The following is a 288,358-nucleotide window of genomic DNA, read 5'->3' as shown; positions in this document are numbered from 1 at the left end:
AAAAAAGCATGTTTGAAAAAAAAGTTACTAATCATAATTGGAATGTCTCTGAGTGGATCCTGGGGAGAAGAAGAGGGAACCATCAACATGAACATCTTATTTTGCCTGGCTCAGGGCTCCAGATGCTGAGGACTCACTGTAGTGCCACCAGTGTGAAACACCCAAGAATGGGAAGGGTGAGCATAACACCAAGAAAAGGGGTAGAAGCCACTAAGTGTGTGCAATAATTTTAATAATATCATTCTACATAGGATTATTCTTTGTTTTCCTATAGTAGTTAAATCCAGACCAACAACCATTCTTGGATAAAAGCCTGTTAAGATTTCAAGTATAGTAATAATTTACATACACGTACATGATGTGCTTTCTCTTTGCCCATAAGATGAGATACTGAGGCTGTAGCAGTGGTGTGGCATCTTTCTCCTGGTCTTTCTCTGGTTCTTTTGTGCTCCCCTGATCTTGCTGGTGCCACTCTAAGCTTAGACTTGTGGTAACAGGGCTGGTAAAGCTGCACTTGTCCCAAGTCATGGGAAGGAAATCTACATAGTCCCAGGGGGAACAAGCTTTCCTAGTGCTAACCCAAGGCTCCAGGTTTGACTCTGATCGAGCAACGAAATGTGGGTTCTGGTCCTCAAAAAGTAGCTCCTCCTTGCTGGACCCAGCACATATATCCCCTTTTTTCTAGGAGCAGTGCACGGTGTGCAAATCCAAGAGCCTCCACCCCCCTTCTAGTGGCTTTGATTCCCCCTTGGCTGGTAACAGTTTCCTACCCACCTTTTATCTCCTGCTTGCTTTCAAAGAGAAACTACTGCTATTGGTAGCAGCTGCTTTCCTTCTGGCTTATTCTGAAATATTCAGTAATGTGCTCGGGCAAAGGCAGTGCACAAAACTTGGACAGCAGGTGTGGGCGCTGAGTTCCTGCAAGGCTCTGTAAGCAGGTGTCAGGCTTCTGGTCTGTGCGTGCTGTGCAATGAGTGGGCTGATGTCCTTGGTCACCCTCCCAGCTAGGACTCCACGGAGGGTTGGGAGCTGCTTCTCCTGAAGACTGTGCAGGCAGAGAAGAGCAAATGAAGATAAGGGCTCTCCTCATGGCGTGTCTGTCTGTCCTCTGCATGGACATTGGTGAGTTGCTCAGGATTGCTGCGAGGCTTGGGCTGGGATGGCATTTTTCAGGAGAAGCCACATCCATAACTTTTAAGTCCCGAGGCCTTTAAGAAGTCAGTAGATAGTGATAGATGAAGAGCTGGTCTGCACGGTCAGCTTTGCCTTTCCTTTGTGCTGTCACTGCTGCTAAAGGACTTGGGCTGCCCCCAGAGCAACCCAAAATCTGTCACCTTCCCCTGCTCTCATGATGCACTACCAGAAAGAGCCCTTTGGGTTTTTTCTGCAAACTCAATCGCATCTTGAGATCTGCAGGTCTTCACTTCTTGGATGGGGGTGCAATTAAGCTTTGAGCTAAAAATTGAGTGAATTCACTGCTCTCCTGGGCCTGTGACCATTTGCTAAATGCTGTGATGGTGTTGTTGAATATCAACACCTGCAGAAAGCCTCTGCTGCCCACTCACCTGGAAGGAGGGCTTTTCTACAGGGAAGTGTGTGTTTAGCAATTTTGGATATGTGATAGTAGAAAGGTAAAACTGTCTCAGCCAAACAGATCTACTATGTCTTATTCTATCTCCTGTGGCCTGTGTGAGGATGGGAACTGATCCAGCTGGGAAAGGGGTTTCTTGTTTTGACTTCATGCAAATAATTTCTGTTCCTCTCCTGCAGCCGACTTGCTGACATACTACACCTGCACCAACCAGAGCAGCAATGGTCGGTGCCTGATGACTTCCCTGTGTACCAAAAATGAGACAGCCTGCTTGACTATGGTTGATAAGATAGGTGCTGGTGAGTCCTACTGCCATGAACTGCCTGAGTTGTGACATCCCAAGCCTGCTGCCCAACGTTCCTGAGTGTCCCAGCCCAAGCCCTGCTCTTGGTGGGTCTGTGTCCTTCCCCCCTTTTTCTGCTCCAGCACACCTGGGTCTAAAACATTCCCCTTCCATGGGGCTTTGGGAGAATTTGGATAGCACTGGGTTACAGGTGAAGCTCAGTTATTTCTTTGCTTGAATGGTGAGGCAGAGTAGTTAAATGAACACTATAACCTGTATAGTCTTAGGCGATTTTGTGTGCTTCTTAGTAAAGTCAGGATTTACTCCTGGGAGAAAGATTCATGCGTTGGTTTTATTTGATTTCGTTTATCCAGGCACTCACCAACAGAAGTTGACAGCAAAACCTGCATTTCAGCTTGCAGTATGTTTTGAGACCCTTAAAAATGCTGCAGTCAGGACAACAGCAATCACGAGGCATCTGGGGTGAGACCTCCCACAGCGCTGCTGGGAACTGCGATTCTGGTCAGTGTTAGCAGGCCTTTTCTCTGGACTGGACTGTGATGAAGTTCCTGTTGAATAACCCGTACAAGCCGCTTAACCCATCCTGGTTCCTGAGCACCTGCAGTCATTTTGTCCATCTGTCCCCAGGACATCTTCTGAACATCTGATGTTCAGCCATGGAAAGACCGGTCTGAAGCTAGCTTGAGCTTGATGGAGAAGAGATCCATCAGTTATTCTTTTATAACTTTTCATGCAACAGTGCTTTGCAGCTACCATTAAAAAAAAAAAAAAGACATTTCCAAGATGCTTATTATTTATTCTCTTTTTTTTTTTTTATTGAGTGCTGGCTCACAGCAGGGATGGGGTTTTGCAAGCAGCAGGGTCAGGTTGTTCATGTAAGTACATGGGCAGTGAAACAAATGGAGGTGAGCGGGGGGAGGATACAATCCCGATCAGCACAGCCTGAGATCAGAGTGTGTCTCTTACTGTTTCAGCCAGGCAGGAACTTCTGAAGGCATATAGAAAAATGTCTGGAAAAATAATGGATTTGCATCTCCAATGGTATAGTTCTGGTATGCTGTCAAGATTCTGATCTTGACAAGGTCTGGGACAGCATGGGGAAGGCAGATAAGCAAATGAAACACCCTGTGTCAGTTCCTGGCTCTGGGGTCAGCTGGTGCCTATCTGCACAGCCTGGCGCTCTCTCTCCAAAGTAAAGAGGCTGAATCTGAAATACCAGTTGGAAAGTAGATCTGGAATTGTCAGGGATGGTCCTAGCTGGTCAGGCCAAAACCATGCTGAGGAGCATGCTAACAATTAAACAGTGCAGACAACTGTGGGACAGTCCTTGAAACTGTACATGGGCTCTCCATGTATTACTGGTATAGACACAGTTGCCTCCATGACTGCCCTTCTGCAATGTGGTTCCGGCCTCAGGGCAGCTGGAAGGGTGGTGACCTCCTCTGGAGCTTGTGACACCTGGACATGACTGCTGGATACCCCTATTAATGCCCCCAAGTACAGGTTATGGTCCTGAATGTAACTTAATCCAGACCCAGCTGGGATTTGGGCAATACAGGAGTCCCAGAGACACCATAAAATCAGGTAAACAGAGATTTGGGATGCCTCTGGGGCATCATTTCCCTGCCCGGCCTGAAAGAGTGGAAGTCAGCGGGCAATCTCAGAAGAATTTCAACACCTTGTTGTAACCTGGCCCTAGGCTGTCCATGCTGTGTTATTGAACCCGTGTATCTGCCCCACAGTGGGACTCCCATAATGAGTACCCAGGAATAGGGAGTGCATAGGAGGCTGGGTAGGAGCAGCCACAGGGTATGAGTCCTTCAGTACTTTGGGATGTAAGGGTTTAAGCCCATGTTAGTTTGCAGTAAACCCATGGGTGAGGTTAGGTCCGAACTGTCCTTGGCTTCCTTGGGAGTTAAGAACTGAAACATCTGTGAAGGTCTGAGGTGAGGACAGATCTATGTCAGGGGGAGGGTGGTGACAACCCACCTTCCTGTCCTGATTTTGAGGAGGTCACTACCAGGAAGGATACAAAGAATGAGCCCTGCCGGATCAAGAACAAGTAAATCCCCCAGGAGGAAGAGAAAGATGGAGAGAAAGAGCCAGAAGGAAAAATCACTGTTTGTCCACAGTCGTCGGACTTCAAGGATGGGAAGAGCTGGCGCTTGCCCTCACCCACTGTGTGCTCAACACACACAGCTGCCTCTTGTCCTCCCAGGGCAATGCATGCTTTAAACTGTTGTCTTCACTGCCAAAAACAAGTGGTACCATGCTGACCTGGCCTCTTCCTTCCCCACAACCCCACCCAAAATGAAGAATGGGGAACAAGACAGTGTTAGATTCTGCAATTGCTTCAATGGATTTTATTCAGGGCTGCAAAATCCCTGGTGGTGCAATAATACCATGTGCTGAGAAACAATTCTGTCCTGCAGCCCCTGGTGCACTAGCCACTGAGTGGGAAATGGCAGTACATACAGATTAAGATGATGCTGGGATAGATGGAAATATCTGGAACCCTTGTGAGATGCCACCTAAGAAGTGATGAGGCAGACATCTTTCTCTGACCACAGGGAAGGTGAATAGTTAAAACCTTCAGGGCAAATAAAAAGAAGAGATCCCACGAGACCACGCCATGGTGTATCTGTTCCTCCTTGTTACTGTGGTTCCATGTGTGGGCACTTGTCCCAAGGCCTTTTGTGAGAAGACCCTGGTATGAGGCTCCCAGAAGATGAGCAGATCCCTGGCTGACTTCATTTGTTGACTGCTGATCTCTGTTCTACAGCCAGGAAGACCCAATGGCCAGAACGTTTCGGAGGGCAGCCAAATAAAGCTGTGTTTACTAGCCAACTCCAACACAGTTGCATAGTGATGTGGCACAGCCAAGAGTAAATCAGGGACCAAGGTCTCATCCTGAAGGATGTGATTCACATGCCTGCGAGGGTCTGATCTCCAAGGCTGAACCCAAGCTAGGGGAATAAACAGTTCCTGGGAACATCTGTGGTCTGGCATGCAATCATCCACAACATTTAATTAATCATTTTAATTGTTTGTGTGTTCCCTGGCAAGTTTTTAAGATGGACCAAGCACCACTGTTGCATGCAATGTCTGGAAAAAAACCGAGGAGAAGCACAAAGGAAGGACTATTTGCAAGAGGCCTTGTTGATGTGCACCTCTTGGTCTCCATGCTGGAGACGGTCCTGGACATGTTTAATTTACTGTTATAGCTGTAACCTCATTTCTGCTGTGTGCTGCTGGATACTGGGACACCTTTTTTTTTTTTTTTTTCAGCTTTCTGCCCTGACCTAGCCAAGCACTACCTTCCATGCTGCAGTCATACTACTTCCATGTGTTGGCCACCCAGAGTGACAGCACCATCCTCAGTATCCCATGCGCCTCTGCAAAAATGCCAACTGTGGCAGTCCCACACATCACACATATACATCAGACATACCTGAGGCTAGAAAGGTAATGTCCCAGCTATCTGGCTCAATGGGCCGCTGACAATTCTCAAAATGCCAAACAGCCCATCGCGCACCTTTGTCCATCATCACGCTTGTCCAAACCACTCCTGCCAGCAGACGTGTGGTGGACCACTTCCTGTGGCCTTGCAGATCATCTTCCTGCTGTTAGTAAGGAACAGATTTGAACCCCTGGACCAGGTGACACTTCTTGAGTTCTGTGTCAGAGGGGAGATGTTCATGCCATCCGTTCTTGGAAGTGGAGGAATAAACTGAGTCAGACACATTTCTTTGTTTTTTTAAAAAAAATAATAATCAAGAACACACCGTGTTTGTCACGCTGAAGAGTAACACAACTATTTTCCCCTCCCTCAAAAAACTAAATCTGGTTAAAGTAAACTACTTTATCAGTGCGGACCTTTGCCAGGGTGCTCCCGCCACTATGGGACACTGAGCCTTGGCTTCCCAGGCTCACTTCCAGACTCCCCTGAAGAGTCATCCCTGCGAGAGGACACCACGCAGTGAATCATGCTGGGCGATCCTTATTCCCTGGAATAGGTCTAGCTCTTTGGTTGCTACCTCGTGACATCTGGGAGGACTGACACACCTTCTCTGGCATCCACAGTGGCATGCAGTCCCTGAGTCTGGTAGATTTTCATCTGTTGGGCAAGCAATGTGGCTTGTCCTCTCCACACCCAGAAGGTGTACGTCCATCGCAGAGGAACGGTTAGGGCTCATGGGGTTATCAGGGCTGACTTCACCATCCTGTTGATCCTGCTTTACGGCAGCTGTATTGGCAGACCAGTGGTTTAACACCAGTGTCAGAAACCTCAAAAATATCTCTAAATCAACCAAAAAAAGCTTACCCCAATAATTCCCCATCTTTTTTTTTTTTTTCAAAGAAGATGCTATGCATTTTTGTGTCACATTGAACTTCCTCTGGCCATTGCCTTCACTGTGATGAGCACTAATTAGTCCCATCAGATGCTCTAAATGTCTCTGATGAGCATGACCACTGCTTCAGGGACTCTTGCTCATCTGACTGATCTCCTGCCCAGAAACTAACGGTGGCCCCATCATTTTAGCCCTCCCTCTGGCCACCTAATCTCTTTCTTCCACATGTTTTCTGAGCCTCTGCCTCTTCTCCTTCTGTATCTCCATCTTCTAAACCCCAGGCTGTGTAGCTACAACTGGGTCTCTGTTCTCTTTTGTGCAGACCAAGCCTTGCAGGGTGGAGAAGGAAGAGGTGAACAGACAGCTGATGGCCCAGGTGGCTTCATTCAAAGGTGCTGCTCCTGCTTCATCCTCTCTGCTCTTTGATGGCTTGCTAAGAGGTGACTCATGGAGATGCTGGCCGATATGCAGCATCAAACTTCCATGTAACTCTTTCCTTGGAAGCAGAAGTGGGACAGGCAGTCAAATGGAGGCCCCAGAAGGGCTGAAAATATCAGCTCCAGCTCCACCCAAATTGTAAGCATGCAGAGAAATCACAAAGGCTGAGGACATCACATCTGAGTGGTATCTAGCAGGACTCTCAGTCAGATGCTTTGTGTCCTAAGAGGGACAAAGATATTTTTACCCTTTGCTCAGATGTAGCAAAAGAAAGCTGTTGCAAAGCTGGAAACCAACCTCCAGTGCTCTGGCTTCTCCATTTGAACCACAAAGCCATTGCTCTCTTGCAGCAGCTGCTCTCCAAATCAGGATGCAGAACATTTAGGACTCTGTCAGTAACCAGCAGCTTTTATAGGCAAACAGGAAATTGTAAGACATTTCCTGTTTATATTGCCACCCATGAGTATACAGCTAGATCTGCCCTGACTCCAGATACTGGGGGTTCTCCACTTCTAACCTGGGAAGGCACTTGGCAGTAAACCCAGATGAAGCCATTAATTTATGCCATTTATTATCATTTTTTCTTTGAGTAACTGCCTTCACTGAACTATGTGGCCACAGATGTGATGATCAAATTGGAACTAAACAGTACAAACCCCCGGCTCAGACATCAGCAGCACTCCTAGCCTGACCATAGATAAATTAAAGTATTAAAAGCAATAAATGGAATGAATTGCCTTAGTGCTTTCACTCCCCTCCAGACCCATCAGACCAGCCTGAAGGCAATGGTGAGGTGAGAAAACAACCCACATGCATTCCTGCCCTCTCAAATAATACATGATCCCTGCCCACTCTTTCCAAATTGTTGGCTTCATCATCACTCAGTCCAAACGCGGGGAAGATATATATCCTGTCCCCAGGTGAGGGTGCTTTTCCTGGGCTGCAGAGACGACTGAGAGAAGATGAAGGCCGCCCTCCTTGCTGTGCTGGTTTTGATCCTATGTGCAGATCAAGGTGAGGTGTCACGGTTCACTACTAGACAAAGAATAGTTGTGTGTTTGGAAGTCAGGGAGGTCTCATAGCCAGGGAAAAGAAATAATGGGAGAAAGTACTTTAGCTCTGACAGTGGTGCAGCTGAAGGACACACTGCTCCTCTTCAGGTTTCTTATCTGTAGCCTGGATGTATGAAAGGTTTATTTTCTGCAGGGAAATTTCCTGATAGATGCAGGTACTACTGGAATTTTATGAAAGTGAGACCAAAAAAAGGGGGCATTTGCCACTGTTCTGCCTTTGTTAAGAGACTTCCCAGTGATTTTGTCCGTTGAGATGATGCAAGACTGTGGTTATTTCTAAATCTTGATGAAGAATTGCTTCAGCATATGATAGCACAATACAACAGCAATTCTGTGCACCTGGTTCCTACTGCAGTCAGTGATGCCGGTTTTAGCAGCAGCATGGGACAGGGCCAGACCTACAACATCTGGCCTTGTGCAGCTGCCTGCTGAATGCCCCTGATTTCTGCCCATCTCAGAGACCCACCAAACTTGCTGATTTCAGAGATTTTGGGACAAAGTTGGGGAACTGGGGAGAAGTTGGGTTGTGGACTAAATGGGTTAAACAGTCTTATGCTGGGGTATTGAGTGGATAGGTATATTTGTGTATTATTTGCATTATAGATTATGTGTTTTATTTCACAGAGATACTGAAAATGAAGTCAGAGCCCCCTCAAAAGATATGATCTTGTAGCCTCTACAGACAAGACAATTAAGCAACCAGAGAGAATAAATATTATCCTCATTTAGTAAAAAGGAACAGGGTTTGCCAGTGCTTTGAAATTTGCCACGTTGTCTGGGGAAGAAAAATAATTTATTGGAATAGTTATTTCTGTCTCATTGTGGCCTAAGAATACCTTTCTGCTATTTAGCTTTGTTCTCTTACCAGAATAGCGATTCTGACAGATTTCCAAGTGTCAACAAGGCCCCAGGGACAGAAAGATTGTCTTCAGTGCCAGAACGAAGACTGCCCTAATCCATGTTAGATGACCTAGGCAGTCAAGATGAAGTGTTAGACTGCATGTGTCTTAGGACTGAATTCACACAGCAAAAAGCCCTTCTCCTCACCTTTTTTTTTTTTAACCCAAGTAATGGATATATGTTTGAGGGTGTTGAAGTCCCACACAAAGACACAGGTGTGAGAGACTGGCGACTTTAGGCTGTGAGGTCCCAATTAACCGTATTTGACTGCTAGTGCTTATTGCCCAATAAGGCTATAGCCTAATAGTCTCCAGCAACTAGAAAGGATGACCCCAAGCCTTGGGACATCCTTGTAGACTCCTGCAGCAGACCCTGACCTTCCCTGCTCCCTGCGTCACATCAAACTCAGTACCCTTGGCCCATTGTGCTATTATTTAAAGGGCAGGGCAGGAAGGGAAGACTTGCACTGTTGGTGCATGTGTTGGGTCTAAATGTGCAAGTGTGTGGACTCCAGAGTGGGTTGGGTCTGAGTCTTGCAGCTCCATCACTTTCAGCAAACCTGCACTTCGTACATTTGAGAGTCAAGAGGAAGAAGGCAGTGTTTTTTGCTGCCAGTACTAGTGGCATTTTGTTCCCATCTTCCATATTTTGTGTCTCCTCCTGCAGCAAATGCCCTGTATTGCTACACCTGCAACTGGGAACAAAGCAACTGGAGCTGCCTGAAGGCCAAGAAGTGCTCGGACAAGGATGAATACTGTGTGACCAATGTTGCCTCTGTAGGAATTGGTATGTACTGGCTGTATTTCCTCTGGTTAGGACTCAGGAATGGGATGTGGGATTTTGACTGAATTTGGTATGGTTGCCCTTTGTTGATGGATGGGCTGAGGAGTCATGGGGAAGCACATGTGGGAGGTGGAGCCTTTGCTAGCCCAGCCTGGCAATGCTAAAATTTGCAGTTTGAAATCCTCCTCCCCGTCACACATTGAGATTGTCCTCTTTAGCCTTTGTTTTATGCCTGCATGGAAAGGCAGGGGACACTGAAAGAAGAGGTAGGATAAAGAGAGAATCTTTCAGAGGAAAAATAAATAAATTTGAGCCTTGATTAGATACGGAGATGAAAAGAAGCAGGTAGCCAGCGTGGATGAGAAGGTCTAGAGAGATACAGAGGGGAGTAAAATTATTTCCTCCAAGCAGAGAAACCTGGAAGTGTGCTTTCAATCCAGGCATGAACATTGTCTCATGGATGCCATTGTACACCTTAAAAAGCCTTGACATGAGGGTCCATGCTGGGAGGTGCCAGATACCCAGCAGGGATATTGAATGCCTTGTGTAGCTGGTCACCAGAAATTGTTGGGCTGTGGTGGGTTGGGTCTCATTTACCATGCTGGTCCCTGGGGCTGTGGGGGACAGTGGGACTCATTAACCCATCCCCCTCCTGTACGAGATTGGGGAGCTCTCAACAAACTCCCATTGTTAATGCTGCTCTCTCCCTTCTTTGGGCAAGGCTTTTTGTCTTTGTGGAAGAGGATCACCAAGAAGTGCTCTGAGACCTGCCCACACCACAACTTCAGCCTGGGCCTGGCTTCCTACACCTCATATTGCTGTCAAACCTTCTTATGCAACCTGAGTGCGTGCCCAGGACCCAGACTAGCTCGGCCGTGAGGTGGCAGAGAGTCCTAGCCAGTGTCCTTCTTTACCTGCTCAGCAGTGGTGGGAGAAAGGGGCTCCTGAAGGCCTGAAGAGCATAGTCAGAATCACGGAGGAGGGTATGGACATCGAACATGCTGCACAGTAGATAAAGTATTATGCTCATCATTTCCTGCCCTGTGTTGCTTCTGTAACTTCTCACTTGCTTCTTGCGCCCCAGCTCTGTCGCCCCAGCAGCTTGATGGTGAAGTGTCTGTTCTGTGTCCTACAGCCTGGGGGAGAGAGATGCTGCTTCTGCTTCTCCTGCAAATCTCTACAGGGGTTCCTCCTGCAATCTTACCTTATCTCGGGTGCAGCTGGGAGCTACACAGTGGCAGCTTGCAGACTCAGGGAGGTGGGTGGGCAAAAATAACAACCCCTCTGCACCAATTCAGAAGTGAAACCATACGAACTCATAGGGTTGCTGCTGGGGCAGGGGAAAAGGCAGTTCTGTGTATAAAAGCCTGCGACGGGTGCTAACTGCAACTCTCCTCCCTTGCACTACTCACCCCCTTCGTCCAGCCTCTCCCAGCCCCCAGCTAGGAACGATGACATCCCCCTGTGCCCCATTAACAGTCAGACACATCAGCCACATACCTCTTCCTGTTGGCTCTGCATCAAAACAATGCTTATTTGAACAGCCTGCACATCTGTGCACATCTGCTTATCTTTGCCTCCACCTCCACTTCTAGCAGCTGTCCTCAGTCATCCCTTTCTTCTCGTTGGCTTGCTTGCTTGTGGCTGTTGTTTGAGCCAAGCGATCTTACCCAGGGCTAGCGCTGCCCTGGACCTACCACTTGGCATTGTGTCTTCCAGCAAGCCATTCATTTACCTGTCCCTCTAACACCCCCCAAAGCAACCGCAGGGTAATGAAAAGTATTTGTAGCATTTGGGTCAAGTTGCTGAGGAACGATGGAGGGGTTTGTAAGAGACGAATACAGATTTCAGAGAGGCCAAACATTTCATGTAGCACTTTCCAGAGGCTGCAGAGAAATGAAGGTCAAAGGAAGCTGAAAAAATGAACAATGATGAGAGGTTAGAGATTTTGCGTTACCAGAGATGCTGCTGGATGCCTCTCCCTTCTCCCAAGCAACACTTTGTGGAGGAGTTTTGCCCTGGCAATAGCATGGAAATGCTTAAACTCGGGTCAGCCTGGGCTCCCAATTCTGCAAAACATTGCTCAGCCAAGGGATGATGCTCTGTGCTCTGCTTTGAACCCAGCCCTGGTAAACAAGGGGGACAAAAGGGGCTTTGAGCTGTGCTGAGCGTGTCTGCCTTGGGCTGGTGCCCATGGCTGCTCTGGATGAATGCCTTCATCTGAAGTGCTGCATAACGGGAGTCTTCAGAGATGTGTGCTCTCTTTTATTAATCGACTTCTACTCTCCTCTACCCCCTCCTTCTCACAGTTACGCCATGCTGCGAGGGCAGCCCTCCATGCTGAAGGAGCCATGCTGGGTGATGCACCTCCCTGTATCCCTTCATTAGACCTCTTTCATACCCGATTTAGGAATTTGCATTTTTCGCCCTGAAGCAATCCAAGCCCCCTCCTGTCCCTCAGCCTGAATGCTCAAAAGCTCTAATTTACTCCTCACACAATATTTTCTAATAAAAAAAGGGACTTGCGTGGTTTTTCTGCTGTGTGCCAGAATTATTCAGCTCTCTGAAAGCACTGAGGAATCCCAGTTGGACAGACTCTAATAATTAATATTTCATTGTGTTGGATTTACACGTCCTGCAGTAGCGAAGACAGAGTCCCCCACAGCCTGCAGGAAAACAGAGTCAGGGGGTTTTTTTGCTGCTTTAAAGCAAAACTGGCAGATTTTTTGCTTGTTTTGGTCTGCCTTTGCTGCAGAAAAACATTCTTGTATCCCATGGCTAATATAAAGGGAAATAAATAATCTCGGGCATAGCTGAAGAGCAAAGGGTTATTTCCCTTACTGAAAGGGCACTGCAGCTCAAGGGCATCGAAATCTGCCCTCTTCCCATGGGGCAAAGCTACTGTGGTGGCAATTAATCCTCTCCAATACATCTGAGATGTATGGGGAGGAAGAAGAGGGTGTGATTCCTAACTATTAATTTTGACCAGGAGTTAGAGCCAATCAGGACCACAGAGAGACGGCAGTCATTAACACACGTATGGGGCTGTCCAGAAAACTACCCTGAGCCTGTGCTGCTTGCTGTGTCATTGTGGAAGGCAGCACTCACCCCTTGGGTTTGGAGGTTGCTTGGAGGACCCTAAACAGAAAGGAGTTGTGCACTGGGTGGAAAGGAGCTAGTTCTTAACATCACTACAGACTGCACTGAGCTTCTTCGACCATACTCAAAGATGTGATGGTCATGGGAGAGGTGGGAGAGAGGTGAAGGAGCCCTTCTGCTCTCCCCAGCACAAGGCAGGACTCAGGTGCAACATCAGAGTACTTCGGGGCATCGCACAGTGCAAAGGAGACAGTTCAGCTGGAGATGGTCCAGAGTGTGGGAGGAGGATGCTACAGACACTTGGCACAGCATTAATGTAGGCATTTGGGGAGGAGATACCCAACCAGCCAGACATGGGGAGAGAGTCCTCCAGAGGGGCTAACAGACCCCAGAGCAAGGCATGGAGAAAGGTGCATGGAGAAAGAAGTGCCTAAGTATGGTACTTGGAAGAGGCAGCACAAAGCAAACACGGAGTCCTTTCAGTGTCTGGAGCTGGCAGGCTTATGCAGCATTGAGATGAAGCAACAAACAATTGCAAATGCCGTAATGAATGCCTGGGCGTAGATAATAACAAGCACTTTAAATACCTAAGGGACTGGTTGGATGGATGTCAGGGGGAGTTGTGACTTGTGACGTGCCTCCTTTGGGTCCAGGTGGTAGGACAGTTGGACTCACTGTGTGTGGCTGTCACCCTTCCCCTCTGCTATCAGAGCTACCAGCTTACAGCCTCAAACAGCCAGACCCACGCGATAAATTTAGCCCTGTGCCAAGCTGTTGTGTGTGGGCAAGGCTAGAAGAGTGCTGGGAGGGAGGCTGGAAGGGGGATGGAGCCATCAAGCCTTGCAAAAGGGGGAGCAGCAGTGCCCTAGGCAGCGGTACCTGGAGGAGGGGACATCAGATGAGGGCCCCCAAGCCCTTCTGTGGCCAGCATCCACCCCATCTGTCCCACTGCCACCCACACCACCAAGTGAGTATCATGCCAGGCAGGAAAACACCAAACCACCACCCTGAAGCACAGCAGCCCCTGATGTGTTGCCTAAATCTTCACAGGGCTCAGAGCAGGGGGTGAGGTCCTAGTTTGGTTTGTGGGGTGGACAGCATCATCTGGATGATGGTGAGACCTGCTGGGTCATGCAACCTGGGGAGGAGCGCCAGTGGAGAAGTGACCTGGCTGTCCCCAACAGGTACCAGGCTGTGCTGCAGGATGGACAAAACTACTCTCAGGACTCGTGACACCTCCCTGCTGAGGGCTTGGGTGGAAATGCTGCAGGAAATTCAGCTCTGGGGGAAATTCCAGCTCTTTGGGAAAACCAAGAGCTCTCCAAATCGAAGCTAGAAATCTAGCCATTTTTTTATTATTATTATTTTTTTATGTGGTACAAATCAAAAGAGGTTTTATTATTGTTTTTATTCTCCTTTCCTTCCTTAACTTTTGACTTCATAAAACATACTTGATTTCGAGCACTGCAAACTGAAATGGCCATTGGGCACTCATGCTGTGGCCTTCATTGACTTACCTAAATGCTGGATGCCTCAGTCTGTGCCTGCCAAACAAATTGGGGTGACTGCCCCCTCCTGGGACAGGCACCGAAGATGGTGCTTGGAGAGCTCAGTGTGGTGACCCCCAACTCTTTTCAGAGGCCCAGGGCAAGTGAATCAGAGACCTACCATTCATATGCCTGAAATAGTTGCTTCAAATCCCAGCCTCAGTCAGAAAGGAAAAAAAAAAGAAAGAAAAAAAAAGGAAAATGTGACAACTTCCCCCCCCCCCCCCCCCCCCCCCCCGCCATGTTTATGAGAGGAAACTTGATGGCAGTTAGTTGGCACATTTCCTTAAAATTTCCGTGTCTGGCGCACTAATGAATATTATGAACTGGGGGGAGGTGGGGACACACACCATGTAACAACAACCCCCCCCCCCCACACACACACACACCGTTTTCCTGGGACATGCTGGACAGTGCAGAGAGCCAGACCAAGCCCACGAGAGGGAGCTGATGCCTCTGCACGGCGCCGGCCCGGCCCGCGGTGCTGCCGGGATGAGGATGCACAGCACCTTTGGCATGAGGATACACAGCACCCGTTGTAGACAACAAAAGTTATGATGTTTAAAAATTCTGAATCCTTGGCTTTTTTATTCTTAATAAGATCTGACACAGTCCAGCAATGTCATAGGAAAGCTTTAAAGTAAATAGATCTTAATTTGCAAAGAAATATGCAGCCCAGATGACTCCTGCGGGATCATCCAGCGGGAAAACCAGCAGCCATGCGAGGGATGAGGTGGTGGCCAGACTGGAAGCAGCCCAGGGAAGGATGGCTGTGGGTCTGTGCTGCCGAGGCCAGCGAGCTCTGCTCACTGACAGCGGACCCCGGCCAGCCTCCAGTACCTGCTGGCTCCTGCGCTGGCGGCAGCCAGGGACGTGCCTCAGTTTGGCTGTTCGAGACAATTCTGGTGCGTCTAATATCAGCTCCTGAGGTGCCTGGACTAGGAGAGGAGGGCATTTGCATCAGAACCCCAAAGCTGGTACCAAGCCCTGCAAGGTTTTGGTCCAGAGCCTGGGGCCATGGGTTGCTTGGAAGTGGGGTGCCACCCTCTGTCCCTCCATCTCCTGTGGCTGCGGTGCTCTTGGTGTCCCCAGAACTGCTAGACTGATGTTGGGCTGGGTCTGGACAGCAGGAAGAGTGTTGACATCTATGAGGTCCTGGGAAGTAAAGAGGGGATCGAATTGGATGGTGTCGCACCTTTCTGTTCCATTATGGGTGACTCCGTCCCCTCTTTCTGATTTTCTTTCACATTCACTCTTTGCAATGACTCCTTGAACATCTTCCTGTCCCTCTAATTCTAAACTATGCTAATTCCCTCCATTCCTCTCATAAATGGCCACAGCCAAAAAATAAGACTGGCACCTGCAACCCACCATGCATACAAATTATAAAAATTCCACCTTTTAACTCCTCACCTGTGGGTTTTAACCCTGCCTGGAACCCACCACCTGATGCCTTCGGCAACTATGTGAAAGTAGAGAAAGGAAGAAGTCCATGAAGGTCTTTGGGGAGAAGGTAGCCTAGGCAAGACTTCAAACCAAGCTCTACCACTGCTTCCCCATGTCTGACCTTGGCAGAGTCACTTGGTGTCTCTGATTCACGTGCTTAAGATGGAGATAACAGTGCAGAGCTGCTCACCCTGACCTGGAGGGCTCTTTGGATCTTGGCACTCAGTATCTTAGTGATGTTTCATCTAGCTGGTCCAGGGATGTCCTTACACCGGGACCAGGATGGGTCAGCCTGCCCACTGACTGCAGATGTCTGTGCACTCAGAGCTTGCCTCTTGGAGGCCCCTGCAGCGCTGTGCTGCTATAACTGGTGTGAACACTCATCCTTTCCATAATGCAATGCAGAAACCTGTCATGGCAAAGCTGAGGCTGCTCCCACGTTGCTCACTCCTCCAGAAATGCTGTTCTTTGACTCACTGTGGTGCCAAGGAGCTTTTGTTAGGAGCTGGGCATGCAAAGAGCTCAGAAAGACATCTCTCCCCCACTTCCCTATCACACAGGAGATTTTACAATGGATGGATGTAGACACTGAGGTAAAGGCAAGGGTTTGGGCATTGCTCAGTGCATCAGTCGCTTGGCTACTGCCTGATTTATTGTCAGTAGTGTGACAGGTCGCATGATGGGCTGAGGCTGCTCTGTAGGTCTGATAGGGTCCAGCACCCCTTGTTCAACTTCCAGTCTCCTGACAGTGCAATCAGAGAAGCTCCAGGGTCAGGACTTGCTCCCTGGAATAAGCCCAATGTCAGGTTGAGATGCAGAGCCCTGTGTCTTCAGAAAGCCTTGAAAAGCAGCAGGAGGGCTACATGCTGCTGCTGACCTGCCTCTCCCTTCAGCAGGCTGCCCTCCCCAGCACTGGCACTGGTGAGAAGAAGGGCTGAGCCCAGCACAGCCCATGCTACGACAGACAGGAGAGCAAGGTAGTGCCTTGGGGATGAGCCCTGCCTTGCAAAAGTTGGAGGACTGGCTTGTCTGCTCATCACTCAGCTCCCAGCTGGATGTCAGCTGTGGTGAGAAGGGAGGGTGGTGCTTCACCCCCTCCCTACAGCAATAAAACCTTCCCAGGCTGCTGCTCTGTGTCTTTTTTCCCCATGCTTAGATCCATGCAAAGCTTTCCCTGGGTACGTGGACCTTGGGCTGTGGTGAATGTATCTGGAGGCAGATGCTCTCCTTGGGATTTGCTGCCTGCTGTGGGCCTGAAGGATTTGGAGGAAGCAGAGCCTGATGAATATCTAGTCTGATCATGTTTCATTTCCCAAAATACCCACAGTTGCCAAGGCTTGGTGGCAGAATCCTAGTGCTTCTCCTAGATGCTGTCCTGCTTCCAAGGAAACCAGCAGGAGTGGTGCTCAGCATGTCCCAGGCATTACTGAAATGGTACTGCCTGTGTGGTCCCTTCCACTTATTTGGAGCATGGGGGAGCTGGGTCGGAGGCTGTCACAGCAGCATCCCTGCAGATAATCTCACCTCCCACTCCAGACCCTCCATGCTAAATGCTGTACCACACGCGTTGGCAGGAGTGTGAAGAAGTAAACGGGTGAAATCAAGCTCCTGAGGTTAAATGCTACAGGGAGAGGCTCTATCCAGACAGATAAACAGCACAGGGCGGGTCTGTTCTCCAGCCATGAGGCCATGGTGGCATGTCTGTGGCACCCTTTCCATCCCCCAAACAGGGTGGTCACATCCAAATGGCCCTCTGGCCCTGGGCTGTCTCCTGGGTGCGGTCTGGGAGGCATTTTTTGGCATGACTGAGTGTTGATAGTGGGCGAATGTGCGAGCCTGTGCTCTGTCCTTGGCTTTTTTACCAGTGTAGAAGTAGGTTCAAAGCTCTTTTTTGTTATCAGAGCACTCTGTGGGTCTGACCAGAACGCCACTGTGCTGTACAACTAGCATGAGAAACTCCAAGGAAGCAATGGCTGACTCCAGCACATGCAATGATTGATTGCTTGGGATGGCACATTGCATCCTGCCCCTCCTGGCCACCCTGCCCCAGGAAAATGAAATGGGACCAGAGCAGGTGGGCAGGACCCATCCCACCATCAGGACCAGGTGGCAGTGAGGGCACCGGAGATGTCGTGGCTTGCTTTTGCCTGTGGAAGTGACACCAGAGGCATTGCCTGGTGCTGTGGACATGTCAAAAGAGAGGAGAGGAGATACCCAGTATGTCTGCCATGAAAGCCACGTCTGGAGGACAAGGGGGTGAGCTTTTGGTTGCAGAGCAGTTTCCTGGTGCTAAGACCTTCGCAGCTTTGTTTCTGTTGGCACTTCCTTCATCCCATCTCCCTTTCAGCTTGAATGAAAGTGGATTTTCCTCCACGTGTGGAGGCAGGAGAGAGCAGCTGTGTGTAAGCAAAACCAGGGCCTGATGCCAAGCGCTGTATTTACAGCCCAGAAAGGGGAGGTCACATCCCTGGGCTGTACTTTCAGAGGAAGGAAAGCTTCATGGACCTCTTCTCCTGTCAGAGAGCTTGTTTCCTTTCTGGTTTCCCACTCCGGTCCTGCAGCAGTGGTCAGTTTGCAAAGAAATGCTGGTGGAAGCACCAACTGCAGGTGCTGTGGGCTGATGAGCAAAAGCCACTGTTCTCCCACACCTGGGACACTGAGCATCACTCTTCTCACTCAGACTCAATTTTGAGGCTCTGAAAGCCTTTGCTGAAACACTGTAAAATCCCTGCAAGTCGTGGCTGTCTTTTTCACGACATTTTAACAAGTTGGGAATGGGTCAAAGCCTAGTACATGGTGGATACAATCAAGATGGGGCAAGTTGTTCCTCCTATGCCCTTTCCTTGGCAAGAAGGAGGGTGTCTGCAGACAGGGTAGCTTTTCCACCCTGGTATTGCTCCCTGAATCAGTGTGGATGGCTTTTGGTTCCCATATCCCTCCCAGGCTGTCATCTGTTGAGGTTTACAAGCGGTTGTTTGCACTGAGTGGTTGGCGACTGGTCTCAGAAGAGCTGCTCTGCCAGTGGATGGGATCAATTACGGCATGTGAGCTGCTCTCACAGTACCCCCCAAGCAGTGGGGATGTGGTCAGAGAAGCCAAAGCCCAGCTGCAGTGTGCAGGGATGCTCTTGAGGTGGACAGATGCCTTTCCCTCCTTCTGCCCTACCACCAGGGCAAACACACCCCAGCAAAACCATGCCCTGCTTTTCCAAAATCACCGCAATTTAGAAAACCCAAACAACACACAGCCTCGAATTTTTTACTAACCCTCCTGGGAAAACACCCTTCTCTCATCCAGTGAGGAATATGATTGTATTCCCAGATATCATCCTGTTTGTTTCTCTGCCCTGCTGAACACACCCGTCAGGCTGGGATGGTTTCTGCCAGGACATTTCCTTGACCTGTAGTTCCTCTGCCTGCCATGGCCTCCCCTCTGGGGACAGCCCTGCTCTCCTCGCCCTCCTTGGCTGCATTTGTGAAGGTTTCAGCACAGCTATTACCTGAGGTGTGACAAGTTTCTAGACGTAAGGAGGGATGGTCCAAGCTCTTGTTCTCACCATGCAACTGGAGTTTTGATGCCATACCTGACTGGGTCAGCAGGAGCAGGTCAGGAGAGAAACTGAAACATCCTGATCTTCCCACACATATGCCAAATTTTTCTGCTCTCATTGAGTTTTTCCACTCTCAGTTGGGAGCCTCTTGTAAAAAATCAGACCCAGAGACCCTAAAACAAATTAAGAGTAGAGAGGTTGTCTGTGGAGCTCATCATAGCTTTTCTACAGATAATGAAACATATATTTCTCATTTTAATCTCAGCTTTCACCTAACCTTGGAAATTTCAGCTATAAGGTTTCAGTGCAGAGGATCACTGGTGGGCCTGAAATACCAATCATGTAAAAGATGAATCGAGAACCTAAAGCAAATATTTAAAGAAAAAAAAAAAAAAGAAGGAAAGCAATTTTGAAAACTGTGACTGTTGCCTTGCCTTCTGGGTCAGGGTGTGTGTGTCTACCCTTTATAGTGGAAAATTTTGTTTCTTACAGAAGCAAAATGGACGAGCAGACTAAGGCTTTCTTGTCCCTGCGGACAGCTGTGGAGGCTCTCACAAGGCCAGCTGCTACCACAGCTGTGTTCTCATGAGTTTCTCTCACATATCACTAGCCTGGCAGGTTCAAATGACTGCTCCCTACACCACTGTGTAACTCTAGGATCTTAAAAGTTTCAATTAAAAAAACCCATAAAAGAAACACAAAAACCCCACAGTGATCAGACAGACAGTTGTGAAGACAAGCACGATAGCTGTCACCTACTTTTGTTCCTGGAGAGGCTGGCCAAAATCTTCCGTGGTAAAGCTTTTGATCAGCCTTTCATAAGTGTGTTGGCATGGTTCAGATATCTATCATAGCCCAAGATTTCTGAAAAAGTATCAGAGCCTTGCTTGTCAGCACCTGTGTGAACATACAGCAGAGGGGACGGTCCCATTTCAGTGCCTGCACATTGACTGCTCATATCAGGAAAGAGGATCAGGAGAGCTGGACCTTGGACAAGAGGAAATTCCCACTTCCAGTGAAAAAGCAAGGACAGACGTGGGAATTACCAGCTGAGCTGTGTAACAAGTGCAAACTTAAATAAACCTGTGAGGATCATTGCTCCCCAAGCAATTGTGGCCAGTGGTGTCCTCCATGGACATTAACTCTTTTAAGGGAATCCCAAGAGGGTACTGGATTCTCCTCTCTCACCTCTTCTTTCTCCCAAACATCATTCACCACCCTTTTTCTTTCAGATCCCACAGGTCCCCAGTATCCCCACCCCTGGCTGCAGAGATGCCACCACAGAATAAAACACCATGGCCCTGGCTCCAAGAAGGATGATTCACATCCATAACTCTAACCTTGTTCCTCTGTAAACAGGGTGGTTACACCCAAGTTGCTTGCAAGGAGCATCCCCATGTCAGGGCTCTGTCTGAGACAATGCCAGTTGGGGTGTGCCCAAGCCATGTTGATGGTCTGATGGCATGGATGGCATTGGGGCTGGGCTTATGCCCTGTTTGGTGATCTAGTCCAGACCTGGCCCTTCAGGCAGGGCACTGGAAGACATGTGAATCACAGTGGATGACTCCATGTACGATAATGCTGTTTGGTATCTCCCCATGAGCCTCCAAGCTGGTGGGATTGAATTATCTCTTAGGACCTTGGAGGTTAAGGGAATGTGACAAAATGGCTTTGGTTCCCTGTTGGCTGGGAGCTGTGACCCCAAAGGACTCAGGTTTGCCACCCATTGCGACTGATACCAAGGCTCCTGGCAACCATCACAGCTGTCACACTGAGATGGAAGTCTACCTGGATCACCTTGTATTTCAGCCAGACATGGTGGGTCTGGGCTACCCCTGTCCTTCCTAGCTGGAGGTCTGGTAGCCTCTGTCATCTGCCATGGGGCTGACCTGGAGAGCTCTGTCCTGTTGTTTGGAGTTTACCAAGTCACCTACAGATCCAGGTGTGCTTCAGGAAAGGGAAGAATAGAGCAGGCTGCCTGCAACAATCAGGCCTTACTTAGGTGGAAAGGGCAAAGTATGACACACGGTTCTTCCTTTTCCCCTGGGGTTTCTGGATTCCATGATCTCCCACCTTCTGGTCTCTCACCTAACCCTGTTGCCCTTGCACAGCCAGATGAAGAAACCCAGCCTTCCCTGACCTGCCAGGGAAGGAGAGGACACGACCAGATCAGCCTGATGCTGTCCGGGGCTGGGCTGGGCTGGACTGCTTGCCCTGCATGCACCACCTGTGTGACTCAGGGACACTGGGAGCACTACTCATGGCTGCCTTCTCACCTTGTCCCATGGCATCTCCTTTCCCTGTTGAAGCTGCAGCTTAAAACCCTGATCTGAAACAGTTTCCTCCCTACACCATAGAGCGGAGCTGCAACTGGAGCCACCTTCCAGAACAAAAAAAGGGGAAAGTGGGGAGAGATGACATTAAAGTGTCCCCAGAGCGGGCAGTTTGCTCCACCTCACTGCTCCATCACTGGCTGAAAACACACTTGGTCTGGCTCCAGTTGCACAAAAGGGACAGGCCTTGTACAATGCTCTCCCAAGGTCTGGCACAAACACAAGTTGTTGGCTGCCAAGACTGAAGTGGGTTAAAGTTTCTTCCTTAGCGCTCCCAGGCTCTGTTAACTGTTTAATACCCTTCATGACATCGGGTTAACACCCACCTAGCCCAGTTTCAGCAGCAAGATTCATCCTGCTGCCCTCCTCTCTTTAATGCCCTCCTCTTTTTTTTACGTCTCTGGGAAAGTAGTTTTAACACCTCCACACGGTGTTCTCCTGACACCATCTGCACTTCCCACTACCCTAGTTGTCTTTGCTCTGTTTTTTCTTCCAGATCTTTTCACCTCTTGCTTGAAAAAAACCTGGGCTGCTCTCTACTTCAAAGGATACCCATCCCCCACCCCACAGCCGTGGTGCTGGTTGGAGCCCAGAGCCCTCGCAGTGGCCCTGGGCATGATTGCAATACCAACAGTACACAAGAATAGTGGGGTTTGGGACATGGCCAGACCGCAGTCTGGGTCCCAAAGCTTTTGCAGTCTTCTCCTTCGGGGGCACAAGGAAAGGGGTCAGGTGATGCCCCAGGGGTTTTCCCCATCCAGGTCTCATAGGACACCCCAAAGTTTGACACTAGTGACTGGTTAAACTGGGATTTGGAGAACTGCAGAAAATGTTCTTCAGACCCTAAAGGGCTGTGGTTAATACCTGAACAGTGTCTACATATAGCAACATGTACGTTTTGCACAGTGCTAAGTAATGCCACCATAGAAGAAACAGTGAAGCATCGAAACTTCCCTCCCATCCCATCTTACTTCTTACCCTCACTTTTTCTGTCTTTAATTATTTCCCCCTGAGCTTTTTGTGTTTGCTTTGATTTATTTTGCTTTACACCACTATTTTTCAGCTCCCTTGTTCTCTCTTCCCAGTTCTGGGTGAAATATTAATCTTGTTTATTATTATTAACCTTCCCTCTCTCTAATCTATTTAAATGCTTTCTCACATTTCCACTTCCTACAGCCCATTTCTCACTTGCAGATTTTCTATTCAGCTGCACTTTCCTTTAACAGTCTCATTTATTTACTGTTCATTTATTTGTTTTAATTTCAAAGCCTTTCTTCTTTCTTGTTTTGGGCTGTGTTCATGCGTTGCTCCCTTCCTTCTGCTGAGGAGCTGCGTTTTTCTGCTTGGTTGGCTCCAAGATAAGCTGAATTCAGTGCCATAATTCAGTTTTGTTTCTGAATTTTCAATGTGGATGGAGGGAAGGAAGTTTTGTTTTCCATTTCTCCAGCTGGCTGAGAGAAGCCTGGCTATTATACATAAAACAAACATGTAGAATAATACCTACTATTTCCTCCCATGCCCAGTTGATCAAGTTTCCTGCTTGATCTCGTTCATGCATGTATTTATATGAAGTCTTGTTTGGAGGGTATGACTTTTTCACAGATTATTTCCGAAGTACAGTTGCTACATTAGCTGTCACGTGGGTCTTTCACATCCTTGCTAAAAAAAGGAGGTAATGAAAGATTCATGCTCAAGGTCAGGGAAAATCCAAAGAACAGAGTGGAAGACTTTGAAAACTGGATACTCATTTCTTCCACCCTTCTCTGGGCACAGGCAGAGATAGAAAACATTGGGGGCTGAAGCTGCTGTAGAAAAGGAAGCACTGGGTGAGGGAAGAATGACTGGAAGCAAAAGCCTCATCGCAGGGGTTGAGCATGGGGCCATCTGCCCAGGATCTTGCAGACAGGTGATCAGAAGACCCTATGAACCAAATCCTTGGAGAGTAATTTGGGGAAGACAAAGAGCAACTGGATGTTCTTTATTCTGTTTGCATGCCATTTGTGACCTTACAAACCTTGACTCTGAGCTCCCCTTGGTCATTTCTCTCTCTAAAGATGGTAGGTCCTGGTCTGCTGAGATGTCTTTTGACCAGGACTTGTTTTATTTTTCAGTTATTTTTGCTCCCATTTGGAGCTTAACTCCTGCAGCCATTTCCATGCACTTTGTGCTTCTGCTGCATCCTGAATCATTTGGCAAGAGGTGATGAAGTAGTTGTGGGAGCAGAAGGAGGAAGTCCAGAAGGACTGGAAAGGTCATGAGGGACTGGAAAAACCTGACAGAGTTCAGAGTTGGTCTACAGGTAGCAACAAACATTGTCACTTGGAAACCCTGGATGCTTCTGGAGGACAGAGAAGCAGAGCAAAACAAAAGCATCAGATCCTGTCCCTGCCTGGACCATGGGAGCCTCTGAGTGACAGTCCTCAAGGCACAAATAGTGTTGTTGCAGGAATGATGCAAGCTGGATTTCTGCTTAAAGCACGTTCCTTAGTAAAAGTGAAATAATTCTGAATGATTGCAGGCAATCCAGCAAAAAAAATTTCTTTATTGCCTGCTCTCCCACTTCCCACAGATATGAAGCGCTCATATATAGAGACCAGAGAGAAAATATGGCGAATGTCAGATGACACCTACTATCTTGCAAGTGATAAGCCATACCAGACTGGTGCAGCTGCCTCTGCTTTGCTCCAAGTTTTGCAGTTCAGCCCAACAGGATAAGGAGGGACTCCCATGTTTGAATCAGATAAATTGTTCCCCAAATTAGCAATGTGGACATGGTCAGCAGGAGTAGGCCTTGGAAAAAAAGATTGGATCTGAATAAGATGCAAAAAAAATTGCTACCTGGAGCCTCATAATAGGTTCCTACACACAAACACACCCATCACTGAGCACATCTTATGTGCTGTCACTCCCAAAACCTCAAATTACTGTAATCAAAGGAAGTCAAAGTAAACGCAGTCCCAGTATAAAACCTTACCGTGGTGCACCATTCCACATTGTTCAGGTGCTGAGGGCACAACAGCCATGAAGACTTTTCTGATTGCCCTGCTGGTGACAGCCCTATGTGCCGAGCGAGGTAAGGCTTTGCAAAGGCTGGGAGAGCCAGATGGAGAGGATGAAAATGCCAGAAGAGAAATCAGACATAACGCAGGGACACGAATGTTTGAGAGCTTTTATTGCAATTGGTGAGGTCTTGGTAGTGCAGGTTTTCTTTGGCATCAGCTGCATCGAGCAATATTTAGTGTGGTTGAGCTTTAGCTTCTGAGTGCGTTTTGTTGAGGTACCCATAACCCAAAGAAGATGAGCTAACTGCCCTGGTTTCTCACACCTCCAAGTAGCAAGCTCTGACCACTCACATCTGAAGATAGACATGTGGACTGAAAAATGCTGATAGGAATTTGGCTGGACTCACTGCTTTGCCTTTGGTTTTATTTTTGCTCCTGAATGAAACTTGAGGAGTTGTTGATAAAGGTAAATACAGCTGGTATTGACATGACATCTTCTGCCAGTGTTTCACTTTATATCACACAATGACATTACAGTCAAGAAACTAGGTTGCTGGCAAGTATTTGAAAGCCTAAGAGCCCTTTGCTCGTAGGTTTGAAGAGCTTTTTTAAGTGTCTGGGAGTGAATGTGTTTGTAATGGGGGTCCACAATGCTCTGTGCTTGACTTTCAAAAGGAGGTGCAGATGTGACTACATAGGAATGTGCAGTTGAGAAACATTGGCGCTGTGCATGGATTTGAAATCCCAAGGAGTCCTGCAAGCCTTTTTGCACCGTTAAGGCTATTTCTGGCTGCATTTGCAAAACTAGAGCTAATGGAGGGTGGAGGCCAGAGGCAGGGAAGGCTTTATAACAGTTACAATGGTTTAAGCTGTTATTGTTTCCCGACTGGGAGAGATTTTCCTTGCATCAGTCGGCGAACGTGAGTTCACTTCAGTTGCTTTTGCACACATGCTGGGGTCTGGGCTCCTACTGCATCAGGAAGTGGTTTGAACAGCTTTGTGAGATTTGGAAGAAAAGCAGATCAGAGAGAGCTACAGGGTCTGTAAAGTGCCGTAACACTTGCTAGGCAGCGTGGCTGGGATTGCTTTGCCATGGTCTGCAGAAGAATGGTAGCCCACAGCTCTGGTTGGTGAACCTCCACTGGAGAGGTGAGAGGCTTGACTTATGCAAGTGGTGGAGAAACAGCGGGTGTTGAGTAGTCAGTTAAAGAGAAATTAAAACCAGGATGCCACAAGAATGTTTTTATCTGCTGTTTTGGAGAACACCTGCACTTGCAACACCTGACACTAGGAAAAGAGCAACTGCGTAGGTTTCAGAGCAAGATGGTCAGTCATATGCTGAGGCACGCAGAGCTGTACCCAAGGCACCTGAGCTCCCCACATCACAGAGGGGAGGCCTTTTATTCACCTACCTGGGGCAGTTAGGGCATAAAATGGCTTTTAATTCTCTTTTAAGACTGCTTCTGGAATTGTCTAACCAAGCGTCACAGGCAGGTTCAACTTCAGAGATGAATGTAAATCAGCAGAAGCTGGGCTTTGGAGACTCCCTGAGAGGAGTTTCGTTGTGGAAAATGGGTACAAATTCAATTGAAAGGGGCTATTCTGTGCAGAAATGAGAGCCTTCCTAGGTTAAGAAGGCCAAGAGGAGCTGAACAAGCAAAATTACGGCCTAACAATGGAGGACCCTGGTGTGCAATTTGGTCACCTACAGCCAAGAGCTGTCCACCACTGGTGACAACGGAGCAGGCTTTCCTGAGAGCAGCTCAGCTGCCTCTGTCACCCCTGCTCAGACATGAGGAGCACTTCATGGGACTCTGCACAGGAGAGAAACAGCTTCCATCAATTGTGAATCCACCTCCAGGGAATGAGATGGCACATGCATATGTTTCTAGCATGGCCTGCTGGCCAGCCTGGAAGTTTGACTCAATTTCTTTCAGTTTTGCTCAGAAATGCATTTCCCATCTCCTTCTGGCTTTGTGATAGAGCTGGCTCAGCCCTGCTAATAATATCACTGAGAACATGTTGTTCCAGGCGCTGGTAGAAATAATCTCTCTATTGTCCAGAGCAACCTCTCCCAGGGAACTCCCTTTAATGTGGCTTCATGCTCAGTAATTTAGCTCACAGGGGTGTCGTAGGCTCTAATTAATTCATGTCTGTACGGTGTTTTGCAGATGCAGTCTGAAAATACTAAAAAACTAAGCTCTCACCTGAGAACAGTGCCAGTTCATCCTCTCCTTGCCAGAACTATACTAGACCCAGCTGGGCAGGTCGTGAGTTCTGCTTTTGCAGGTTGGCTGTCAACCAGGCCAATGTGGACCTGGGTGAGAAAGAAAGGTCACCTGAGAGTGCTGCTCAGGCTGAAGAACGTGTTTTCAAATTTAATCACTGAAAATCTCAAGTAAAGAAAGGAAATTGTTTTGTTCTGGTTGTTTCCTTTTTCAGCTTCATTAATCAAACCCAACCTCTTATTTCACTTGCTGTGAAAACTTGTTCGTAACATATTTTTCACCTTGTATTTTCCAAGAAGGGACATGGCTTTTGACACTTTCTTCCCAGGAGGACATTGCTAGAAACCATTAACAAGTGTCATGTGCGCTTTTTCCAGCTTCCTCACTGTTTTGCTACACATGTGACAACGAGCACTCCAACTGGAACTGCCTTAAAACCTATAAGTGTGAAGACCATGAGAAATACTGTGTAACCACATACAGCTCTGCTGGGTTTGGTGAGTACCAGCAATATGTCAAGGCGCTTTTTTTGGCTTTTTTTTTTTTTTCTTTTTCGCCTCCTTTTTTCCCTCCAAAGACACTGATGGGCAATAGATTTTTTAGGGCACTAGTTGGTCTTGTTGGAAAGAGTCAATCACTGAGGTTTAAGAATCGCAGCAGGTGTGAATCCCTCAGCAGTGCTCTGTGATCCACCACCTGGGGTACATTCCTCACCACCTTGTGGCAGGGCTGGCTGGAGCACACAGATTTTCATGAGCAGACCCTGTTGCTTCATCTGAGAGCTCACACACATGCTTCGTGATAGAGGATGGAAAGGGTTTGTGTGTAAATAATGGAGTTTAGAAACCAAAAATGCATTGGCAGTGATTTTTTGCTGTCCCATAGGAAGCATGGTGTGCTTCCAGGACTTTCTAGTGTCATGCATTTGATCCAGGTTGTGTGGATACTCACCCAGCCGTCATCAAATCTGCTGATAGCTGTTATTGCTGCACTGCAAATTAGGCATAGTGCAATACACCTCCTCCTATTGTTCTCTGGTCAGCTCTTGCAAAAGAATCTTAAATCACAGTTCTCCTTTCTTATCTATTCTCCATCCAGGCAAGGACATCGGACACCGCATCACCAAGAAATGTTCTGTAGACTGCCCTGAGACGAATGTGAACTTCGGTATGGCAGCTTATTCTACCAAATGCTGTAGTACCTCCCTGTGCAATTTCAGTGGTGCCAACAGCATAAAAATCAGCTATGCTGTAATGTTCCTGGGAGTTGTGGCCAGCCTGATCTGTGTCATCAGGGCAGGATTGTGATGAGGTGTGGAAGAAGATGTGACGACCCAACAAGGTATTCCCTAACTGAGAAACCAACATCCTCTGTCAAGTGTCTCCAACGGGGTCTATGGTACCCTGTTTTTTCCAAGATATTGCTTCAGATCCCATCCACAAAATGGCACAGCAGTATAGCTCCTATTTTTTCTCCTGTATTATTTGTTGTTTTGTACTGATTTTCCCTGGGAAAGCTCTTTTGATAGCATGTGTGTGACAATTGTCAGGCAAAATAAAGATTTATGTTATTCTAGAGTGTATTTGCTATATCCACACTAAGATCAGCCTGAGAAAACAGCTCTGCCAGAAAAGGCTGTTGTCTGAATCTCTACTTCACATTGAATTCCTCTTTTTAGTGCCTGGGAGTCTTCTCCTGGCTACTTTTCTCAATTGACTCAGATGCATCCAGCAGCTCAAGACAGACACTCCATAAAGCCAGATGTTCTGCCTGATCACTCAGTGCTAACGAATCAAGGTGTCAGTCTGGAAAGGTCAAAGATGTTCATGTGGTTCCCATTGCAAGCAACAGCAAGAATTGTTTTTGTAACGGCTGACACCCAAGGCTGGGGGTTTGGCAGGTACTGGTTGTGCTTCTGGTAGTGCTGCAAAGTTCTCATGTGATCTCTGCAGGGTGGGTGGTTTCAGCTTTTAGAATAGGTAAAGGCCCCACCCTAAGATGCTATAGATCTCCAAGATGAGGATGATGATGCTGGAATCTGTCCTAATGGAAAAGGGACCTCTGTGCCTGCCTAGAAAAGATGCTGCTTGTCTGAGTGATTGCTCATGACTTCCCAGCAGGGACAGGGGAAACGAGCAGAAAGAGCCTGGCAGAGGTGACCCGTGTCTGATCTGTTGGGGAGGTCTCTGCTCCTTCTCTTTCCTCTGTCACTGCTGCATTTCTGGGCTTGGAGATGGAGGAGATGGGGTGGAGATGCCCCACAGCTCTTGGGGAGGAGATCTCCTGCAGTTCTTGAGGGTGGAGATGCCCTGCAGCTCTTGGAGGAGTGGAACTGTAGCTGAAATGGGCAAAATACATCCACTCTTGGAACTGGACAAGCAGCTTACAAGTGCAGTGCTATGTTTTGGGAGGGCCTGTGTAAAGGGGCACCTGAAAAAAAAGACCTCATATTTGCAGCCCAGCTGGATTTGACAGGAGTCCTGCTCAACCAGCACTCCAGACAAGGCTGAGGAGCACGTGTGTTTCTGTGCAACGGGGAGAAACCGCAGTGCTGGCTGAAGGCTGTGAAGATGTGATTAGGTTCAGTCATCCTATAAAGATTTAATTTCTGGGCAAGGAGAGTGTTCTGGCATTTATTTAAATATGAGATGGGCTAACTGAAGAATGGTAGCGTTGTAGCATTTCTGTGCTGAGGGACCAACAGAAACTTGGATTTTTGCACTGGTTTGTAACCACTTCTTCTATATGTTATTCACAATAATTTCTGAAATGATTCTCAAAGCTTTTGGCCAACTTGAAAATCCACGTTTAGCAAAAAAAATCTGAATTACACAGTTACTTTTAAATTTCAGCTTTTGTTTCATGAAAACTACATGTTTTCACTAAAATAAAGAAATCATTTGTCCTTCTCATGTGACAATTTCAACCAGGTTTAGAACAAGATGAATGAAAACACTCTCCTTCCTTCTCCACTCAGCAACTGTGTGAAGGGAAGTATGTCTTTCCACCCCACCCTCCAATTCCAGCTAAACACCCTGTTACTCTTTCCAAAATCTTCTTAAAGTTCCTAACTTCCAAATACTTGTAAACTGCAATATTATCTTCTCCTTTGCTTTGGTCCCTCTGGTGTCCTAATCATCCCTGTCCTTTCTACCCTTCTAAGTCTTTTTCGATTTCTCTCACCTGGCACTGGTGAGGGACAAAGATAACACTAGTATCAGAGGGACATATGGGACCAGTTGGAAGAGTGCAGGACCATCTAATGGAAAATTTCACTGTCAGAAATCCTGCAATAATTCCTTTACGAAATACAGCCTTGCTGTTTCAAAATCTCAGCAGCTTCTAGGAGACAAGAGATATTTTAGGTTTTGCTTGGATGAGACTACTGAGGCGGGGATGGGGGGGGAGTGCTTGGATGAGCTGCTATTTCTGTACCTGTTAATGGATGCTGTTGGCTGAAATAAATCTGAGTGTGGGCTGCCTCTGCAGCACAACGTACCGGCTGCAGAATGGCATCACCTTGTGACTAGAGCCCCCTTTGCTGCTATTACCCAAAACAGTCAGAAATAAAAGTTGATTTTCCAATAAAGATTCATGAAACCTCTTCTGGAGTGGGGAGAAGAAAGTATTTGACAGTAGAGGGTTGCACTACCTGGTATGGAGGGTGCCAGCTTCTGTTTTGCTCCTGCCTGGTGCCTTGTGAAGCCAAACAGCTCCCCTCCTTTGAGCTCTCTTGGTTAATTGCCACCTCTGTTCCAACTGAGTTTCGTGACCTACCTATTGAGAAAGCAGAAATTTCCTCACCTTAGTCACACAGGTCTCCATACTAACAATATTTATATGTCCAATTTAGAGGTGTTGGAAAGACTTACATCACCTCAAGAGCGAGGCATGCCTTTTCAATGAGATTAATGACTGTAGGTGGGTCATATTTGAAGCCCAATTTTTTAATGGGAGATGGAAATCTAAGCAACTTTGAGATTAAGAAAAAAAGGAAACAAAACAGATGGAGAGCAGCAAGCGGCAGAGTCACTGGCAGAGGCTTGGGGCATGCAGGTTGCTCCTGCAGCTCTGAGTGTCATGTGAAAGGGATCCAGCTGGACTATTTCTGGGACTGTGCCTCCACCCCCATGACCAGACTGCAGAAAGAAAACTGTGGGAGGAAAAGGCAACAGCGATCAGAAGATAGGAAAGATTCCGATTTTTATGCAGGGAGGTAGGATGAAACATGATAAAAAAGAAGGAATAAAGAGCACCGTATGGAAATCCAGTGGAGTACTCCTATTTGGCATTTCACAGAATTTTGGCTGGCTATAATTTTTTTTTTTTTCTGAAGGCTTAATGAGTCTTTTATCAGGCAATCCCTCATTCTCCATGCTTTAACTGGTTTGGTTATTTCCTCCCTGACATTTATTTTTTGTAATCTGTGAAAAAAAATCACAGCTTGTTCAATGTGATGGGAGGGGGTGTTATTTCTATTTTTTAATTTAAGTGGTCATTCTCATTGCTCAGTGGAATTTATTTTCTAATAAGACAACATTTTCCCTCATATAAAGCATCCATTTTTTTTTAACAGAAACATTTATGATTTTGAACTTCTGTCTTAAAAAGGCCCACAGAAAATGATGTCTGGTCCCCTATGAAATGCAGTGGAAGGATACTGCTCTTCTGATCTAGCTGTATTGACAATCCTGGGAGACATTTTGTAGAAGTTTCAATCCTGATTTCAATTTTAAATTCAACCAATTTACATATGCACTAAAACAGTGTGGGAGTACATGATCTTTAAGGATGCAGTCTGTTCTGAGACCTAGGCTGGCCTGGAAAGAAAACATTCCTCTTCTCACATGGACACTGTTTTGTTTTTGTCTTTTCCTTTTCCTCCACTTATCCAGAATTAGAAACTGTTGCATTCTTAATACCAGATGAACAAGCTGCATTGTGAAACAACTAGGAAAAGAAAAGTGGGGAGGAATGTATGCCTGTTTCCAGAGAAGCATACTTCCACACACAAGCACTGACACGTTAGTCTCAATTACCCCGTCTGACACAGCAACCCTATAGTTATTATCCTAGCATCAAAGCAAACACTGTGGAGCTATAAAACCTGCCCTGGGTGAGTTCTCCTTGTTTTGGAGGCTGCAAGACCTATAAAGGATGAAGACTTCTCTTCTTGTCGTGCTCGTCATAGCCCTGTGCACGGAGAGTGGTGAGTCTCCAAGGATTGCTTTGCACTAGGAAGACCCCCAGAGCTGGGGCATGTCTTTGATATTGCAGGATGACAAGGGCATTTTGCAGCATGAATGGTAAAGCTGAAGGGTCATTAGGGTCTAGACAGCACCACAGTCCTCAGGATAAGAAGGCAAGGGACGTATCCCCAACAGAAGTTGGAAGGAAGCTGAGGAGCTGAGGTAGGGGATAAGATACCCAACTCACTTGACTCATGCAGTCCCAGCCCAGCTCTCGAGTGGCTCAGTGTAGGCAGCTGGGAGCCCTTGGTGCAGCTCCATGAGAAGGGAGTTAGCTGAGGGATATACAGAGCTGGACAGGGAGAGGGCAGTATGTGCAATAAAGCTGCAGATCTGACATATAACTAACTATAGCCTGATTATTTTTTATTCACTTGCTTGTTTATTGCTTGCAATTACAAATCACCACTGCCTAAATTGTCAGAGATGTCACACCACAAGAAGATGCTCTGGCTCCTTCTGGCAGCTTGTTGCTTTGAGGTGCAACTTTGCTGATGTTGATCCCAGGTCTGGGCTGGAGTTGTAGGGTCCTATTCTCATTCTGATAACTGTATTTTTTGGGAAGGGTGCACTGGGAACCTGTGCTTTTACTTAGCCTGATTGGGCTCTACCAAAGATCATTGCCTGTGCCACTGGGAGAGGTCCTGTTTGCACAGGGGTGGGCTGTGGGTCAGGCAAGGAACAGCTCAGGGGGCTTTTGCATTATTGCAAACTGAAATTTTCTCAGGTTCTACTGTAGGGTTTTACCTGCAAATTACTAGCCATTCTGGTCCTGATCTAGCAGAGCATTTAGGCTCATGCTTAATTTGAAGCTGTAAATATTCTTGCTATGGGACTTCACAGGCTTTAACCTTGGCATGTGCTAAACCATTGTGCTCAATGGGTTTGAGAAAGTTGAGGGCAATACATAAAATGATTCTTTCCTGCAGCTTATCAACTGTAATCACATTTTTTAAAAAGATCAGGTAATGAGACAGCAAACTTATCAAAGGAGTCAGTGAAAATTAACACATACACAGTGCTGCTTCGCTGTGCAATCTAGCCAGAAGGCTGGTTGCTGTTCCAGTTAATCCTGGACCTGACTGATTTTAATGGTGTAAATCCTGCATCTGCCAGTACTTGCACTTGCTAATCCTTTACCCATGTAAGTTGTTTATCTGGGTGGCTGGAATTATTCACATGAAAATATTCCTTGAGGAATGTTCTTTTTCAAGCAGGGAAGAGTCTTGCTGCCTGCAGTCAGGAGACCTCCAAAGGCAGCCTGGTTTAACCCCGGGTTTGCATCCTGAGTGGGGCACACTTGAAAAGAAATACTGTTCCCTTCCCCACTTAGCCCTCATTGCAACAGATATTTCAACAGGCACAATAAAACCAGAAGTGTTTTTCAGTAGCATGAGGAAAATTGTTCTACCTGACTTCAGGGTCTTAGCTCCCAGGTTAGGAGCCCCTGTGCCTCCAAGGTCCTACATAGTAAATGGTGAGAGAGAAACCTCTTGAGAACAGAGAGAGGTTGGCAAAATCAACCTTGCAGGGTGCTTTCCCCCACCCCCCAGCTAGAAGGGTCCCAAGGCAACTGGAATCTGAAATTAGCAGCTTTGGGAGGTTGTGATGAAACAACACTTGCACATGCAACAAGCTCCACTGTTTCCTGCATAGGTTCAGGAAGTTTTTCTTTGGAATGGGCTTGATTAAAGAAGCTGCATTAATTAAGGGATAAAATGAGCTACATGTCTGGAAAACCCAGTCTGGGGACTCTGCTCTAGCATACGGTTATTCTGGGAGGAAAGGGTGGTTCCCAACGGGGTGGAGCAGAAATGTACCTATACAGGGTTTGCACAAGAAAAGAGAATGAAACCATACCACTTTGTGTGGAGATGCTCTGAAGGAGGGTCCCAGCCTTGGGAAAAAAAAAGAAAAAAAAAATTAGCCTGCAGTGTCAGGACAATGATGAATGCAAGAGAAAGGCAGGACAGCTGAAAGGTTCTGGAGATGAAAATGAGCAAGGTAGGAAGCAAATTTCAATAGTCTGGGTATCATGTCGGGACGAGCCAGGTACCAGGTCTGAGGCTTTGACAATCAATCATAAGGGCGTTGAGCATGGGAACACAGGGAGATGGGATGTGAGTCACTGCAAGCCCAGTTGCCTGGCCTCTGTGTGCTCTGCCAGCTGCTCTCCAGGGAGAGGGAAAAGGGACAGTAGGAACTCTAAGGGCTACAGACTACAAGAGGAAAGTGAAGGTCAGTGCTGGGTGGCCATGGAAAGGGAGAACGGGCTGTTAGCTGGATCAGGAAGAGAAGACAGTTTCCACAGAGACACAAAAGGATGAATAGTACCCTAAAAAGCATTTTTGTGGCTTCCTATGAAATACAGTGATCCTGGTCACCTGGGGTCACAGTCTGAGCTGCGGCCAGGTCTGGGCTAGTAGGATGTTAAGGAGCAGAGATCCTGTTTGAGTTAGATGAGCTTGTCTAAGGCCAAACAAGGGCAGCAATGAGGTTGGGACATTGCTGGCAAAGGCACTAAAAACAGAAAAGAAGCTTGAACAAAAGAGAAGAAGGGAGAGGGAGACGAAGAACAAGGAAGGCAAAGCTAAAGGACAAGAATAAGATGGGTATTAACCGGCCATATATACGGACATCCTGGAAATGAGGAGAGTGAGTCTAATTCCTGGTGGGTGACATTACTGCTGGAGTGTTTGCTCGAGATAAACAGATGAGTAGGAAATTCCCCTTATCATGCAATGAAACCTTCCCCAAGGATCTCTTTGCTATGAATGACTGCTTTGGCTTACTGAAGTGCAAGCTGTTCTCATTCGTTTGTATTAGCACAGCGCTTTGCAGATGCAATGTTACAGATGTACACATTTTGTAGTGTGACTCAGTCATCACCCGTGAAAGGCTGTAAAAAGGAATCTGCTGCAGCCAAGGGGGCGGTTTGCTAAGCCCTGCCTTCTACAGGTCCAAGATTGCCTCCTGACACAAGAGAGCTCTAAAAGTGAACCAGCCAAATGCATCCATCTTTCCAGCAAACACTAAGAAGCAGATCTAGGTCACTTGTCCCTCATTTGAGATATGTTGGAGGGGCATGCAGCAAAATATTCATGCCTAGTACAGCCAGGGGGGTTACTCAACAGGTGTGTATCTCCCTTTCTGTATTCAAAAATATTTGTTAAATAGTTCACTGTTGGTTTGTGTGCTCCTTGAAAGGGTGTGTAAGCCAGGACACTTCAGCTGACTTGAGGATGTGAAAGAGTGTGGACAGGAATCGTAGAATCATAGAATGGTTTGAGTTGGAAGGGACCTTAAAGATCACCTAGTTCCAACCCCCTGTTATGTGCAAGGCCACCTTCCACTAGAACAGTTTGCTCAAAGCTCCATCCAATCCATAGGTCTCTTTCCATACAAGAACTAGTGGCCAGCAACCAAGACTTGGAGGAGCCAGGTTGGAAAGAAACCACAAGAGCTTCAAGCTGCAAGTGGTAGTAGACCGGGGTGCTCTTGGCAAAAGCACACTGGGAATGTGAGATGTTTAAATGGATTCAAGGGAGACTCAAGTATTAACATCCAAAAGGGAGGTCCCTTGAGGCTTACTAAATGAACAAACCACACCAGTGTCAGGAATCTGAGCTTAAAGTAATATGGGTCCAGGAGAGTCGCTGGGGCCAAGTTTCACACACTCAGGAGTTTTTTTTGCTTCTGACTGCTGGGCTTGACAGATCTTCCATCTGGACCAGCACCACCAGTTTTGTGCTTCTACAGATATTTCTAGAGGTGATTGATGTGTGTTGTGTGCTTCTTTTGCAGCTTTCTCCTTGATGTGTTTCACATGCAAAGATGCATCCTCCAATATGCATTGTCTCAGTACAACCACATGCTCTGAACATGAGAAGTACTGTCTCACAACGTATTCTACCACGGGACTTGGTGAGTGTGAAGCTTTTCTAAGGCTCTGATGACAAGATGGAGTTCAGGTTAGGCTGACTGTAGAGCCTCCTCCTACCAGGATGTGCAGGGAAAGAATTAATGAGGATTGTAGCACACAGAGGGCAAACCTTGCAGCAGCTGGGAGCTCAGCATAGCCCATCTCTGTTGCAATATATTGTAACATTACCGCACTGCTGATTAAATGCACTCAGGAAAGGGAGACATGGGAAGAGAGGAGATTCCTCTGCACAAATCGCTTGCCTCATCTCCAAGATTAAATATATGCTCATGAGGTGGTGGAATTGGAAAGGGCCAGGTAGTGTGGAAGGAGCAATCCCAAGGCATGGTGACGATTATGTCTTGCAATCTTGCACTGTACAAATGCATTAGATCTCCAGAATCTTGCCCTAGGTTGCACTCAGCTGGCCCTGAAAACAACAGAGGTGTAGTAAGGCCTGGAGATGGTCTCCATAGGTCACATATATGCAAATATTGACATAGTGTGAGGAAGCGCAAGGGAAAACCAACAGCATTAAGTACAGAACAACATATTCCCACTGGATGTTCACAGCCAGCCTATCATTGAAGTATGTAAAAACTCTACAAGATAAAAAAACTGACTTTTCTCTTTTCTCTCTGTCCCACTTCAGGCGATAACCGTAACCAGCGTATTACCAAGAAATGTTCTGCATTTTGCCCAACAATTGACGTGAATATTGGCATAGCTGGTGTTGCTACCAGCTGCTGCGAGACTTCCTTGTGCAACATCAGTGGTGCCAGCAGTGTGAAAACCAGCTACACTATTATAGCTCTGGGCATCTTGGCCAGTCTCACCTGCATCCTCCGGCTGGGTTTTTAAAGGGGCTGGGGGGAAATGTAGCTGCTTGGGCTTGTATTGCAAGGAATCAAATTCTCATCTGTACAGTGTGAATGCTGCCCTGCTTCTCCTACCTGGAAGGTCACATCTCATCAGCAAATATTTTTGCTTTTTCTTTACTCTGATAACAATGCGTAAGAGCACAGCTCTACCTCAAAATGGTGTTTGGAAGAGAAAAGCATGATACGGAGCCCTGCACTTGCAGAAGGGCACCATATAGTCACCATCTTTCCTACTACTGGCCTTTTCAACTCCTTGCATTTTTTCCCCCTTCATTTTATCCCTGCCATTCTTTTGTGTCATTTTTCTCTTTATACCATTTTCTGTTCTGTATCATTTTGCTCTGAGGAAGCCTTTAATATTACAGTTGTTAAACAGAAACCGGGCACAATAAAGTGCTATTTTATTCTATTGTATGACTGTGTGGTATGGTACATCGCGTGTAGCGGCTGGATGCATCCATGTTAGCAGCAACAAAAGCGGAGGCGTTGGTCTGCAAGTTGAATTGAAATAACACTGAAATATATTGCCATTGCTTTGCATTCACTTCAGGAAGTCTCTCCCAGATTTATTTTTTTTTTTCCCCTGCAATGGCAGAAGTGTCATTTTTGTGACTCCATTTCAGAGTAAACTGTATTCTCTTTAACTTGCTTTCAATTTCTCTTCTGGGTCAGCTGGCTGAAAGGAAATGGCTGTTGAGCTCTCCAGCAGGCAAACAGAGGGGACAAGGCGGGACCCAATGTGAAGGGATCTTGAGCATTAAGTTTACTTTAAACTGATTTAAGATCTTCCAGCGGAAATTGCTTTATAAGCATTACGGATTATTTTGAAAGAGGAAAAAAGTATCTTGCATGGTGCTTAAAGAAAAATCATCAGAAAAGACAGATGGCTTCTACCGTGTGTCTGCTGGCATCTGGATATTTCAGCTTCATCTTTGACCAAATATTAACTTTGAAAATAAATCTTTTATGTTTGCTAGTCAAGTTTCCTCTCATGGTTAAAATTGAAGGAGCTCACTCCCCTGCACTGATCTTCCTTGTGGATAATCTTAGGAATGGGAGACTTGCTCACTCATGCCCTTCCGTAGTGAGTCACAGGAGGCTGAGATGCTTTCTCCTGAGCTGAAGAAGTTCTCCACTAGGATTACCCCAAGGAAGATCTCCCAGGGTAATTAGTTGGGTGCAGCTCACCCAGCTGGTTTTCTCTCTGTAGACTCATCGCATAGGGAGAGCAGCTCTATGCTTTGCTCACTGCTGGGCATTTGCCGAGAGCAGAGGAACAGCAACACTCAGAAACAGCTGGATCTTTTTAACAGGTTTGTAAATGAAATGTGGTCTCATTGCTCCAGCTCACCCTCACCTGCTCTTATCCCTTCTTGTGAGCCATTTCTCCCATCCACATCCTACCCCCAGCTATGCAATCCCTGACTGTCTTCTCTCCCAACCTTCCTAGTTGGCTTCTTCATCCAGTCTTAGTCTGGGCTTTACTTCCAACCTCTATTTTCTTGCTACAGCCTCACTTCATCTTTTTCCTCCTCAGTGCAAATGCAAGGTTGCCCAAGGATATTCCATCTTTAGCCATCAGATTCTCCACTGTCCCCACAGTTTCTATTGCACTGCCATCCCCCAGCTGAGCTGGCTCCAGTCTTCTGCCCAATCTACTCCGTTCAACTTTCTTCCCCTCCTGCCAGAATTGGAGATATTCAAGTGGCACACATATTTGAACACCTGGAATGAGCCAAGAACTGTACTGTGGTCTTGGATAGCCATACTCTGCTCCACACCCAGATCATAAGGTGGTAACAACTGAACTATTTAAAGTAGTCTTCAGACTTTTCTACCCACAGGCTTAGGATTTCTTAGGGACCATGCTGTCTGGCACAGGCAAAGGCCAAGCTGGGGCTACTACTGCCACAGATCTTGTCCTTCTGAGCTTGTGAACAGTCCTGCTCTTGGCATCCAGGTTTAAAATAAGGTTCAGTTTTGTGCCGCCTGAACTTGGCGGGTGCCTCCATTTTTGGGTTGGGAGGGAACCTGGCATGTGAAGGAAGGTATGAAAATGTGTGGGCAAAGGGGGTGAAGGCACGTGGTAGAGCCTGCTTCTGCCATGGAGGTTTTCATGGTCTACTTATGGCTGTTGCATGGAGAAGTTATGAACAGCACTGGGAAGCCAGGAGTCCCATCCCTAAGGGAGCAGCTCCCTCCATGGGCCCCAGCCTGCCTCCCTCTTGCCCCGTTTCTCCCTGATCCCATAGGTTTTGCATTTCCTCCTGCCCAGAAAAACAACCCACGCATGTGGGCCAAAGGCTGACCCACATCTCAAGTTACATAAAAACAGTCCCTAACTGAAGGTGGGAGCAGCGACTGCCTTGAGGCACAGGAGGTCCTAAAACCATGAAAGCTCCCTTAGTGAACCCTCCCTTGGCAATGGGTGTTGTGTAAGAGGAGACTTCTCTCTGCCAGCCTCCCTGAGAAATCCCTGTGTGACATCTCCCACACAGGTGCTGCTGCCTAATTCCACATCCTTCCACCCGGGGTTTCTTATTCTCTGGCTCCCATGGTTGCATACTCCTTGCATGAGAGCTGCCCTGCAGAGACATCTGTGATGCCTGTAGGGCTTTCAGGAAAAAGATGGGTGTCTCATTGAAATACTTGGGATTGCTCCTCGGAGGTAGCTGGCTCTCTCTGTATGGATTATCTAACAGCTCACTTTTCAGTGCTCTGAGTCACTGGGCCAGGACCTGAATCAGCCAAGGAGGCCTCCCCCTGCCTACATTAGGCACCTGTGGGAGGTGGTTTAACCTTAGTCCTTCTTTTCACATAATCACAGAATGGTCAGGGTTGGAAGGGACCTCTGGAGATCATCTAGTCCAACCCATGTCTAAAGTAGGGTCTCCTGGAGCAGGTTGCACAGGATCACACCCAGGCAGAATTTGAATATCTCCAGAGGATACTCCGCAGTCTCTCTGGGCAGCCTGTGCCAGTGTTCTGTCAACCTCAAAGGAAAAAAAATCTTCCTTATGTTCAGATGGAACCTCCTGTGTTGCTGTTTATGCCCATTGCCCCTTGTCCTGTCGCTGGGCACCACTGGAAAGAGCCTGGTCCCACCCTCCTGGCACTCACCCTTAAGGTATTTGTATGGATAGATGAGGTCCCCTCTCAGCCTTCTCCAGGCTGAACAGGCCCAGCTCTCTCAGCCTTTCCTCATAAGGGAGATATCTGCTCCAGTCCCCTTATCATCTTTGTAGCCTCTGCTGGACCCTCTCCAGCAGTTCTCTGTCTCTCTTGAACTGGGGAGCCCAGAACTGGATACGACACTCCAGGTGCGGTCTCACCAGGGCAGAGTACAGGGACTTTTTTTCCTCTCATTCAGGGTTTTATCACTGTTGATTCTGAATGGCATGTGTTGCCTTCTGCTCTCCTTGAATAATTTTTCTTCCCCCCCCCCCCCCCAACTTGAATTTTCTTCCCCTTCTCTCTGCTTCTTTGCCCAGATCTGATTAACACCAAGTGAATCAATGACAAAGCAAAAGATCAAAGCAAGGTCTTCACTGCATTTTAAAAGCTTCTGGAAGCCATGGAAAGTGACGAAAGTGTCCATTTCTCAAAATTATCTGCTTCTCTGCTGCCATACAGACAACTCATGGCTTCATTTTGAGGTCCATTTTAGTTTTCCTGAATGGGTAGCGATGAGATTACAGAGGTGACTCAGCTTCCGTGAGTTTTTTGCAGTCGCAGTCCTCCTCAATCTCACTTCTCACTTGGTATCCCTGGATTTCCTGCTCCAGGCCCTCCTCCAGGCTGAAGGCTGTGATGCCAGGCAGCAGGAGACACCGTCCTCAAGCTAGCTGCTTAAGTGTTGCCTTTGACTGCTTTTGAGTTTTGTAATCTGTCCTCTTGAGAAAGAACAAATTTCTGTGACACAGTCAATGTGGTGCAAAATTATTGCTCTCCAGATGCTGGGAAGAGGGCATGCTCCACTGTTAGTATGCCTAGCTGCTAATGAAGACATTAATGCCCTGGGGACAGCTCCCACATAACTCTTTGACGTAGAAAAGCTTGTTTCCTACTCAAATTTTTCTCCTTAGTAGACATTTGTTGGCAGTGCTGGTGATGTTTTAGCCTCACCAGTCTTTCAAAGCTGACTTGCACTGAGCCAACATCTTATTGCAAGAAGGTTCATGTAGGAACAAATGGCTGTTGGCAAAGTCAGTATGAGGGGCGATGCAGCAATAATTAAAGCACTTTCATTCGAGTAGAAAGGGAAAAGAATATACATAACAGAAGTCTATGGGATAATTAATAAGATCAAAAAAAGGAAAAATTTGTTGCCCCCTTTTACCCTCATTGCAAAGTACCAGTGAGGAGACACACCCACTAATTATGAAGAACAACCTGTTTATTAACACATGTGGGCAGTAAACCGAATTACCCTCTGCAAAGGGCAGATGAGAAGCAGATGGTTTGATCATCACTAGTATGTCCCCTGCTGACCTCACAAGCCTCCAGAAACAAGAGCGGGGATATCTGTTTCGACATCAGGCTTGAACAACTCTGGAATTCACCACTAGATGATGTCATTCTAGGAGCAGGTCAGGAGGGCCTGAAAAGGTGTCAGAAACTCACATGGATAAGGAAACCATCCAGTCTTGGAGTCATTCATATTAGAAACAGACAAAAATATCCTACTGATAGCTACTTCTAGGGAACTGCCTGCTAAGTTTTCCATAATTGCCAGCGAAAGATGGCGTTGGCAATACTTTATTTTGCACATTCTGCTACCTGCTGTCCAGGATTAATCTCACTTTGGAAGAAGCTCTATTGAGATGGCAGCTCGAGCTTTTACAAGATGCATCTTGTATTAAGGTCTATTTTCCCGAATGTCAGAAACAGATTTTAAGAAATTCAGGAGAGCAACACAGAGGAGTAGAAGAAAAAGGATTGATTTAAGAGAAGAGATTGAAAAAGAGACAGTTTGCAAAATGGCTTTTCTCAAAGTAGAGCAGCAATTCCAGGATGCCAGTTTGTGGTATCATAAATGGAGGTCTGACTTCCAGAAACTGTTGGGCATGGAGAAAAGCAAACCACCTAAAGGATCCTTGAAATAGAAGCAAAAGATCATTGAATAAAAAGTGTATAAGGTAGTTGAATATTACAACCAGGAGAGGAGCAAGCAGAGGGATTAATTACAGGTAATGGAAAATTGATAAAGAAATGAAGACTGACATGAAAATTTGAGGAAAATCTTCCTTTTAACTAGCCATTAGCTAATTTAATTTAGCATAAAACACTGATTTTATTAGTGGTAAGCCAGTGTAGGCCAGTTGAGAGTCTGAGCTTCTGGTACTGTGGAATAATTAAAGAAAATTAACGGTATGAACCCTGGTACATCACATGCTGACTGTCCAAAGGGATTAGAAAAATGCACTGCTAGGACTATCTCCCCGTGCCTCCGGGCTCTGCTATTTCATCAGTGCAGCTGCTGCTTCTGCTGGGAGGAAGGAAAGGAAGAAACTTGGAGGAGAGCAGATCCTCATTTCCTATCACTCATATGACTGGAAGAGCAAGAAATGTGTTGCCAAAAGGGCTTTTTCCCAAGGTGCCAGCCTCTTCCATAGGCTCCAGCATGGAGAACTCCCACATGAACATTACACACCCTTAGGTTGATTTCATGTCCACCCGTGAGCCGTCTGGAACCTGTAAAACTGCTGCCATTCAACAGGTATATAAGCTGCCCTCCAAACATCTTCCCAGTCCAGCTGAGAAGATCTGGTGGAGATGAAGACTACTCTTGTCACCTTACTGGCTACTGTCCTGTGTGTGGAGCAAGGTGAGCCTGTAATGTTGCTATGATAAGGCTTATAGAGCAGATGGTGAAAACTTTTCATGGCAAAAATCTGGGGGCTATCACCAACTTTGCAGTATTGCCATGTTGCAGCCATATTGCCACCAACTCCCTTCTGCACCTTGATTAACGATTTACTGCAGAAATCAGATCCCGATAAACTAACTCTTCTTTTCATCAGGCAATATTGAATGATAGAGCTCTAATTGTGTGACTCTGGATGCCAGATTATATCCATGCAGCAATCTATGGGATCTTCCCAAATGATGCAAGTTGGAAGTGCTGGAAAGCATAACAAAACATGTAATTTTTTTATCCATATCAGCGTTTCAGTATTTTACAGGCTTTTCTGTACTGCTGCTTCCTCCACTATAGCGAGCCACGTGGTTTGCCATGTGTCTTGCTCCCTAGGAAATGCACCAGTGAGAATTCTTATAGATTAAATCAGAGACAGATGTGAAAGAGCTTTTCTGTGCATATGTCATGTTAAAGGCATCCTTCTCCCAAAGGGAAGTCTGAGGTACTCTGGATGTGTGTCCTCCTTCTGGACCTGATACACGTGTTGCTACATCGCTACTTGCATGTAGGAATAATGACCTGATTGCCAATATTTCCCCCACACCTGGTAGTTTCCCAGAAACCATGATACATATCTAGCAGGGGTTGAGAAAGAGGCCTCTAATTAATTCTTGCTCTCTGATGTATCAAACCCCACTCCTACATTTTTTGGACAGATGGTTCTGCAGCATGCCTGGAAGACCAGAAGTCTCGACCAGTTTTGGGGTAGGAAAAGGAGTATTAAATTCTAACAAAAGGAAGGGGGTTATCCCCATAATTCCTAAACGCAGTGACACAACAAGGACAGAGGAGAGTAATTATCAAAGGCAACATCCTCAGTGTTACGCAGGATGAAGTGGAAAGCTAATAGAGACCCAAGATTCTGGTAGCACACATTCACGGTGGGAAACCTTATTGTTGTAGTAGGCTGACAACATTTTATATTGGCATCAGCTTCCAAATGGACTTAAAGACAGGGGTTTCATACAGCACCTTTCTGTAGCCCAGTCCAGATCAGAGAAAGCTAATAATTCTATTTGAAGGCTTTCACATTCAAGAGTAAGAGACTGCAGCTCTCTGGCTTGATAGAGGGCAGAGGGAAGCTTGGAGATAACTGTTTTTTGATCCTTCTCATGTACCTGGAGTCCCATTCAAGACCCTAATAAGCAACTTTTGATCAAAACTGTTGATCTCTCAGCCCACCAAAGAGGATCTGTTGCCATTTCCATCCATGAACTCACTGTTCTAGATATAGTATGTCCAGAAGAAATCTTAAAAGGTCATGATTCTTTTCCCTGCTCCAATGCCAGATCAAACCAGGTAGATGTTTGCCTAACATGACCTTGAAAGTTTTCAACAAAGAAGATTCCACAGCCTGGAACTGTGCAGGCTCTCATCCTTTCAGAAAGATAGTCTTAATATCTCTTAATATCTATTTTTGTATTGTTCCTCTGTGTTTTTACCATAGGATGTGTAGAATAGTTCATTACTTTCTTCTTTGCATCTTCTTTTGCTTGCATGAAGGTTACTGTGTTTTTCCTCAGCATTTCCTCATTTTCAATACACAAACTAAATACTTCAAATCTTTTCTATGAGGTCATGTTTTCAGGATCTTTGACCATTTCTCCTTCCTCTCCTCTGGTTTAGCTCCAAAAGCTTTGCATATTTTTTGAAGTACTGCATACAGATTTGGTCATCGGTGTTCCAGCTGAGGCCTTGCCAGAGTGGAAAGGCCACTTTGCATATCTTGCAGATGACATTGCTGCCTGTGTTCCCTTGGGTGACATTTGTTTTCATTGCTGTAGTGTGACACGGTTGACTCCTGCTGTTTACACTGCAATCCTTAATTGTAACTCCACCACTTGTTCCTCATCCTACATTTAAGTGGCTAATTTTTATCTTGATGTAATATAATTCTCTTTTTTTGACTGCATTCATTCTTTTTTTCATTATTTTATTACATCCATCTGTCAAAATCACTTAGAACTCTACTTACAGGGCTTTCAGCTATTTTGTCCTTGACATCATCTGAAAATGGGATATGCATCCTCTGTCCCATCCTGTCTGTCATTGGTGATGATACTGTACAGATCTGAGCGCACAGCTGGAGAACCTTATGCTTGTTAAACCTTATGAGCAAACAGTGCTCCAGTTGGTTTGACCAATAACTGACGTGCAGAATTAGACTCTATAACTCGAAAGTTATAAAGTAGGTATGTTTATTGCGCACAGATGCACGGGGGATCGCTCCTCCACAAGCGTGCATGCCCGAAGTGACAAACCATCTCACATTTATACAATAAAACAAATGAATATTCAATTAACGCCTATACATATTCGTTACCTAAACCCACTTACTCTCACTTCGTGTGTTAATTAGCTTATCGGTCCTTTGCCTGGAATGTGGTGGTCTTGCAGGTTTGTAGGTGATTCATGTTCTTGTGACCATCCGATCTTCTCCAGCAAGGAGACTTAGCACTCCCTCCCTCTAGATAGCATTTGAATGTCTCTCATCCTTTTCTCATTCTCTTTTAAATAGCCCCTTTGTTAGAGGAAGAGGGGCAGGCTCCTCAGAACTGTGTGCCTATGTGACCAGACACCGCACCCATGACTAGTCACCATACCCACATTCCTGAGTAGACATATACAATCACAGTCGGTGTCCATTGTCCCCATTTCACACTATTTCTCCATATCATAACCATTGTGAACTACCCTGTGAGGGTTTTTTCATGTCTGGCTTGTCACCCATCCTGTTGCATTTTCACTAGCCTGTGTTTCCCAGGCTTGCTCATAACAACATAATTCGAGATTGTGCCAAAAATTTTGGTAAAACCTTATTGCATCTCCTTTAGTCTGTACACGAAGATTCAACTTTTTTAGTGATGGATGAAGCAAAAAAGCTATATAGTGTTATGGCCCTCTTAGCATCAGCAGTCAATAACTTTTTCCTGTCCTTTCCTTGCCTTGCCTTTCATTTCCTTGCCTTCCCTTCTCTTCCCTTCTCTTTCCTTTCATTAGGAACTTCTCATTTAATGGTCTCTCTGACCTACACTGCCCTTCCACTTTCTTACTGCCAACCTCTTATCAGGCAAAACTGCACTTACAGGAATGTGTCCTCTAGATCCTTTCTGCTCTTTCCATACTGACAGACTGTCCCCAGACTTACCAGGAACTTAGCCAGCATTCTGCACTGTGTTTGCTTCCCTTTCAAAAAATGTCTATGCTTTTAAAGTAACTCATCTCCTCCCCTACACACAAAACCACGTAGTTTGCTCTGGGTGATTTTGCAAGCTCAGAACCCAATCACCACCATAAAACCTATAAATCAATCTGCCTAGCTGGGTGCTGTTCTGCAGACACTTTGGTGTGGTCTCTTACCCAGGCTGTGGTTCCCAGGCTCTTCTTTTTACCATTACCTTACAGTGGCTTTCCAGAGGGCTGTCCTACCATCTTCTGGATTTGAGGGCAAGTATGTACAGTCTTGACAGGAGAGACAACTCCTCGCTGCCTGCCCTTCCTGCCAGTCATCTTTTATATCTGTATTGCAGATGTATGAGTTATCTCACCAAATCTGTGCTTACCAGTTTAAACTACTCTTTTGGTCAAGACTTCCCATTTATTCTCGATTTTACAGCAGTATGCAGAAGTTCAACAGAGCATCTAACTACTTTCACCAGACTTTCTAGGACTGGGGTTAGGCCAGTTCAGTTAATGGCGTCTGACCACAAGAAAGGATACCATACGTGACAGTAGTCTCTGAGCTAGATGAAGGAGTAGGACACTGGGCATTGTCCACCTCCTCAAAACGCTCCAGGCATCCTCAAGTTCTCCCCGGGAAGCCTTGCCTACGCTTGCCCAGGAGGAGTGACTGAGCAGTAATTGGCAATTCATGTAGCAGAGCCCTCAGGACAGAGAAGCTGTTGCTCAGCAATCATCTCCATCATAAAAGACCCCAAATCCTTGAATTCTACTCACATCTACTGCTGCCAGAGATTGCAAACAGATCGATAACACTTTGCAGTCTGAGACATATGAGACAGAGAGGGATTTAACATTGCTGCCACGGGTCAGGGGATAAAGAAAGTCACTGGTCATTCACACACAAGCATTCATCAGGCTGTAACTAGGAAAATGGAGATATCTAGATTGTAGGTATTGTGGTGCCTACACCATGTAAGGTGCTTTTTTTTTTTCCCCCACTAGCTTATCCATTTATGTGCTATGTGTGCCAAGAACAAGAGTCCAACAAGAACTGTTTGTCCATTTCCATGTGTGCAAAGGAAGACAAATACTGCGTGACTGTCCGTAACAACATTGGAACAAGTACGTTTCTGAATAACACCTTATTTTTGCTGTAGAAGAGCAGTCCCAGGAATGGGCTTTCATCCCAGCCATGACTGCATATGGAAAAGTACAGAAAAAATAGCCCCCCCATCACCAATTGTTAAGAAACACCAACATAAACACTATTGCAGTCACTGCAGTGTCAATACACGCTTGATATTGTTACCAGGTGTTAGGGAAATGTTGAAGATACATATAGAAGCCCCAGTGAGTGAACTCGAGCCTGGGGCTGTGTGCACATGTTGCTTCATGGTGGGCTTCCCCAGCTAGCTCCTGCTATGGCAATATTCACTCCCAGGGTTGTTTTTAAAAATGTTTGGGCAAAACTGCGCCATGGCTGACTCCTACTGCCATGCACAATCCTTCAGGTTTGTCTTTGGGACTCTGTACCCTTAAACATCTCCACATGCTCTCAGACCAAATCTTAGGTCATACAGTGCATTCCCCCTGGGTTTTATGCTGTAGAGAAACCATCTTGGTGGACAGCAACCCAGCCAGAGCATTGCTTCAGGCATCTTGAAATGAAAGCCACCAATACATGTTAATTCTACTTTAGGGACAGATGAAACACGGAGCCCAGAGAAGATCAGCACAGCATCATGTTGCAGCAGTGTGGACATGGCCAGACTTGCTAGCCCTGAGCAGAGGACATATTTGCCTTGGGGGACTAGTGCCTGGTCTTCTTTTATTCACCAATGCAGATTTAGCCATGGAAACATTTTAACAATGATTCTTACATTCTACTCTTTCTTTTTCCCTGTCCCCCCTTCTCTTCTGCATTAGAGCCCAACCAGCCTAAATATGTCATCTCTAAGATGTGTTCTCCAACGTGTCCTGCATCAAGTCATCAACAAAACCAAACCTATCAGAGGGTTTCTTGCTGTGAGAAACCATTATGCAATGTGAATGGAGTCAGTAGCAAGCAAAGCAGCTATGGAGCGATATCCCTGGGTGTACTAGCCAGTATCACTTACATCTTTGCATGTGGACTGTGATGGGTTAGCAAAAGCTCCCTGTGATGGCATTGCCGGCTGAAATAAAAGTCTGTTCCTCTGGGTTAATTACTGCTCTCAAAGAGTCATGCTTTGCAGTTGAGCTTCCCCTGGGATTTTTGAGAACATCTAAATAAGTTAGGTGCTGAACTCCCATTGATTTCCTAAGCCTACTTGAATCCTAAATGTCCCCAGACATCCAAGTCACCTAAGAAAACACATAAAAGGCAGCCCTTTTACCATGCTCAGGCTTCAAATCCTTACAGCTCTGAAGAGATCCTTGAAGATATATTTTTGTCTCTTTGAGTTTCAAAGCACTTTGAGGAATAACAACCCACCCTGCCTGAAACACAGGTAAAACTCAATAGTTGTGTCAGCACAGAGGGGTGTTCAGTATCTTCTCTTTGCAGTTAAGTTGGTTATCACGCATCAGTCAAGCAGTTTGTAAACAAGTAAGCAGAGGTAAAGCTTATTTCTGGCAACATTTTGGACATTCCTTCAGCCTCATTGGTGAACAATTTCTGACTCCTCTGGCTCTTTGCTCTTGTAGGGGTATCACATTTTGAAATTAGCATCCTTTATCACCCAGCTCAGATGTGTTGGCTGAGCTGGGGGAAAAGGTGGAGAGGAGACAACGTGGCTGAGAGACGAAAGGCAGAAGCAGGGTAGAAGCAGCGTGGAGGTGGGAAGGAGAAGGGAAGGGGGGGTCAACATGGTGAGCACTGTGCTGGGTATTGCCCTCACACTGCCTACTCATGGACCTGGTCTAGCTGGAAAAGAAGATGTCCCCATACCTATTTCCCTCTTTTTTTTTTTTTTTTCCAGGGCCAATCCAATCTGACAGCTGTTGCCAACCCCAGCCATTTAGAGATTGTGAGATGGTTTCTATAAAACCATGTTCTTGGCATAGAAAGGGTTGATTGTGCTGGGCTTTGTTTTGCTTTGCACTCCAGGCTCTCTGTTCCCTCCTCTCTGTGAGAGCTGCAGCTGAGGGGAGACAGAAAAGCTCTGTAGGAGGCTTGTGGGTGTCTACACAGAAGAGGAAGGGCAGGCAGCCAGAGACTAACACAAACAGCCCAGAGCTTCTTGGTCATAGCCAGTGCTGCAAGCTCAGTTTTCTGGAAAACAAAATACAAAAGAAAAAGGAAGACTTGGCAGCATCACCAGCTCAGCTGTGTGCTGGGGGAAACCAGAGCTCATCCAAACAATTGAAGGATGGTTGTTTCATTGGGTTTTTTTGGATGAGATGTAGTATTTGACAGCTAAATGAGATCTTTGGTTTGTCTGAAGTATGTGGAAAGATGCACATTTTTGAGATGTTTCACACTGCCTGGATTACAAAGCAACTGATTTCCCAAGATGATGACCAGCCCAAGATTCACCATCAGCTTCATGTTTTGTACCATGAACTCTGAAGGCCAGTGACTGGTTTTAAACATTTTATTTAACAGACACATGAATGAAACAAAGCAAATGAAGGAAGTGACACCACAGTGCTGGGCAGGGACAAGAAGACATTGATGCCCATTGAGCTGAGCATACTGGTGAGCCTGGGGATGACAGATGTCAAAATGTGAACTTGCCAGCAGAACGTACTGTTAAATTTATCTCACCAAAGAGAACCACAGAAGGGAAGGAAGGCTATGATGGAGAAGGGGAAGAGAAGGACCAAAAGAAGGAAGAGATGTCCAGCTGCTAATGGCAGGGGCTGGCAGCACTGGTAGAGACTGTGGTGGCCGTACTTCATCCCAATGCCTTGAGCACATATGCTCCAGGAATACCCTGCACAGAGGGAAGAACCTGCAATACATTGTGTGCTTTCAAAAAACTCCAGGAAAGCTGGGCTATGGGCCAAAGCCATTGCTGTCTTTACCACCAGGCAAGCTGGCACAGGAAAAGGGAAGCAGAAGGAGCAATTTATATCTCAACGAGTTTCACTGGACATGAGAGGGCAAAGACCTGGTGGGTCAGACCAGCTGGTAGGGAGGGAACAAGTCAAGGGTTGAGACAAGTCCACCAAGGCTGGTGGCATGCGGGCAACCAGGATGGGTAGAGTGAAGGAAAGAGAGCAAACCTCATCTAGATTTTTTTTTTTTTAGACCAGTAGAGTGGAGTGGCTGCAGGTTCTGGAGGAGGAGGTGGCCCACTCAGAGCCTAGCTGAGCCCAACAACCACTACTGACTCCCTTTTGTGGCCTTCCACTTTGGCACTGGGATCCCTGGCTATCAGACACTCTTTAAAAACGCTACTTGGTTCTGCTTATGGGGACTTTCTCCTTCTGGCAGACTTCTGCATGCATTGTGTCCCGTTGCAGGCCCTTATTGCCTTCCTAGCTCTTCCCCTACTTTTCACGACACCAGTTTAAGTGCTGCCTGCTGGTAGCACCCAAATGGATGATGCGTCCAACAAGATAAAATGGACAGAGGTGTTTCTAGATCTCCTTGTCTACAAATTTAGAGGAGCTCCTTCTTTTCTTGAAATTTCTGAATGCCAGGGCACCTGACCATGCCAAGATTACACTGATTGATCCTTTGCAGGTGAAGTGCCTTAAGGTTTTCACTGTGTTTACTGGTTGCATTGCCAGTCATAACACCACCCACCTGGTTCCTGGGTTGAAAGCCCACAGCTGTAAACAAGGAGAAGGTCTCTGAAAAGTGAGCATGGAGGTTGGATTTATGAATGGACTTTGTCAGAGATGGTGCTTTGTGTGGGAAATCACTGAAACTCTTTCATAAAGAAGAAAGGGGGACACTTAAAAGCTGTCCTTGGTTGGGGTGAGAAATGGGGTACATGTTGGTCTGCCTAATGATAAGGTCACAGCTCCCTTCACACCAGTACCTGCCTTCCCTGGACTGGAAGAAGGTGCAGGTAGAAGATCAGGGCTCCTGTGGTCCAGGAGTTTAGGCACAGACAGCCAAGTCTCCTCTTCCTCCATGGAAGAACTAGTCACATTTGCCTTTTCAAATGAAGCTGCAGCGTGACATTTGGTAGGTGGTGCTCTCCAGGTTTAGCTGTGCTTGCTGGGAGAAGGCATCCAGGTGCCACTTCAATGTTAGAAGTTGTTTTGCAATCTTACAACAACTTGAGTTGCACATCCAGAGTCAGGAGATGTGGCTTTGCTTCTAGCCCGCAGTACGTGCAGTGTAAGAGGAAAGACGGGTGTGGAGACACTAACCACATCTAACACAAGAGTAGCACAGCCATTTTGCTGCTGCAGATGTTCATGAGATTAGCATGAATTAGCCAACTAACACATCAAAACAAGAACATTAAAATGAAGCAGGGCACAGGTCTAAGCAAATAAAAAGTGATGTTTTCAATATACACATCAGTGAGGGACAGGAGCCAAACTAAGTGGTGTCCAGGCCAAAGACACTGAGTAAAGAAATCTTTGGCATCCATTGCAACTACCAAACCCAGCCTGTTTGACTTGCTCCTGTTTCTTCACAGTAGGGAAACCTGGGTATTTCAGAAGACTGGATACCACCAAATGCAGCATCCATCATTTTAAAGGGCATGGAGGACATTCAGGGGACATACAGAACAGTCAACCCAGACCCCAGCCTTGGAACAGAACTCTGATATTAATCATAAAAAAATTTGCAGTGATGTAGGGGTTATCAAGGAGATGGGTATGAACAGCAAGAACATTGTGACAGATGGGTGTTATTCCCACCTGTGTCAAGATGGCAAAATCTGTAGTTAGTGTAAAAAGTGATACCTGTCACATAGCTCAGTGTTAATAAGGCTTTTGGCAGCATATCACATGACAAGTCTCATAAGCAGAACTAAGAAAACACAATCTAGCTAAAATCATGAGCAAATAACTGTCAACAGTCTGCTATCAAACGGGAATGATCTATTAAACAGGGTCATCTGTGGCTTGCCTGGGCTCTGGTGTGATGCGGTGCTTTAATTACTGGTTTGAATGACGGATTAGAGAGTAAGCCCATTGAGTTTGTAGATGGCAAAATGAGAGAACCTGGAAACAGGAGAATTCTGGGTGACTCCAATAAATCTAAGCAGTAGTCTGAGAAAGGGGATGTCATTTAGTGAGGACAAGCACAAAGCTCTACAGTTACTGTGGACCTGTCATCTGCACAAATACAGGATGAGAAGGTAATCTCCCTTGCAGCAATCTGGCAGAAAAAGAAGTTGTGGTGGGTGTTATAACAGATCACAAGTTTAATGTGTCAAACTTGTGGGGAAAATTATGAAAAAGAAGGCAGCCTTCTTGGAACTTTGCAATCTATTGAAAAGTCTTACACATTGCACTGGGAGGTGTGAACTGGTCTGTGACAGGATAAGATCCTCCCAGTCTGTCCTCCAAAGGGAGGACCTGGGCTGCTACATTCTCCCCACTTTTTGCTTATGAGTTCACACAGCAGCCAAGGGGCTTTTTGATAGAATCAGAAGATGTATAGTGAAGAGCTGGAGAACTGCCTCCAGCATCAGCAGCTTTAGCATCATTATCAAGATGCATCAAAGCACGATAGAAAAATACTGTCCTCAGCATCTCATTGGTGTCTCACTGGGGCTGGAGAATGAACTCAGTTGCCTTTCCCGATTCTCTCCATCTCCTTTCTGTCATTCCCATGAACCTCTTGTGGGTGTTGGTTCCCTTCACTAAAGCAGAATTGTGATGTTCAGGCTTGACTTTGCTTTATCAAAGAATCACAGAATGGTTTGGGTTGGAAGGGACTTAAAGATATCTAGTTCCAACCCCTCTGCCATGGACAGGGCCACCTTCCACTAGACCAGGTTGCTCAAAGCCAAATACATAGCAATGTCTAGCAGCAAAGGCGACCCAAAGATGCTCTTCCACTGACATCATGTAGGAACTTTACTCCAAAGGGTGTTTAACCCTCAAAACACCTCCAGGACCCCCAGGATTTCAGTCAACAGTAAAAGCAATAGTAGTGCTGAGGCAGTGAGTGGAGATACAACCCTGCAGAATATGAATTACATACAATTTTCACCTCTTCCAGCTGATTTCTCACCTAGACAAATCCCTAAGCACCACACAAAGCATTGTCATCATGCATGGGGGTGACAGGGGTTCAATCTTCCTTGATCCAGCAAGGCCAGGAAACAGGCACTGGCTCTGTGCCAGATGCTCACAATAGCTCATCTGGGACCTGCCTCCAGCTCCAGGGCCTGCTCCAATATTAGATGTTAATCAGCAATTAGATAACGTGCAGACACTGCTCCTGGGAACAAGAAACTCCCTTCTGCACATGCAGTCTTCAGGAAATTAGTGTAATAAAACTTACTGCAAGATCTTCCCGGAGAAGAAAGCAATTTTATCATAAAAAATCTCTAACAAAGTTGATTTTGCCCTCTCACACACATTCTTCCAGTTTTAGTTTGATCACTGTCTCACAAGCACCAACATGTGTGTGCTTGGGTGATCTGGCCAGTGTCACTGCTGCGCCACAGGTAGCCAAGAGATGACAGCTATGCAGTTCTCACCATGCCTCTGAGGTTCTTGGCAGAGCACAACAGACTGATTTTGGACTTGCCTTTTACAGCCTTTGGAGAGAGAAAGCCGGTTTAGCTCCATTTTCCTTTTATTTTGCCTCTCTTAGGTGAAATTCCTGAAGCTCCCAGTTCTTTTGTTTTCTTTATCTGGGTGTTTTATGGCTCCTACCCAGTTCTTCCTCCTCTGGAGACTCTTATCTAAGGTCAGTTTATTCCTCCTTTTCATCTGAATGAAGTCAAACACAGGGTGCTCTAGAGCATGCTTTTGTCTAGTCAGCACACGCCTTTCCCTTTAACCCTTGCTCTGCTGTTTCTTTTAGGTGCTTTCACAAACTTGCACATTCCAACTCCTATGTCTTTCATATCAAACTTAACATTTCTACTGCAAAGCTCCACAAGCCCAGCACCTTGTCTGCAGCTTTGGCACCGTTTGTGCAGTCTCCCTGAAGCCTTGTGAATTCCTTTTTTACAGAGAGGCAAATCGTTGGTGGAAGAGATGGGGAAGGGCTTGAAAAGCCTCTCTCTCCCCAAAACCACCAGGTGATGTCCATGCTGTGGGAAAGGAGATGCTCTCAGGCACAGGAACCTTTGCAGGTTGCTGCAGAACCTTACTGATGGTTCAAAAGAGGCCAAGACTGGAAACAAGGTTACAACATGTGTCCAAAGTGTTCCCAGGAGATGGAGACAGGGCTGGAGACAGGCATACCTACTACATAGGTGAAGGGCCATCCAGCGGCTGAGTTGGGGACAAGGTCACAACCTGAGCCCTGTGGCCAACACAAGGCCAGGAACAGAGCTGGAGACAAACTACCTACAGCATCCAGGTGATGGCTGGAGATAGGCACACTTATGGCATAGTCCTGGCAAGGATGAAAGGCTCAGGCTTGAGCTTAAATGGGGCTCCTGGACCCACAGTCACAGGCTGAATAGAGGTCCTTGGTGAGACTGGTCAGGACAGTTAAGGCCTATGCATGCACACAGGGCATGACAACGTGAGCCCATTTGTAGAGGAGTCAGTTTATAATGCTGGAGCACTCTAGAGCAACCTTTCTTCAGAGGTACCCTGGTTGCTCCAGACATGGATGTATCTTCCAGCACACTTCCAGTAGCCTGGAGACATTACAGCAGCAATCACAGTTGAACTTTTTGCCTGAGTAATGACCCCTGCTTAAAGCTTCACAACTGTTTTGCTGTCAAAAGCCTGGAACAAACAAGCAAGACGAAGTGTGAGTCATGCAGACTCTGGAAGGAGGAGGTGTAAGAATGCTGATTTCTCAAATACCAACTGAGCATGCACCAGCCAGCAAACCACCTTCACCTTAACCACTCCAGGAAAGAAGGAAAACGGAAATGTTAACATCAACCAGAAATAAAAGTTCATAAATCTGACAGCCTGATTGTGACTGCAGGTTGTGGTTTGAGTGGGCAGATGAAGGTCCTGTTCCAGTAAATATTGCAGTCCAAAAAGGTGCCTGGTTATGCACCCATTTTCAGGAAACTCAGTAGCTAACTAAGAGCTATCTCAGGTCTGTTCCCACAGGTTGCAGCAGAGGGTGCCTGTCAGAGTGCCAGAGGACAGTCATGCCTGTCAAGGTGACAGAGGACAGTGAGCTGTTTGGCCCTGTAGACAGCAAGAAGGCTCAAAGAAACAATTGTGGATTGGTTTGCCCCTGAAAAACTTGTGTCTGGAGCATCCTTGGATGATCCAAGAATGTTCCTGAAAGTCTGCTGGGCAGCTCTGATGCAGAGCAACCAAAATGGGCTTCAGGAGGAGAAAAATCCAGAAGTGGAATACTGGGGAAGGGCTGGTGTATGAAGTCAACCCCTCTCATTCAGTCAGGTGGAGCAAGACAACATGAACAGGAGTCTTGGGGATGCTGCATCATGGCTTCAACACTCTTTGCAGTGTAGGAGGCTATGCCAGCACTTGGGGCAGTGACGGCCTTTATGGCATGACTACTTTGCAGCAGACTGCTCTGGGAAAAAAACCTTGTTTGTCTGAGGGGAAACATGCCTTGCAGCAAGGATGGAGGTCTTGGCTCCTGTTCTTTCAGGCCAGAGGACAGATCATGTCTTTGCAGTCCTCTGCCGTGCCAAACTGATACTCCACATTTTACAGTACCAGTTATCAGTATACAGAGATAGCTTTGGCAGGTGGGACAGGGCTTTTCCATAGAGCAGTCTCTATCCTTTCCTTCAGAAGAGAAGACTGAGCACTTCTCGTCTCTAGAAATCAAAGGAAAGGACTTTGTCCACTTTCTGTGGCATCTATGCAAAGTGGTTTTAGCAGGTTTGCTCCACAAAACAACTCTGCTTCACTAACTGGGGAAACATTTCATTTGCAAATTGGACTGGGGCTTGGGTGCCTCACAGTGACCCACAAGCACAGCCCTGATCAGGCTCAGAAAGTCTTGCCCAAGCCCTGAAACAGAAGTGTGATGGTGAAGGAAACTCTCTGCGTGCCACAGAAGATGAGTGAAGAAAACTGTCTAGCTCCACAGAAGATGAGCAAGCTTTTAGCAGGCCCACATTTTAAGCTCAATTTCCTAAAGTGCCTGTTCAGCACCAAAACCTTGCAGACCTAGTAATTCTAGTTTTAATTGCTGCACCCATCCCTGCTACCCTGCTCCCTTGACCCCTGAAGGCAGCTGCCATACTCTTCATCTTTCCCGGTTTTAAAACTAGCCATTCATCCCCATCATGCAAGTAGACCTTGAAATATTTACTCTAGCACCAGTTCACTTTATGACCCAACTGCTTCCTTATCTCCTTTTCCCTTAAGTGTATTTTTTGTATCTTTATCCACCTTTCCCCAATACAGACCACATTCCTGTTGCTAGACTTTACCCATGCTGCCTTTCTTATAATCTCCTTGTGAAGAGACTTTTTTTTTTTTTTTTTTTTGCCTTGCATTCACAGTATGAAGCCAACAGTTCAATGAAGCCCTCCAACAACTTGCAAAAGGAGTCTGGAACCTTCAGTGTGGTGTTTTGCTGTGTGCTGGTCTAGAACAGAAAGTCCTGCCATCAGAGCTGCTGCACTGAGCTTTGAAGTCTGCTGGCCCACATTGTAGCCTTGGTGAGGAGGTGGGAGACGTGGGCTTAGACCAGCAGGCTTTCAGAAGAGCTTCCTCACCTGGCGTATCTTCCACCATAGCAAATTCATCCCCAGTCGCTCTGCCAAGCTCTTTCATTTGCAGCATCCTGTAATTAAAGCTGTCCTGTCCCCTGCAGCCATTTCAGTGTTACCAAAATCTTGGAATGAAGAACTTATTGACACCAATGTGATGTAGATAAGCAGACACTTATTTATTGATGGCCGGGTGCATGAGTGAGTCCTCTCACGATCAATGCACACCAAGCTTCAAAATCGTACACCATATATAGAACTTATTCATACATATTCATTAAGTATTCACGCATAAACATAATATTTCCTGAAAATCATTAACATACTCTCCTCCCATATCCAATTCTACGCAGTAAAGTTTAGAAAGATCTAGAAATGGTCTGGGGTACTATTGGGTAGGTGGTACATGAGTTGGTGGTTGCGATCTCCCCCTGCCGGAATTACCTTTTACTTAAGGTAACTGTTTCTTGGCAGGTATCTACGGGTTGTTCCAGTTGACTCTCCCCAGTTCCCATTAATTCTGCATTTTGACATCTCAATGCATTCTCCTAGTCTACACGTAAAAAATGTATCCAGTCATCTTGAATCTTAAGTCTGCTATCTGAGTTCTAATCATTCCTACTAGGTGATTCTGACCTAGTGTACAGGGCTGTACAAAGGATTTCATAGTAGCTGTCGGTTGTTGTGCAAACACAAACTCCACTAAAATATTTCTTATAATTCTATATTCATATTAAAATAACTCTATAAGATCAAATGTGTTTCAATATAAACAAATATGGTTGCTAATTCTAACTAATAACAAATTTGTAACATCAGTTGTATTGGGATAACTCCAGATCCCATGGTGACTTGTCCCCTGTGTGATTCTTAGGTCCTCTCTCTTCCTTCCTAGCAGCAGGCAGGTCCTCTCCATGAAACAGTGGAACCAATAATGTTAAAGTTGTATGAGGGACAAACCCAGAAAGCTGTAGGCCCTTGTAGGCTTCTGGTGGGGATAGGGGAGCATGCAAGACATCAAAGGAACAGGAGAGCTGAAGGAATGTGCTGTGCCTTCCTGATACACAGAAATTAAATCTCAGGTGCTTCATCTCAAAACTGAGATAAATGCTGTGAGACTGCTCAGATGTAGGCTACAAAAAAACCAGACCGACTCTCACATACACAACCTGAACTTGGTCTGTATGAGACAGGGGTCTTGTGAGTGTATGTGAACTACAGTTGCACAGGCTACCGCAAAACTGAAACTTCCCATTTTTAAAGTATTTAATTTGTAAACCAGAGAATGAAACAGTCCCAGCAGCTCATTTCAGTGGAAGATATTAGACCACAGAAACACACTGCTCACAGTCAGTTCCTCCTAAAATAACTGGCAATGATTAGGGAAAAAAAAAAAAAAAGAGCCACAGAAAAGAATAGGGAAGTGGGGGTTTGCAGGCATGGATTTGTTTTTCAAGAAGAGGACTCTGAATGCACTCTGACAAGACAGAAACTGGAATTTCTTCTGGCAGATGCATTTGCCAGGAAATGCTGATTCTGCAGAATTAAACCCATCAGTGGCATACAGAGTTTGTCAAACCTGCTTGTTTCTTGCTGGCTCACCAACCATCTCCTCCATCCCAGACTTCCTTGACAGCCAGCTTCACGCGGTGCCTCCCCCAGCGCCCTTGCTGCAGCTTATTTCCTGGAGGACACAGCTATTTCTGTGGGATCTACTGAACCTGGGCCACTCCAACAAACCTTTCTGGTGGGCTGTCCTATGCTCTGAAGACACAATCCTGCCAAGCAGCGCAGGCTGTCCTGTGTCACACCAGCTGCTGGGCCCTCCTACCTTCAAGCTTCCCAACCCCATATGTCATCCCATTTAGGGTCTGGTAAACGGCTAGGGAAATTGGTTCTCTGTGTGCTTGGGTCTTGCATGGGGGCTGTGCAGGTGGAGGGGTTATACATGGAAAGAGGGTGTCATGCAGGCTTGCGCATTCAGAGGGCCTTACATGCAGGAGGTCCATGCCTGAAGGGAACCCTGCACACAGGGGTTTGCACAGGCAGGGCAGGTGTGTTTACAGGGTGGTGGGGGGTGTATGGGTGTGTGTCTGTGCTCAGGGAATCTGTGAGTGAAGATGCGCGGAGGAGAGGAGGGAGACACGAACACAGCAGGTCCTCGTGGGTGGAGGAAGTCGTGGATGCAGGGGGTTGCACTTGAAAAGGGCTGTGCATGAGTGGGGTCCGGTATACAGGGAGCCCTCCTACTCCCGTCTGTTCCCTCAGGCACATAGAAGGGACCCGAAAGGTGGATGGAGAAAGCCATTGCGGCAGGGCCAGAGGCTAGCTGGCTCTGCTCCCGCAAGGCATTAAGCACCCTCGGCGGGCCAGGCGCGGTCCAGCCGAGAAGCCGCGGAGGCGCAGCGCTCCCCTTTCCCCGGCCCCGGCTCCCCGGAGCGGAGAAACGAAACCAGGCGGGGCCGGGGAAGCGCTGCGGAAGGCGGCGCGGGGCACGGGCCGGCCCGCGGGGCGGGGCTTCTGGCCTTTCCCCACCCCCGGCGCCCGGCCCTGCCGCCAGCTCTGCGCGCCGCCAGCCGCCCTGCGCAACTCCTGGCCCCACCGCCGCACCATGAAGGCGCTCCTGTTCGCTGTTCTGGCTGCGGTGCTGTGCGTGGAGAGAGGTAATGGGGGATGGGGGGGGGGATGCCCTCGTCACCCAGCCACCACCACCTCTCCCCAGTCGCTCCCCAGCCCTGGGTTTGGGTGCAAATTGCGGTGTGTGCGTGCGTGCGCGCGCTGCGTCTTGCAAGGGGGGCTCTGGAAGTTGGAGCTTTGCAGGGAGCGGGGGTGAGGGTTGTAAAGGGGTTGGGGGGACAGAGCTGAGCCGTGCCGGGCTTTGGCGCGGGGCGTGTGTGTGTGTGGCTCTCCAAAACCTACCTCGCAGCAGGATCCCTCTCGGAGCAGGAACTTCAGTGCCTGTATGTATAGGTGTGCATCTCCAGCTGTGCATGTGGGTATTTTGTTGGAGCTTTTCCCAGTTGCAGCTCGAACAAAGCCCAGGGCCGGCCCCGCTCCCCCTTTCTGGTGCAGCGAGCCGGGATAACGGCGCCGAAATGGGTTGAGATGCAGCCGAGGGGAAGGAGGGTGGAGGGGAGATGGAGCCCAGCCTGGCAATGGCTGATGGAGCAAAGTCTGGGCAGAGCCGCTCGTGATTCTGCCTCCTGCTGTCGCCCCCCAGCATCCGTCAGGGAAGGCTGCGGTGGCCGACGTGTGGGTGGTGACCCCCAAGGGACCGTACCCCATGGAGTGCATCTTGGGGCTGCCACCGAAGCAGGGGAGAGAGCACGCTTCGTGTTGTTGGGTGTTACAACTGCAAGTTGTGGCCAAGTCGCAGGGTCTGCAATCCCCGCCTTCCCGGCGACTCCATTTCTGACTATCCAAACTCCATGGGGCCGTGCAGAGCCCTGTATTGTTTCCATATGTTGATGCTTAGAAAAGCCAAACAAAGAGCAAACAGGAGAGTTCTGGGCCCTGTGAGGCTCTGCTCAGGAATCGCGGGCTCTTCTTGTCTCCAGAGGACACCGGTGAAAAGAAACTAGTTGGTTGCTGTACTTTCTATGCCCCCTTCCCCCCGTGACTTCCAGGAAGCAACTGGCAATTCAAGCCTTGGCTCTCCATCAGAGCCCAGCTGACTTATGCTCCGTTCCAGCTGGGAGGATGGGTTGTCCAGGCCAAGGCAATAAGAGGTTTCATTTCCTCCCTCCTCCAAAAAACCGTTCAGCTTTAAAGTAAGTTCTTAGTCTTGTTGCAGGTAGCTTTATCCCCAAATGCTTCCAGCGCATCCGAGGGAGTCTTGCAGAAAAGCTTTACTACCTGCTCAAAGTCCCCTTAAGATCTTGCATATGGTGTATAAATAAGGATCTCGTCTAAGTGCAGTGGAAAAGGAAAGAGCGTTGGGCATAGGAACCGAATGAAAGCTGCTGAAGCAACAGCATTTTCCACTGGTGCTGCTGAGTTTCAGAGTGGGCTTTTACAGGCTGCTCTCCACCCACCCCCCCCCTCCCCTTGCAAGAATGGATTCAGCCTCTTACCTGAGGAATCCCCCCAAATGGTCTGCTCTGTTTTGGGAGCTCTTTGTTCCTCCAAGGAGCTAAGCAGCAAACAAATAAACACATAAATTCTTCCTGTGCAAGAACGCTGCATTTTCTAGTTGGCGAAAACGAGGCTTCCCTTTTGCATTGTTCAGTCTTGGGCTTTTTTTTTTTTTTTTTTTTTTTTTGGTAGCCTTGAGCTCCAACTCTTTGCTCTGTCTCCAGCTGCATAAAATAATTATGCCACTCCTCTTGTGCCTTTTGTTTAAAACACTCAGCCTGCTTGCTCTCTTAACTCTGCAGTGGATTTTTCAGTTATCTGTTTTGGTGGGGCAGAAAGTGGCACTAGTTACGACTGTGTATTTCTTCTCTTAAACAGACTTGCCTCTTCTGGAAGGATTTTGTCTATATTAAGACAAGGGGTAATACGTAAATGTGACAGAGAAAAACATGGGGACAGGTAGGAGGTGCTGTGGTAGGAGCATAGATTTAGTCACGTGGTAGAGAATTTCATGCCTAAAAGCACTTTCATGTGCATGAGCAAATATTTGTGATGTGTTTGTATCTGGAACCTCTTAAGCCTTAATGAATAGCACTGCACCACTCGACTCATGTGTTCAGCATAGTGAGCAAATAGATATGAGGACATATGTCCTCCCATCATGCCCACAGGAAGCCTGTAATCCACTTCATTCCTGGTTGCAGACAATTCCTGTGAAATGGGATGAGTCAATTTGCCTCCTCAGTTTGCCCTTGGGTGGTTGCAAGGCAAAGGCTTTGGGACAGGTCGCCTGAGACTTGAGAGCAGAAACATGCTGGGAACAAGGGAGCAGGAGAGAGCTGGATTTCTCTCTGAGGTCCCACACTGAGGTTTGGCCAACCCATGGAAACGCTCTGAGGGCTCAGCAAGGGACAATGACAGGTGCAGACTCAATGGCTGGCTTCATCCTCCTCCCTGTCTCCTAGATCTAGAAGCAAGGTCCACTGACGAATCTCTCCTGGGGCTTTTGACTCAACTGGTGGCCCTGTAATCCTGGGTGCTGTGTATCTGTTGTGGCTGCTGCACTGGCATACTTTAGGTAACTTGGTTTTGTTGCAGGGATCGTTTGCAGACTGATTGTTGGAAGATGTATGACACAATCCATGGCATTCTTGCTCAGGGGGTTGTGGTGTTGGCTTTGTCTCCAAAGCAGAGTCAATGGCTGCCCTGATGTGACATTCAGGATCTCCCACTAACCCACTTTAATCTGTTTTCCTGAGGTTATGCTTTTGTTTTCTTTCCCTGCCTTGGCTGTGGCTGCTCAAAAGTAATTTGTCTGACAACAATTTTATTTTTTCACCAATTTTCTCATAAAAAAGCTTTTCAATTCCTGAGAGAAACAGGACTGAGAAGAACCACAAGAAGTCATGCAGTCCCATGGAAGAGCGGGACAGCTGCTTACCAATATTTATCCAACTTAGTCTTCAAAACACTCCATGAAGGGGCTGCTGAGCCTCAGCAAGCTCTCCCAGGGCTTCACCAACTTCATGTCCTTAGGATAATCTGCTTGTGGTGGGGCTGAAAGTGGTAGGAACAGGAATGATGCTGTTGCACTTCCCATCCTGAATCAGCTCCCACTCCATTTTGCATCCTGTAAAATAGAAGGGCAGTGCCTCATGGAAGGAATTGCTGTTGGAGTGCTCAAAAATCAGAGTCCGTGAAACATCAGGAACAGACCTGATCTGTCTGTGTATACAGGTCAACAATTGCAGTGTGGATATGATGTTCTTATATGTAAAGTACAGGGAGGATCATCTGTCCACAGCAAAGTGCATATGTCCCTGCTGAGTCACTGGTCCAGGCTGTTTCTGCAACCATTTCCCACAACTGAATGCTATTTTCCAATCTTTCCTCTTTCTTGGGCAGATCTGAAGGATGAGGGATGGGAGCCAGCTGGTGCAGTCCATCCTGCTGGTGTAGGATAAACCATTTTAGGGGACCTGCCATGAAGGAAGGCATGCTTTTTTTGCTATCCCCCTGCTCCAGATTAAAAAGGTTGGTTGCATATGCTGCCTTCATAGTGCTGTGACTCCCTGGGTAGTGGGACAGTGCAAGTCCTTGCAGGTCTTGCTGCAATGCTGGGCTTGCTCTAGCTGAGAAATCATTTCCACCACATGTGCTAGCACAAGTGTAGCCTGAGCTTTGTGCCCTGCTGCCAAAGGCCAGGTCACAGAAGGCTCAAACCCATGTGCATGCCTGGAGCATTTCCCATCAGTGTCCACAGTAGCTGAGCTGAATAAGCCCAAATCTCAGGCTCCAGGCTGCAGGTTTGAACATGCTTCTATTGTTTTGTTTCAAGTTGGCGGCTGTAGCTTGAACCCGCTCTTGGTGCAAACAGGAGCATGCCATAAAGTACTGGGTTGACCTGTGGTTGTATTGAGGCTTTAGCTGACAGTTGATCCTGCCAAGAGCTCAAAATGTATCCCTTATGCTTGAACACTTCATCTGGCCAATTTTTTTGGAAAAAACCTGTCACAGGCTGATACAGCTGAAATAGCAAGGGTGGCTGTGGCCAGATGCAGTGCGTGCCATTTGCTAGAGGTGGGGACCACCAAGCGAGGAGATCTTCCCACCAGCCCTTAACCGATGTATGCCTTTCTCTTGCAGCCCACACGCTGATCTGCTTTTCTTGCTCGGATGCGTCCTCCAACTGGGCCTGCCTGAAGCCTGTCAAGTGTGGGGAGAATGAAAACCACTGCGTGACGACGTATGTTGGAATGGGAATTGGTGAGTGGTGACAGGACCTTCTGCTGCCCCTCTTGGCTGCTCTCCTGGGTCACCTGCTGAGCTGCAGGAAGGCTTTCCTTCCTTTGGCTGAAAAAAAGGGAAAGTTCTGCTTAGCAGCTGAATGTTGGACCATCCCAAGGGAATTTTTATGAGGGACGTGCTGCCAGACAGAGTCACGTTAAAGCCCACGTGCTTGCAGTGATGCTGGGAGTCCGAAGGGAATTTCTGGTTGGGGGCGGGGAGGTTGCGGATGAATAAGTGGAAGCGTGGAGGATGCTGCAGGCTTCCTCTGTAGGAAACTCCAGGGTTGCCCTTCCTACTTTTGCCCTGCATTTGGGTTATTCGTTCCTGAGTCGCACATTTGCTTCTTTGCTCTCCGTGGACAAAGTGGGGTTGCCAGGAAGGGAGAATTTGCAGTTTTCCTCCCTAAGTTCCAGGAAAGATATGGGTGGCTCTGTGCTTCCTGGCTGCTGCTCCAAGGGAAGCAGGCTGCTCTGGCAAGTCTCCTAGTGCCATTGCAGAGCCCAGAGCCCAGCCTGGCTTGCCTTGCTCTCCCTTGCAGGAGGGGAGGGGTGTTGCATGCCTGAGTTGCACGGTCTGTGATGTGGGTGGGTTGTGGGTGCACAAATGGAGGCTGGGAGCTTTTACAAACCTCTGGTCTTAGCACAGTGCTAACGGTTTCCAATTTCCTGCTGCTAAATGCTTGCTGCACCTCCTGCAGCCAGCGCTTGAAACACAGACTTTGCTCATGAGTGCCTCCCTGGTGCTCTGTACACCCCGTGCTCCCTGTCTCGCTTGAGGAGTCCCAGGGTCAAGCTTGAGTGGGATTTTTGAGATTCTTCACTGGAGCCATGGCGGCCAGACTTTGGCTGATGGCCTGGAAGTAGTGTCTCTGGGTTGTTGCATGATCTCTAGGGTCTGTGTGGGAAGTTATCATGGGTGTTTCTTGAAACGTGTGGGCTGGCTGAGATTACTCTCCGTAGGTTGACGCTGAGAAGTACTTCATCCTCTCTGTGCCACCTGTGATACTTCATCTATTTCAGTTCTGTTATTTCCTTTGCAGAACAGGTGATCAGAAAGCCAAGAAACATTCTAAACCCATTTCTTTTTGCTTTTCTTCCTTTCCGCCCATCCCAACCTAAATTCAGGCAGCAAGTCTGGCCAGTCCATCTCCAAAGGATGCTCTCCCATTTGCCCCAGCGCTGGGATTAACCTCGGCATAGCGGCTGCGTCTGTTTACTGCTGCGACTCTTTCCTCTGCAACATCAGTGGTTCCAGCAGCGTGAAAGCCAGCTACACGGTACTGGCCTTGGGGGTCCTCATTAGCTTCATCTACATCCTCAGGGCTCGTGAGTGATGGGGCTGGCTGAGGAAGAGCCATCTTTCACGGGCTGTTGCAGGTCTCATTAGCCAATATCTTCTCTGTTGCTGTCTGCAAGGAGATCCTCTACTTTTCAGCAGGCTTCCAAGGTGGTTGTTTCCCAGACTTTATGCTCTTCGAGCATTGGAGACCTGGGCGGTTTGGCCAAGCTGTTCTCCTCCTTCTGTGGATATACCCCATTGCACTCTCACACCTCCTTGGCAAAGGTGGATCATTTTGGAAGGGTTTGTGCTTTTATACCTAATACCCTCCCCCTCATTGCTAAGGTTGGTTAAAACAAGGCTGGGACTCGCCGAGAACCAATTAACCCCAGACACCACCTGGTCAAGTGTTCAGACGTTCCTGCCTCTCGCTCTGCGTAGGTGCCTGGCACCGGCGTGCTCCAGCCCATGGGTGGTCTGGGCATCGGAATGCATGACCCGAAAGGAGACACATTCCTGACCCCTTGCAGCTGCAGTCTCTTTTTATAAAATCGTTTTGTTTCTTCTGATCCTGGGCTGACTTTTCTGGAAAACAAATGATGTGTACCTTGTCCTTCCGAGCTCTGTAAGTGCCAGACCTGAATAAACATGCTCCTGTTGTTACCTGAGATGGAACGTGTGCTGTGTCTGTTTCCTTGCTCCAGACAGAGACATTTGAAATGCTGTTATGGAAAACCCAAATATGCCTGGCACGTGGGCCTCTTACCCTCTCCAGCAGCTTTTGAGTGCTTCACCTCAGCATTCCTTCCAGTTCACCTCTGAGCAGCAAGTCCATCTCCTCCCTGTTGCTGTCCTTTCTGACAAACATCCCTGAGCCAGCTTGTGTCACCTCTCTTGGGAATCACCTTTTCCAGGTGCATTTTAGTGAAAAATGCCAGTTGTTGGGATCTGAGGCAAACCCGTTACTCCTAATGGAGCAAGCACACAGGGATCAGGACTGCTAAAAATTAGGCTGCATGATGCAAAGACTTGATGTCTCGATTTCCCCACTTTGGACAATAACATCGATACGTAAATGATCCAGGGCAACAGGTGTGTTTGCAAAATATAGTGAAGTCAAAAGCAAAGATATCAATACTCAGATCTTTAGCTTCTACCTGCCATCCCTGGTTGATGGTCACGTGGACTGCAGAAGGTGACTTCACCACCACATCTGCCACTCCTGCTGTCCCTCAGATCCCAGGATCTTCCAGCAACGTTGCTTCTGGAAGTTGTCAGCCATCCCATGGGAGATGTGTCCACCTACCATCTGCATCAAGCTGGTTTCCTACCTGCTTTGCCTACCTGTGGACTTACTAGACACAAAAAAACCCCAAAACTGAGCCTTAAACTGTCTGGCGAAAGCTTGCTGTCACTTCCACTGATTGATCAGAGGTGCACTGCACTTTTTTTCTCTTCTAGCAGCAAAAAACAGGTGTAGCATTGACACTCTAGCCATAACCTCCTTGTGTGTGGTTCTCTGATTTTGTGTCAAAACCAAAAGCTGCTCAAGCTGCACGCACTGTTCAGTTACACCTCTGTCCCCACTTAAATGTGTGATAAACAGCTGCTTTTGAAAGATGGTGTGCAGATGTTTAGAAATATTTACAACAAAAAGGGTTATGCGTTTTTTCCTCTTCCTTCTCCCCATCTTTTAATTAAAATGACACAGATGCTAATGACAGCCTTTACAACAGGAGGGACTGGTCTTTGTGACATGACCTACAATTAGGTGATGAGTTTGGTAAGAATGCATCGCTTGTCTCATTGGTCCTCAGATGTGCCTTCCTCTGGTTAATGCATCCTCCCTTGCCTGCTGGGACCACAGGGCTTGAGGTACACCGCAAACCTCTGCTATGCACATATAGCACAGAGAAAACGGGAAAAAATTACTAGAAATGGGGTAAATATTCCCTAGCTTCCCTGTGCCTGAGCCTTCCTCCCAAGAGGGTTAGAAACCTCATTTGCAGGGTTAATTTGTTCCTCACCACTTGCTGTGAGTAGATCCTGTAGTGAGACCAAGGCAGCACCCAGAGTACGCTACCTTGCAAGTAGTGGGGCTGTGACTCTTCTAGCCACCTGGTAAAAGGCATCTTGGTTTTGAACTCGGTTGCCCTCACACCTCTGCTGTGAGCAAAGAGCTAAACTTAAAAGCCATTAGCATAGTTGTGTCCTAACGCCTCTTCGAGCCCGTATGAGGCTCTTGAGGATGCTGCACTGGACGACCCTGTGGGCTAAAGCTATGAGCAGAGTTGTGAGACCTGGTTGCCTCTTCCAGTGACCACCATCTCCCTCCCTCAGCATTTCAGAGTTTGCTTATGTCGAGTAGTTGATTATGCAAGGGAGCAGCGGCTGGCAGAAAGAGCATTCAGCAGGCTACTTACCTTATACAAATAACAAGTTATATTAATGGCATTGCCAGGGGACAGATCTGAAGGTCAGTTCATGTGTGTTCTTGAGCCTATAGATGATGAATAGATTGTGTATGGAGATGCTTTTTTCTCCTCTTTACTCTCCCTTTGTCTTTGTCTCCTCCTCATGTGCTGTATGCCTGTATGCTTATTATATGGAAGGTGAGATATTTACAGTTTCTCCTTTCAGGCACCTGTGGCAAAGATTTCTTTGATAGATATACAAGAGATGTTATTCAACAGTTTAATCCCGAGCATCATGTGACCAGTTTGCCAACTCTCACGATTTTTGGTCCTACTGTAGAATTTATTTTTGCCTCCAAATCCTTAGCACAAGAAATCATGTGAAAACCCCAACTACTGTAAAGCCCAGGAGAGAAAGGCGTGAAAATATGCAGCTGTAATAATAAATATTAATAACAGAAAGAAAATACCTAGCAAGAACCTGGCATTTATAGAGCATTATAAGTGGTGGCTTGTTAAACCAAATGCCTGATTTGGAGCTTTAGGGCAGTGGTGGGACAGCCTTTAAGTGCTCTGAATGTGTTTACTTGGACTATGGAATCAGAGATCGAAATCTCAGCAGAAAATTCAGATCTTCACCTTTTCTGACAGGATGAGAGGTGATGAGGGGAGGCAGCTTTGCTCTGTACAAGCATAAAATATCCTGGAACAGTTTTCACTGGAAAATAAAAGAACGGCTGAAGTCAAATACCTGCAGATTTTGGAGCGTGCTGATGAGAAAATGGTTTCCGTGCTTCCTTCCTAGAAATGGCTGTAATTCAGTGGCAGCTGCTGCCATCTACCACTACGCCAACGTCGCAAGGGCTCTCATTTTTATATTTTGTCTGTACATGCTCAAAGCTTACTGCGGCACCAGCCCTTTCCACCCAGGTTCACTGGGTTTGCCATTTGCTGAAAGGAAGGGCTTAAAAATGAACAAAGTTCTTCCAACTTTTTTTGAGATGTTTGTTTTTTGGTAAAAGGGCACAATTTCTTCTTTTGGAGAACACAGACCTGATGTGACTTCCTTGCACAGACAGCCAGAACAAATAAGGCCAGTTGCTTAATCATTACTCAAATGATCCACATCGCTACTCACAGAATGTCCTTGCTTGGTGTTAGTTTACTCAAGTTATGGATTATCTGAAATGACTCACGACCCAGGGACCCTATTTGCCATGAAGGAGGCTGTGGTCCTACCACCCCTGGTGGGAAGCCTGGTAGCTCTGGTCTTGGGGGCTGAGCCTCCATGCTGGAATGAGGTATAGGCATCCATGCTCTCCTGTCTCCCGGAAAGGCAAATATGGTGCACATCTGGATGCTTGGAGATGCTCCTGTCACAAGGCCCTTGCTCTTGTGATCCCAATGCTTTTGCACCCTGAAGCTGTGCCGTGCTTTCACCGTCATCCTCAGTGGTGAGACGCTGCGGGTCTCAGCTGTTTGGGATGAAGATGGCGCTGAATCCTTCGTTGATGCTGGAGGAGTTACTTCGCCCCTGGAAAGCTGCTGTCTGAGGCTATCAAACTGGAATGGAGATAAACACACCCAGTCTTGCACTTCGGGAGTGGCCATGGTGCCAAGAAGATGAAGCCCTGAGTTGGTCCTGCCATCTGCTGGCTTCTGTAGACTTGGTAGGGATGCTTTGAAGCCCAGACCTCACAAGTCAAGGAGCACATGAAATGGGGAGTAGGGAGCCAAGGGCAAGCTACCTTTAACCAGATAATTGCATGCAAAGCAGAGAATCAGAAACATCAGAGACAGATTGAATGTCTTAATTTGTCCAGCTTTGTTCTGATAGTGTATATTGAGAAATTAAAGGCTTAACAGGCTTCCCAGGTCCAATGTTTTATGAGGGGACACTTTTTCCAGACCACACCCTACCGTTTCATCAAAACTGAGACACTTCATGAAAATATAGTAAGGCAAATAGAGTGTTGCAGAAAAAATACTGACACATTTTATTTCAGCTTTGCTGGATGATCTCATTTCACTAAGATGGTTACACTGAGATGTTGATTTTACTAATACATATGTGAGATTTGTAATCGTGTATTACCATTGTTGTAAAAGAATAAGCAGCATAAAGAAACGCTGATTCCTTTAAATATATTAACATAGATATATGTAGTGTATGTTACATATTGTTTCTTATACTCTAACGAATATATATGGAATTAATAAAAAAGTTACACTCGGAACAAAATTCTTGGATGCTTCTGCAGATATTACAAATATTACCTCTTGCTTTGTGTGAAAAGAAAGTTCTTGGGTTGGATTCAAAGCCCAGGGCTGGGAGTTGCAGTCTGGTCAAAAGGAGGACAGACATGAGGCTGAGCCTATAGAATATAGGGAGGGATAAATCCATACATGCCATCTCAAGGCCATTGGAGTCTCTTCGTGGTGATGGATAAAGAACAGGGATTGTCTTTGCCTTCAATAGTCATAAATATCGTTGACTTGCCCGTGACCCTACTGGGAATGGAGATGGGATTTGTCCTGCGAGCCTGCACTCTTTCTTGTTGGAGAGGGCAGCTATTTTGGGTACATAATGGCCCCTGTGTGGGTGTCAGTGGGCAGCTGCTCCTCTTCCTGAGCTCCCTGGGGCTGCAGTGCTGGAGGGGCTGCTCTGGCCCTGCTCCCGTCTGTAGACATGCATACACAGATACATAGACATGGGGATGGTTGCTCTGGAGTCTCCCCCCTGCTCTCCTGAACTGGGGAGCATGTATGCTGCTTTCCAAAGACGTGTCATTCTAATTTTTGTTTAAAGCTTTATTATTTTTGGAAGCCCAGTTGGATCCCGTGGGAGAAGGAGATTATGTTCCTTGGGGAATGTAAGATGTGCAGAATAACAGCAATGGGCTCTCGGAAGTTTCATAGGAACAGCCACAGGCTGTTTGAAACAAAGACATAAAAATAGCTTTCCTTTTCTCTGGTTACCCTGAGCCTGGACTATCTCCTTCCTGGGAAGGAGTCTTCTCCACTGCACTCCCTTCTTGCAATCCATATTTGCAGCCTCACTTACAGGTGGGTTTGGGGATGGGAGGGCATCAGTGGTGACAGGGAGTATTTTGGGGACTGGAAGGCATTGCACAGCAGATGGTCACAGAAGAAACCTGCCCCTAAGAGGCTACACCTCCCTCCTGCCTGGTGTTCCCATCCTTTCTTCTCACATTGCCGCCCAGGTCCCTGCTCCTGCTGCTCCATGGGGACCTGTCTGTCTCTAGACAGGCCCAGGATGGTCTCTCCCACATTTCAGGTGTTCAGAAAGTTCAGGGAAATTATGCTGTTTCTCCAGATCTAAGAGGGGAGACCATTCATGTTTTGACACAGAATAGAGCTGCTTCCTTCATTAAGGTCTGTATTTCCAGGTGAATCTTGTTAAGAGTTACAGTAATACCAAATGCCTGAAAATACTTCTGGTAAATAAACAACATGGGCTGCTGGCAGTGTTTCTGTTTCAGTTAGCTCTGCACACGTTTCTCACTGGCATTCCAAGATCATGCTGATTGCTTCAGGGTATGAGACACCATGTGCTAGCAAATCGGTCTGAAGTGGGAGAATTCCTGCCTTTCCATCCCTGCCCTTTATTGTCCCTCTGGACATGTCTCCACTCTAGTCATGGCAAACACGGGTTTTGGAGGAAGAAATAGCTGTGGGGATGGAAGGGAGGCTGCAGAAAATGGGTCCATTTTCTGGTTTTGATGTGGAGGCATCACGCAAAGTACCGTAAGTAGATGGATTGCAAATGAAAGTTTGAGTGTGCTAAAGGAAGAAGAAAATGATCGAATCGAGAGCTCCACCTTCCTGCCAGTGCTAATCCTTTCCCCTTTCTTTCCTCCTCATTCCTTTCCTCCCCAGTCCATGGGTACTGAAATCCACATGAGAAGCCACGGGGAGCAAGAGGGAAGATGGCACCTCCAGGCTGCAACACTGACCAGAGCAGCAGGCGAGATGGGAGGAGGCTGGAAAGATGGGAGGTGCTTTGCATGGTGGTGGGAACATGTTCCAATCTTCCTGCTTCTGATCTCCCAATAAAAAGAGATGTAAAACAATGTGCAATGTACCTTGGTCTCCTTGCGTTTGGTGATCTGGCCTTCCTGTGACACAGGGACACTTGGCCAGCCAAGGTGCCAATAAGTTAATAACATCTTGTCCTTTGTGTAGAAGGAGTTAAGCTAGCATGGCTAAAATGGAGCACACACAGCAAGGAACCCATGGGGGAAGAGGTGTGAGCGGCATGCCTTGCTCTCTCTCTCCATGCCAATTAACACAAACAATGACTGGGTGTATTGTATTTCACACAGATTCTTGTCATGCCTGCATCAGAGCAATGTCAAGTTGTTGTTATCCCTGAGCACCAGGTGCTTCTGGCTCCCATTCTGTCTCCTCATTGCTAACATTGTGGGGATGCAGTCACCCATACTCACATGAGAGTCTGAGTTTCACACCAGGAACCTTCCCTGAGCTGAGACCAGTTAAACCTGCTGGTTTCAGGAACTGCACCCAGTTAGTATCATGGTCCAAACTATTAGATGAAAGATGATAAAACCGAAATATAAGCACTCAATAGATACGGTACTGTGGCACCTTGTATGTGACTCTTTGCAGTGCTCAGGCTCTTTGTAAGCGCAAGGTGCAGCTACTCTTGTTGGAATTCAACTCATGGTTTGTTCAAGGCGATTTAGATAGACTGAATTTTTCTCCCTTTTTTATTTTCACATGGAGATATCTCATCTTAAAGCTGGTTGAAATCAAAGGGTTATGAAACCCGAGTTTTGGAAAGAGCGAAAATTAAAAACTACCCAAATAATACTAAAAACTCCTCCCTTCCTTCCTCGGGAAATGGGCTGGGACCAGGCATCTGCATTTTCTTCTCTTGTCGCAAGGTGGCAGTGGCAGGCCCCAGAGCTGCCACTCCTGCAGGCTGTGCTGGGATGGGCGTGTAGGCATAGCGGGACCACCAGCCCCTTTCGCTAAGGGACGTGGTGCAGAAAGTAGTTAATTCGGACCCTGGAGATGAGGAAGACGTGTGTTAGCTCAGCATGCTTTTCACTGCATCCCAAGCATGGAGACGCCACAGCCTTTCTGGTTTCCTGGTCCAGTTTCTGAATGCTCACATGGAGAAATATTTTACATTATGTCTGACCAGACTTCCCTTTCCTGCAACTTGTGGTCAATGGGCATCCTCAAAAAGAGTCCATCTCAGCCTTCTCTTTGACCCTTTTTTATGTCAGATGCTGTAAGACCCCTGAGCCCTCTCTTCTCAGCCTGTTTTCCAGGCTGAACAAACCCAGCTCTCTTGTAACTCCTTGCATTGCCTGTGGTCAAGTCCCTGGCCAAACCACATGAAAGCCTGGGATCACAGAGACAGGGTGGGATAGCTCACATAACTGAGTGCACCCATGGCTGGATACAGATGGTTTAGGAAGGCCAGGCCGGAGAGGTGAGGAAGAGGAGTTACTTTTTATGTGAGAGAGCAGCTGACGTGCATGGAGTTTTGCCTAGAGATGGGTGATGAGGGAGCTGAGAGCTTATGGGTCAGGATAGGCATAGGTGATGTTGTGGTGGCTGGCTGATACAGACCATCTCATCTGATCGCAAAAAAGTGGATGAAGCCTTCTTCAAACAACTGGAACAAGCCTCACATTCAAGGCCTGGTCCTTACAGAGGCCTTTCAGCATCCTAATATCTGCTGGAGGAGCAACACAGCAGGGCAGTAGCAATCCATGAAGTTTTTGGAGTTCACTGGTCACAATTTCCTGACGCAGGTGACTGAGGAACCAACACAGAGAGGTACTCTCGTGGACCTCATATTTGCAAACAAGGAAGAACTTGTTGGGGATGTGAAGGCTGGGGGCAGCCTTGGCTGTGGTGACCATGAGGTGGTGGAGTTTAAGGTCCTGAGAGTAGGAAACAAGGCAAAAAGCAGCATCACAACCAGTCTGCATGGATTCGCAAAGGGGAACTTGTGTGTCACCAGCCTGATAGCCTTCAATGATAAGATGATTGGCTTGGTGGATGATATGAGAGAAGTGGACTTTATTTATCTCTACCTTATTAAGGCTTTCAACACTGTCTCCCACAACATCCTCATAGGTGAACTACAAAGGATAGGTTAGATAAGTGGACAGTGAGGTGGACTGGAAGCTGGTGGAGCAACTGGGCCCAGAGGCTGGCAATCAGTGGCACAAAGTCTGGTTGGAGGCAAATCACTAGTGGGATACTGCAAGATTTGATTTGAGGTCAGTACTGTTTGTCATCATTAATGACCTTGATGGTGACAGAGCTCACCTTCAGCAGGTCTGCAGAAGATAAAAACTAGGAGGAGTGGCTGATACACCAGATGGGTGCCATTCAGAGGGACTTGAACAGGTTGGAAAAAAGAACAGAGGGGAACCTCAGGAAATTCAGCAAATGGAAATTACAGAATCTTGCATGTGTGGAGGAGTGACTCCAGGCACCAGAACAGGCTGTAAGCTGATTAGGACAGAAAGAAGCTTTACAGAGAAGGAACTGAGCATCATGGTGGACATCAAGTTGCACATGAATCAACAGTGTTCCTTGATGGCAAAGGCAGCCATCAACCTTCTGGGCTGTGCTAGTCAGAGCATTGCCAGCAGGTCAAGGGAGGTGATCCTCCCCCCTTCTCAGCACTGGTGAGGCCACACCTAGAGACCTTTGTCCAATTCTGGGCTCCCTAGCACAGGAGACACAAGGACATGTTGGAGATGTCCAACGAAGGGCCACAAAGATGATGAAGAGGCTGGAGTATCTATCCTATGAGGAAAGGCTGCAAGATCAGGGACTTTTCAGCCTGGAAAACAGAAGGCTTAAGGAAGATCTTATCGAAATCTATAAATACCTGATGGGACAGTGCAAGGAGGATGGGGCCAGGTTCTTTTCAGTGGTGCTCAGTGTCAGGGTAAGAGCAAAGGAGCACAGAATGAAACAGAAAATTCCATTTAAATATGAGAAAATTCTTTCTTTCCTCTAAGTGTGGCTGAATGCTGGGAAAGCCTGCCCAGAGGGGTCATGGAGTTCACATCTTTGATGATATTCAAACCCAACCGGACACAGCCCTGGGCAACCTGCTGTAATGGCTCTACTTAGAGCAGAAGGGTTGGACTAGACAATCTCCAGAGGTCCTTGCCAGGCTTAACCATTTAGTGGTTTGTGTGAATTCTGCTGCTGGTGCTGCTGGGGGTGTTCGTGCTCCTCTGTTTTGTGGCAAGTGCCCATGAGCTGGTCTTATCTCACATGGATCTTCTTTTGCCCATTTACCAGGACCATCAGATGGGCTGAACTGCTCATCTGACTGGGAAACACCACAGAGCTGCTTCCCTCACCTGTACCAGGGAAAAATGCTTTGGGAGATAGAAGCTTTTGGGTCAGAAGCATCTTCCTGAAAACATCTGGAAGCCAAACATGGGGTGTTTCTTGCAGCTGGTGGGAGTTAGGCTGAGCCTATCACATGGGCAGTGGAGATACCTTGGTTTAGGGACTGAACTTGGTTTAGGCTGAACACACTCCTAGCTGTCTTCAGCCAAAGACATGTGACTATTTCCAGCTTCAATGCCAAGCACTGCAGCATTAGAGGGAGATGAAAAGGGCCTGAGGCAAAGCTGCTTCTTTCAGTCAGATCATTTATGGTTTTACATAAATGTCCTTGTTCTTCCCTTCTGGGTCAATGAGAAGTGACTCAGATAGGAAAGTATCTCTTGTTCATTGGATTAAGTCTTGAAGGAAGGTAGGGGATAATTAAAGCAGGTGACAGCTAAGCTGAGCAAGTGATTTACATTCTCGCATCATTAACAATGCCTTGGAAAGCTGGATGGAACAAATAATCTTGGAACAAGTGATTATTGCCTCAGTCAGGGTTGATGGGAAGAGAAAAGATACCAGCTTGAAGCAAAATAAAAAAAAAGGAAACTGGAAAAGTTTGATAGGGAAGGAAAAGAAATTTCCATGAGTTATAAATATATGATCAATCCTTTCTATGCACATTATGAACAGAGAGGGAGAACACACTTCAGTAGTTATTAACTCCTGTCAGATTCACCCAGAGGACCACAGTATCCATATGGTGGCCACCTGCCAGACAAGTGATAATTGTGAAGGTCCCACCCAGAAAGATTTAAGTGCTACACAGAGGTTAGTCTAAATAATAACCTGGAGATAAGAGTACCTGCGATTTCCACCTCAGTACCTGGACTAGGACTGAGACATGAAGAATGCTGCTTACGCAGGACCTGGCACAGACATCAGACTAGACCACAGTACAAAGGGGGGAAAAAAAACAGATTGTGAAAAAAAAACCCAAAATAAAGAAAAAGGCAGGTGAATCATTAAATACAGGGAACAGGACTCCTTATAAAAATAAATCATCTTGTCCCCTACCTTCCTGTCCTGGTGAGTATACAAAACATCACTAATCCTCAGGCACAGCCCACGCCACCAGGCTGGCACAGAGGGGTAGCTATAGTGAGGTCTGGTGGGAGTATGGGAAGAGCAGTAAAGTTAAAGAAACCCTTTGTACTGTGGTCTGGTCTGACGTCTGTCCCAGGTCCTGCACTAACCAGCATCCTTCGTGTCCCAGTCCAGGTACTGAGGTGGAAACCAGTGTGGAGAGAGCTGAAAAGCTCTCTGTACCCATCTGTAGCTTCAATCTATAGCAGGCTGACCTGCTGCCAGATGTGAAAGTCACAACTCTCTGCTCAGCAAGGTGCTTCGAGCCTAAGGCTTGTCAGACTGAGGGGACACATGGCGTTTCCCCAAGGGCATCTTCCTTTACATGTTCAATAGGCTTGAGAGATGCTGAAGTGTCTTGCAAAGCTGTGCCAATATAATGGTTTTAAAGCCAGGCAGAGACATGTTGGATCTTGGCCATACATTGTAAGGAATTGTAGTAAAATCAATTAGTAGGAATAAGGCTGCTGTGACTAATGAGCTAATGAGTGATGCCTGAGTGGAAATGGCTCTAAGAGAGCTGCAGGGTTGGATTCCTGATGCATTATTCATAGAGACAGGCCAGATTCATGCTTGGCAGTGTTTATTTTCTACTTTGCTTTTCCAGGTTTCTCTTTAACTTTTAAAGATGTTCTTCAGCAATGGAGGAAATAGATGGGGGAAAAGATATGTGTTTAATTCATCTCTCTTTGATGTGAAACAGCTCTTATCTCTGGACAGTTGTGGTTTCTAGGAGAGACAGATGGGGGACATGATGTGTCAGAGGTGAAGTTCACGGTAATTTAACCCCTGACATTCTACACACCAGCATGGTTACTGATCACACAAACCCAACTTTGCTGCTGGCTTCTTTAAGTGGCTTTCATAATTTACACTATTTCAAAGCTACTAGGGGAAAAACCTGAACTGTTTGAATAAATCACCTCTTTAGCCTTTCCAATGTATAGCTTATCTTGTAGTTATGATCAGCCCTACAACATGCACCAGCTTAATATCTAGAATGGGGAAACTGAGGTTAAATTTTCAAAGCCAGCTAGAAAATCACAGAATCACAGAATCACAGACCAGTCAGGGTTGGAAGGGACCGCTGGGGATCACCTAGTCTGACCCATGGCTAAGGCAGGTTCTCCTGGAGCAGGTTGCACAGGATCACACCCAGGCAGATTTTGAATATCTCCAGAGGATACTCCGCAGCCTCTCTGGGCAGCCTGTGCCAGTTCTGTGTTAACCTCAAGGTAAAAAAATTCTTCCTCATGTTCAGATGGAACCTCCTGTGTTGCCTTTTGTGCCATTGCCCCTTGTCCTGTCGCTGGGCACCACTGCAAAGAGCCTCGTCCCATCCTCCTGACACTCACCCTTAAGATATTTGTGGGCACTGATAAGGTCCCTCTCAGCCTTCTCTTCTTCAGGCTGTACAGGCCCAGCTGTTTCAGCCTTTTCTCATAAAGTAGGTTCTCTAGTCCACTCATGATCTTCATAGCCCTCCTTGAACTGGGCAGCCCAGCACTGGGCACAGCACTCCAGATGCAGCCTCACCAGGGCAGAGCAGAGGGGAAAGGATCATCTCTCTCAACCTGCTGGCCACACTCCTAATGCGCCCCAGGGTTCCATTGGCCTTCTTGGGCACCAGGGCACACTGCTGGCCCATGGGCAACTTGCTGCCCACCAGCACTCCTAGGTCCTTTTCTGCAGAGCTGTCTTCCAGTGGGTCAGCCCCAGGCTGTACTGGTGCGTGGGGTTCTTCCTCCCCAGGTGCAGGACCTTATGCTTGCCTTTATTGATCTTCATTAGATACCTAAAGTCGTTGACAGAGCTTGAATAAACCTCTAAGTATGTGGCTTTCAGGCCAGCAGTCACTCCTGTTGCTTCTAGTAACTCATGCAGCTCCTGTTAGGGTTGCACAAAAATAGCAGAAGAGCACTGATGAAAAAGGAGCATTAACCAGTGGTTAAACCATGTGGAATCCAATGCTGGCTGTATTTCTGGAGTCACTACCACCTTGCTCCATGAGCCTTATTAACCTCCCTGCACCTCAGCTTCCTTACATCTCATTTTGAGACAATAATATTTACTCATCTTACAGGAGTGGTTTTGGGTTTAATCTACCTGTAGGTGTGCAGTAAAATCTTAGCACCAGCATAAGACACTGTTATGTTGGCACTCATCCACGTCCATCTTTGAATCCAGTCATAGCTTTTGCTCCTGCATCTGTCTGCTCTGGAAAGCTGTGAGATTCCTAGGAGATATATAAAAACCTGATTAGAATCAAGAAAATTGAGAGTTTAAAATTATTAAGTCAAGAAAGCTATTAACCGAAACCAGTGCCTGCACTTCTCTAAACACGTGCAGAGCCCATGGTGCCTGAAGCTCTGGAGGTGGATGGGCATATCTTAGGACTTTCCACCAGGACCTCCTCAGCCTGGTAATTAGGCAGTGTGAACAAGTCTATTGAGATGTTACAGGATTTGGAGACCATTTCCAGTGTGGCTGCAACAGTTGCAGGACTGCTTACATGAGATGAAGATGCCTCCACCCAGAGACTGTCTCAGCCGGCCAGGTAGGACAGGAAAGGTGTTTGGTACAGGTTTCTCAGGCTGGAAGTAAACATTTGACTCTGGACTTTTTGGGTTTTTTTATGCTAACAAGTTCCTCTGAAATGCAGAGTTCTTGTACTAGTTTGCCTTTGAACACATACACTAGAAAATACTAATTTATTTTTTTTTTGTTCCAAATCCATCCTGTGGGTTGTTGAGGCAGATTTATGCAGCTTGTGTCCTTTTATAATTTTTCTCTGCAGTTAATGGAACCCCCCCCAACACAATAGGCTATGATTACCCACAAAAGAATGAAAGGAGTTCAACAAAATGCTGTTTGGATGTTCCTATTAATTCTTCTTATTTCTTTGGTGACTTGCCAACATTATGAGGCAATTGCATATGATGTGCATACAAGAGAAAACATCTCAGGCAATGCTGAAAGACTCAGATAAGATCAAGTGAAACTATAAACGAGTGAGGTATGTTGTCACCACCACTCCCACCCACCCCCCACCAAAACAACCCTCCAAACTAGAATGAGGGTACAGGATTTAAGCAGGGTGTTGGCATATATTCCTCCATCCAAATATCCATCTCAATAGCCAAATATCTCAACAATGTAATGAAGATCACGTTTCAGATGTGCATGTGAAACCAGTCACCTAACGCACCTTGTCTGAGGCTTTTTAATACCAGAAACCAGAAACCACACCCCTTTCCATGTTCAAGTTGGGTTTGTTTTTTTCCTAAGAAGAAAGCAAACACAGTCAGCAAGTTTCCCCTTTCTTAATAGGATTATAAAACTGTGTTGAACATAAGGGATGCCAAACCGAGAATATACCAAAATGCCTTTACCTAGGTAATTTTGGGCTGGAAATAACTGCTAAACTTTAGTAAGGACTGTATTATGGAGACAACTGTGAAAACGATGGGTCTGAATTCCTGAGGGTGTAGGTCACCCACTAATGTAGTTTGTAAATGAGGCAAGGTTTGCTGATATAATGAGGCAACCATCACTGGAGCTTTAGGTCTGGAGAAATGATGGTTGGGTGTTTATCTGGGAATAGGAGAAAACCTTTCAAGAATTTGATTGATACTAACTCTGAATAAAGTTCCTCTGATGGTGGGATAGATAAAAAAGGTGGTGGGAATATTTCCAAGAACATCTTTGTTTCAGCTTTCTCTCTTTCCTTATTAAAAGTGTGTGTTGGGTGGGCACCTGGCATAACCACAGAAAGGCTCTTCTTCACCAGTTTTTGCAGTTCCACAATCAAACTTGCTCATCACACATCGTAGGAAGATTTACTAGCATGGGGCTGGCCGGAGGCACAGGAAAAGCAGAAAGATGCCTGGGGCAGCAGGGTCTGGGAATGGGAAAGCCAGGGTGTTTGGCAAGCACAGAAATCATGGACTGGCTGCCACACTTGGAGAGGGTTGGCTCAGAGCAGAGGGGTTTCTCCATGCACCATCCTCCCTGAACGGCTTGGGATAGCAAGCCTGAGAGACTCCTTTGGCTCTGACTTTCACAACCTGGTCCTGTTGTCATTCCAGTGCTCCCACCACCTCTGCCCACAGAGCACAGGGAGAGAGGGAGACAGCATGCTTCCACCTACAGCCCCCTGCAAGCCTGCTCACAGCTTGGGGAGAGGTATTACAGTACCAAAATCCCAACCATGCTGTTTCCAGTAAGGGACTGCAAGTCAGCTTTCCACTTTTGCTCCTGGTGATAAACTGGCCCCTGCTGGGGGCAAAAAAACAGAGGAGAAAAGTACATGAGATTCCATCCTTGCTGTTCACACCTACAGATGCCTTTTTCCCAGGATTCATGGAAACCACTCAGATGTCTCCAACCACTACAGAAAAGAGGAAATATCACCAAACTGCAAGGCAAGTTTAGGATTATTTAATACTCCTGGGTTTACACATCATGCCTAGACACAAAGCACCCAGCTTAAACAATCTCAGCTATTGTCCACTAGGCAAACATTCATTTTCTTCTCCAAGTATGAAAGGAGATGACAGTATAGCAAGAGGTGGGGCTGCTTTGTAGCTCATTCAATTAATTTGTAGCTTAATTAGACTTGTTTTTCCAGTAGAATTGGATCTGGGGTCAGAATTGGTACATGACAAGTCACCAGGAGGTGTGCCATTAAAACTAGCGGTGAAGAGTAGTGGCAGCCCAGTGACCACACAAGGGTCTGTGCAAGATGAAGGTGTTTCTGTCTCTTCTGCTGGTTGCCGTCACTTGCATCGTGTTTGGTAAGTTCCTGCTTTGATTTATCCAGACTCCTGCAAGAGATGCAGCATAAAGGGATGGGGTGCATCCTGTTCCCTCTGAAGTCCATGCCTCTCACTTTGAACAGTTTTCAGCAAAAAAAAAAATATCTGTCTTTGGAATATTGCCAGCCTGTCAGATGTTCAGGACCATCCTGGTCTCATTGGGATTGTTAGTTCAGGCTCTTTAGAAAGTGTTACAAGACGAAGTGTGATTATACTGTGTCATTTCTTGAATGCAAATTCCAGCTCTCACTTTTTATGTGTTCTTGCTCAATCTTATCTTTTTTTTTTTTTCTCCCCAAGTCACTGTTCCTCTCTCGTTACTTAACCCTGGAAATCAGCTAGCCCGTTTAATGCAGCTTGTGTAGAGCTTCTCTCTAATTGTATGTCATGTGTATGGTTTATTGAACTTCAGCCATTAGAACTGGGAAAGATGGGCTGGGACACAAAGCTGGTGGCCCAGGTACTGCAGGACTGAAGTTTCTAGCTCTTTATTATCACACTGTGATCTGCATGAAGTCAAAGACAATTTCAGGGGGCCACCTTGGAAAACAACCAGATGTGAAGTGTTTTGGGGACTTTCCCAATTTGCAGGAGGATCAGAGAGTTTGTCATCACAGGGAGTGATCCGCACTGTCCTCCCTCCCTCCCACCCTGTGAGGCTACCTGCCACCTCGCTGGAGGGGGTATGCTTGAAGCGCACAGTCAAGGTGTGCAGACAGCAGTGGCCTGATATTGGGGGTGACCGATCTAGGATGTGGAGGTAGGGAACAAGCCCCATGAGTCCAGGCTGTTCAGGGATGCCATGCAAATCTTACCCCGCTGTTTCCATCAGTGGGATTCAGTTGCTCCTCCTCCATCACCAGCTCCATGAAGCCAAGCATGGAAGGGTTTCTGGAATATTGGTGTTTTCATATCCTAGGAAGTAGGGAACCCACTCATCGCAGCAGACCCACATAAGCAGTGATGCCATGACCTCTAATGGTGGAAGGGGACTGCATAGTGGAAATGACATCCTGACACAGACTCCCTATCTCCTGATATTTCCTGATGCTGCCACTGGGATAACTTCTTGCACAAACCCTTATTTAATACTGATGATCCTAAGCTCAGAGCTGATGTTAGCCTGGATGGCCAAGGTAAATCCTAGCAGGGTCAGTGCAGGAGCTGTGATGCGGAGCTATATTAGGATTTTTTTCTTGTATTTATTTCCTTCTTGTGTAAGGACATTTTCCTTCCTCCACCTTTGGGCCTGCAGAGCAGATTCTGCAGGGGAGGGACAAGTGGGATTCTTTCAGAGGGACACAAATGCTGTGGCTTTCACTTGTCCAGTGAGGAGGATCGTGAAATCTGAAAACAATGCAAACAAAACATCAGTAACAATGGGCAAAAGAGAATGATAAAGTTTGCTTTGAACAGAAGCAAGATAGTTGCTGTGTCTGTTCAAAAAAGGTCTCTTTCTGGCTTACTAGTTCAGGTGAAGTTGCATTACTTTAATAAGGTGGCTTGCTTGCCTAACCCTGCTGTTATAGCACCCCATTTTAGGCATACTGAGATGAGCTGGATTGTTTTTCTTTTTCGGAGGGATTTAAAGGGATTTCAGCAGGGTTGTCACACGGGTGGGTTGAGAGCTGCTTTCCAGACCAAGGAGGGGCTGCTGGTCTGTCAGGGTACCAAACTTCATTGCAAGGCACACATGTTTGGGTGTCTGCCAGGGCATGGAAGAGAGGACCTAGATCAAGGGTTGGATTCCTCAGAAAGACCTGCAGTAAGCAAAGTGCCCTGAAAAGCTTGTCCAAACATGGCTTCCTTGGTGATAGGAAATGCCAGACACTATTTTGGCTTGATATCTTCATCTTGGAGTGCTCTGGAAATACTGCATCACAACAGCCCATGCTCTTCAGTGTCTCTCCCTAAAATCTCTCCATCTCAAAAGACTTTAGGCACTGAAAGACTCGGGCTGTGGTTGTTCTACATGCCTAAGGAGCCAGTTGGCACCTGCAGGCTTACAAGGGCCTTTGCAGCTGAACAAGGAGGTGATGAACAAGGAGGTGAACTGGTGAGTGATGAGGCAGGGTGAACTACCTTGGACTGAGTTTGGAGATTTGGGTACCAAGGTCTGTTTCTATGGTCTCTGTGTGCTATGTGGGACAGCACATGTGCCCATGCATTCTATTGTTGTGGCCACTGTCATCTTTTTGAAATAACTTCCTACACATTCTTCTCACAAAACCAGAATCTCAGCACAGGGGAAAGGTTGTGCTTAATTTGTTCTCATAGGTCAGTAAATTTGATGGAGACAGTTCCTGCTTTCTGGAACACTCCCCTATCTGAGAGCTCCCAGTTTTTGGAAAGAGCCAACAGAGTGGACAGCACCATATGAAATTCTTCCTGCTGCAACTCACATTGGAGTCTGACTTTTCTGTGTATCCAGATCCTTCACCAAGGGGAAGTTATGCTTGATCAACTTGATAAAAATCTGTGATGAAGTGGCTGGCCTGATAGATGAGGGGTAGAGCAGGGGATTTTGTCTACCTGGACTTCAGGAAGGCCTTTGACAATGTCTCCCATAAGATCCTCATAGATAAGCTGTTGAGGTATGGACTGGATGAGCAGACAGTGAAGTGGATTGAAAACTGGCTGAATGGCCAAGCCTGGTGGGTGGTGATCAGTAGCACAAAGTCTTCTTGAAGACCAGTAACTTGAGGTGTATCCCAGAGTTCAGTACTAGGTCCAGTCCCATTTAACATCATCATTAATGATCTAGATGATGAGGCAGAGCTCACTCTCAGCAAGTTTGCAGATGACACAAAACTGGGGGGAGCAGCTGACACACTAGAGAGTCATGCTCCCATCCAGAGGGACCTTAACAGGTTGGAGAAATTGGCTGATAGGAAGCTCATGGCTTTCAACAAGGGAAAGTGCAAACCCCTGCCCCGAGGGAAGAACAAACCCACACATCAATATATGCTGGGGGACATCCAGCTGGAAACCAGCTCATCTTAAAATGATGTGGGGATCCTGGTGGACACCAAGTTGAACATGAGCCAGCAGCCCTTGTGGCAAAGAAGATGAATTGTATCCCAGGTTGTATTAGATGAAGTGTTGTCTGCAGGTTGAGGCAGGTGATCCTTCCCCTCTACTCAACAGTAGTGAGGCCACGCATGGAGTCCTTTGTCCAGTTCTGGGCTCCCCAGTACAAGAGAGACATGGACATACTGGAGAGAGTCCAATGAAGGGTCACAAGGGTGGGTATCTGTTCTCTGAGGAAAAACTGAGAGAGCTGGGACTGGTTCAGCTTGGAGAAGAGAAGACCCAAGGGGGGGATCTTATTCATGTCTATAAATGCCTAAAGGGAGGGTGCAAAGAAGATGGAGCCAGGCTCTTTTCAGTAGTGCCCAGTGCCAGGACCAGAGGCAGTGGGCATGAACTGAAACACTGGAGGTTCCCTCTGAAAATCAGGAAACACTTTACTACTGTGAGTGTGACTGAGCACTGGCATAGGTTGCCCAGGAAGGCTGGGGAGTCTCCATCCTTGGAGATATTAAAACCTCTTCTGGGCACAGTCCTGGGCAGCTGGCTCTAGGTGGTCCCACTTGAGTAGGGGGATTGGACTAGATGACCTCCAGAGGTCCCTTCCAACACCCACCATTCTGGCATTTTGTGAGTTTGTGAGTCTGTGATCTCTTTCTGAACCACTACTAATGCAATGACAAGGAAAAAGCAGATGCAAAGTAAGAACAGAGCTCAGGTAATCCAGCTACAAGGTCTTTCCTGTATCATGAGGTCTTCTGTGTGTGAGACTCTGTCTTGCCTGACTTGTTACAAGGGGTCTGAACACACATCTGAGGGTGTGCTTTGACTGCCAGATTACTGTATTTCTCATTCCCATTGGTACAAATACCTTTTACTATTCCGCTTCTGTTCTCAGTATGAGTATTTTGGAAAGATACCCTCCCCAGAGGTACCTGCAGGGGCATGAACAGTACCTGGTTCTCCACAGAAAGGCCAACTAAATGTTTTAACTCCTTGCAGCTCAAACCTTGCAATGTTACACTTGCCATGAACCTACTGCTGTTGATAAGTGCCTGACGATCCACAATTGCACGCAGAATGAAACCATGTGCAAGACTACTTTGTATTCCCTGGAGGAAGGTAAGGGCAATTACTTCTTTACCCATATTTTTAACATGAGTCAGTGTTTCTACAGTGAAGAGCACTTGTGTGGGGAGCAGTACTTTTTCTTACTTAAATATGTAAGCCTAGAAGAGAGTTTCTGTGGAGCAGAGAGCAGTCTGCTGTTGCAGAAAGTAGTCTTCATGTGAGTGAATACTTAGTGAATGCAAACTCATAGTTAATCCTCAATGTTGAGCATGGTTAGGAAAAACATGTTGACTTGAGCTTGAGATGTGGAGCCAAAGAGTTCTGGCTCTTCAGACTATTTGCATGACTCATACAATGGGTGTAGGTTAAACAGTGCTGTCCTGACCTGAGAACTGTTTGTGAAGGCTTATTGGAGTAGAGAGGCCAGTAGACATGAGCCAAGCTCAGTAGGGTGGGGACACCAACTTCTGATCATCTGGAGGAAAAACAGAAATGCCCCTGAGTTCTCTGGAGCTCTCAGGAAGGCATCAACAGCCTGACTGGTGACTACAGGTTACAACCTCTCCAAGTAAAGAAATGCACTGTGAAGATGGAGGGTCTCTCTTTTGCATGGTCATGCTGATAAAGCTCTGGTTGCACATGGGAGAGGCAGGAGATAGTGAGTAGAGTCAAAGCAGAGACAGAAAAAGTGCCTAAATGACCTTTGGCAGGGTAAAACTGATCCAGGCAGGACACAGAGGATGCAAAGTGCTGTTCAGCTTGGGGCCACCCAGTGGGAACTGTTTCCTGTATTCCTGGTAGGAAGTAGACCAATTCTGTTTGAACTGGAGCTAAGACTTTGGTGGTGAAGGCAGCTAATGTTTCAATAGGGATAAAGAAAGTTCTTCTCCATTGCTCCCATTCCTAATTGTTCCTTTGTTCTTTCTTTGCTGTAGTTTATACCTTTGAGGGAGTCTCAACCGTCACCAAGATGTGCTCTTCTGTCTGCATCCCATCAGATGTGGATGACATTGGCACGACACGCCCTGTCTCCTGCTGTTACTCTGAGTTGTGCAACGTTGATGGTGCAGCTAGTTTGAGGATCAGCTTTGTGCCAGTTGGGATACTAGCAAGCTCCCTTTGTGCCGCCTTCTGGACTAGACCCTGAGGAGCTGATGGGGAGGTCTTTCATACCAGAGAATCCAATGAGGAAGAGAGTAAACCCCTGCCAGCTCAGCCTTCTGTTTGGATGCCTCATGGACAGCACTCAACAGCTCCCAGAAATTGCTTTTTTAGTACCTGCCCTTTTCCTACAACCAAAAGAAAAGCAAAACTTAGGAAGTCCTGACACAAATTTTTCTTTTGACTCTTCAACAACTCCCACAAAACTAACTATGGAGTTTCTTTACTGTGCTGGTCTGGTTGGTTTTGAACTAAAAAATTCTGCTGTATGAAGTGTATTTAAAGTAAAAACCCTTGCACTAAGAGCCTTCTGTACCTCCTTAGAACATTTCCCCCACCCCCCCCACCCCCCCAGGTGTTAACTAGCAGAATAGCTGAATTGCTCAGTCTTCTCAGATGAAATTCAATTATGTGGCAGTCCTCTCCACCCCAGAGTTTTGTGCTGGTTCTTCGTTCTGTCTAGGTGTCCTTCTTTGTACACAAGAAATCAAGGAGACACTTCTGTGTCCGAAATAGGAGGTAGAAAACCAAACTTCCCATGCCAGTGATCTGATCCAAGGAGGCTAAAAAGTCTTGTTTTCTGTACCTTTTTGAGCAGAATAAAAATAATGTTATGTTAAAATTGTCATCACTGAAGTTATTTATAGCATACCAGTCCTCTGATAATTTTTTATTTTATTTTATTTTTAATTTAATTTAATTTCATTTCATTTCATTTCTGAACTCCATTTCCACCTTTCAGTATTGTTTATACAGTGAGAAAAGCTAGGTTTTTGGTCATTCTTGCAAGAGATGTGTAAGACATTTCCCATTATCCGCCACTGGCTGTGCCTTCCATCAGTGTTTCTTCTACCAACTCCACTGGTACAAAACTACCTTTACAGGGAAGACTGGGTGATTTGAGTAACAGTTCTCTCCTGAATTTGGAATTCAGTGGAATGACATACCCCCTTGCTTCAAATGTCCAGAGCATCATCTGCAATTCCTTGTGTGTTGGTAAGGTCTCCTACATTTTGATGTTATCCATCCTGACCTGGTTCTGCATTTTCCTATAATCCCCTTTTCAAGATTCAGCAAAAATGTGCTCCTCCAATTTTCACTCTGCTTATGATATTTGGAATAGTCAACAAAGATATGATTTCATGTCTTCCATGCAGCATATGCATTAGAGTAGGTTTCCAGGAGAGGTGGTACAATTTCCATCCTTGGCAGTTTTCATGACTCAGCTGGATGAAGTTCTGAGGAACCCAGGCTGACCTCACAGTTTAGAGCTTTGATTGGGAACTTGGATTAGAAACCTCCTGAGGTCTGCCTTCCAAACTGAGTTTCCTGTAATCCTGTGATGCACTCAGCAAGATCACGAGAGCACAAACCATGATTTCCAGGTATTGTGTGAAGTCTGGCAGATGTTTCTGCAACGGTTTTCACCTGTCTTGCCCTGCTTCCTATTGCCAAATTGAGATCAAATTTTGAATGAATTGCAATTCTGGATTCACACACAGCTTCCAGGTTGCTCAAATGTAATTCCATTGCTGGAGCTACATTGTGTAAGTGGTCAGGGTGTTGCACTGGCATGGAGGTGGCTGGGTGAACCACATCCCTGGCTGCGGTAGGACTTTGGAAACAAGCTGCAAGCTTGGATTAGCTGGTAGTGTGTGCTTTGCAGTGCCCTCTACCTGTGAGCCGTGCCCAGAGCTCAGTTTCCAGAGATGTTTGGTATGTTTCTGGCTTTCTGCTGCACAAGGGTGGTACATGGAGGTTCGCCCTTTTTATCTGCTAGTTCTGGCGGTCATCAGTCTCGGGTTTTGCTGGCCCAGGGGCTGCATCAGGACCACTGTGTGTGGTACCCAACAGCAAAACACCACCAATATGTCTTATGGCATGTTGATTTTACTCACCTTTCCAGCCTTCACAGCACCCTTTTAGGCTTAGTGTCATCATTTCATTAAGGGTAGTTTGTTTCTCTTTCAAACCCTCTGCCTCACAGTTTCATTCAGACCCCTTGTTCTCACTGATGAGCAGTAGTGTGACTGTTCCTTGGCTACCTTTTCTACACCATTTATGTTATATCACCTTATGTCCACCTGATAACTCTTTTCCAAGCCAAAGATCTCTTGTCTAAATCCAGTTATCACTTACAAACCCATGAATGCATGAACCCATCTGTACGCCAGGTACCGCGTGCCATAGAAAGAGGACCATTAAAAATTCTGAATGAGCCCCATGGAGAAAGAAGGATGTCAGAGATTCTCACCAGTCCCAGGATATATGCGAGTGCCAAGACGAGAAATGGACACTTCACCTTCTTGCTGTGCTGTTGCTAAGACCTAACACAAATGATTTCTCATGCACTGGTAAAATGCAATGGTGACAGGTCACTTCATAGCCACTGGGTTCTGTCATGGCCACCTCTCTGCTTTTTGTTGCATCACTGAATGATGTTTGTTACATCCAGAAGCCCAGGGTACTTTACCAGAGCTGCTAACTTTCTTCTATAATCTGCAGAAACTGATATTTCCCTGAAAGCAAAGCTGGAGCCCAGATATGTGGATAAGCATTTCCTCATCTCTGTCCATAGGCATGTGACAAAACTTATTTTATTTTCTTTCTCCAAAAAAAGTGGAAGAGACCTTCATTTATTTTGTATTGTAAATGGAAGGTTTACTAGGACATGGTCAAAATACCTGGCTACTCACTCACTTGTTAGGGATAGAACAATATTGCACATTTCCTATTCACTCTTCAGAAGCATACATATGTCAGCACTTCTGCACATGAAACCAACATTAATTAAGTACTTGCAAAACTCAGAAAGAAATACAGCTTTCACAGATTTTCACTGCACAGCACTGCTTTCTCAGACATGAGTTACTGGATTCAGACTACTCTGTCCTTACCCTGTGTTGGTTGATAAGCAGTGCAGTCATGGCCCAGAACATCACACAATTATCATGTCAAAGAGCATTTAAAAATAAATACATCAGGAGCCAGATTATTGTGTTATATTGTAATCTTAGAGAACAACACTAAAAATGTCACTGCAGTCATGGACACTGAGGGTATAAGTCATGGGCAAGGATACTGGAAATGCTTGAAACCAAGCCATTGCTGAGTTGGTGAGTGGAGCATGTCTGGCTGGTGGAGCTAGATTCCTGTCACCAGAAAGGTGCACAGAAGAAAAACCATTGGCTCCCAGTAGCCAGAGATGACAATATAGCTCTGCAGCCTAGTGAACACAGTACTGGCATTGCTTTTAATGGGCCACACTCTTTTTATTGAGTTTGCAAGTCCTCAGGGCTGAGGCTTGTTGGGCTTGCTTTGTCTGGCTGTGTCAACCTGCCTTCAACTTTGTTTTTACTTTGCTCAGCTGTAACAGCAGTTTTCCTAATTGGCCAGGTGGTTATGCCTAATTTGCCATTGTTTATCTTTGTGTTGTGCAACTGTAAGTTTACATAGATAGCTGTAACAAGGAGTTGTTGTATGTTGAAGGAGCTATTTACAACTCCGATGTGAAGAAATACAGATCTGGCACGGCAGCAGAAGCCTCAAGAGATGGAGGTGCAAGCTGTGGTACAGAGGAGTGCTGGCGTGGGGTGATACAAGGTGGGGCACTGGCTTGACATTAGCGATCCCTTGGCTATAAACACTTCACCGAGAGTCAAAGAAATGCAGACTTAGAGTTGGACAAAATGATCTTTAAGTGGACAAAACCATCTTTAGGAGAACTATGTAAAATCCACCAACCATGGTAAAATCCTATGTGAGACTGACCTACACCTTTTGACCAAGGGAAAAAGAGCAAGGTATGAAAATGTTTTACTAAGCATAATCAAAATTACTCCCACTAGATCCTTGGTTGAGGAAGAAGAATCCATTTCCACCACCGTACTCTTCTCAATGGAGGACTCAGAGTGCAGATGATTCATTATACCTCCCTGTAAGGTGTGAGGCAGCAAAATTAGTGGAAGAGTGAGCATAACACCAGGAAAATGGGTAGATACTAGTAAGTATGTGTATAACAATTTTAACTGTATCATTATTGAAATATTTCCCAATAATTATAACAATAATAATAACAACAACAACAATAATAATAATTTCCTTTTAATGTCTGTAATAATTTGATCACTAATCATAATTCTTTGATTCAACTGTGAAGATTTCACACATAGTAATAATAAATTCTTGGCTTTGCATATAAGTTGTGTTTCCTTTTTGCCCATAACAAGGTTTTAAACATAACAAAACTATGGAGATTCCCACCTGGGTATGGAGAGGTGGTTAGGTATACAGGTGCTTAAGTAGGCCTTATTTCAAGGGCTGCTTATTTGGCTGTGGTGCACATCGATATCTCCTTGGGAGACTGCCAGCCTAGCTCCTGACATGCAAGGCATCTTCATGGTATCTGAGAAACTCACAATCAGGGGACATGTTATTCTGGGGAGCAGTGATTTTGAGAATGACTGCAGTCTTGTGGGTAGACATCTGAAGTCCTAGGGAGAAACCAAAAGTCTTTGGAATATTGCTGTAAGTCGTTTCAAGACTGAGCAGGTTATGTCTTCTCAAGGCTGAGCAGGTTATGTCTTCTCAAGTCTAAGAAGGTTATGTTTCCTGTCTGCTCTGGACCAGTGGGGCTTCTTGAGGCAGGACATGGGGGAGATGAATCATGAACACCACTTTTCTCCTTTCTTTTGTGCCATACTACTGATTGAAAATGCTCAGATTACAAGTTCGAGGATGAGCAGTGCAAGTGCTTCCATGAGGAAAGAAGATCTTGTAACACAGGAATCTTCTTTCACCAAGAACTTGGATGGATTCTCTCCAAGGGGAAATATTTTTTGTAGAGAGTGGCATAACTGAGAAAGGGGCAGAATTACGGTGTAGACATCCACACTTGAGCCATTCCTCATGGCTCCCTTGAGAATCAGTGGAAAGACAGAGAATCACCATTAATTTGACTAGTGCACAATGAATTTGATGTGTTGTTAACATCTGTTCTTGGATGGAGTAGGCTGGAAATGAACGTTTCTTAGTGGTGGCTGTTCAAGGAGTTTGAATGAATAGTTCTGGTGGAGCCTTCCACACTAAAAATGTCCAGGATTCGGTGAGATGGGCCTGATCTTCAGTGTCTTTTCATGTTTGTACCAATCCTGACATCACAAGTCAGAACAAGGAGCAAACACTGGGAAAGAAAGTAAACTGTGACTGCACAGCAAGCCTTGGTGGGGATTTCTCCAGCTACGCTAAAGCCACAGAGGCAGGCATGTAGCAAATTGGGCTGAGCACAGAAGGTGACACGTGGCAGAAAATCAGAAAGTCCCAACATGCTGACTGTCCTCTGATTTCATTAGAGGTCAGAATTCTTCATACAGCTGCGTGTTTCAGCCCTCCCTTTTATGATGCACTTGAACCAAGGAGATTTTTTGAGATCCTCACCAGCTAAAAAGCATTAGACACAGCTGATTGCAGCCACTTCTCAGTGCTCATGCTCCATGACTTCAACTTGTGTGTCTGCTTAGCTGTCATCACTTTGACAAGCCACATGCGGAGGAGGCTAATCTTCCCCTCCCTTCATTGGCCATGGATGCTTCACCTCTTTGATCTCTGCCCAGTTTGTCAGCATGTTTCCTGCATTTCAGCGATTACGGCAGGGATCACAGCTCCTGGATGAGATCTACTCTGAAAAGCATAAAATCTGTGTGGGTGAGGCACTGTGCTTTGTAGTTGCACCTCCAGACCAAAACAGAGGTCTCAAACCACCGGGCAATGCTATCTGGTTAAACATAAACCTGAACTTCTCTTGCAAGGAGCTGGTAGCACGGCATGCAAAATTAGTATATAGCTCTGTTCCCACTGACCTGGTGTAAAAGCTTTCTGCATCTAGGCTGCCTCTGGAAATGACGTTTCTGCATATTTATTGCCCTCCAACAGTCACTGAAGGTCTTGTTTCGTTCATTTTTGCTAAAATGTAATTCCCTCCTCATCCAACTCACCTCCAGGTCCATCTATTTTTTCTGGTCCTCCTCACTCCTGGGGGCTGTTCAAGGCTTATGCTCTCCCTGAGGGTTTGCCTGTGTTTGTTTAGGAAAAAGTCTTTTGCTCACCTACAGCCTCTGCTCCTAAGCTCTCCCGATGCCTTAGGTCTGTCGCCTCTCATCCTATCACCGTGCACCTTCAAGAAGAGTCTGGCTCAGTCTTCTCTGTACCTTCCCATCCGGTAGTTGTAGACAGCAATAAGGTTTTCCCTTCACCTTCTCTTCTCCAGGGTGAAGAACATCAGTCCCTCAGCCTGTTCTCATACCTCCTGGGCTCCAGCCCCCTGAAAAGATCTGCTGAAGTTGCTCTTGTTTCTCAACATCTTTCTAGTACTGGCATCCCGAAGTAGAAGTAATGGTTATGATTTTCTTAGTATCTCAATTCCTCAACCAGAAAGCTAAATTACATTTTTCCTTTTCATTTGCTTTTCTTTCCTTTACTAGGAGAGTACATGGGTGTGCACCATGCTGTCCCATCACAGCACCATCCCTGCTGTCCAGCAGTGACTACTTTGTGTTACACATGGCCATTGGGTTAGCACCATTTCTAGAGTTGCCACAAAACCTGGTGGCAACTACGCAACCTGGGGGGTGGGTGGGCTGAGAGTGCGGTCAACCTGTTTTTTCATCTGCCAAAGCATTTAGTGCTTGAACTAGGACAGAAACATTGTCAGGAGGGAATGTAATGCCCGGTACTTCACAGTGATGAGGTGGTGTCTCCCAGAATGAGACAACAGCAAGAGCAGCCTGTCTGCTTGAGCACTGCTGCTTTGCAAGCCCATATGTACCTTCCTGCACAATAGCTTGTAGCTTGAGATGAGCAGGAAGAAGAGTTTTCTTTCAGGTTATTTCCAGTTAGATTGATTTTTTTTTTTTCATTCCCCAAAAGATTCTGAACCTCCCAATATATTGGGTAACATTTTCTCTAGTAATTCCTAGAATTACATTTGGTCTTTGATTTTTTTTTAACAGAAGAGTGGAAGTTTTTCTAACCTTGCCCCACCTAGTGAAAAATCAAAATAATTAATTCTGTTTTAAAAAAGTTTTGGAAGTAAAAACACCTGGGAATTTTTGATTCTGGAAACAACAAAGAGCTTAGCGTACTTCATATCTGAGCTCTATGTACACACTTCATGGAGCTTCTTTGCCAACTCCTTGCAACAATGACAGAAGTGGAAAGTGGGTTGTTTATTTTCAAAATGAAAAAAAAAACCCAAAACCAAACCCCTGTGTAAAATATCTCAGCAAGTGTTCTAAAATGCTGGAAGAGGGCCATGGTTCAGGTTATAGATGCAAGTCAAGGAAACCTTTAGGGAGAGATGAATAACGATGTGTCCAAAAGCTGTCTGAGAAAATCAGGCAGGACTTTTCTTCATCAGTGGAGAGAGATGGGCTTTGCAGTAGGCATCCATCCCACCCCTTCCCGACACTTGTATTGGGCTGGGGTGAGTTTCTACATAATTTTTTGTTAATGTGAGTGTCTCCCAAAGTGATCTGCATTCTCTTCCTAGTTCAGCTCAGCAGTTAATTTTTGTAGATCAACCTGGCTGTAGCTTGTTGCTTCACCTACCAGCCCAAGACCCCTTCCCCTGAGCCTTGGAGCTAAGGCAGGTTTCCCCAGGGGGCAGAAGGTATCAGCTAGGGCTCTCAATAAACACCATATCACTGTGTGCAGAGCACAACATATTTCTCTGACTATATTGTGTTATCTCCCTTTCCCCAGTGGCACAGCAAAGGGAGTGTGTTGGCTGGGCAGGTGAATGCTTCACTTGGAAGCCCTCCAGGTAAAATCCAGCTTCATGACTGCATGCTATAGCACAGGCAAGGACCTGGGAGGCAGCAAAAAGCCCTGCCAGAATGCTCCACGTTTGAGACCTGGCAAGGCTGCCTCTGAAAGGCATGAACAGCACGGACCTGTGTCATGCTTCCAGTCCTCAGAGTAGTATGAATCTGTTGTGCTTGCCAGTTCTTCCTCAGAGGAAGCATTTCAGGAGGTCAAGATATTTGTGACCTCCTGCTGAGGTTGCAGAGGAATTCAGCAATATCAGTAGGAGGAGGCATGGAGGCTTCCCTTCTTGTCTCTGCATAAACATGCACTTCACTGTTTCTGACAATGTGAGCTGCAGTCAGAAGTTCAGGGCGTGCTTGTGCTGTCCCCTCTGGAAGAGAGTCACTCTAATTCCCTGCTGTCCAAGGAGTTGCACAGCAGGACCTCATCTCATTTACTGCTTATTTATTATTCAGGGCTGTTCTAGTTTGCTGTGTTTCTCCATGCAACTTTCTGTTTAAACCTGGATAGACCCACCTTCAGCAACGCAGTGTTACCCTCTTGGAAAAAAAACCTGGATAGCTGTACCCAGAGTGAGTGTCACAGTTTGCAAGCAGGGTTACATGTGTGCATAGGCAGGGAAGCAGTTATGTACACTTGCAAAATCCAGGAAGCTCTTTTGAAAACTTATTTTTACAACAAATTCAATCAGAGAAGAATAGCCATGATTATATAACAAGAAAATTATCTTTCACTTAATGGCTATGTGAATATGACTCATATCCTAAAAGATAAGACTGTGTCATCCATCACTGGTTATGCACTTTGCAAATCTGTGCTCCCTGTGGCAACTTTACCTTTCCTTGTGCAAACAAACTATGAAGGACTTGGGTACAGCACAACCATTGCTCTGTAGTCCTCTGAAGAGGGAGAATTGTGACTATTGCTGACATTTGAAAAGATATCCAGCTGTAAGTGACTGCAACTGATGTATAGTGAAAGATAAAGCAGAAAGCAAGGACTTGTCCCCCAGTATGGATCCAGATCTAGAATTATAATACAGATGAGGTTGGAAGGGAGCTCTGGGGTCTGTAGCCCAACCCTCTGGGCAAAGCAGACCTCGTTTGGGAGCCAGTTCCCTGGCTGCTGTTATTTCGCACATGAGCAGACCTCATGTGAGCACAGATCTGTTCTCCCCCAGCACCAAGGCAGCAGCATGAGCAGCAGTATTACTCCACACAAACAGCTGGGAAATGTGCAGACTGAAGTCCTGATCGAAAGCCCATGGAAAGTTATGTAGGTTGAGAGACTTTCCCCAGGCTACAGTAGGATGAGGGTGGGAACTGGGCCATCCTTCACAGCTGCCCTGAACCATCAGCACTCCCTTATTTAGGGATGAACAGTATTTCTTGCAAACAGAACTGTTTGCACTTGTTGGGATGTTTGCAACCTGCTTCTGATTTTCATTGGAGTAATTAGTCATTTAAAACTGTTCACAAACCACAAAGAGCCTTTGTTTTTATTTTTGCAAAGGGCTTTGGTTAAGTGTCACGTACAAGGATGCACAGGCTTATGGCACAGCTTCTCTGACTATAAAATGGGAAGAATATTTATCACCCAGCTTTGATGTTGAAATCCTTGTGTCTAAATTCAAATTCTGAGCTCCTCAGAGGGAAAGTTGCTGTAGAGCTTCAAAGCCTTGTTTCTTATGATGTGTTAGCTTGGCAATGGGTCCTTACCAGTGCTTCCATTTGATTTATATCCAGGGAGTGCAGGACATTTTCCAGATGCAAAGGTACTGGTTTTCCTGAGAGAAGGATCTCACAGATAGCCTGAAGCTTGGCTGGAAGTATTGCAGTCTTCATCCCTCCCTCCCAAAATCAAGGTCTGGATGCCCAGCGCATCCTTGTTCTAGTTACCAGACTGAATTAGAATATGCAGCTATTTATAATGGAAACCTACATATCAGTACCAAAAATAGAGTGGAATAAAACCTTGTGAGGAATTAAAAAAACATTAGAAATAACAGCACTGCATTTCAAGAGCTCAGGTATGATGCAGACCTGGTTTGCTTTAAAAGCTGTTTACTTCAGTGGTGACTAACTCTTCTGCATCTTTCCAGACCTATACTCATGGCAGGACATGGCCTGGGGCTTGGGCAGATTTTGAGTTTCAAGGAGAGAAGCGATGCTATGAAATGAGGAACAGGAAAAGTTTGGCCCTATGCCTCCTTCTGTGATCAGGAAAAAAAATGATCCCACTCTGTGCTGGACCTCCCTGGTCTGCAGACAGGGTTAGTGCAGCCCGTGCAGCAACTTTATCTCACGGATCCTTGGGGCACAGTCAGTCCCTTGGAACTGGGTGCACCCAGGACATAGAATCATAACATCCTAGAATGGTTTGGGTTGGAAGGGACCTTAGAGATCACCTAGTTCCAACACTCCTGCCATGGGCAGGGACATCTTCAACTAGACCACCTTGCTTAAAGCCCCATCCAACCAGGCTCTGAAGACTTCCAAGAAGGGGGTGCACACAACTTCTCTGGGCAACCTGGTCCAGTGCCTCAGTGCCCTCACAGTAGATAATTTCTTCCTAATATCTAATCTAAATCTCCCCTTTTTCAGTTTAAAACAATTCCTCCTTGTCTTATCACTACATGGGCCTGTAAAAAGTCCCTCTCCAGCTTTCTCGTAGGCCCCTTTAGGTACTGGAAGACCACTATAAGGTGTCTCTGGAGCCTTCTCTTCTCCAGGCTGAGCAACCCCTACTCTCTCAGCCTGTCTTCATAGCAGAGTTGCTCCAGCCCTCTGCTTACCATCGTGGCCCACCTCTGGGCTTGCTCCAACAGGTCCATGTCCTTCTTATGTTGAGGGCACCAGAACTGGATGCAGTACTCGAAGGAGGGTTCTCACAACGGCAGAGTAAATGGTGAGAATCACCTCCTTTGACCTGCTGGACATGCTGCTTTTGACGCAGCTCAAGGTTTGTTTGGCTTTCTGGGCTGCAGGCGCACACTGATGGGTCACGTTGAGCTTTTTGTCAACCAACACCTCCAAATCTTTCTCCTCAGGTTTGTTCTCAATCCATTCTCTGCCCAGCCTGTATTTGTGCTTAGAACTGTCCTAACCCAGGTGCAGGACCTTGCACTTGGCCTTCCTGAACTTCACAAAGTTTGCACAGGCACACTTCTCAGGCCTGTCAAGGTCTCTTTGGATGGCATCCCTTCCTTCCAGCATGTCAGCTGCACCACACATATTGGTGTCATCAGCAAACTTGGTGAGGGTGCACTCAATCCCACTGTCCACATCACCTACAAAGATGTTGAACAGCACCAATCCCAATACCAACCCCTGAGGAACACCACTCATCACCGGTCTCCACTTGGACATTGAGCTGTTGACAGCAACTCTGTGAGTGTGACCATCCAGCCAATTCCTTATCCACCAGGTGGTCCATCTATCAAATCCATGTGTCTCCAATTAAGAGACAAAGATGCCATGCAGGACAGTGTCAAATGCTTTGCACAAGTCCAGGTGGATGACATGAGTGACTCTTCCCTCATCTGCCAATGCTATCATAGAAGGCCACCAAGTTTGTCAGGCAGAACCTGCCCTTAGTGAAGCCATGCTGGCTGTCACCAATCACCTCTTTATTTTCCATGTGCCTTAGCACACTTTCAGGGAAGATCTGCTCCATGATCTTGCTGGGCACTGAGGTGACACTGGCTGATCCGTAGTTCCCCAGGTCTTCCTTTTTTCCCCTTTTTGAAAAAGAGGTTTATATTTCTCCTTTTCCAGTCAGTGGGAACTTCACCAGTCTGCCACAACTTCCCAAATATGATGGATAGTGGCCTAACCACTTAATCTGCCATTTCCCTCAGGACCCGTGGATGCATCTTATCAGGTCCCATGGAGTTGCGCACCTTCAGGTTCCTTAGATGTTCTCTAACCAGATCTTCTTCTACAGCGGGATAGGCATGGCAGAGATATTTCCTGGGTCTCTTTGTACCTGAGTGCTGGGGCTGGGAGGAGGTGACTATGTCACTTCTTCTACCCAGAAACGAAGCATGAGGATCTTGGAGACATAGATCCCTGCAATCACTTGGAGACAATCAGCTGCAAACTTCTAGGGGGTTGCAGGTAGGGCTTGAAAGCTAGCTGGTGCCCAACAACAGACTCCCAAAAGCCTTATTAATCTTAGATGCACCTAATCTTGCTTAATAAACCAATCATGTTGTCGCATGTTATTTCAAGGTTTGCATGATTACAGGATACCATAAACCCCATTAACTCTCCCTTGGCCTCCAGGGCTGTGAAGATCATGCCAAAGTAAACAAGTGAGGTTACCGAGCAACTAAGGAGGAACGATAACACAGGCACATCCATCCACCCATGTGCAGAGTCTTACAGGCATGTGCTCCTGCTGCCATCACCTTTCCAAAAAACACAGCCACCCCCCATATCTCCTAGCCCAAACACCACTGGCACCATGGTTCAGAGGTTGGGAGATGGCTGTGCCTTTTGTGGGATGGATCCTAACACCCTGGCTTAGGTCTCTGTGACTTCTCAGCTTGAAGAGAACATCCTTGTCCTCCCCTAATCACTGCAGGGTGGGGAACCCAGATATCTGCTGGTGGGGTGGAGGATGATTGAGCTCTACATGTTGGTGGGCTGCACAGAAACATCCATGGGGCCAGGGCAAGTTGAGAAAAGAGAGTCTGGATAAAAGTAAGGGGAGCTGAAGACCTCAGCTTAGACTTGAGATTAGGAAGCATTTCTTTACAGAGAGGGTGGTCAAACACTGGAACAGTCTTCCTAGAGAGGTGGTCAATGCCCCATGACTATCACTGTTTAAGAAGTGTTTAGACAATGCCCTTAATAATATACTTTAACTTTTGGTTGGTCCTGAAGTGGTCAGGCAGTTGGACTAGATGATCATTGTAGGTCCCTTCTCACTGAAATATTGTATTACATTCTATGCTATGCTATGCTATGCTATGGTATTATGTGCTACCTACCTCTGTTACCCCTGAGATGCTTACAGGGAAAAAAAAAAAAAAAAAGGCAAACTCAATGTATGAAGAACCATTTACATTTTGCTGCTATTTATTGTGTGGCACCGCATTTTCTATAGGGGTTACATGCATTTGTGTGACCAAAGGATTGTCCTCTGTTCAGAAAGTTAGTGCTTGACTGCACACACTTCATATTTCTTTCCCACAGACCTTGTGGCTTGTTGAAGCAGCAGCCTGTCAGCAATTGCATTTTATTACACATGAAAAAAGTGTTACATGTCTGCCAACCCCAACTTTTTTCTAGTGAGTTTGAGAGGATTTTCAAAAGGGACCCTAAAAGCTGAAGCTCAGACCTGTGCATGCATCCCTGAACTGCCAGTGGGAGGGCAGGTTCTCGCACATGTGCCCTGGTTAGGTGACAGAAATGCTTGCTCATCCCTATTTCCCATTTGATGAAAAACACTTGCTTTTTCTTCCTCATTCAGGAAAACTGGCACAACAAGAGGACTCCAATAAGGCTCTCATCTGTGTTTTTCCACTGGATAAGGATTCATGAACTGCTTTCATAAAGGGGTAATATTGCAGATCAGCCTGAGTAAAACACCTCTCAGCTCCTTTATCCAGCCCAGCCCTGCCCCAGGACACTGTTGAAACAACAGATCCTCTAAGGATCCTTTCTGTGATGGCCTTCTAGCTCATGAGATCTTGCACATAGCTTGGATCGCCCCTGGTAACCATGACTTGAAGGTGACACAGTCACAAATATTGAAAATTATTGTGCTTGGAGAGCTAATTTTCCAAGAGCAGACCAGAACAGGCTGGCTTGTTTAGCTTAACAAAACATCCGACAGGACCAAATGCCCATAGAAATACCATCTCAGAGCAGGAAGAAGCAAAAGAAATATTTTATTATAAATGTGTTTTCTGACCATTACAACAGTGAGGGTCTGGAACAGCATCCTGCCAGCAGAGCCACAAAGATGCATATACATCAGACAAATTTTTCTCTTTAAAGAAGTGATAAGAAGTAATGATAAGGGTTGAGTCTTATAAGCTGAGGAGACCCTTTGCATGTGCTCATTGAGATTAGCAGTAAAAGCCCCTTGAGGCACCTAGACTGGCTTCGTTTGCATGAGCAACCCTAACCCACCCGTGACATCTTTGCACAGAGCTGGCACAAAAATGTAAGCTTGCAGAAAATCCTACCGTGATCTGAGATAACCAGAAGGTAAAAGAAAATAATCTCCTAGTTGCATTCCCTGAAGGCAAATATAAATGACACCCCTTTCCCAAGCTGGCCATGCTGGTGATTGATAGCAGTTTGTTTAAAACCCCTTATTTTCTGGGGCAGAAGCCAGATGTCTTGCTATTAACTACTCCTGCTCGCCAGGACAGCTTTTCTCCTCTGCTGTATATGTGTCAGAGTCTGTCACTGTCTCCTGGGTGTTTGTTTCTTTTTCAGGTTTGGATGTCATCCCCAAAACACAGTGACAGCTGTCATGACACTAAAAACACCGCTTCCCCTGTGTCCCCTCTCCCAAGAGCCAGGAGACTGGCAGCAGCCAGGAAAGATTAAAAACAAATTCTGGCTTGTTTTTGGCCCAGCTTTACAAGAACATGGCCCATTTGATCACAAATTTGTGCATGCACAGGTAACAGCATACAGCTGCTGGTTTGAATTCGTTGCATGGGAAGAGTTTGTGAAGCCCCTGTGGGTTTCAGGAAAACAGATATTCAGGTGGAAGAGACTCTACTGAAGCGTCCGCTGGGACTGAAGACACTCAGCCCTTTCTAAGGCTTCAGAGCATCCATGACGAAGAGCTATTTGTTAATGAGGCTTAGTTGTTTTGCCACTCACATCAGCTCATGTTGAGAGTGTCCTGGTGCCACCGGGAACACCACTGCCCACTGTGGGTTGGTGCTCCTCACTGGGAGCGGTGGCACAGCCTTCTGCAAACATCTCCCATCACTGCTGCCTCACAGCCACACGCTGAAATCCTGCCACTGCCCGGAGGAGGGTTTCGACTGGCAAAGTGCCACCCACCCCTGGGATTTCCCATAGGCAAGTGGAAAATCATTGTGCCTCAGCCTGTGTTTGTGCCTTGCCTGGGGAACCAGCCAAGCAGCAAAGGTGTGTGCCTAGCAGCAGAGCTCAAAGGAGGTGAAAAACTTCTCCCAGGCATCAGCGTGCTCCTCACCCTGCTCCTTGCAAGTCCAAAGGTACTGCAGAAGCAAAGGCACCAACATGAGCACCTTGACATCACTCAGTCTCCTTTTCCAGGCAGGCTTCTGTATCTTATTCCCAGATTATTGAGCAAAAGCAATTTCTTTTGCAAGGAGATGAAGAGAGGTTCATACCCGCCCCATTACAGCTGTTAACAAGACAGGAATGAACTCTACTGGTCCAAACAATGGTGAGTCCAGAGCAAGGATGTGTGTTGAAACAAGAGTCGGACAATGCTTCCGTACTGGTGTGCCATCACTGATGTAACTGAGGGCACATTAAATTGCCCTTGCAATGGGGAGGAATGGCCTGAAGGCTTGAAAAGCATCTTCTCCCCTTGTATTCAGAGACCTGCTGGCCAAAGGGAGCCTGTACTGGTCTTGTCCAGATGACTGGGTTAGATGTTTTGGACTCTGATTCATGGATTTCATATGGCTTTCGGTTGTCTTTAACATGGTGGATCTGCATGGATTTCAGCAATATGCCCACAAGGGATTAGTGCAAATTTGGTTCACCTCAAGGCACAATAGCCTTAGCCATATTTACTAAATGTATTCAGAAACTTAAAGCTCATTCAACACTAAAGATGTGATGCAGGACTGTGCCTGGAGGTACCGATGTGTGACAATTCTTGTCTGTTTAATAAGGGTTGAGTGGGGGAAGGAGATCAAGATCCAGACCAGCCTCAGACAGGGCACGGAATGATTAATTGACACACCTTGGGTTTTTTAAAACCTCATGACAAACTATAGAGTGGAGCCTCAGGGAATGGGGATGAAGGTATGCAGTCCATCTGTCCCATTCTTTTACAATACGCTGAGCATCCCTCTCGAGTTCAAGTGACCTGAAATGACTTTGCTAAATTGAGATACCGACCACCATGCTGTTTGCCTCCCTGCTCCCTCAACATATCTGCTTCAGGCACCCTAAATTTCCTTTCACCTATTTTTAGGGGATTTGCCTTGTTCTCAGATCTGGGGCCATACTGAATAAAGAGGCTTTGGACTCATGTCCCTCTGGAATTAGGGATGTGAGAGTTGTGCAAGAAAGCAATGAAGATATCTGAGAGAGGATGTGCTGGCATGTCAGAGGCAGCCGTTCCAAGTCATCCAAGGCCTAATGTGGAAAAACAGATCTATTTCAAGAAGGAAAAAAAGTGCACATGATAGGTTTTAGATGAGAAATAATTTGGGAGTGATATTGAAAATGATATCACTCCTGCTGCACTTCAATCCTGCCTAGTGCATTTTATAATTAATAACTACTTCAGATGAAGTGACTTTCTTTTGAATGTGCAGTATTAAACATTTAAATCCCTATCTGTAAATATAAGACTCTGGCAGATATCTCCATAAGCCTTGCAGCTACATGGTAATGTATATTTATATTCTAGATAGGTATTTTTAGCAAGAACTACAAGTTCTTTCTGTATTTGATTACATCAGAGCTCTGTTTTACATGAAATGCCTGGACTGCAAAAATACCCCTTTTTTTTTTTATTCTCTTGAAGTTCTGCAATAATTTCTGTCCTTATCTCTTTTTCTTTCATGCCCACCTGGATTAATGCACCTTCCAAGTGGGCTGTATGGTTTTCCCCCCCTCCTTGCCCTCTCAAAGAAGAAAAAAAAATTAACAAGAATCAAGCAGCAAAACACTTCCTGGTGTTTTCCACCTTGCAGCTTGAGCCAGCCTGCAACCAGGGCATGCCAGGGTAACTACCACCACTCATGGCTACACATGATGTGACCAGTGTCCTGCTGTGGAAAGCAGCTGCAAATGATCCCTGCTGGAAACTCTGTTCCTCTAAGTGTGAATCATGCTGTTTGTGTAGCTTTGCTCTCCCACGGCACCCGTTATGCTTTTGTGGTAATTGTGCCCAAGTCAAAACAGCAGGATTGAACCTGGGTCCTGATCCAGCCCAAGCCAAGGCAGGGTGTATACTGTGTTTCCAGAGGAGAAACTAGCTTTTGAAATGTCGACTCCACCTTCAAGACATGTGGAGCCCAAGAGAAAAGGCCACTCAAGGCAGACACATCACCCTGATGGCTGGCTGGAGGTAGCACTCAACAGGGCTCACCAGTTTGAATATCCTCACCAATACGGGTCTCCAAACACCTCCCTGAAAATTTAGTCTCTGGTGTGTTTTACTCTTTAATTTCTAGACAGACAAAAGTATTTGTAGATTTGCAGCTGAAAGGAGGTGATGCAGATCAGGGCTGCACATCTGTAGGGCTGCCCTACATTTGCAGAACAGCTGGAAGGTGATGTAAAAGGCAACTCCTTGGCCAGATAAAGCATAAGGCACCAAGGAGTGCTCTCACGTCTCTGGACATGCATGGAATGACTGCTGGGAAGAGCAAGCCCCCAGAGGGGCAGGTAAAATCCTTCAATACAGCAACAGCAGCATTGGATGCCACCTGCTGTGAAGCCTTATCTCACAGGACCGAGAGGCTGCAAGTTTTTTATGGCCCTTTGGAGACACATCTTTCTCTGTTCTATTTTATTCAGCCTATATTTAAACTTGCCTCTCCATATGTCCACTTGACCCAGTGACGCAAAAGTCTGCCAACTCCTTTGAGTCCCCTGGCAGCGTCCTGCATTTGCTGGGGCACTAGTGCTTGTTGGGTTTGACTCCTAGGGGCTAAATAGGAAGAATAAATAAAAGCAGTAACTAAAGCAGCAGCAAATCAGACTTCACAAGGGCTCCCAGTGACAACTGTTCAGCCTGTGGCTTATGGCTAACACTGTGTGAACAGATGAATATTAATGCAAAGGACATTTTGTATCCCTGACACTCTGTGTGAAGGGCTTTTCACTTGGCTTAATCTAGGAACATATTGCAAGTGCTTTGAAGCTAAATCCTGCCTTTGACTCTGGTTTGGCTACAATAGAAGCTCACTGCTCTGGCAATGGAGCCATTAACAGACAAGTCCCAGGTGACAGGAGATGTGCAGCACAGTGTGATACAGGATGCTCACAGCCAGCACCAGTGACACAAGGAGGCCAGTGGTTCCCATCTGCAGCATCTTTGCAGTGCAGAGCAGGTCCCCAGTGGCTGCTCCTGGCTGCCTGCTTGCTTTGCAGTGCTGAGCTCAGTTCTCTTTGCCTGCTGCAGGAGGAGCTGAACCAGGAAAACCTCCAGTTTCCCCTGTGCATTCCCCAAATGAGCCTCCTGTCCACTGGACAGTACTTTACTCTGCTGCCACTCTTCTCCCGATCCTCTTCCAGCAGGGACAGCTTTAAATCTATCCCTTCCAAGGAGTATTTTTTGTACTCCCTTACTTATTCCTTTCTGTAGCTTTTCCTCTCTCTGGCACAGGGCAGTTTGGCAGCTGCATAACCAGCCAGAGACATGACCTTCCTGCAGCCTGTGCTGCCCCATGGTCCTTCTTCTCTGGGTGAAGGCTGAGCACACAAGAAAGATGCTGCAGGTTGAAAACCAGAGGATCCAGCTTTATTTGCCAGATTCTCACCCAGAAGGGAACCCTCACCATCCCAGTCCCTCTGTATTCAGACCTTGCCCCATCTGCATGTACAACACATGGAGTGAAGTTCAGCCCCCGTTAACACAGCACAGGACTCTGCAGCCAGTGTGGAAAAGCAACTGAGGAAAGTGACTTACCCTGGAGCTTGAACCCAGAATAGAAAAGGGGATCTGGATCTAAGGATGGCAATGATGGTGGTTTGCTTCTGGCCTGACATGTCAGACTGTTTTGGAAGCAGGGAAACAGAGAACAGATGAGTAGGAAGTGGATGCTGGTGCTCTGTGTCTGCAAGAGTGGGTGTAGTATCAGCATTCGAGTAAATCCTGATCATTATTTGCTCAACGACATCCCCCACCCCACCCCCTGCCACCCCCACCCCCCACCCCAACCTCAGTATTGCAAGGGTGTTTCAGGGAAGCTGTCACTGTTTTAGTGAAGCACAGAGCATTTCCCTTCCAGAACAAAGGGGCTTACCATCCTCCTGAGCCCCAGGCTTGTGCTGGGCCCTCTGCCAAGGAATACAATGTCTTGTTAAAGTTTTCTTGCAAATGGTACTGAAGTAGACCTTGAGAAACAATTACCTCTGTGCAATGAAGAAGAAGAGCCCCCCTGCTTATTCCTTTGGTTTTCTGGTTTGTGTCTTACAGAAACAGAATGAAAAATGGGGAAAAAAATAGAGAAAACCAAACTTAGCCACAGAGGGTGTTACAGGGATGGCATGAACACACAAGGATGGTTCACAGGATGTACCCATGCTCCACTCCACCCTTGCTCTTGGAGGTTGCCTCCTGCTCCCCTGGATGTGCCCTGGCAGTAGGAACAGAGCAAACGGCAAGTTCCTTGGCTTTCCCCCACCGGAGAGGGCTGTCAGCTGGGCACACCTGGCTCATCTCTATCTGCTTCCACTCCATCTGGGTTTACAGCAGACAGGGCATCAAAATGAATCTTACTGCTGCTCCAAGGGAAAATGGAGCAAATCCCCAGCTGGGACCCTGTAGTGCTGCTAACCAGTGTGAGTAAAGCTGTTGGCTTTTCCCAGAGCTGAGGGTCTGGGATAGTCATTACTTTGCCTTTCCTGTGGTCCCTGCTGTGAAGGGATGGGGGAGGGCAGAGTAACAGAAGTCGCTTGAAATGATCTGTAAAACATCTGGGAAGGGAAATCCAGGAGCTCTGATTGCAACCCAAGCTCAGGCAATTTTGTCTAGCCAAACTCCCAAATTTGCTTTTGCAGGTCTAACCTGCCCTGGCCTGTTAGTCCAGGGCATTTTGAGCTTTCCAGAAATACATCCCATCTCAACACATGAAGACTGAGCCCTTCTGAACTCATTCCATAGCTTATTCTAGACAGAATTAAGTGCCAGCTTTCTGCAACTGCAAGCCACACTCTGCTGGGCAGGTAGTAAGTGGGGACCAATATCCACCTGATGCTCTGACTCAGGAAATTGCAGCAAAAATGGAAAAAAAAATAAGCCAAGCTCCTGGTGGAGGATTGGAGGATTTTTGGGGGGTTGTACACAGAGGTTTAACAGAGGCACAAAGGCACAGGTTGTATGAGAGCTGGGGGACACCTGTGAAAAAAAGTACTGTCTATGTTCAGCATGTGTAGAACCCCGTGCTCTCGCTGAGGATGATGCTAGAACACCAGCCTTGATGGCACTGCCCAGTCCCTCTTGCTGCACAGAGCTGCAGTGCTTCATCCACTGCTGCTCCCCACAGAGGAAAGCTGCAGCGGGAGATGCAGATCCTGAGGACCAGAAGCGGCTGAAGGTGAGGAATGTTCTGCTTAGCAGCTGGAAACTGGAAATTTGAGGGTTTTAGGTCCAGGTGCCCAAACTCATGGCTTGAATCCACTTGATAGGACTGAAGATGAGTGTAGCCACACATCAGTGAAGAATATTATTCCCAAGGCACCTGAGAGTTCAGGAGGCAGCTTGTCGGAGAGAGGAGTTGGGGTGTTTTGGCTGGAGTGTGGGCACTTGTGATGTTACAGAGCACTCTGAAGGAGCGTGCCAATGACCATGGCTGTCAGACCCAGTGCTGCAGAGCTGCTTCGCACCCCATCGCTGCTCCTGGTGTCATCAGTGCAGAGATCAGTGTAGCAGCATGACTTGGGTCTGGTTGCTCCTATCCCATCATAGGAGATGCACTCCACATCACAGCTTCTGGTCACGGTGATGTTGCCAAAAAAGGGGTAACCTGAAACAGGCAGATTGGAGAGGGGGAGAAGGATTAGACAGAAAGAAATGGTAAAGGAAAGTGCAGACATCTGGCATTGAGAAACGCTGGCTTTGTACAATAGAGGGGAACTAAAAGTAAAGTGTTTATAGGTAAATAAAGGCAAATAAATTGTTGAACATCTCTAATCCACGGATGCCTGTAATCCAGATTACTCTTTGTAGGAACGTGCCTGCCAGTTCTCCCTGTGACCCGCTCTCCCCCTCCTGCTCCTTCCAGATTTATTCTAGTACTGCCAAGGGACAAGGGCAAGTCACAAGTCCCTGCCTATTTTGTTCAGGTGAGCTGCTCCTGCAATGGCTCTGCATGGAAGGTGTCAGTGTAAAGAAGCACTGCTGTAATGCTGGCACGGTCACTGGTGAGATGGTGTTTGTTAGGTGGAAGGGTCTACAAACAAGGACAGAGCCCCTGAGTTTCTGCAGTGTGTTTGCACACATCTGTAAGTCCAGGGTCCACAAGGACTGAGGGATAGGAAAGGCAAAACAAACAGAGTAAGCAGAGTAAGTCCTGTATACTTCACTATGAGGCTCTGAATCGGATTGATTACTCTCCTTCCTACCCTGCAATTGGATAACTTCACCTGAATTCTTATAGAGAAGTTAAAGGACAATACTAGTTGTGACTGGGAGAGGGAGAGGGAAGCATGGCTGTTAAGTTGAGGAATGTGATTCTGTCCCTCTGCTCTCATGAGACCCCACCAGGAGCACTGCATCCAGCTCTGGAGTCCACAGTAGAAGAAAGACATGGACCTGTTGGAACAGGTCCAAAGGAGGGGCGTGAAGATGATAAGAAGGCTGGAGCACCTCTCCTGTGAGGACAGGCTGAGAGAGTTGGGGTTGTTCAACCTGGAGAAGAGAAGGGTCCAGGGAGACCTTACAGCAGCCTTCTAGTATTTAAAGGGGGCCTACAGGAAAGATAGGGTGGGACTCTGTAAAAGGGCATGTAGTGAGACAATGAGAAATAATGGTTTTAAACTGAAAGAGGGGAGATTTTAGATAGATATTAGGAAGAAATTCTTTACGGCGAGGGTGCTGAGACACTGGAACAGGTTGCCCAGAGGATGTCCCCTCCTTGGAAGTGTTCAAGGTCAGGTTGGATGGGGCTTTAAGCAAGGTGGTCTAGTGGAAGATGTCCCTGCCCATGGCAGGAGTGTTGGAACTAGGTGATCTTTAAGGTCCCTTCCAACCCAAACCATTCTGTGATTCTACAATCTCTCCCCATGAGCATTCACAGCAATCAATGAAACTTACCTGAGTCTACGGAGTGCAGCGTCGTTGTGCACACGGTGGCTTTCGGGGGGCACTGGGTGGCTGTTCTGCACTTAGCAATGTCCGTTGGTTCCTTGCACGTGTAACATCGTAAGGACTGGGCTGCAGAGGGGAACAGAATGAGTTTGAGGTGGTCACAGCAGCGAAGACAAACAGCTTCTCTGCTCTGTGGTGGGGACTATGTGATGGTCGGTGCTTCATCCCCCCCTTGATCAAGATGCAGTCTCAGAAAGTAAGCACGTCTGGAGGCAATGGCAAGCTTGGATATGTTGGGGGGAAAGACCAAACCCCAGCACCAAAGGACAGGGATGGTGTTGCGGGAGTTAAGTGTGATCACCACCTTGGGGGCTCAGCAGCCCCAAACCAGCAGGGGTTTAGAGAGATCTATTGTTTGAGCAGCGTTGATGGGAACTTTGCATCCTCTGCAAGAAATGCTGTAACACAGAGCAAAATATCTCCTTCTGTTGAGAGCAGCATTTACCACCACTGAAAGACTGGCAGTTCCGCCCGTCCCTCCACCCACAGTGACGGCTCCGTTGCGCTTGTTTAGAGGGATTTCTGCAGAACCTAGCAACTAAGAGCAGAATTTAAATTTCAGAGTTGTATCAGAGATTCTAAGGGCTGACTGTGGCCTAAAAAGCACTTTCATCAGGGGCTACTGCTGCTTCTTAAAAGAGATGATGCTATAAACCTCTTGCTGCCTGCCTGCCTACGGAAGGACGCCTTTACATATGCAAGCATTGATCACAGCAGTTGCTCAAAAGTCTCGGGATGAGACCTGTCCGACCGCAGCAGGCAGATACCGAGCGTGCGTTTCTCCGGAGTCGTGCTGGTGTGGCTTGATGACAGAAACCAGCCTAAGTTGAGTATTTTCTGGCGTACCTGCCTTCTACCAGCACAGCAGCTGAAGCGCCACCCAAATGCATCCACTGCCATCTATTGGCAATATTGCAGAGAAACAAGGTTTTCTTACAGTTCTGCAGCATCTGCTATCAGAGAGGAACCCCTGGGACTTCATGATAAGGATAAACATTTCTGAAGGCAGTTGTTCGAACACCTCACTCCAGAAAGTGTTTTCAGGGCATCTGCTTCTTTTAGCACCTCCTTTGGAAAATCCAGCTGTGAAATAGAGCCTACAGGGTGTAAAAACTTTCTTTGTGGTCTTTGCGGAGGTAGGAAGGACTTTTTAATGTGAGCAGTGATGGTGTTCTTGTGGCCATATCCTTTGTGAACAGGTGCAGGGAAGCCACTCCCGTTTACCCGAGCTGAGGACTTTGGTAGAACCCTTCCAAATGGCCCATGAGGAGCTGTTTTATACTTTAACATGTAGTGCCCACTGAGAAAGAAAATGCAACATTGTCAACCTGACAAGTATATGGATGTCTGTGAGTGTGTAGGACTGGGTAATATGTGGATCATAGAATCATAGTTGCGTTTAGATTAGAAAAGACCTTTAAGAACATCTAGTCCAATTGTTAACCTAGCACTGCCAAGTCCACCAGTAGATCGTGTCCCTAAGTGATGGAGCAGTGATAACTTAAAGCATCTGAGAAACTGATCTGCAGCCTTCGGGTTGAGTGTTTCCTCACCATTCTCATGGGTGAGCAGGGCAGTGCCATGGGCTCTTGGGGGAGTTACTTCCAGTTAAGAGCAGGCTTAAAGAAGATAATCCTCAGCCCCTTTATCTTTCACCGACTCTGTGTGGGGCACTCAGTGGACACTTGTTTTGTAGGAAGGGTTCAGTGGAAGAGGAAACCCCAAAATCATAAGGATGAGAGCAGAAGAACTGAACATAAAGGACAGTGCTGTGTCCTGATCTGAGGCCAATAATTCACCATTCATCTCTGTCCAACAGTACTTTCTACTCCTTGATATTAAACCTCTGGAAGATGGATGGTCACAGACATATTCCTCAGCTGCAAGAAGTGTGCCTGGACTAGTTGCCTCGCACTAGATCATCCCAGAAAAGTAATTTCTGCCCTATTCTCAGCTATAAAGCAAAAGATGGTGTTGCCTCTCTGTTTCCACAAAGTGCTCTGAGGCCTGTGGGTAGAAACCTGCTCCGTCAGTTCCTCAGCAATCCCAATAAATCCAGGACAGGACTAGGCCCAGAAAGACGATAAGAAGCATGTAATACTCCACCTGTGAAATATGTTGAAAGAAATGAAAAAAAAAAACCAAACCCAAACAAAAACCAGCAGGTACTGAAATGTAAAAAAAATGTGGTAGCTGTATAACAGTCCTGGTTTATAAAAACACCTGTCTGGGTTCAGCCCTGTCGTGGATTTGACCCAGAGCATGTCCTTCAGCAGACAGTTGGATCTGCTTTAGAGACAGGTGGAAGGAGTAACGAGGGTAGGGGGATTTAAAAAATAACGCAGCTTGAAGAAAACTACCACGCACAGACAATTGCAAGGTGTATGACTTTCAGCCTTCTTCTACTTGCAAACCTTTGAATGATCTCCATGTAGCCATGCCTCCAGCCCCTCCCCAGCCACCTCCCCAGATGGAGATGTTCAACCCCTGTCCAGGCTGACTTTCCTCTGAGATCTTTCAGAGTCCCATGAGAGGAGCCTGGGGATCTCTAGGGCCCATGGGCCATTGGTTAATACCCACTGGGTTGGTGTCACCCCAAGGATGACTCTGTTCCAGGCCAAGGATGTATTTGCAGTGGGTCACAGATAGGCGAAGTAAGAACATAGCTATGAGCAGAGCCAGCTGCCAGCTTGCCCAAGACCCAGACCTATCAGAAACCAAATGTAAACAGACTCAGGAGAACTGCCTGTCTCTGCCTATATCCTAAACTCTAGAAATCAGTGAAAACACTGGAGCTGCTGGTTCAATGAACCTTTCCAAAAATCATTGGAGTTATTTCTCATATCCTCACTCATACCTATACTGAAGCCTCACACTCTGGTTTTCAGAGCTTCCAGCAGCCAGCTGGGAGGTTTTAGGGATGGCAGGATCTCAGGATGAACATAATCCATCCCATCCTGAGGGGACACATTGGCAGCTTAAAAACTTGTACTGCCCTGTGCCATGTGGCTGTCATTCACACCTTAGGCTTACCAAGCAGTGTGTCAGTCCCCTCCATCCCACAGTATGATCTGAACAGGGTCGGGTGACAGGTGGCAACCCATGCATCCAAATGATGCGCTCTCCGTGAGGCGTTAAGTCTCTGCCCACTAGGAGTGCATATCCCCTTTCCCATTCACCCTCTCCCATGACCTTCTTAAATACATAAAGGCATTATTTTCCCTACCTGGGGATTATCAGGTCTTTCTGCATTGATGCCTTCCCCCTCCCCTCCCAGGCATTTCCCAGGTGGTCCCTGGGGAATGTAGCAGTCTTACCCGACTCCATGTATGCCAGGCCAAGCAGCAGCCCAACCAGAAGTGTCTTCATGCTGAAAGCAGATCCGTGCAGTCAGGGCAGTAAAGGAGAGCTGCTCCCGGGGACCTTTATATGTTTTCCCACCCTCCACCTCCTGCTGATCCTGTGGGCGGATTCCCTCAGGGTGATCAGGGAAGAACTCAGCCCCAGTCCGGATTGGGATTTATGGAGGAACAAGTTCCTTGAGGAGGTGACGTCACCACAATGAGAAGACTCCTGCATACATCGGCTCTTCTTCAGGTTTATGTCCTGCGGCTGGTCCCATGGAAAAGGAAAAACACGGCTTGCTCTGCAAGAGGTGGCCCCATGCCAGTGCTTGGATGGGGAATGTGACAAGGTATGTTTGTTCCTTCCAGTCTGGCTCTGTGAGCTGACAGCTGGGCTGTGTCATGCGTGCTGCATTGGGCAACAAGAGTTAAGATGTAAACAGCAGCAGGCTGGACTTCCACACATGTTGGCTCAGTCTCACCAAAGCCTGTGCCGTGTTTTCGTGCCTACTGCTCTTGGAGCTGGAGGGCAGGAAGCTGGTGTGGCTGGGTTTGCCCAAAGCATGTATATTTTCCTAAATCCAGTGCAAAGGCAAGTTCAGTTTCTGGCTTCCAGGGGCTTAGTTATTAACTAAGGTGCTGAGCTGTTGGGCATGGGAGTCACTGAAAGGCCAGTGGGCGTGAGCATGGGAGATGGTGCTTCCAAGTCTGGGATTTAGATATGTCATTTTGTTTCAGGTCCTGGGTCATACTGGCAGAACAGGGTGCTGTGCCTTCTTTTGAAAAGCTATCAGCTCCTTGGCAAATCTTATTCTGAAGCTGGGAAATAAACCCAACATGGAGAAATGGATCAGTTTTCCCACTGCAGTACCTCCCTCATAGAAAATTTCACTTCATGCATTTCAAGGCAACTTTCAAACAATAATTATATTTTTTAACCTATGTACTTGTGGAAACAGCTTTAAAAGCTTGCAGAAAGGGAAAAATGCTTTGCTCTTCCCTTTTGACTGAGTCAATGACATTTTGCACTTCACAGGAAAAGCTGATAGACTTTGTGTTGGGTTTTTTGTGGCCCAGGATGGAAAACCCCAGCGTTATGCAATTTCCCATAAAACAGCTGAATAAGCCAAAGAAGAAAAGTTTGTGAATCACTGTGAAGCACTCAGAGACCTCAGGGATGGAGACAAGGTGAGTGCACAAGCTGATTTAATAACTGGGAGTTTGCTTATCACGGGCTTGTTGCAGCAATGCACGTGGGCATTGCTATCGTACCCAGCAGCCTATCCTTTTTCCCAGTTTGAGAATGGGAATTTTGGGAAAATGTTGCTCCCTGAAAGGTTCTCAGTAACTTGAGAAGCATTGCTAATCAAAATTTCAACAGTCATGGATGAAGCAAAGCCAGCCAAGCTGGGGCAGTGGGATCAGTACTGTGCTGTGGGAAAGGGAGGGAAAAGACACGTACCTTAATGCTCGCTTAGCTGTGAGAGTGAAAATCACCATTTATCTTTATTTTATCTTGCTGTGCTGTCAGAGACCAGGTACATAAAGAAAAACAGCACAAACATCTCTGGGTATATAGGAAAAAAACTCCACTCTGTGAAAGCTACCAAACCTGGTTACATCCAGTTCCTTTCTTGTAACTGGGTAGTTCAAGGCACATTTGAGCAATATCTTAATTAACAGCCATGAAACTGGAAGAGATACAGTGCTGTAAGTATTCAAGATGGTTATGCCTCAATAGGTAAGCACAGCAGGGCTGGCATTCCAGTGTTCACAACACTAAAGGGCTGCTTGGCAGCTTGTGTAGCTTGCTGAAATGGAGAAGTCCACACAGGCATGTTGTAATGGTCTGCCTGTACTTGAAAAGTGTTGCATGCTGAGAAATCCTTGGAATAAATCAGTGTGGTTGAAGGAATAGCGATGTAAATAGGAAACTAAATGAGTCTGTCCAGCTTGGTGGAGGCTGTCCATCACTGTGCTGTCCGGACATGGGATGCATCAGCACAGTGGGATCGTTTGCCTTTGGCCAGTGCAAAGCCACTTCAATCTGTCTAATAGCTTGAAAAGGTTTGAGATCTGGCTGTAAGGCAAAGCATCGGGAAAACGCCAGAGCTGGGGCTGTTAAAGCTCCTGGAGACTGGCTGAGTGTGCAGGAGTGCCAGACTTCAGAGAGAGAGAAGTTGGGAGCTTGCCAGTAAAATTGTGAAGGAAAGGGAAGACCTACAGGTATTAGTTGATCTGGAGATAACTAGGAGCCTCCAGTGAGATGGACCTCTGAAACCAAAACCAAAACCAAACACAAACACAGGTGATGTCAGGTTCTGTGTTGGGGTGTAAGAGAGGCTGTTAACAGGTGATTATGGAAGTGCTAGCACCTTGCTGTGAAGCCCTGGTGGCTTCTCACCTGGAGTTTCATTGCCCCTGTCAAGAAAAAATGGGGTCCTGATGGAAATAGAAATGCAGGTGGAAACTAATGGGAAGACTGGGACAACAGGATCTGCTCCAAAAGATGACACTGGAAAACACTGGCCCCTTTTAGCTTGGCAGAACAGAGGCAGAGTGGAGATACGATTTCTGTCCCAGAAATACATTGCAAGCATTGAAAACAGCTACAGAAAGAAAAGTCTGTAAGCTAAAAGATCACACTGGACTAGAGCTGAGTTAAGACTAACATGAGTTAAATGAGACTGGCAATCAGAAGTAGGGTCTTAAACACTAGGAAAAACTGAGTTCTTTCTAAAAACAAAGGCAGGGTAGAAATGCCACCTGCTTTAAGATGGAACTTGATAAATATGTGAAAGAAGTGGTTTGATATAGCAGTTAGGACAGCCTTAGACAGCTTGTAGGACTCAGGAGAACCTAAATTCCCATCTGTCTTTGTCAGTGGTCGAATAAACCCTGAGCAAGGTTTTGAACACTGACTGACAGGAACCATAAGGGACTTCAGTTGAAATGTCATTTCAGGTCTGAAGATCTGAGAATACAAATGAGGTGTGGTATGTAGAGAAAGACTTGTGTGTCAAAAGCCTTTCTGAAATTTCAGTGGTATTAATCCAAAACAACTACCAGCCTGTCTCTGTGAGACTGCCCTTACTTATAAGGTAATCTATGTAGATATAATCTCTTTCTGCCTATCACATATGCAAGGAAAGGCAAATGACTTAAACTGAGTGTTCACAGGCAAGGTGGCAGTATGCTTTGTAACTATGTTACAGCTCATTCTTGTTTGTGTGAAAAAGAAACCAAATTTCGTAGAGATGTTCTGTGACGGAGAGTGTACATCAAGCTTTGGTAAGTTGTTCCAGTAGCCAGCTATCAGCTGTGTGTAAAATTACCCCTGTGTAAGATATTTCTACTGTGGTTTATAAAGCTTCTATAGCCAGTGGCTCTCATTACACCCCTCTACTAAACTTAATTGCTCACTGTTGCAATTTTCCTCTCCCCCAAGGAGAGGCATTTTATCTAGGATATTCCTTTGATAGACTTTGACACCTTCTTTGAAAGGTCTGTCCTCCAGGGCTTTAAACCTTCCAGTGATCCTTCTCTGAACCACCTCTGATTTACAACCCTTTTCTCATGCATTGCCCAATCCATTGCCCCAGCCTAGACATTGTCTTGCAGCAACAGCCGCTCCAGTCCCAGGTGTAAGCAGAAGGGATCCTTCATCATCAGATGAACATCAAACAACTGTATTTGACGCTGTGGCCATGGCATTGTAGCCATGGCATCCGTGTACCTGATGTCAGTGTCTTTCTTGGGAGCTGTTTTGCAGGATGGAGTCTGCTATTAGGTTTCCAGGTATGGTGATGGCTGGAGTACAGGAAAATAGAGAAACTACTGATCAGTGTATTGAGCCAACTTGAGTTCAGCTCTTGTGATTCAGGGAGGGCAGATTTTGCTGGGGACCATTTGGATGCCTGTGCCTGTGGGCTCTACCTTCTTCATCTGTGACTCAGTAGTGGAAAATCATGCTGTCCATGACCATGTCTGCTACAATGCTTGATGATGTGTTCAGCTAATCAAAGCTCCCACCTCTCACGGGTGTGCGCTAATAACAAGACTATAGGCTTGTTCGGGTGGAGGTGCTCTCCACCCTCCTGATGAAACTCTGCCACTGGGCAGAAAGGAATGCAGGTTTCATTAGGCTGGAGAAGGGTGAAAGTGTGAGCATGGCTTGGTGAGCACCCTTCCCCTAGGAGCTCTTTAAGTCTTTCTTCCAGGGGCTGTTTGATACAAAACACACACAACTCCACATAGGGGAGCATCAAAGAGAAATCCAGACTCCCAGTGCTGACTCAGTTAATCTGTAAAGAGCTCTTACCCCTTTCTTCCCATGCTTGTGCTTCATTTTGGTGGTTTGTTCACCCTATCTGAACATGTAAGACGGGAAATTGAACCTGTCCAAGCAGAAAGGGAAATTGTATTCCCATCTACCAGACTCTGGCCAAAGCACACTAACCTCTAGGCTAAAAAGCAGATGAATTTCTGCAGATGGAAGGAAAACCTCCACACCTGCCGTGTTTTTAGAAAAATAAGTGAGCTCTGTTCAGTGCTCTGAGAGAAAAAAAGGGGGTCCAGGGACACGGACTCTACATCTGCAGGTTGCACTTCTTCTGGCTGCAGGGTTGAGGACAATCCCTTCAGGCATCACCTCACCAGCTCTTTGGTTAGCCCTGGAATGTAGGTCCCCGAAGCACTGCAGAAAACATACAAAATGTCCAATGTGTGGTTCTGGACTGCACCCCAGAGGGATGGATATCCACAAGTTAGGCATTGCAGGGGTTCTTTAACTTTTGTCAGTCCTACCATGCACTTGAGGACTGCCTAGGATGTGTAGCATTTGGCATGATCCCTGGTTCTGTTATGGCCTGAACGCACTGGATCTGTCCCAGGCTATGCCTATGCACACATTGAAGATAGCATGGGCCAAGGATGTTTCCAATGAGGACATTCTGGTTTGAGGGATAAGAAAGTTCGGTTATGTAAGCATGAGCTGTGACAGTTGTCAGGATCAGAGAATGGATCCTAGTCCATTTTAAAACCAGAGTAGACATAGTTTGGACGTGTCCTCAAATGAAAGCCTGTTGCATTCATTGTTATGTTGTGGTTCCCCTCTCTGTCCTAGTGATATCTGCTGCGAAGCATATGTGAAAGCCTTTGCATTATGACCCATAAGTGCATGCTCTAGCGTGTGAGAGGGTCTTGTGACCATGTGATTTTCCATCTGAAAGGTGGATGATTTAGAGCCAAGGCTGAAGGGTGCTGGGAGCAGTCATGGGGGCTGCTGTTGGTGGGAGTTTCCGATGTCTTGGTCTGCACTTTGACCAACTGATCGAACTGTCAGTCTCTGAGCAACCTTCTGCAGTAATGCAGGAATGAACAACATGCAATGACTGGCCAGTTACAGGGTCTGGTATCTCCCTCCCCTCAGCAGGGAGAGGGAGATTTTCCCTCTCTATCAACTACACTTTGGTTGTACAGAGGACAGGAGAAAGGAGATGGAGTTCCCCCCATTAACTTAAGGTATCGCTTACTTTTGTCAAAACCAGGGAGTGTAGCTGAGTCTGCAACTGAGCATTGAATTGATTGACATAATTTGTCAACTCTTTAATAACATCAGTGCTTTTGACTGTATCGGGAAGCCTGTCCCTCACACTACTGCTTCATGTCTCATGTTGGTAGCAATGCCTATCACCAGATGCAGACTAGATGCCTTACCAAGAGTTAATCTAAATATATTGTAAATCTTGCTGAATAATAAGAATAGCTTATGGTGTGTGTTGCCGTGGGTATCCAGCACAATAAAAGGAACAGCATGACAAAGAAGCCAGTCTCCATGATTGGGATGTATGTGGCCAGGGACAAAAGTTTTGGGAGCACCAATTAACAGAAAATGTGGAAGACAATAACGTGCATAGTCACAAACAGATTGTAGCAGGACACAAAATCCAGAGTGGGAGTCATGTGGTTTAAGTACAGCCTTTCGGCTGTAACACAGATGTCTCCTGGGTGAATCACCATACCTCTTTCTTTATGCAGTCAAGCAGACACACGCACGATTCATCAGAACTGCTTTAGACAAAAGCCTCATCAAAAAATGAATGGCACTGTGGATTGCCTGTTTCCCTTCACTGGTTTTGAAAGTCACTTTTCAAAGGTGAGCGCTAGGTCACCTGGAGGCCTCTCCATAGTAAATGTGTGCATTATGTCAGGTGCACTTCACTCCAGTTTCTGTTGGCTTGGAAGGTTAACAAGATCAAATGTCCCCATGAAACATGACTTTTTCTGACAAGGAGCAGAGTGGCCAGTGGAAGGGGAAAACGCATCCATTCCTGGGACTCACCCTAGAAATGGGTTTTAAAAGGACATGGAGAAGATCTCAGAAGAGCAGCTCATTCCAGATGCCTTTGAGATTATGCTCAGGATGTTGGCAGGACACTGCAAAGACTCAGACATTTCTATTGTACTGCAATTTTGTTAGAGGCTGCTGCCCTCAAAGTATCTTCAGATTCTGAGAACAGATCAACCTCTGAGGATGTGGATGGTTATGAATATTGTTACCTCATAGATGAGGACTCTAATTTGTGGGTCTGTGAGATTATTTTTCAGGTAAAGCAGTAATTACAGCTCATGTCATGGTCATGGAAAAGCTCCACTGGCTTCTTTCTAGCTACATTCTCAACATTGCTGATGGGGTGGAGCTGCACTAGGTAAATGACTGGGGGAAGAAGCTTGCTCTGAGCTCTGGTGGAGAAGCTTCTGTGTAGGCTCAGGCTGCAGGTGTGGAAATGGTGCTTTGCTTTCCCAAGCACTGGAAAGATTTGCCTGTTAGCAAACACATTTTCTTTCATGTGACACTATGTTAGGGACTTCTGGCTGTGTACCAAGTGTATGTCTTCCTTTTGCCTAACATCAGGACATTGGTCAGCTGAAATGAATGCATGGTTGTCTATAATCCTGTTGGATATTGTTCTGAGGAGGCTACTTCCATGGCTAGTTTGGAAGAAAAAAGAGTTACTAAAGACAAAAATACAGGGGAATTTTGAAGCTACTACTGCCTGTGAAACAGTGATTGAATGTGGTTACAGAATAAGTTGGATGGGACACCAACAAGACTTCTTTGCCAAGGAGAACAGTGAGAAATTAAAAGCTGCTGATGGGTTACCCGCAGTTCACACCCTGGCATGCAGTAAACTTGCAGCATAATAAATATGTTGTGATTTTAATAATAAAGAATCAATCATTAAAAATCTGCCCACTTGATCATAAGTAAGGCTGGGGATGTTCCTGGAGATGTAGGATGAGTATGGTTCTGATGCACAGTGTCCAATCTTCTCAGTAATTAATATTCTCCATCATCATCTTGTGCTTCATCAATGATGCATACCTTTGGTACCTGCCTGAAAATGACAGCTGAAGAAGATGATGCTTCACAAATGGGTCTTTGCCAAGAATCTCTTTTTTGCCATCACTGCTTTTGAGTCAGTGTCTCAAATGAGGGGACATTCTTGCTCAAACTGGAGAAAGAAATGCCAACCCCAGACAGAACGGTGCCAGTCCTTCTCAGTAGGACAAAGCTCCTTCCCCATTCATCCATGTCTCCAAATGAAATTACCACAGCCAATGCTTTCTCCATTTGCCTTCCCTTGGTGTGTTTCTTTGGGGTATCCTACATGTTTCCAGAACTCAGCTGCCTGCCCAGAGTTTAGTTGTTCAGATTAATTTTGATCTAATTTGGCTTCAGCTTCATTTAGCCACGCACAACACAGACCTTTTCCTTCCTTTCTCCTCCATGCCTCCCCTCCTTGCAAAGATGGGTTTTAAGATGGTGTACTCTGATGACTGGGCTTAGGAGTCTAACACATGTGAAACGATATTCCCCCCGATCCAGCTGCGCTTTGATTGGTTCAGTTTAACATAAACAGATACCAAAGATAAATGTTGATATATGGTGGCTAGAGAAAGGGTGAGTGAACTGTGAGTTCAAGGATGTGTATGCAAGGCATGAAGCTTGTGGTTCCCTGAAACCAAAGATTCAGAAACCTTTCTGGAATTTGTTTGCTTAACAAAGGGGAAAGGTGAAGAAAAAACATCTACAGAAAAATAACTGTGTCCTGAAATGGTTGATTAACCATTTCAAAGATTATACTAGGAATAAAAGGGAAGCCTAAATGAATGGAAGCAAAAACCGAGCAGTAGACAAAATTACATGACAGAGGTTAAGAAATGTGTAAAGTAAAAATCTGCAATAGTCAAAATGATTTAGGTCTCAGGAAAGACACTGAATGTTAAAATTATTCAATCCTTGTATGGACAGACAAAAGAAAGTAGTGAAGATATGATAGATGAAAACTGATTATTAAATCAAACCTCTTATTCACTATAGAGAGTGCTTTTGACTTTGGGGTAAAGACAGCATGGAGACAGGTGTACAGAAATAGAAATAACCACATCTCAGGTGGAATGAAAAGGTTTAATGTATTCAATTGGGACAAAGCAGAGCAGGATGTTTTCTGTCCTGGACTCTTAGAAAACTAGTATATAGATCAACAGGTCCAGGTCCACTCCCAAATATTGTTCATAAATCAATCAAGCTCAAGACAGTATCATGTGGTCAGAACTTACCCCCTAAATTCAAGAGAGGAGGGGTAAAAGTATTTTGTCTGACCTTGATAGGATGCCAGGATTAAAAACAATTTTTGAAGGAGGAAATATTGGAAAATATGAAAAGGCTTAAAACCCAAGATGATGGTCTTCCTTGATTTCATATTAATAAAGTCTGATTTTCAAGATTTCAGCAAAATTTTAAACAATATAATATGAAAATATTTATTGAGATGGCATGGATGGGAATTAAGTGAATATAAGCTGGGTAAGAGCTTTTTAAAGGATTGTAAGTAGAAGGGCTGAAAGCTTTATAAAGTGCTGGGAGGGGGGATGTGAGCCTGCATGAGGTCAGTAGTGCAGTTCCCCAGGAACAAGTATTGTAGTACTCTTGTTTAATATTTTCTGTAAAGACCTTAAAAGATGCTAAATAGGATGGTGTCACTGAAATTTGCTGGTGTTATAAATTTTGAAAGCATCAGCAGTGCCAAGAAGGATCAGGATATCATAAACAACCATGTCGCTTGGATGCAAGTCATATACTAATAAGATCATATACTGTAATAAGCAAGTTATACGGTAAACAGGAGGTCACCTGTAAATGACTGGAGAGATGAAAGACATGAGAGTATCGGTTGATCACAGGCTGAGCATACGTCAGACATCTGATGAAGTGTGAAGAAAGCTGTCATGATTGGGGGCTGTGTCAGTGAGGACAGTGCAGGGCTAAGGTCATTGTGCAAGGCACCAACAAGACCACACTTGCAATACTGGGTGCATTTCTCACCAGCCGAGCCCAAGGGAGATGAAGTCCCATACAAAGGCTAATATGAAGATGAGAATGGAGAATATATCAGGCTAAAAGATGTGGGATTTCTTAGCGGAAGGAGAAAAGATTCCCAAATATGGACATACTCAACAGTAGGCAACTTGGAAGGGAAAACCTGTCTGGAATAAGAAATTTTGGTACTGGCACCGGACACATAGGTGGGATCTGGCCATGAAACAAATAAAAGCTGGAAATTAGAAATGTGTACCCAAGCAATGAATTATTCTACTAACAGATGGGGAAAAGAACAAAGAGCTAGGTTTTAAGACCGAGTTTGATCAGAGTATCACTTGTTGATCGATGTATTGTCAGGATATGTTTGATACAGCAGGGAAGTAACTTCCAGGGGTATCTCTTTCCTTTCTAAGTCACTCAGAGTTGTGTTGGTTTGTGCTGTCAGAGGATGTGGTCACTGCTTCCTTTGCGCTCAGTGGAGAGATGGGTGGCCCAGTCAGCACAAAAAAGCTGAACTAGGCAGGTCCTTCACTACATATAAACGTGCCAAGTTTGGTTTCAGCCTTGGAGCTGCTCAAGGCCAAAGCAACATTACATGTGTATGTGACTAGCAAATTGGCATGGAGACACAGAAGCAAAGGCTGGTTGGGACTAATTATAAGAAGCGTTCTTGCCAGACTTGAGTGGAAAGGCTTTACGTCCTTTCCAGTAGTAGCCTTCCAGGCAAAGCATTAATCTCCTTAGCCTTCAATACCCATCTCAGTGAGCCTAATGGTACTGCCCTGTCATACCAGGATGTTGGACAGATGTATCATTTGGGATTCCAGGTGTGCAAGTAGCCCCCATAGCTAGAAAGAAAAGTTCATGGACAGGAATAGTGCTCAGGTCTGAGCACAGATGAAACAAGATTTTCCATACTCCAAGGCCTCTTCTGTCTGTGCCAGTTCCCTGGCAATCTGTGCTTGAGTAACTCTAAGAGTTTTGGGGTAGGTGGAGTGGTAGAAGTGGGTGATGAAGGAAGAAGTGACGAGGCAGCATCTCTACTGGGTTGGAGGAGAGCTGGATAGTTTTGAAAGTTATTCTACATGTGAGCAAGATGAGAGTAATTTGCACTTAATTTCTGCTGAAAGCACTGGGAAGTCTAATGTCAACTCTGGCTAGATACTGTTGAAGAGATGCAACTAGGATAATAAGGATGACATAAGTGAAATGTTCACTTGGTTGTGATGTGTGGGGTCTGTTTTGGGACAGCAACATTATTCCTGCATTCTGTGTTTGCGTTAGTGTCTTAATAAAAATATTGATGGAGTAGATGAGACCCTTCTCCTCATAGGCTCTTCTTGGACAGGCAGCCCCATCAAGTGAGGTAAACCAGCACAGTCTCCCTTCAGCAACCATCTTCAGAGAGTGTCTGCATAGTCATTTTGCCTCCTATGTCCTTGGTTGTCTTCAAGATGGTGTCTGCTTCTTATCACACCATTCAATAGGGAAGAGGTAGCTGTATGTTCCACTTTAGCCTGAGGACTTTGGGCTTGTTTATGTCAACATCTTAATCCTGAAGCCAGAGGCATGGTAGCAAATGTTTCATTGTAATTTCTGTGATGCAAAGGTGTCCCCTGTTTTTTATTTCACGGTGAATCACCAGGGTGGTGATGGCAGGGAATTTACCTTGAAGTATCCACAGAGTGCTGTAGATTTGTTTCCTGTGTATTTCTGCTCCACCCTTTGAGTTTAGGGATTCTTTATGGAAAGTATGGCGAAATATGTTCTGTTCTAGGCAGAATGGGATCAAATGGAATGGAATGGAATGGAATAGAATAGAATAGAATAGAATAGAATAGAATAGAATAGAATAGAATAGAATAGAATAGAATAGAATAGAATAGAATAGAATAGAATCTATTCTATTAACAGAACCTACAATGATCTTCTAATTCAACTGCCTGACCAGTTCAGGGCTGACCAAAAGTTAAAGCATGTTAAGGGCATTGTCCAAATGCTGAAAGGCATGGGGCATTGACCACCTTTCTAGGAAACCTGTTCCAGTCTTTGACGAATCTCTTGGAAAATAAATGCTTCCTAATTCAGCCTAAACTTCCACTGGTGTAGCTTTGAATCATTCCCACACATCCTATCCCTGGATACCAGGGAGAAGAGATCGGCACCTCCCTGTCTGCTTCCCCTCCTCAGGAAGCTGTAGAGAGCAGTGAGGTCACCCCTCAGCCTCTTCTTCTCCAAACTAGGCAAACCAGAGTCCTCAGCTGCCCCTCACAGGACATGCCTTCCAGCTCTTGCACCAGCTGTGTTGCCCTCCTCTGCACACATTTAAGGATGTTCACATCCTTCTGAAATTGAGGTGCTCAGAGCTGCACACAGTATTCAAGGTGAGGCCATACCAACGCCAGATATCTTTTAGAATAGTTTTCTTTCTTTAGTTTGTTCTACTGTGTTTGGTGCACCTCAGGATGCAGTTTGCCCTCTTGGCTGCCAAGGCATACTGCTGGCTGGTACTGACCCTGCTGCCAGCCAGCACCCCCAGATCCCTTTCTGCAGGGCTGCTCCCCAGCCACTCCTCTGCCAGTCTGTACTTGTGCCTGGCGTTCCTCTGTCCTAGGCGCAGAACCTGGCATTTGGACATGTTAAATTTTGTCCCATTAATCATTATTTCCATTCTGTCCCACATGTGGGGAATAAACATCCATCCCAGAGTCCAGGTCCTCTATTTCTGTTCTTTGCATCTTTTCCACTCCTTACAAAAAGGTCTCTAGGGGTGAAACACTTCTCCAGAACATGGTTATTGGAAAACAAAGGGATATGGTGTTATCTGTAGTTGTCCCCAGCTTCCCTCATCTCAGGACTCACACAGCTTTGGATACCTACCTTCACAGGGAAGGAGGTTGGCCCAGCCTGGGTAATAGCTATGCCTGCTGAGCAAGGAGAATACAAATGTGCAGCTCTGGACCTGAGGACCTTGCCTGGACAAGCAACAGCAATGATCATTATGTAGATCTTGACTGGGGTTCAGGTAATTACTGGCAGAAGGCACTTTACCAAGGGTTTGGACAAATCTAGGCTGGGAGGGAACAGTTCAGTCTGAGAACTCCTGAGTCCATTTGGAAGAGGGGTTCCCTTCATCAGAATACACAGCACCTAGCAGCTGCTACTAAATAATGACAAACCAGTTGCCTTGTAGATTGGTGCTGTAGCAATAGGGGTTTATACCAACCGTTGGGTCAGACTAACCACCCTCCCTCCATGGCCATTTCCATCTCCTGCCCCAGAAATCCCACAGTGCAATGACAGCATCATGCCACCTTATACACACACCTCTTTGGTGTCTGCAAACATCCTTTCTTCAGTCTTTTGCTGCAGATTTCAACTGCAACAGGTGTTGTTTGTTGTTTAAAACTGGTATCGCAGAGTACCTAAAAAATTAAAGATGTCAAGGACCAGTCTCTGGCAGTGACGATGACTAAGAAGGAATGATCTGACTCTTTTTCCTGCCAAAACAGACCATTTCTATCCAAACTGCCTCCTGGGAATGGTTATTGTCTTGTGTTAACTCCTCTGTCATCCCCAGGAATTGTTTGGGAGAACCTAGGGCCTAACCCATGCTGGTGACGGTAGGGATGACTAATGTCCAGTAACCAGAAGTGTCCACTGGCCTAGCCTGATTTACTTACATAACTGTATCCTCTGGACCTGAAACTTGCTGGTCCCATCCCTAGAAGGTTAGAAAAGTAGTAGGTTGTTTGTATTTTGGGTTTCATGATTTTGAAGAAAACAGTTTTCCTGTCTGTTACCCATGCTGCATTTCTGAGGGGTATGTGGGTATATCCCACCTCCAGGGTTGTTAAGCAGGATCCTAGTGCATGGTGGCTTGCTGTTGGACTTGATTTATCCCTAAATGGGCCTCAGAACACATAAAGTAATGTTAAAAGAGCATCACAAGGGGGCAATATATCTTGGTGGAGGTGCAGGTAATGACTACATCTGAATTTCTTCTGGCAATCTAAGCATAGTGAACTCTTGATTCTTATGGATACAAATGTCACTGATAAAAGCCCTGCAAGAACTTAAGTTTTTTCTAGGCATAGGTCTTCTTATTAAGCTGTACACAGAAATGAGACTGAAGAGGTTTTTATAGTAGCTAGGTAAGATTTCCTGGGGTAGCTGTTCTGTCCTGTGATCAATCTTCTATCACATGCTACTTGTGTGCTCTCCAGTAAAATCTCAGCCCTCAGTAAATATGTACCTATGAGAATGAAACTTTTTTTGATTCTTAACCACTTTTCCTTCAACTGTCACACTGTATATATGCATACATGTGTCTATCTGCCCATATGAATGTCTCCAAGAACTTTTCAACAAGACAACCATCCTGTCTGTGCAAAGGGCCACATGGTGACCACAGGTCTCATAGGTGTTAGGGGAAGCAACAGATGAGACTGGCCTCCAGACACAAACCTGTCCAAAACCAGGTCATGGAAGCAGTTGTTGAAAGGGTGTGGCTGGGACAAGGATGAAATGAGAGGGAGGTAGGAACAGGGCACACTTTGGGTGAGGGAAGACAGTTAATTTTGTGGCAGTGCCTGGTGCCTGTGATGGATGTGGACATTGGGTGGACCAGGAAGCAGGAGGAGATAAGAGGGATAAGAAGTATTTTTGTTGTCCTCAGAGGCCGTTTTTAGTGTAGGGTGGGAACTACTGTAAGACTTAGAAAATGTCTCTGTTTTTTGTTGTCTTTAATGCCAGTACCTGGTGCCAGCCAGCAAAACAAATACTGTCTCTCTCGTGCCCACACATGCTCGCCCTTGCCTCCAGGTGTGCTGCTTGCAGCCTCTGTGTTCACAGGTGCCAAAGACGGTTTCTCTGTTGGCTTCTTTGGGCTCCTGTCAGGCTCTTGACTTGGGCCTTCCCAACTTCCCTGGGCTTTGAGATGGCAGTTCTTGCTACATTAGCAAGGTGAGAAAGGGTTGTCCTCAAACTTCCAGAGTGGGGAATTTAGGGCAATTTTCCATTCACCCTGTGAATGCCCCTGCTCTCTGACATGAATAGCTTTTGTTTGCTGGATATTTCTTCATGCCAGGATTGTTCTCTCATTGCCTCTGTGTCAAATGCCAGCTCTTCAGGTCATCACTTCTTGAATAGATTCAAAGTGGAGGAGCAGCTCATGCAGCACTTCTGACACAGACATGCTTGTAACTGACTTCAGACTCTTTGCTTCCCACGGATGCTGAACGACATCACATCAATAGATCTCCATGGCAAAGGCAAAGGCTTTTTTTCTCCATCCTCCTGGGGGAAGGATGAGGGGAAGCAGGGTAGAGCTGCTGTTTTTGAAGAGTACTTCATAGCAGAGTATTTGCTGCGAAAACAGCAAAAAGAGGAATTAACTGCATGGGATTATGAAGGGCAGGGAAACAGCTGTCTCCTTTGATGGTACATGGGTGTGAGAACTGTTGTGAAATGCTCTGCCATCTTACCACAAGGCAACTGGAGCCAGTCCAGAAGCAGTGACTGCACATGAGCACTACACTCTTGGAAAAGGATTTCCATTCTCTGACTCTATGGCATCAAGAGAAAGAGCAGAGAGGGTTGTTTACTTAATTGTTTTATTTTAAATGTTCCCATTTAAACTTTGAATAGTCAAATTCTTCTGTCAAGTCTAACTTTATTTTTATAAAGCTCATTTATTGTGCAGAGGGACTGAATAGGTCAGATGTATCTCAACTGACTATTTGAAACTTTAGCCACACCTTCGTCTTTTCTTAATTATGACAGTTGAGTGAGTGTTAAAAAAAAACAGTCTCTGGCTGAATGTCAGTATTTTAAGGAGATTGAATGCTTTTCTCTTCACTACAGAAACATTGGATGTTAGAGGCAGAGATTACATCATTTTCTCTTAAATTTGTCTGTGAGAGCAGGCAAACATGCTACCTTTGCTGCATTGCAGAAAGCAAGTTTAAAGCAGCTGAATGCAAGTCCAGAGTGGATGACTCAACTAGTCTGGACAGAAGGCACCTGTGCGTGTGGCACCACGCAGCCACCCAGGAAGACAGGTGGGTCCCTGTAAATACTCAACATGTAGTGACCCCTGATGAAAACAAGTCCCCTCCCTGCCCATCGCTCCACTTTCACTTACTTGTCCAGGGTGAAGTCCTCATTCCACAAATTCCCTCCAGGCCAGATTGAATCTCTAATGAAAATAACAAGAGAGAAAGAAGCAAAACATTTTCTTTTCCTGACTTAGCCCCATACCTGTCATCTCCATTGACGGAGAGGTATATGGAGGTAGTCAAACTACCCCAGCCATGGAGGGCCACCAGCAGAGTTGTGAAAGGGTCCAGGGCTGGGTCATGGTGTCGTTAAGTGATTCACATGGGGAAGCACCGACAGAGGTGAACACAAGCCCGTGAAGGGGATAAAGGCTATTTCAGTGTGAGTGATGAACACAGCTAGTATATACAAATTCTGGTACAGACACATAGTGAGAGGTATTTTAACAAGCTGGTGACTTCGTAAGGTAATGCTCCCATAATATGGGCTTGTGGATAAGAAATCAGAGAAGCCATATAGGGAGGAGGTCAGGGCTGCAATGGGAACTGTCAATTGGGAACATCATCAGAGTAGTCATGGGTGCAGCATCTGATTTGCAAAGAGTTCTGTGATTGAGCTTTGAATGACATTAATAGAGCTCAAGGTAAGGTCAGAAATGAGCTAGCAAGGGATTTCTTTGCCACACAGAGTTGTCAAGTGGCAGAATGGGAGTGGGATTAATCAAGATGGCATGGAACGAACTTGGCTTCATCAGCCTCGTTCAGCCAGCCTTGCCCTGGTTGAGTGATGGGTACAGTTACTTTAGGGAAGTTCTGCAATCAAAGGGCAGGTCTTTTGATTGTTTTTAGTGACTTTCCAGTGGCTTAATAGCTGGAAGAGCAGAGCTAACTGCAGGCTCTCTTTCCAGTCTATTTGGACCACAAAAAGCCTCATTGCACAACAGTATATGAATAATTCAGAGCAGGAATGTGGCTGTGCAGGGTGGGTTGTTAGCGGGTAATCCTTCCCCAGCTCTGTTATGCTAGCTGACTCTATTTGAGCTTATTTTTAGCCTAAGTCTCTCTCCTGGCCCCATTAAAATCACTATCTGAGCATCTTTCAATGTATTGGACCTGATAGCATCTGTACAAGGCAGAGGTATGGAGGTGCTGTGTAACTTGCCCCAGGCCACAAAGGAAAAGTGAAGCACAGCAAAGAACTTCTGGTCCTTAAAAGCCAGCTCATCTGGCCTCTCTGCCCCAGAGACTTTCTCCAGTGCGATCAAATGTTTTTGACCGGCTGCCACAAATTGGCTTGAATTCAGGGGACCTTGGTGACATTTTTCAGGCCAGGTACAGGCACTGGGTATAACTTCTGCTGAGCCATGGGAAATACTGTATGCCCTAATCCCTATGCACAGAGGCAATGAATACTAGCTAATACGACCAGTAGCAAATACAGCATCGTAACAATTATATAAGCAACACTTTTATTCTGAATGTATATCTGTAACGTTTCCTACCATAAAAATCGTACCACAGCAGTTACTCTAGATCAGAACCGTGTTGCTTTTCCCATCTGCAAGAGGTAGCCTCACTGGAGATATGAATGTTTACATTCAGTCCCCAATACAACTGCAGCCTTTGGAAAAGTGCAGCTGCTACCCTTGAAAAGAAGAAACCATCTATTTTATTGTCCAGCTATTTATTATTTAAATAAATGAACTGCAGTTTGATCCTGGAGGAATAGAAATCTCTTGCATACATGATGGATTGAGTTGCTTAAAGAGCCTGTCCTCAATTTTAGGCCTTTTGACAAGTGCGGAGAAGATAGAACTGATAAAACTGCTCAGCTAGCAATGTCAAGACACAACTTACCTGGGTAAAAAAGAAACCTTGTTTTTAAAATAAAAGTTGTGTCACCCAGAAAACAGCTTTTTGGCCTTTTTTTCAGCACCCAGAGAGTAAATCAACCTTTCACCAGGGCTTGCATAGTTGCATGATGTCAGATCACCTGTACCAACAGAGCATGCTGCTGAACTGGGGGTGCAGATCAGAGCAGGAGGGACTGAGCCCTGTTGATGTTTGTTAGGGGTTTACAAGGCAGGAGGGTAGGTCAGCCTTTCTGTCAATGTGCAGTTGCAGCACTTGGGAAATCAGTCCTCTTCCTGGTCCTGCCCTGGCCCAGCCCACGTTCTGAACCGCAGCTGAGTCATTTATCCGCCCCAGTTTGACACCTCCTAACACTTCCCAGAATTTAGAGGGTTGTTTTTGAGGCTGTCTGTCAGTGACCTGAATGGACAGTGAAGTTTTATGCTATTGCAAGTGCCATGCCAGGCACCCATCAAGCAGCAGTGGTTGGTGCCACACTGTGCCTGCAGGGGCTACTGTGTCTGTCCCAGTCATGGCCTCTCCCAGTTGCACCTTCCCCAAGCTATCTCAGCCTCATGACCTCCAGCACTGCAGGCAAAACCTCCAGATATATCCACAGGGAGGATATATCTCCAGATAAATCCAGAGGAGAATCACGGACTCCTTCCAGAGTCACAGACTCCTTCTAGAATATGTACAGGGAGGAAGAATTGTCCATTCGGCCTGTAAGGGTCTAGACATCAGGTCTCAACCACCAGAGCAAGAGAAAGTCCCCTCTTGGCTCCAGCAAGAGACTCCTGAATACCGAGCTCCAGCAAGCAGATGTCGCTGCCACATGAGACCGACATGTTATAACCCAGCTAAGCAGCCCCCACTCATGCTAAAGACTTTTGACCCCTCTCTTATTTTCAGGGATAAATGTGTTTGACCTTTCAAGAAGCCAGAAGAGGCTGTGTCTCATCCAATGTCTGTGGGGACTTCAATGGCTTTGGTGCTTTAGCCATTTTTGTACAGCTGAATTCCCAGGCTCCAGAAAGGGCTATTGTAGCCAAACTGCTTGTTGAGAAAGGCCACTGGATGTGGACATGCTTGAATGCCTGAGAATTGTTTCAGAAAGTGGGCAAAAGGCAGTTGTGTGTCAGGGACCTTCTTACAGTGCAAGAAGATGAGCCCCTGGACTGGAGAGGTCACAGAGCTGGTTACCCATGCAGAAAACAGCCTGGCTAGGAGTTGTACAGCTGGATGAGCCCCCTTTTCAGTTACTAAGGTTCAGGGGGTTTGCAAAAGCCAGGATAATCACCCACATGTCCTATATCTTATATCCTCCCTCCCAATAACCAGAATCAACTCATATGAGGATGGTGATTCATTACGGATTTCCCTTCGGGGAAACCCCTTCCTTGCTTCCCACAATTAGCAGCTTGGTAATCCTTTGCCTCCCAAGGATTTATATACGTTTCTCTTTCACAATAACAGACAGTGTAATTATCTTCTGACATCCCATTGACTTAATCCAAAATTTGATGCTGGCCCTTGTCCCATGGCTATGGGTCCCCCAGATGACTCATCTCCATCCAGGTAAATGCTTCTTTGTTATTTCAGCCTGTGGCTGCACATCCTTTGCAGCTCCAACAGTTCTTAGGGTATGAAAGTGGATTAATGGGGCTCTTGGCCAATCTCCCTCCCCTTTTAGTCCTCCACCCACTGCTGTCCTGACTTCACAGCTCCTTGACTTCATGGGTCCACCCTGTCTTGTCACTCTCATACAGGGCTCTCCCAGGCCCATCTGTACACTCTGCTGACACCAGCCTCGTCTTCTTTTGTTGTATATTGGGAGGAAGCACATGGAACACAGTTTTCTACCTTGTTTTTTAGGTCTCTTCATATATATGTTGCTTGCAGGCTTTATTTGAGAATTTCTTTCAGGCAGCTTTGCATGGCACTTTCTCTGCTGCCTTTGCCAAACGCTGTACAGGGTCTCCCAATGCAAGGTGGGAACACCCAAGCTTATATCCATAAAATAAGCTATCTGGAGAAGGCAAACTAATTTAGAATCTGTAAGTATGGAGAGGGGCTATAACTGTATGAAAGAGATGTTAAACCCAGTCTTCCTTGCACACAAACACCTCATTGGTATCAGCAACAGAGAGGCCTTGAAATGATTTTCCATATTCAGATCTTGTATGATTGCCACATTCATTACACCAGTAAAGATGGTCAAAACATGATGATTGCACCAGTGCCAGAGACTGCACTAAGCTTCTCCTTCCTCAGATGTGACCCAAATCTTCTACCTGTGATGAGCAGAGAAAGCCACTCTGGCTTCAGCAGGGACTTCGAGGAAGGGGGAAAGATCAGTGGGTGAAGGGAAATTCCTATTACAAGGGAGGGAATAAATGACTCTGTGGGTATCCTCATGATCTTAAAAAATCTGCAGGAAACACCAATCTCACCCTACTCTTCAGCACTCCCAGCCCTGTCCTTGAGAGCACCTCAGGAGAAGTCAGCCCTGTGCCTTTCTCTACCTCCCCTACTCCTGCTTTTCTTCGTCTTTTAACCCCACATTGCCTTCCTCCCCATCTCTCACTGACTGTGTCTCACCTGGGGGTTGAAGTGGGTGTGTGCCCACAGGTGTGTGCTCACCTCCACAACAAGGTACCCAGAAGGGAAAATGAGAGCTCTGATGTTTACTTTCTCCACTCTCCCTAATCTGCTAGGCAACACCACCTTCTCTGAAAGGTAAACACCTCTTCAACCTTGTGACAGGGCCTGTTTTCCAGGCTGTGGTATGTGGAATGGATCAAGGAGGAATTTGGAGACAAAAGCTTGAGAACCTGCCTGTGGGAGATGGGTCCTTCAAAGGATGCCACTATGGCCAGGATGGAGACTGGCAATCCCAGAACTGGAGTGGTTGACCAAGACACCATGGAGACATCCTTTCCACTTCAATGCAATGGTTATTGCCCAGCATGGTGCTCCAGCTACCTGGATGTGCAGTCCTGCCTACTCTCTCAGGGATGTACAGCTATTCGTAGGTGTATGAATGCCTGTATGCACATGTGGCAGGGAAGGTGAGCACTGTTTTTGTCTGGTATGGTAGCTAACTAGGTGCAGGGTCCCAGGCTCTTTAGGTCACAAGCAAGTTCCCCTTCAGGTGTGATTGCTCTTCACGGGCTTCCTTGGGGTATGTGCCCTCCACAGTTTGTCATAGGCCAGAGCCCCTCAAGCTTTAGAGGTACAGTTGCCACCTCTGTTCTGCTCTGTGATGGCACCTCTCAGCACATACCATCATTACACAGCAATGGCCAAGACCAAACATTGGCCAGACATGCAACACACCTACCTGCAGTTGCTGCTGGGTGCAGAAGTACATGACTAAGTGATATGCAGGTAACACGCTCACACTTGCTTCAGAAATAAGTATATTTTAGGCGTTATGCAGATAGTATGAACACATGTTTTCTTATCTGGTAACACTACAACAATACAATAACAGTAATAAAGAAGCTATCATACGGCAAAGATCTACCATCAGCTCCAGGGATGCGACGTGCCCAACAAACCACCATTGCTCTCAGTTACAATTTCTGTTACAGGCGGGGTGCTCCAAGACTTTTGAGGTCATGGAATTCCTCTTTGGTCCTCACAGTCTGATGTTCAGGAAGGTCCAGAGCACGCTGGCTGCTATCCCTGCTGCCATCCCATAGCTGCACCTCACACTGCCTGCTGCATTGGCATTGCAGAGGTCGCTGCTGCAGCAGGAGATATTCCTGCTGCCTCTGCTGAAGTCCTGATAGGACTCACTACATGACGAGTCGCAGCCCTTGTTGATGATTTTGATGAACCCTATGATCTCTGGAAGGAAAGTAGGACCATTACTACATGGACTCAAGGCAAGGCAAGCAAAGCTTCATGGAACTGAATAATGAGATGTTATTCTTATCTGAGCTCACTTGGAAAAAAAAGCATGAGTGGTTCCAAACAGCTGCATGGTTTACTCTAGCACGTTGTATTTTTGAGGTGTCAGCAGTGGGGGAAGAGTTTCAGCCACAGGTGTTTGCTTAAGGCAGTGTACTCCACAGCACAGTTCTCGGGGGTTTCTAAACCAGCACCAACTACAGAAATTCTAATAATTTAATTAATAATGAAAGTAGCCATTGACACCTCCCCAGGGGAGCCTAAGCTACTAATGGATGAGGAGCAAGCATGTGGGTAATCTTTCCTCGTATCCCATATATCTTCGTTGCACAGAGACTTTGAACACCCAGGGAAGTTATGGAAACATGGCTATCCCCATTTCACAGATGAAAGAGCTATTGTTTGATTTGTTTCTGAGAGGCACAGCCTTTTTTTCTGTGGCTGGTTGATACTGAGTAACCTCTGGTTACCAGCAGATTACAGTCTGCGTGAGATCTCCTGATCTTGCACCACCTATTCTGGACACCAAGCCTTTGACAGATGCAAATTCAGTGTATAGGGCCAGGGGATTATACAATGTGTTTGCTCTCCTGCATGTGAATGCATGGTCATGGGTTTGCTTAATTTCCAACAAGAACAATAGCTACTGGAAGTATTACGTTTACTGCCTATTAGATACAAGTTTGGGCATGCCAGTGATGGGGTTTGTGCCCCAGCTCTAAGAGCAACTGAGCTGTCACCACAGATCTGGACAAGGCAAACATTTTTTTGCCCAATCTATAATGGGAGAATTAAGTCATAATCTGTTAAAGGAGTTTACCCAGAGACACACAGATGGCTGCATTCAGAGCTGGCTGTAGATGGGCCTAGGTGAAACTATGTCCTTTTCACTGAATTCACCTAAAGTCAGCTCTGTCATTGAATGCTCCTAACTTCATGACTAGTTTTCACCAGACTCAGCCCCTCACATTTTAATTCATGTTCCATTTTTTTTTCAAAGCCATAAACTTAACTATTGCCCTTGAAAAAAAATTAGTTTTGGTGTTATTAAAGAGAAATAAACCTACTTTTGTACAGGTGAGAGACATTTGTAGGTATTTGCAATGTCAAATGCAGCTGCACCCTCTTGAGATTCTTTCCCGGTACTGGCATTGTACTGGCCATATTGCTCAGTTTTTAGCATGATCTAGTGGCAAACACCGAGGAATTTATGGGGTACAGCATGCTCATGTTAATATGACTCTAATCACACCTTCATTGTCAGTGTGGGGAGAGGACTTGGTGACAGCCAGCATCATTACCAGAAGACCAGCTATCACTAAGGGATAAACATTTTTCTTCTGTCATTTCTACTTAACATGAAAGTCATCTGAAACCTCCCTTATCACCGTTTCTTCCAAGATGGCTTTTCTCTTCCTGCTGCACACTGAGCTTTGCTGGCCCACACCAGCTGGTATATCTAGAATCAGGCTTGGACACCTGAGGCTCGGACCACACCTGGCTCTAACGTCATGACTAAGATATTGCCCACCCCTACTTTGCCTTACTGATCACATCTGTCTTGCACATTTCCGTAGTCTTGCAGTCCACTTTCTTCTGACAGTTGGAGTTTCTCAGCTGCCATGTGCAGCTGTAACACTGCAAAGAAGAACCTGAAAAAGACCAGGAAGGGTTATAAGAAATTGAAGCTCTCCAGGGAACTCGACTTAGGGCTTGCACTGGGAAACAGGACCATTCCTGTGGGTCCTCAAGGGAAGACAGCACCTCTGTTATTGGGAAAACAATGTTTTTTTCTGGTTTTGCTAGAGAATAGTATGCTTGCTTGGAGTGAGGGTCAAGTTTTGCAGGTGCTGAAGATGTTTCAGCTGCAGACATTGCAGCGAGGGAGCAAAAAGAGACCAGCTGGATAGCTGGTCTCATTGACTGGTCTCATCAGTCAATAGGAAGTGCTTCCCAAATACTTCTTCCTCTGTGTTTGGGATGCCTATCTCCGTTCCTGTCTGGAACAAGCTCTTGGTGATATTCACACCTCCTGAACTGAGATGAAGGCATGAAGCCCCCAGGAGGACAGGCTGATATTTTTTGTCTGCTTCTGAGCCTTATGCTGAGGCATTGCCAGGGTTGGATGAAAGAAGGAAAGCCCAGAGGGAAGAGGGGGTGAAGGTGGGATGGAGTAGGCCATTTGCAAGGTCTCTTCCAGCCTGTTGTCTCAGTTTGACCAGCCTGTGGCATGTTCTCTCCATCACCCCCTCTTAAAAAGCAAGGTGAAAACATGGCTTTCACCTCCCTCTGAAATTCAGGTCACCACGTGTTTCCAGCCCCTTATGGACATGCCACTCTATGGGGGATACAAGTCAGTGCTGTTAACATCTGCTGTGCTGCTATGCCCATCAAGCAAAGGCAGAATAAACATTGCAGCTTACAGGTGTCTAGCCATGATTAAAAATATTCCCCAGAGGAGTGAAAGCATTGTGCAATTACCTGTTCCTATTACCCACCTGTGCCCCAGGGCATCAGTGGAGCCTTGCAAGTGTGAGAGTTAATGTACAGATATATAGATATGTACGTACTTTAAACTCATGACCACCAGGCTTGTATCATGAATACCTCAAGTCAATACCCTAATGCCTAAAATACTCTTCTAGGACACAGAAAAGCCCTATTTAGAAATCAGTGTTATTCAGAGCAGGAACAAGAAGTGATTTGAGGCACTTGGTCTCCCTCTGTCCAAGCCATTCTGGTACAAATGACTGATGTAGCCATAGAGGCAAGGAGCCAAACCCCAGTTTGCCTGTAATGCTATACTCTGCTTTCACATTTAATGCAATGACAGTTAAACTTCAGAGCACTCTAATGGAATCTGGCAGAGGAAAAGGTCTGGCCAGGACTGTACAAGACCCTTCCCAGCCTGTTCTTCAGCATCTTCTGCTGAGAAACATTTCTGCTCAGATCTGCTTCTTCTGTTGTCTGGTAAATAGGGAAGAGCTCACTTAAAACCGCTTCTTCCCATGGAGGTTAGAAAAACCTGATGGTGTCCAAATTCCACCCATCCAGTTTATAAAATAACATGCCATGGCATTCTGCCTTTTTCTGTCCCATTAAAATTCTGACAATTTGTGGGGCCACTTCTGAAATGAAGACTCAGAAAACAAGTTGGAACAAAACTTACCTTTGCAGAAATGTTGCAATTTTGATAGCCTGGGAAGAAGAAAATTAATCCTCCCACCCCACTTAAAAAAAACCCTACATACACATAACTATATCGTTTGGCTTAAATAACTTTGATTTCAACTATGTTCAGTTTTCTATAGGATTTATCTTTCTTGGGAGCTGCTCTGCCCAGCACTAGGATCACACCATCAGCAGGGTGGGGCTGCATTTTTTCCATGCAACACCCAGGACATCCTATCAAAAAGCAAATGTCTTCATACGACAACTATGTCAGCATTTCTTTCCTCACTGCCAAACCCCATCATTAGTTTTTTCTCCCAACTGAAGATCTGCTGGAGGGGATGTGGGACAGACTCTCCATGCTGTCTTACCTGAGTCCAAGCACAGAACTGCTCCTAGCAGGAGGACAAGGAAAATCTTCATTTTGGAACAGCCTCTCTTGTGGTGAATACGTTTTTTTTTTCCCTTGCGGGGCAGTTTATATAATGTGGGAGGTGACAATTGGGCATGCCCAGTAGGTCAACCTGTGAAGGCACTTGAGCGAGGCTGCCCACTGGACCAAGGAAGGGCTTGGTTTGTGGTGGTGGTATTTGTGTTAAGTGCCTCTCCTACCTGACTGCAACTTTCAGAGCTACCAGCAGGTCCCCTCAGCCACTACATCCTCCCCTCCTACCCTTGGGCAAAGTGTTCATATGGGTGGAAAAAAATCCAAATTCTTTAGAACAAGGCTGGCCTTACGCATTTCACCGGAGCCAGTGAGGCTGCGGTTGCACCCTGTGAACAGGGCTCTCCACTCCCATTACTATCCTGAGTGGAGCTGTTGTATTTAAATCAAGGATGAAATGTTCTTTTAATAAACATCTTCAGCGATTTATCTGCATGTGTGAGTCCCTCTGTGGCACTTGTGGCATGTGGCTGCAAGGTATGTGGGCATATTACAGTGCTTTGGCCTCTTTCAGGTATCCAAGTGCTTATTTGCCTTTATTATTATCTGTATTATCTGTAGTCTAATAAAAGGCAATGTCCAATTAATTTTTTTTTTATGTGTCTTGAAACCAAAGGGACTTTTTGATGGTTTTGTTTGGTATTGTTTTTATCTGCTATGTCTGTACCACGGCATGCTTCTCTTTAGCTGGCGGTCTCTCCACTATAGGCTGGGTGCAGTTTTGACACTTCAACCCACATCAGCTTGTACTGTAAACAATTCAGGCTTGTCACAGAAATGCCACTTCTCAGAGATGAGGGTGAGTTCAGCCACATTCCAAAGTGAAGTGCAAATGTTTGCTTTTGTGCGTTGATTGAAGATCTCTCCCATTCCTCACATCCTTTGACCACTTCTCAGTACACACTGGTGTGAAATAAAACAGGCCTTTCTGCCAAATTCTATTTGCCATGGTTTCTTGCTTTATTTAGGGTTTTTCTGAAATTTCAGGAACTTAGCACTTTGCAGTAATAGCCTTCACAGATCTGGTCTCACGCAGTTTAGCTCTTGGGACACCAGGTACTATTTCAAATTGAAAGGAAGGTGTGCTGGTGTGTTGCTGGATCATTGCTCTTGATCATTGGCTGTGGGATGAGTAATGGAGGGTCAGCTGGACTAAGTCTGCTGAAGTTAATGACATTTCCCTGATTTACACCAGTGGAGAATTTGGTGAGGGGGTGATTTTGCAAATCTTATTTCTTCTGTGGATATCTTAAGTGCTTCCCCTTGGACTCTTGAACTTCTGTTTAAAAAGAAAAAAACCAAACAAAACCAAGCCAATGCATTCTTTCTGCATCTATTGACTTTTGCTTCATCACATTTTTTCAGATCATTTCACTTATAACCAAGGTTCTCAAAATCTGCTGTTCCTTATTCAGAGATATTTAAGGCTACTTTTTAAATCCCCAGTGATTTCTCCTGTAGGGTTTGGTTCCTTGTGTTAGGGAGGAATAGGGACAAGGGGAAAGTCTGATGGTCACCCCATCAAATCCACCCAGGCCGTGAATTAAGTATTTCTTCTTTGAACAGCTCACCGATAAACACGAGGGAGTGCTCTTTTCATCCTCAGCAGCCTGACTTGCTGCCAGTCTAACCCTCCTAGCACTAGTATTTCCTTTTATTCTTTTTCTAACAGTATCAGCGCTGCCAGTGAAGACCAGGACCCATGGTACTGTGAAAGAGGGGCACACAGCTCAGAGTCTGTCCCTGCCCCAGTCCTGCTTGGCTGCAGCCCCAGGCTGTGTGAGAGCCCAGAAATTCCTGGATCCTTACACCAGTTGTTGCTTCCCACAACTCTGGGAAAAAACAAAGCTGGTTTTTTTGAACATTGGTGTGCAGCTCCTGTTTGACTCCTGAAGATGGCAGACGTGCCCTGTTATAATTATTACACACACATTTACATGCAGTTGTCCATAGGATTGTGAGTGCATGGTGTTTTTTTATTTTCCTGATGTTATAAAATCCCCAGTTTGTCTAACCGCATGAAAAAGACCATCTATTTCCCCTGGGAATCTAAGAATGTCTACAAATCACTTGTGGGTTTGTCTTTTTTTTTTTAATACTATTCCATGCTGTCACTGCAGATTCCTGATAGATACGTATGGAGCTTTCTTTTGAGGAGGGAGGGAAAGAGGACTTGATTATTTGCTCTGCCCTGGTCACCTGCCTGGTGTCAGGCTGGGAAGGTGCTGGCTGATTGTGGTACACAGCAGGGTGTCACAGATCGTATTGAGGCGCTGCATAACTGTGGTGGGCATGAGCTGGAAATCTGAGGACAAAAGGGGCAACAGGTGCAAAGGTGCCTGGGAAGTCTGGACAGAGGTACTGAGTGTCTCTGAAGGCAAAAGAAAGTTGCTTCTACTTCCTGAGCTGTGGCAACCATTTTGTTAGGTGGTCTGAAGAGTCTGTAGGGAAGCCTGCAAGATGACAAAGATAACGTATTAAGACTTCAATCGCAGACTGCCTTTTTTGTGGGGATGTCTTTTATGAATAAAAGAGAAAAAAAAACAATGAACAAACAAAAAAACCAAACCCAGAACCGAACGTGGCAAAGAGGAAACTAAGATGAAGTTCCACGCACCCATCCAAGCTCCTGAATGAATTGTAGTCCTTGAAAGAGCTGGATCATCAGAGAATCCTGCAGAGTATCCAGCCTTTGAGCTCAGAGGTCTAACACCTTCTTGGATGCTTTAGTTCAAGCCAGAATTAAGTGCAAGAACAAGAGGAGCCTTTCTGCAAGGCTGCCTGGCCCTGAAGAGAAGTGACTGTGTTGCTTGGTCAGCATGAACATGGCTTGCAGCTCCTTCTCAGAATGTTCTGAAGTACTTGTGTGGAGGTTGCAATGGGCTGCAGAGGGAACCTTCCCGATTTTTCCACTCCTGGAAGGTGTTTGGTACATGTGCAGTGAATGAGCTGGTGAGTAAATGTCTGCAGTGATGTCTGCAAATCTACTCAGGCTGCGTCGATGTGGGAGGTATGATAAGGGATTTTAGTGGCCACTTTTAGGCATTGAAATGGGAATTTCTAACAGCTGCACAGCTGTGTTCCTGGGAATGTAAGCAGCCTCAGGAGCATTAGCTGTCCCAAGTCAGAATGGGTGGGGAATAAATGAGACTGGGTCACTAGAAGGCAGTAGGGGAAATAGCATTACAGATTCGTAAAAGGGAAGCATGGTTCCTAAATGAGGCATGTGATTGGATTGATAGGAAGACAGATAGATAAGGGGAGAGAAAGATTTAAAAATGAGTAGATACACAGATATCTACAGAGATGGATGGATAGCTAGCAGTCAGGAGGAGCTAGAGTAGCTGGTCCTGTGCACCCTCTTCTAACCGTACGTTTACAGGCAGGATTTGCTCTGCTTGTGACAAAAGGCCACAGTATGTCCCCTATCTCAGCCTAAAGTATTTCTCACCGAGCTCCCAGCTGTTTTCCACTCTCCTCTGCACACGCCTTGGGATGGACAGGCATGATGCTTGCCTGGCAGCAGAAAATATGATTCCTGCTGCTCCAGCACTGTCCTTGACTGCCAGCACAGACAGGCTCCAGCTGCTACATTGGTAGATGTTTAACACTTGGTTCATGTCATGGTCTAGCTTACACTACAAGGATTTACATCTAGGTTTACTGTTCAAGTGAGCTTGAGAGCACGTGAAGGCAAGGCTAGGCTGCCTGAGACACCTTCTGAAGTCCAGCAGCAGAAACCGAGTTGTCATTAAGAGCAGAACATTGAGCAAAGACAGAGTAGTCGTGGGGTCTCTGCCACTGGGCTGCTGACGGACCCTTGGCACATGCCTTCCCTTCTTTGTGTCTCTTCTTCCTCTAATGACAAATAAGGCTCATGACTCCTGCATCACAAGGGAAATGTTTTGAGATCCGTGGGTGCAAACAAGTACAACCAACAAACGTTATAAAGGTTTAATAAGCAAAGAGCCTGTTCGACCTTGAGTATTTCTACAAGAGTCCTGGCGCAGACCCAAACATCCTCATTCCGGATTTGATATTTCCGACTCTAGCCTGACCAGCCTTGAAGAAAATGTTCACCTTGACATCACACGTGTTCTTGCTGACAACCATGAAATCAATGCATTGCTGCAAATTAATCCCACCATGGTGCTGATCTTGTCTGCGGAGCAAAGTGTAGATGGACAAGATTCTGAAAGCCGTAGGGGTTGGAGATTCCCATACGGTGGTGCTGTTGCTACGTTGCTTGTGCAGAGACCTCGGTGTGTGGGAAAAGCCCAGATTGTTTGTTTAAAATCTCAGCAACTTCAGAGCATCAAAAATGCATATGACATTTTTTTTGTTATTTTGCTAATTGCTAAGCGCTTTTGGTTGTAAAAGACTCGGAGCGTGGGATCCCTGCCAGCTTCTGCTGGCGATGCCTCGCACATCTCCGAGCTGTTTGCAGGAAAAAAGGAGTGCATTGTCCTATGCCTATGCTTTGGAGTTGGCTGAAATGTGGGGAAAGTAGTCTGTGCTATGACCACAAAGTAGTTCTCAGCTTGCTCTGCCGTTACAAAACACTTCCTCACCCTCTCGAATACTAGGTGTTGCAGTTTCTGTGGACAGATGTAGCAAAAGGTAGTTTGAAATACCAGACGAAAACATGACTTTCCTGAGGTCACACAACAGGGCGACATCAGTCCTCAGACCAGGACCCTCAAGCACTTTAACTGCTTCCTAGTCTACGTCCTTTTCATTCCATCAGGAAAATGCTTTAACTGCTCTGGCCCCTATAAAAGACCAAAGAATATCGATGGGAAAACACTTGAGATTTCCAGTCCAGCTGCTGCAGGTCAAAAAGGGTAGACCTGACAGCTGGAAACACCAAGCCCCATACAGGACCAGCAGGGACAACTGCTCCTCATGTGCCAGTGCACTCAATGCGTGACCACTTAAGGTCCCTCCTTTGTCATAGAATTATAATATCATTTAGGTTAGAAAAGAACTTTAAGATCATTGAATCCAACCATCAACCCAGGACTACCAAGTCCACCACTAAACCATGTCCCTAAGCATCAGGTCTACAATGTCTTTAAAATACCTCCAGGGATGATCACCCAACCACTTCCCTGGGCAGCCTGTTCCAAGGTTTGATAACCCTTCCATTAACAAATTTTTCCTAATATCCAGTCTAAACCTCCCCTGCTGCAAACTGAGGCCATTTCCTCCTCTCATCCTATTGCTTGTTACTTGGGAGAAGAGACCAACTCCACCTCACCACAACCTCCTTTCAGGCAGTTGTAGAGGGCAATAAGGTCTCCCCTCAGCCTCCTTTTCTGCGGGCTAATCAACCCCAATTCCCTCAACCACTCCTCATCAGACTTGTGCTCCAGACCCTTCCCCAGCTTTGTTGCCCATCTCTGGACACGTTCCAGCACCACAATGTCTTTCTTGTAGTGATGGGCCCAAAACTGAACACAGGGTTCAAGATGTGACCTCACCAGTGCTGAGTACGGGGGGACGATCACTTTCAGATCACTGATAGAGATATTAAACAGAACCGGCCCCAGCACTGAGCCCTGGGGAACACCACTTGTGATGGGCCACCAACTGGATTTAACTCCATTCACCACCACTCTTTGGGCCTGGCCATCCAGCCAGTATTTTTATCCAGTGAAGAGGACACATGTCCAAGCTATAAGCAGCCAGTTTCTCCAGGAGAATGACGTGGGAGACAGTGTCAAAGGCTTTGTTAAAGTCTAGGTAGACACCATCCACAGCCTTTCCCTCATCTATTAAGCATGTCATCTTGCCATAGAAGGAGATGAGCTTAGCCAAGCAGGACCTGTCTTTCATGAACTCATGCTGACTGGCCTTGATCACCTGGTTGTCCTGTACATGCCACGTGATGGCCCTCAGGATCATTAGCTCCATAACCTTCCCTGGCACGAAGGTCCACTGATAAATGATGGAAAATGGCTTGGTGAGCACTTCTGCCAGTTCCCTCAGCACTCATGGGTGATCACATCCATCCCCATAAACCTGCATGTGTCTAAGTGCTGTAGCAGGTGGTTAATCATTCCCCCCCCCCCCCCCCCGAATTATGGGGGCTTCATTCTGCTCCCCATTCCTGCCTTCCAGCTCAGGTGGCTGGGTACTTGGAGAAGAAATGGTCTTACTGATACAAGAGTTATTTACTTTAAAAAAAAAGAAAAAAAGAGGGAAAACCAAAAAAGTAAATATATATAGTGAAAATCAAGAGAGAATTTGAAAAACAGAGAATGTTAGTTAAATCCTTAGAAACAGTTAACAAAACATGGCCTTGGAAGAAGGAAGAGACACCATAAATATGTCAAGCTGGGGCACAAGATAAGCTCAAGGAGAACCAAAAGGTTAATGAGACTGAAGAGAAATTTACTGGAACTATGTGTGAACTATCCTAATTAGCATTCTAAAAGAACCACTCTAGAGCAAAGAGCCCCCTACTAACCAAACCCCCTCCCCACAGAACAATCTTTTAATAAAGAACACTATACCTTTAAGTGGAGAAGAGACTTGCAAGAATGAATGAGAATTAAGTGTGACTGTACAATCTTTCAAAGTGTATAAAAAGTTCTGCTCTGTGTTGGGTGTGTTAGCTTTGCGGATCACCACTTAACACCCACCTCTGCGCAGACATGCAATAAGCAAATTCTCAGCTGTGTGTGGATGGGCTCTTGCACACTGGGTGATGAGCCCAGATTTGGGATAACATTACTATTAAAGACTGAGGCAAAAAAGGCATTAAGTACCTCAGCCTTTTCCCCAGCCTTTGTTACTATGTTCCCTCCCTCAACCCAATAAAGGATGGAGATTTTCCTTGGTCCTCCTGTTGTTGCTAATGTATTTATAGAAACATGTTTTACTGTCTTTTACAGCAGTAGCCAGATTAAGTTCCAGTTGGGCTTTGGCCCTTCTAATTTTCTCCCTGCATAACCTCATGACGTCCTCCTGAGTTGCCTGCCCCTTCTTCCAAAGGTCATAAACTCTCCTTTTCTGCCTTTATTGTCCTCATTTAGAGGCCAGTACTCATGGGTGGTACTGAACACAGCTTGGGGAAGAAACCAGCACAGGAGCTCAGTTTATGGTCTCATGTATGGGGAAAGCATTTTCTTGAGGGAACGTATTTGTCAGGGCTGTCTTGTGACTTCTTGTGAATTTGTTGATAAATTTTTTCCTGGGGTAGGGGAATGAAGCTAGGTTAATTAGCATTGATAATATACAACTGTAGATTGGCTTCAGGGGCATCAGGTTGGCCGATGTAGATAAGGTGCAGCTGTGGCTGGTTCTGTTAAGTGGTTGAGAGCCAGTGAAGAGAGAGCAGCTAAGGAAGAAGCAGAGAGAGGAAGAAGCAAGAGAAGAGAGCAGCTCCTGAACGAGGTGAGGAAAAGGTAGCAGAGGGACCGGCTTGAAGAGTACGTTGGTATGAGATGGTAAAAGACCTTGTTGCAGCTTGATAGTTTGGAGAGTGCTGCAACAAAATACCATTTTGTTGACTAAGAAAGGTTTTGTAGAAATAATAAAGCTATTTGAAGTTCAGGATGGATTTTGCAATCAAACCTGGGTAGAGAGAACAAGATCAATCTAAAATGGCCAACCTCTGCGGGTTAGGATATGCAATTAAGGTGCAGGAGATACAGAATCAGTCCTTTTAAGTCATGTTTCCCTTTGCTTGAGCAAGTGGTCTATCCACAGATACTGGAATTCAGATTGTACTTGTCTTTGTCCCTCTTCTTAGAACTGTTCCACTTTGTGTTCACTAATTATAAACAAATTGGGCTGGCGAGATGCAGTGTTATGAAGTAATTTGATTTTGATGAATGGCAAATTCTTATTAAAACTGTTTCATTATTTTTTTTTCCTGACTGCTTTATGAAATGCTCCAATGCTTAGGACAGCAGAAGATGAGTAGCACAAACCAGGAGAGGTAGTGGGAATTCTGATTAATATCTGTCATTTCCTCTTGTTTTAACTGTTTAGCTGGAAAATCGATTTGAAAAATCAACCCACAATTTCTTGAAATCATTATGAAAAGGTTTCTTTGCTAAATGTGGTGGATATGCATGGCTCTTTAAAGAGAGGACTTTATTTTGGCTTTATATCCTGTTTTAAGTACTGGCTAGGAGGCTCTTTGGCAAGCAGCACCATGGGAATTAAATTGTTTCTAACTCCAGGCATTGCCCTCCTCTCCTGCCAGTATCTAAGTATTCAAAGTAATCAGTACAGGTGAAAAAAAAATAAAATCATTACTTCATAGTAATGTTTCTTTGTAAAACTTTGTAAAGAAAAAAAAAAGTAAACTTCATAGTTTCTTTGTTGCATCCTCAAAGTTTCCTTTGGTGTGTCCTTCAGATTACCAGGTTTTAACTGCCTGTATCACACTCTGATTCAGTGATTCTCTGAGATTCTTCCCACATCAGCCACTAATGATGAGCTCAGCTGATGCAATTGGGTTGTTGTATCTGGCCGTACCACCCGGGCCACTCTATGCTTAAGAGAGGTCTGGTCAGGAGAGCTTGGGGTGTTGTCCAACTTATCCTAAAGCTGACACCTGTATTTGGTCAGATTGTTCCCCCCAGCTCCATTTGTTGGCTAAATCTCTCCTGACTACAGTGGGAGCTTGGATACTCAGCCCTAAATAGGCTACTACCTTGCAGACGGTTTTTGTCAGATTCTCAACAATAGATGCACACCTGAAAGGGGCCAAAGAAGAAGAAGGAAAAAGAAAGTAGTCATATGGTATGACTCAAAGCTGTTCCCAGCAGTTACATTTTAGGTTTTGTCACTAGAATGAAATCATGCCTCACACATGCCCAGGCAGGAGTCAGTGATCCCTTTCCCTGCTTGACCTTTAGAAATTGCACATCCTGCTTGGCTGTAACCTTTTCAGAGATGCCACAGACCAGAAGCATAGATTTTTTTTTTTATTTTTTTTTTGTAATCAATACCACAGCCCTGCAGTGAGCGCACAACTTAACTGCCTTCTGCCTCTTCAGCAAAAGCTGTGATGCCAAAGGATAGAGATGGGAATGTACCAGGGACTGAAACAGACCTGGCAGGAGCCAAAAGGAGGAGACAGATTTACAGCCAAACGGATGCATTTTTCTGATGAGCAGCAAAACTGATGAAGCTTAACTTCCCATGCACGTGGACCCTCTGTATGCTAAGTTCCCTCTTTATGTATCATTACCTGTCTTTTGGCTCTCTCCTGTGACTCCTTCCTTTTTCGCTGGATGAAAGGCACCATGTTCAGTGTATGGATTTTCTGACTGGCCAGCTGCTGCTGCTCCTAAGTATGGCTGAGGAGCCAAGATTCCTTTAGTGGAACCACTCATTTGGGTGTTTCTCCTCTGTTTGACTGATTTTCACAATGCCAAGTGTATGTTTAGACTTTTGAGCACTTTTGCCTTGTTGAGTTTGCGTGAACTTAGGCAGGATGAAAGCTAGTCAGAAACGTGGCCAGACTGGTGAACAGATAGAGGGATGGACAGGCAATGCAACTGCATAAGCCATATTTCCATAGACCAGGTTAAGACTGATGGAACTGTAAGAACTGTATCCAAGAGATGACAAAAAACACCCACCACAAACCCAACCCAAAAACCAAAAAGGATAAAACCACCAAAGCAAATGTCAAGAATTTCAAGATAATACCAAGGATGATACAAAATGGTGGCCAGGGAACAGATAAAGAGGTAGTAGGAAAGGTAACGCGTGCTGTTCCTCCCCAGTGGTCCACAAACCCTGTATGGAAGAAAGAGGGTCAGGAGTTCAGGGACAGTCATTTGGATGGTTCACATTGGACGGACCTTGGCTAATTTGTCTTCACTGCACAAAGCAATGTCATGTGCTCTCAGGGGCATAGCAGCCTGGCTTGAATTAGTTTTATATTAATTACTGGAATGATTTTAGCATGAATAAGCAGAGGTTATTTTCAGCAGTAGGACTGATTAGGCATCAGAGAGAATCACCCAGGGAAGTTGTGGGGCTGCTGCCCCTGGTCAGACCAAAGCACCCATCTGGCTCATGTGCTGCCTCTGCCATTGACCCTTAGTGGCCACGCAGGTAAAGATCATAAAAGAAAAAGCCAGAAAAGGTTGCTTTCTTCCACAATATCCCCTAATTTTTGCTGACTGTGGCTTTATGACTTCATCACCAAGAGGTGGGGTTCACACCATTCTGGTATTTTATGCAAGACTTGTCTTCATGGGTTTTTCCCACCTATTTCTCAGCATTTTGTGGTTTTTGGTGCTAAGATATCCTCTGCAAAACTTTTGCTTATCTTCAGCCTCATATCTGCTCTCTCCAAGTCTAAAAAATCTCGGTACTTTTTCCTCCCTGGCCACATTTTCTAGACCACTGCTGACTGTTTTTACTTCTCTCTGGATGAGCTCCAATGGGTACATCTTCTTGCTGAGGTCTTCAGCTCAAGGTTGGAAGTCTTTTTGGAAAGCAGATCTTTGCCAAATGTGAGTTGTTGCTTTCAGAGCGGTGCCCGTGGGGTTAATATAAGTTCTGCAGGAACTGAGGCAATGTGGTCTGCTGTTTTCTTCTGGCCATTCATTCCTGAAGCCATGGCAACCTCTTAAAAAATTCCACAGACAAAGTGATAAACATGTGCTTTGAAAAGCATTGCCTATATCTCTCTTAGTAAATTAAATATCTTTGTAAGGTTTGGTTTGTTTTGTGTTTTTTTTTTTTATTATTTGGTTTTGGGTTTGTTTTTTAATTATTACTTTTGCCACTGAGATGAATGAGCAAGAAATTGCTGTGCAAATATGGCAAGTTTTCTTACCCTCCAAAGTATAAGGACTGCATCAAAGCTATTGGAAATAGTCCCTGGCCCATACTAACTTCTAACTGTACAGAAGTTTTTTGGGACAATGGTAGTGAACAGTGAATGCTGTACCTCTTATCTAAAGGATGATGCACCTATGTTTAGTTAAAGTCTGGAAACGTCCAAGGACACATGACAGATGCACAGACTGCTAAGTCCTTGGGTTGGTTACCTTTAGTAGGGACATTTTGTCTTAGATTCCTGTTGTACATGCGATGTGGCAAAGATGGAGACTTTAAACATGGCCACTGAGGAACAGAGTCTGCGCAGAGACAACTCCTCAAGGACATTGCGCAGGCAGGAGATATGTAAATGAATTCTCAGAATTGTAATGAATATGTAAACAATTTCTTGGAAAACTAATGAATAGGTATGAGTAGCTTGTATAAAGAAAGTGGGGACTGAAAAGTCCCCTCGGTGTGCATGACTTTGGTGGCACGATCCCCCATGCGCACCCAGCGCTGCTGAATAAAGATAACCTCCGCCCGCCTGCATGTTGCTGACTGATTCTTCAAATCAATTTGGCAACCCAGATGGGACCTGCTCTGCTCTGCTGCGGGACCCATTGAGAGTGGGGACTCCCTAGGGTACCTCCAGGGATTTTTCCCAGAGGGGCTCCTCGTCTCATCTGGATCACCGCAGGAGCAGACAAGGACTCCATCTTATGGAGCAAAGGTATTACCTTTATTCAAATAGTACTGTTTAAAATATACCCAGAATATAATGTTTTGGATTCTGTTCTGGGACTGGTCCATCTGTAAAGCTGTCCATAAGGCGTAAGATCATTGTATACTTATGCAGGATGGCATATACCGGGTAGTTAGCATCCCAGGTATACATCTGATTCTGTTTTGGTACCTATTCTGATATTAAGGAAATATCAGAACTCTGATTCTGTTCTGTTTTTGGTACCTGTTCTGATATTGAAGAACTCTGATTCTGTTTTGGTCGGAAGACTAAAAAAAAATAATAAATAAATTGATAAGGTTACTAATAATTGTTATACTCATTTATGCTGGAAATGTGAGAACATCTCTGTATTAAGTATATTGTAAATGTTGGTGTATGGTTATTGTCTTGAACATCTGAGGGGTGAATGTGAACCTCTTTATGTTTTAAAGTGTATATGGTGTAAAGAATTATTGTATGTATGGTGGGGACAAGAAATTGAATGCCTTAACTGTAAGGTTTGGACTCCTTGGGATAAGAAAGAGAGAGCTGTAAGTGAAATTGGAGTGGTCTGCTGTAAGTGAAATTAGTGGTCTGTGGCTGGGATAGCAGAGATAATATGGGGGGAAAACAAAGTGGTGGAATAGTAAGAAAGAGTCCGCTGGGATGTGTTCTAAGTCATTGGAAGGAAATAGGAGGGCAACCTGGAGGAAGTGTGAATAAGGGAACTTTGGTTAAGTACTGCAATCAGTGGTGGTGGCCCTGTATAAGTTAGGGGATGGAGAGAAATGGCCCTTAAAAGGGACACTGAATTATAATGTTTTATCGCAGTTAATGTTGTTCTTGAGGTGAGAGGAAAAATGGGATGAAGTGATGTATACTGATGTTTTTCACTCTGAGAAATCACCCAGAGTGGCAAAAAGAGTGTGGTATTAACCTAGCTCCACAAGATCCTTTAATATTAGCAATGGAAAAGGAACAGAGGGGGGGTGATGTAGGGAGAATGACGAGATGTTGTTCAGCATGTAGTATTGGGCAAAGATGTTTGAAATTAAATGAACCAGAGGAAAGGATAGAAGATTTTGTTTCACCCCTACCTCTGGCTCGAACAGATGATGATGCAGGTAGAGAAATGGGAGCTGAAGGGGCGAGTGGGGAAGTAAGCAAAAAGGAATTTACTCCAATAACTGCTCACACCTGAAACAAGGCTGGGATGATAGTTCAAGCCCCCTTATGGCAAGCTATGGGAACTAATGGTCCTGCCAGAGTAAAGATACCCTTTAAGACAAATGATTTGGATTCCTGGAAGGAAGCAGTAAAAGGGTATCGAGATAATCCAGAAGCAATTGCTAAAAGATTTGAGTTAATCATAAAGAATTTCGATCCAGACTGGAAAGATACTGATATAATGCTGGATGCATTATCAGAAACAGAAAAGCAACTGGTGATTAAAACTGCTCGAACACAGGTGCAGATTCAAACAATGACAGGAGCTCTGCCAGGTACAGTAGAAGTCCATGTACCAAGAATAGACCCAAACTGGGATTATAATGATGAAAACTATTATAGATTATTGAAAAGATATCAGGAGTGGATAAGAGTTGCTTTGGAAAATGCGATACCAAAGTTGGTTAATTGGTCAAGACTGTATATGATAAAACAAGGACAATCTGAAACCCCCACAGAATTTCTTGACTAATTGAGAACAGCTATGCAAAAATACACCACTTTAGATCCTTCCTCTGAGGGGGGCAAACAACAACTGGTTTCATTATTTCTAGGACAAGATATAAGGTGGAAACTCCAGAAATTGAAGGAACCAGGTATAAGAGATTTGGAAAGACTAGTCGAGGAGGCCTGGAGAGTATTTAGAAATCGAGAAGGGGATGAAAGGCAAAAGTTGGGAGAAACTAGTGCTGCAGCCACAGTAGCGGCATTAAGAAAGCAGGAAGGGCCCCTTCGAGATGGAGGTTGAGGAGCTGGTAGATGGGGAGGACTTCAGCCGCTCATAAAATCAAATCAATGTGCCTATTGTAAAGAAATAGGTCATTGGAAAGGGTAGTGTCCTAGGCCTGGAGCCCCGCCTGTGATAGCCAGCATTACCTCTGAACAATGAAAAGGACTGGGGGAGTCTAACTTAGTGGATCCCCTGGTTAAAGTAAAGCTAGGGAATATGGAGCAGGAAATGGAATTTTTGATAGATACAGGAGCCTCTTATTCAGTGTTGAACCAAAAATTAATACCAGAAGATAAAGAATTTGTAACTGTGGTAGGAGCTACTGGCCAACAAGAAAAAGCCTTTTTCTTAAAACTACTGAAATATACATTGGGAAAACAGATAGGGATACATAAGTTTCTGTATCTACCTGGATCTCCAAAATCCTTATTAGGTCAAGATTTGTTAGAACAATTAGAAGCAGAAATTGTCTTTGAAAAAGGGAAAATGGAATTAAGAACAGGAGAAGAACAATTAGTTAATGTTTTAAGTCTAGCATTAATACAAACCGCATCTAAAAGAGAGATACCTCCAGAAATTTTAGATCAAGTATTTCCAGGAATTCGGGCTACTGAAGTTCCTGGAAAGGCTAAAAACGCAGCTCCAATAATTATTAAACTGAAGCCAGGAGAAAGGCCCGTTAAGGTTAAACAATATCCTCTGAGGTTAGAAGACAGAAAAGGGATTAAGGAAATAATAGTCCGTGCTGTAAAAATTTATCAATTAAGTGAATGTGAATCAGAGTACAATACACCCATATTGCCAATAAAAAAGGCAGATGGAAAAAGCCATAGGCTAGTTCAGGATTTGAGGGCCATAAATAAAAACATTGAAGATATACATCCTGTAGTAGCAAACCCTTATACTTAAAGAATAGTCAAGTTTGGTTTACTGTACTGGACTTGAAGGATGCCTTCTTTTGCCTAACTAGCTACAGAAAGTCAAAATCTATTTGCCTTTGAATGGGAAAACCCTGACTCAGGTAGGAAGACACAATTTACCTGGACAGTATTACCTCAAGAGTTTAAGAACAGCCCTATGATTTTTGGAAACCAACTGGCAAAAGAACTTGAGAATTGGGAATCACCTGACAAAGAAGGAATCCTATTACAGTATGTAGATGATTTATTGATTGCTACAGAAAATAGAGAGAGTTGCATACAATGGACTGTAAGCCTTCTTAATTTTTTTGGGATTAAGTGGGTATCAAGTTTCTCAACAGAAAGTTCAGTTGGTTCAACAATGTGTGATCTACTTGGGACGTGAGATATAGGGAAGACAACGTGAACTTGGAACTGAGCGAAAAGAAGCAATTTGCCAAACTCCAGAACCTCAGGCGGTAAAGGAATCGAGAACCTTTTTGGGTATGACAGGTTGGTGTCGACTTTGGATATATAATTATGGAATAATGGTAAAACCATTATAGGAACTAATGAAAACAAATCAGTCAAAATTAATTTTGAATGGAGAAGCGTGAAGCGCCTATAAGCAACTTAAATGAGAATTAATGAGAGCCCCTGCCTTGGGACTACCAGATGTCACAAAACCATTTTGGCTATTCTCTTATGAAAGGCAAGGAATAGCCTTAGGAGTGCTGGCACAAAAATTGGGACCACATAAATGGGCAGCAGCTTATTTCTCCAGGCAATTGGATGAAGTAAACAAGGGATGGCTGGGATGTTGCAGCAGTCATTGTCAATATTCAGGAAGCCCAAAAGTTCACAATGGGGCAGAAAATAACAGTGCTAGTCTCTCACACTGTTTCGGAGGTTTTGGAACAGAAGGGAAATCATTGGCTCTCACCTCAGAGACTTTTGAGATATCAAGCTATATGAGCAGAAAAAGATGATATTAAAATCATAGTTACTAATATTATAAATCCAGCTTCTTTCCTCAGTGAGACCCCAAGTGAGCTGGTGACACATGACTGTATTGAGACCATAAAGTCGTATATTCTAGCAGGCCGGACCTGAAAGAGGAACTGCTGGAGGACACCGATGATTCATGGTATACAGACGGGAGCAGTTTTGTGAAACAAGGACAGCGTAAAGCATGACATGCAATCACAACCGTATGACAGGTAACTGAATCTAAACCTTTACCTCCAGGAACTTCTGCTCAGAAAGCAGAAATCATTGCCCTTACTCGAGCATTGGAACTGGCAAAAGGGAAAAAGATAAATATTTGGACAGACTCTAAGTATGCATTTGGAGTAATCCATGCACATGGAGCAATTTGGAAAGAACAAGGATTATTAACAGCACAAGGAAAACAGATAAAACATGCAGAAGAAATTTTAAAGCTGTTGGAAGCAGTGAAAGGTCCTGAAAAAATTGCTATTATACACTGCTGGGGACACCAGAAAGGAGGCACTAATTTGGAGATTGGAAATCGCCTCGCCGACCAAGAGGCTAGACGAGCAGCAGAGAAAGTGGGAAAGGAGGAATTATCCTTAATACCAGACAGTAAAATCCAAACTGTAAGTACAGATCAGGAGCCAAACTATTCTAAAGAAGACCTAAAGCTAATTCAGGACATGAATGGTAAAATAAAATGAAATAAGTGGGCTTATTTGACAGATGGCCATATAGTGGTGCCATCCAATTTAACATGGACCACAGCCCTAACAGAACATAATAAGACTCACTGGGGAGCTGACACATTATATAAAAGTCTAAATCAAAAATTAATAGGGCGAAACTTGTACACTACAATAAAGCAGGTGACTCAGCAATGCGAAGTGTGTTTATGTAATAATCCCAATGTAACAAATAGAATAAAACTAGTGAACATTAGTAAATTATCCAGGACAACAGTGGCAAGTTGATTTTTCTGAACTCCCAAGAAAAGGGGGGTACCGATATTTATTAGTTATGACTGATAAGTTTTCAGGTTGGCCAGAAGCTTTTCCTTGTCAAACAAATAAAGCAAGAGAGGTAACAAAGGGATTGTTGAATGAGATTATTCCCTGTTTTGGGGTACCAGCAACAATCCCTTCTGATAGAGGCTCACACTTTTGTGCCAAAGTAATACAACAAGTGAGTACAGTATTAGGAATAGATTGTCAATTACATACTCCTTATAGACCTCAAGCAAGTGGGTAAATGGGAAAAAAATGAACCATTTAATTAAACAACAAAGAGCAAAAATAGGGCAAGAAACAAATCTAACTTGGCCACAATCTCTCCCTTTAGCATTATTAAGAATCCAAACTAAGCACCCAGCGCTGCTGAATAAAGATAACCTCTGCTCGCCTGCATGTTGCTGACGGATTCTTCAAATCTGTAGACATTGTAAAATGGTAGCAGTAAAAGGACTGCTCTTAAACGTAAAGATTAAATAATGAGTTACCAGCAAATGATGCTGATGGGGATGTAGCAGGACAGATCAACTTGGACAGTTATTTAAGTGCAGGTTTTAGCCTAAGATAATAGAAAATGAGACTAATGGGGAGAAGGATCAAAAGAAATGGGCACAGGTGAGAGGGGCAGAAAGAATGAATTTTCCATCTGAATGGCCAGCATCAGCCACAGTACAAAATCAGGCTGGTTTAGCTAACCACTGAATATACAAAGTAGATTAAATTTTTTATAGTGTTTGCCTGGAAATAAGGTTATAAATTAAGTATATGCACTTACAGTATTTGTAACGATGCAACTTTATGTTAGAGATTGCAGAAGATAGGCTGTGCCCTGAAGATGCTGCAATTCCCACACGTGGGGACACTCGGGGTCACACTTCCTTCAACACCAGCAGCTTTAACGCTATTTAACCTAAAACATCTGACTCATGTTAGTGTTTCTTAACATCGTAAAACCCACAAGAGTTTCGCCAGGGTTAGGTTATTCTTTTTGCTATGTTTATAAAAATTGCACTACTTGTAATTTTGGACTATTTATTTTCCATACAGCATTGTGTAGTCTTGTTTTGATTTGTTTGCAATTAATTTTTTCTGTAAGAAACTTTAAAAAACAGTTATTTGTCATTCTCTGTTTGTTTGTTTTGTTGTTTTTTTTTTTTCAAGCCAGCAAAGTGTTAGCTGGCCTGGACTAAAACATTCCCAGGGTCTGGAGAGAGAATGTTGTCCCAGTACAGGATACATTCCTAGGCTCTGTTTAACTTACAAGCACAGGTTTTGTCATAAGGTGGTCACTTTTATAGTGAACTGAGGCATTTTGGCCACAAAAGCATCAATTACAATCCCCTAATTGGGGTGACTCTTGCTTCCACATTGAATCTGGCTGCAACAGCAGTAAACAGGGTGTTTGAGCAGCTTGGCTTTGTGGCTTATCTCGGAGGAAGATGTTGCACTTGTGTCTGAGGGCTTTTAAAGCACTTTGCAAGTGTTAACGCCTTCACACCAGTGTGCCCAGGTGAGGCAAGTAGTGCATCCATTTGCAAAGAATGGCAAGAGCAAATTATTTGCTCCACAGCCACTAAATATCGCCGCTTTTTTTTTTTTAAAACGATCGACCTTCAAATGACATGTATTGGGAATGGAGTCAGACAGTCTCTGAATCAAATGAATCTGCACAGGTGGACCACAGTTTGAAAGAGAAATCCACGTATACATGATGTAAAGATGTTACTTGTTAATTTGTCTAGTAGGACTCCATCGGCGGAATGTTGGAGCATGTCAGGAATATAATCACCAGTGTGCTCGCTGTAAACTCTGCCTTGCAGCCACCTTCACAAGGTGCAAAATACACAGTGGCTACTTTCCCTCTCTGCTGAAAGGCAGCCTCCTCAAGGGGTGAAATGGGAGGAATGCTATCTGTGATGATCATTATGGGATTTAGGATTGAAGGAGCTGCTCGTTGGGCTTGGAGCTTGGTCAGGTTGTATGGCTGACTCTTTCTGCAATTACCCTACGTGGGGAGCCCCACTGTGGTACATCTGACCCGCAGCTGGCATCTCTGAAAAAGCAGCCCCCAGCACTGCTCTGAGGCATCTCAAAGGTAGCTTGTTAATCGCCTAGGGACTGCAATTGGCAAAACACTTAAGGATATACTTAACCTTAAATGTGTATATAAGTCCCATTTTGTTTGGCTGAGGTTGCAACTCAAGTGCCTTTCTCAATAAAAATGCCCTCAAATAAGGGATAGGGATATCCTCCACACCCTGTAACCTTTTATTGCTGTTAGTTATTCCCATTAATACAGGTATTTCTTGCTTTCCTTGGTTATACTGCCCTGTCATAATATGCTTGTTGGTTTGTGTAAAGAGAGCTGAGACACCAGTTTGGACTGAAAGCCACTTGCTTTTACATATATCCCTGTGAATTTATCTTTTAGTTCCTCCTCTGGCTTTTTTCCCCATCTTTTTTTAACAGCTCCATTTTCAGGCACCCAAACTGCCTGGTAATTACACTGTCTTGGAGAAACATTTCTATTAACAGCAACTTGTAAATACCTTACCTGCCCTAACTACGTACAATTTATCATAAAGGTTTGAGAAACCTTTGCTTTTGCTCTTCTGTATAGAGAAGGGAAACAAGAAGTAAATGTACAAATGCACAGTGTAATGTTAAGTAAGGTATTAAGAATGGGACTTATTTTCATAGATTCCCCTCCCCCCTCCCCCGCTTTACTTTTTAATGAATTAACTGCTTAGCGTTCCTTTAGCAGGTTTATATATCTTGATTCCTGGCTTTATATATTGTTTTATATATTGTCTTCTGGCAATCTATTTTGTGCCTAGGGTTTTTTTTGGTTTGGTGGTGTGTCCGCCCCCCCCCCCCCCCCATGTCTTTGATCCCTCTTCCATATAACCACATCAAGTTTATTAAACACCACAGTGGCACAGAGAAGTGTGGACCCCTGCAAAGGAGTGGCAGACCTCTTTGGCTTCCCTTGGGACCATGTGTCCTCACCCAAACTCCATTCAGGTGAGTCTTAGGTCAGTCTCCATCTCCAGAAGATGTCCCGCAGTGCAAAAGGCAATAAGCAAGTTCAGGTAGACTGAGGAAAGTTCTTGTCAAAAAGGAGGAAAAGGAGTGTTGCTTGTCACCTTTGGCATTTAGGTGATGACTGTGTTATGGCGCCTTGGGCTAGTGAGCAGGTACCAATGATCACTCTCTTCTTGCTGTGATCTCCTGCTCGCTTACATTTATTGATCTCTTCCACTGTGCTCCTGCTATGGAGACGCGTGTGCTGACATAACCTTTCCAGGCAGAAAATTACTCCCATAGGCATGTGAAAATGTAGGAAATCCTTTTTAAGTGTCTGAGGTACAGTCATCCAAAGTCTTTGCCTAAGCTGTGGTGGGCAGGAGTTGTTTACCTTCTGAAAACACCTCAGCACAGAGGATGTTGAAGAGCTGCCTAGTAGCATGAGCCAAACAGCATTTAACAGATATATTATTATTGACTTTGTGAAGCGCAATTGCTGATCTATAATAGTAACACTCCCTCCTAGCTCTGTGAAGCCAGCTCTTGTGATTGCTGAAGTCTCTATCTATTTCAGAGAGACTAGTGACTTGTGGTACTTGAAGGTCCTTGAGCTCACATCTGCTGAGGAGCTGTGAGGCACCTGGGATAGGACAATCACTAATGAAGACACTCAGAACTAGTAGTAGGCACTTCTGCAAATTTTACTTTCTCTCTCCTGGGTGTTCATATTTAAGTGAAAGAAGCTTCTTTGAATGATCTCCTCAATTACGTTGTTTGAAAGCATTCATAAATTCAAGAATACCCAGCATTTGGGCGTCTTTATTCTTCTCCACCTTATGCTTGTGCAGAACAAAGTGGAACAAAGTAGCTCCATTGTAAGCATAATTCTCTTTTATCCTGGTTTTGCTCTCACAATGCCTGTGTAACAATGTCTTGACAAAGAACAGTGTCAGCCTTCACATCTCCATGTATTTCTGGCTCTGAATGGAGCTGAAGACCTCTTTGCTGAGCACAGTGGGGCTCTGAGAAACCAGCCCAGAGCATTATTCCTAAAACCTGGTGTGTACTCATCTATAGCTAAATAACTGAGTGCAATTATGATACTAACCTTGTGCCTTTCCTCCTTCAGCTGGATGCTGCATTAGACAATTTTCCCTTGACCTCTGTCCTTCTCAAGAAACAGAGGTCATTAAGGTGGCTTCGTGGAGGGATGGGAAGTAGGGGACGTCTGAGGGTTTAACTTTTCTCAGGAACCCCTTCTATCCCTGTTCCTCAACAGCCATGCAAGTTTCAGCTTTTTAGTGTTAGCAGCCGTGGCTCTTCTGGGTTACAACCATGGATTTGTTACTGCTGCCGAAGCATGTAGCATTTTTTCCTTGTGACCAGCATCCTTCTTGAGCCAGGTTTAGTTTGCTGTACAGTGCATATCATTCTGTTCCAATGAGCACTTTCTATATCTGGAAAGAAGGGAAATGATTTCTAAAGATGAATGGATTTCTACCACCAGTCTTGTAACCTAACAGTCTGTGTTTCTGCTCTCTCTGCTGGTCTCTATGAAGTTCTTTATGGGAGAGAAATTTTCTTGTACAACAAGTCAAATATTTCCCTACTGAAACTGGGGATTTGTATGGCTGGTTTTGCTGTTCCTTTCCTTTTTATTTCTCTTAAGTGTCTACAAACCCTGGCTTTCAAGACCCAACTCATTGGCACAAATTGTCTGCATATCCACCTTGAATTTGTCAAAATATTTAGAAGAAAGTAATAAAACACACACAATAAAATTTGCACAGTTCCTGTTGGAGAATAAATATTTGTGAATGTGTCTGCAGCCAGGATTTCTTATGTCTGCTTTTCACCTGGAGAAGGCCAGGGAGACCTAAGTTTTACTGGAAAATTTGCTTGCCTTTTTCTGGCAGATGTCCCTAAGGTCTCTGTGTAAAAAGATCAGGACAGAATTTTTTTAAAAAAAATGTATCTACTTCACTCCCATTGGTGGAAAGGTCTGAAGATCTGGCCTGGGTTTTTCCTCTGTAAGATGAGCAATTTAAATCAAAATTCAGCTGTGTTGAAATTCTTAAAAGAAGCGGCACCTTACTCTGAGGCTGCGATCATCAAAATCACTGCTCAGCTAAAACCTAATAAGGAGATTGCTTAAAGCTGTTTAAAACTAACCTTTGAGATGTAGTGCAATGAGGAAAGAAATCACCTATTCCCACCTAAGCCCTGTCAGATCCAGAGATCCACTGAAATCTCCACAGGATCCAGTAAAGCTGCACAGAGCTATGCCTTGAGCATCTTTTCAGTGATCCTTTAGAGCAGTACATTGCCCAAAGACAAATTGCAATCTCCTTTGTTGCCAAATGAGGCTGATAACCAACTTTTGCTCATGACAAACTTGCAGTTCAGCTGCAGACATTCCTCTTCAAGATGCTCCTTCCTCTTTAAAATGTGACTGTGTAGTTTCTAAGGATTGCAGCTGAGGAAGTCTGTGTTACACAGCTTTCCCCTGAGCCAGCCCATGCTTCTTCACTTCTCCAGCTCACCTGGGAAGAAGGCTTTTTCCCTCCTTGTTTATCAACTTTTCCCTTTTGTCAGTTTAATTTTCTGTTTTTGTTGATGTTACTGCTTCATTCTCCTGAAGCACTAGGGAATGGCTGGATCAGCAGGCAAGCTCTGGGACAGGACACAGACGTCTGACTCCCAGTGCTTTAAAATGCATGACTTCAAGAAAGGATTCTCCTTGGGTAAGATTGGAAGAATTAAAGCCTAAGCTCAAACGGGAAGAACCGATTGAGTTTCTCCCACCTTCTCCTGAATTGCAGGGTAGTTTTGCTTCACCAGGATCCTTTGGAGATTCTACTTAAGGGAATGCCTGCTGTTACAAGGATATATAGCAGTAGCAGTGTTCAGGCTCTCTTGCGGAGAATTTGGCCCACAGCATGTGCCAGGTGATTTGTGCTGACAGTACCATTGCTTTTGTTTCAGCCCCCATGTGGCTTTTAAGGTTGCTGCTTGGAGTGCACATCTTCCCCCTAAATCATAGCTGTAAGCTATAAACCTGTTGGCAGGACTGTAGGCTCTTCAGAGACGGTAGCCAGCGCTGTACTTTTCAGGCACCAGGTATTAATTAAAGGTGAAGTGATGAGTGTGCTCCCTGCCAGACTGCTTTCATAGAGGAGGGAGGGAGCAGGGAAGTCTGCACAACTGAGTGTACATGAAGAACAGGTATGGAGAGCAGTGAAGACACTGGCATTCACAGGGCTGAAGGAAGTAGGGCTGCTGGGATTTCTCTTTTACACCACTCTACACCACTCTGCCTTGAGCTGTGCCAGGAAGCTAGCTAGGGGCAGTGGAGCTGTGACATTGGGAAATTCTGGATAGACTACATCCAGGTTATCCATCCAAGACCCAAAGAGACTGGGGATGATGAAGTAATTTTGCCCCATATATAAATAAATATGTATATATAATGAGCGTGAGGTTGCTTTCCATCTCAGTTTTAGGGTTCAATAGATTAACAGCCAATAAAGGCAGCACACCCATCCCCTGTGCCTGGCCCAACAGATGTAACAGTCACTGCCTTTCCGACAAATGTGTCTTCTCGGATGACAAAGGAGTCACTGAGCGGTTTCTACCCCTGGTGGATGCAGAGGACCCGATGAGTCTGGAAAATCAGCTTGCTTTTGGTCCGGGTTGATCAGAGACCACAGAGATAAGGTCCAGATATACATCCAGAGATAAGAGATGGCAAGCATGTGGATGATGGTGGCTGGGAAGAATGGGAAGGTGGTGCAGAGCGCTGTCTGCCCTGTGTGTGGTGTGCCGCGACAGTCAGCTGTGCAGGGGGAGGACAGCCTAAAGAAGCACCCTTCTCCCAAAGCAGAGTGCTGTAACTCATCAGGAGGAAAAACTCTGCCTGCAAAGGCTGGCACTGCAGGAAAATCCTGTTTACCTAGCCACTCAGAGTTTTCCCCAGCACCGATTTCACACAAGCTGATGCTTGAGAAATTGATTGGCCCGAGTCTTGCAGGAAAGGCACTTCACAGTGGCCGATTGCACTCCCGCAGATTTTGTTTTCCCTTGAAGCCTCCTTGGGGATTGCTGTGCTCAGCACATGCTTTTCTGTGGGCTAAAATTGGTTGTTCCCACGAGGTGGAAGCTCTCTTGCCTTCCAACAGGTCAGACAAGCATTTGAAAAGCACATTTCAGATTGCCCTGCCTTTGATTTTTCTTTCATCCCAGCCTCTGCAGTCAGCAGGGGCAGCTGGGATCTCACTAGGCAAGAGGTCCAAGGAAACACAAGTGGCAAGACCTGGGTAGGAGCTGGGGAACAGTCCCCCACCAGATCCTGAGCAGGGGCTCAGAGAGTTCACTAGCAGATGTCAGAGGTTCATAACAAGGATATAAACATCTTTTAACTTATGGTACAACTTGCTTTTGGTCTAGTGACAACAGCAGAAAGCAGTCAACAGCTCTGTACTAAATGTAACTCAGTTTCCACCTGCTCCTTCTCCTTTTGTACTGGTGTAACCTCTGCTCTTTCCCTTTACATTGCAATTACTGGCAATCTGGTCAAATATATGTGACACATTTAGAGAGGGCAGGTGGGAATCAGATGGTGTCCAAGAGGGGTGGTAAGCTAGCAAACAAATTAACACAAACACTGTGGAATTACTGCATTTCCCCCCTGATGGAATCAGCATGAAAAAATACATCCAGAAGCATCCACTAGGGAGAAGAGGGACTGGGCAGTGAATTAGCAAAAAATGCACATTTGCAAACACATCACAGTTTCTGCTCTGCCTCTTCATCTGAAACTATTCACAGAGTGCCTATTGCACTGGTAGCTCACAAATTGTTGGCGAAGAGAAATGCCGTGAGTGGCCACCTTGCACTGCCTTGGGTGCACAGCTCAGTTGCGTGGAGTGGGTCCTGGGGCTGCTTGGAGAATCACCTCTCTTGTTTTACGTGTGGTTTCTTGTAGGTTGTTTAAGCATAATTCCTCTTAGAGAGTCTCCTGGGTAAATCCAGGCAATTCACTTGTTTGAAAGTGTTCCCCTATGAATATTTTAGCAAAGCTGCTCCTGCCAGTGCCTCTGAAATGAAGACACGATAGAAGTTTCAAAAAGTGCAAAAACATGACAACAGGAAGACCTTAAAATAGGAATATTTACAAATCATTCAGATGGATTATTCACTGTTATTTTTGCTCTGGCTTTTGCTTTCTTTTGCTCATTTCTTAATCTCTAAGAACGGAGAGGTGGAAAACACAGGGTCTGGCCTGCTAAATACCTGCTTCACAGATGAGTGAAGCCTACCAGATATGTATCATCTTGGAATGTTTCTGCAGTTTCTGTGGTGACGCAAGTCGAGGCAGACTTAAAAGAAACGCTATGTCTGCGTGGCTGGGTTCGGACAAAATGGCCTTTATTGTGTATACAAACTATTTATATATCTTAGACAGCACAGGTGTCAGACCCTGATAGGTTTTTGTGTCCTTCTTCTTGCTTGCTATTTGCTGTTGCTGTAGGTGCCCGTATGCTGTGGTTCTAAGTTCCGGTTCTTCACACCCTGTTTACATACCTGACAATTTGTGGCTGTCTTAAAGGTACACAGCTAAGTCTTTGAAGTCCACTAACTTGTCTGCAGACCCGCTGCAGACCCCAACACATGCAAGCAAAGCAAGGAATTCACTCACCGCTCCCCATGGGCAGGCAGGTGTTCGGCCATCCCCAGGACAGCAGGGCTCCAGCAACGTAACGGTTACTTGGGAAGACAAACGCCATAATGTCAGATGTCCCCCCTTCCTTCTTCTTCCCCCAGTTTATATACTCAGCATGACATCATGTGGTATGGAACATCCCTTTGGCCAGTTGGGGTCACCTCTCCTGGCTGTGTCCCCTCCTAATTTCCCGTGTCCCTTCAGCCCTCTGGCTGGCAGGGCCCAAGGAACTGAAAAGTCCTTGACTTGATATGAACATCACCCAGCAACAACCAAAACCATCAGTGTGCTATCAGCGTTGTTCTCACACCAAATCCAAAACACAGCCCTGCACCAGCTGCTAAGAAAACTAACTATATCCCAGATGAAACCAGGACACTCATCTGTACATTTTACACCAAACATTTTAATTGACACAATATTGATTTATGCAAGATACAGAATCATAGAATTGTTTGGGTACAAGGGGCCTTTAAAGGTCATCTAGTCCAACCCCCCTGCAATGAGCAGGGGCATCTTCAACTAGGTCAGGTTGCTTAGAGCCCCATCAAACCTGACTCTGAATGCTTCCAGGGATTGGGCATGTATCCCCTCTCTGGGTAACCTATTCCAGTGTTCCACCAGCCTCATTGTAAAAAAAATTCTTCCTTATATCTTGTCTAAATCTACCCTCTTTTAGTTTAAAGCCATTACCGCTTGTCCTATTACTAAACACTCTACTAAAAAGTTTGTCCCATCTTTCTTGTAAGCCCCCTGTAAGTATTGGAAGTTAATGAAAAGGAATTGAGTTTTGCAAAGGATGACTCAGAAAAGGGAGATATATTGAACACACCTTACTTCACAAAGCATTTCTATACTTTCTTTGCACACATGCTCTTGTCACAATCTTATACAGTGCTAATGGGCTTCATCATCAGTCACCACTTACTTTCTGAGTATATATTGATTAGATTAGAAAAGAAACTGCAAGATAAGATGAACCACTTAGAGTGCCCTTCCCAAAACTAATCTGCTATTACTTTGGTGGAATCACAGTTCACCCAGAGCAAGTGGGGTAGATAGAAACTAATTCAATTTAAATATAGCAAAACACAATGTAAATTATGATATAGTAAGGTCAGTTAACAGGAAAAATTATTCTAGATTATGTTTTTCTCAAAAAACCCCACCTTTTATACTCAAGCTATGCAAACTGGTGCGAAAGAGGCTTTAGGGGAGGAGCTTATATATTGGCTGCCATTCTTGTGGCAGTTTAACAGAGAAACTGAAAACTTTCACTGATTTGCAGGCAATTTGTGTAAAAACAGTTTCTTAACAAGTTGCACTACCTTCTGTTAAACCATGTTAAGCTCTTTTCACAGAATGCTATGGTTTCCTAGCTCTTTTTTTTTTTTTTTTAATGTATAAATTTTCTTGTTCTAAGATAGTACCTTTGGGGGGAAAAAAACCCACATTTTTACATCAGTAGTCAAACATATGTTGTTTTTCTTGCCAAGTAGGATGTCTCATACTCTCTGACAGCAAAAACTAAAATAACTACTTCAGTTCTCAGAATGACTGCAACACAAATAATAGCTTTACTAAAAATTTAAAGGGTGGTATCCATTTCAAATAATAGCTCTAACTGAAAGATACTTTGACCATATCGTTCTTCCCACTCTTCTTCTGCCAGCTTTTCTAGTGTTTGTTCTTCCTTGTTCTGAATATTTCTTTAAAAGATAGAATATACAAGTAAATACCAAGAAATTTCTGCTTCTGTGTGCAGACTTCACAGGCAAATTGAGATCGGCCACACGTATTTCCTGTTTAGTTTTAAAACCCCAGATTTTCATTTTCCTTTTTCTATATTAATATACATACACACATAATATATTTTTCATTTACAATGAATTTTTAAAATTTATTATAAAAACAAAGGTATAGGAAAAGTATAGTATAGTAGTTGGAAAAGTTTGAGGGAAAGCTGCACATTGCAGATTAAAAGATGCCAGAAGCTTCAGTAAATGGTACATCTTGAGTCCATAGACATGTTCAGAGCTATGTCTTTTTTCTTCATCTGTTTAATAGACCTTAAATTTTACACAACTGATAATCAGCTTGGTTCAAATTAATTCACCTTTGCAGCATTGTTTTTTAAAGACTTGTATATGTTCTAAAAGCCTTCAGTCATTTGTGTACACCTATAATGCTTATGCAATGCAAATGAGATCATTACAAATTAAAATTTCATATATGAGCATTAGTGAAGCTTTATTTCAAGATTCATTAGGAAGCCACTTTGTATGTCCAGCTGCAAGTAATCAAACAGGATAATTGTCCAAGTAAGGAACGAAAGAAAATCCAGTGTAATAGAGAAAAACTGAACTTTCTTCAATATTGATTTCATTATCAACAGAAATTTAATGAAGGATAGTTCAGAATGAGAAATACTTTCTCTATAAACCAGCTGGTACATATAACATAACAAATTACTTTTGATAAAATAAAATCCTTTTCAATTATGACAACTGTACTTACTGATAATTTGGAATTATACTGGCTTTTTCTTTTTCCTTATAATCGCCATATGGGGAAAAACTCACAACAGTGAGAAAAAGAAGTTCAATGTGAGTAACCTATGAGCTACGAAGTATGAATGTAGGCACACAGCTCAGGGAAAAAAGTACTTCTGAAGAGAAGCTCGTAAGACAAGACCATTCTGTGTAATGTAGCATACAGAGCATAATGTATATTTGAAAGATTAGACAGCTTTTTTTTTAAATACTTACAAAATTTATGAGGAATTTCAAAGGATTCTGATGAAACCAGTATCTCCACCTTATTCAGAAAGTTATATTACAATTAATTTCTACAGGAAATTTGTATAATATTTGTTTTTAAATATTCTCCAAAACACATGTATTTGTCATGCCAAATATCAGAAAGAAAAGAAGGGAATACCTTCTGTAATGCTGCAGTTTTCCAGAACGTTAAACTTACAGTGCTGCATGCTTAATAGCAGCACAACTGATTCCGGCAAAGGGTTTTTCTTGAGTAATCAGGACCAATAACAAAGCCAAATGCAGAGAAAGTGCATAGAGTTCTGTATCTCAGGGCTGGTTGTTTTATTGATATTCCTTCCCATAGAAAAATTTTATTACCTACCTCTGCTATGAAGATAAGCAAGAAACAGTTCAATTTTTCACCTCTTTGAAGCCGGGGGTCAGCAAGGGCAGGCTGCTTGGAAAGGAGAGTGGAGCTGCGAGCCAAGAGTCACAGCAGGGTGGGCAGGGCAAAGGCTCTCTGACAAGGGCACAGTCCCATGTCACCTGAACAAAAAAGCAGAGCAGGTCCGTGACAGCAGCCAGGGCCAGTTAACATATCAGTGACTGCCAGATGAGGCTGTAATAACAAGGCAGATCAGAGGTCACTCCAGAAAGTTGAGGTAGCAAGGCAGGGCCTGATCTGATGAGGGTAACCAGAGTCTGCCAGCGATCAGTGATTGCCAGGCAAGTCTGTAGCAACGAGGCAGGTCCAATGTCAGCTGCACCAAGTCACCCCCCAGCCCAGGCAGAAAAAACCCTGGGAGAGCAGGGTTATGTACTCTGGCCCTTGACATGATATCACATCTCAGAAGAGCTTTTTGTTGAACTCTCCCATGCCTCATCATTTCAGTCCATTCCTGCTGGTAGTTTTGCAGACACCTAAAAAAACCCCAGCTAATGCCAAACCTCTTAAGAAACAGAGCTAACATTTTTTTTTTTTTTTTTAAAGTCACTAAATAATAAGTGGCTGCCAACACCAATGGCTTCACTCATCTGACAGTCTGGCATAACTAGAATCACCAGGTGTATTCATCTGGGAAACTACCCTTTTCCTCACCACCCTTGTAGAAAATCACACTGAAAAAAATGTGCACAGCTCGCTCACTGAGAAGTACCATGGGGTTTGACATCTCCACTGTATCTACAGCTATAAGGATACAACAAATTCACTGTCTGAAAGGTGACGTTTGAAGTGTGATTAACTTGCAGAAGTGCAAAGAATGTGCATTTCCTTCAGAGGAAGGTCTTGGTGAAAGACACAAGTCCACAGCAACATTGGAACTTGAGTGAGCATTTGGACGATCTCCTGGAAGCCTGAGCATGGTGCTCCAAGGTCCAGTAAAGAACAATTCAAACTTCTCATCTTCTATTTATTTATTGCTGTGTCTAAATTAAAAATATTTCCTAAAGGAGATTTTCATATTTTCATTTGTTTCACTGTGAGTTATTTGAAAGGAAAAAAGAAAAATAAAAGACTAATTCCAAGATGGAAAGACAATGGAAAGTCCTCTATACCTAAAGTTGCAAATGGAATCAGTGTTCCACCTAAGTTTCATAACTGGTTTAACTGTAGAAATGCATGCTGAAGACTCCACTAAAATACAAATATTGTCTTCTAATAAAATTTTGCATTTTTCTTAAATAGCAGCTTTAGGCAAGAGATCTATTTAGCATGTGTATTTAATAAACTAATCCACCCTTCAAATGCTATGTATTGATTCGACATAAAATTGAAAACAGCTTCTCCATTTCAGCATTTATGTGTGACAGATGAACCAGAAATACTGGTTCTTCTTTCTTCCTCTTCTGCAGCACCTGTTTTTGTGAATTAGTGGATCACTAGGATACATGACCTATTGGACTCAGCAACAAAAACAGACCGGCTTTTTGATGATTAAATAAGTGTGCTTGACATGTAAAGCCAAGAGTGTTTAACTGAATGGAGTTGCTAACATTTCTCTTAAGATGGCTTCCTATGTGAAAAGTTTCCTACCTAGCAGAGACACCAAAAAGCTTGCAGCACATAAATAAAAAGCAGAAACGTAAAAATAAAACAAAAAAAAACCAAACAAAAAAGAACAATACGTAAAATCACAACATTGCAAAATTACAGCAGAAACAATGGTAAAATTGATGTCATAAAGCTAATAACCTGGATGAAGATTGACTCAAATCTGGTGTACTGGCCCATGAAAAAACATCCAAGCATTCTTATGGAACTATTTTCTTCCTATCCATTACACATTTATCTCACGAACAAGATAGTAAGGAATTCTGGCAGCTGTCAAATGCTTGTTTTCCTATGTAACACACACAAAATTGTTCTCCAAGTAGTGAAACAAGTGTGACATTTTTTCAGTCTCACCTTCCTTATTTAGGCACCAAGCGAACTAGGAACTATCAGCTAGGAGATAAATCTTGGAACATAATGAGCAGCCAGGCTTAGCTTTCCATAGATACACACACACAAAAAAAAAGAAAAAAAAAAAAAAAGCTTTGCATTTACCTACTTTTAAGGTAAGCCCTGATACAAACATATTTACCACTGAAAAGTAACAATGCTCAAGTCAATCTTTATTCAAGGTAAAATTAAGCACACAATAGTGAGATAAGAACACTAAATATTTGTCACAATTTGTCAAGATAAAGGTAGTACTTCAACCTATTTACCAAACTCAATATCACTGTATGATTTAGCACTTGTAAACTTATTGTAGAGGTTTATTGAGAATAATTTTCTAAAAATACCATAATGAGTCTATGTCTTAGAAAATGTATTTTTAGAAGTGATCCATTGTATAGCAAACTAAATACTGATGTTTACATTTAAAAGCAGAAAAGAACTACTCTTAGAAACCTTTTTTTTTTTTTTTTGAACATTACTTGACATCACACAGAAGTGCTACCCCACGCAGTACCCAGTGCTCTGGAGACTGAAGGGTTTTAAGATCCACAGCAGCAATGTAATTCTTATCTGTTCGAATGGTCTTTTTGTAGATTGGACATGAATACAGACGTGGATCTTTTGAAGCTGAAAAGACAGAAGAGACATTAGGAAAAAATGAAACCAGGCTGAAAACCAGGGCCCTAAGGAACTAGGTATATGGCAAATGTAAAACTGAATCGAAGTTCAATATCACACAGCTCTCCATTATGACCAAAGAAAACTCTTACTTGATTCTCACACTGTTCACTACTATGTTATTGCCAGCTGATGGCTACATATGGCTTGAAATTCCTGTAGGTTTAAGATTTAACATCAGCACCTAGGAATCGGATGTAGCAGGAAATGTAAATGGACACTCTAGCATAATTAACATTATTAGTTCAATCTGTCCACTGGCCATTATTTCTCATCAATGTATTATTAATGTGTCAAAGTAAAAAGGTTTTATTTTGATTCACCTATTTTGAAATGCATTCAGTATTTCAGAGTATAAATTGTAAACTTCTTCACTGCAGAATTAGAACTGTAATCTAGTCATGCTTAATTCTTCAGTGTTCATTATCCAGCATCTTAGGCATGATCACTGTGAAAGCAGCCATCAGCTACACAAAATAACATGCAAGCAAGCTTTACTTTTGGAGGTGGAATGCTTTTTAACAGATGTTTCCAATGTTACATTCAACAGTGAACAGACCTATCCTATTTTACATACCTATTCAACAGCATTTCCTATTTTTTATGCACACCCCCCCCCCCCCCCCCCCGCATTAACCTAAATTATACATTTTCATAAAACGGCACTGTCCTTCAGCCCCATGTTTCCTTTCCATTCATACAGTCTTTTTCTGCCTCCAAGACAAAACAGCTTCCACCACCTCACTCCACCACTTGCTTGCTTCTGTTAGCTCAAAAATAGCCTTGTCCAGAAAAAAAAATGCATTACTATAAATATACATTACATATATAACATGTTATCTATTAATACCTAATATAAGATATAGTTATATATATATACGTTGTGTATATATAATTATGTAAGTTTTATATATACATGAATTACATAGGGGTTTAGATGTGGAAAAGAGGTTATTTGGGTTTAGGTTACAGCGTTTGTGTATATAAACGTTGATCTTCCCAATCTAGGACACATTGTCCATAGAAGACTGAATGCAAGCATGTTTGTCAGAGGAGGCAGAGAACAGCTCATCTGTCATGGGTTTTAAAAGTTATTAATATCATTAAGACCAAAAGGTAGAGACCTATCTAAATATTAGGGAAAAAAGTCCTTATTATCAATTAACAAGGAAGACTGAAAACTCATTTTATATGGAAGACCGGAAAGCCTCCCCCTTTGAAAAGATTCAGTACAATGAATAGCAACAGTCTCATGAAATGCTTAAAGCCCCAAAGACTTCTATGCAGTTGAATAAAAAGTTACACTAAATTCTATCAAAATAACATCCTTTACGATATAGTTACTTACTGTTATTCTCTGCATATATCCTTATAACCGGCATCATCTCAAAAAGCACCTTGGGCTTAGATTCAGTCAGTCTCATGTTTCTTCTGTCCCAGCCAGCTCCTTCCAAATACAGCCCATGTACATAGACACCTTCCAAAGGAGGACTTGTGATATCATCCTTCATCCATTTAGTGACCTCACTGCACAGCACTACGCTGTCAAGAGCCCATCCTTTGTTAGCTCTTGTTATTTCCTGCCCAAAATAGATGAAAGTATAGAGGTTACATTTTCACATGTGCACAGAGACATTTTTTTCCCAGAATTTATTAGAAACATATTTGTATGGTCACAACTTACCTTCTTCAATACAAAAATTAAACTTTTTATGGTATCTATGTTTACAGCAGTTTGACTTTTCTCTAAGAACATACAATATCTTACGACCATACCAAGTAACACAACCAATCAAATGCCAATTGTAACTGGCTCTTGCGAATATGAAAAATTCACAGCTATCATGAGATGAGAAAACATTAACTGCTTGTGCTAAGTAAAACAGTTCCAATGACAAAAGCAAAATGTGTAGTTTGCTTCATATTTTCTAGAGTTGCCTTCCTTTTCCTGTGCCTATATTCTTAATTAACTGTATTCATAATAATAAAAGCTCATTCACCTATAAAGCTACACAAAGAGGCTGGAAAAAAACCAAACCAAAACCCCAAAAACAAAACAAAACAAAGAACAGATTTGAAGATAGAAATGCTTAAGATTCAACATATACTTCAAATTTAGTCAGTCAGTGCACTAGACAACACTCCTTTATCTTGCCCAGTTCCTTACTATCCCATGCCATTAAGTTATGCCAGACCCAAGTTTTATCCTGGTCTTGTAAATGTTTTCCAAGATCTTTGTTTGAAGTACTTGGAATTAATGTTTGTCCCCTGTCACAGTTAATTAGCTGTTTTAGAAGAGCAGAAGGTTTATAGTTCAATGACCATTCCGGCTTTGCATCATTCTCATTTCTATTTATTCCACGATATAGCAAAGCCCAGAAAGTCACTTTGGTTTTTTTGCTTGGGACATTAGGTTGTTATGTAATGCATTCTTTTCTTACGGAATTAGAAAAGTTCTGTAGATTTCAACTGTTTCAGATCCTGCTACTACACATTTTCCACAAGTTTGGGTCCAAAAGAAAATCCTAGTTTAGGACTGTTTACTCAGAAGAAATATTTTTTTATCCAATTCCAAGGCCTGCAATTTTAGCAGAGGGAGGTCACCAATTAGAACTTCAGTTTGACAGCCAAGCATTACACAACCCAGACCTCAGAGCAAGAGGGAAGACTTCTCTGCAAATCTTCATTTTCTCCTCCAAAAGTTAGTTTTTTCTGAAGTCCCATTGGATTTCCACCTGAGTATTCTTTCCCAATTTTACAGATTCCAGACAATTATTGTCTCCAATATGTCCCTTTATGCCGACCTACATAGATATTTATTGCATCCTTTTGAAGTAAAAAGTAGCTCACTTGTCAAAAGCAACTAGTGTGCTGAGCAACCAACACAATCACCAAGCGGACAGTGATACATACATTAATAAATACATCAAACTTTATACTTAGTACACATTAATAAAGGAAACTCCCACTTCATGAAGACAGGCTGAATCAGCTGCTGAACTGCAGAAGTGTAATTTAAGACTAATTTTGGCAAGCCTCCAGCCAGGTAAGTGCTGAACACAAACCAAAAAGGAGGAAAAAAAGAAAATAAATTTATGGGCTTAACACCTTTTCTTGGGGATATCTCAATGGTAACATGAGACATTATGAGACATTACTTCTCCAGTCTACTTTAACAATATTGTAAGGTAGCCCCTACATACGTGAGGCGTGGTCAAAGTAGGAAATATATTTTAATACATTAGTGGTTGATATCCTGAAAAAAGTACGTGCAGAGGAAGAACACTTCACTCGGGAAATGTTAGACAGTTACACATCTTCCCTGCTGATACAAAGGAGCCATGCGTGTAACTCAACCATTTTCTCACACAATATGTTTTTTAAAAGAAGTGTATCAAAGAATAAGCACAGTGAAACTTGAAACACAATTTACCTGCCTCATGGCAGTTAAAAATCCTTGAGGATTAAAAAACCCTGCCATCCAGAAGCAGTTTGGTCGTCTTTCAAAAATCCAACTGTAAAACTGGTGGTTTCTTTCTAGAAGCTCAGTAAACCAGAAACCAAGTGTACTGGAAGCCCAAGATGCCTAAAAATAGTAAACAGTGTGTTCATTTTTTAATTTCATTCAACAGTTTTAAAACATCATATTCATGTTAAGAAAAGGTAATTCCTCACAAGGCATTAAAAACCATAATATTAGCAAAGCATATTTAAAGCTAATTTTTCATATCTTAAGCTTAACCTAATAGATGAATGTTGCATCTCACTGAAACCTGAGGCAAATTCTTGCTCTGTTTGAATTCATGCCTACCATTCCATTTAGACAGGCTTAAAGATTTTTGTGATAACTGTCCATTTTATGGTGTTTTTGCAAAATTAGATAGCTGTGTAAAGCAGAAAAAATATTGTATGCATGTCTTTCTAAAGTCAAGTTCAATGTATCGAGAAAACAGGATTTCTGCCAAAACTATTCTGCTTTTTCTAAAAAAAAAAAAACAAACAAAAACCCAAAAAAAACCAAACAAAAAAACCCACCAAAACCCCCCCAAACAAACAAAAAAAAAAGCAGCTAAGGAAAATTGAGCCGGACTATGTGAAGATTTATGATGATTTTTCTCTTTGAATAGTTGTATCATACTTGTGCTGTGAATCATCTGATTTGGTCTAGGTTTTGTACCATACAAACATCTTTTCAATAAAAACAAAACAAGCAAACACCAAAAAAACCCCTCCTCATCAGTTGCCATTAACAGCTCTACTTGTTCCTGAAAACAATTTCTACGTTGGAAGAAACGCTGGGAGAGCTTGGATTGTTTAGCCTGGAGAAGAGAAAGCTCAGAGGAGATATTATCAATGTTTATACCTTATGTGTTGAGAATGGAAGATGAAGCCAGATCCTTGTCAGTGACAGGAGAAGAGGCAATGGGCACAGACCAAATGTGGGAAATATAAGAGGTTTTTTGTTTGTTTGATGGTTGGTTGTTTTTTTACTGTGAGGGTGATCAAACACTAGACCACATTGCCCAGAGAGGTTGTGGACTCTTGATTCTGGAGAGTCCTAGAAACCTCCTCTAATTGACTGTGCTTTCAGAAGTGGAGTTAAACTAGAATATCTTCAGAGGTCCCTTCCAGCCTCTACTATTCTATGATTCTATAACTACAAGTCCTAATCTCAAAGAAAAGCAACAGTGTAGTCCACTAGTGTGGGTGCTATTTTTAAAAATCCATCATTACATTTTAAACTATTCTCCTCTCTCTAGCTCTTTATCCTGACAATATGCAACGGGCTGTTAAAATGGGAAATACCTGCATCTCCCACAATAATTTCTAATTTTGTAAATGAAAGAGGGCTTGCTTTGACTCCAGCAGTTGCATAGTGCTGATTAAAACTTGTGTTTGAAAACAGTATTTATTGTATGTCTAGCAGTTTAATATAGCTCTACAGAAATAATTTATTTTTCCTTACAAAGCAAGTGATGTAAACCTACTTTTTTCCAACTCGAAGGGATTCTTCCATCATACATGCAGTCTAAGGCATCCCTCAGATTTTCACTCATAACAATTGTCCCATCAATGGCAAGTTTTAGATCAGTCAGAGTACTTCTCACTAAGGAAATAACTCTCTGCATTTGTTCAATTTCCTGTCGCAAAAATATGTTCATAGGCTGAAAAGGTCCCATGTTCTTTAGTTTCTCTTTTACCTGTAGGTAGAAACCCAAAGATACTTCAAGAGAGGTAAAAACTAAATATGGCTTTATATCAAGGTTAGGCTTCAATACCATTTTAAGACATAATGCTTTTATTTAGGAAATTAAATGGTCAGTTTGGCATCTTCCTTGATTGGAAGCGTCCATGTATATAGCCATCAGTAAATGTTTTCTAACTGTAAGAAAACCCTCTCACCTTGAGAGTCATTCCATCTTCCACATAAACAGAAGGAAATTTTCTATTTCAGAAAAGAAATGGCTGAAAGGCAGTAGGTGTCCATTACAAATATAATTACATAGGCTATTACGTGTTAATATGGATCCTGAGATACTAACACTAGGTTTCAATCAATGAAGCCTATCACTTGACAAGCTTTTCAGCATCCACTTCGCTGCAGAAGAAAGCAACTTAAAAATATCTCCACGATATAAGCTGAATCCCAAAGTAATACATATGTTAAAGCTGTAGTACTTCTAGAGGCATGAATTCACTTGCAGCGTGACCTCAGCTCTCTACAGTGTCAACAATCTTAGTTAAAAGCTGATGATCCTACCTCCCCCATAGTGCAAATGACAAATTAAGCATTAAGTGGTTTAATATTTTGAAAGAGCTCTTATAAAAGCACTTCAGTGCACATTTAGTGACTTCATTGTAAATGTTAAGAGTCTGGTCAGACTTCTCCAAAAATGTTTTTGAAGTATTGCCTGTATGAATGAATTCAGACATGCTTTTAGAAAAATTAGTACCTTTACTTTTTTTAATCCACACAAAAAAAGATGAAACCTATGTTTTTAATGGAATTTCATTAACTCACTTCAAATGGTACATAATCAGCAGGAAGCTTTTCCAGCATATCATCAGCCAGTCTGGCTACAACTGCCTCTCGAGTTTCAACTCCTCCACCAGAGCTATCTTTAGGCTGAATACTGAGGATGGTGTCCAATACGTCTTTGGAAAGTTTACTTTGGTAAGTGATATCCGCATTGGGGTGCAAACCAAACACCTCTGGTGTGTCATAAGCAGGAAGACTCTACACAGTAAAACATAAAAAAAGCACAAGTAGAGATGGACTTATAAGGTAGTTAAAAAACTAACAACAACAAAACCAACAGAACCCAAAACCTTACATTGTGAAGTAAGAAGCTAGATCTCTTCAAACAGTCTTAGGGCAAACAACTTGCTGTGATGTATTTTTCATGTCACAGCCAAAATCACACCAACGTTACCAATAAACTCAGTTTTAACCTTTATATGCTATTTTAACATTCAATTTGTACCTTCATATATCTACACCTTATTTCTGTGAGGTTGTACCCAATTTTTGTTGTACTACATTCTTTGCCCTCTTTAATACTCTGTGTCTTCAGGTATGCCCCTCAAGCAAATCAAATGAAAAAGAAAAGATTCCTGCATAACAATGATAACATTGATGACAATTAGTTGTCACTAATAGATATGCAGACCTTTAGAAAGCAATAAAGAATCTACGAATGAAAGATAAAATACAGGTACTTAGAAGAAAAGACAAAATTTAGGGACTCAGGAACTTATAAAAAACAAGTGAATTGGGTTGGGGTTTTGTGTGTTGAAAAGCTTTCATTTACTAACCTGTATGTACTGAAGGTATTGATCCACTGTAGTACATTTGGGTATGCTGTATCCTTTGTAGAAGCTGAATTCTTGACTGAATGTATTTTCACTGAACCAAATCTTTACAAAGATGTTCATGAGTCTTTTGTCATAGTCATCTGTCACACGGCCACCATACTGAATCTCACCTATCATGTAACAAATAGTACTCCAGGAGATCCCCTAAAACCAAGAAGAAAGTACTGACTTAAACTAATCCTCTTCTCACCTATTTACATCTTCCTTACTAAGAACCGCTAACATACCAAATCCTGCATGTCTGTCCCTTTGGGAAGGAAGTTATTTTCTTACTACTCTATTATGTACTTACTACTACTATAACGCTGCATTTTTAGAACACCTTCAAGGATTTCTCAAGATAGTTATTTGACAACTAATTCAAGAGGCTATTCCAGCATCTGGGCAAGAGGGATACAACTATATTCTAATCATGCTTTCAACTTCATTTAAAATGCCAGTTGCGAAGTGATCTGCCACAGACTTCTATATGACAATGATCATAGGGAAATAAGGAAGAAAGAGGAATACTTACATAGTCATTTAAAGCCACTTTCAATTTCTCCATGCTACCAAGATAGGTTGGAGGGGGCAAATCTTATTATTTTTAATCAAAATAGATTTAAACAAAAGAATGTTTTAAATGCAGTGGTCCATTTGTAACTATGTGACTTAATTAGCATTGAAAAGAAGGTCTGTACTTCTAAGATTCATATTTTTGAAGTTTTCAGAGGAGATGGCTGGAGGAATTTTAATTTATTTTTTTTAACGTATAGGTTAATATAGAAACTTAACATCCACAGGATTCTAAGCCTGCTGCTCTACGGACATGTATACTTGGAATGTTGAATATTTGTGGAAAGAAACAAAAGAATCATTTAAAACCAGGTTTGCGTTTCAGTTATTTGGAACCATGTATACACATTCCACTACTAGAAAGATCCATCACCCTAATCGACCTTCCCCTAATTACCTTCTTGGCATCCACGCCATCCAAGTGGTTTTGAATGAACTGCACAGTAGCATTGAAATCAGCTTGATTAAACTCATAGGGTATATTCCAACCCAGCGATCCAAACTTGCGTCTTTCTTGAACAGTGGAGTGTAGAAAGGCCACAGCATACAGCATTGGTTTCCATTGTACCATGTCACTGACATCTAGTAAATCCTGGCTGACACCTATTGATTGTAAGTGAGCTTTTTAAGAAACACAGTAGTAGTATTTTTCAAAACTACTTCAAATCAGTGTTAAAACATCACTCCTAGAGATATTCAGTTGGCTTTCTCGCTTCTCCCAAGAGTGAGTTATTGTCCTACAGAGTGTTCTGTGCTGGAGACAGTTTAAAGCATGTTATTGGAGAGGAAGTTTTTACAAGGGCATACAGCAATGGGACAACTGGTAATGGTTTTAAGCTGAAAAGTGATAGATTTAGATTGGCTGTTAGGAAGAAGTTCTTTACTGTGTGGGAGGCGAGACACTGAAGCAGGTTGCCCAGAGACGACGTGGATGCCCCATCCTTGCAAGTGTACAAGGCCAGGCTGAATGGGGCTTTGCGCAACTTTATCTAGTGGACGATGTCCCTGCCCATGGCAGGGGGGTTGGAACTAGATGAACTTTAAGGTCCCTTCCAACTCAAACCATTCTATGATTCTGTGATTAAGTTGCTCAACTTAAGACTAAAGACTAATGTAAAGAGCATTTAATAGCCAGAGATTAAAATGTCAATTTTCTGCCACAAAACTTCAAACTGAGATATCAGAAGCCAATGTCTGAGAAAATAAAAAGCATTTCCTATTTTGCTGTCCAATTTGTTCTAGCATCAGAACTTCAGCACATCTTCTCTTCCTTTTAATTTTCACAGCTTCTGGCTCAAACCAAGGATGAGGTTTCCTGTCATTGTTACGATCATTTCCTCCTACTAGTTTACACCTATTATCAGTGGCTACAATCTAAGCACACAATAACACCAGAGTCCAAAAATGAGCACAGTTAAATTTTAAATCATTATCACTCTAGCACTCACCACTATATGTTCTCTTTAGTCCAGCTCTGAGCCCTTGTGGTGGTTCATTGGTAAACTTGATAGACATTTGAAGAAGGGTGATGGGAAACTGTTTGTGAATATCTGTTGTCATCCACAGTCGAAAGTTTTCATGGACAGTCTCTGTCTCTGTTACAGTGTCCATCAACTCATCCAAAAAGTCAAGACCAAGGTGGCAGTTTTGCAGAAGTGCCCAATCTCCCTAGTTTAAAACAGCAGAATAAAAAGTTATCAACATTGTTTACAAACTGAAATCACTAAAATCACTCACTCTTTATTTATGCTGTAGGTTAAGAGCAAAGCCAACGCATCTAAGCTGTAGCAAAATATATCATGTTTAAGTGCTTATCAGATCTGTTAAAGGAAGAAATCCTGCACAGTCAATTTCTCACCACTGGCTCACCAAATCAAAACCAAGGCCTTAATCATTTGATTTCCTGTACATTTCATGTAGAGAAGCCAGTAGTTATAGTAATGGGACACATGCAATTAACAAAGTATTTTCTCTCCAAAAGAAAGCTTGTGTGAGGTAAGCTATGGGCTGTTCCTTCTGGAGGCATTGTTAGCTTGTTTGGTTTTATCATCTAAACAGGTGGTCCTTACTTGTCAGTCTAGTCTTCTCAAGTAGTCCCTACCTTTTCCATTTCAGTACATTTAAAACATATCTGGACATGATTATAGAGCTGATAAACAGATAAATCATGATTTATTTAAGGGAGCTCAGAAGTAGCTCCATAGAACAAGCTACTAAACCTTGTTCCTCAGAAGGGTTACAGGCTTGGAAAACAACTAAATATACATACTTAATTAATCTATTGCTATCAATCAATAAATATCAAACTTTCTGACATGAACTACCATACTTCATATATACATCTAACATATGTATTCATTAAGAGTGTATGTGAAACAGTGAGGAAAAGTAACTGCATTTCTCTTAACTAAACAAAAGGAGCTTTTATTTTTTTAATTAGTTTCTTCTCATGTGATCTGATGATTAGCTTTAGCTTTTAATGTGAAGTTGTCAAATGAGAATCTGGGGCAGAAGTCAAAGGAAAACTAGTTATACACACAGGGTAGAAGCTCATAACACAGGAGCACAAGAAGTTTGATCCATTCACATCAGCAGACATAGCAGTACTACCACCTGATGGGCAAAGCATGCTAAATTGTAACATTTCAGGTTTTCTTTCTCATAGAAAACATTTTATTTTTTCAATTTTCCCATGTTGGATGTCTAAAATGCCTATGCTACCAGACAGCCATCCCAATTCAAAATCCAGACTACAGCAATACAAACTATTTTTCTATACAGCCCTGTTTTTCTCAGGGTTATGTAATTATCAATAGTATAGTTGGAATTAATCTTCTTTATTTAACAAAACACATTTGTATTACAAAAACACAAAACTGGGAAAATGTTGTAAAATTTTTGGTGAAGAGTATTTAATATTCGTGCAATCCAAACAATCATTCAACTATGGTCATCAGTCAACAACCTATATATAACAAAACCTCCATTTTATATGAGAAAAACACTGATGCCTGCACAGTATCAAAGCTTGTTATGGTCAATTAAATGACTCCAAAAAGACAGTTCTATTGCTTAGAACACTTATTTATACAAATAAATAAAGGCTCTCGCATCAGCATTACCTACCTACCAAACAACTTCATTTCATGACAAGATTTTCATTTCTAAGTGTTTAATACAGATACAAAAAACATACAGATTTTTGTCTCTTACATGAGCCATTGTCTGCTGTAGAAGCTTACGAGCATGGATTTCTTGACCCTGGCCCATGGAAACATAACGTGTCTCTGTCTTCAGTCTTTTTCCTAAAGCAATAATAGAGTCTGTAGGATCAGAGCCCATGGAAAGAAAGCATATGAGAGGAGTACGTGGATCTGACTCTTCCCATGTCTTCTCCAAGTCCAAGATGACTCCCTCTGCATATTTCTCCCCCATAGTGTCAATGATGTATTTTCTTGCCTGTATTAAAAGGGGTAAATTTAACCCATGATGTAATCATTTAATACTGTTTTCTTTACAGCTTAAATACAACCAATAAGTAAACTGAAGAGCAAAGGCTGCTATAAGTTTATATGAGAAACACAAGAATGCCACAAATTTATGTTAACATACCATATTGTCTTTGAAGGCATTATTTCTTACAGCCTTATAACACCAGTAAAAACTTCAAAAATAATTACTCTATTACATATATCTTCATGTATTGTTATATATAATACCTATAATTACAGTATAATAAACATAATAACCCTACTAAACCTTTAGAAAGTTTTTCATGATTTAAAGATGGTTTCTACAGTAGATAGCATAACTTGTAACCTTAAATTCTAGCTTTCCTTTCCAGATGCTAGAGGAATAAAGGAGGAAAGGATGGAAGACATCCTTCAGACGCGTTAGGTCTTTCCCACTTTTGTGCTTAAACAAACAACTAGTTAATATTGATGAAAATAACTGTCACTAAATAGAAGATCCAGAGGAACAGGTGAAGACCACCTCTGTTATTCCTTATTTATTTATTTTGAAAATTGTTATATTATTGATCTTTTTTACTAAGAAATAGAAAAGGCTGTTTCAAACAGTCTGAAACTATCTTGTATTCTTTCCCACTATGTTGCTTTTGTCTTAGAGCAATCTTCCCCTTAATACCTCTGGGTAACTTTTCAGAGACAAAAGATAATCAGCATTTAGCAAACATCAGTTTTCATAAAACCATCATAAGATGAAAGTGCATCTTCTCCCTATTAACAGAACTGAGGAACTCATTTTGCACAATCCATTTCAGATACATAGCACAATCTGAGAGAATCATTATACAGCACCATTTACCCCTCTATTGATTGCAGTTATACCAATAACTGCTGAGACTCTCTCTGAATTTGGTCACAATGCCTAACGGTTTGCATGCACAAAATTGATACCACACTTTAATGATGCATTTTGACTTCATTAAATTGCCAACCATTGCTCTGAAATTGTCAGCAATTGCATAATTTTTATTCTTTTGCACTGGAGAAGTATACATAGATTAAAAATAGGTTCCTAGAAGTTGATTTTTCTTAAGAACAGGTCTAACCATTTAATAAACTTTATTTTTATATTTCTCTGCTTTCTAAATAGATGGGTTTATTTTAAAAAAATTAAACAGATGTTAATGCAGACTTTTTTTTTTATTTTTTCCATGCAAGAAAGAGTTCCTCAATTAAATCATTGTCATGTTATGTTTTCACTCAGCAAACTGAGTTCATCAAAAGATTTTACTTCTGCCTAACATGAGGATACTTCTACAATTCCACTGAGTAATATCAGCAAGGACAGTCAAAAATACCTTCTGCACTGATAAAGCAGAACTGGATAAACACATACATTTCCAGATGAAATCCTACCTCCATAGTAAAAACATCAGCTACCATTCACTCAGTATGTTGGAATTATTTTGCTACCACTGCCCTTGTAACAAAGGCATAAATTGTCTGAAAAGAATTTCAGAAAACATAATGTAAAGGTCCATTACAAAAACGAGTTTAGCATTAAATAAAGAAATACTGAACTGCAATCATGTAACTATTATTCTAATCACACCTAAATATACTATGTTGGCTATATAAATGTACCTGAGCTATAGTCCTGTCAGGACACCAAGATCTGATAAGAAGAAGGTGTCTGAAGCAGTCCAGGGATTGACCATAGCCACTAGGAACCTGTTCTTCTTCAGGATTATCACTATCAAACCAGATTTTCCACTGTTTCTCTGCTCTGGAAATCTGCAGTTATACCATCAGAGTAAATGACACTAAACAAACAAGTCACATTTCAACTGCAACAAAGTCACAAACTTCTAGTGAGGGTCAGAGACACATAATCCACACACAGTCATTTGTTTATCAATGTTAATACACAGATTTCGTACAGCTACTAAAAAAGAAAGGACAAGCTTTCAGATTTTAAGTACAAAATTGTAGAATGCAACAATGCCCTTAAGTATTCATATTCTGAAAAAATGAGCTACCAGTCTGTGTTTTCAATTAATGATAGATATAATGGCCTAGCAAGGTCAGAACACAGATAGCTAGGCTCAGACATAGCTTTGAGAACCGGAGGTACATATCTTCTCCCCACATGACTGTATAGAATGTGCTCTTCACATATGCCAAGTGCTGTTTGCTTACTCCATTAGCTATCATACACCTAGTCTCCATTAAGACTATTCATAGAAGTGTTGAATTTAGTAAGCATCCCTTCCCTCTTACTCCATGTAGCCAGAGAAATATTGGAACTAGCATCATAAAACATAGTGTAAAAAAGTACAAGAGTAATGCAAGTCTAACAACCAGAATACAATTCAAACTGCATTATTTAAATTGGATAATAGCAAGTTGTATCCCAATACAAAAGTAGTACAATTATATAGGGTGTGAAACATGCTACTTTCTTCCTATTTTCCTGGGAGTGGGGGTTTATGTCCTTTTATTAAAACAGGTGGCTAGAGAGTTGGGGCCACAACAGCTTCATTCTGTTTTATAAAATAAACCAGTTTCCCACCACATGCTTTGATCAATACCAGATGATCACTGTCAAACAACAGGTTCATTTTAAAAAGCTCTTACTTACTTGATCAAGGATACCTGAAAATTGTTTAAGCTTACTGAGCTCCACCAAGTTCAGCCAAGTCATATCCAGAATCCATTTAGCTGGCTTAGGAGGACAAGCTTTAAGATCTAGGGAAGCACCACCTGCAAGAAATTAGGATTTAGTTATAACTAGAACTATTAGAGACACCCAAAAGACAAAAAAAAAAAAAAAAAAAAAAAAGAAAAAACAAAAAACCCCAACCCCAAAACCTACTTGGAAAATGTAAACTAGATTGTGCAAGACTAGTGCTTATGACTAAGTCTTCCCAGTTTGGAGAAAGACTACCTAATAACTAAGGACAGTCGTGAAGACATTCCTGAGTTAGGTAACAAGCAAAATTTATTTTCAAATCTTTTTTTTCAACTTACTTTAAAACATTATTTTTTTAAATGCATAACAGCTTCCCATAACAAGTTAAACCTATTTTTTACTGTAAAAGAATAAGCTTGAGTTTACAGAGAAAAAACTGAAGCAGCTTAATTTCAGTGGGGTTTTTGTTGTAGATAATGCAATAACTTTGCCTACATGTACATTTGCCTTCCTCGGTATTCAACTGAAGTTAAAAGAAAGCAAACGCAAAATAAAAAGAAAACACAAGCTAAAAAAATCCATATTTTTAATCATGAGGTTACAGGGGTTTTCTACCTTGTAAAGTCATGCCACCTTTCATGAAGCAGAGTTTGTAGTTTGGTTAGTTTATATTAATATTTGTTTTTATGATCTACCTTAAACTTAATCTTTGTTAACCCGTTTCTCTTTTGAGGATTTACTATTTCTTTGTGCATTGTGCCTGAAAATGCTTGTTTGGAAAAGATATTCTGAAGATTCAACATGGAAAAATTAACAGTTATGATCCATAAATAAATGTTGCCTGCAAAATTAAGTATCCTGGAAAGATAATACAAAATGAATCCAAGCTTTCAAGTGAAGATACACAGTGCTTGCATGCAATTAAGACTGAAGGCATGAACTTGTCACATTCAGCTAAAAGCCTGACATTCTTTTGAACTGTTAGCATCACTTTCTGTTCTTATTTGCTTGCTTGCCTCCTGAAGTTACCAAATTAACTGAAAAATGTTTAGTATAATAATTTTTCTAATTTGAACAAATAGCTAGTAGTATTTGAGCAGTAATCATAAACATCAACTGAAAGGATACTTAACAGTTTTCCTTTAAAATTCTCACAATTCTCAAAGCTATATTTATCAATATCCAGTGTGCTGCTATAAATTAGAACTGCCATACAATGTTGTCTGTCACCAGAACAGAATGATAAGTATGTATTCTTTCAATTGACTGGCTTTTCATGTGCAAAAGCAAACAGCAGGTTGTCTAGGAGATACAACTACAGCTACAATAATATATGTGCCCTGCTTAAAATTGTTCTGTAATTCCAACCTTTAATAAGTGTCAGAAATTCTTCATGCTTCACTCTGTTTCTTTGTATATCAATCTTCAATGTAAGTAATAATGTGAAAAGAAACTTGTGCTCTTCATAGAGTCCTCGGGCAGCATATTTGAATACTTCATATGTCATATGTTCAATAATATTAGCAATCCTCTTGCTAGTTATAGGGCTTTTGCTAGACCTGTTGGAAGAAAGGTCTGCAGTTGAAACACCAGTTTGAATAGGCTTTATTGAAGGGAATACCACGTAAAAGACCAAAAGCCATAGTTCAGAACTTTCAAAACATGAAAAAATAATTGATCACAAACACAGAATAGCAGACAGCAATCTAGCAACAACTTTCAGATTAAAGAAGCAACAAAAAATTCCTTTCTAATCAAGCCTTTCTGCATAGCTGTAAATCAACACAGTATAATGGTTTTTAATCACCCATTGCCTAATTTTTAAAGACTGTAGGTACATTTCAAAGTTCTTTGCCTTGGTAACTAACAGACAAAGGCTTATGAGTATTTAAACTGACAATTCTTGTCAAGTCTGTAACAGGCAACACTGTCTTACATTAGTTACAACAAATATTTACTGTACTACAACCACCTCCAGGACTGGATAAATACAAATGATATTTATTGTTATCTAAATTACCTGGCTAGGGAGAGATCAAAAAGCCCCAAAAACTGTCGAAGCGAAGTCTGATACATCACATTGACCATGCTCATCTCAGTAATAAGGAAGTATAAGATGCTACCTCGAGTTGCAACTGAAGGACAGGAAACAAGACTGTGTTTAAAGTAGAAATGCAAAGCAGGAAACTTTAACTCTCTACAACAATAGTGAGTTTAACACTAATGCTAACTGAAGATGCTTGAGTTGCCTCCATTGTTTACTAACCACAAAAATAATTAAAACCTTCATTTGATCCTTATTTATACATCAGGGGGAAAAAAATCTTTTCTGTAATTAATGCATACTATGTAAAGTTCCATTTGCAAATATGAGCATATTTGGAGATCATCTGGATAGTATACTGCAATATTTAGATCATCAGTAGAACATATAAAAAGTAAGATGATTTTTCTTTTTAAAAACAAAGATATTGTTTGAGTATCCAAATTTTACAGATTTGACAGGAGTCATATAAAAGCCAAATTAACTCTATTGATTTAACTCGCCCAGCACTGATTCAACTTACTTTCAGCAGTCATTTAGTTTTAAATACAAAGGTTTTACAAAATCTACGATGATTCTGGTACACTAACTACCATTTTACACATTTTCTAAAATGCAGGTATAACAATTCCAGAGAGCTTTTTTTCATTTCCACTTTGTTCATGTCTTCACCTGTCAAGTTAAAAGCCAAAAGACTGATGAAATGGTGCTGAGCATAACAACTTAGGGATCTATAATACAAGATAAACAAAGGATTCAGCCAAACAGATACAAAAAGCATTTAGAATTATAATGGGCCCCAAAAAGAATGTCAACATGTTGAACTAAAACACAGTTACCTAAATACCCTCATAACTGGTCTCATTGACAGCCCATAAAAAGCATCAACATTTTGTGAGCTAAGGAAGAACAACCAAGACCTCCCAAGTTCCTTGCCCACTAGGCTAGATGGACTGGTACACTTGTATATAGAGCAATGGGAAGTCCAGGGAGAGAATACATCGTTCCATTTCAGAAATTCCACATGAAGCATAACATTGACTATTTTCTCCACCATAACTCAGTATGACATTTCCTAGATACATTTTACTTACAGGAAAACACAGATCCTTTCCACCCATTATGGTCTTCCTGATCTCATCCTACCATTTCTCCTACTCTAAGTATTACTGTTTTAACCATACACTCACTTGTCTTTCATCACTACCTTCACTCACCAGGTCTATACTCTTCACGGGCTGAGTTGATCTGTACTTCAGTTTCAGCAGAAGTTTGTAGTTTCTGTGTTACCTCCTCAGCAGTCTTCTTAGTGTTATTCAATACAATTATTAAACTCTCATCATCTACCAGAGAAGTTTTAGTGCTTGTAAGTCGGAACAAAAGGTTATCTTCTAGGTCTTTAATCCTTCTTTTGTTCATAGTCACAACTTCAATAAGATCTGTTCTTTCTTTCTCTAATTCCTGTTGAAAAGCATGGTAATATTTAGAAAACAGAAGAAAATAAAAAATAAAAACAAAATGAAACAAGCAATTTCATTTTAAAAGTACTGATCCTACTAAAACAGTGTAGGTCAAGAGAAACTGTACTAATTCAGGGAAAGAAGTCCAGTGATATTTCTGACAGCAGGTCTGTTGCCAGGTTTCTGAACCTGCCACAAGTATGCATTAATAAATCATTTCAACAAATACAATGGAGCATGCTCATATCATGCCTTAATAGAATTAGAAAATCAAAATAGTAATTGTTCTTCTTTTTCTGTTTCAGACAAAGGGAAGTTCAGACACCTTTCCAGGCATAGGATTTTATTTCACTCCATCTAATGATATCCTCATTTATGCCCTGTTTTCCAATCACCATGCTGAAAATACAGTTGTAGTAATGATGAGCATCCTTAGTCAACAAAACAAACATCAAATATTTCAAGAAAAGCATCTAAAAATACTCCTCCATCAAACAGGGATAACTTCAGTCTCTCACTAAAATGCTTCATTGATTAAGAAAAGAAAGCATGTAGAACTCAAGCTGAGTTGCATCACTAGAAGTATTTAGTCGATTACATTTAGTAATACAAGCTGGGTGGTTTATATACCCTCTTTGTTTTCCAGTGGTCATATATAAAAGATGGATACGTGTTGATTAACAGCTTTAGATTAACAGAGAATAAAAACCAAAACCCTGTTTAAAATGTCTAGAAAAATATGTTCTTCATAGATGAAAGGCCTTTTAGTTCATTTGCAAACTACTTTTAAAATTAAACTTTAAAAAGTTATTATGAATGAATCCCTCAGAGATAAAAATACTCCACTGAAACAATACAAAATGTTTCAATATAGTGAAGTAAAAAAGGGAGAGGATGGGCTGAGTGTCTTTCATAAGATAAGGATAATATGAATCTTATGAATCAACAAGTGAGCCAGTTGGTAGAAATATTAGCTATGTTTTCAGAAGTACTCCTTCACTGTTCACAAAGGTCTGGTGGATAGTTTAAACAACCACTCCAAAGCTGGAAGCTGTGTGTTCACTTCACCTTTGCCAAGGCCACTTTATAACTGCAGACAGGCTGATACTATTCCAAAAGAACCAGGACAACGCTAAGGAATACATGGTCCCTCATAGAGCAGTAGATACAATATGAACCCAAGACCTTAGCAAGCCTTAAGGAAAGGTTTTACTCCCCCATTTGAGTAGACTTCGTTTATATAGGTTTGCAACACTGTTACGCCTTTTTAGATTTTTGTTTAATTGTTTTCCCACATTCTAAACTTGTGGCCTTCTTGTTCTTACATTCTGCTAACATTCCCAAGTATTTCAAGCATTTAGCTCTTGTAAAGAAAGTCCTTTTATCTTAAAAAGGAAATTAAAAAAAAAACCACAAAAATCATCTTTATCTTGTTATCAGGTTTAGGTTCTTTCCTTGTCACTGTGCAAAAGGCATAATGAAAGATCATAATCAGGTAGAAAAGATTTATTGGGACTTCACAGAATACGGTAAATGTCACATAACTTAGAAGATGTTCATATAGATTCCAAAGATTCTGAAAAAAACTGATGAAGAATACAAGAAAACTACCATTAACATCAACTGGTGCCTAGTGGAACTAAAGAAAACCAGGTAGCAATTATGAAGCAAGACAAGCATTATGTAAGTTTGATGAAGCAGAAACAATTTTTAGAAGTACAGCATTAAAATAATGTTAGCATCCAATTAAATATAATTATCATACTAAGAAATCATTCTGAGCCAAACTAAGTTTCATGTTTTTCTGGGTGCAATTAAAGAGGTTAAACATATTTTAGAGTGCAACACATTTTAAAAACAGAAAGCTGAGTTTTCCTCACAAGAAGAGCCTGAGAAACAAGTTGGAACTCAAGCAAGTGAAGTATCCTTAGACAAAAGCCTAAGTGAAAAATCTATCTATTAAGCTTTTAAAATACTTTTTGCAGATCAGGAAGGGTACACAAAAGTTTTCTGCATGTCTTCAAAAATTTCCAGTCATAACATCAAGGATGCAAAAAAACTAAGGCAAGTTACCATATGCATAAATTCAAGAAACTGGCACCAAAGAGGCTATTTTGAATCCAGCTTTATGGAATTGTTTTCACAACCTGAAGTCATTTTACAGGCTGTACCAAAGAATGTTAGAACTTGTTAATATTCATAAAATATAAAAGCTGCCACATAGCTTATATCATTATGTCACAAAATGATTCGCAAGTGCAAGAATTTGCACCAACTGTTCCTCACAAAACTTGAGTCTTTTTACACCAAAAATCTTGAAATATGAATTTGAAAATTCAAAAAGCCATAAATAGTTCTTGTATATTGTAACTCTACTACTAATCTGGCTATATTTCTATGACAACAAATAAGCAAGTTTTTTGTCAAATTTTTTAACAGCCAATGTATCAAAACAACCATATCATTAAACCAGTCTAAGTTATACTACATTTGGACAACAACCATATCATTAAATCAGTCTAAGTTATACTACATTTGGACATATATCAAGTCTCTCAGATCCAACTATTCCAAGAAACAGAGCAGAATTATTTTTATGCAGATACACCAGCTACCCTTCACCTTCTTATACTTGGCTCACATCTCACAAATTGCTTTAAGTTTCTGGTGGAAAAGAAGAAATCAGTACCAGTATTCTCATCAGTAATCAATCAATTCTTTGAAATGTATGCTGCACAGATTCTACCAATAGTCATTCCATACAACACAGAAATGGAAAGTCAGACTTTGCAGAATCTTTAAATGATGTGCTATAAACCCTCCCTTTTTTCACTGTATGTCTAAATCTCATTTGAAGTGCAGAACCATACTAGAGATAGTGGAATGGCAAGGATATAAATGTATATACAAACCTAACTACAGATAGATAATCTTTTCTCTTTTGGGGGCAGAAATTCCACACATATATTCTAACACTGGATATCACCAAGCAGTCATACTGCTCAAATCATTTGGCAAACTGTCTCACAGTTAGGTAATTCCACCTCCTCACTAGCAAAGGCTACAAGCAGGTAGCAAGAATCCAGACACTTAGGAGGGAAATCCCCATAATCCCAAAAGTTCATAATTAGATATCATAGGAAAAAATGTTTTGGAATGGTGGGGTATTTCTGAATGGACTCTTTAGCAAATCTTGTGCAAAAACAGAGGATAAACAAACCGAAAAGTCTACCAATCCTTCTGCCTGTCAAGTGGTCCACTTGTCATTTATCTGAAAGAACTGTCCCCAGATGGTCACAAAGCAAGTGGTAGTGAGTACACCACTCTGAGAAGCCGGTTCAGAGAGCACAGTATGTCCACACATTAGACATTCCCAGTTAGTGTCAAAGATACCATAAAAGTAGTAGAATCATTTTAGTTTGGAAGGCACCTCTAGAAATGAACTAGTCCGACTCCCAGCTCAAAGCAGGTTTAAACAGGTCAGTTGCTCAGGGCCATTTCCAGTTGAGTCTTGAACGCCTCCAAGAATGGAGATTCCACAACGTCCCTGGGTAATCTGTTACTATTTTTGACCACTCACAATGTAATTATTTTTTCCCTAATATCTAATCAGGATTTCCCATGTTCTATCCTGCATCCATTGCTTCTCAGTTTATTGCTCTGCACCTCTGAGAAAAATTAAGCTCCTATCTTTCTGTGTCCTCCAAGCAAGCATACAGCAACTGCAATGACTGGAGGAATCTGCTGATAAAATTACCATCACCTTTCAGGAATGTACTGTATTGCAGGACCCAGACGTGAAGTCTGGCATAAGACTTTGTGAATATACACATCACAGTGTGTTTCAGAGAGACAGTGATGATTCCATTACACAGTGGATTGGCAAGCTGTCACTGGTTGAAGCAAGGCTGATGGTGCAATGAACCTGCTTGATAGAACATAAGCCTTCATAGAATGAGTATGATTTCTCTCATGAGATCCATGGGCTGATCAGGAATGAAATGCAACTACTTAACATTGACAAGATGACTGGGGCCATTAAGGAGGAATGTCTTACATTGGGGGGAGGTGGGGGAGAGGGACAGGAGGACCTCAACAGATGCCAAAATAAGGGAGCACATGCATCTCTAGTGAAGGTAAACTGAAATATTGCCAAAATCTTAGTAAATACACAGTTTAGATGCATAGTGCCTCATTTGGCTTCAACATTGCCTGACCTCATAGTTACACAGATTAGGTGTGCAATAGTTCAAGATACCAGCCAGCCTCCCTCCAGAACTGCTAGTGGCATGTTTATTGGGACTGGCATCCTGAACTTGGACTTCCTCAACTAATACATCTGCAATGTCAAAATAGGTAATTAGTCCTCTTCCCCTTGAAGCAAGAAATTAACACAGTCTGAATCCTTTGCACCAGGTTACGTTGCCATGAGCTCCACAGTGTGAAAACAGAAGAACATCAGTTTTTATTCCAGGTCCTTTTCCTTTTCAAATGCCATTCTCATGAGGTTGTAAGGCAGGAAAAATAAGGTGAGTATGGTACAGTTGCAACAATAAGGACAAATAGAAAATTCCACATGAATGAGTCAATTTCTTCTGTGCCAGCTTTTAAACCATCATAAATAGGTTATAATAAGAATAATCACAATAAAGAGAGACAGAAAGTTAAGCTGCAATATGGGAATAGAAAGCAATAAATTAAAATCAAAGTAAAACCTTCTACAGGTAAAGATAAGATGTATAGCCAGGAAAAAGATAACAATTCTTTTACCTGTTTCTCTGTGAGAATGACTCTGCCTAAGAGTTGATTTTCAAGACCCTTCATGGTCACAGTAAAGTCAATGATGGAGGTTCGAGCACTAATTTCAGGAGAGTAACCTGGATTTGGCAGTTTTGTAGTAATGTAAAGCCTGAAACCATCCATAACATCTACTTCCTTATCACCAACCTTCACCTTCAGAAAAGTATTAAAAAGAAGTCTTGAGAGATCAAAAAACAGTACACACTCTTTCAGATACTGTATGTAGAAACAAAAATTATATTTTTCTGTTCCAAGGTGTAAATATCCAGTCTGATACAAAGAATTCATTGAGAATACCCATGGAACACTTTAAATAACTCACAAGTTATTTCAATTTTTAAAAATTGTCATAAGCAATGAGATAAGGAACTCTATAGGTTAACTATTTGTGATCTTAAGCTCTACTTCTTTTTGGTATTAGCATTACTCAAATTTAAATACACAACTAATCTTTTATAGTCATATACTTATTAGGAGCTACTTTGTTGAGGGCAAGGTGGGGAATGTTTCCACTTGTTGGCTTACTTGTTTTATTTTTACCTTGCTGGCTGAACCTGTTTTAATGAAGTTTCTTTCCAAAACATTATCAAGTGCTGGGTCAAGTTCTTCTCCAACATCTTCTATTAAAAGAGGTCTTCCCAAATAAAGGCTGTCTTCTAAATGATTTCTAAAGTACTTGTGATTCAAAGAAGTGATCTAAAAATACAATCATGGATTAATATATTATGTTATGCCCAGTTATCAAGCTTTTTGTTGGTTTTATATTTATAAATTATTTCATTTTATTTAAATTACTGACAAAAATAATGATCCTATGGTTAGACTAGGATTAAGGCAAAGATTGTGACCACAAGAAAAAGCAGCATTGGTGTACCATATTCTCAGATCTAATTGAACGCAAACTTACTTTTTTTTAACTACAAAAGTAGAAGCACAACAGCACTGAGAACTTGAAGTTTTGATATTCTATGAGTGCAACTAGACCAGAAATTCACAGGAACCTTTTATCTCCATCAATATTATCTTGGATAACATCCCCCAGTCAAACTGCAAGATGGTCAGTTCCAAGATTAGGGCTCTTTTGTTTCTTTTTTCCCCTCTTGAATATTAGAGGGTTATATTGAACAAGCCATTAGTCTTTGCTTTAAAAAGTAGTCCTCGGTACAACTGTGATTCAGTTTAATTTTTTCATAACTCCATAGTCAAGGCCTAATAATAATTTTTTAACATAACTAGTTAGGCAACCATTAAACAGTTCACACTGAGTTAACAATCAACATGAATGAAAGTAGTTTCCTAGTAATACTCTCAGAGTCACTCTACTATCAACCTTCAAGCTCCACTTCATCTTTTTCAGGGATATCTTTTTTAAAAAATGCTTTACTGGTGTAATCATAATTGTAGCAAGTAAGGATTTTCTCATATTTTCCTGTTTGCATTGAATTGGTGTATCTCGCCTCAGACTGCATGTTGTTGCAACAGTGTCTTCCCTGTATATTCTCAGAATATTTAGCACCTGACATCCATGCTAAGAACACAAATTATCAATAATTTCTGATTAAAAGATGATAAAAACATTATGCTGTTCATCTTCATTTTTAAACATTTATACGAATCTGTACTAACCACTTATTTGGAGTTTTTTTCTAACACATAGTATTATGCAAACACACTTTAGCCTTTATCAGACACTACCCATCCATCTTATTTTCCAACAGTTTATGTTTCATTACAATAAATTAATAAAATAAATCAAGTCACTGGTACTAATAAGCTTCAAAGGTACATTTTTGTATCTAGCCAAATCTCAAATCTACCAAAATATATCTGAGATGTCCTTTATATCCAGACTAGGCATTTTATATAAAAAACATTGGCTAAGTATTATTTGAATCACTGAATTGTGAAGTTTTGTAAGCTGAGAGTTTCTAGGGATAATGAAAGCACCAACATTGCTATTACCTGAAGTTCATTTCTGCCTTCCTTACTTTTAATCCAAATTTTACCCTGTGTCTGTGGATCGATTAATAAAGGATAACGAGATGCTTTAGTGACAATAATTCCATTCTGTATGGATAAGTCATCGTTTGGTAACCCTTGTAGGTTCCATTCACTGATAGTTGGAGCATCAGTCAACATTTCTATGAGGTTCAGGTTGTTACCAAAGGGGATATTCCGGCTTTTCATTTCATTTTGCCAGTCACTTAATAGCAGACTGCGGAACTCTTCATTAAAAGGACCAGAATAGGACAGAAAAGCTGTAGCCAGGAGTACATCACCTTAAAGAGAAAAAGCAAAAAAGAGAAAACAAAATGTTAGAACTTCATCAATTCTATTCATGAATGAGCTGCTTCCTTCTCTAGTTGCTATAATGTTTGGCTGGTAATTGAAGAGCACACTATGACCCATAAAGGAGACAAATCAGTCTTTTTCCTAAGGCTCATTATATAGCAAGACAACACGACATTTCAACAGATGCCATGTTTACTTTATCCTTACAAAGCAACTGTAGGAAGCAAGAGATGGGCATCTGGCAGCAAGCCAAGGTCAAACCAACACACACACACACATCACTATTCCAAACACCAGATCCTGCACAAGCAAAGCATGGCAGAAAACACTTACTCATAAACTTCCAATTCCATCATTTCCTTGCACAATCATGAGAACAAGCTTAAACAATATTTTGTGGGGAGAAAAGAACCTTCACTTAGGAGTACTAATTAAGAACAAATCAACTACATTTGTTACTACTAATAATACAAAACTGTAACAGATATCATTATGGAGGTATCAAGTGTGACAAGTTCTAATCTTCTGGTCAGCTTCAAAATTGTTTCATGACACCATAGTTTGGGGGGAGGGGGGGTTGTACCTCTGAAGTAAGAATGCAGGATTCAGTCTGAAGAAGATACTGTACCTTTATATTGAGTACTTATATTTTTTAGATTTTTTCAAGTTATCTATAAAATAGCCATGATTAGTGTGTGGGGAAGGTATGCTGTATTTTTTATAATTTGATAATACACATGTTATAACAGCAAATAAAATACAACCTATCTACTATAATGCAACCTATACAACAGTATCTACTTTTTACAGCAATTCAAGGAAGAAGTCAGAGAAGAAACTTCAGGCCACAGTAAAGGACAAGATAAATTTAATTTACTTGATCTACCTAATAAATTAATTCTTTATTACAAAGTACTTTAGTTTCCCAGTGCAGACTTATAAAAGAAAAATGAACTTCTAAGAAACAAAACTTTTATGAACATTAATAACTGCATTTAAAGATAACGACATCTACACATAGATGTCAGTGCCTGAACATCAGTCTTCCTCTTCTCCATACGTATGCTCAGTTATACAGATTTTATTGGCCCTTGAGCATATCACTGTCCTTGTACTGCTGCCTACAAACATCAGCCAAGTTAAAACACCAGCATCCCAAGTATGCACTGCCTGTTATACACGTGAAGTAAAGCCCATGCACAGCATACATAGTTACTGTGTTTTTATTTTAAATATGAACTTCAGTCTCCTATTGTATTTTTTACCTAGCAGTGCTTTAGCAAGAGAATCAATGACAATTACCCTCTTTCAACCAGGAAGTTAAGCTACAAAGGAAAAGTTTGAAATTTCAAATGTTTTCAGTGTCACTACCCATTCCAACTCAAGTGACTAACTCCCAAGTTCAAAGGTATAGACTAAAGCTTACCCACTAGTCTTTTGGTTTGTATGGCAAATTCTTTACTCTGCTCTGTCCACCTCTCTTTTTCACCTGCTAAACCACTTATAAGACTTGAGGCAGATTGCATTTTATGACGGCAACGCTCAGCGTCTTCAAGCAAAGTCTAGAGAAAACCACACACCAAGAAATATGATTTACAGTCATGTATCTAATAGGCCAGAAAAATCTCTACATCTAATTAAATCAGTAGTTAAACAACAGCTTAAAAATATGTTCTCAAACACTTATATCACTGTGCAGAGAAGAAGGGAAAGTGGGATGGAAAAATTATATCAGGATAAATTATCAACTCTGTCATAAATGTGATTCAACTTTTTAATATTTCTGCTCTTAACTTTCTTGTTGGCATATATGTTAAATGACAGGCAAAATGCCTGGTACCTATTAACTCTGGGGAAATCTGCCCACAATTTCAAATACATTATACACAGATAACATACATTAATGAGATTTGATGTTACAGTAATAGACACTAAACAAATAGTCCAAATAAAATAGTTTTTGAGGAGGTAGGAGGGACGGGGAGGGGAGGGAGGATCAGTGGTGAAGGAGACAGGTGGGATCCAAAGAGGCAGTATCCAAATAATATCTCTGATCCTCTGTCCATCAACATCCTTTCCAAGGAATGATAGTGAAACTGAGAGAATGCATTGTTTTCCTTAAAGAGTGTCAACTTCTTTTCTGTAAAGAGTAGTTCACCTGCTTTTCTCTCATTGCTTTTTCATACTCCGCCTGCACAATATCTAATTCTTCTTGCTTGGCACACAGTTCTTCTTGAGCTTTCTGCAGATCCAGCATAGCAGTGGTTAGGCGATTCTCCTGTATTGCTAAATTAGCCTACAAAGCATATAAATAGAAAAGTGTATTCATAAACACAACATTTCAAAGCATTTGCTAGAATGTATCTCAAAGTTTTACTGTACTACATTTCAAAATCAAGCTGCTCAGTAGAGATTTAATCATTCATTAAAACCTTTTATTTTAATTTTACAACAAACTAACTTTTTATTGCAGATAGCTGCAGTTAAGCAGCTGGTCTAACATCAATCAGAAAAAATAATTAGAAGAACTTCTGGGAATACCAGCCTTTCTCCATCGGACACAAAAGTTAGTGTGATCCAGCCTGCAAAACAGATTGGTGCCACTACAAGCTTATTTGATTTCTCCAACCAATATGCTTTATCCAATTAAAGATACTACCTTTAAGTACAAATCTTGCTTCCCTCTCGGTCATTGCTATTATAAATACGAGCTATTCTGTGTTAAAATCCTGCTTGACCATGTTCCTCCTAACTTTCACTCCTACCCTTTAACAACTGTTTAGACCTGGTTTTCTCTAAATAAACACTGATGAACAAAGTCTCTGTAACAGTCTTCTTGTGAACTGAGATCTGGAACATTAAAAGAACCAGATCTACTTCATTAAGAATTAAGGTAAAGCAATTGCAAAAGTGAATTAAACTAGATGACAGCTGCTGCAACCCCATTCAGAAGGGGCCCAGAGGCATAAAACTACACAATCCCTTTCATCATTTTGAAAAGTGGTAGTACATTTGAAATATATTTTACTGGAGATTTACTATTTTCAAGATAATAAATTCCTACAGAAGCATGCACCAGTTGGAATAAGGCAGCCAATGTTTCCAGCAAATGAAATCCTCAAGCGCACACAGGTGGGGAGGAGAAGGAGCAAAAGGCATTTGTGTGCCTCCCACTGTTTAACATACCTTTAAAGGTAATACTTCTTTGTTGATGGAAAAAAATACAGCCATAGCTTTGGTCCATGAGCAAAGGCCAGCAACATTCCCACATACTCTCTTAGCTGTCTCAATGTTGTAGTCCACCATTTCAAAATAAGGGGTCAAAAGTTCCACCACTTCTTCATTAATTGTGTCCTTTGGAAATTGCTAAAATAAAGTGCAATATACATAATGTATGCAATATATTTAAACGATTCATATATGTATTTCAGCACACCAAGAATACTACCGGGATCACAAATGTTACTTACAAACAGCTAATATGAAGTTCTCTGCCACATGCATCTTTGAGAGCTTGCCCAAGTCATTCCACTGTTCTATATCTTACAAAATGGAAAAAAGTTTGCCTTCATTTATGCTATCTTTCATGATAGCATAATTATATCATATCAAATGATATGCTATATCATTTACGCTATTTTGCTATCTTACACTATCCATTACCATTGCACAGCTACTTGTTTATACAAAATATCATTGATATCCTGCTTGAAATTCCATTTTCCTTAAGACTGAATAAGTAACTTAACAAGCTTCCAAAAAAAAAAAAAAAAAGGAAAAGCTTAGCTCTGGTTTAGAAACTTATATTCTACAAGACAGTCCTTTCAAAGGGAAAGCCAGGTATCCTCTCCTTAAATTACCATATTTCATTAGTGGAATGTGTTTCAATTTTAAGAATTTATTTTGACCTTCTCTTTTCTCCAAAAAACACCACTTCATTTTTTTCATCCCCAAAAGCTCTCAATTTTCTCCCTCAAATTTATTTTGATGGTCAAATATTTTATATAAGTTTGGTCGTCTTTAAAGTTTTATTTATAAGGTATAATGAAAGAACATCACTGATGAACCTTGAAAAACAGCTGCTCCCTGAAGCACAAATAGTTTTATTTATGCACAGTGAAACGCTGAAGCCCTTCTGTAAATTAAAAATCCTTACAAGTAGATGTAATATGTATACTACATAAATGGCATCCATGGCACTACCAACCATACAAAGTTGGTCAAGCCTGCCATCTGAAACTTCCCACTGGACCAGAGACATTTTAGGAAAACTCCTCAGACTGCATAATTCAGAGATAATAACATCTAGTGGGGCAGGAAAAGGTACGATTTATTCTCAGTAGATTAATCATAATATTATTAGTTTAATTATAAACAGGGATTTATTCACTAGCTATTCTTTCCATTTCCCTAGGCACATGCTGTGGAGCTGAAAATCCCAATATTTTTTTTAAAAATCTGATTTTGTACATCTTAATACTCAACTATTCTTTTGCGATCCACTGCATAGGTTGCAATGCTGAAAATTAATGAAAAGTTAAGCACCAGTAAAAAAGATGTTTTCTATCAGCTTTAATGAAACAGATAAGTAATGGCTATTCAAACCAAGTTCTTCAGGCTTTGAATCATGTGTCACTGAAAGCAATTTCATTGCCTTAATTAAGAGAAACTATGATTGATTTATTACCTGACTTTGCTAGAAGGATTCAAGTTTACTTCATTATAACATATTTATTTTTAAGCCCTTAACCTTTCAGATCTATTGTGTGTCTGCTACCCCTTGGACATTTGTTCTCTTATGAATACCAAAGAAAACACTGTCCTCTATTTTCTTTAATTAAAATAGTATCAAAAAGAAGGTTGCGTAAGCACCTGTAGGTTCTGTAAGAAGTTCCCTGTTGTCATCAGTTTCAAAGATTCTTGCCATGATGGGATGGTACAGCATTTTTCCTGATCAATTTTCACATTGTTCACTTTTCTTTGGAAGAGCAGTAACACACAGTCCATGATACGCATAATGAGGTGAGGTGGTCGACCCAGTGTACGGACAGTGGCAATATCTGCAGGTTTTATTGTCTATGAATTTAAAACAAAGGGTAAAGCTATTAGTGTTATTTAATAAGACATAGAGCACAAACTCACCAACAGCATTAATCCATTGGAGAAGAAAAACATTATTTATTTTAATTTGGATTGAATATCATTTTACCTCTAAAAAGCATGAAGGTGAAGGACCCTCCAACCAGATTTTCACTACTACCTCCTAGCAACTACTAGGAAACCTCAACTCAGACGCTTCCACAGCAGCACCTCCATGCTTAAAACTACTATACACATTTTTGACAAAATAAAGAGCAAAACAGAAACATCTTGCCATTTTACCTATTTTTGTAAAATGCAAGTCTATTGATCAAGAACTGAGTCTAGAAAGGAAAATACATCGTTAATATTTGGCAAATGAAGGTGAATTAAGGAAATCCCTGAGGAGACCTGATATACATATAGATTTGCACATTCTGGTTCATCTTACTGGGAAAGTTCCTGTAGCAGAAGCAGGCCTGTGAGAAAACCAAATAGATTATAATAAAGCATGAAAACCTAGGCCCTATTAAGTAAGGCCAAGTAAGCCCAGGGTGCAAATCTATTACTATAACTCCTAACTGTAGTGTACATCATGAACCAGAAAGGACTATCAGAGAAGTCTGCTGAAGATGTCTCCTTAGAGAAGCACTGATCCGAGCAGTAGTGTTTACTGCACCACATACAGAGCAAAAACACTGAACGGTAACTGCTGATGGACCGGCCCACTACGGTAGCAGACATGACTTGGATCAGAAGCTTTCCTTATTCACAGGCAGTTTAATTAGCCCGAGTACATTTCAGTGAGAAACAGTAAGCAACAGGTTATTGCAGGTGTTGTAACACCTTGCTTCTAGCCTAGCATATGCCTCACTGGGAATTCATAAAGGAAGATGTTATTTACTTATGTTTATACTTCAAGAAAGAGATTGTTAAATTGTTGCAGATTATCCTGATCACCTTTCTTCTGTTTTTGTTTCCCTTTAAAATTTTGCTGCTTGTTGGGTTTGGGGTGCATCTGATTACTCAGCTGTTTTTCCAGATATCCAGATACATGTGGAAACTTTAACCAGAGTGTCTTAGTGACCTTTAGGAAATTCAGCCCAGCCTTTTTTGTTACCATCCAAACTGCGGCAAAATAATTGCATTTAATTTCTATTTGTTTATTTCCTTCTAGTTGTGAATTTAATATGCCACCTTTGTTGTGGTGCAAAGAGCAACTAAGTTTTATTGAACTTCAACAATTCTTACTCAAACTAGAAAATTAATCTTGCTATATGTTTAAAAATGTTTGTAAGCTGTTCTGTACCTACCTGTCTCTTAAAATAGCATTTAGCAGTTCTAAAATATGTACAAAATGGAGTGAAATAACCAACCTCATATTTTTATCTGGGAAGTGACCTTTATATTTATCAAATATTTTAATAGACGTTTGTCCACACTGCAAGCATAATTCCATTATAGGAATACCTAGCTGAAAATTTGCAAATCCGTGACTGTAAGATTCATTTTTTGAAAGGTGCAATCCTATGCAAATCTATACAATTTTCTTACTTAAAAGGAGTTTATGAATGAATGAATGCATGCTGAGAATACAGATATGCATGTCAATAAGCTTGCTTTTATGATAGTTTTCCTTTCTCCTTTAGGCACAAGCAAAGCAATTCATTACAGCAAATGCAAGAATTTCAAGATTAAGCCCAACTACCTTTCCCCATTGTGAAGTCTCACAATAGTGCTAGTGTAGCTTTTCCTTAAAATCAGATTTTCATTTATTAGAATCCTAAATTTCAAGATGAGCAGTACTGTTTCAGTTTGGTAACTTTAGCCAAAACCAGAAAGCAAGCTGTAGTAAGATGCAGGACAGGACACTGGTGCTCTTTTCATACATCAGGCATCACCCAGTTATCATTGTTTGTTTATGCTCTTCTCAGAATGCTTGCCCACTTCTGCATTTTTGGTTTATTTTTTATCTTTCTCGTGTAGCTAAGTATCACGATGTTATGATCCAGACCTGCTCTTTTATTCCCCTCTTATCAGCTGCCATGTCATTAGCCTTCATTTAGATATTTCCTCTTCTTCAAATATCATAGCAGTCAGAGATTGTTAAGCACCTCTCCCTCAAAGTGAAGTCATACTTTCAGAAGATCCATGAAAATTTATTTATGCTAGGTTTTGAAGATTTGATTTGAAGGAACATCACAATAGTCTTTAACCATCACAACTGTTGGCAGACTCCCAAGTGGAAAGGAAAAGTTTTCATTAAAGCTACATAAGAACCTTTGAGATTTATCTATCCTTTAGGTTTTTCCTTCATTCTTTTCTATTTCTGAGCCAGTTCCCTGCTAGCCTCTAGTATTAGCTTTACTTCAAATCCCACTACCGTTACTCATGACACAAATACCTTGAGGGACATTCTCTTATATGGTCACCTGAACAGATATTAAAAAAAAATATATATATATATGCAAGATCAACAAAAATTAATCTTTTTTTTTCATCACCAATGATGCATCATTGAAAGGTATGGGCAGAGTGTTATCACTCCATTAAAAAAGTTCTATATAAAAAAGTATGCTGAAAGACATGGAGTCCTACAGTTATTGTTACAAATCTGGGTAATGTCAAAATTCAAAAGAAAAAAAAAATAAGAAGGCAGAGTAGAGTGTATCATCGAACTTATTCAAAATGTAATTAATTGGTGAAAACTTAAAACAGGAGGTTTAGATTTGGATGGAATTATAACTTTTTATATGGAAGGTGCTTCTTCACTCATTGCACACAAGCTGTTTTATAACAGTATCAACATTCAGTTACTTGTCTAATATAAACCTGCAGCACATCATATATCAACTGTAGTTTCAAATGAAAGTTAAAACTTCCCTTTTTCAGAGAAACTGCCTATTTTGGGTTTGGTACTCAGATGGAAAAAGAAAAAAAACCCTGAACATAAAAAGCCTCAAAATATGTATATTTATTTGCATATCTCTTCTGTCAACTGATAAGTTCTGCAGTGCAGCTGCAATCTTGTATTTGTTTTCAAAGAAGCCCACCTTCTTAGCAGTAAAATAATGTTATACATGGTCCAAGTACTAACCTGTAAGGCTGCTTCTGCCTCTTCCAAAGCAGGTTTAGCAGCTTCCAACTTCTCTTCAGCAATGGCTTTGTCAACTGAGATACTGTCTACAATAGCTTGAGCTCTATCTTTCACTTTCTGTACTTCACCCTTCACCTTCTCAGCAGCCTGTGCTTTTACAGTAACTTCTTTCAATACCTAGAATGTGAGAAATTACAAATATTAAAGAAAACACCTAGTTGGAAGAATGTATTAATTTTTGCGGTAAAATTTTACCTCTGGAATTCCAGAACCAGAAGCTGGTTCCAGATCCCTTTTTTCCAACACTTCATTTCCTTTTACTTGCCTAATCTTTTCAAAATAGAAGAAATAAAAACAGCCAAAAAAACAAACAGCAATACACTTTGAAAGCCATACATACCATGTCAGCTTTTTCATTGGCAATTTGAAGTTCCTTTTCTTTTACCTCCAGCTCTCTGCTGAGAGCAGCCACTGACTCAGAGGCCTCTCTCAGTTTTTCCAGTCCGGTATTCATTCTGGAATTAAAAAGCAAAATAAGATGTATGCAAGTCCTATGTAATTTATAGTCCATTTTCCAAATTATTCCATCAATAAAATGAATCACATCAATCAGAACAAACACTAGCAAAAGATGTTCTACACCAAAAATAAAACCTGTACCAGAACTTCCATACAAGTGTCTTCAGAATCAAGAAAGTGAACAATAATGAATTACATGAAGAGAATCTGTCCTTGGAATTTTACCCACTTTAACTCAAACAATGTGCCTTTATCATTGCATAAAAATCCTACACGTTGGTTCCACATACGTCACCGTCCCCATTGGGCTCCAACCTGATACTCAAGGAACTGCATTCTACATAGCAGAAAACATTTTCTTATGATTAGAATCCTGAAAAATACCTCAAATCACTATTTCCTGTTTGAAGAGGGTATTGAAAAGGCTAATGAAATCAAAATATTGAAATCAAAACCAACCAAAAGAGAGTAACAGAAAAATAGCATAGAGATAACACTTTTCTCATTCACCACTAAAATGCCCCTTCAACAGTGCTTTTTGTCTATCAAATGTAAGTCCTCACTTGGGAGCTTTCAGACAAGCTTAAGTGGCTTCTACAGAGGCTGCTATTGCAGACTAAGCAGTACTTGGAAGCTAAGCAAGTACAGAAGGGAAGATAAGAGTAACACCTGCCAAAGCAATTCAGACTGTGTAACTGAGGTTAAGTGAAACAAATTAACATGCATGAACTAATCCAGTACATTTGAGGCATCAGAAAGTAGAAAAATGGACCAGACCTCTTGTTTTACAAGTCTTCATCCATAATGTAACTACAGATTTCTAACTCAATTTGGCTTTGAAGCCAAAGAATGTTTCTAAGTGAAATATTCTAGTTTGAGTCTTTCTTAAAGGCTTTCAGCTCTCTGTGTCAATCTTTCAGAACTGAGAAGACAGTTTTTCATAAGGGTACCAACTGATACACCAAATGATAATTTTATATTTTATTTGTGCATTTCTGACATTAAGATATATCTGCAATAGTAAATTGGTTTAATGAAGTATCTGAAAAGAAGAATAAATACTTCAAAACCATTTTTGATAAAAACAAATATTTTTAATAATCTACAAATAAAAAGCTCAGAAGACTAAATTAGGCTTTATGATCACAAAACCAAAAATGCCAAGGGTATTTCTTGCATGTTCATATCAGAAGCATGTTTAGCAAGAAAACAAAGTTGCTCTCTGATAAATCAAATATTTGATTATATTCACAATTACATTGTGAATATAATATGAAATTACATGTAAATGTTTTCTTTTACTCGTTAAAAATACATGGGAATAATTTACATTCACCTTTTTTCCCCACCACCTTGCTTTTTCAAGCATCACTACCCTTTTCCCCCCTCCAAAGATATACGGTTTTTATATATATATATATATATCTCAAAGAACAATTATAATTTTTGTTCAAGTTACACCTTTACACAATTTTAGGAAATTAATTTTTTTTAAAATCCTTTTGCTGTGCAAGGAGACAAGCCATGCATTGAAACAAAGCATATTAGAATATACCTACCTGGGGAAGAAAACTACAGAAAGACAGTAGTAAACTGAGCAGTTTACCTGTTTGCTAACATCTGCACTTCAGCATGCTTTTCCTTATATGTTGTTTTATATCCCTGAATAAAGGACAGGTAGGATTTGGGAGTCACATGTGTAGTACGTCTGTATCTTTGAAAGTAATCACAACACTTCTCTGCCACTCCATCCTGGAATGAGCCCATACATTGCACAATTTCTCTCTTTGTATCAGCAGTGCAGTCCATATCAAATGAGGACAGGAAATGTTCAGATACTTAGGAAAAAAAAAATGTAACTATTCAGAAAAATTTTTAGCTTATAAACAAGGCAATATAAAACATGCCAGCACATATTATATCAGCTTTCACCCAGCTTCTGAATCCTCAGTCTTCTTTACTTTCCACCACCAAATTCTTAACATTATTCCCCATTTCTCAGTAAAAAGTATAGCCAAGATTCTGATATTCTTTCACCTCCAAAGTGTGTAACTGCGTTTTCTCTCCGAACCTAACTGCTAGCTACCAGGGATTGGGAAATCACAGCCTTCCTCTTTATGGCTGATCACAGGCACAGTCACCAATAATATCTTTCTTTAGTAGTAGTTTGTCCTCTTTACTAATGTCTTTGAGCCATCTTCAAGGGGAATTTTTCTTCAAACTGTGTTCAAATCCTTTCCTCTTTTAGAAATATTTCAACAGTTTAATACAGCAAGCTTTAAAGAAGAAAACATTACCAAATTTCAGAACCAAGCAAGTTTTTTCTGCCAGTGTTCTAGCAAAGTTCACAGCAATTAAAATAACTTCATGACCACCTATCAGAGAATTAAGTATCTGCAAAGACAAAACCTACACCTACCTGCCACTAGAGCATCCTTAGGCCATCGGCTGAACCAGTCTATAGTGCATCCAGAAATGAGAGCAGGGAACTTCAGGGCCCTATTTCGGAATTTTTCACCTACTGGTGAAAAGCAAAGAACCACATGAAGGTTCTGACGGACTCTGGTCATGAAGTAGTCATACAGAATCTCACTGGTTGGAGGTCTACGTGGATGTTCCTTTTTGAAGGTGTGTACGAGATCACTAATGATCTCGTCTACTTCATCACGTGCAAACAAGTTTGACACCTTTGAGAAAAAAATACAGATTTTTTTCATGCTTTATGAGATGATCCAAATAGAGTATATATAGCATAAGGTTCATTTAATACATAGCATTTTAGGAAGGGACATACATTTAGAGAACGAAGCTTTTAGGACCCACCCTATTCCTTTAATCCAGAACTTTTACTGCAGTGATTCCATTAAACACACTGAAATCTAACTAGCTGTTAAAGCTTTCTTTTCTCAATATCCTAACAACTAATGAAATTACTCTGAAACACACCCCTGAAATAATAAAGTACATAAATAAACATATAAAAACAAACAAGAAAAGTAATCCCATTCATTTTGGACATAAATTCACCATACAAAAACTCACTGTACACTAACAAGATATTTAATTTAACAGACATTTTTTTTAAACTTCAGTAATGTTTCCCAAGTCTCTATGTTTTTTAAGCTATTCTCATGCTCTTGACAGTTCCTCAACACATTTAGAAGGGTCTGACTTAGGCAATTTCCTCTATATGGAATGATGATGCTCATTCTTACTTTTACAATAACATTGTCTCACTTTAACCTAGTATAATGGATCATTTCAATTTCTTATAACACTGTAATGATAAAAAGCACCTCAGTTTTAGTTTGTGAAAGTGTGCCCCCAGACATATAAAAGAATATTCAAATAAATTTAGTTATTTGCTTCAAAATTCTAACATTTTAAAGCTGGAAAATGATCAAGAGAAGGCATTTTACCTCTCCTGATGATAAAACATTGTTCAGGTATTCCAAGAAAGATTCATCTTTGATCTCATTGTCTGTAAAAAGAAAACAGATGCCTTTGCCTTGCAGTCCTGCTGTTCTGTACAAAAGTTTCAGATCTTCCATCAAGTTTGAAGTGTTGTATGATCTACAAAAAAGGACAGTTGTACTTATATTAATTCCTTTCTAAAAGGGCTTACAGTTAAAAGAAAAAGAACAAACAAATTTAAGAAGCAATCTCTTGGAACTTAAGGAAAAAAGGTGCCAAAGTCCAAGAATTTTCATTTAGATTAGGAGGAGAGATATAGCTCATTTCAAAGTCTCACATTGAATACCTATTCCATTCTTATTTTTTAATCTCTCTTTTTCACCTCCCACATAGATTAACAAAAAAAACCAAAAACCAAAAAACCCCCACAACGCCACACCCCAAACCCATTAAAAAAAAAACCCAAAACCATTAACAACACCACAAAACTGAAGCCTTATCATGCTAATTATTTCTCTTTTTGCTAGAAAAAGTGAAAAGACAGACAGGTGTTGTCTCACAGGATTTTTTCATGTTCTGGGTGCAGTAAGATACTTCAGATTTTATTGACTAATTAAAAAATATCAAACTATTTGGCCATTCTGGTGAAAGTCGTTGCCAACGTTGGCACTCAGTTTTACAGAAAAGAAAGAGAGCAGCAACAAACTAAGAGATGAAAAAACACAAAAATTGTTAGACAAGGTGTGGTGGGTTGACCTTGGTGTGTACATAGTTGTTTCTCTCACATTCTCACTCCTCTCTTCTGGCTGCTGTTGCACAACAGGTTTTCTTTCTTCCTTTTTAAATACGTCGTCACAGACATACTACCACCCTCACTGATGGGCTCAGCCTTGGCCAACAGTGGGTCCATCTTTGGAGACGGCTGACATTGGCTCTATCGGACATGGGGGAAGCTTCTAGCAGCTTCTCACAGAAGCCACCACTGTAGCACCCCTGCTACCAAAACCTTGTCACGCAAACCCAATGCACAAGGTTACACTGGAATGATCTTTCTGGTTGGAAAAAGGAGTGCAATAAAAGCTGAGGTTTCTAGAATGCCCACTGGGAATTAAAACAGAAAAGTTTTACGTGCATATAAAGAGTTTCTTATGTAACCATAATGATCTCATGTATGACCTGAAAAATCAGAAATTATACAGTAGTTCCTCATTACTGGAGAGGAGCTCAGGAAATAAATAAACAAATTTAGTTTATTACTTTTATCTTGATGATTAAGAAGATAATTTTTTGCATTTCAGCAAAGGTATAAAAATCACCAAGATAAGGTTCCATACATGTGTCTATAAGTAAGACACTTCAAAAGCAAAGACACCACTAAAATTAGAAATGGACACAGAGAAGACACAAATATTTTATGCCTTTTTGTTTCAGCTGCAGGGGGAAATAATGACTGGAAGAGTTATTCAGTTAATTACTCAAAATTAAATAAAAATATTGACCTGAAAAAAATACTTTGTTATACACACTGAGTTAGCAATATGACTATCATCTACCTTGGTGAACTAAATGAAACTATTTAAAATACAACAAGTATTATCTCTAAGAACTCAAAGAACAGGAAATTTTGGATTAACAAAGAGCAAATGATTCTATCCAAGAATTCAAAGTTTTTCCCAGAGGTATTTTGGCACAAATTATTTGATGTGTTTTATATAAACACTTAAGGTTAGAAAGGAATGAAGTTTAATTTTATCAGTCAGATCACACTTTTACACTTGCTTGTCAACCCACTTGGAGAACTCCAAGGGGTTTGTAAGGCAGGGTTATGTTTTATAAGAACCTTTGATGAGTCTTTCCTAAAATCATGTTTATTCAAAACTTCACTCAAGTCTATTCTTCATGATAGTTTCTTTAATTCATCCAGTACACACATTGGGTTTACAAGCCTTCAGGTGTAAGGTTTCCCCAAATTTTTTCTGGATTTTCTTTTTCTTGGGCTTCATGTAGGCCTTCTTATGATCCTCAGGTGCCAAGGCAACTTTAAGTGGGAAGCTGCACACCACTTTCTTAATTCAATATTTCACCCTCTCATGGCTTCACAATTCTTTGTTAAAGCTATGCAGCAATTTGTTACTGCTTGGTTTTGTCAGCTTTACTGTAAGGAAGTTATTCCTATTTCAGATAGGTCCTCTGATGAGATCCTCACCAAGAGGCATTCCCACATGTGAATTTACAACTTCTTCTGCAGCCAACGCAGCTGCAAAAGAATTAAAATAATTTAGCTTCTCTACAGTGACATCTTGCCTGAGTGCTGAAAATATTTCCTTCCCACTGACTTGTCCCACAGACACTTTAAGAGGCAGTTATTCTAAAACATTTGGAGAAGGATTTGTAATTTATTTTTAATATCTTTTGTGAGTCATTCTAAAAGAAACCACATTGGGTTAAACAATATGAAATAAGAAAAGTTATACTTGGAAGACTGTCAAAATACTGACAATATACGTAAGGTCTACCAAATTAATGGGCAGGGATAGGGATTCCACCTTCTCACACAGGTGTTATTTCAAATATTACAAGATGAACTCATAAAGGCATTATGGATAGATACCACCGCAAATACTTTCATTACTGTTTACTATGTAAAGACATATAGTAAAGGTAACTTGACACTGCCAATATTCCTTTTCATTCTGTGAAACACATGAAAAAGTTTACTACTCCAAAGACAGTAAAAGCTCAGATTTACTGTAGAAAATCAAGAAAATTTAGTAAGTCTCAAAGGGTTTTCATGTCTTTCCATTCTAGGACAGAGTGTTCAGCCTATGTTAAGCTTGTTCTTTCTCCCACTGCAGAGGCTGGGAGCTTGTTTTATTTATGAGTTCAAACACAAAGTACTTATTGACTTAAATTTTAATGAATGCTCACCTTGTTAACATTATCTGGAATGTATCATAGCCAGCTATGAAAGATGCCAGTCTTGTCAAGCTCTGCTTTCCCGAGCCACCAACTCCAACTAAAAGTGCATTTCCACGAGGAGTGCGAATCACCCGAGAAATCTGTGTAAGATCACAGTCATTTATTGCTACAATGTGTAAGTGTTATACACCCAAAAATCCTATGCTACTGCAGTAATAAAGTTATGTTGGAAATGCAGAAAAAAATGAAAATGTTAAGGTTTAATTAAGGGATTCTATATTACTGTTAATATATTCTACAAACACTTGCACTTCCCAATATTTTCTGTAAACCTTCTAATAGTATAGCAACCACTTGATTCCATCACTGTGAACTTTCAATTATCAGTAGAATTCCATCTCAAACTTCCACAAAGTGCAAGTAAATCTCAACTGTGATTTGCCAGTGATGTGCTATCATAACATGACAGATTATTAAAATTGGAAAGGAAATAATAACTTCCCCAATACCATATCCTCTGGAAAACTTAAATAAGACTCATCTCTCCAGGCCCCTTCACTGTGACCAGAAAGACAAGTTGTCCCAGGCATCTGAAATTCAGGATAAACAGTCTCCAGTATTCTCTGCAGCAGGTAATAATACTGCCTTTATAATCAAAGTTCTTAAGCTTCTAGTTTACTTGACTATAGAAATGCATATCAGCATGAATATTTGATTACATTGGAATATCTCCCAGATAAATTTCCCTTTCTTCCCCATTTTATTATTTATCTTTTAAAGCAAAAGGCAGTAGTTAACTACTACTCCACATTTCCCTCCAATTCAGGACAGTGCAATGTAAACCAACAGTTTAGTACTGGTCTCTGCTGCACAAAAAATGATGCAGAATATTGGCTCCTACTCTCTTTATGATCTTGAAATTCACTCTGATGCCTCTAGAATTCCATCATGACAATAAGCAATTTGGGTTATCTATTTACTTGCCTTTCCCCTAACATACCTTTATTCAATTTATTAAAAAATCATGTCAATTTCCTGCAGGTTTAAACCCATATCTTTTACATATTGAATGCAATGTATTTGTTATTTTTCATAGGTTAATGTTTCATAAGAAAAGATAAAATCAAGTATGAGCATTTACTCTAAGCATACTTAGTATTTAACCAGAGAAAGAAAAGTATACCACCCTTGGAATACTGCTGATCACTTCAATTATTGCTACTAGATCTTTCCCAAGCAGAGGCACACAAGCTGTAAATTGGAAGTTCTGTTCAAGGTATTCCTCAGTTTTAACTCATTCAAGTCATACTACATCGGTTCAGATTTGGCATTACCTTAACAGTGTTTACCTAGCTTTCCTTAAGAAGCTCTCTCAAATCTAGCTAATGTATAATGCTCAGATCAGCACAGCTGTATACACTGCTTTCAAGAATATGGGATCAGAGAAGCATTATATATTCTTTTTATCCAAGTGAAAGTTAAGATTATATTTGAAGTATTTATCATTTAGCTGACCAAAGAACAGATTCCTGATGACAGCTGTCTTTTTTTCTTTTTCTGTTGTTTTTTTTTTTTTTTTGGGGGGGTGGGTGGGTGTAGGGTGGAAATATTTTTTTTTTTTTGCCTAGATGCTGGATTTGTTTACATTTTTTGACTAGGAATAAACGAGAAACCTGTTAGTGAATGTGATGACGGTTTAAAGAAACCCATAGCAGAACATCATCCATTTTGTAAGGAAGACCTTCAAAGAAAGGACTAATTTTGTGAAATCAAAAGAATCTACCCCAAAATTTTGAAAGCTGCAGATGCAATGTGTTTGACAAGTATAATTACATTTAAATTGTTCTGATATTTATTATAGTATTTCTTAGGATGGTACAATCCAATAGTAAGTTTTTAATCATTTATTGTAAGAAATACAGAAAACTTTACTGTGAAACTGAGAAACAATAGGGGGTTTAGTTAGAAAAGTTTCGGCTTTCTATGAAGCCTATTCTGTGTGGACAACACTATCAAGCTGAGCTATGCTAAAAATTATGGTTAGCTACAGTCTATACTCAAAGGAATTTTAAAAGAAGTGAGCATACTGTAGATTTACAAAGGAAGTTTGGAGTACATTTATTCCCACTCTGCTGTGCCTGCTCCTTCATGAGCCACCAATTATGTCCTAACCTGAATTTCATTTGACTCTTGCCAAAGAGAGGAAGGGCTTTCAGATGAATTAACAGGAAGAAAGGTTGAAATAGTCAGAATAGTTAGGACCATGATCCCACCAGACATAAAAGATAGATATAAAATAATAGTTCCATCTGCTGCATTTTCAGAAAAGTTGAGTTTTAATACCAAGTCACAGAGTGACAGACAAAATAATTGCTAGCAATAAATTACTTCAGTTTTAGACACAATTTACCTTAATTCACGCAGACCACCACTCATAGGTGCTGAGGGTTGGCAGACAACAAAAACCAGTAATCCAGTAAGACTGTACCTTGACTAAATGAATCATAGCATCCTCAAAGAAAACCAGGTCCATTCCAGTACCACGGACATTCTCATTGTATGTTTGTAAAAACATATTTAAACAATTCCGTAGCTGATGAAAGGAGGAAATTGGCTTATAGATTTTGGGAATATCTGAATTAACTTCCTCTGACTTTTTGCCTAGAACAAAAATCAAGTAACAAAATCTTAGCAGTTTAAATGATTGATGAATGCTCAGTGTGGGGATGAGTAAGTGAAGGTAATTAGAAGTCTCTTTAACCACCCAGAACCAGGTTTATTATACATACTATTACATATTAGACATACATATGAAAGTGCTGCCTTTACCCTGCCTACAAGGAATGGCAAGTTCAGCTGCTTAATTCTCAAAGGCAATACCAGAAATAAGCAAGGAGCCTTCTTTCTCTACATCTGAAACTTGAATGATGAAAAACTGAAATTAACTTAGATGCTAGAAGCAAAAGTACCATCAGAGAATGAAAGTAAATAAATATTGCAGTTAAAAATTGCAAATATTCTTTTTTGTAACAGAAAAACACTCTAAGTTGATTAGTGAAATCAAACCAGTGAAAAAGAATTACTACTTAAATGGAGAATCACCACAACAAAAAAGTATATTCACTGTGAAAAAGCATACATTTGTTTCATCAAGTGATCTGAAAGGAATTGTCAACCCTTCCCTACCCAAAGGAAAGGAGGAAATATTGTCTCTGTCTCATCTTTCTGTTCATAAGCATTAATCATGCTTAAAGGTGATATGCCTTCGTTATAAGAATCCTTACTCAGCAAATAAAATGACAGAAAAGTTGAGGTTGGCAGGGACCTCTGGAGCTCATCTGGTCCCTTTTCTCAAGCAGGGCCACCTACAGCTGGTTTCCCAAGACCATGCCCATATGGCTTACGAGTATCTCCAAGGAGAGAGGCTCCACTGCTCTGGGCAGTCTGTGCCAGCACTCAGTCACCCTGACAGTAAAAAAGTGTTGCCTGATATTCAGAGGCAACCTCCTGTGTTTCAGTTTGTGCCCACTGCCTCTGGTCCTGTCACTGGGCACCACTGAAAAGACCCCAGCTCTACCCTCTTTGTACCCTCCCTTCAAGTATACGTATATATTGAGATCTCCCTGAGCCTCCTCTTCTCCAGGCTGAACAGTCCCAGCTCTCTCAGCCTTTACTGATAGAAGAGTCCTTTAGTCATCTGTGTGGCCCTTCATTGGACTCTTTCCAGTACATCCATGTCTTTCTTGTACTGTGGAGCCCAGACCTGGACACAACACTCCAGCTGTGGCTTCTCCAGTGCTGAACAAAGGTGAAGGAACACCTCCCTTGACTTGCTAACAACATTCCTTCTAATGCTGCCCAGGATGCCACTAGCCTTTTTTCCTGCAAGGGCACATCGCTGGCTTATGCTGAACTTGCTGTCCACCAGCACCCCCAGTTCCTTTTCTGCAAAGGTGTTTTCCAGTCAGGTGGCCACCAGTATATACTGGTGCATGGGATTTTTCCTCTCCAGGTTCAGGACTTTGCACTTCTCTTTGTTGAACCTTATGAGGTTCTTGTCAAGGTCCCTCTGGATGGCAGCACAACCCCCTGGAATATCAACCACTCCTGACAGTTTTGTGTCATATGGGAATTTCCTGAGGCTGTATTCTGCCCCATCACCCAGATCACTAAGGAAGATGCTGAAGACCCCTGGGGTACATCACTATTATTGTCCTTCAACTAGCCTTTGTGCCATTGATCACCACTCTCTGGGTTTGGCCATTCAACCAATTCTCAACCCATCTCACTGCTCATCCAGCCCATACTTAGCAGCAAATAACTGACAAACTTCATTGGAAGAGTGCCAACAAACAGACACCATGGGGTTTTTGATTGGTTGATGGATTGGTTTGGTTTTCCTCAAAAAATAATAGTACAGACAGTACAATTTTGCTCTTATTTACAAGCATTATTTACTCCATTAGTTTCAAAATTTCACTAATAATATGCTGCAGGATATATTTTTCCAGTTATCATAAGTCAGTCAAACAGTCAGTTTTGCTAAGCCTCCTCATACTGAAGAAATATATTATTCATATATTATCTCTAACTGGTGGAATTAAAATCAATTAAATAAGTAATTCCAGTAAAATAAGTATTTCCCTAAAGCTTAGTAAAGCACTGGAAGTCAGTGGAAAGGGAAGTAAAGGTGGGGAAAAAGCAATCGAACTATATTTTATTTAGAATAGTATCTGTAATATTTTTCCCATTTTAATTTTGTTCTCAATTTCCTTTTCACATATTTTGCTTTTACAAATTAGCAGTGGTCCAATAATCATGTGGCTTAAAAAAAACCCACCACCCCCAAAAAAAAACCATAAACCAAACTTACATATGTATATCAACCAGTTTCATGAAACTGCCTTTTACCAGAGAACCAAACTTCTCAAAATAAAGTGATGATTAATTCTCATTCAGTTGTCCTTTATCTTGCATTCTGTGTATGCCTGAAGTCACCTTAATTTCAGAATTCTTTAGCCCTGTATTGTTTCAGCATATAGGAACACTCCTTTAGATTAAGACCTAATTAAACTAACCAGCTTCTTATTTTAACCTGCAAAAACAGTGGTTACACAAAAGGAATATTCTAGGGGTAAATACATCTCTTGTAAGTTGAATGAGACATTTGAATCACTCGGCTGCTGAGAAGGAACCAATAAGGAATACAGCAAGGAGTTAATTGTAGTGATCCTTTTACAGTTTCAAAACATTTAAGATAATTTTATCAGATTAATCCCATTTCTGCAGTTTTATCATTAATGTGAAAAGACAGCATGATCAAGTACTAAACCCAAGAAAGGGCAGACATTATTTACAGAGGCAGCTAGTGTGATATATTTTAATATACTTATCAAATAATTTTAATATATTAAATATATTTATTTAATATACTTATTAAATAAATATATTTAATAAAATTATATAATATAAAATATATTATTTAAAACTCTTGTTTGGTCTTAAGATTCAGAATCACAAGTACTAAATAGCAATGTCCAAACCAGCTGATAAAAAACACCTTTGAACACTTTTGAGGGTCTTGAAAACACTAGCACCACTAACAATTTCTGTGAAGCTAAGATCTAAAAGTTGATGTTTGGGCTACTTCATTAATCTCAATTAATGAAAGGGACAAATACATTGTGCCCGTACAACCCAGATATACAGGGACTATATGTAAATGTATCACTAAACTGAGTATAGGGTTGTTTGAAATAGATGTCAGATATTTTTTTATATATTTAAGAGCTCAGAAATCCAGTTCCTGTTCTTAGACTTCCATTGTAATGGGCAAAACTAAATTCCATTAAAGGACAATTCAAACAAAATTCTACTTGTTATTCTTTTCACTTAAAGCCAAAACAGGTAGGGGTTCTCAAGGCTCTGACAAACACTGAGGACAAAACATACCCTTCCTAAATGAGGGCCTCTTACCTCCGACTTTGTATTTAGATGAAGTTTCATGCTAAAAGGCACATTACAGGGCAGGTACATTTAAACTGTCACCAGTTTATGGTGCTTCTTTTTGCATTTATTTTTCAGTTCAGCATAATGGTTTCTAGTGTAGATTCAGATTTTCACATTAAAAGTCACTCTTCATTTCCTCAGTATGTACTCTGACTTATATTTCAGTCCTCTCTACATTGCTGTAGTTTAGCAAGTTATTTAAGGATAGCGTTGACTACTTTCTTACTCCACTTTGCTTTTTACTTCTATTTGATTCCTTCCAATCAAACATTTTCCATCCCTTACTCTCCTTTTGTCACTGCCTTCTGACTACTCCCAACTATCCAAGAAGAGATTTAACTGGCATTTGACCACTCATGCCAACCTTTTATTGCTTCCACTATCCACCATTACAGTGATAGGAACACATATAATTGAATCATCCTATGGCTTAAAAAATGACCTTTCCCAAATCCCAAAAAACTGTTCTCTGTTCTTTTGCATCAACTAACAAATATTCCAAGGTAATTTAGCAAGGTCAGTGACACAGTGTTTTTATTTAAAACACAAAATGGTGTTGTTATAAGCAATATGGGTAATTCAAGAGGTTTTACTAGCATTCAGGAGATTCTGAAATAATACTCATTTGTTACAAAATCACGTATTGGGTATTTCCTAAGAAGTACTGGATTAGCCCACAGCCAGTATTTTTTTTATTGGGTTTCTAGGGGATGGCAGCTAGAGTGCTGTCCTTTAGTACTGCAACCCCACCATTTCAAGTCATTCATACCACACTGCTTTCTTCATTTTAGAGCAATATTAGACTCACGCTCACTATTTAGCAGTTTTGTCTATTTACCACACGGGTGGAAATGGAAGCAAGGCTCTCCTATACAGATAATCTGCATATATAAATACAGCTTAAAAATCCCATTAATATAAAGATGTGCCACAGCGGGTAACACAGACTACCTTCTAAATCACTAGACAGAACAGCCACCCATGATGCATAAACTTACTATGCACTTTTAAGACATATTTCTATTAGCATCTATTTTATCGTACCCCCCTCCCTATTCTTGCCACCTCCTTGGCTATCAGAGTCCATCTTTACCAGTTCTTCCAGATGCATCCCTTAAGAAGTCAACAAAGAATGTATCAATTTCAGGATCCAGCAAAGCTTTTGTTTCTTCAAATTCCTCCTTGATGAGTTTTGCCACAGCTGCGTCAAACCAATTTACATCTTCCGAGGTTGTGAAACGATCAGCAAGAACACACTTACATTCATGTTTCCACAGTTTTATCAGTACCTATATTTAAAAAAAAAAAAAAAAAAGGTATTTCATTCAGATTAGGCTTCCAACAGAGCTATGCTAATTTAAAAGCCATGCTTTTATGTATTTATTTGTTTATTTTAGTATCATATTACCACTAGAAAACAAATAGTAGTGTTTTGGCGTTTATTCAGGAGAGATACCTTGAGTTTCTCATTCTGTTCAATAGCATTTCAGACTCACATCCAGTCAACTGTGCAAGAAGTCTTATTCTAGCATTCCAAACCAGAGTTTATTTACTGAACTAAAATTTAATTTACCTAGACCTAAAAACATATCCATACATGTTAGAAAATGTTTGTGCACTGATAAACAACTTTTTGAACTGGTCATTAATAGAAAGTGGGTAGAAATAAGAGCATAATGGCATGAAAAATTTCATGTCAAACGCAGATATCGCTCCCAATACTATATCCAAAGTAGTTAGAGAAAAAAGAGAGGAAAAAAGTGTGTTTATATTATTCATTCTCCAGATTCAATATATCTTTAATGTCCTTTGGTTTGGTCATAGAAGGTCCAAAGAAGGACCTTAATCCTAGCAGTACTGGTTTTAATCTTACACTATTAGTAGCAGAAAAAAATTCCAAATGCTCCTTGAAGACCTCTTGTTTAAGCAAGCCTACAGCACTTCGTACAAATAACACAACTATGTAAATTCTCAGAATTAATATCTAAATGTATACAAACAGATTTTTAACAAATATTTGTTATACTTTAAAAGACATTAATTGAGAATATATCAATATAGTCATCTTAGTGCTGTATAGTTTTAGCTTCAGAAATTAAAATCAATTCTAATATTTAAATTTTAGATGTAGTAGAATTCAGGAGCTTATTCAACAAGCAGAGAAGTACATTAAAAGTGAAGTGATTATATAAACCAAACGTATAACAAATTTTCCGTGATTACCATAAACATTGCTTTTCCAGCACTTCATGTTTCAGTGCTCAAAACACCAAATTACTTTTCCTTAAAACAATGAAAAGAGAAATGGTGCATAAAGTATTCAGCTTTTCTGGAAGAAAGGTAGATTATGGGAAAAAAAAATCACTATGGCTCATTAATATTTCTTCCTTTTAAGCTGTAAGCCAGAAATTATTTGTTAGAGAGATATGAGGCAGTGAATGAAAGCCTCAAGATACTAGTGGAGAGAGGGGAATTGGTGTTTTTTTTTTAATCAACATATACACATTTCCATTTGGTTAAAATAACCAAAGTTCATTGCTTCTCATAATTTTCTTTGCTTGCTTCTTTCAAACAAACTAGCATTTTTCAGTAATAGAGCAAGTAGATACAAACAAACCTTCTTCTGTCAAAAGAAGCATCATTTGTTACAGTTATGAAACAAATCTGTCATTTCAGTTAGCACTGTAAAAGCTAGAACAAAATTCCTTTGCCTCAAAAAAAAAAAAAAAGGCTGAAAAACTTTTTTAATCAGAAATTATATTTTTCTAAAGCAAACTCCAATGCCAAGAAGTTAGACTCTTCATCCTTTTTGCTACACTAATTATACACTAATTACAACAAAGCCACTGATGTGCTGCACTCACCTTTGGTTCATTGATCACTTCTGATGTAGCGTTCAGCATTCCTTGCCAAATCCTTGAGAGGTCTCGAAGGCTGAAGACATAATGGAACTTGGCTGGTGTTGGCAACATTTTTTGCTTAGTAGTCTGCCACAACCTGCGTGTCAGTGGAGCCAATTTGGCTACTGCTTTCTTCACATCTTCTGAAAATCCCCGCTCAGTACAATAGTGCCCTTCTGCAATTACACCTGTGAAAAAATTGCCACATGAAAGATTTTTCTAAGACACACTAGCGCAACACCAAGACTTTCGTTCTTCCTAAATTCCTTTGTCTTTTTTTCAATCCCAAAAGCCTTTATTAATTTGTTGAAATGGTTTTCTAGTCTTTCTTCAAATCTTGTTTCACCTGGCCTTAACACCGTTCTGCCACCAGCTCACCAGTTATTTAGCTCTTAATTAGTGGTCTGTTTAAAATGTTCTTTTTTCCACCAAAACAGCTTCCACAGTATTTGAATAGATCATCTCTTCTCTGAGACTAACTTGATACTGTCATTTGTGAGAGTCTAGTCATTTGTCACTCATTCTTAGCACCAGTAGCACCTTAGCAACTCTCCAGAAATGTCATTAGAACTAGGAAAATGGCCTTCATGCCGTTCTTCCTAACACTTAGCATACCAACAGATTCAGAGATATGACTGGACCTGAAAAATATACAGATTGATGAAACTGCAGGTGGGGAGTGATTACTGAAGGGAAATGTGCTGGTAAGCAAATCAGAGGGGGATTAAGCCTCAATTTTAATCACAATGTTTATAAATAGAGGGATAAAGAAAAACCAACTACCATTTTCAAAAACGGGATGGATACAAAGCTAATTTCCCTTTACCAAAAATTTTGTCAATGGAAGAATTGGAAGGCAGAGTACAGTTGAACACAGAAAATTGTCTCTTGAGCCTCTGTGGAATGTCATTGCGACCTCCCCCAGGGTGGATCATGGCAGCCAAAAACTGAATGTCCACAATGTTGGTAAATTCACCAGGCTTTTCCAGGTTATACAGTCCATTCTGTTCCATCAGCTGCCTAACTATCTCATTAGTGACCTGTAAAATAACCAGATATTATGTAACAGGATATCATACACACAACTAAATGAAATACAAAGCAAATTATTGAAATTATATTTAAGCAGTACTTGAACTACTTCTTGTAGTCAGTATATTTATTTTCAATTAATTCATGACAATATTAAACTAGATGGGTTCTTTAAAAAGACTGTTTAAAAATCAAACACTGCGTAACAAATTTACCCCTTACTGCCTGACTGAGAAGAGAAGCCAGTTTACAAGTGTATCAAGGAAAGAAAGAAAATATTTTTTTCCTTCTTTTTTTCCTCCTTTACAAACTAACCTGATCTCCCCATTCATTTATTATGGGCATATTCACATCATCAATGAAGATTGTCATCTTTTTGCCTGCAGGCGGACCGTAAGTTGTGCCCATGCGCTTGTCCACATAACTTTCTATCGTACGCTGTTAAAAAGCAATTATTAGCATAGTTACAAAGAGCCCTTCCTTTCACACAATTCAATCATTTAAACATATTGATGGCTTTGTTGCACAGAATTTTAATAAGGAAGATTTAGCCAACACATCTGCTGGAGGTAATTGCACTAGTTCAACTACAACGTCTGAAATTTCATGCTATACAGCATTAGTCAGCATCAGATACAATAAATGTCTACCGTAGACAACCATGACTAAACAGTTTCATAATTTTGAAACCATTTCAAACTGATTCTTCATCTTATTCATTTATCAGCATAATTGATGATTACTAGCAATAAAGATTAAACTAATAACCTGTCAGATCTGAAAGATGTGATTCTTGAAGACCTTACCAGCAGACATTAATGTACTTCATAAAAGCATACGGCAATCATTAAACTCACATACATAAATAGATTTGACAAAATAACTTTGTTTAATAGTAGACTTACCACTGCTTTTCTTCCCACCATCTTTCCATTGCCCTGTTCTTTTTATGGTCCAGTTTTTACTTATAATATACCAAGTGAAAGTTCACTTAACCATGCAGATTCTTTAGTGCAAATACAAATATCTGCATTCTTATATTGTGCCTAGGCTCCTGCACAGTAGCCTGGAAAGCCTTTTTACACAAGTGGCATCAGTTAGACCAAGATTTTAGAAAGTCAGAGTAATGTAAAAGCACACATGTCATAACAGATAATGCTTTGGTCTAGTTTGTTGTCAGAGACTTGACTGTTAGACTTGCACATCTATTTCAGATGTCTTGGTCATCAACAGACTATCATCTATCATCAATAAACAACATCTATTTTATAAAAATAATTACAAAAATAGATGTACCGCCACTACTTCTTGTTTCTATAGCCCAATCAATAGAAGGAAAAATACTAAGGAAAATAAGACCAAAATTACACACTTGTATATTAAAAATGTTGATAGTTTCTGCTATGCTATAGAACCAGGTGACAGATGATGCATCAAGCTTACAGACAGCACTTATGTTTACAGCACAGATAGTGCTTCAGCTCGGCATACCAAACCACATTAAAAATATTTCCCATATATATTGCCAGCAGGTTACAGAAACTTGAAATAATTCAAAGTAGCTCAGTACAAATTTGGACAGACAGTGTAGGTCAGGTTTTAAGTATTCATACTTCTATTTAGAGCAGCTGCACTGCATGTGATGCTTTTTAAACAAGTAATTTAATTTACTGAAATTTAAATGGTAGACAGCACACTTTTTATGACAGATTGTTGTGGGTAACACTTATTTTACTCATGGCTTTTAGTGAAATCTGAGGGAAGTCGCTGACAGCTCTACTCAGTTAATGAGTTTGACATAAAAATTAAATGTGATGAAGCAAATAATATGCATGGTATTGTAACAGTCCAAGAACAGCTCAATAACTACCAAAGAAGTTGAAGGGAACATGGTTTTTACAGAAGTCTTTTGTCATGTGTTAGGACACTTAGTCCTTCTGAGCAGGTGCTTTTTAGTTTCTGTACTCATTTTCAATTAAATAAACCACTTTCAGAAGCATCTTAATGGCAAATTCTCAGAGCAATCTCAGAATCCAGTCACATTGTATTAGAAAGTGAATCACTACTATACCTGGAAAATTAATGGAGTAGTTGCAGATGAAAAATTCAAACTCTTAGCCATATGGCTTTCTGGATTGTATTTTGACATAAAAACTTTGATGATAACAGTCTTTGCAGCTCCTTGCTCTCCAATTAATAGGACAGCCTAGACAATGACAACGTATGAAATAAGATGAAACACAAGAGGCGTTTTGGAAAAGCCTAAGCAATCCCATTTAGCTTTTAAACAGAAATGAAACTAGAAAAATTTATGTAAAGGGAATTCTCAACTAGGGATGCGTGGAAGCAAAACAGTTACTGTCAGACTTTTGCAGGCCTCACAAGTTAAAAATATTCGCAGCTAATGGTCATGTCAGTCAACACAATTTAACTAACAAAGGAATGGATTATTCTTAAAAGGAGCTGATTATTTGAAAAAGGGTGTACCATTTAGGGGTTCAGTATCTAAAAGATTTCAGTTGCTGTTGTTATGTACCATATCCTGCTAATCTGACAGTTTTGGTGAAGAACAGGTTGCATAACTTAAAGGTACATAAGCTCCCTAACTGCCCGATGTGGGCAGAGTTCATATTAGCAGAGTCTAGCATTTCACTGGTCTGTGTGCTGCCCCCTCTCCAACAGCTATGCGAAAAAATTGTTTCTATTCTGACCTGATCTCAGCTGTAATTACACTTATCTGCACTACAGAAAGGACGGGTGAGGGGAAGACCAAAAAGATCTAGAAGCAGTGAGTTTACATGAATGAATGTAGCTCCTGGAAATACCATTTTATATTAAAAAAATGAAGTTCTTCCTTTTCAATAACATAATAGTTCACGAATGACAGTGTACTGTATGACAGTGTAATGTCAGCACTATTTAGATGTGAAATACAGAAAAGTACCTTGCCCTGCTTCGCGATGGTTTTAATAAGGAAATCCATTCTTACATTGTCAACATTAGGCACAAAAATGGAGCTGTACTCTGGAGTGCTGCTACTGGGATATACATACTCTTCAACACGTGTATTCCAGTGCATCCACTTACCTAATAAGAAAGAAATGAAGTTAATGTTTTAGAAATACAAGGCACTGTCATTTATTTTCCACTATGTTGACTCATCTGTCAGTGACTCTGTGTCATATACAGTAATTCCACTCTGTAAATTCAGACCAAAATTATAGAATCATAAATTCATAGAATCTCTCAAGTTGGATCTAAGAGGCTTACTCTTTCCTACATAAATTATGACAAGGACTAGGCTTGTCTATTTTTGTTCACTTGACAATTCATCGGCACAAAGTCCAGGCAGCTTTCTGTAGCAATATATCCACATTCTGATTTCTCACAGGAAACAGGGAAAAAGCCTTATACAAGTAAAGCACAGCTGTAAAAAAACCCTTCTTTTGTGTTCCTTAGGAAGCTACAAAAAATATCTGAATTAATTCTCCAAAAGAAACCATTTTAAAATTACTTTTAAGTTTTACCCCATACCACCCAGCTGTGTTACTAACCGTCCGATGACACATAATAATCAAACATGGTATCTTCACTGCCTTCTGGGATACAGGGAAGATCAAGTTTTATTGTTGCATGGTTTCGAAGCCAGTGCTCCATTTTGCATCTGTCTTCCAGTTCTAGTAATGCTCCTACACTCCACATAAGGGAGAAGATGTACAGCCTTTCCAAGTATTTTGGAGCCAATTCCCCTCCTTGCTCCTGAAGGATTAAGTTAGGTTTTTATTTTCAATAGCTGGAAAATTCTACTTGATAATCATTAGTAACATCAGATTAAAAGCCTTCAGTCATATTTACTGGTGTCTTTGTCAATTAATAGACTGAAACGCTATCAAGTAGACCACAAAATAAAGAAAAGCACCCTGTAAACATCACTTTTAGTCAACCATTACAGCATGTGATCTGTTTAAGTTCTGGTTTATAATGTGATAATGATCCACCCGAAAAAAAACAGAAGGAAAACTGCTGTCTGATGCATGCTACATGTCAGTACCCAACATCAAATCCAAATGTGAAAAAGGGCACATCCTAGCTATTATTTTCTAAAGAAAAAGAAAGTATTCCTTACCAACCTGCATCTTCATTTATATTCCAAGTCCTCAAAGAATCTCCTCTCTACTTAACCTCATAACTTTACATTATCTCCATTAGACTAAGTAAATATTAAAAAAAACCCGACAGTACCTTAGGTGGGATAAGGCCCTGCAGCATATTAATGCTCTGCATAATCACAAAGGCTTCCAACATCTCAGTCTTGCACTGCAGAGACTGAATGGTGAAACGGTATAAGTCTGGGAATGATGAAGAATACAGCTGACGTAGAATTTCAGCTTCTTGGAAGGAACATCTTTTCAAAAATCCCTGTTAAAAAGCATGGTGAGAAAATAAATCTGATTCCCAATGCAAGTGTCAGCAAATTCTAAATGTCCAGTGAGCATGGAAAGTTGATTTCTTTTTGGGGGAGGCTCAGATTCCCTGCCTGTTGGGCAGGGTTTGGCTAGCAGAAAGTCAAACTTTACCCAAGTATGCATAATTCCTACTGGATATTAATCAGGGACACTGAAATAAAAAAGCACTTCAAAATTTTCAACAGCACAAAACCCGTTCTTTTCAAATATTTTTAATCACAATGGCTGTTTAAGGTATACAACAAATTTTCAAACAAACATCTTATGTACTGAACACAAGTTTGATTTATTTTGCACAATGTTAGTCCCTAGCAGTGATATAGGGTACCCCAGGGTAGTTGCAGAAAATATCAATATTTCAGGGGTGGTGTAAGGGACAAGGCCCAAGTGACTGTACTGTGGGCCTGGGCAACACCCCAGGAGAAGGCTCCAGAGGCAGCAACAGGCAATATAGGGCTTAAGAATAAAAAAAAAAAATCAGAAATCAGCTTTTTCTTACTGCTATTGTCTCCATTGCTTTCTTAAAGGGCAGAAAACTGGAATTAAACACTGAAAGTTTTGTTGAAAGCTATTACTACAGAACATTAGGTAGATTCTTGGGAGCTCTTACATTTCATCTTTACCAAGATATTTGCTACATTAAAAAATAACATAATAGGCTTAAGTCTCTAAATGCATCCTTCACTATAACATTACCAGCACTCACTCAAGATAAGGATTTTTTTTTTCCTGGTTTTTGGAAGATCATCGATGACATAAACAAGAAAAAAACCTCACTTTATAAATCACTTTGAAATTTGGATATGTTATATACTCTTCTTCTTCCCCAAACACACTTACAATATGTTATGCTTTTCTAAATTATTAATTCCATGCCAGAGGGAAAGCAACCATTGCTTGGTTCTTCATTTTACTTGTAGAAATGTTAACAGACAACCAAGGAAGAACATAATTTTTAAAATTACAGAAATTGATGCTGCATTGACTTTATTTCTGGTTCTAAATCTCAGCTGCAATTAATGTAAAGAAATATCAAGATAAATTATATTTTCTTTAGGATTTCTAGATTCCTAAATCATCCTGTTTACACTTTCTTCCTCCTTGGTCTTAAGCTGTACTAGGGGCTGCCAGGTAGTTAGTATTTTGACAACCAAGTTGTTCTTCAATTGCTTAAAATACCTTGAATTACAAATTTGCCCCAAAGTAAAATATCTCTGGTTTTAAGAGTGTGATATATTGACTATGTTCCCGAGGAAATTACATTATTCGCTACTGTATAAATTACCAGAAGCATTGATATATTAAATACTGTCTTATAAGTTTTCAGAGTGTAAAAGCTATTCCATAGCAAAAATCACAAAATCAGGTCCTGAAGTAACAGCAGCAAAGTGCTGAATTAGAAACCAGTAAAACTTTCAATACATATACAATCACTTAGCTAGAGTACCTCAAGGATAGGGCTCCAGGTGAGAACGGATGAACTCATGAATACCATCCCATTCCTTGAAACTGTTGCTGGAGAAGCATTATCAATATTATGAGGTTCAAAGACTATTTTGCAATTTGGTGCCATAGGTATTCGATCTCCATTTGCTAGTGTTAGAGTTCTGTTATCATCCAAGACAGAATTAAGATTCTCAATCCAAATAGCATCAACTGGACCATCCAGAACTATCCAGATGTGGTCACCTATAATCCAAAATAACATATAAAGATGCCTAAGGAACAGTTTCTTCTCTTCGCAAACAAATTTTGAACTAATTCTGAAATCACACACACACTCACAGAGCTAGAATCTCAGCTTTTAATACAATTACCATTTCCATCACTCAATTTCAGTGAAGTACTTCATTTTGTCAGCTATTGATAATAATTATCCATTGCTCAGTATATAAAGTGTGATCAGCATAAGTCATCAGTTCTTAATAGTCTGAAAAAGCTTTATGGATCTAATCTTCAACATAGTAATAAATCAGGTTTATTTCAACTTACATAAAACAAGATGAAGAAGATAGAAACTATAGATCTATTTAAAACCACCATTCATTTGTTTCCAAAGAGTTTATGTAAATGTAGTGAGATTAAATGAAAGGAACACTTGAAAAATCACTCTTTCAAATAGCATGCTCACTTTCACAAGTAAAAGAGGTCCATTAGGGGAAGATTCTTCTTGTCCATTCTCCTGCTTGTAAACTTGATCCAGCTCCCTTTGAAGTTCTTTCTAGCTCTTTCCATTTAGTAACAGAAATTTATTTTAAAGCCTGCCTCTGTTTCCTAGGAGAGTCTGGGTCTGTCCCTTGGGTACTGAGCAATAAGCCCTAGCTGCAAAGAGATCTCCCCTTAGCTTCTGGCTCCCATCCCTTTGGGAGTAGCCAGCCCTGCTGTGTGCATTGCTAGATAGCCCTTTAGTCAGAGATGGTCCCACTCTCATCTCCTTTCAGAGTCCTTACTATCTACACCTAGGTGGCCTGGTGCATTGCTAGTTATGAGCCAAGAAGGTTTCAGATGAGCAACTTTCTCACCTCTAGGGCAAAGAGTTCTATATTTAGAGTTTTTTCATAGCTACAATGCAGGTATCTCAGGCATGAGATGGTCTAGAGTTCACTTCACAAAGTGACATTAGAGAAGTGTTGCAAACAGTGAATCTGAGGAAGTCATGTGACTGTGCTAGTTTGTATTTCATGTGGAGGAGAAAAATACAAAAAACAACAGTTAATGCTATGCTACGTTCACAAGGGTGCTACATTTCTAGATTTGAAACAAAATCAACCAAGGTAAATTCAAAAGTATTTTCTTTTTTAAAAGCATCTGTAACCTTAAACACTTAAGAATTTTTGTATGAAAATTGATAGTGTCAAAAAATTGCTGCACTGCCAAAAAAAAAGTCCTTTTTTTCTTTTTCTTTTTTTCTCCCTTTAGTCCTTAAGGCCTAATGATAAGGTCACATATAATATGCAGAGAAAACAAGGAAGAACCTATCTAGCATCGAACTGTCATGGCCTCTCTTTTAGTTAATATAGCAGTCTAAGAATATATGCCAGCATTATTTTAGGCAGAAATTGGTTGCCTAAATAGAATTTAGTGCCATTTGAGATGGACTGTAAGTATGTGCAGGACTCACATGTATGACACAAGCATGATTCACACCCTTGTAGTAGAGCAGCTGGAGACCAGGTAGAAATCCTGACAGCACCAAAATTTTTTATAGTGTAGTAGTGTTGGAGGAGCTGACTCTTACCTTCCACTTTTCCTCCATAGAAGGGCCAATCATTTGAAAGAGAAGGATCAGCAAATTCAGTGAACTAGTATTTGCTACACTACACAGTTTGAACACAAAGCATTTAGCACAGAGACTATACAATAGACAGAATTCTTGCAGCAATATGCCAAAGTTTCCTTGTAAGTAAAAAAAAAATAAAGTCTGCTAATGTTGTTTGCAGTGATGTTCTGCAGCTTGTTTTTGTTTTGGAGGGAATTTTTTTTCACTATACCTTTTTTGGCTCTTAGCGTTTTTCTCCAGAGTGCTGAAAATATTCCATCTGTCCAATCATTTGTTGCCACATCAAGACAACCAAACATTTGTGGAGCTGTTATAGCTTTAGGATTCATTCTCATTTCACGATGTGGCTGTCCACAATCTATGAAGGCAGATCATCAGTTAGTTTTGGTATTTCTTTTCAACAGTCAGAGAACTGACAAATTCAAAATTGTTACACCCAAATTTATGTTTTAATATGCTCTCACCATTATAAAAAGTTGGGTATTTACATGGAAAACATACCTTTTGCTATACATCAGTATTTGTTAGTTTGAACCAACAAAATCTAAAATAGAAGAAAGTCCTGAAACTTTTGAAAGTACAATTCACGTTTCACAGATTAATTGGGAACAGAAGAGCAGAAAGATGAAATTTATTCAAGGTTTAGTTTAGTATTTTGAAGGTTTATCAAACAACAGAGCTTTAAAGCCTTGGATGCACTTTTTTTTTTAAATCCAATGACAAAACACCAGACAGATGCTTCACATGATTGTGTTCTTTTTTTCCCCTGTTGTGCACTTGCATACATCTTGGAATAGGCAAAGTATATGATATTGGTATATCCCTGTGAAGTCTCTTAGGCAGCTAAATTCTATCTAGCCATATAATGATCATATAACCTTTAAGTCTTCCTCACTAACAACAGCTTAAAAACTCCTATGCCAGACATCTTTAGAAAACCCAATATTAAAACTTAATCAGGAGGCAGTAATATGGTGTTGAAAGAAGGAGCTAAAAAAATGGCTTATCTTAAAATCTTACTCATAATCAAAGTTTATTAACATGTAACTTAGAAGCCTGGCAAACCATGTAGTTTCACTTTTCATGAGGTTATGTAGAAGATCAGCTTGGAATTGGTATTGCAGCAGCTTTATCTTAGTAGTAGTACACATCTCAGTGCTATAGAAATATAGGAAAATAGTATAACACAACTATCTGTTCTTTCTACTTTTTTTTCCTAAATGGAACAGCCATTTATACTGCAAAGTAGAGCTTACAGTGTTTCTTAAGCACAGTAAGGTACTGCAGGGATGAGAGCCTGCTTGAACTATTTATTACAGAAACTATTTATTTCTGGAAAATTGTATAAGCAGCCTACTGAAGCCTGTGACAAGTTTACCTCAAAAGGTATGTTTTTTCTCCAACAGCTATGAGCTTTTAGCTTAATAAGATCAAACAGAAGTTCTTCCACTAACATTTTCGTCTAGAAGTACCAGGGACAAAAACACACACTCCTCAAGGCTCCAGCCACGGCACAAAATGAATACCCTTGAAGACTTTGTCACTGCCTAAACGAGGCGCTATCTCCTAGGAGCAACAAATTATAGAAGCAGCTATTTTATACTGCAAGACCCTGTCTTGTGAATTTTGTTCAAAAAGGACTAAACACTTATGATTAGAGGAAGGTTTCATCGTTATCTCAATGAAATGTGGGAGATGCTTTAATCACTTGTCTGAGCTGTCTACCCAGACAGTACCCCTTTCTCAGCCTTTCTAGAATAAGGACTTCTGATATAAGTATCAAAATATAGCAATAAGACAGGTATTATTTGACTTTGTCAATCATTTTTAAGCTTTTAATATACTACCATACTAATTAGCATCACAACACATAAACTGATTCTTCTAGTAATATATTATCATAGTGAAGTAACCGAGGCTTTCTCTGAAGAAACAATGTGGTTTAAAGTTTATAATATAACAGTTTAACAACAGTTTACAATAAAAATACTCACATACCTGTCATGGCTTTCATTAAAGTGTGAATGCAAACAGTTTTTCCTGCACCACTAGGTCCTAGTGTCATCAATCCATGCCTTACTCTCTGGGTTTCAAAAAGTTGGATGATTTTCAGTTTCCAAGGAGGATGACAAACAAGTCCAGCTTCCTCCACCTATAGACCCGTGATGGAAAACCAAATTACTGTTATTTTAGTGTACAAGATATTTTGATTTTTTTTTTTAAAAAAAACACAACTATCATCAGGAGACTATTTGTCAAGGTTTTCTGTATATAAAACACTGGAAAGAGAAGGGATATTTGATATTTAAATATGTATTCAGAAGAAAAAAGATAACCATAAGATCTTATGGTTAAAAAATAATTTTAAGGAAAAGCCAATAATTTTAGAAACACTCTTGCTAGCAATGTCTTTCACAGCCTCACAGCATTTTCACTTGCCTCTCAGAACAGTTGCCTTTTTATTACAAAGACTTGTGTTTCTAAATGCTTGCAATAGCACAAAAGTTTTCCTGTAAAACATTTTGTTAAATATTTCTCTGTATACAGTCTTTTGAGTAACTTCCTAATAACATCCTTCTAAAACAAGACAAGACATGATGTTTTAGTATCAAATATCATATGCATGTTTACTACTTTTTACTAGTTTCAAGCTTAAAGAAATTATCTCACTGTAATGGTATTTCTGTTGTTTGTGAAAGTGACTCAGCTGGAAGTGAACAAGAAAGTTTTTAGCCAGTAGAGAAAAGCTAGAACTATTTCTTAGGGATTCATAGCACACTGTATGTTTTTGACAGTAAAAAAAAAATAAAAATCTAAAAACTCAAGACCATGTTATAAAAGTGAAGCCCTCAAAATAATAATTTTATCTTCATTCAAGTATCATTTCTGTTTTTAAAGTATGTTCCACAAAAAATGTCAGAAAGTATTGTCAGTAAAAAGAGGACTAACTTTTTACTGATAAGATAAAACTCGGCTTTCACAATTACTGTCAGTCAGTTAGAACCATGGAACTGTCACAACTACTTGCTATTTTACTTGCATATTGAAGTTCATGTCAGTTCAATTTATTTGTCTTGCTCTGCTAGGAAGCCAAGAACAGAAGGCAGCACAAGATGAATCCATCAACAGCAATCATGAAGTATATGTTGCCAACAACTCCTCATTGCCATGAACACCACTGTTGAAGTAATGGAGTTTGCAAAGCGCAACAAAGACATCAGATGCACCATGTTCATGGATACATGGTAAAATTCTGTTATCATTTAGATCTTAACAGCTCTCGTAGTTGACACAAAACCAGCCAATCTGTCTTTCTTTCCAGTATAGAATATAGCTTTCTGACTTGTTTCCAGAGACCACATACATACAGTAATATATCCAGAATCCAATAATGCACATATCTGTGTGCACAGAACATATCTGAACTGATTTCTTTCTTCACATAAAACAAGATGGTCATGTTAGCTATTTCTTCACTTTAATCCAATGTCATCAGTGGAGACTGGTCTTAATTTCTAACACTCATGGATTCTATAATAATCTTGTAGACTAGGCATTTCCCTTTTTGAAAAAGAAGCATGTTCACAAGCAGGCTTGACATGTCCTCAAAAGATCTTCTGTTAACAGTTGTACGTATGTACTGGATCTTGTTGGAATGGAGTTAATTTTCTTCACAGTAGTCCATATGGTGTCATGTGATTTGTGATCACAAGTGTTGATAACACAAAAGTCTTGATTTTTGCTGCACTGTGCTCACACAGCATCAAGGCCTTCTCTCTTTCTCACACCACCCTGTCAGCAAGTAGGCCAGGGGTGGGTAAGAGATTGGGAAGGAATACAGGTGGGACAGCTGGCTGACTGACCCAAGGAATACTCCATACCATAGAATCATAGAATAGCTTGGGCCGGAAGGGAGCTTTAAAGGTCATCTAGGCTTAAAGGTCATCAGCCCCCCGTGTGGTGACAACATCGTTCTCAGCAATAAAATTGGGGAGATGTTTCTCCAAAGTAGCCATTGCTCAGAGACTGGTGGGCACCAGTCTGCTGGTGGCGAGCAACTGCTTTTGCATCACTTGTTTCTTTTTCTTTTTTTTCTTCATTTATTAAACTGTCTTGATCTAGACCCATGAGCTTTTTCCCCTCTCTTTTCCCCTTCTGAATCTCTCCCACAGCACACTGGGGGAAAGTGAATAAGTGACTGGGGGCTGGCTTAGCTGCCAGCTGGGGTCAACCCACCACAACATGTAAACATAGAAAACCACTTTAATTCAAGTAACAATTTCTTCATTATGGTATTTTTCCAAGAACTCCTGCCTCCCTTCCCTAACACAAATAGTCCTCTTAAACTTGATTCTGTCCTAACCTGGCAGAGCTCAGAGAGTTGTGAACAATGGAGCAGAGTGTAGAAGGAGGCCTGTAGCTAGCAGGGTTCCCCAGGGGTCAGTACTGGATCCAGTCCTGTTCAACTTATTCAGCAATGACCTGGGTGAAGGGACAGAGCGTACCCTCCGCAAGTCTGATGATGTGTGTCTGATGACACACCAGAAGGCTGCTCTGTCATTCAGCCAGACCTGGGCAGGCTGGAGAGTTTGGCAGAGAGGAAACTAATGAAGCTCCACAAAGGCAAGTGTAGGGTCCTGCACCTAAGGAGGAACAACCCCATGTACCAGTACAGGCTGGGGCTGACCTGCTGGAAGGCAGCTCTGGGGTGAAGGACCAGGGAGTGCTGGTGGACAGCAATTTGCCTATGAGCCAGCAGTGTGCCCTGGTGGCTAAGAAGGCCAATGGGATCCTGGGCTGCATCAGAAGGAGCGTGACCAGCAGGTCAAGGGAGGTGATCCTGCCCCTCTGCTCTGCCCTGGTGAGGCCGCATCTGGAGTGCTGTGTCCAGTTCTAGGCTCCCCAGTTCAAGAGAGACAGGGAGCTACTGGAGAGGGTCTTTGTAGCGGAGGTCTACAAAGGTGATTAGGGGACTGGAACATCTCCCTTACCAGGAATGGCTGAGAGAGCTGGGCCTGTTTAGCCTGGAGAAGAGAAGATGGAGAGGGGATCTTATCGATGCCTACAAATATCTTAAGAGTGAGTGTTGAAAGGATGGTCCCAGACTCTTTTCAGTAGTACCCAGTGACAGGACAAGTGGCAAAGGACACAAACTGACTTCTGAATGTGAAGAAGAACTTCTTTACCTTGAGGGTGACTCCTTCTGTGGAGACTCAAAACCTGCCTGGATGCAACTCTGTGCAACTTGCTCTAGGAGAACCTGCTTTACCAGGGGGGTTGTACTAGATGATCTCCAGAGGTCACTTCCAACTCTGACCATTCTGTGATTCTGTGAATCTAAGCTAGCTGTTTTCATTGTACTGAATCACTATAGCTTTGAAAACACAGCAGAGAGATCCATTCAATAAAACCTCAATTTACTTACAAGACAAACAGGATGGCCTACTATTTCTAGTTTCTCCAGATTTTAAGTTCTAACAATATGAGAAAAATATGCCTAAAGAAGCTAGCAAAATTTCCAAACACTGTCCTAGCACCAAAAAGGCACAACGGGATCCCTAAGTTCTGAAATTTTGATAAATTTTGTTTTGCATAAGATCATCACAGTGCCTAAAGCTCTTCAAGTTTCAAAGCCTGCTTCGGTACAGGCTGACATTACACCCTACTTAGAAGCAAATGATAATGGTTGTTAAAATGGTTGACACTTTCTGTGACTGGCTTCACAGATCACCAACAGTAGAGCTATGAAGAACACGTTATGAAGACCTCTTTTTAACTTAGTAGGAAATGACAAATTAAAGCATGAGATTCAAGTTCTTCATAGTTTCTCCTAAGAAAAGCTTAATTTGTGAACCCTTTTTTAAAGCCAACTGCATAAATTACAGAAAGTAAAACAGTTATATATACATTAGCTGCTGATTCAACTCTTCCTTGTTAGGAAAACCAGAAGCAGATCTCCTTACTTATAACCAATCAGATTAAATATAAATGAATGAAAAGTCATGTACTAAGATCCTTGAGAACTGCACTTCTGGTTTTCAGTTTTCTCATTTTGGGGTTTTTTGATGATTTGTGAGTTTTTTATATCTCTGTTTAACTATCAGATAATTATCTGAGGAATTACTGAAATTCTGGAGAAGAGTTTAATAAAGGTGATGATTTAAGTGTACATACTTCATTAGCCTTCTATATCCCACTGATATTCTTAGGTTGGCCCTATTGAAATGTTCCAAAAGATCTAATGGGAGATGAAACAGAGGAAATGTCATTCTAGGTAAATCTTTTCTCAAGCTCATGCTCCACTCATTAGACTTTATATGAATATTAAATGCTGGGTCATATAAGGCTAGTGTATATACATACATTTTTCAAATTGGTCACCACATACTATTTACAAGAAAACTATGGGACACCACAATCACAATTAACTGGCATCCTTAAATAATAAGGTTAATAGTAATACGTCAATGGTAAAGATTTATGGAAAAGCTTACTCTTCCTCTAAATAGTAAAACCTGTTATTGCCAGCTGGGTAGATTCAACACCAATAATTTTCTTAGATGTCACATCATAACAGTTATGCCACAGCAGCACAGATCAAGAGAAACATCACCTGTTTGTCAATGGCAGCTTCCAGTTCAGGACAGCCTACTTTATCAAGATGGATATCTGGAAATAGATCTTCAATTAGACTCAGGAATAAAGGTTCATCTTCATCAATCTAGTGAAAATCAGGAGGAAAACCCCACAAATTAAAACCTATTTTATTTATTCCAGCATCTTAAGAAAAAATCCCTAACTCTTGCAGAGCTAAAGAAATATTTGAAAACATCGGAAATCATCCATGGTAACCCTCTAGGTGCTAAACACTTTAGCAGGACACAACAGGAGATCATGTGGTGCTTCAAATTATCAAAAACTATTGAAAATAAACTACTAACATATGGATTGAATTTATTAAAGTAAATTTTAGCAATAACATTTACACAAATAGTAAATTAGTCTAAAGTGCAGAAAGAAGATAATGAAGGAGATGAAATATCACAGTAACAGAACAGGGTTTTTTAGCTATTTAAGACAGATGAGTTAGTACTCATTACTATGAATAACAGATTATTTCAAAAGAGTGACTAAATACTTTAGGTCAAAGAGGCTGCTATATAGACTTCTATTTGGTCACTTATTTCTATAGGTAGCAGGGCAAATATGTAAAAAAAAATTCTGAAAAATTCAAGGTGTGTTTCAACCCAGGCAGGCAGCCAAGCACCACACAACTCCTCACACACGCCTTCACCAGCCCCTACCATACAAGGTACTATGAACAAAATTAACTCTATCCCAGCTAAAACCAGTACCCAAGACCATCCAGAGAATGGAACATTCCCAAGGTAGCTTCAGTGTAAAGGCCACACCCAGTCTTCTAGTGACCACCTTAACAGATTTAAATTGTATTTCCAAAAAACCCCACAGAGCTCCTAAATGCAGTTTAATTAATTTACCAGGCCCTCAGAACTTACTAGTTTAGACAGGTTCATGTCTCTCAGTACACGCATGACAATGGTAGACTCGGTATCTGTCGGATTTGCTCTTTTTGCTGCTCCTAATGTACGTAGTACTGACAATATATTTCGCAAGCCAAAATCATAATGCACCTAGAAGATATGCAAAGTTTGGGGAAATTTTTCCCAAAGTTAACAGGGGTGAAGCAATTCTTATTTATCATCTAAGGTATGAATATGTATGAGAAGTGGTACATGTGGCACAAATGCTTCCTAACGTTCAGCAACGAGTCTTTGGCTGCATGACTATGAGCAACTTCCTTCCCCACCTCTGCTACCATCTACTAAACTGTAAGGCGTGACAGAAAAAAGAAATGTAATCACAAGTCTTTGAACTGTGATAAGGTTCCCAAGCACTATTAAGAAATAAACTGGCAGTATTATTTTGTATTCTCTGTGGACCTTGGAAACTGAGTTTATTTGAGAAACATCTAAAAAAGTACCAGCAGCAAGCCAAATGCCTCTCAATCTCCTCTATAAGACCAACTAATATATAAGCCCTTTATTTGCCCCAGTTATCACCATTCATTAACCCTAAATGTTAATAATAAGCGATGTTCTGAATGACAGTCACATTCTTGTACAGATAACTGTAGAAGGAGTTAATTCTCCAGGACAGCAGAGGGTTGCACTACTAAACTGCAAGTGTCATCTAGCTTACTTAGTGAACATGAACTTTTCCATTTTCTTCACACAGATACTAATAATTTGTGATGCCAGATATAGTTTTTCCCTAAGATAATTTTTCCTCCTATGAAAATAATCACCTGCTTTGACAGTTGTTCTTCACAGAGCTTGTACAGTGTAAAGAATTTCCTTGCCAATACAACATTGGCAATGAAACCACAACTAGCTAATTTAACACGAATTATGATTTGACGATCAGGAACCATCATAGCCACTGAACGGAAGTTGATCTTCAAATTTTCAGGGAGTTCTTGCCGTCCAGCATATCCTGGATTCTGGAGAAAAGAATCAGTTTTGAAGTTGACTGCACCTTGCACAAACAGAATCAGCAAAGGAGCATCATTCGACCAAAATAGGTTTTTGGCTTTAAAACACATGTAAAAATGAATCAATATCCACATTTCCCAGCCATGTTTGTACAGCATTTTAGCCTCTCTTGCATCTATAAGGTATGAAAAATGTTCCACCTAAACACTTCAGAACTGTATTTGTCCTGTTTTTACTGGCTACTTCTACCTATATCTCTACAGCCATTTTTCTCTACTTGTAGCAAAAAAGCATACTTTGGGAACCAGGATGTAGCATGCAGAAGTAATCTGACATTGAGATGATAACTTGTATTTACAGTGCTGGCTGCATTTGTTAATTGCATGTTTTTGATGTCACTAAAACAAGACCCTGTAAACTGTCTTTGCAGTAACGCTCTATCTTCTCAAACTGTCAGCGACAACTAAGAGCCAATTGACATAAGAGTTAGCAAGCACATTTAACACACCAAGTCAGAAGCAATTACTGTACAATCACCACTGGCATATTAGAAATCTACCAAATACCTACCATAGTAAGAAAGATGCCAAATTCTGGATTCATTTCCACATTATCTCCATCAGTAAAAATAAAGGTTTTTTTACGTTCCTTCTTACATGTCAACACAATTGCAATTTGCTGTGCAGCTACTGATAGTACTGGTAAATCGATACGATTGAATTCATCAAAGCAACCCCAGGAGCCAGACTGAGCAAGACCTTCCAAGAGAAAAGCAACTAAGTATCTGACCATTCTGTTGTTAACTGTTAACCCCTTTTTTGTGCAGTTCATAAGACAAAATTCATGTTAGTCTACCTCAGAAATAAAAATAAGTTTATTGTTCAGGGTTGGGAAAGGGACGAGGAGAAGAGTTCAATTCTTTTTCAAGCAAGAATTCACAGTTTCAAAAGTCCTCAAGCTTATCTAGGATACTACATCCTTCAATTTCTGCTCCTTCTCTAAGTATCTTGAGTATTTTCCTGTTCCTCTCTACCCTCCAAAAAAAAATAATGCCCACAATAAGTCTATGAAAATATGATGGGTTGTCAATAGCTTATTGCACAGATTAAAATGAACAATAACGTTCCTTTCACCTGGAAAGAAGTTACGGGTCAGTCTGTGCCAGAACTGCATTCTTCCTCAGATGTTTTGGGGAAAACAAAACAAAAAAAACCCACCATCAACACAGTTACTTGCAACAATACAACAGTCAAGGACTGCCACTTGATTTCTAACTCAGTATCTGCCCTGACCAACAGGTATCAATTTCAGGTGCCTAAAAAAAAAAATGTCACCTTTATCTAACTTCACTGAGCTGTGCCAATTGTTTTTAACATACATAGTGCTATTCATGCACTCCCTTCAATAATAAGAACTTTGAAGGAAACAAAATACAGAAATCCAAATCTGACACATTCCACTAGTTCTGCAATAAATGTCAGTTTTTTCTTTTTGTACTGGCAGTCCTCCTTGATGATTTTAAGTGTCTTTATGTATCCCTTCATAAACTGTCTTACGTTTTCAGACATTTCTATTTCTTGGGGACAATGTTGCAATATTTTATTACTTGAATTTATTCAAAGACTGAAAACCACCTGCCAATTATGTTTTAAAAAGATGTTCTCTTAGCTTTTGTAATTTTCACATAGTTCATAGAATTATATAACCACAGAAAATCCTGAGTTGTTAAACACTCAGGACAATCAAGTCCAACTCTTGACTCCACACAGGGCTACCTAAAAGTTAAACAATACATCTAAGAGTGTTGTCCAAACGCTACTTGAACACCAACAGGCTTGGGGCCCTGCCTACTTCCTTGGGGAGCTTGTTCCAGTGCTTGATCACGCTCTCAGTGAAGAACATTTTCCTAACATCAAATCGTAACTTCGCCTGATGCAACTTTAAGCAATTCCCTCACATCCTATCACCAGATTTCAGAGAGAAGAGATCATCAGCTCCCTTCTCTGCTGCCCTTCATGAGGAAGCTGTAGACAGCAATGAGGGCACCCCTCAGTCTCCTTTTCTCTAAGCTGAACAAACAGAGTATATTCAGCTGTTCCTCATAAGTCATGCCCTCTAGTCCTTTCACCATCTTTGTTGCTCTCCTTTGGACACATTCTAATATTTTAATATACTTCTTACATTGTTGATGCCAAATCTGCACACAATACTTGAGGTGAAGCCACTCCAGTGCTGAGTATAGTGGGACAATTACTTCTTTTGACCAGTTATACAGTGCTTAATGTACGTCAGGATACAGGTAACCCTTTGGGCCAATATCTTACCTTTAATTCACATATTACCTTTGAAGATCCTCCCAAGTCCTCGAAAATCCATCTGGTCTGAACAGTTGAAGACCACTACGTATTTTCCAAGGCACCGTCCCATGTCTTTGATGGTTTCAGTTTTTCCAGTTCCTGCAGGTCCCACAGGTGCTCCACCCATGCTCATGCCTAAAGCTTGAGCCAAAGTAATGTAACATCTAAAAGGCAAAAGGCTGTCATCACTTAATTGGCTGCAGTGCACAGTCTTCTGTATAGTGCCAGAGAAACTTACTAAAAAGTGTTACATGAGGGAAGTCTGATATAAGGAGACAGGGAAACTGCTGAGAAGACATGCCTCTAATAACAACCTAAATCAGTAAGAAGACTTCACTCGGCCTCTGATACAGGTAATATTAAGGTTCATCTCCTCATACATAAAGCGGAAGAACAGATAATCCTCAATAATCAACCTGAAAGATTACGAGAAGGAAAGAAAGCAGATTCAGAGATGCTGCCTAATCTACTTTGGCTAGCTTAGTTCTTGAATTACTTTAACTGAAGCAGTTCTGAACTACATTATTCTGTTGAGTAAAATAACAAAAGACAGCAAACCTTTCCTTTCTCATCCACCTTAAAAATTTGATCATAAAGTGCATTTCATTAATGAAACTTCTATGTGTAATGCAGTAGGACACCAGCTAACAATTATATTGAAAGATAAGCTCTAGAATTTGCTGTATGGAATACTTAGGGAAAAAAAAAATCCAATGCCCTTATTTTGCCAATAAGAAAGTTTATACAGCATTCTTTTGTTATTCCAGTTAGGTAAGTAGACCGCTCTGTTAATAGGACTCCAATTCTTTTAATATCCTTCTAGACCCAAGGTCTCCAATCTATTCCAGTTTAATAAAACTGTTTTTCCTGTCTGATCTTTCTTAGCTCTTTTCATTAGCTCATCTGTAAACACTTACTTTTGTCCTGTATCTCTCTCTGTATATTGCATCTGTTGGATATACCTCATCCTGAGGTATACTAGCATCACATACATGAGAATCAGAGTCCCATACATCATATATGTGAAGATCACACAAGTATGTGGCAGAAATTAAGCTGGAAATTATTGATATTATAAGGCCCAGAAACAAAACTATTCACGCATTCCATGTAAAATTATTGACTTCACTAACACTATGAAGGATAAACTCTGCAGAGATCTATTTTGTATCCAATAAGAATGACTAAAGAATAAAGGAATAAAATCAGTCTTTTTCACCTGTCTGTAAGAGGCGTTATGACAAGCCTGTCAGTACAGCCCAAGAATTCATTCTGGTATGTGAAACCCACATCAGTGATCTTAATCATCATTTTATCAAAGTCTTCATTAAAGTAAAATCTACACTGTTTCAGCCACTCAAAGTCCGTCGGGCTCTTGATATGCATACGGCACTAAGAAAAAAGGGGGGGAAAAGGCTATAATATTAATGGTTAACACTTACTTTCGCATTTATATTCCCTCATCTAAGTAGTACTGCAAAGGCATCACTGTAATCACAATGAAAGGCATAAAGAAGAGCTAGTAACACAAGAATAGTGGAGATCCTATCTTGATTTTTACCATAAAATTGCTAACATGTTATTCCTGTCCCTGATATCCACACTAAGGCAAAGGGGCTTTAGGCTTTAGACAAGTGTGTCAAAATTCTAAATACAAATGAACAATTCACAAGTCTCAAACAAGAGACATTAGGCTTAGTTAACATTAAACCTGGCATTTCTTTTACTTATCTCTACCATTTCATTTTTACATATGACTAGGAAGCACATAACATGATACTTGATATTAGAAAAAGCCATGAGAATTGTATGGAACCACATGCAAATTGGAAAAAAAAGGTATATCAAGACAATGTCATAGTGCAGTTATTAGTAAGGAAATTCAACAGAGCTGGGAGTAATTCAAAGTTGACCAACTGAATATTAAAACAGAATTTTAAAAGATGCTCTGTAGGTTGTATCTAAAAATTATACGTTGCATAAGATGATTATAACTAGAAACAACTAGTTCTACAATTAAAAGACAGGTGTCTGCCTATCAGCAATGGGTTAAACCTCAGTAATTCTTTTCTCATACAGCTTAATTTCAGAGTCAGGTCCAGAGCTTCCTATAGGTAAAGGGGTATGCTAGCTTTTATACTTGAGTTAAGCAGTAAATTCTTTCACTTTCCTAATTTTAGTATCCTGTGACAGCATAAGAAGATGTGAATAAATAAATCCCTAAGTAATAATTAGGTATGCTACTGAAACTAGAACAGAGGGGATTGCAGCTTCAACCAACTTCAAACTTTTTCCTGTATTATAACTCTACATTCATTCTATTTACTCCTTGAAATTCACAACATAGTCCAGAGAAAGGACAATTACTTGCAACACAATGCATGAGGAAAAAGAAGTCCCTAACTGACCATGCAACAGAGAGTCATTTAACTTAAGTGGGCCAACATAAAGCATTATAAAATTCTGCTACTGCTATTGCTTGGGGGCGTGGGGGGGTGGAACTGAATTACTTTAAAGGGAAACTAAGCTATGGATTGAAGGAACATCAGCACCTTTATACTACTTCAGGTCACATAATCATTACAGTCCTGAAATTAAATGTTTAGCTTAAGACACAGGAGTTCATAGGTGTAGTAATATTTGCTTCTTGTCTTTTTACATTGTTTTGCATGGAAAGTAACTCATAACTCGTTGTATTTTTCAGTACTCACCAGACCATCAAAAATGTCCCTTTGATGCACATGAATAGTGATCAATGTCTCATATTTAACTCGCTCAAATGGACTAAGGTCTTTTGTTGTTGTATCTATCAACATATTTAGAAGATCCAGGAAAAACTGGTTCGTCTTTCGCATAATTTTTTTATCACATCTGGCATTAGTCAAAGCTTCTTCTGAGTCTCTTGTCCAAATCATTTGGATCCCCAACAACCCAACCTTAGGAAACATATATGCTTCATAATCCTTTCTCTTTCATATAAAATGTACATTCACAGACACAGACAAACTAAAAAAAATGTTTTTGTGACTATTTGTATAAGGTTATTTTTTCATGCATCAATATAGATGTCATTCAACCTATGCATTTGTTTTGTGTCCCAACTCTGTTCATAAAGTTAACACTTTAGTTTTGTAGATGCTGCCCACAGTGCACTGTTGATACAACTATTAAACATAATTTATAGCATCTATATATGAATACTATATACAATTAATATACTTTATAAATATAATTAATAACTAATCCATGAATAACTAATGCTTCAATTTAAAATTTTTTTTATTAAGTCACAAAGCCTTCATTCCCTCTCTAACAACATTCCTGATCACAAGTGAAGAAGTTTCTGCTAAGAAAATAATTTTGCCTTGGCATTACCCTCAGCTCCAAATCTTTAGCAATTTATAGTGTTTTCCCGAATATGTAAACAAACACATAATTTTACTACTTTTCCTTCAGCAGTCAAGTATTAAGCTTGTAAAGAAATAGCGTTAACTCCATTGCATTAACTTATTTCATTCAGCATTATTTTTGAACAAGACCATCAGGTAAGTTTTCTTCTTTTGGTTTCAGATACATAAAGTGTAAAGTAAAAGACTGAGGTGATTAAGATAAATTTAAATGTCAGTTTGCATTTGTAACAGTGGCTGCAATTTTGATTGCAAAGACAATCAAAAAACATCAATGTGCTACATATCTGTGAGTAATTCTTCACTGATCTAACAATGATATTACCTGAGCTGGGTAAGTAGAAAGAAATTCAGTCAGCTGGAAACTAGTTTCCTGGATGTGCGCAGCTGCCTGGCGAATAACATGATGCAGTGACAGCTGGGATTCCTTCAACAGAGTATTGAGCCAAACCTCCACGTTACCTTCAGCCGTTACAGGTCTAGTCAGCTCTACAGTCTCACCTTCTCGTGAACTAATCGACAATATACGATCATATATCTAATAAAAGCAAAGCAAGAACATTTTACATTTAGAGTTTCATTGTGATCTCTAACATAACAGTCTGATTTTACTGCCATCACTCCATTAAACTTATTTAGGTAACTAATAAATTATACCAAACTGTTAAGTGAAATGTAAAAATGATTAAATCATTACTTCCGGTGTGCAAAAAGGCTTTAAACAAAATATCATCATCTGAAAAAGGAGACAAACACTAATACATTGACAGTTCCTGAATTTCAATGACAACAGCCACTTCCCAGACACAACAAAGGAAACCTTCTCCCATTATTGGTGGTTTAATATCCTAACAAAATTTACAGCCTTACAGTCAAAAATAATGGAAACACAAAAGTTAAGGAACATGGTCAATCAAAGGAATTTCAAACGCATGGGGATGTAGTGAATTTTTAAGAAAATGTATACATACACAAGAAAAAAGATGTTTTTGGTTACTATCTTTTCTTGTGAAAGGTATAAAAATATTGTTTTTCAAATGGTATGTTGGAAAGCATATTAAGGATAACTCAGAAACAGGTAAGAAACTAGATACTTTTTCTCTTGCAATCAGAAAATGAATGAGAAAGTACAAATACAGGCAATCTAAAGATACAAATATGCTCATAAAGAATCAGAAGCTTATCTGAGAGGATGCTAGCCTATATTAAGCCACAGAAGACAGTTCAGTACTCGGATGTGTTTTCCTGAAACCTAAGCACTGGTGCAATTTTTTGTTTGTTTTGCTGTGCTACATAGAGTTTTCCTACTACATAAATGAGGATGAAACTAAATCTTAAACGAAAAAAGTCTATGCATCATCAAATAGTTTGAGCCTGGTAAAACAGTTGAATGCCCTATGCACCCAGATAGCTTTCTTATTTAAGAAGTATCACACATTGTGAATTTGTAAGAATGTAACACTTAGGTGCGAGCAGTACATACCTTTTCATGAAACCTGACAGTTTTAATATTGTCAAAGACATTCAGCAGATGTGCCTGTATATTGTGACAGTCTGATGCCTGGCCAAGAATTTCTAAAAGGGCAGGATCCGACACAAAGAAGAATCGTGGAAATAAGAAGCGCTTTTTCTCCAGGTACCTGCATTTTTTTAAAAAGTGGGGGGAGGGGGGGTGGGATGTAGTGTTAAGTGAACAGGTTAATTTATACATCCTTTCCTCTTTATAAGTGGCATTTCTCACAATGTATCATTGCAATTTTTAGCAGTGGCAATGCAACAACATATTACCTTCGTGTTAACCACATACTTTAAAGCTACTCTTTTAGCATCAGAAATAATTGCAAGGAAAGCTTTTATTATTTGCTATAATGTAAGCACTTGTAAAAAGGAAAGAAATCAAACCAAAATAAAATGCTTTTACATTAAGTCTGTTACTTGCTGTTTAGGTCTCATGCTGAATTTCTCCCAGATTCATGAAAGGTCTGAGTAGGACATACAGACCTAGACTGCCTTCTGGATTTAAACCAGGCTGAAACAAGCTTTGATTTCAACATAGACAGTGGGTGACAGCTTAGTCTCGTATCAAACACTTATCAGGGAGTTGCTAAAAATTTCTTTGGAGGTGTTTTATCCTGGTAACTTGTTTGTTCAGTTCAACTGAATTCGTAGTAAAATAAGAGCATGATCTTTCTCCAAAGCCCATGGGATAGTACTCAACTAATTGGTCTGTCCCTAATAACATAATTCATAACCATGTGCCAGGACTGTAGTCTTGTAGTAATCTTACCCTGTGAGTGACTTCTGACAGATTTCAAGCTGTTCTAGTAAATGTGGTAGTAACTGCCCCATGATTTCATCTCCAATGCAGCACTGAACAACGTTAGGTGTTTCATGAGCTCGGGTCATGATCCTCACCCAGGATTTATCAATGTTAGAGAAACGCTTTGCTTCCTGTTGAAACATGACAATGCATGTGGAAGGGAAGAGATGGAGGAAGGAAGACAGAAGAGGGAAAAGGCACCTGCTTGCAGAATTGGCAATCTGCAATGATCTTCTCACTAGTAATCCCGTGTCAAACTTCTAAAAGGTTTTTCAGTTTAGAAAAACACAGATCTTTCTGCTTACACAATACAGCTTATTTTATACTCTACAGTCAAGCCTACTAAGAATGACTGAAAGTAGAGAAAACTCATTATGCTTGAACTGTATGCTTCAAATTCGAAGATTTTTTTCAAAAAACTAAAGTTAATTTTTAATTGAAAAGCTATGTAGGAAAGTTTAAGATAAGGATTCCTAGGTACTACTAGGATAGTGGTAGGTAGGCTAGGCACAACACATAAACACACATTGGTTAACAATTTTACAATCTAGAAATAAAAATATCAACTAGCTCACACAATGTTATTATTCTACAGAATACTTTTGTTGGCATTGTTTACCTAATTTCTTAGCAAGACTAGTTTTGTTAAGTACTAAAAAAAAAAAAAACACGTTTATGTTACTGCATCAACTATGACATCACAGTTAAGTTTTATTCTTAAAATGTAGAAAACCAAACTGAAAAAAGACATGTCTGAAAACCTTAGGAAGCTGCTTTGCTATGTCACCACCACCAAAAACAGCTTCTAAATAAATCCACAAGTTCTGCACAGTCATCCAGTTCTCAATGATATCTGTTGTGTTGGAAAGATAGTGCACCCATTTCTGAATCTGTGTCTTGAAGGGAGCGTTGTATCTAAAATAAAAAGAAGATACTTGCTTTATTTCAAGAAGGAAATAAGTCTCTTGAAAGCCAGCATATCACTCGTATGAATGAGGAATAATTTTTCTGCTTGTAACTTTGTCAAGTGAAAGTATAAAAACTTTGTATAAGTATACTTAACTCAATTCAGCTAGTTAGCAGCTGTAAGCCAAATCAGCACCAACTTGCTACTTTGTACACGTGGTGCGTAGCACAGCTCTGACGCAAGAGAAGCTGAATAGGAGCAAGATTTCAATTTCACTCTAAGGTAAAGTGGTTCCAAAAAGGGACTGTGCAACATCTTGCAAACCGCAAGACTCCCAGAGGCCCCTATCAACTGAACTCTTGCTTTTGAACATCCACCTGAGGATCAGGTTCTGTGTTGCTTGTTTTATCTGCAAGCTTCAGCATGTGAAACCAGACAAACTCAACCTCATTTTAACTGGGATTCTCAGCACCTTCAGCGTGCAGCAGTGACCCATCACAGGGGGCAGAGTATAGCGCCTGTAATGCCTGTAGTATGCCTGCCACAACCAGGCAGTGTTCCCCTTTATGTTCATGCTACTTTCTTGCACCCATGAAAACTGTCCAGTTGATTATTCAGGAAGCCTGAACTGCATCCACATGCTTTCAGAAGTTACTGGAGGAATACAGACAATAAGAACTAGCCCATGAACAGTTCAAGGGCAAGCAAGCTCTTAGTTTTTATCTAGATGGATGTTTATTTTCCTTCTCTGTGAAAGATAGATAAGTTCAATAAAACAAAGCCTCTTGCTGATATTTTTATCTCCCCCTGCCCACCCCCCCCCCCTTTTCCTGATACCTGTTACTCATGAGAGAGCCAAGAATCATCAAGCTGTCCTCCATGGTAGCAATTGTTTCTGATGTGCTGTCACCTCTTAAAAGAAGTTCCCCACGTGTTTTGAAGTTTGCAAAGACAAATGTTTTGTTGTCCCATTCAGCTATAACTTGTTTTAGCTTCAGCTCAATGTCTCTCTCCTTCACAGCACTTATGCAGATATCCTTTTAAATAAATAGGATGTCGAAGCAAGCTATGAATGGTTCAAGTCTCTGGTATACAAATCTAATTTGTATTTCCTTAATGCTAATAAGGATGATGAACAACTATATATCAAGTGGAAAGACCTACAGACAGGCAAACAACATAGCTAATAATCTGTATACCACATCTCAATATGGTCAGCTTTTGGGGAAATAAAAGAATAATACAGTGATTACTTTTCATATCTTTAATGTTTCAAAGCAAGGTACCCTCGCAAATTAACTCCTGGGCCAAGTTACATGATACAAAAAGAGGAGCTGACACCATGATATATTTGTGTCATTATTTCCTACAGAAAGCTGAAGTGATAGTCTATTTCTCTGTTCTTTCTTTAGAAATATTGTTTTCCTTCTTACTAGTTACTCCTACACTATTTGAGCAGATTGTTTTGTTTCATGCATCCTTTTCTCTTCCTTCACAATACCTCTATTTCCTCTTTATATCTTAATAGCGGAGCTTCCATTATATTCCTCAGTTTGAATGTTTCACTTTCCACATCAAAGTTGTGTTCAGTGAGATCTGTAATCTGCTTCCAATGCCGAGGCATCATTGCTTTACTTGACATACGTTCAAGCAATGGGCAACATTCACTGAAGTCCTCAATGGTCTTCTTCAGGTCAAAAAAGGCCTGCCATTCCTTTACACCACGAGGAAGCTTACAGCATCTAAGCAGAAATAATGCAAGAATTTTCAAAAAGTTGCAAATATTCTTTCCGTTATCCATTTAATTTTTTATCCACAATTTAACCACAGTATATAGTTTTAACAGCAGACCACATACCTTCCGAATTCAGGTTCCTTATATTTTGACGCTTCTGTATGTGATTCTGCATGTCAGAAAATCTGTTTCCAGTCTATTTCATTGACTGATAGCTGGGCAAGCACCTACAGGCTCCCCTTGAGGAGTGTAGCTGCATAATTCTAATACACTTTGTCCAAGTGATCTTTAAAAACAATTGAAGCGCTTTACATCTTGGTTTCATCTTTTGGCAAGGTTCATGATAAGCACTGCTCTGTGCTCTAGATAAAACCCTCTCCTTGGAACATGCAGGTTTAACTCTTTAAATAATTTGATTCCTGGTTTGTTGAAAAGTTCAGCTTCTATGGATGCAATATATCCCATTTTGTTAGGAAAACTATTCAGCAATTCACTAACTTGCCTTAGACATCTAGTGCATCTGACTCTCATGAATAACAACAACAAAGTGAAATCTCCCTTCATGAACAAAACAAATAGCCATTTTAACTTACATTCCAATCTGACCAAAAGATATTAACCAAGAAGCTCTCTAATGAACAATAATCCTCTACATTTAGAATCTAACCTGGCTGCTTTATTTTATGAAGTTGGTAATGGACATATTTTTCCATTAAAATTCACATTTTTCATGGTTCAATGAACAAATACATGCTCATATATGAATACTGATGTTAATCGATTATAATCACATTTAAGAAGTAACAAAAATATTTTAGGCATCTTTACCACAGCAGCAGTTTCTCACCTGTTCTGAAACTCCAGAAGTTCACTGTTAATTTTTCCAGTGTCTAATTCTGACCAAAGAATATCATAGTAGCCACTGACTGTGTCAATGACATTATTATATAGATTATAGAGTTTCTGTAACAGGTTCAGTTGCTTCTTTATTTCAAGCAGCTGAGGATACCGAGTAACAGGCAAACCAAAAAGAGCTTCCCCACCAGTATAAGTAATATATTTCCGAAAAAGATTATCGAATCGATTCTAAGAAAGAAAAAGATTAAATAAATAGAGTTAAAGAACTAAATATTCAAGATCTGACATTATGCTTAGAGCTACATTTGTGATTAAAATCTAGTAAATACTAGAAAGATACAGAGGACATAGTACCAACTTGCACCGTCCACATTTTTGTCAACAATTTTCATGAGAAATGTAACTTCTAGTTAGCTTGGAGACAGATCTTTAAAAGTTGACAGAGACGTTATTTACTCCATGTGGCACAGTGATAGAACAATAGATGCTAAGCTTGCATGTGAACGAGGTGGAGCATGACATGCAAAGATAAGAAGGGTGGATGCAGCAAATTCCACCTCTCCAAGTATGCTGTACAATTCTTTTATTGAAGGGTTGAAGTAAGATTTACTACTGTTTAAGCAGCAAAGAAAAACAAAATTTAATTGTCAATTGCAATATAACTGAGGGAACAGTAGGAAGACAAAAGAATAGCATTGTGGGAAAAGGAAAACCATTAGAAGTCATTATTACAGGAACAGAAATTAATCATGGTACAAAGAAACATTTAAACAGGAAAAACAGGAAATAACAGGAAACCTTTAATACTATTTCTTTTAAAAAGGGAGGGAAGGAGAGGGGAAGAAGATAGGGCAGAATTGTATTTGTGAGAAAAAGACCCAATAATGAGCACAAGAGCAGCCTATAGCCAAATACACTAAACCTGAGAGCAGGTCCTCATCAGGATACTTGAATCTAGTAATTATTTCTCATTATCTATGCAGCCTTTCTCTTATGTCCTAAAACATCTAACTTTAACCAGCATTCCTTGCAAACGCACAGAAAAAAATATTAACTTAGCTTTCATTAAGTTAAAACAAACTTTACCCAATCATCAACCCTATGTATCAATGAAAATTAGTTCAGCTACTCTGATTCATTCTCAGAGCCTTCAGGTGTTAGTTTACTAGTGCAGTAAGTATTAAGCAATGTCTTAGAATTAACAGTACCTGAAACATAGCAAGCCTGTCACTGGCTTCCTGAGGCTCTAAACCAACCACCATTGGCCCATTCTAAAAATTTAAAATAAAATAAATAAAAAAATCTGAATTTAGAGGGTGAAAATAGCCACAACTTATTTCTAATCAGCATTTTCTAAATGTTACACTCATAACATTTTTGCAGCTGCATGATTCCATCCCTGTATCAGATAACTGAATGAAAAGAACAGTTACCTACTAGAAGCACTTTATTTGAATTTTTAAAAAAAAGCAAACAAAGGCGGCAATTAATTGTCTTTTTAATACAGAAGTTTTCATAATAATGTAAAAGCTAGGCAATTATAGCTTCTTTATCAAGTAAAAATCAGCATTACTTAGAAGATGACACAAAACTGGTTCAGCTTGACTCATTTACATTTTACTGAGAAAGAATATAAGAGTTTAAGTCATTTGTACTTCTGTCCAACATCATAAAACATTTCTTACATTGTAACATAATTTCTTATTAATCGCAATCTTCACATTTGCTCATGCTAACTAGCTGCTTATCATAAACCCTAAATGTCTCAAGTCTTATCTTTAAAAGCTGATTACCATCATTACATACTTCAGTCACATACAAAACATAGCCTGCCCTGCACTGAAACTCAAATATCACATTAACAAGAATAAACATATTCTTCAGACAGATGAATAACATCCCGTTAATTAGGTACCTCCACAATCTTTCAGTGCTCCCACTGCTCCTCAAAAACTCCTATAATAAAATACACCACAGATACTTGCCTGATCATAATCTGAATAGAATTGTGCACAGTCTTCAGTAAAAGTCTTCACAGTGCTAATAAGCTCTCCTTTGAAGTTTGGCTGCAAAGCTACCAGCTCATTCTGCACTTCATTTGCACGGACTAGCAGTTTTTCCCAAGTGTAGTGCAAAGTGTCCACCTTCTCTGTCTCTTCTTTGGCCACAAGTAAATCATACTTATTTAACATAGCATAGGATTCCTGTCAGAAGTTTGGATCGAGATACACAAAACTGTAAGTGAATTTTACACATATAGGTATGTTAAAATTTTAAGTTTTTAAGAACAGAGAATGATTTGTTAGAAAATCTGTACTTTTTGCATAGCAATTATCACAATCTGGCAAACCAACACCAAACTGGAAGAAACATCAAAATGAAAACCAGTTAGTTTTCTTATCTGACAGATTATTTGCCCTAGTGCAATTTATCTCTCTAAAAAAAACAGTTTCCAGTTAAAGTAGATATACTTTGCTTTTCACCATAAACTACTTGTACTACTTTTGCTCCTTCACACAACTAGGGACACCCTCACAGCCTCTAAGGCTAAGAGATACATTCTTTCTTAGCTGTAATCTGCAAAATACAGAAGGGCCTCACAGTCATTTCCATTATTTCCACATACGAGTACATACTACATTCCATAATTTACCTCAGCTCAGAGAAATCAGAATCAGAAAACACAGGTGCAAGACATTTGTCTGACAACAAACACAGGTTTTGCATCTCCAAAACAGAACATTAAGAGCTGTCAATATTTGGTAGATAAGCATTTTATGTTAAGTTAATTTAAAACAGTAAGAACCAAAGCCTGACAATAAAATTGTGGGCAATCAGGAATCATGAACATTTCTTAGGAAAAAAAATCCTACTGAACATCCAGCCAATGGTGCATTTTTTCAAACTGTAGCATTCTTAAATCCATACTGTGATCAGGAATGCAGAGAAACAGTTACTATTTGGTTTTAATTCTGCCATTTGACCAGAAGCCCCTACATTGTCAGATGTTCAATAAATGTATTCTACTAAGTGAACTTCTTTAAAGGTAGTCAATTGTTGATTTCTCCCTACGATATAGCTGATAAAGCAATCACTCTCACACATTGTCATATAATCTGAGCTGCATTAGCTTTTTCCTGACTTCTGTAGGCTAAACTTAGAAAAAAAAAAAGAAAAAAAAAAAAGAAAAAGGAGGAAAATCAATGCTTTTCATACACAGATGACTCCTACAAAGTACCAGTAGCTTTCTTGCATTAAATAGCAGTATTTTTTGCACTATTCACTAAAACACCTCCCACCAACAAGTTTACATTTGTCCAAATCAGAGTTCTGTACAAAAAAAGTTCGCAGGAACACAACAGGTCTGCCACCCACTAAACACATATTAAATCATACCTTTCCAAAGTGCACTGCTAAGCTTTAACCCAGAAAATAATGGTTCTGTTGAAGCAGTTACCCACACATGCAACACTCCTGTTAATTACCTCAATGGGCCCAACTTGAGAGTCTATGGAGATCTGTAGTTCTCTGATCTCTTTTAAAGCTGACATGGCTATTCTTATATCATCCAGATCCTTGATGTGGCGATTTAACTTCTTGCCAGTTTCCTCTATAAAAGTGAAAATTGCTTCCATCTCTGTTCGGTACTTCTTATTACAATGACACCCCAACAAAGTCATCCACACTTTGGTTTCTGCCCTCAGTGCTAGCTTCAGATCAGCTAAAACATTGAACAATGAATAAATATTTAGATAGTGTAGATATTTTTTTAAGATGTGCTTTTAATCTTTTTGCACTCTGTGTTCTCTTCACTCCCAGTTCTGTTTTTTTCAGTCTAACCATCCATCTACAGGGAAGGTGAAATCACATTGACATATTTGAGTGGTTTATAGGATTGCTTGCAATTCAGGACTCTTTTTCTCCTCCTCCCAATATGTCATCTTTCCTTCTGGAAACATTTCCTACTGGAAAGATGAGGCTGGACTCCACAGTTGTCATCTTGTTTGTATATCATCACACAGATTTCTGTCCTATACATTGCTAAAAGTTGCTTAATATTCTCATTTGAGTAAAATTTTTAAGAATCAGTATTTCAAAAATAATATGGGTGAAAAAAGTGAGAGCCTGATTATGGAAGCCGAAGAAATAGAAACCTTGATCTGACATTTAATGAAACCAAATGGCCCATCACCCATTTAATTTTTTAAATTTTACCTGTAGTATCAGTGGAACCAAATGACAAACATTTAGAGAGAAAATTGAAGTTCTCGCTGAGTCGCTGCCCAGTTTTGCAACGATCCACTCCATTTCTCTAAAGCTCTGCCATTAAATTCAACTTTCTCCCTCACAGTTGTCAACAGAGAGTCAAAAATCAATACCAACACAAGCAGTACATAAAATTTTAGCTGGATAAAATTTCAGCCCTGCTACCTATTCATTCCCTGCTCAGATTTCACTTGTGTGTCTCCCTTTTTACACAGTGCCTCTTCCCATGCTTAGTTCTCACACCTAATGGTCTTTCAGGTTCATCAGAACTACCTCACCTCCAATGAGTTTCAGCAGTCAACTTGTTTCTCTAGTTCTGTGCCTTATGATATAATGAAAGGTATGGTTGACATTATTTCTTAAGAAAGAAAACATTTTGCTTCCTCAGATTTGACAACCACTACAAAATCAATTTTATGCTTTTCTTATAGTCTACCACAGTTCCCAACTGTCCTTTCTGTTATACTGGCATAAAATGTTTATACAAAATGTAGTTAGATGGTGTGGAATCTGAGCTTCAAAAAAGTAAACATTTGAGGGAGGCTTGGCTTTCACGGCAAAAAAGTGAATCACCAACATCATGCATGTTTCTCTTAAGTATATTAACTAGAAAGCTTTTCAGCCATGTCATTACATGTAGCCAGACAAGGAGAAAAGCAACATAAATGTTTTCATCTTGCTCCCATAAAACATGTATCTATGGGGGTCAGTGACAGAAGGATAGGCAAACATCTACCATCCACCCCATAAGTAAGCAGAAGTATCCAGGTGGGAGAAGAAACTCCAGCTCAGCCTCACAGATACCCTCACATTCGTGTTTTGTTTGCATGCATTTACAGCCAAAACAGCAGACAGCCATCCTCTCTCCTTCTCCTTTCCATCTTTAACGTAGTTGAGCCATCTAAAACTAAGCAGCAGGAGGCAGAAGGTATATGTCTCTAGGGAGAGGTGGAAAGCTTAACTCTACCAGTGTACAGTGCAATGGCTCCCACGGAGATATATTCAGGCTCAGAACTGATTTTCAGCTCCAAGTGTTGGAAATGCAGAATTTCAGATTCAAATTCAGAGAGTAATAGGTTTCCCGTCATTAATTTGTCAATGGTTTCCTCCTTGTCCCTCTGCCATATATGGTGGTAACAACTAAAACTCGCCAAAGCTGTAAGAATTTCCTGAAAAAATTAGAAGTTCAAAGAAAGATTCTCAGCATTATATGTATAGCATGCATATAATTACTTAGCATCTGCTTGTTAGAATACATTAAGAACTCCATAGTGTAGCACATTGCATCACCTCACTAAACAGAAGGCTTCTGGTAAATTTATGCTAAAGCAAGTTCCATTAGCGATCACAAGCTTTGCCAGGAGCTGTATGTTGGTCGCATTCAATTTGTCAAATCAGTTATGGTATTTTCCAATGAAATGATTCTTCAGTCAATACAATCCTAGGAATCAGTGGGAAGTAAAATACTCCTTTAAGACTAGGATACAGAACACTTGTCCTTCCCTACCATTTATTGGACTAGCAACTGAAACCTGAGCTCCAAGGCCCAACATAACAAGAACAGCAGTAACTCACTTTGTTCTCAAATAATGAAGTTATGATTCTTTTTTTCGCATGTATGACACCAGTGTTGTTAACATTAAATTCTACACTCAATTAGGCATCTTTGATTTGAATATCAGTTAAGGTATGACACAGAATTATTTTTCTGGTTCTCAGAAGTTCAGGAAAATATTAGACAAAGTTAAAACATCATCATTTCAGCTAATTAAACAAGTAAATGAGAAGTGACTGCTACAAGAGATAATCCACAGCATGAACATAGCACTTGCAGGCATTCAAACCTGGCTAAATGATAAAGTTTCCAATTACAAAATACCAATTATCAAAATACCAAGATAACTATCCACCATTATCAACTGCACCTTAGTTTTCAGTTTTCAGCACAAGCCTGTATGTCATTTGGCTAGTTATGCTTTAAGTTACAAGGCTTTTAGAAAAAAATTTCCACCTGGCCAGGCCACACTGTAAGGCTGGACTGAACCCAGGAGGAACTGATGCAGAGTTCCCCAAAGAAATATCAGTCCAATACCTACAGTTTACTAGAGAGTGCAGAGAATAAGAAAAGAGCAAAGAAATGATGCATATCCCTTAAGCTACTGCCTAACCTCCAGGAGCAAAACGTATGCACCACTTTAACAAATGTCAACTGACTGTCACAAGTTTTCTTGCAAAAACATTCATAAACTCTTTATAATGGGCCAGAAGGCATGCTGGTTTCATTATCATTTCTATGTGAATAAAAATGTATTTAACATACTTGTACAATTATTGGCAGTTCTATATCAAATACACACAACTCAACTGTACCTAGAATTTTTTATGATGTTTTACCAATTGGAGATACATTTTTAATCAGACTTAAGTTTTAGTTTATGTAAGATTCAAAACCTCATATATTTTTGAACAGAGTATGCTTAACCCATGTTACACTTTCAAAGTGTATTTGCAAATTTGCAGCCACGTTTTCCATCCCCCATCCTACACTTTTTCATTCTTATATTTAATCACTGCTTTAAATACCTACCCTTATTGCCCAAGGACATTAAAAGTAATACATTAATATCCTTTGGATAGTGATATTAAATTAACATCTCAATTGTCTTACCCTTTTTGTAGAATTAATAGCAGTGCTGAGTAAAGATACTAATTTAATAATGTCTTTGTTCTCTGAAACGCTCTTGAAGTAGCTCTGGCTTTGCATTGGATCAGACAAACTGACTGATGTTGCATCTGACACACTATCTATAAAAGCAGATTCAAAATACAAAAGCAATTTTAGGACAGATATTGTTTAGGCCAAGCAAATTCCTATAGCCAAAAACTAATGACATGTTTTTCAATAATGCATTTTCAAGTTAAGAGTACTAATTAATGAAAAAGACAACTAGAAGTCTAGGTGGACAATATAATTGCCACAAATTCATAAATCTCCCCATTTTAGGAAACTTGCTTAATCTAGATGCTCTGTCAATTTCAGAATAAGTTCCACTGCAATTGTTCAAAAAAAATAATTTCCTTTTCTCTCACCCCTCCCCAAGGTTTATTCTATATACTTCACCTAAGTGATTTACCGATATGCCAGCATTGACCAAATCCATAAATATTTTTATTTTCTGAAATCTGAAATATTTCACCACAAATTACAATTTGAAATACAAATTAATGTTAAATCCAAGATGTTCATAGCCAGTCCTCAAAAGGAAAGAAAGATAAAATGAAGGTCCATTAGTTAGCAAAATACCCATAAGATTGAACTTACCATCATTGCTTATTTCATGTTGTACAAGAGAAATTCTTAGTTTTGAAAGAACAATTTCATTTCTTAACCAATTCAAGTATTACTTTCCTACTTTTTAGGTGTATAAGAGGGAGCTAACCTAAAAAGACCCAATGTATTTTTTAAGTACCTGAAGTACAAAGTAGTACAACTAATTTGGTTTCACTCTACACCATTTCAGACAAGAAAAACCCAAAGATACCATCTTAAATTTCCTTGAATTAATGTTTTCAATAATGTAATTCCATGTCTGATCACAAAACAGATTAAGTCAAAATCCTTTTAGAAATTTTACTCTATTCAGTCATCTACACAATCCTTTCTCTACCAATACTGCAAATTATAAAGACATTTCTATTCAATATCAGGTTTTAAGTTCAACTCACCCTTCTTAAAGGAACTTCAGCACAAGTTTTAAGACGCCACTTGAACATGCCAAGTTACAAACCACACGGGCAAATCATGAAAGATCTTTTGTGTGGTGATAGTGACTATAATTGTCTTCCAAACTCATTCACAATTTCTACTATGCTGTCCAAGCTGGCCCCTAACAGCTTTTCACATGCTGCAGAACCCAAAGCAGTACAGCTCTCTGAGAAGCACATAAAATCCCCTTACTCAAATCCACACAAAGAAAAGTATCTTCAGGCAAGCCTCATTTCTAGTGACAAAGAGAAGCACTGACATTGTTATTATATCCCATTTCTTCTCTGAAGTAGTTCAAAATCTATGAAGTCTTCTTTCTACCATTTTTGATGCATTTTGTATCTAATATCCTGTAACACATTCCGTATAAATCACATTTCCCATTCAATGATGTCAGAATTTATCATTACCATGCATGTTTTTCTTTCCAGTCTCTTTCATTCCATCATCAGAATCGCTGTCTCTGCTCTCACAATGCAACACAGCCACTTTTCTCTCTAGCATTTTCTTCTGGGGAAGAAATAGAATTTCATTCTCTATTTGCGGTAGTTTTGAAACATTAGTTTAAGTAAGGCCGTTAAAGACACAAACCTTGGATAGTCTCTCCTTACTCCACTGTCCAACTCCTTTCATTACTTTCACAATACAATCTACAGCTTTATTAAGCGTCTGCTGTACCTCATCCAAAGAGGGTGTCATGACGATATTAGGGATAGACAGGTTAATACTAGTCCTAAATATAGGATAAGCACTTTTTTTCTGCTTAGAAGCATTGTGATTTTCTAAATGAAAGACACACAAAAAAAAAAACGTTGTTCGCATTTTTTTCAAGATGTCAAACTAGGCATTGCAGTGATATAAACCAATATCTACATCCTAGTGATGAGTATCGAGTGTCACTCTCAAGGAAAAAAGATTCATGAGTAATTTACAAGATGTATTGTTAAAGTCTGTAGCAGCACAAGTGAAAACTAAGTGCCATGTTATTTCTCTCCATGAAGCTCCTCTTCAATTTGTTCTGTGCAAGTAAACTCCATTTACCAGAAAATTTTACTGTCTGGCTAGTACTCCCAGTCAGCATATTAAGTCGGGCACAAAAACTCCTTAGAATCTCATGCTATTGTATGCCTTATACGCTATACAGACCAAACATAAATGCCTTTGGCTTTGTTTCTTAAAAGTATGGAACAAGAAAATACTTTGAAACAAAGTATTTGTTTCAAATACTTTGAAAGAGTGTACCATCACTGTTGTATATGATGCATAAGAAAGATATGAAGGCAATTAGTAAGAGAAAGAGAATATACCTCTTTCTCTACCGTTTTTTTCATACAGTTTTATGTAAAAGCCAAGGTCGAACAGGTAATCACTTATCAAGTCCAACTCCAAATATAATATCCAGCTTCAGAACAGTACAGTCAGTCCTAAAAGAGCGAGCACCGCAACGACACATGCCTACTGTCACAGGAAAAATGATTCCTTTGGAAATATACTGTGTTATCAATTGTGATGTAAAAGCTTATTCAAACTCCTTTTCTTTTCCCATCTTTTACATACATGGCTCTTTTTTACACAGTTCTGTGATATTACATTTACATGTTTCTTCCTATAGGCTAAGAAAGCTAAGTACTGCAATATAGGCACCTAAGAAGTTGATCATGGAAGATGCATGGATGCGCTTGCGAATGGTCTCCAGAGTGTTTCGAGTGACTTTCAAAAGGGCATCAACATTGCAATGATTGAAGTAGGAAAGCAGTTCATTGGCTTCTTCCTCTAACATTTCTAAATCCATTCTCTTCCTCTTCACTGGAGGAGGCAGTCCAGCCCATACCTCACTGGAATTGCGAGAGGAAGTCAAGCTTTTTGATGTCTTTTCCTCTTCTGTTGCTAAAATATCATAACTCTAGTTAGTTAAATTGACTTAAAGGACTTGAAAATAATAAAGCAACACCTCAGTAAGTGTCTGAAATAATTTTTTACAGAAGTGCAGATTATACTCATTTGTAATCTGTACCTCAATGTAACAGTCCTTTTACTCCTATCCACCTTCTCTTTTCAGTACATATTACAATGATTATCACCAAAATTTAGATATTATTTCTTATATTCTTTCTCTAGGAAGTCCAGCAATTAACCAAGGCCTGTAAGTAGCTGCTTCTATGGCATTAACATTTCAACATGCAAGTTACACTGATAATATTGACCTATTTTGCAGATGATGATTGTTAGATGATCTATTATCCAAGCAAAGTCCAACGAAAGTCTTCAAACATTAGATACTGATCGATACTCCAGTAAACTAAACTACAATATCCCCCAACATATACTATCAGCATACAAAAAAACCCCAAACAACCCATAAGCACAGAGATACAATATAATCTTCTTACCTGTATTTTTTCTTATTTCACCAGTGGGTACAACCGATTTCCCATCTTCTTTACTGACCTGTACCTCCGTGTCAAGTAGCATGTTAATCAACTCATTAGCAGCGTCTTCCACCAGTGAGCTTTTTAAATGTAAAGTCCGAGAACCTTTTATACAGAGCTCCTGTTATCACAACAAAACAAACAATATGTTTTTATCTTCCCAGTTCTCATGTCTGTTTCACTGTCATAGCAGCCTTTGTTAACAGACATGTCAAGGCCTCAGATTTGTGAAAAACAAGATTAATACACAAGATGATTTTAAAATTGGTTTGTTCCAAACTATTTAGTGTTGGATTCTTTGTTGTGCCAAACAAGATGACATAAATGTCTTTCAAAATCGCTGCAGCATGTTTCCTAAATCACATGACTCATCCATAGTTAACATAATGAATCAATGTTTATAAAGCCTAGTTGCATTTAAGGGCTCCCAAAAGCACTTAATTCTTTTTTTTTAACTTTCTAATGTAGACAAGGAAGATGTAACCTTTCTTTTAAGCATTGCCATTTTACAGTACTTGGCTGTGTCATAAGGAGTATTAGCCAATCATATTTCCCATTGATAGCCAGATAGGAGATAAAAATCTATCAAAAGATAATTTTCTTATTTATTCTAATCATAAAGATAACAACTGGAGGGAGAAGGGATCAAAAGATGAGATTTAATAAAGTTCAGAAATAAAGTATTGTGCAGTTTTTTCTTCAATACGGTAAAATTGATGAAGTGCTTTAGCTAACTATAGTTTTTAACTATAACAGCCTTTTAATTTTTTCTTCTCTGTCAACTCCTATTTTTTTAGCTTACTCAAACCTGGCTACCTCCATTTAATTAAAAATCAATAACTGTAAAATTTCAGCCATTAGCAACACTCGGTCATTTCCAAATTTTAAGAAATGATCTTTGATATTCCTGATTCAGCCTAGTTGAAAGAGAAGCCAGATCTGATTTGCAATATCACAGCAGCTACTAAGCAAGGTACACTGGGTTTTTTTCCATGATACAACTATTTTTGTTGCAGCAATTTCTTTAGAAATTGAATAGAACTTATTTCTAGTCCTTTCTCATTAAAAACTACAATAAGCTTACAAATGCTGTTACTATTCCCATTGTACCCATAACCGGGTAACCCCAGTATACCACTTAACTCAAGTTAACTAACTTGAGTTACTAACTACTAACTCAAACTGATTGGCTGTGGTGGTGGTGTAATTTCTGCAGTATCAATTACCACACAGTGCTGAGGTTTTTGTGCTCCCTCACACATTTTTACTTTAGTGAACACGTGTTTTAGTACCAGCTCTATCAAGAAAGCAGCAGCAGGACCAACAAAAATAAAAACTTCACCCCGGTACTTTGGAGTATATTCTGGAGCTTGAGATTAACAAAGATATTCAGTACACAATCATTTCCATAGTAATTACACTCCCAGGCAACGAAGTGCACTTGTTATGGAGCTATTAACAGGCATCAGATGGGCAATTCTATTAGTTAAAGGCACTAAAAAGCAATAGTGACAAAAAAGATACTATCACAGAGTAAAAACATTTGAGAGATATCAAAGCATAAAAGAAATATAATACAGTAGCTGGCTTGACATTAATAAGCTCAGAAAAGAACATCTCAGCTCAGACCTCTTTGCCTTTGCTATTTACGTTCCTTTTTAAGGTTCCAGCCAAGTAAGTGGGGATTTCCTTCGGTTTCCCACGCATGTTTCATTAATTCCGCACTGGTTTTATCTCATAAAAAAAGGAAAATACCTTAATTCAAAGCCATTGAAAGCTTTTTTATGAAGCTTTTATCTAATAACCTTAGTCTTTTGGAGAAATTCTTCACAGCTCAGCGGCTCATCTTCTGGCAACTTACAGAGTGGCACCATACTCATTTCTTGAAGGACAGCATCGATACGAAATTCAACCAAGTCGTTCACTCGATCAAGCAATAACTCCATCCCAGCTTTTGAAGCAAAAAGAAAACACAAGACAAGCTTCAAGGCTTGAAACAACAGTCATTGCAGAGTTCTGCTTAAATTTTTACTAACAAAATGTCATATTCAATTTTATATTAATTCTGCACCTTAACCAGCTTACTTTAAACATCTGAACTTTTATGGCAAGGTTGACCACTGAAATTGTAATTAGTCTTTTGCATAACATAACCTCATCTAGCATATGCTATCCATATCCTAAAAGATAAAAGGCAAAATATTATAAATACATATTAAGACGAGCTTAAAGTATATCCATTTCAAACACAAAGACATTAAAGTTCAGCTTAAAATGAATGTTCAGGAATACTTCTCCGATAGCTTGAACTAGTTACCACTTGGAGAACCTACTAGCAACAAAAACTTTTGATAAATAAATCTTCTATCCTTCAAAAAAATGTTAGAGGCCAAATAATAGTTAACGGAAAACAATCGCTAATATTTTCCCAGTTTAATAGCAATTTGTTTTCAATGCTGAAATCGAAATAGCAGCAAGGTCCCTGTTCCAGACTCAAACTACTTGTATTATTCAAAATTAAATGTAATGTCAGGTTAGCATCCAAAATGCATTTTGATTTGCCATTTCAAATAAAGAAAATTCCCACTGTAAAAACTTATATTTCAAAAAACAAAATCTGTTTGATGTAGTAATTAAACTGAAGCAAAAGGAACTTGGTATCTTCAGGAACAATGCACACTTCAATGCAATATTGTGATAATCTTTTGAAAAGACTACAAGCTCATCTGTTTTCTAAAACTGTTGCCCAAGATGTGCACGCATTTGTTTTAAAGAGACTGATGTTAAAAAAAAGGTTAATATGAAAAGCTACTGAGCAGTGACAGTGCCAACTCAGTCGAGATATTACTCCCTGAGAACTTACAGAACTTCCTATAACTATATGTTATAGAAACAAAAGGCAAGAATAGGAAAAGCCTGAAACCTACAAGCTCTTTTAGAAAGCAGCTCTCATTCTTTGAATTCAGAATACACAGGACCTTTGCACACTATTTTATGCTTGGCTTAATTCTAGCTGCCATTCCATTCATATTAGCAAAAATTTGACAAATATGTGAGACAAAAAGAAGGTGTTGTTACAAAGCAGAGGTTAATGAAGGACAGGACAGGTGAAAATTCTGATGTCTTTCATGTATAAGTCAATTAAGTAAAAATCATATAAAGGGTAGTATGCTCAATAATATAGCTTGCATTTGTATAGAAGCAAACAAGCAGAAGTTAATGGAAGGAAGCAAGCAACTTACCTAGCTTATAAAAAACCTTATTAATATATTTCTCAATATTTAAGGATGCCCAGGTCAGTAACATTAGACCTGGCTGGATAGCATCATCTACATTTGTTAACTGAGGAGCCATCAGTTGTTCAATAGGGTGTTTTATTTTCAGTTTAATTCTTTTATACTCAGCAAGCATCAACTGCGATGAACAGAGAATTAAAGCATTAGTTAATATACACTGATTTGAACCTCTTCACATACACATATTTATCATAACTTAAGAAAATTCCTCTGGATGTACATCAATGAAATTCTTAACAAATTATAATTAATAGTTTGGGAAATGTTTTCACTATTTTTGACAGAAATTCACTATTTGTTGCTCTTTATAGTAATGCAAGTACTACTTCACATGGAAAATCATCTTTGTAGATCGCACAGGTTTTGGTTGGGATGGAGTTAATTTCTTTCATACTGGCCTACATGGTGCCATGTTTTGGATTTATGACCAAAACGGTGTTGGTAACACACCAATATTTGGGCTGTTGCTGAGCAATGCAATACAGCATCGAGGCCTTTTCTGTTTCTCATACAGCCCTGCCAGCAATTAGGCTGGAGACACAAAAGCAACTGGGAAGGAAACACAGCCAGGACAGTTACTCCTGACTGACTAAAGGGATATCCCATATTTATGGCATCATGCTTAAAAGTAAAAGCTGGGGGAAGAGGAAGGGGGACATTCAGAGCTATGGCATTTGTATTCACAAGTAACCATGATACAGCCTTACTTTCCTGGAGATGGTTAAACACCAGCCTGCTGATGTGAATTGGTAAATTAATTCCCTATTTTGCTTTGCTTTCACATGCAGTTTTTGCTTTCCCCATTAAGTTGTTTTTATCTCAACCTGCATTTTCTGTTTTAACCTTCAGATTCTCTCCCCCATCCCACTGGGTGAAGTAAGGGAGCTTCTGTGTGATGCTTAGCTGCCTACCAGGGTTAAACCATGACATGGAGAGATTCGGAAATTTCAGTCTCTAAATGATATTCCAGGAGACAAAAAGCCCAAGGAAAAATATGTGTTTAAGTGAACTTTTCAGCAGTTTTGTTAGACCAGCCTTAACATAACTTTAGTATGGTATTTGGTTTCTAATGTGTCTTTAACCTGTTGATCTAGCTTCACATTTTGCAAAAAAAACCAATCCTTGCAATAACCTTATGACTTAATACAATTTTTATTTTTTCCCCCCTCATTTCAGAAGCTATAGTTTTCTGGACACTTTTCTTTGAATACTCATCCTGAGTCATCAAGAACCTTGTCTGTTCATAGGCAGAAAAAATGATCCAAAGGATTTAAAAGATGACAGAAAGGGAAGTTTTAGCTTCTCTTTTTTAAACTATTCCACAGACATCAGTGTAAAAAACTGGTGCAGGAACTATGCTGCTGCTTCCTGGATGTTTTACACTTTTTAAAGACATACCATCCATTCCTCCCTCCCAGCTATCCTCTCAAAACAAAGTGTATGCAGTGTTGACTCCATTATTGGATGACAGATAAATTACTTATCACCTAGAAAGCAGGCAACAGAGCAAGGCATCTTGTAAGTCTCCTTTCGTCCCCATCCTCATCTCTTTCCCAACCTCTGCAGAGCTTCCCTAAATCCATGCATCTTTGAAGAGACTTCACAGAAAATACAAATCTAAGAAATTCTTTTTAAAAGTGCCTCAAGACAGTTGTAAAGACAAAAAATAGATTTACCAATGTTTTCTTAATGCATAATAGTTGATCTTCATTTTTTCTCTTCCATATGTATAGAAACTAGACATTTTAAAGTACACTACACATAAAAACTAAAATAAACCCACATGCAAATTGCTGACAATCTTCTTATACCAGTCTCTCTTCTGTTGAATAACACTTGCAGATTCTGGGATTTCGAGGCACATGTGAGCCATGCAATCTGTTTCTCTGATTAAAGATAATATTTCAGGGTCAAAATTCACTAATAATTCTCCCGTTTCTGGAGCTTTTACCAAGAGAGATGCCTGAAGTCCCCGTTTAGTTAATTCAATCTGCAGGAAACAAAGTCATCATTCCTGATCAGACAGGCAGTGCAATAAAATACTTTGTTTTGGATATAAATATAATTTTGGCAGATAATAAAAGTAGGCATTGCTGACAATAAATATTGATATGGTATGAAGCAAAACCTAAACTTTATTAACACAATCTGCATGTACCCAAATGCTCAACAATCAAATTAACTTTCTTTATCTGACCGACATTTTTCTGTTTGTTCTTCGATACAGTAAGCTGAATTCCACAGTCAGATGTCAAAAGCTGAGACACAGACTTTCTTACTTCAATCCACTTAAAACTGAATTCTTACTTCCTCAAAACTTATTTCACATTCTGCAATAAGGCTGCACACAACCTCCTGGATGAACTAAACTATTCTTGGATAACTTCTTCAGATATCTTTTGCATAAACTTACCGGTTTTTCTCCTTTTGCTTTTTATCCACTATCAAACAGATATACTATGCTCCAGTCTTAATGGAACTCCCAAGTATATCCAACCTCTGTGCAAATTTTTTAAAAAACTAAAATTAATGTTTATTATAATTATTTTTTTACAATTGTTAAAAGGGAAGCCTAATCACACTATTGGTTTAAATGCCTTATTTGAATATTAGAACGCCATTTGTTCTCCATGTGATTAGAAGGGAAAGCATTCGTAAGACCACCACACATGGAAAATTTGGTTGATACCGGGAAGAAGTCATACCTTAAGTAGGAAAATGTTTCCTACATGAAAAGCTTTGCCACTATTCCTATTTCCCAGTTGTCCTTTTGCTGACATAGTTTTATTTTTCTTTATTCGCTTATCAAATTACAAGTTTAAAAATATATTGAGATAGAGCTTTGTTTTAAGCAAGTTTCTTAACCCATTAATTTCTGTCAGTGTCCTTTTTTTCTTTTTTAATGGAACACACACTGAAAATTTGCTTGCTTCAGCTGTATCATATATTAGCATGAAATTTTACACAGCATTTTTCAAGAAATCATCTAATTAAGTTTTGTCAGTGAAGGTGCCATGCCCTATCCGCTAATATCAAAGTCACTCAGCACAGCTGTCTTACTGAAATTTTTTTCTGCAAAGTTCACCAGCACATCTTACTGCACTTTTCGTTGGACTTCGGACTCATTATTCCCACTATCAATGTCTTCATCTCCCATTTATGTGTTTTTTCATGCAATTTTCATTATTAAGGTAACAGAAATCGGTAATAGAAATAAGTAATACACTAAAGGCACAAATCTTACACTGAAATAGAATTATAGTAGCTTTCACGCTGCTATTTTATTCTTTTAATATGTCCAAGTTGAACATCATTGGCTATAGCACGAAAATAATGGCTTTAAATCTTATGCTATTAAAAAAATATATATATAAACAAGGTGGTAACGATCCCATAAGAAACAGGAAAAAGCGGGGGGAAATGTTCAGAAATATCAGAAAGTCACTAAGCTTAACTATCTTCACTGTATAGAAGAATAAAAAATAGTAGGAGCTACAGCCCTGCTTGCGTTGCATTTGCATTCCCCACAGGACTCTTGCCCAGCTCCCCGCCCCTTTTGTTCAGGAGTAGAGCAAGAGCTCCCCCTTGTGTTCTTGTGAGATTCATGCCCACATCCATCTGCACTTAAATTTTTGACTCGAGGCTGCTGAACAGTAGTCACATTTTTTTGCCCTATCTGGTAGACAAGTGCATTGACGTTAAAATGGATATACTTTTCATGTATTTCCAAGGCACGTATGCTCGTTTCAAAAACTTGAAACCGTGTTCAAATCCACCTCCCTTTCTTCCCCACCTAATAAGTATAAGTTTGGAGCATGCTCGGCAAGTTATATGGCTGCCAAGCGTGATTTGGCCCAGCTGTAGGAGAAACTAGATGCTTACTTTTTAGCGAAGACCAGAATCAGATCGAAGATCACTAGGACCTCACAAAGGAAGGCATGAGTTTGGGGGAGATGCCTTGTATATTACAATCATTTTATAAAAGATGAAGAGAGAATGTACTTGACTGCTCAGTCAAGGCATGGTACATGTAAAAAAATCTGGTCATGAGCTTGTCTAGCTAAAGGAGGCAGATGTAGCCTCAAAAGAAGTATACGTCCTGCATAGTCTTTATAGCTGACACAGGGAATAGATCTTAAAGGTGCCCAGGCCAGGACATGATATCAGCAGCAGGCACAATTCAGTGAAAGCTATCAGCAGTATACTTGGAACGATGCAGGTATCCAGCATGGTACTGGCATCAAAACAGAAACTGAGTCCAAGATAGAAACATTAAACCAACACCAAAGGCTTCCTGAAGCATCACAATTCCTCCTCCATAAAACATGAGGGATACCGTACCAGCTCTCAGTGAAGAACACATGAAATCAAAGATGGCTTCTCAAGTTTGCTCTGGAAATGGCTGGACATTGATCTACACATGGGTAGTGAGTAATTCTTTGCAACACTTATTTTGCTTTCTTTCTCTCTTCCTCCACTTTTCCTTCACTTACTAAACAGTTTCTTATCCAAACCCACAAGTTTTCTTGCTTTTACTTTTCCTTTCGTCTTTCCTCTCTCACTGAGGGTGAGCAGAGGGAAATAAGCAAGCAGTTGCGTGTGCTTAATTGCCTACCTGGGTTAACACACAACAGGCTCAAAACACAGTTTTACACTGAGTATACTATTAATTCTACAGGATGCTATATCTCTTGAGACTGGATGCTTTTTATAAGCACATTCACTCACAGCGTACTCACGGATTATCACTCAAAAAACCAAATCCATATTGTCCAGACCAAAAGGAAATCTCTGTCTCCTTTCATCTTAAGCTAACCAGCTGACAAAACCCCTCTCCCCACACATGAACTTCTTGCACCGGTCAGTAGAATATGGCAGAGACAGAGTGACAGCTAAGGCTACCACTGAATCTTCATTATTCATTTCCATAATAAATATTTTTCATTGTAACTTCTTAGTTACAATGAAGATCTTTCAATTGCTCCTAAATTCAGCTACAGGCAGTACAGGCACTGTTTATTAATAGAAACACTTTCTTATAAAGTACCTTTTCTTATTCCATCCGGCATTTAAGATGCATCCTAAGTCTGCAGCTTAGCATACCTAACTCCTGCTACTAATCAGAGATTTCTTCACACTGCTGTAACCCAGTGTTTCTTCTGCTCTGTAGAACTAGATGTTATCAGTCTACGAACAACAAAAATCCAACACATTCTTTTAAAGACATATCCTAACCAAAATCAGCTGGTTTACCTGCTGAAGCCATCCCCTGTGGTAGATCACCTCGAACTTCATAAGAACTTTTGCTACTTTGTTGTAGTTGCGGATTATGCGCTTGCCATCTGGCGTTTGCAGAACAGCCGGGTGCTGCTGGAAAGACTCCATGGGCTCCTGGATCCTGTGGAATAGGTGGCGTGCCCACAAGATTTTACCAGCTATTGGAGGCAGATTACGAGCCAGTGGAGGGTCCTGCTTCTGCCTAGTGTAGATCTTACAGACTGTTTCGATGTCATGACCATAGTTTTGAAGTATCTTCTGATACTTTTCATCAATCCCAAGATTCGGGATTTTTAATCTGCTTAGAAAAATAATAATCATTAAAAAAACTCCTTCGTTACTTCTAAAATAATTTTGATGCATTTTGGAAAATACAGTAAAGTCATTCTTGTCTTCTTTAGAAAATAACTTCAGCAGCAGTTTTCACTAAAGCTTGAACAAATGCTGTCACAACCTGATTCCAAGCAACCAAGATTTAGACCAGACGATAAAGTTTCCAAATAAGCCTACGCATTTTCTGTTTTGTCACTGTTTTCAAACACTAGGCTAAAATTATGTGCAGCAAACTGAAACCAATCCACCACTAGCAGTCTACTCCATTAAACAGAGTATTATAAGAAAACTGAGGCAATAAAGATGGAAGCTGCTTTGCAACAATGTGAATTTATCAAGGTAAATTTCACTGTTTCCTAATACAACCATTTTACTCTCTCCTAACTGCACTGTGGTAACAAATTATTCCCATTGTTGAAGTACAAAGCTAAGGCAAATATGCTAACAGCCATAAAGTTTTCCTGTATTTATGCTAACTTTGAAAGATGAAGTTCAAAGTCCATTAATATTTTGCATTTTCTGATACAAAAAATATGGGGTTTATTCATCCACACTGCTAAGACATCCTTTAACAGAGCTGAAGAGCTGAATGAGAGAAGGTTCAGTTGTTTTTTGTTTGTACTTAAGGAAATGCCTCCTGCTCTGCTCCTCCCACTTCACACCACCCTCAAAGTGTTACTTCCATCACCTGGCAGAATTCTAGCAATCTAGATAGGACACAGTACCTTTCAAATTTCTTCAACATACTCAGTGCTCTTTCAGTGTTCAGAATATTTTCAAAAGTGATGTCCATGAAAATCTTTAATTGATCCTGAAGGAGAGCAAATAATTCTACAGCAAAGAACTACATAAGGCACACACCTCAAATATGCCAAGTATTGTTTGACAGGTTTTATCACGCACAATATTAGAACATAATTTGTTTATGTGAAACTAACCTCAATAAGTATCAATTTTCCCTTTCTTCCTTCCCTCAAGAATTAAACAAAATACAACCAATTTTCATGGTTCTTTCTTTCCAAATTCCCTCTGTAGCCATGCAACCAACAAAAGCTTTTGTACCCTCAAATGTTCCACCATGCTGAGAGCCCTCAAAGAATGCTTGCTTAGCTCTTTAGCAGCCAAAGCTAGCCAAGCATTTGTTTTAATTCTTTTCTTCTACATATACCCTTTCCTTCCACCAATTTCTGATTTCAGACCTATGGGAAAGTTAATTATCTGACTTGGTTGTGCTTTGCTCACATTCACCCAATGAAATCATCAATTTTCATGTTATTCTTGCTAGCATAACTTCCCAATAAAGTACAGTAATGAAAAATCCTTTTCTTGGAGGCCTTCAAGGCCCTTTCTGGCCTATTCCATGAAAGTGGTCTGAAAGTTAGATAATAAATGCAAGCTTTAAAGTGGAAATACATCAAAATAATTTTTCCATTTCAGAATATAAACTTTGAGATTTGCATAATTTCTTTGGTGATAACTCAGAGGTATTTTTGTTTCATGAGGATTCATCAGTAAATTAAATTCTTATTTGGATCGTAAAACCTACATGAAGATCATTTATCTCTTTGCAAAACTCTTCATAATCTTGGTCAAAATCAATCTTCCTTTGATCCAATAAATTGTTATGCCTTTTCTTCATGGTGTCAACAATGCCCTAAACAGTGTCACAGAAAAAGAAAACTATCACCAAAAAAAGTCCTTATCAAAAACTTACCACACCAAAATATTTAGCACAATGGGCTGTGCACATCCACACTTTATCTTGGCCATTAGTTACCAGTATTTGCTGAGCAATATAAGCAAACCACTTAAATGACATACTTGAAGGGAACAAGCTGGTGCAATAATCATATGAATTTAATTTATATTATTTCCTTCTATTTTAAGTCGATTAGAACTGACAGAAAATTCAGACTCTTGCTTTTCATCAAAGACATTTGTTCCCCATTAAATATTTTCTCATGCAGAGGTTGATTATTTCTATGTAAAAGTTAACAAAGTTCACCACCGAATAATATTTTTGCATTAGTATTTTCCATGTCTTTATATTAACCGATTCCGTAGAAAAACAGACTATTCAAAAGTTACAGTAAGATGCAGCACATCACCAGCTCAGGACTTATAGTTCCTGGCTTCTCTTACATAGCTACTGTCCATTCAAATGACAGTACATCTTAATCAGCATCTCCCTTGAGCTGCAGACACAAGTTAAAGGATTTTTAATGATGAACCACTGTTCAACATCCTAGCAGTTTACCACGGTATAGCTATGAAGCTCAATACATTTTCAGCACAGCAGACTTCTACCATTTTATTATAAGTCAACTGACCATCAGTTTTATTGCTTTGCTGTAAATAAAAATTCAATCTTTTCCTCTAAAAGTAAGCAAATCCTAGATAGCAACTAAGAGGTAAAGCATGAAAAACTGCAACATAATAACTTCCTATTGTAAACAATTTTCAAGTCAGATAGTCACATAATTATACCTACAGTCCATGTCAAATACTTCAGTACCTCAATTTTGTCGCTGTTAAAAAAGTACAATCACTTTCTGCCCTTTATGCATACCATCCAGAACCTTCCATGTAGTATTTTCTACCTTAGTGTGTATAATTACCCCTTACTCCGCCCCCTCAAAATGAAATCAACTTCATGCTAACTAGGTCTCACACAAAGCTCTTACTTTAGGCATGAGTGCTGCAATGGACAATGCAGTTTATCTGTACAGAATTTGCAGACTTCATAAGAGCCTGGGCTAATAGTCACAGGCAGCTTTTCAAATACAAATGCCCCAAACAAGTGAGATGTCTGTGTTCCAGCCTACCAAAATAGCATCTTCATAGCATGACCTGAAAATTCTCAGCAACCTGAGCTGCTGAGAGGCTTGCTAGCACAACTTTAGAGAGCAGCTCACAGTGAATGGAGTAAAATTTAGAGCAGCCCACACCTATCCTGCCCACATGGAATAGTCTTAGATCAAACTACCCTTCCAGCTGTGCCCAGGTTTTCCTCAGAAAACTATAGAGGAGAACAAAGGAGAAAACCAGTTACTGTGAAGGATGCCATTAAGGAACCAAAATCCTGGACTGCAACAGGGAGAGAATTGAACCAGGATGGACCATGGAATGCTCACATTTCACCCTATGGTTATTTAACTAAAGCAAAGTCATTTACTCGTGGCCATACAAAAAGGAAAAGGACAGGGTAAAGCAAATTAGAATGTCACATTTGCCTGTACTACCTGATTGCTGTATCACATGTGATCTCTGAAAGCAGTCTACAAACCACACATTGAATACTTGATTGATCAATTTAATTGATTTATTTTAATATTTACAAGTGCTATAATTATGATACTGCACTAAGAAAGATATATAATAAGGTAAATTAGCTCAGGCTCAGTAAAACCAGGGAAGACTCTACTTGCTAGAAAATAAAGTTAATCTCAAAAAGAAGGAAGGAAAAGAACATGATTTAGCATATTTATATTCTTAGAAGAGCTCCTTGTTGCTCAGGTGTCACTCCTACTACATAAAAAGACCAGGAAAGAAACCTGAATAGTAATACTAACAAGCAAATGGATTTTGCTGTTACAAAGGAAAAAGCCTCAGCTTGAAGAGCTTTTCACAGAAAACCAGGAAAGTCACTTCTCTTCCTCCTCCAGCCTAAAGATTTAAAGTGGAGTGAATTAACTCTTTCTTCCCTCATAAAACACAAAGATGATGACTGTACCCTAGTTCTAGAGTACAGATTTTAAGTAAACTTCATAATCTGTTTTGCTGGAATTAAGCTTGCTATTTCCTTAATGAAACATTTGGCTTTTTGTTTGTTTTTTAAATTACTTATTTCAAGAAATAAAACTTATATTTGTTTGTATTTATGCAGCACAGAAATGGAACTGCAGCACCAACTACCATGGCAATGGACTACCTCACTGGCCGGCACTGACTGATCAGGTACTCCTAGAATAATGGGCAAGAGATTAAAACAGTCTGCAATTTTGGTCACAGTACACTTTCATAGCAAGAAAAACATTTGTAAAGACAGAAATGTTCCATTTCTCACTTTTTCTTCTGATTATAGCACAAAACCATGGCTCAAATTTCTCTCTTGATAAACACTTTTCTAATTTTCATAATGATTTACTGTTTAAAGTTCAAGTCAGACTGACAGGATATCAAAATTTACTGTGTACCTCATATTTTGTGATCATTCCTTCCAGTCCCTCTATCTTAGACTCCCGTAGAACTGAGTAGGTTTTCATAGTATTGAATACATCTATTATTTTTACCACACGTCGATGAAAGGTTTCAAATTTTCCAAAGATATACATCTCACTAAAATCAAACTGTCTTTCAGCTGGATTTTGTTCCAATTTCTTTTTTATTTTGTGAAAGCAATTTTGATACTCCTAAAAACAAGGAAGAATTTAAAAGAATGTCAAGCATATAATAAAAGGCGTTGTCATCTGCTAAAACAAAATTTATGCAGCTATTATCCTAACTTGATAGCAAGTAGAGGTTTCATCAAAAAACACTCATGAACGCTACAAAGAGTCATAAAATTTGTCTCTGAAAACTAACCCAACAACATTACATGATCACACACTTCATCACAAGAATGAACTGCCCCTATATGTATCTGTACATTCCATCCGTAACTGGCATGAAATTATGTTCCTTCCATTTCTTAGCAGGGCTTGATATCTTTACTGAATGTGTTTACTGACTATCCAAGATGACAACTGAGATTTTGGTTTTTGAAAACTGAAAATAATGATTGTGTGCTGAGCAGTTTTATTGAGTAATGATGTTTGAAATTTTACAAAATCACTTTCCAGAACAAAACCCCTTATAAGTTAGAATGGTGTCCATAGCAGCTTGAGTTTTCACTCTGCTTTCTCAACGGGGCACAAACCTTACTCCAAACATGTTAAAATTAAATTCTTCCCAAAGTCAGGTTATATAGTCAGCAGATTTGCTTGAAATGGTTTCTTTCAAGAGTAGTTCCCTTTAAAATACAATGTTAATTTTTTTTATCACATATATGTATGAATAAGCCCACTTGGAAATATTCATACTAAAGACCCAGAGTTTCCTAAATTGTTAGTGATTCAAATTTTACGTTTTAATCTATTGATTTTCTGAAAGCTTTTGGAACTAATAAGACTCAAATAAAAACCTACTCCTTCAACATATTTTAATCCAGCAACAGAATAACTTGCTGTATCTTTATAGAAACATACACATTTACTACTCATTGCTGATAGTAAGATGTCATATAAATTTACACTAATTTGTGCTAGAACTATGCAAGATCTGTTGCTTCAGAAGGTGTCAGGATAAACTTCTATTCTTCCAAGCACATATTATTAAGGGATCAAAAAGTAATAACGGAGAAAACCTAATATGAACCTTCCAGTATCTACAGGAAGGTTATAAGAAAGAGCTACGATCTTCACAGCAACACATGGACACAGGCCGAGAGACAATGGGCATAAATTGAAACAGAATATGTTCTGACTGGTTAGGAGAAAATCTTTCACCCTAAAGACAGCCAAGCAGTGAAGGAGATTGCCCAGAAAGACTATGCAGTCTCCTCATCCTCAGAGAGCTTCAAGACAGGACTGGATAAAGAACTGGGCAGCCAAGTTTGATCTCATAGCTACCCCTGCTTTGGCTTTGAGCAGGAGGTTTACTAGATTCCTGCTAAGGACCCTTTCAAGCTGAATTATCCTATGATCTTATGTTCTAGAGGGGAAAAAAGAAGAAAAAAAAATAATCCCCAATACAGTCATGGAAGTATATGCCAAAAAATAAAGGCTATTTTCACAACAAGTCTACGCAACCTGAACAGCTGAATTGCCCTCATTTCATTAAATCGCCCTATCTAAAGGTATAGCTTGTCCACGTATCTTTGGAATATGTTCAGCTCAGTAACTTGCTCCGTTTTCATTTCTATCACACATCCTTCCCCATCATATGAGAAGAATGTGTTCTATTCTAGAGAAATACAGACATGAAAATCCAAGTAATTCTCATATAAGAAGCATAGTTAAGTTAGGCTAAGCATCAAAATCGTTTCCAGAAAATCAGCAGATGCTGGACTAAATCTGCTGTTAGCTCTAATACAAATGCTCCAGTTCCAAAGGTTATTTTTCAGTTGGTTCATTTTCTTTCATTATAACATTTCTTCCTCATATAGAATAAAGTTTTCCTAATCATGCCCTCCTAAATCCCACCTTATATTCTGTTTTCTACACACTCTTCCCACCTACCTGTTTAAGTCTAATAGCTGCTTGCAGCTTTTCCATAACTTTCTCTTGAGGTTGATTCCAGATGGTGGCCATATTGTTGTTTGTAATGTAAGATTTACATGCTGTGATCATCTGATTGGTCACCTAAAAGCAGTTTTAACCTTGTGAAAAAAAAAATGTCAAGACAAAGCAGATCTTGCTCTTCTTCAAGTTTCATCCCATACCTCTGACTCCACCAACCTAAAGCCTGCAAAATAGCAACACCAAATACCAGCCCCATAGCCAGACTGTCCTTACAATATCCAGCTTCCAGACCATTACACCACCAAAATGTTGATCAACTATGCTTAACCTAAACCTAAATTCCTTGTACCAACCTTGAAATGACATTGAGGACTACAAAGTCATGAGACTTTGGCACTTCTGAAAGCAAAAGTAAAATCAAAGGCCCATGAGATCATTAAAGAATAGGTTGTCCTTCGAATTCCATTTCCTTCTTTATGAAAACTTAAGGAGGTGTAAGAGGTATATAAATTTAACATAATTGGTTCTACATAAAACTGTTCACCACAGGCAAAACTCATTGTAACAGAAAGTTCCTCAATCTATTCACATCAGGGTTGAGATTAGCCCTGATCTTCAAGAAGTCTGAAAAAATTCTTACAACTCCAAATTACAGACAGTAAAATAAGTTCTACCTTTGAAGTAGTTTTATCACTATTTCCAATTCACTACACATTCAAAAAGCAGCATTAAATTGACCAAAATGCTGCCTCTTCAATTGCTTGGTCCCTTTGTGTTTTCTGTCTCTCACTCAGTCAACACCACAAACAAATCTGTGAAAACTTCCTTTCACACTGTAGAACCAACCTTCACAAAGAGCGAGGATATCTTCTCAGATGTGTTGTAATACTGAGAGATACTCTGAATCATTTTAATTGCATTTATAAGGCCTGGAATATCATCCACCATGGACACCTGGAAAGAAACACACAGTCTGAACTCTGCTGAGTACTTCTGTTATCATACGTTAGCTCGACACCGAGCTAGCGAACGCAGGAGCACGACGAACATGGTCTGCCTAATGTTTGTGCCTCTGTTTCCCTCAGCCTCTCCTGCAAAGCTGCTTGTCCCACTTCACCTCCAAGCTCAGTGATTCAGTTTTAGGGAAAAATTTTCACTAGAGTCTTGGCTGGAAGAATTCTGGCCAGCAAGTGAAATTTGATAGAGATAAAGGCCTCTTCCAAAGTACCATTTATTTTCCTAAAAAGTACATTTGTAGCCTCTTTTGCTAAACCTGATCTAAGCTTGCAAATAGAGCGAGCCCCAAAATTGCCCTAAGCCTCATGGCACTCATTTGAATACAGGAACTGCGAAGAACAACTTTTCTATACTGCTGGCATTTAGAACATAAAAAATTATTGCAATAGGTAAGTGCCTGGGAAGAGGTGATCTCATAGCTCATTCTTTGGGGTGCAGGTGTGCAGGCGTCGGCAGCAGTGGTGGCCCCATGAGGTGGTGCTGGGGCTACCCCGTGCTGGGCACAGCCAGTTCCAGGCGGCTCCACCGGCCCCAGCGCAGGGCACAGCGGAGCCCCGCAGCCACGGGCGGGCGCCTCGGGGAAAGCCGGGCTGAGAAAGGGCAAAACGGTGCCCGGCAGCCAGGGCTGAGGGCAACGGGGTGAGAAACAGCCCGGCCAGCCCCGAGGGGGGAGCGGGAGGGGGCAGGGGGCTCCGGGCACCCCCACACAGATGTCCCTGCGGCCCTGGGGGAGACTCCGGCAGACAGTGTTTCCCTGCAGCCCATGGGAAGGGCCCACTCCATCGCAGGGAGAAGTTTTAGGAGGACAAGCAGCGCAGAGGAGCTGTTATGAGTTGACTGCAGCCCTCTGTTCCCCATCCCTTTGTGCCACTCAGGGGGAGGAGGAGGAAGAGAAGTCGGTATTGAAGGGCTGAAGCTGAACTTGGGAAGAAGAGAGGTGGTGGGGAGATGTGGTTTTAGTTTTTGTCTTTGTTTCTCACTACCTAAATCTATTTTCACTGTCAATAAATTACGTTGCTTTTCCCTGAGTCAAGACTGTCTTGCCCATGATGATCTCCCTGTCTTTAAAAATTCCATCAGCTTTTTCATCCTGTACTCCCTCCCCATCCTGTTGAGGAGGGGGAGTAACACAGTGCTTGGCCCAGAGCCAAGGTTAACCCATCATACACATTTTAATTCTCCGTACCCTATATGGTTTTCAGTAAGCCTTGTGTGGAAGAGAAACAGAAATGTCTTTTTGAAGGGAAGCATTATGTCTTCAGCCAATGAATGGGCCAGACAGATTTTTTTCAGACAGCTCCTCCTCACATCTTAATTTCCAAAGCAATGACAGTTTTACTCTACTGACAAACTGGTTCTCAACATTTTACAGATAAATATCCATAAGGGAAAGGTTCACACTCCATGCCTTGACAGCTTCCACCCCAAGTGCTACACACTCTCAAAACTAAATATCTCTAAAGCTAGCACCACTTCCTCCTTGGTAAAAATCAGTATGGGGAGCACAAAGCAGATCAAGTTCAACAGACCCTGCACAGCACCAATAGAAAGTATATTCACTTTAGTGCCGCTTTGTATGGGTATCGTACTAACATTTAATCAGAGAGACTCAAATATCAGATTGGGAAACACTGAAAGAACACGTTGTTCTAATAACCATCCAGTAAATGGAAACAAACAGAGACAGAGCCATAGCACGGTTGCCCTTAGCACTGTTTGGAAGTAACTTACCTTTGGGAAAGGTATGGGGGGAGGGGTGGCTAGGATGGTCAGAGCTTTGAATATTCATGGCTACTCATCATATTTCCCTGACTAGTAAGACATGTACACAGTTGCAAAACCAGTTTTAATAAAAGCAACCATTTGCCACCTACTTTAGCAGATAATGGGACAGTGAGAAACTCTTCTTCCTATCCCATACTTTAGGTTGGCTGGTTTTGTTTACTATATGCTTGCATCATTCTGTTACTATGGTATGAGAAGGTGATTTATATTTACACCTTAATATTTACATAACCGTATTTATGTTTTCCTAACTCAAGAAGCTGAAAATTGCCTTATAAATGTTAGGCTAAGCATGAACTTACTGCCAGCACAAAGACAAAACCCCAGACTTTGTCTGTAGTGTGGCACTAGGTTTACTTTCACACCCACCCACCCCCTTTTTTTAAAATTACAAAGATCTCACTTCCTCCCATAGCACAGAATCCAATTTCACCATCAGACGAAAATTTTCATAGATATCATAGCAAGAAAATAACAAGTACTCTATTTTGTAGCCAGAAATTCCCACTAGGCCACTTTTATTATAACTGAACAAAGTCTCAAACCAGATATGCATACCTAAAATGCGATCTATGTAATTCCTAAACTGATCCTACAAAATACATGCATTTTAGTTGTCTCAACAGATTTATGTTAAGAATTCAAAAGTTTTGCTTACAGGATCACTATTGTATAATGGGTCACAATATTTTTCCAGAGAATATAGATACTTGACGTTATCTTTAGCTTCATTTGCTGCCTCTGTGATGCGAATATCTAGTGCTCGCCAGTTCTAAGAATAGAAAGTTGGAAAAAAATAAACCCATGCATTTCAGACAAACTGTTCTGAGATCACTGTTTTATCATTAGCCTTTAAACACACTTGAAAGCACAGATCTGTTACTCCAGAGTTACACTTTGTTTACCCAAGATGAGGAACAAGTCCTTGTTTGCTTCAATAATTTGACTGTGAACAGTCAGAGCACTCAGCTCAACAAGTTATGTCACTAGTGGTGTAAAGTCAAGCTGCTGTAAAATATATAGAGATCATCTGTTAACTACTTTTGCTTGATTGACTGATGAATAGATAGCTGTTTGTTTCACGTCTCTTATTTTGTTATTGATTATTATGTTACATTGATGAGCCAAGACTTTTTTATTCACTTATTTTCGTGTTTGTAATGGGTCTTCAACTTTGTTATATCAATGTGAGAAGTTGTGACCTCACAAGCAGGTTGGACAGACAGTGTAACAACATGATAAAAGGTTTAAAAAATGAGGGGGGGGGATATTTTATTTTCATTAAATACCTAGTTCATTAATTCAATTTTCTGATTTAATAATCAACTTTTCAAATATTTGTAAGTATTTATTTCTGTTGAGTCACGTGGATGCAGTACATTATGAGCATTTAGACAAAGGGGGTTCCCAGTCTTTTCCAATAAATTAATTCAAAATTTTATGTACTCAAGGTAAGGAATAGGGAAGGACAAAGAAAACAAAAGCCAAAGATGTTTCAGTATTTTCCTTACCAGTAATGTTACACATATCACCAAAATAGACTAGAGTATACAGAATATTTCTGGTCTTTATATATGTCATAATTCAAAACAGAAACCTTCAGCAGTCTGGATTTAGCAGCAGTGAGCACTCCAAGCACTGCCTTCACATCTGGACTCTTCAGCTGGTCCATAAGGTAGTTGAATTTTGACAATTTCTTTTTCCAATAATCAAGCTCTGCTCGTGGACCAAGGTCATCAGCTTCCTTTCTCAACTGGTCATTTTCTGCAAGAACCTTTTATCATACAGTAATATTAGTGGGTGACATTTTTTAATCTGCATGGATAGCATGGATTAATTCATAATTAACTCCAAGTATTAACCTCCTGTGATAAATTACCAAACTCAGCCATCACCTCACATAAGATACCTTAATTTTGCTTGGCCTTTTTAGTTCTGAGTTAAAGAAGGAGTAGTATCAAGAGCCCTATTACAATTACATTTTCTGCAAATAACCTGCAAAACATGTTTCAAAGTACGATTTTGACCACCGTGAATAGTATTTACTGAATTATTGTGCTCCTTTTGCTTTTGTTAAATCCACTCGGAATCATTGTTTTCTACTTTAAGAATAGGTGCTTATCAAGAAAGGGGACTAAGTTTCCAGAAACATGTGCATAGAAAAAGCTCTCAATATTCTCATTGAGAAGGAAAAGCACACAAAACACTACTTTAAAATACAGGAACTGATCATATCTAATTTTCTATAAAGGCTGCTATACGCCAACAGAATTAAACTCATCATCTGCCAATATGTTTATGTTGTCATACTTCACATTTGTCCAGTATATCACCTGTTCAATTTGTTTGGTCCATCCTTTCATGCAGGCTTCTATTCTTTCAAGAGCATCTATGCTGTTAGCAACCATCAGGTAATCTGAAGGTCGTCTTAGAGTTTTCAGATCATATGTTTCACATTTGTTCAGACTGACCTAAAACACAAGTTAAAAAAACCATGAAATGCTGAAATGTTTATGACAAATAATGCAGGAACTTTTAAAAGTAACTGGTTGCCCCACTTGGGGTATCTCACTTCATATTTCCACTTCAGTTTAACTTAAACTGATTTGAGCCAGAACTGGACTCCAGAATCTGAAGAATTCACCAGCATGTTGGCTGTGCTCTCCTGCCCTTTCCTTCACAAACACAGAGTAGAAAATAACAGTTAAAGAAACTGTTTGTCATAAAGTAATCATTCTTGGTTTAAGAGTGACCACAGCCATTGGAGAGTCAAGAAGCTGTTTTAACTCTAAAGAACTCGTGCCAGAACAAACAAGAACAGAAGGACCTGAAAAATTGTTAAAGCCAAAGAACACTGAATAACAAGTTACTGATGACAACAAGCAAAAGGGTTATTTTTTCGTCCAGTTTAAGAAAGGCAATTTTTATGAGTATTCTGCAAGAGCAGTTAATTCAAAAGGCCCAGAGCAAGCAACATTCTGCAGGTAGCTCAGTTTCTATTTACCATGTGAACATACTACCTTTTCCAACAGACTTTGCTGAGTTCCTGACAGCACATTAACAAACGCTTCAAGGGAACAAAGGAAGTCCTGCTTAATACTGGAAGCTTGTTGAGGTTCACCAAGTTCAACCCAGCCACAGTCCATAGTCTGTAAGGCTGGAATGAAGATTTCTGATATCAACTGCTCAACACTTTTTAGTAAGCCATCTCGACCTACATTCATCATATTAAAACTTACTTCCTGTAAAAGAAACACAATACAAGTTAAAATAGAAAACAAAATTTTGACATCATTACATTTATTCCAGTCCTATTGCCTTGATCATCTCAAAAATTGCCAGTGTGTTCAAGTGCTCTTCAAGTACTAACAGCACAATTCTTGCTAGCAAGGGCTGCAAGATTTGCACAGGTTCACAACTTGTCATACGAAACTGAGGGAACAAAGATCTGAAAACAATAGACCTCTATTTATAAGGATTATATGGGTGAGTAAAATAACACCAGCCTGCCATTTCTAAAGCTATCAGAATTATATTTTTAATATATTCATACATATGTGTGTGTATATATATGCATATGTACAGATCATAGCACTTAAAAGGCTTAGATGCCAAAAGAATTATGAACTGTAGTCAATTCTGATTTGCAGTTGCCCAAAGGTTTTGGTTCAGGAAGAATGCATCTATCCAATTGGAGAGAGAACAATTCACAGAACATCTGCTTTTTAGACATTCTGAAAAAGACTCTGAAGACTTCTAAGGTAAATTACATGAATCTGCCAGCCATATTTTGCTTCATTAGAAGGTACCACAAGAATTTTTTTCAGCAACATAATTTAACACCAAGCAACTTGTATTTAAGTGCTACTCATTACATGTATTTTCACACACATCATTTTTACTTTCCAACTTGTCTTTCCTAGTTTTAAGGTATTACCTACTATCAGCAAGGGCTACATAATTACTTGCGAAGAAGACTGCTTTACAGTCTTTCAGTTGCAATTACCAGCTTGCAAACTTTATTAATAAGCAAAAAAATATTTAAATGTTAAACAGTATAAAATTGGCTAAACTCTAAGCCAGTTCTTTCAAAATCACCCAAACAAATTAAATTAAGAGGTTAAGCATAAAACTTTAAAGAGTATATCTGTAGAAATCAAACAATAAATGTGATGACAGCCACCTCACCCACCCTTTGCTCTTCTATTTCTTGCCTACCTGGGCAAAATAGCTTTAAAGTTTTTCCTAGAAGAGACGGGAGAAGTTAAACCTTGCTAGTTTAGGAATTGTACTTGAAAGTTCCCACTTTGAAGCATATCGAAAGTTTTCCACAACATTAAATCCTCATTTAGCCCATCATTCTTACTTTAGCACTCTGATTAGTTTGTCTACAACTGTAACATTACCTACATTTTACTATATGCTCCTCACTACTGGGGCATTTGATCCAGCTTTATTTCAGACCATCATAGATTTAAGGAGTCTTTCACCAGTAAAAACTTGTTTATATTAAATTTGCAGATATATGCTCTCAAAAATAAAATCAGTTTTGTTTGGTTTTTTAATGGATTTGCTAGCACTTATTGAAATTCAACAGCTTATTATTTAGGTATTGACTAATTGCTCTTTGTCATAAATTTTCTTCCTTAACATTATTTCTTCATAGCAACAATACACTTCAAGTTGCTGCAGCTAAATAATGTCAGTTTTTCCATTCCTCTCCTTTTTTAATCCCGTTTCATTCAGCCAAACTGTGTTCTTTCCTCCTTGTCAAAGGCTGCCAAACTACATGCTGAGAGCAAATACCCCAAGATGAAAATGAAATGTAAACAGTGAGCAGCAGTCACTGACTCTTACCTGATAGATATTCTCAGTTGTGATGGTTTTAAAAAGACTAGATCTAATGAAGAAAATGCACACACCAGTTAAAGCAACTTCTTTTCCCTCTGTCACAAATACTTTAGGTTTCTTCTTTGTCAAATTAGAGTTCGTTCCTGTTCCTGGAAGGCCGAAGCGCTCTGCAGATTCAAATAAAAGAAACACTTAAAAACCACTGATTACTGATTCAAAGAATAGTTTTCTAAGCAAACAGTTCAGTCATCATTTGTGTATCTCTGAGTCTTAGTCCCCTGGAGCCAACCCATGGGACCATCCACAGACAGTGCACAGCATCCAGAGTCCTCACAGCACAGTAAGAACTATTTCATCTAATTTTGCCATTCTCACATCAAAAGCCTTTACTTTCTATTCATTCGTTTTCTGTTCCTTCTAAGTAAAGGTTCAGGCTCAAGATCCTCTTACATGGTGCTTTATCATGCAGTTGCAGATAATGCTTTATTGCTTAACAAAACAAAACGAAAAAAATCAGCAAGTGTAGTTTACCTCAGAGGAGCTATTATCAACTGTCTTCCCTTAAAAACTTGTAGACATAAGTCTAACATACAAAGAAAGAAAGAAAAAAAAAAAAAAAGAGAGGAAAAATAAAAAAGAAAGAGTGCTGCTGAAAACAAGGAGAGATACACCACAGCAGATTCTTTGGGGGAAAAAACAAACAAACAAACAAAAAAAAAAAACAGTACAGAAGCTACAAAGGACTTCCCTGTCATTTCTTCTTCCCCTAACATAAGTATGCTGCTCCCATGTTTAGGCTGTTGGTAACACTTGCAAAAAGTCACCAAGAAGTAGCAGTGTCTTTGGGGGGAAAATAATTCTCTTAAATTCTGGGTTTGGCCATGCTACTTCTGTTACTAGTTTTCTAGTATTACCCCAGATTAAAATTGTGTGCATACACATCTCAGTAAGATACAGCAACAATAAAAAGATCAAAAAGTGAATTGTTGACATCAGTAGTTAAAGGACAACTTTACCAATTAGTAGCCATCACTATAACCGTGATTTTTGCTTTGCTAGCCTTGTGAACCACAGTCCCAGAATGAGCATCACAGAAAATTCTTTTACAAACTCTGCCCTATCTAAGAAAGAAAAATGTACAGCACAAGCAGCACACTGTGATGGTATCACAAGTAACTGTAAGCTTGCAGCTGTAGGCAAAGGCAGCCTCCACCCCACTCACTTCACCCCACACTCACCTGTCTTCTCCTTCATCACAAGTTCATTTTTACTTTTTTTTTTTTTTCTTCTCCAGTGCTCATGGTCTTTGGGGGACTTTTGCTTATTGACCCAATACACATATTGCTGTGAACTTGTCGGGGATTTGTTGGGTTTTTTTCTCCAGCTTTCCCTGTTGCTTGCATCCCCAAAAAACCAAAGGCCACCACAATCATACTACAGGGTCATCAGTTTGGGAGCTTGGGAGTGGGTGAGGGTGACTGATTAGATTCCCAGGCTTTGCCCCTTGCTTCACATGCTCTCCAACATACTTGCAACTACTTCAACTCAGTCATATTAAAACTTGCTCAGTAGATTTCTAAATTAGTGGCTGAGTTTCTATTTTAATTTAGTTTTCTATGTACATTTCAACTTTAATTATTAAAGTTGCTTATATGATATTAGACAGTCTTTTCATATTTTAAGGTATATACATACATATTATTGAAAATACATAAAGCGTAAATATATGTTTGTACACTCATCTCAGTATATGTTCACATATGTATAAACACAGATTTATACAGATATGCATAGATATATTTACAAGGCCCTTCTTGTACAAGCAGGGTGAACTCCCATCAACCAGTCACGGGGTCCCAGAGGTCACATAGCACCTGGCTAGTCCCAACAGCAGCAGCACTGGAGGCTCTGTGACAGCAGGCATGGGCAAAGGGAGGGTGTCCTTGTGACAGGGGTCCTGAACTTCTGCCAGGGTAAGTGAGAAGGAGGCTTCCCACAGAAGTGTAGTAACATGGGGGCACTGGGGAAGGGAGGACATGAGCAGAAAGGACTTCTGGGACAACGGCTCTGCTGCCCATAATGCAGGCCTCCTGGGGCCGCTTGTCATGGAACAGGGCCACATGGATGGATGGTCATGTGCTGAGAAATGAGGAGGGATACTAGGACAGACTAGTGGCATGATAGGAAGGGAGGGGGCAGAGGACCTGTCACTGGTTCAGTAATTTAATCAATCCTCATTTCATGAGCAAGGGTCGATGTCCCAGTATGACCAACCTTCACTTGCCTTAAGCCCCAGCTTACAAGAACTTCACTGTTTGCTTTTTCCTTGCACACTTGCTCAGCACAACTATAACATGTTGCAGGAGAACCTAAATTGCTTCACCTGTATCCACTGTCTCCACATCTTGATAGTAGAACATCAGATGACGCAGGCCACCAGGAACCAGGAATTTGTCAATACGCTCTATCTGTTTGAGATCGTGATGAGATCATTACATATAGCACACTCACTATAAAAAGTTTAGCTTACTCAGATTCTTAACATAAAGGCCTGACAAATACTCATCATATTATCATTGTTCAGTAATAAAGTTATACCAGGCCCAATTACTACCCTGCAAAAAATGATTGAATTGCCTTGTCCTTTAGCAGCACACACCTACTTAACTGAACTATTTAAATTTTTCCATGCTGAACACAATTGGTATAGCCAGGCCATGTTTCAGTTTACTGAAACCACTTACTGTATGTGCTGCGTATCATCTCTCAAACTGAGGGCACATGGCATTGCTTCACGTTCTGAAGTGCAGCAGCACCACACTGAAGTCCCCCACCCATGTTATTCTTACTGCCATTCACCTAACTAGCTGAAAGCAGAAAACACACAGTTGCAATTATTCCATATCATAGCAACACAGGAAGCCTTTATTTATATTGTAAACATCAGGACAATTTCACAGTTCTCCATCAATTTAAGTCTACCATCAAGCATCCCTGAACCATGTATTGGTAGTGCAGTCTGGAAATCCTATTTAAAGGCCATACGGGCCCAGGAAGAAAGCTGATTTCTCTATGCTGGCATCAGTGTTTCAGCATCTGAAATTATGGCCTAATCAATTATTTTACTAGATCTATGAGTCATTGTTTCATATAGTCCCTAACTACATAGCAATCTTCCAGCAGAAAAGGCTTCTACTAGAAGCTCTTCAGAAACATTTGCCAGTACCATTTGTGATTCCTAGCACAGGAAAAAGGCTAAGAGATCACCAGCAGCAGGAAGAAAGCTGCATTTATCCTCTTCCATTAATAACGGGCCTCAGTTACACCAAGATCACATAAACTGCTATTCCAGATAATCTTGGCTGAGCCCTCCAAGATGAGGTCAAAATGACTGTTGCACTTCTCTTTTTCCAAGTGTAACACCTGCCAATATTTTCTTCACCTGACTTATTCTTGGACAATATAGTTTGCTAGGAAACCTATTTAAAGATAGAATGCACAAAACCTGAAACAAGTTCTGCTTTTTAACTTGTGTGATAGTGCTCTACACAGCTTATTTTCCTCTATCACATGGAATCACAGAAATGTTGGAAGGGACCTCCGGGAGATCTCAAGGCCAGCCTCCTGTATCATCAACAAACGCTCAGGTCATCTAGAGCTTTGCCTAGGCTGAGTCTCAAAAACCTCAAGGACAGAAATTCCACAACTCAAGTGAGTAACCTATTCCCATAGTGCATTTCTCTGCTGGTGAAGAAGGGTCTTTTGTCTCTTAATGTCCATTTTGCAAGTTGTGGCTATTGCCTTTGTTGTATCATCTGCAACTCCTGAGAAGAGTTCAGTTCTGTCATCCTTGTAACTACTCTTCAAGCAACTGCAGGCTACTATCTAACTGCCCCTCAATCTCTTATTTTCCCTCTTCTCATACTTTGCAGGCCCTATGTCCCTCACTGTCTTCATAGTCTTCCACTGGACTTTCTTCAGTTTGTCAACAATATTAGCACTGAAATGGGAAGGCATATGAATGTACACAGTTGGAAAGAGAAAACAAAAACCCCACAACCATGTTTACTTTAGTATCAGGGGGTAAAACAAGTTCTACTTGTTGTCTGCCTAGGTTTTAAAAAAATAGTTACTTCTATTCAAATCACAAAATATATCTCCATTGCATATAATACTTCACCATCAACTTTAATGCACCATTTCCTCAATATATGTATTTCTAACTGCTTACCCCCTGCATTAAGCCTCACATAGTCAGTCAGATCACTTAGCCGTTCTATTTTGTCAAGTAATTTCCTAAACTAGATCACCATGTAGTCTCACAAATGCTGGTGGCAGCCTAATGGAAACAACAACATGCAGCCTGCTGTGGACAGGACTCTTGAATCTGTATGTACTATATATTCAAGGACCAAGAGACTTCATGCTGTGGATCCAATATGATATGCAGTCACAGTTTTACGGTCTTATCTATAAACATTGGCAAGTAGAAATTATAATCAATTCAATTGATTTCAAAATCAATATTGTTACAATAGCTCCTGAAAGTGAGGACACTTTTGCTCACTTAATTACAAAATGCTGAGAAATATTTTTTTCATTGGGAAGACTTAAGTAATCTCAGACACAAAATCTGACAACTATCTCACCAAGTATTTAATGGTAATATCAGTTCTAAAGCACCCTATGAGCTCCATTATCAAATTCATCAGATTACCTGGTTACCATCAAGAACAGCATCCTCTACTTCTGCTTTGTCCAGATTCACGCAAGTGGCAACAGTATCCAGTAAGTAATCATGCCTGCCATCCAGCCGAGCACGTTTAGCCTCCCTCTCTTCCTTGAGCTTTTGCTGTTATAAAACACAAAGCAGACAATGAATAATTCACAATCTATTTGGAAGAGAAAAATAAAGAAACGTCTAAAATTTATTTTTAAAAGTTAAGGCTATTACATTCTTCCATACTTGTGGTGTATGTTAAGGCACTCAAATTAAACGTTTAGAAGCAACCCGTGTTGTGATTTTACAGTTTATTTCCTGTGTTTTCTCTTCAGATTTAGCAAAGAATTTCTATCAGCGGTCTTTTGTACAATATTAAGTAGTTGTTGAAAGACTGTAGGGGAAAAAAAAGTACTTTGTATGTACAGGTCCATCGTTCTGCACGTTACCTTCATCACCCTATTTCCCAGTTTTTCAGTCTAGTCACATATGACCATCAAGTCAAGACAGGATTCTGACCCATCTTTGTGATTCATGGAAGATATTGTAAGCATTCTCTAATAAAGACAGATGCTGCTGAAGAAAGCTAGGGTTTCTTACATTATCTCTTTAATATAATGAGAAGTAAAACAAGCCACAAGCCTCAAGGTACACAAGTGTTTACAAATGTGCTTAACTATAGCTATTATGCCATTCTTCAAACAGTATGCCTACTCTTCTAATTAAATTGAATTCCCATATGTAATACATCTCATTACATTATAGACAAAATAGCCTTCTGGAATAGTTACTGGTGTTATTGTGCTTGCAGATTACATGATTTAATATCATTTCATTTTCAAAAGAAATTTAAAATTATTTTTCATTGGTTTTAAATTCAATCTTTATTTCCCCAGCGATTATGAAAAATCTAGTAACTCTATAAAGTATGCACAAGTGATTTATCCATAAGCTTCTGCAGAGTCAATAGGATTTGCATAGTATACTTTATACCTTTATGTAAATATCTTTTCTACTTTCTAAAGGAATTTTCAAATATTTGGTAAATTCATAAATGCTAACATATTTTCATAACTGATGAATGCACTGGAAATGTTTTTCCATGTAAAAGAAAAACATATGAATCCTGCCCTTTCCACAGATATGCTTGAAGAATGCAGTAGCAGATTAATTTGTGCATGTACTTTATGTTATTTTACCTCTGTCATTGTCTAACGTGGTCTCCACTTTCCCAAAAGTGAAATGTCATCACAGGATTGGCCTTTCCTATGTGTTTCTCAAATCAGGGTAGAATTTTCCCCCTTTTGTTTGTAGTTAGACATACAAAAAGCAACCATTTGGGACTGAATCAGCTTCATGCTAGATGATAACATAGAACCCTAAAACCTGTTGTTTCAGTAATTTAGGCACAAGTGATAATGCATCTTTAACATAGAAAAACACAACCAATACTCTGCCAATTAGCTAGCTTCTATTTAATCCATCAAAAAGCTCTTTTTGTTTTATTTCAACTACAGAGAGACTACTTTTGTATTCCGCTGTGTTTCCAGCACAGAACTCTAGATAGATTGCTACAAAAGTATTCATCTTACATTGGTCATCAGTTCCCAACCTCACCTATACAGATGGCCCTTGCTATGTTCATAGCCTCCATTTCTTCCACAAGCTGCTGTTTATGAAGGCTGAAATCATAAGCACCTTCTTTTCAAACGGGGCAGTCATGCCCTGATGTTTGTTTCAGTACTTTTAATGCTTTCCAACCCTTTAATTGCAGTGTCTCAAGCCCTATAACAAATATACTAGCTATTGTGTTTAGCCATTCACATAGTATTAGGCATTATTTGATGTCTACGTCCAGTAACAAGCATTCATTAATATGTCACAAAACTTTAAAAATCTAGTTAAATTATTTTAATGAACTGTGCCTAGAGAAAACAAGGAATTATTAACTAGATAGTAAATCTATAGCTTTATGAAGATTAAGACATTCACTTGCATTTATCACACGTCATTTCTGGAAGGCATTTGCACTGTTCTGGTGGATCTCTCTCTAATTAATCCAAGTTGCATGCATGTTTTTCCTGACAGTCACTACAATGCAATTCAAGAACACATCCTGCCTGTCATGTTTCCATACTTTGATGATCTACCATTTCTACTTCTCCTCCCCAAATGAAGTGTTCCCAACTCTCACTTCCCAGTTGTTGCAGTCATCAGAAGACACTTCTGCCTCAATTTTAGGATTAGGTTGTCCTCAAAAAAGCACTACCTTCAGTGCTTTCAATAGGAAGCCATTAATTTAAATATTTTAAAACATTCAGAAGCTAGACTGGATACCAGTCAAAATATCAGTTTCCATTTGCATATTACTTAAAGAAGAAATGTTTAAGATATTCTTTACTTGGGATTAGAAATCTCAGAGAATGAAAGAATGAATTGCAAGAAAATGTTGAACTTTCTACCTCTCATTCTTCCCTTCCCACCACCTCCCCACACCTCATCTTTAAGGGCCAGACATAAATGAGCAAAAGGCTCATGGAGGAACAAGTAGATTTCTATTCTATATTTGTTTCCATCCTGATTTTTGCATATGGGTGCATTTCATGACAGTTTATGAAATTCAAATAAACAGTGTTTCATAGAATGCCAAAAGAGTTAGATTTGAAGATGGAAAGATTGCTAAAACACATACCTACGTAAACGACATCTTAAGAGAGGAATTGCTGGTATGTACAGTAACACTTAGGTGCAAACCCTGAAAAGTATTGGCAGCAATTCTGATCAAGGTCACACAACAGAGCCTCCTCATGATGTTCCATGATATAGGAAGATCCCAATGGAACAGTACTGACAAGGGATAAATGCCTTCTCACTTAGATATCCGGAAGGATTGGGTTTTTATGATACAGCTTTACCAGAGTTCTTCATTTAAAGAACATCAGCACAGTCACATTTAGTTTGGGGTTTCTTTTCCCCCCCTCTTAGTTACAAAGGTAAGAAAGGCCATATGACACAGTCCTACAACAGATGCAAGTCCAAAGTTAAAGTAATGAACCAAGAAGCCCTTCTTTGATGATTCGTCTAGTTATAATAAATAACTTGGTTTATGTTACATAAAACCTGAAAATTCCTAATACCTAAATACCAAAAATTTAGCACAGGAAACCAATTTCAGTAGACACCTTCTCCTGAAGTAGCATGAAGGGGAGAGTCTTAACTATATTTTAACATGTGCTTGAAGTCACAACCATCACAATAGCAATCTGAAGCAAAAATGGGGATTAAGTTAAATTTTTTTAAAAAAACCAACAACAAAAAAAACACCAACAGTCTTTGTTAACACGAGTATGTAAGTTTAAGCAGAAGGTACTAAAAGATCAGAACTCAGAGATGCCAGGTGCCTTTCCATTAAAACAACAGCCTCAGAAACCAAATATTGACTCTTGCCAACTTTTCCATTACAGAGCTCGGTTGCTGATGTGTCTGCAGACACTCTATTTAGAGTTAGCATTAATGTTATTTAGTATGCAAGTCATAACTGCACAAGTTAAAACTTGTTCCTGAACACAGTTTATCCAGCAAATGATGCATTTGATTGTCAGAATACTGCGCATTACTGAACTGAGACACACTCAGATCAAAGTCTTATGGATGAGCAATACACTTGAACTTTACAGGGAAGTTCAAAAGTAGAAGAGTCAAAATGTGTTCTATTGTTAATTTACTCTCTTATCCAAAAATTATTTAACCAACAAGGCATTCCTCTGTCTCTCCTTTAACTTGTTAAGATATTTTATGTTGCATAAGCATTGCTCATGGATCTCCCTGTAAAAGTGAACTTCAAGCCATTTTCCACTTTACGAGCACCCTGAGTTTTCAACAGACACACACCTTTTTATTTGCTTATCTCCAGAAAACACATACCCTACAGAATTAGGGCACTCCTCTTAGCTGACTCTTAAATTTCAAACATCAGTCAGAGCTTTCCCACATTTGTTATAACACTGTATTAACTCAGGAAGAGTTTGTCAAATAACCAGCTTTTAAAATTAGTCTAGTCTAAGGGTCTTAATGACTTCTGTATTTTATTATTGTTTCTCAATGCTATATAGTGTCTTCTAAATTCTGTTCCCACTTTATAAGTATGGGAAGAGTAAAGTTAAACTTCAGTTTTCCTTGGTGATAGAGCCCACCCCTGTTTTATTGCTAGATCCAGCATCAAGCTCTTTATTGTACCAGTACAACATTTGTGAAATTATATGATTACCACACCACTGCAACAATCTGGACAAGATACAAATGTATAAAAATCTCCCAGCACAAATTTAGCTTCCAAAACAAAACATGCAACTAAGCCTTGACTGATACCTTACCTATTAACTCATAAGACTAGTTGCACAAAAAACCCCTACCTTTCATGACAAATATCCCAAATACTGTGTTTTGCTTTAAAAGGCAAATTTATCCATTTTTGTATAATTAGAAAGTTTTGTGAAACAAATATCATCCACTTACACCACTTCAAAACACATATTTTTCTATACCCTCCCCACTTCAATTCATACCTTTATTAAGACTACACAGTTGCTAGTCTTGACCTAGTCCAAGGTTCAGTTTTCCTTACCTTTATAACTCTGCCAATGCTCTGTTTCCAAAGTTGCTTTCTTCCAGCTCTAAACATTGTCCTATTTGACACAAGCTTCAAGTACTGTTTTTCAGCAACAAGCCTTAAGCCATGGAGTAAGCTTCTTGATTCATCATTTTGCACTCTCCCCCCAAACTTTTTTTCGTATTTGTGTCATTCCTTATCTATTAGAACACCAAAGAACTCTAGAAAATACAGTAAGGACCTAGAAAGTCAGCAACTATTAACCTCAACTCTGTATTTAAAATTCAGTTCTAATGTGCATTTAAATTACTCGAAAACTAAATTGGACTACTTCAGAGACTAGAGCTCTAACTACCAGAATTTACTGCCTACAGTCTAGGAGTTGAAAATTACTGCTACACAGTAGCAGTGTTGTTAAGGTGATATTGTTTATATACAAACACTGCTCAATATGATTCATCATGCTCAAGGGCAAGATAACCATTTGCAAAAGGCAATTTTATAACTGTTTATCTGATTTGTGTTTAGCCTTCTTAAGTAATCCTCATATCAACAGACATCTTTGTTTTCTTGTCACAGATGATTGTTTAATCATATAGCAACAACAGTCAAGCAGTTTTCAAATAGCTTTTACCTACAGACTACTAAATTACCAAGTTTCCTATTCATATTTTTTATACAAGCACATTTAGTCTCAGTTATTTCTCAGTTGTACAATGGTTGCTTAACACAGGATTTTTTTTCAGCAAGGAATGTTAATTTTTTTCTTCTTAAAATAGCCTTAATTAACACTTCAGTAAGCTTAAATAAATCTCTCTAAGAACCCCCTAAGAATCATGGAGTTTTTCATAAAATGATGTAAAGTCATAGCAACTAACTTACAGAAGCACAAAACTGTGTAGGTTTAAAAGAGAGCTCTGGCAATCCTCTAGTCCAGTCTTCTAGTCGAAGCAAGTCCAGTTAGAGGGGCGATGCTCAGAGATGCGTGCAGTTCAGTTTCAAATATCTCAAAGGATGGAGATTCCAAAACCTCTTGGCACTGTAACAATGTTTGACCACCCAACACATAAATATTGTTCCCATTTAACTGGAATCTCCTATATTCCAGCTTGCGTATGTCGGCTTCTGTTACCATACACCTTCATGAAAAGTTCAGGTCTGCCCTCTCTCTACCCTCCCATCAGACAATTGTAGGCTACAGTAAGATCTCCCCTTAGCCTTTTCTTCCTAAGGCTGAACAAACCCAGTTCTCCTAGTGTCTTCTCATACGTCACATACTCTGGCCTCCTGACCATCTTGGAGACCCACTGCTAAACTTGCTCTGTCAACCTGCTAGCTATTTCAGCCCTGTCCACGGCCAGCACTCTTTGCTGTGATATGCATTACTGGCTCACATCGAACTTGGTGTGGAACAGAACCCTTCAGTTCTTCTTTGTAAACCTGCTATCTAGCAACTGGCCACTGGCCTGTACTGTCATACAAGGTTATTCCATCCTAACTGTAGGACTGTTTTCATTGACTTTCTGGAAGTTCCTGTTAGTTAGTTTCTCAAGCCTGTCCAGGTTTGTTTCAATAGCAGCCCTGCCCGCCACATATCAGCCTCTCCTCCTACTTTATCATCAACAGCCTTGCAGAGTCCATTCTGTCCCATCATTCAGATCATTTGTAAAGACCCTGAACAGTATTAGCCTCAGTATCAATCCCCGAGGGACACCACTAGCAGCTGGCCACTAGCTGAATTTAGTACCACTTTAAGTCTGCTTATCCAGCCAATTTTCC

The 288,358-nt window shown here is 41.5% G+C and overlaps 7 protein-coding genes and 2 long non-coding RNA genes across 10 annotated transcripts in view; 5 read left to right on the top strand and 4 right to left on the bottom strand.

Moving 5' to 3' along the window:
- LOC130146327 (uncharacterized) overlaps window positions 1–4,105 on the top strand; it is a 4,790-nt gene extending 685 nt beyond the window's left edge. Inside the window, exons 1-3 of one of the 2 annotated variants that reach the window (XR_008820861.1) lie at window positions 1–1,122; window positions 1,771–1,890; window positions 2,249–4,105. The exon at window positions 1–1,122 is cut by the window's left edge and continues 685 nt beyond it. This is a non-coding gene — a long non-coding RNA (uncharacterized LOC130146327). Of the gene's footprint in view, window positions 1,123–1,770; window positions 1,986–2,248 lie in introns of both variants that reach the window. The other variant, XR_008820862.1, reaches the window with a different exon arrangement.
- A 125-nt stretch (window positions 4,106–4,230) lies between these two features.
- Window positions 4,231–9,301, bottom strand: LOC130146328 (uncharacterized). The gene is made up of 2 exons (XR_008820863.1): window positions 6,983–9,301; window positions 4,231–6,907 (listed from the first exon to the last, which is right to left on the bottom strand). It is a non-coding gene; the product is annotated as an uncharacterized LOC130146328 (long non-coding RNA).
- Window positions 9,302–24,431: 15,130 nt separating this feature from the next.
- LOC130146578 (lymphocyte antigen 6E-like) lies at window positions 24,432–28,187 on the top strand. The gene is made up of 3 exons (XM_056332840.1): window positions 24,432–24,489; window positions 27,024–27,143; window positions 27,745–28,187. The coding sequence occupies exons 1-3, from the start codon at window positions 24,438–24,440 to the stop codon at window positions 27,951–27,953; spliced, it is 381 nt and encodes a 126-aa protein (XP_056188815.1). The 5' UTR covers window positions 24,432–24,437; the 3' UTR covers window positions 27,954–28,187.
- A 3,450-nt stretch (window positions 28,188–31,637) lies between these two features.
- LOC130146904 (lymphocyte antigen 6E-like) lies at window positions 31,638–37,112 on the top strand. The gene is made up of 3 exons (XM_056333525.1): window positions 31,638–31,855; window positions 35,700–35,819; window positions 36,470–37,112. The coding sequence occupies exons 1-3, from the start codon at window positions 31,804–31,806 to the stop codon at window positions 36,676–36,678; spliced, it is 381 nt and encodes a 126-aa protein (XP_056189500.1). The 5' UTR covers window positions 31,638–31,803; the 3' UTR covers window positions 36,679–37,112.
- Window positions 37,113–42,473: 5,361 nt separating this feature from the next.
- Window positions 42,474–48,385, top strand: LOC130146506 (lymphocyte antigen 6E-like). Its single transcript, XM_056332680.1, has 3 exons — window positions 42,474–42,525; window positions 46,804–46,923; window positions 47,728–48,385. Exons 1-3 carry the CDS (start codon window positions 42,474–42,476, stop codon window positions 47,937–47,939), a joined length of 384 nt encoding a protein of 127 aa, XP_056188655.1. The 3' UTR covers window positions 47,940–48,385.
- Window positions 48,386–59,049: 10,664 nt separating this feature from the next.
- LOC130146158 (lymphocyte antigen 6E) lies at window positions 59,050–65,356 on the top strand. The gene is made up of 3 exons (XM_056332018.1): window positions 59,050–59,209; window positions 63,267–63,386; window positions 64,535–65,356. The coding sequence occupies exons 1-3, from the start codon at window positions 59,158–59,160 to the stop codon at window positions 64,741–64,743; spliced, it is 381 nt and encodes a 126-aa protein (XP_056187993.1). The 5' UTR covers window positions 59,050–59,157; the 3' UTR covers window positions 64,744–65,356.
- A 40,341-nt stretch (window positions 65,357–105,697) lies between these two features.
- LOC130146965 (secreted Ly-6/uPAR-related protein 1-like) lies at window positions 105,698–111,438 on the bottom strand. Its single transcript, XM_056333631.1, has 3 exons — window positions 111,072–111,438; window positions 107,701–107,820; window positions 105,698–106,411 (listed from the first exon to the last, which is right to left on the bottom strand). The coding sequence occupies exons 1-3, from the start codon at window positions 111,121–111,123 to the stop codon at window positions 106,200–106,202; spliced, it is 384 nt and encodes a 127-aa protein (XP_056189606.1). The 5' UTR covers window positions 111,124–111,438; the 3' UTR covers window positions 105,698–106,199.
- A 20,362-nt stretch (window positions 111,439–131,800) lies between these two features.
- Window positions 131,801–135,954, bottom strand: LOC130146966 (prostate stem cell antigen-like). The gene is made up of 3 exons (XM_056333632.1): window positions 135,857–135,954; window positions 133,862–133,966; window positions 131,801–132,251 (listed from the first exon to the last, which is right to left on the bottom strand). The coding sequence occupies exons 1-3, from the start codon at window positions 135,906–135,908 to the stop codon at window positions 132,040–132,042; spliced, it is 369 nt and encodes a 122-aa protein (XP_056189607.1). The 5' UTR covers window positions 135,909–135,954; the 3' UTR covers window positions 131,801–132,039.
- A 30,503-nt stretch (window positions 135,955–166,457) lies between these two features.
- Window positions 166,458–286,651, bottom strand: DNAH5 (dynein axonemal heavy chain 5). Its single transcript, XM_056331804.1, is given in 79 exon segments — window positions 166,458–166,900; window positions 168,300–168,531; window positions 170,385–170,537; window positions 171,940–172,152; window positions 172,974–173,189; window positions 173,768–173,971; window positions 174,780–174,985; window positions 175,831–176,050; window positions 177,596–177,841; window positions 179,494–179,643; window positions 180,491–180,612; window positions 181,910–182,100; window positions 182,562–182,676; window positions 183,803–184,046; window positions 188,816–188,998; window positions 189,386–189,541; window positions 190,808–191,124; window positions 192,564–192,699; window positions 193,296–193,433; window positions 194,324–194,503; window positions 196,010–196,213; window positions 199,314–199,490; window positions 199,714–199,828; window positions 201,439–201,670; window positions 202,252–202,519; window positions 203,252–203,405; window positions 206,175–206,305; window positions 208,654–208,826; window positions 213,268–213,463; window positions 215,039–215,262; window positions 215,901–216,114; window positions 216,422–216,544; window positions 218,178–218,312; window positions 219,051–219,193; window positions 219,661–219,865; window positions 220,349–220,525; window positions 222,020–222,261; window positions 224,064–224,210; window positions 225,851–226,004; window positions 230,466–230,573; window positions 231,370–231,504; window positions 232,179–232,373; window positions 232,936–233,123; window positions 234,708–234,886; window positions 235,942–236,114; window positions 237,434–237,658; window positions 238,455–238,667; window positions 239,613–239,769; window positions 240,417–240,580; window positions 241,211–241,364; window positions 242,194–242,393; window positions 242,858–243,098; window positions 243,939–244,177; window positions 245,158–245,220; window positions 245,935–246,153; window positions 247,435–247,670; window positions 249,183–249,384; window positions 250,884–251,008; window positions 252,392–252,491; window positions 252,573–252,763; window positions 253,626–253,901; window positions 254,372–254,531; window positions 256,216–256,361; window positions 257,653–257,824; window positions 259,490–259,696; window positions 262,960–263,281; window positions 264,042–264,127; window positions 264,863–264,970; window positions 267,513–267,728; window positions 269,595–269,717; window positions 270,444–270,551; window positions 273,058–273,171; window positions 273,997–274,173; window positions 274,733–274,870; window positions 275,420–275,641; window positions 277,257–277,370; window positions 279,581–279,718; window positions 281,968–282,102; window positions 286,595–286,651. Coding segments are annotated over 79 exon segments (13,914 nt in total). The 3' UTR covers window positions 166,458–166,748.
- Between the last annotated feature and the right edge of the window lie 1,707 nt (window positions 286,652–288,358).

The sequence above is a fragment of the Falco biarmicus genome, chromosome 3 (assembly GCF_023638135.1).
Source record: "Falco biarmicus isolate bFalBia1 chromosome 3, bFalBia1.pri, whole genome shotgun sequence".
Classification (NCBI taxonomy): domain Eukaryota; kingdom Metazoa; phylum Chordata; class Aves; order Falconiformes; family Falconidae; genus Falco; species Falco biarmicus.
This window is presented reverse-complemented; position numbering and strand designations above follow the sequence as displayed.

Excerpts from the sequence above, each read along its gene's own strand:
- LOC130146578 (XM_056332840.1), top strand. The coding sequence starts at position 24,438 with ATGAAGACTTTTCTGATTGCCCTGCTGGTGACAGCCCTATGTGCCGAG. Across the intron at positions 24,490-27,023 it reads AGCCCTATGTGCCGAGCGAG|CTTCCTCACTGTTTTGCTAC; the intron begins GTAAGGCTTTGC and ends CGCTTTTTCCAG. Across the intron at positions 27,144-27,744 it reads ATACAGCTCTGCTGGGTTTG|GCAAGGACATCGGACACCGC; the intron begins GTGAGTACCAGC and ends TTCTCCATCCAG.
- LOC130146904 (XM_056333525.1), top strand. The coding sequence starts at position 31,804 with ATGAAGACTTCTCTTCTTGTCGTGCTCGTCATAGCCCTGTGCACGGAG. Across the intron at positions 31,856-35,699 it reads AGCCCTGTGCACGGAGAGTG|CTTTCTCCTTGATGTGTTTC; the intron begins GTGAGTCTCCAA and ends CTTCTTTTGCAG. Across the intron at positions 35,820-36,469 it reads GTATTCTACCACGGGACTTG|GCGATAACCGTAACCAGCGT; the intron begins GTGAGTGTGAAG and ends GTCCCACTTCAG.
- LOC130146506 (XM_056332680.1), top strand. The coding sequence starts at position 42,474 with ATGAAGACTACTCTTGTCACCTTACTGGCTACTGTCCTGTGTGTGGAG. Across the intron at positions 42,526-46,803 it reads TGTCCTGTGTGTGGAGCAAG|CTTATCCATTTATGTGCTAT; the intron begins GTGAGCCTGTAA and ends TTCCCCCACTAG. Across the intron at positions 46,924-47,727 it reads CCGTAACAACATTGGAACAA|AGCCCAACCAGCCTAAATAT; the intron begins GTACGTTTCTGA and ends CTTCTGCATTAG.
- LOC130146158 (XM_056332018.1), top strand. The coding sequence starts at position 59,158 with ATGAAGGCGCTCCTGTTCGCTGTTCTGGCTGCGGTGCTGTGCGTGGAG. Across the intron at positions 59,210-63,266 it reads GGTGCTGTGCGTGGAGAGAG|CCCACACGCTGATCTGCTTT; the intron begins GTAATGGGGGAT and ends TTTCTCTTGCAG. Across the intron at positions 63,387-64,534 it reads GTATGTTGGAATGGGAATTG|GCAGCAAGTCTGGCCAGTCC; the intron begins GTGAGTGGTGAC and ends ACCTAAATTCAG.
- LOC130146965 (XM_056333631.1), bottom strand. The coding sequence starts at position 111,123 with ATGAAGACACTTCTGGTTGGGCTGCTGCTTGGCCTGGCATACATGGAG. Across the intron at positions 107,821-111,071 it reads CCTGGCATACATGGAGTCGG|CCCAGTCCTTACGATGTTAC; the intron begins GTAAGACTGCTA and ends TCCCCTCTGCAG. Across the intron at positions 106,412-107,700 it reads GCTGCACTCCGTAGACTCAG|GTTACCCCTTTTTTGGCAAC; the intron begins GTAAGTTTCATT and ends TGCCTGTTTCAG.
- LOC130146966 (XM_056333632.1), bottom strand. The coding sequence starts at position 135,908 with ATGAAGATTTTCCTTGTCCTCCTGCTAGGAGCAGTTCTGTGCTTGGAC. Across the intron at positions 133,967-135,856 it reads AGTTCTGTGCTTGGACTCAG|GTTCTTCTTTGCAGTGTTAC; the intron begins GTAAGACAGCAT and ends GGTCTTTTTCAG. Across the intron at positions 132,252-133,861 it reads GTGCAAGACAGATGTGATCA|AGATCATAGGGTTCATCAAA; the intron begins GTAAGGCAAAGT and ends CTTTCCTTCCAG.